General features: G+C 48.8%; 1 protein-coding gene across 3 annotated transcripts; it reads right to left on the reverse strand.

Moving 5' to 3' along the window:
• Positions 1-4,194: 4,194 nt before the first annotated feature.
• ZDHHC14 (zinc finger DHHC-type palmitoyltransferase 14) lies at positions 4,195-223,822 on the reverse strand. 3 transcript variants are annotated; one of them, XM_054697935.1, is made up of 9 exons: positions 223,577-223,822; positions 85,087-85,247; positions 59,006-59,164; positions 37,837-37,974; positions 34,792-34,840; positions 25,332-25,434; positions 24,271-24,380; positions 19,620-19,722; positions 4,195-4,800 (listed from the first exon to the last, which is right to left on the reverse strand). In XM_054697935.1, the coding sequence occupies exons 1-9, from the start codon at positions 223,819-223,821 to the stop codon at positions 4,447-4,449; spliced, it is 1,422 nt and encodes a 473-aa protein (XP_054553910.1). In that variant the 5' UTR covers position 223,822; the 3' UTR covers positions 4,195-4,446. The 3 variants fall into 3 exon arrangements, with proteins under 3 accessions (XP_054553910.1, XP_054553908.1, XP_054553911.1); XM_054697933.1 differs by having other exon boundaries at positions 4,195-4,845; XM_054697936.1 differs by lacking the exons at positions 25,332-25,434; positions 34,792-34,840 and adding an exon at positions 34,881-34,918 and having other exon boundaries at positions 4,195-4,845.
• Between the last annotated feature and the right edge of the window lie 26,861 nt (positions 223,823-250,683).

Below are 250,683 nucleotides of genomic sequence, written 5' to 3' on the forward strand. Positions count from 1 at the left end.
AAATACTCATTTGTCCTCCAATCCATTCGGTATGAATTCCTGGGGTTTATGAGACTGAAAAAATCATTTCAGTGTGAGCCATTTGTCTGGTTTTGTGGCAGCTGTAAATTCCGTTGCTCCAGAAACAATCCAATCTTCAACCTCCCCATTATTTTTAATGGTTGAATTAATGTACTAACCACTCGTATTTGAAAATCCATCTTGCTGAATTATCAGGATCATGTACAATGGATAACTAGACAAAGGATTTACCGATTTACAAAACCGTTAGCATCTTTGACATTTATTTGAAAGAAAACAATGCTCTAGTTTATTCACTATTTCAAGGATAACTTATGAGACAGAGAAAGAAAGACACATTTCAAGGGAACAAGTGAGAGGCCTTTCCCCGAGGTCCATGGAAAACAGCACACAAAGCCCTTCACAGCCCCTGGGGCAGCTGCAGGGTGCCAGGAGGAGCAGGAATTCATGTGGAAAGGCCCTCTCTTGTGGCCCAGCGTACCCCAGGTCCCCGCAGTTCATTTGTACTGCTTAAAAATATGTAAACATTGGGCCTCCCTGGTGGCGCAAGGGGTTAACTCTCAGCACTATGAAGCTCTCCGCAGCCACTGCAGCACGAGTTCCACCCCCGGCCAGGGAGCTGACCCACATGGTGCAGCAGACCTCTCCTGTCTCCCCACTGCTCCCCGCAGCAGTGTATTTCAGTAGATCCGCCTGTTCTGTTCCCCACTCTGTCTCTGGTGAATCCTCTCATCCCCCGCTTCTCTGGCCTGTACCCCAGCTCTTGTATGCATAAATAAATAAATCTTTTAAAAAATGTAAACATCAATTTGTCTTTGGCTCAGCTTCAGGGCAGCTGTAAGGCATTCGTCAGAAAATTAGATTAAACAGGTGTTCCCTTTCTCTCTCTCTTACCTGATCAACAACTCGTGTGGGTGGATGGAAGGCAACTCACTTTGGAAATGTTTCTTACCCTGTTGATATGAACCTCTGACACCTTCCAGCTAAGGCAACACCCACAGCCCAGATGGAGAAGTGGGGGGCCATGGGAAAAGAGGATGGTTTGGGGGCTGAGCTCTGGAAGGAGTCAGGCAAGTTCTGGAGAAGCGTCTGCTGGGCTAGGAGCTGGGAGTCTCTGGAATCTCAGGAGGCCCATCAGGCTGTGCCTTTTAGAACCTCTGCCTCATGAGGTGCTGTGTCAGGGTCCCAAACAGCTAGCACCCCCATGTTTCCCTGGACATGTGGTCATGAGCCCCAGTGCCAAGGAGACCTACTGCCAATTTGGGCAAATCCAGTTTTCTTTCTGTTGAATCAGATGAGAAGGCTCAGGCCCAGGGCAAGAGGAGCTGGGGGGCTTTCAAAGCCATAGAAGGAGTCTGATCCAGTAGCTCTCAGTAGGAACATGGCTCTAAATGGGGCTTCTTGTCTGGACCCCGGCAGGGAACCCATAGGTTCCAGGGCACGTGGGGGGTGGAAGGCAGAGCTCTGGAAAGATGTGCTTTGTGCTCTTTGGGAGCAGAACAGGTATGTGGCATTTTTTGGAGGTGCAGGGTAGGGATAAGGCCGCCTTCCCACAGGCTGACGTAATTCCATTTGAAAGCTGGAAGGAATATTTTTTGAGTGGGCACAGCACAAAAGCAGGGCCATGTCTCCCTGGCTCAGAGTGACAGGTCACTGTGTCCTTTCAAAGGCAATCAGCTACCCTGAGGCGCCATCCAACATCCCTCCCAGGAACAAGGGTTTTTGGGCAAAATTCTGCCTGTGGTCTCCGGGGCACTCCTGGGGAATGAAAGCAGATGCATTTTTAAACAACAAAATGTGTGTGTGTGTTTGATTATGGTCCAAGCTTTAATAGCATGGTAAAATATTTATCTTATTTCTTACAGCTAGCATGCAATCGATCTGTGACACTGACAATATTTGGGAAGGTCAAAGTCTACTCAGCACAGTGAGACGGAACCACTCAAGGTATATGCGTATCACTTAGTGGGAAATGCAGACCCATCGCTGGGCAAGCCCCTCTCCTGAGACGCCCCCTCCCACCTGACGGGAAGAGGCACCGTGCTCCCGGGAGTACAGCTGTTCATGCCGCAGATGCTCGATTCTCTTCCAAGCCAGAGTGGAGGCCTGGGGGTGTCTCTCTGGTTTGGGATTTTAAGAAGTGTCTTAGCAAACCTACCCTATCAAGTTAATCTCCTGCTTGGACGCAGGAGGGCTTTGATCTGTTTCAATTCCTGCCCCCTTCTTTGATAACTGATGGGAAGTGGGTACCGGGGGTGGGGTTGAGGGTGTGTGGAGCATGGATTATAAATACTAAGTAAATACGGGGAATGTGAGCACAAACGAATGGTGATGGCGTTTTCTAGAGGAGGTGGGAGGGGCTGGGGAAGAGGATGGGAAATCGGCAACCACTGAATTAGAAAATGTTTGAGTGGAGGGCTCTCCAGACCACACTCTCTGTCATCCAGGGAAAGAAACTGGGGATGGACCCGCTGGTGACACACAGAACCGGCATCTCCTGGGCTCACCAGCGCCGGCTCTCCGGGGGGCTCTGGGGAGCAGGACCGGGAGAGGCCCAAGGTGCACCAAGGGCTGTGTACTCCCGGCAGTGTGTGGGGAGAGGCTCCTCTCCAGATGGCCTGAGTGGGAGCCAGGAGGCATGAAAGGAGGGACTCCGTCCCCTTATTATAAATTCCAAGTGGATACAAATAGTCAGGAGGCCGAGAAAATAAAAAGTAGTTACAGACACTTTACCTTTTCTATGTTCTATTTGTGTACACAGCATGGAAAAGAAAGCTGGCTCAAAGATAGCACAATGCCAGAACTCTGCATTTTTTCCAGCACAAACTATTTCTGACCTACAGAGAACGGGCTCCATTCCACGGAGTCTTGCAACTGGGCCTCTCTCGTCTCCTTTCCTATAAAATGACAACTCGCTCTAAAAAGGCAAGGAACAGCCTTTTCCCAAAAACGCGAGTCCTGTGGGCTTCTTGTCCTTCATCTGTCTGTAAGAGGAGAGCATCACTTTGAACTTGAGTGGACTGGCCTCCAAAAGCCACCTACCCACCAAGCCCAAAGCCAGTTTCCTCCCAGATGATACATGAGCGTGAGGAAGTGGTCATTTTCTTAATTCCACTCTGGCCAGTGCCCGGGGAAGAATGCTGATGAGCCTGGGCTCAGCCCAAACTTCCCCAGTTCTCCTCTCGCCACACGTCTCCCAGACGTTAAGAGGCCCCTCCGAGGCTGGGGTGCATTGACCAGAACAGCGACCTCAGCCGGCCCCCAGCGCCCTCCCTGAGCACCCACACCCCTCTGCCTGCCCTGGATTCACCTTGTGCGGAAGCCATCAAGGGGGAGCAAATTCCATGAAAACCATGTCAAAAAGAGATGAAAACAAAGTAAAAACCAAAAATGGATGGTAAGTCACTCTCTTTGCTAAGAAATCACCCTATCAGTCACCCCACAATGCAGAGATCTGATCTGTGGCTCTTTGGGGGCCGTTCCTCACGGGGATGCTCCAGTGGAACAGTGTCGCAGGCCACAGGGGTCTGGCTGTCCTGAGAGCTGCGAAGGGAAACCGTAGGCAGGTCCAGATCACGGAGGACCTCATTTTATTGTTGATCCATGGGGAGTTTGGGCACACAGGACGTGAAGGCAAATAGAGCGTGATGCTCAGCCCACGCGGGGGTCCCCTACTCGGGCGGGACCCCACCCCCAGCCTCCTTGCCGGCACCATCAGCTGTGGACAAGGGAGCTGAGCAAGTTGGTGCAGGGTGGAGCTTTCCCTCCACCTCCCTTTGCTGCGCCGTCTTCCCATAAAACAGCACTTGAAAATTCACAAAATCAAAAAAAAAAAAAAAAAAAAAAAAAAAAGAATGAAAAAGGAAAAAGAAAAAAAGCAGCACTTCTTTCTGAATACCAACGCCCGGGCGGAGCGGAGCGTGGCAGGCAAACCCGTCTCATTCTCTTTAGATGTTCGCGTGTGTGTGTTTTTTATTTTTTAAATTAACAAATGGAATGGCAGGTCTATTTCAAACATTAGTAGCATAACACTTAAGTGCAACTTCAGTCTCGCCCCAGGCGTTCCACACCTTCGCGTGTCTGTCTCCACCGCAGCGAGCCACCCGGGCGGGACCTCCAGCCCACGTCCCTTCCTCCCGCCTCCACCCCCCCTTCCTCCCCAGGCCCCCCTTTCTCATCCCCAGCACCGGAACATGGCCCCTCTCTCTGCCTGTCATCTAAGCAGCCGGGTGGGGAAGAGAATCCAAATAAAACCCAGCTGGGAGCAGCTGCGTCCGGCTGGGCCCAGCCATCAGAGGGTCCCGTCTTCATCCGTGGCCTGTGCGCACCAGGACCCGGAGTCGTCCTTGCCACCATGGCCTTGGGTCATGGGAAAGCGTTCCCTGGGACCAGCCCCAGCCTCCTGTCCCTGGCCGGGACACGTGGTCACACGGAGCTGAGTTTCACCAGGCCTCGCACCGAGTCCTCGTGCAGGGAGTCCTGGCTGGCCAGGCCCAGCAGGTGCACGGTGTGGCTGTGGGCCAGAGGGCTGCCCCCCAGCATCCTGGGCGGTGAGGGCGCCTCCTCTGGGGTCAGGAACTGGTGGCCCATGGGCTCCTCTTTCAGGGGCAGTATGTCTGTGAGCGTGGCCTCGGTGGCAAGGTTGGGCATGGAGGAGGGCGGCGTGGGCTGTCCAAGCGTCAGGCTGGTGCAGGGAGTGCCCAGGCCCGACTTCCCCGGCAGGTGCAGCTCATCACTGGTGAGGCTGGGCTCGCTCTGCAGCAGGGGGGTGGCCGCTGCCTGCAAAACGAATTTGGTGCTCTGAATGCACTGGTCTTGGTCGCACTGGAGAGCAGGAGGGAGCCAGCAAAGTGAAGGCCAGAGGAGATGGCAGGAGTCGGAGGAGCACAGCAGGGAGGGAGGGGTGTGAGAGAGAGAGAGAGAGAGAGAGAGAGAGAGAGAGAGAGACCATTAGTGACACCTCAGTTAGACAGGGTGGTGAGTGTCTACAGGAACCAGCTCCTTGGGGACACCAGCATGTGGCAAATACCCAAATAAGCTGCTCACTCATAGTCACCATGGGTGGCCAGTGCCCCCAACCCTGCCCCCAGGAATAATGTGAGGACGATGCTTCTGCCTTTTGCTCTTGGGCAGGACCTTATTTAAGATCCACCCCGTGGTCTTTCTGCAGTGCAAGGCAGTAGTCTCGTTTGCTGGACTCTTAGCACATTGTTCTGAACCACAGGGGCCTGGACCCTGCAGGCAGCGGGGTTATTCACAGCAACAAAGGGTGGAGTGGAAGTGTCCACTGACAGGTGAATGGATAAACAGGGTACAGGTTCTCCTGCAATATGAAAATAGAGTGTTCTTATTTCATATGATTTGGAGGTTATTTCTGGGCCTGGGGATACTATTGCTATTAATTTATTTAGAAAAATGTTGAGCATTTCCAGACTGAAAAATCGCCCTACAAATCATACCAGGTAGGAATGTTCTACTTTTGGATAGTGGGGGAAATTTGTATATACAGACAGTGGAATATTACTAAGCCCTGAAAAGGAAGGATGTTGTGACAAGATGACAACATGGATGAAGCTTGAGGACATCATGCTAAGTGAAATAAGCCCGGCATGAAAGGACAAATGCTCATGGGTTCTACTTCCTGAGGTCCCTGGAGCTGTCACATGCCTAGAGATAGAAAGTAGAGGGGGGTTGCCGGGTGGGTGCAGTTTCAGTCTTGCAAGATAAAAACAGTTCTGCAGACAGATGGTGGTGACAGCTGCACAACAGTGTGGATGAACCTAAAGCCACGTGTATACTTAAAAGTGGCCAGGATGGCAAATTTTATGCTCTGTTAATTTTACTACGAGAGACAGAGAGAGAGAGAGAGAGAGAGAGAGAGAGAGAGATACAGGAATAACAGAAGCTCCCAAGGATCTGCTCGGGGTTCACAGGCCCTCGCATTCCCACTGCTAATTTTTCATCAACTTCAAGCATCATTAATTTGTGCTTTAGTGATTTTTTAATCTTGTGAAGAGAAAGCCAACATTTCACAAGACATTTCCTTTCCTTCTAAGCATTCTTAAATCACAATACACATGTGATATTTAAATTAAATTATTTTACTCACTGGATAAAGGAAACAGGGGTAAAGCCCTTTTGAGGCAGTGCTGAGGGGGGGGGGTCTTTGCAAACCCTTCCCCTGAATTTCCAACAAGTTTCAGAAAAGCCCTTTCTAAGGGAAGGAGACGAATGGGTTACGGGACAGCTCAAAGTCCAGTCCTTTCCTGGATGACAGAATATTCTGTCAGCGCATCAGGACCTGATGTCCAAGCAAGAAACTCTAGGCCCTGCTTTGTCTCTCTAGTTCTTAGAACAAACGTTTCCCCTCCTTCCAAATGAAGCTGCTGTGGCTCAGGTGGTTGGTGGACTGGAGACCTTCAGATAGAGTGAGGGATCTAGGGTTGGAGGTGGGGACTGGCTGGTAGCAAACCTCTTCCCACTAACGCTCATTTGACACACAGTAGGTGCCAAGACCTGGTCCTATCATCTCCTCCGTTCTTTTTGGAACTCTGAGTTACTGAGGAACCAGAACCTTGTACTATTAGCTTTGCAACTGGGGAGCTTCACCCTCTTACTGCCAGGGTAGCCCTGGAGGGACCCTCACCCCCCTCCAGGCACAGAAACAACAGAGGCCTGCAAACCGCAGCCTTGGGGACAGAGAAGTGGCCCCCGAACACAGTTCCTCAGGCTTTTATCTCATCTGCCCAGAGTGTGTGTGTCCTTTCTGGCCAAGTGGGTTTCTTTCTAAAATCACAGGCTAAGCCTCCCCCCGCCCAGCCCCCTGTCGGGATGAGAAGGTGGAAGAGCCGCTGTCTACAGAATGCAGAGGTTTTAGAAGCTCAAAGACCTTGGTTCCAGGCTTTATTTTCATAAAGCTTTAAAATCTCAGGGAAGATCCTGGCTTTTCTGTCAGAGTTTCATCCCAGCCCCGGGAGCTTCCCCACACTGTGAAGGGGCAGGTGGGGGAAGGGGCTGAGGGCTGAGCGTTACCCAGCTCTGCAGGTCGTCATCTCCCCTGTGACCCAGATCACTCTGTCTCAGTGGCACTTTGCCAATGGGTGACTGGGCAGTTTGGGGGAAGGGATCCTTCCTGCTGGCGAGGCTGAACGGCCGGAGGGTGGCCGACAGCCTGGCCTGTGGGGTCCCTCGGATCCCCAGCGCTGTCAGCTCTGTTCAGCTCTCGTCTCCTTCGTGACTGGGCAGAGGCAGAGAAGAACAGTTCTCCTGATTAAACATTCATCTTCTGGAAATGATCCCAGGGCCTTGGGCAAATTGTGCTTTGCAGAGAGATTTTTATGGAAATTACCAGTTAGTCTCACGGACAGGGCTGGGAAGCTCAGGCCTTGGGGCCTCCGGTTCAGCTCTGATTCCAGCAACACCCGAAAATGGGTCAGGACCGAGATGCCGCCAGAGAGCTCTGGCTTTCACTCCCTTTCCTGGATGACCGGGTCTTGTTCTCAGCCTTCCCACCTGGAGCCCTCGATCATCCTAAAACCTTCTGTCCACGCAGCACCCCACCCCCAGGTGAGAGAAGCTACAAATTAGATTTGTGACCTGAGGAAAGGCTGTTTTGTTGCAAACTAATTGGCAGATTCTATTTTAGGGATCAGCCCAGGTACTTCTGATGGCTCCTAGAGACTCACAGGGGAATTAATTAGGGGTCAGACTGGAGGAGACTTTCAAGGTCAGGTGGCTCAAGTGTGAGGGGGAGGTGGCCTCCCACCCATCCCCCACTTCCTCCCTCTCTCCCTCTCCAGCTTGTCCAGTGTGTTGTTAGTGTGCTGTGTGTGTGGTGTTCTGTGTGTGTATGTGTGGTGTAGTGTGTGGTATATGCGGTATGCGTGTGGTGTATGTGGTGTGTGTGTGCTGTGTGTGTGTGCTGTGGTATGTGGTGTATGTGTGGTTTATGTGGTGTGTGCTGTGCTGTGTGTGTGCGCTGTGGTATGTGATGTATGTGCTGTGTGTGGTATATATGGCGTGTGTGTGGTGTGATGTATGGTGTATGTAGTGTGTGCTCTGTGTGTGTGTGTGTGGTGTGATGCTGCTATCAGTGAACACAATTGCAGAGTCCATGAACCTTGGTGTCTACATCTTGTTTGTATCCATAACTTTGACCATAGTTTCTCACATTTAACCGAATTCCCCTGAAAGGCCAACCCCATGAGGGGTACCCAGGAACCAGGCTTTATTCCATAGGCTACTGACCACATGAATTCCTATCGACTTTTATGGGGACCCTGGAATGGGAGACTACATTTTTTATTGCTTCCCTATGATTTAATTATTCCAATCATGGACCCATGTTGAATGAGTTGAATTTTAAACTCTCTGACTAGCAACTGTCTTAGAAGAAACTCATTAATTAGGGATATCTGGTTTTCACCTTCATTTTGCACCTGCCAAGAGCCCTTCCTGGTTGCATTTCCCACTGGAGAACTTCAAGAGAAATGGCTGACGTTTTCGGGGTTACTATGGAGATGGTGCATGACAAAACGTTCTCACAGCTCTTCCTTCTCCCTTTGCTTCTAATTCCTATCTGGCCATCCCTTGTTCAATTTTCTGCTAGATTTTCTTCCTGTATGGACTCACCAATTCTCCTCTTCCCTTCCCTCTTCTCCTTTCAAACGTTTTCTCTCCCATTTCTTCCCTTTCTTCTTCCCCTCCCCACTCTCTGCCTTTACCTGGAATCTTTTTATGCTCCTGCCCCACGTCCTGGTTTTTCATTCGCGCACTCCCACCTTCGCCCGGTAGAGGGCGTCATCACCGCTCACTTTCCCTCTCACAATGGGAGCTGGGCTGCAGGCACTAAGCCCAGGAAGCCGCCAGAACATCTGAATTCATCTAAGCTGTTATATAATCTCAAGGAAAAACAACCAAGCACCAGGATATTGGACAGTGACAAGTCATCTACTGTGGACCGGAAATTGAGAAACTCATGTTTTCATTCCAAAACAACCCTTTAAAGGTCCATGTTTATCAAATATTAGGTTGAACCGCATGAAGTTGCCACGTTGAAGGTAAAAAATCATCCACAAGCTGAATACTAATAGAATAAAGACCTGATCGCTGGTAAGAGCAGCTATGAAAAGACCCTTCTGTTAGCAGCACAGAACTGACACTTTCTGGAGTGCTGAGCATTTGCTGTAGCAGCACTAAGTCACCGTGACGTTGGCTGATTTATTGCCCAAATGAAGCGCTGGCATTTAACTTGCAAAGAAGTTTATGGCTTCCTATGTTCAGATGTCACACACATTATCACTTAATGCTGCAATTTAAAAACACCATGGAGATAATTCACTTTTGTTTTTGCAGATTTTCAATAAAACCACTCATGTTGGAATACATTTTATTTTATTCTCTCTTCTTGCCTGAAATAAACCAAATGTACAGATTAAATGCTGCTAAAAGCAAAGCTAGGCATTTTCTGTAGGGTCTATGGACAAATTAAGGATGAATGAAATCATTTATTTCTTTTGCTCCAATTCTGTCAAGAGTGTTATCGTTGGGCATTGTTTATTTCTGTTTGGCTGTGAAGCCGCGTTATGGGGCCTCAGGAATGTTCCTTTATAGTGGTAAAAACATTACAAATGTTTGAAGTCCACCTAAATTGTAGGTGAGGAGGAGAGGGCCTTTTAATTTTTTTACTTAACATTATCATTTAAGTTTGTCTAAGTCATTTTATTCTACTACATTTGATGTTTCAGGGTATGCAAAGAGAATTCTTCTAAATACGAGTTCAATAAATCATGCAACTGCTAGGTTTAGTCTTGTTTTCATTTTGATAAGGGGGATTTAAAAATTAAGTAAATAAAGTAAATGATTTTCTAAAAATAAAAGTTCCAACAACTATGTACTAAGTTACTATCTTTGTGTTCAGCATGTGATCCCAAGGGATCTTGGTGGCTACAAGTGCCAGATATAAATAGAAACGATGACCCTTAGGTTATTCAGAATCTAAACTATCAGACAATCAAATGAGATATGCACGAAGAAATGGACCATTAATGGGACTGTACATACACGGACTGTCATGGACCAAATTCAATATTAGATCATAATAAAATCCAATAGGAAGGAAAATGAGAAGAATGAAAATTCGACCCTCACCTGGCACTGGGGCAGCTGTGGCTGCTCAGGATTTCACAGGCATTCAGACAACAGTGGTTGCCTCTGGGGTTATGTGCGCCGCTTTAATGCTTTCTCTGTGCCTTCATTACACTCTAACACTCTCTCCTTGGCAATCCGTAGCCGTGGGAAGATGACTTAAACACCAAATGACCATCCTCATGCTCAGGTTAGGTGAGATAGTAAGTTATCAATGAATTTTTCCATTTTTGAGATATTAAATAAGACCTCAGGTGGTGCTCTGATGTTAGCATGCAATCAGTGGTTACCTAGTTTTTCTGTCCTGCAATATCTGGGTATTTATCTAAGACTTAAAGTCTTTATCTTTAATTTCTAAAATAGAGCCTATTTCTCTAGGAGCACTTTTCCTATCAGTCACATAATACCTTCCTGATTTGGACTTTGATTCCTAAATAAAGTAATAAGCAAGAATTTGAGTGAAGACACCTCGGACCTCTTTATCTCCAGCCTTTCCTTCCTTTGCAGATCAACACGCCAAGTCTGGTGCTAATCTATGTCTCCAAATGCTCCTCCTTTGAGGTAAGCACTGGTCAGACTAATCACATTCAAGGCTAATTTAGTACTTATTGTAGGTAGAGTGGGCAACAAAAATGTGTTTGGGGCATATGGCAAAGATGGCTGCAACCTTTTCTCTAGTTATACAGACAAGGCTTCTCTTTCCAAGGATGATGGATACTTGACACCAGTATGCAAGAGAGCATATGAAAGTGGTGAAACATGAAGGAAACAGTTTTCCAGAGTGCCCAACAGACAATGCAATCTCTGAGAAAAAAGACACTCACAGCGAGCCCCAGAGTTAACCAGCCCTTTTCTCAAGGAAATGCCAAACATGGTGTAAGTTGGAATCTGGGCAGCTCACAGCAGACAGAGTGAAGAAAGCAGAGATCACAGTGTGAGGAAGCTGAGGTGACTAGCAGGGCACTGGAGAAGAGTATGCTGAGCAGAGAAGAGAGATAAGAAGTTCTAGTGAGGCTCTGCCAAAGTCTGTAGCCAAAGGTTACGCGGTACATGTGCAGATGAACCCCGCCTCCCCCAAAGGCTAGTAAAACAGCAACTGAGAAAAGTTGTGCTGGGGAATATGCATCTCACTAACATCACCAACATCTTGCTATCTTCCCTGGAATCCAACCAGGGCATAGGTAGGCTTTGCCTCAGGAGTAAGAATCATGCCCTAAAGTGAGACCCTGAACTAGCCCTAACAAAGCTTAATCAAACCCTGATAAGATCTTCAAGAAAGAGAATTTGAAGGTCGGGGTTCCTCCATATTAGAGATGCTGAGAAACATCTTAGATTTTCTGTAGATCTATACTAACAAAATAGAATATAAGCCAACATCATTTTAAGATTTGCAGGTAATTGAAATGCCTGCTAAAACAAAAATTAACAATCCTGAGAAGACAACAAAATCTATCATAAATACTCTATAATGTTATCCAAAATGTCCCACATTCAATAACGTATCAATAGACATAAAAAGAAATAGAAAAATGTGATCCAGAGTCAACAAAATGACCAACAGACACCAAGCCAAAATAGCCTAGATATACTTCACTTTTAAAGACTTAAAGCAATATTATAATCAAGTTCAAATAATTACAGAAAAAATAAGATCTCAATGAGTAAATGGATAGGGAATATTAGCAGAGAAATACAATTCAGCAAATTAAAAGAACCATGTGAAAATTCTAGAAGTAAAAAATATAATAACCAAAATGAATTTTCTGGGAGATTGGAGATGGCAGAAAAAAGAGTCGGTGAACATGAAGACAGATCAAAAGAAATAAGAGAGTTTGAAGAAAAATGCACAGAGCCCCAGGGTCCTCTCCCCTGGGCAATATCAAATGGTCTAACATAAGAGAAATTGGAGTCCCAGGAAGAGAAAAAATGAGATGAGACAGGAAAAAAATTGAAGATATAATGGTCCAATATGTTCTAATCTGATGAAAATAGATAACTTTCTTACCCAAGAAAATGAATGAACTCTGAACAATTTAATGTTGGAGATCACCTTTGAACAGCGCAAAGGTGGTACTGATGTGTATCTACCTGTATAAACCTTTAGCTCTTAGGCTAGATGAAAGTGTTTTTCTTCACCTATGGACAGGTTCATGTTCAGTACCACAGCCCTCTATTGTGATGGATCGTGGGACATTAATCATTCTTCTGCAGGAAGGCCTGAGTGGTCTGATTTCCTTATGTGTGCCATAAGACCTTCCCACCTGGGAGAACTGGTATGTGGTAAGAACAGCACCTCCCCTGGAGTCTGACTGTCAAGGATGAAGTCTCAGCTTGGTCACTGGTTAGCTGTGTCACATACTCAATGTCCCTGAGTATAAGTCATCTCAAAGGGTGACCAGAATACCCACACAAGATGATTTTGTGAGAATTAAATAAGAAAATGTATGTAGACCCTTAGCCCAGCACCTAGCGCATAGTAGTCAATATCAAAATCTCTCACTCCCTCATTTGACCAACACTGACTGAAACCAGCTGCCATAACAACTATTCTAGGGGACGTAGTGCTGAACAAAAAGAACTAAAATATCAATTATTATCATTAAAGTCATTCCAATTAAATGATTAATATTAATGAAATGTTTTTAATCAAGGGCAAAATCTTTCATTCACAACTGAAATTCATATATCTCTGAAACTTGACTTAAATGATCTTTAAGGTACAAATGATTAATAACAGATCTTTTCCTAGGGGTAGATTTTGCTAGGGGAGAGAGGATTGTGGGAACTGAAACATATGAGAGAAATTCACTGTACACTGTCAGCATGTGAAGCTATGGTGCAGGGTATACTGTGTAGGGCTAAGAGTATACTCTTTGGGGTTGATATTTGATATAAAAAAGAAAAACAAATAACCATCCTGAGTCTGGGAAAATATCAGAGCTGGGAGGTTACTGAGGGTCAGGCACCAGGCATGTCCAGGAGCCTGGGTGTGTTGGGGTCTGCTTAGACCCATCCACCACCAGTACCCCCTCCCGAAGTAAATGAAACCACAATGGTATGCAAAGTCCACCCAGGATTGAAATTCTACCCATCACCACTGGACAGACTTTCCACCAATCAGAACTACAGTGACTGAAAAGCTCATCTGCAGAAAGCGGACCTGAGTGGGGACTACCCCACCTGTAAGCCATCCCCACCCTGGGCAACTCAGCCACACTGCTTAAATGCTTCTTGGATCAGTGTTTTCCAGGCTGTGGTCCTAAAGTCATGCATAAATGTTTTTCCTTTGCTGTAACTTGACCAGGCTCTGGTTTCTGTGTCTACTGGGTCAGAATGTATAAATTTGAAGCCCTCTGTGCCTCCATCTTATTCATCTATAAAATGGGGATAATGTTAGCACAGCCTCATAGGCTTGTTGGGAGGGTCAGCATGCATTACTAGGTGGAAACCCTGGCAGAGCAGGCACTAAGTCACATGCTCATGTGAGGTGGGATAAATGCCACACTGCATGGGCAAGAATGAGCCCGAAGGAGGGGCATGGGGTGGAGACATGTCCATCTCCACATTCTGCTTAGTGCCAGTCCTGCCTCCAGGTGACTGTCTCCTTTCTCCTTACTCCTGTAACATGGTGCTCACACCACAGAAGACCTTAAAGAACAATTGAATAAGGAGCTTGAGCACCTGTCCATGCTCAGGTGAAGGGAATATTAAGGGACATGGCAGTGTCGGTCTGTTGGCCAGACCCAGCAGGCTGGAAGTCCTGGATGACCAAGAACAACTCTACCTGACAGGATCTGCATTGGGAGGGACTCCGAAAGTCAACATATGCCCTCCCTCCGAAGCGAAACTCCTCTGTCCAACCTCCCTAGGGTGGGAGCTTCCCCAGTCGGGACATTTCCTAGGTGGGGATACCCTCTGCCTCAGGCTCTTGGGTGTTGGGAATCCCTCTGGGATGGAGTGGGGTGTGCCTCCAGATCCTGGCTTACCTCTGGGGCCACAAAGAACACGCCTCATCTTTTTCCCGTCAGAGGTTCCAGATCGGTCTCTCCTAAAGGTGTCCTAACGTATTGGCACATTCCTGTCGTGGGTAGGAGCCTTGGGACCAAATAGGTTGCTCCCAATTGTAAGCTGAATGGAAACCTGGGGTTCTCACAACAAGGGCAGCCTGTGAGCTAGAAGTCATGGGCCCCATGTCGATTAACATTTTAGATTCATCTGTCTAGGAGAAACTCACTAGATTTTTATCATTGGTAATGATTTCTATGTCATCATATTCATGCTTGGGCATTCTTATGAACTGAGGAAAGCCATCTACCAACCATTTCTAACACGTAATGAAATTTTCATGAATGCTCAATTTAACAGTTCATGTAATTGATATATTCACGTGTCGTGTAGACATTAAACATTTAATAATTTTGATTTTGCAGCTGCGTTTCATGTTTTAGATCTTATAATTTTTCCCCCCAGGTCTTAAAATTTTTCACAGTCCCTGGAAAAGCACAAGGGCACGTCGCCTGCAGTGTCAGTGGGTGAATGACCCTGGCCCTGGCCTTGTGGCCCATGGAAGGATTTGATCCTACGAGGCCGTCACTTCACGAAGCCACGGTGCCAGGCCCTGTTGCTGAGGACAGCTTCCTGCGAGTTACTAGCTCCACATTTAGGGTGGAGTCTTTTGCAGATGTGACAAAATTGGAGGAAGGAAGGAATGAGGAAAGGAAGATAGGAACAAGAATCAGTTAGTATCAAGTTCTGGAAGCCTAAACCTCCTTTGGAACCCACCTCTGCTGTCCTGCCAATGCCACTGTCTCCAGGTCTGTAGAGCAGGCCCGGCTCTACTCCCCTTGCCCCCATATTGCACGTCCCCTCAATGCCCCACACGTCCCCCGAGGCCTCCTCACTGCTCCAGCCTCATTCACCCCAAATGAAATTCTGATGGTGCTATCCCTGAGGCTTGGCAATGGCTCCCCCCCATTCATAGAACAAAGCCCACTGTAAAGCAGTAAGGCTCCAAGGCCTTCGTGCACCTGCTGTCCCTCCTGAGCCCCTCAGATGCCTGCTTTGCAGCCCACACTCCTAGTAACACAGGCCCCCTGTTCCTGCCCTTGTGGGTTTCGCCCCATGTGTGCATATGCGCTGCATGTATTGACCTTTTGCCTTTGCACGGCTACTTCACTGTAATTTAACTGTTACTATTTAGCTCACATGTCATTTTTTCCAGGAAGCTTTGCCTGGAACCTGAGTGCTCCTTTCAGAGCTCCCCCATGCCAGCCTTCCATTCCAGCACATTCCACACTCATCTATGCTCTCTGAACAGACCAGATTTAGATGAGTCAACTTGTCCTAAGGTTTTTCAAGATCACCTTTTGCTTTGTGCCAAAGCAAACCCCAAGTGGCTCAAAACTGTTTAACCCAAACTTTTGGAGATGAAAGAGGGTTTGAGGTGATGGTGAGAGTTACCCATGCTGGCTGCTGATTAAAATCACCTCCAGGACCAGTGATGGGTCCCCATGGAGGAGTCTGAGGTAACCAGGCTTAGTTGACTAGGGTGGTGATTCTGACCTGCATCTGAGACTGTCATAAGCTCCCAGAAGTCAGAGCCAGAGCTGGACAGGGTCATCTGACACCAACACAGAGCCAGGAAGCAGAAGTGGGGCAGGAAGTAGGAGTGCCCAGCGCTGACTCCTCGGCCATGTGGCCCCGAGCATGTCAGTCATTACTTGAAAACCTCAGTTTCATTCTTTGTAAAATGGGGGTGACTGGCAGATTCTAGGGGGGATGCAGTGAGATGACTCTTTCCCTGTGGCATGACTAGTGCAGACTACGTTCTGTAGAGTGCAGTGATAAACCTGGCAGAGGCCCAAGGGCCACAGTCCATTCTGTATTGAATAAACTAGGTTCCATCTTTGAAATTCACCTGCCTGAAATTCACCTTGTGATTTCAACAAACTCAATGTGAAATGATTTGTGCATTAGTTATATTCGTCTTACTGGGGATTAGAATACAAGGACATTTTTTATTGATTGTGAGCTCTAACAATATCCCCCCAAAATGAAATAAATAAATAAAAAGGAAGCTGATGGACTGCTTGGCAAATTGCAGTGCGAAGCTCTTAGTGAGGATGCAGCCTTCAGCCAGAGCACGGAGTAAGTTCCCCGTGTGCTTGCGGCTGCGTCAGCGGCCAGAAAACCGGATGACACAGGCACTGTGGGGCTCGAGGGGCTGGCTGGTTTTGTGATGGACATGTGGGGTGACAGCTACAGGTCTCCGAGCCAGTCAAAGGCAAGGGATGTTACAAGGAATTAGTTTCAATGACAATTTGGAAATATTTTGGCCCATTTTCCATATTTTGACAATTCCTGCAAAATGTGTATTTCTCTTGGCTCTGACATCACTCGGCCTGGGAGACAGTGTGGGGTGTGTGGTTCACATTGGGGCTCCCTTTACTGGAGGCCGCCAGAGTTCCCGGAGCTGGCAGAGGCACACATGTCATATGCCCTGAGGGCTGACTCCATTTTTTCCTTCATTCTCCTTGGACACTTCCTCCGTTCCCCTTCATTTTTAAAAAATATTCTCATTTTCTATTTGTTTTCATTTTTTCAATTCTTAAGTATCCCTCCTTCCATCTATTTCCATAATCAACCAAAATGAGGTGGGACAGAAGAGGCAGAGGTAACAAATTAGATCACTTAGTGACACCAAAATCTCCCTTGAAAGACACCCCTACTGAAACTGACTCAAGACAAGACAGCAAATCTGAACAGGCTGCAATAAACCATGCACACATCAGAGATCAAGCAACTACCCACAAAGAAAAGCCCGGGACCAAGGCCTTCACCGGTGAGTTCTACCAAAAGAATTAACCCCAGTTCTCTATAAACGTTTTAAAAAAAAACAGAAGAGGAAGAAACGCTTCTCAACTCTCTCTGCAAGGCGAGTTTTACCCTGGCACCAGCACCAAAGACATCACAAGCAAACCATGGGCCAACATCTTCCATGAATGTAGATGTAAAAATCCTCAACAAAATACCAGCCAAACTCAATCAGCGACATGTAAAGAGTCCCACACCCTGACTGAGTGGATTTTATCCTAGAAATGCAAGAAATCTGAAGCATAGAAGGAGGAGGAAAAGTTCTGGTATGAGACCAGACAGCAACCCGGCCCCTGGGCTTGTGCTTGGTCTGCGGGGCAGGGCGGGGAGGGTGGAGGACAGGCCAGGGTCACAGTGTCTCCGCCTCTGCGAGGAGGGAGGGCCTCTCTCTGTATGTGAAGGACGAGGGACTTGGTCTCTGCTCTTCTGACCTGCGTGTTGAGCTGCAAAGAGCAGAGACTTACAAACACCTTACAAGTGGACAGGGTGTTAAAGAAAGGCAAAAGATTTATATGATCTGAAGAGCAACCAGAGCATGGGCAGGGCTTCAGGGCTTCATGGGACAATTAGTCCCAGCTCCCATTTGCAGGTGGGGAGAACCAGGGACGAGGCAGCATGATATGCGAATAGCCAGGGAGATACCCGATGGGAGCCAGGACCAGCGCTCTGTTCCTGCTCCCCACCCCCTCCCTGTAGTCATGTCCACTGAGGAGCCGCCTTAGACATGCTTGATGGATGAAGGAATGATGCACCAACCCATCTTGACCTCAAGTGGCTCAATGGGCCAACGCTTTGAAGAAAAAGCCCTTGTTTAGCTCTCAAGCCTAGGGACATGGCAGGACAGTCATGGGGGAAGGGGGTGTGGGCTCCTCCTCTTGGGTGAGGAGGAATCTTGCCTTCATCTCTGCTGAAGGCATGGAATATGGCCTTCGTGTACCTGACTGTGGCCCCAGGCTGCTGACGTCTGCACCCTGCAGACCTGTGTCCCCGGCACCAGGTCGAGTCTGGACATGCAGTGGGGACTGGGTGAAGGAAGGGGGCGCTGGGTGGAGGAGAGCTCATGGATGCTGCGGGATCAGTGGGCGCCCTGCTCAGAGCTCCATCAGCTCTGTCCTTACAGGACATTTGTCCACCTGCTAGTAGTAGAGAAAGGCTCTGGGCATGGGTATATCCGTCTCGAGTGCCTGCACACCTGCAGGATGAATATACGAGGTGAGCTACTGGGTGGCAGGGCCATCCGATGAGGGTGGAGCCACAGAGGAGTGGCCCTGTGCCTTTGTGGGGGTGGCAACCAACCTTCCCAGCTTAACAAAGAAGAGTGAGAACCATGAGGCCCACTCTCCACCGCTGGTTTAGATGAAGAGAGATGCAGTCACGTGCAGACATGGCTGGTGCTGAAGGAACGCTCTCTCCTTAGCTGGGGGCCTGTTGATTATCTCTGCCCTGGTTCCCTCCTCTGAAAAATAAGGGGGGTGACCCTTGGGGGCCCTTTTGGGGGCATGGACAAGTGCCCGGCTATGGTCCAGGGTGTGGAGTTGCAGGGACATGATCTGTATGCACTTTCTTTGGAAGAAGACATTTCACAAGCAAAACAAAGCGAGATCCCATTAGCCAGACACCGCGACCACCACCAAAGAAACCCCAGCAAAAGCCCCTCTGATGGCCCAGAGCCCAGCCGCTTCCAGGGCCAGGAACACAGCAAATGTTTGAAATTAGGATCTTTGCTTAGGCCCCTAGTGACTAGAGAGCCTCTTGGACTGCCGGCTCCCTCCTGGCCGCGTTAACATGAGAAACCAGGTGCCCAGGGCTGTCCTCCCTTGGCTACCCCAAGGCTGGCCTCTGACCTGGCTGTCATGGAAACTCGGTGAGGTGTGATTCAGGTCTCCAAGGAGCAACAGCCTGGAGCCACAGTCTGCGCTTTTGGAAGCAGGGAACCAACCCCTGAGGGAAATTTTCTGACAGATACCTGAGGAGTCTTAAGGCATTGATGGAGGGGGCACGCTGGGATTCCAGGCGCACAGAGAGGCTCCTGTGCTCCGAGCCTCCCACCTGCAGAGTGGAAACCAAAGGCCCAGCTCCACCTCTGTGGCTGCGTTCCCGCCAGCCCCTCAGGGAGGCACCCTGCCAATCTGGCTGCAGGGACACCTCACCTGTGCAGACAGGTGAATGGACAGCTGTGCACTGAGGTGCCTGGCTGAACTAAGATCCTGGTTTTGGCTGAACATGGGGAGAACTGGCAGCGTCACAAACTGCACACTTAAAAGGCAGGTTCTGCACCCACGAAGGCAAGGGGACAGACTGGGCTACAGGGACTATCCAGACAGCCAGCCGTGCCCCTAGATGACAGCCCCTTCTGCATGTTTCACCACAGAAGGTGCCGGAAGCTGTTTCTGGGAGATTTGTGTGTGGACTTCCCCAGCACAACCTCGAGCAAACCGCCCGAGGGGACACAGCCCTTCCTGGGCTGGGCCTGGCTCCTCTCTTTCTGTCAGTGCAAGTCCGGGGAGGTTTCTGGTGACTGGTTACTGGGTTAGTGGACACAGAGCACAGAGCAACCCTCATGGAAGCAGCAGCCCTACCATGTCACTCTGCGACTGCGTGGCCCCGTAGGCGGCCAACCCGTTCGAGGGCGGAGCTGGCTGGGGGGTGTCAGGCTGGATGTACCCTCTTCTGTCGATGAGGCTATGAAACAACAACACAGAAGGCAGATTGTGAATAAAAAGCCAAAGACGCTATCAACACTTATCTTAATTTTTGTTTTGGGGTTCCTCTTCCTGTGCTGGACCCCCACTTCAGGACCTTGGGATGCCCCTTCAGTCCCCTTCGCATGTACTCAGGTGGCCAGTCCTCTCACAGCTTTAAAATTCTGGAAGCAATTGTGCCCCTCTCCCCCTGCAACAGACCCACCATCTCCTTCCACGCCAGTGCCCCCCGCCCCTTCTGGCCATTAGCATGCTGTCCAGCACCCAGTCCTCATCGGGCCACCCCTCTTTCTTACGGCTTCAAGGCTCTGGCACCCAGTCCCCAACTCTCTCTGCAGCCTCAAGTCTACGTGTTCTTATTACACACCGTGGCCCAGGTCATTCCCAAGGCGGGGTCTGAGACCTTCTTGTGCCCACGCACCCTCGGGGAGGGAGCCAAGAACAACCGGCACTCTCTCTGGACTTGGCCATCTCTATTTTTGTTTAAAGTTGGGATTTTCTTGCCCCAAATCAGTTTTCCTTCCACACTACTGTCCATTCTTCATGGCCAGGCTCAAGAGCCCCCAGTCCCTGCCCCTGTCCCTACACCTCCTTTCTTCCCATGGCTGGATGCTTGAAGAACCTACGCGCACCCACACCCCATGGCGCCTATCACCACTTGCCTGTGTCACAGTAATTTTATGGTTTTTGATTTTTTACTTTAAAAATGGATTAAGGGCCTCTCCGGTGGCGCAGCGGTTGAGCGCTGGGTTGGGAAGCTGCCGGCAGTCTCTGCAACGCCGGTTCAATCCCCGGCTGCTCCCCGGCCTCGGGAGGAGGGTCCCGCATGGCGCGCAGACCTCTCCTGCCGCCCGCTGCTCCCCTCAGCAGTGTACTTCAGTCCTTCTGCCTGCTCTGCTCCCCGCTCTGGCTCTGGTGAATTCTCTCTCCCTCCTGCGCTTCTAACTGTACCCAGTGCTTGTATGTATCAATCAATCAATCAATAAATAAATCTTTAAAAAAAAAAATAAATAAAAATGGATTAAAATTTTTTATTTATGTTTTTACTTATTGAAGTAACATTACATTATAACATTATATAGCATCCACCAGGTGGCATCTCTGAAACTCTGCATGGTCTATACTGCATGAGCTCACCACTGCAAGTCCAGTTCTACCCATTCACCTTCCATGGGGTTACGCTCTCCAGACCCCCTTCCCTTCTGGTAACCACAAATTGGTCTTATGGTCTGAAAGCTTATTTTTATTTTATTTAGTTCATTTGTTTGCTTGATTTCTTCACATACTGCATGTGAGTGAAATCAATGTTTGTGTTTCTCCATCTGGCTTATTTCACAAACACATTAAATACCCTCTCGGCCCATCCATGTTGTTGTAAATGGCAGGGTTTCACCTTTTTTATAGCAGAGTAGTATTCCACTGGGTCACAGTGATTTTACACAAGTGTCTTCATTGTCAGCACCTGCCAGCTCTAAGGAAGCCTTCACCTCTTCCTCCCTATAGCACTTGGTCCAAACCAGGGGATTCCTGCCTCCCTGGGCACCAGGGTCACATCATGTTGGCATCACCTATTTCCATGTTTGCATGTGTCATGGGTGTGAGCACCACCAGGGAAAGGACTGTGTCTTCATGTTTGCTATATCTGCACATGGACATGTAGGAAGTGCTGAGCAAATGCTTGTTGATGGAATGAAAAAATGGATTTTTTGTTTCACAGGGACAAATCTTCTGAATAATGCTTATAAAGACATCTTTTCTATACTTGGTGGCTCTGTAGCAACTACACAGTAGAGGGGAGTTTTGCCTTGAGTGAAGGCTCACCCTTGACCTTGAGGCTAAGGGTTGAATGGCAAAGGACAGTGAGGTTTGGCTATAAGTGGGGACTCCCACTCACAAAAACAAAGGTTCACAAAAATACACTTTTGGACTAGAAGACCAATCTGTTATCACTATGTGGAGCTTGCGCCACACTGCCGGCCCAGCGCTCCCCCTGAAATCCTGAGCAGCTTCCGGGAAACAACGACCTGCATGATTGTGCCTGCACAATCTCTTCAGCTTAGAGTCAGAGTGACAAGTCATTAAAATATGCTTCTGACAGCACCTTTAACTGGACTGTCTCTGCTCCAGTTTCAGCAGAATCCCTAGAGGCTTAGTACAGAAAACCCGCAACAACCAGAGCCACCATCTTCCGAAGGGAGGTGCCAGGCACCCCTGCCCGCCTTAGACAGGAACATTAATGGGCTTCTCAGATCAAATCTGTGACTCCTTCAAGGGTATAGAAGACCAGGGGTGAAAGACCAGAGGACATCCTGGAGGAAGGAAATGTGTGTGCTTGCGGGGGATGAGAATCAGGGGGCGGGGGGGAGGGTGGCCGGAGGGACCCCGTGGGAGAGATCCCTGTGGAGTGGCAACTGGAGGATGGGGGGGACTGAACTTGTACCCTCCCCAAATGTAGGCCGAAATCCCACTGGGGCAGGGGTTGGAGGGGTGGAAAGTTCACAGAAATGACCCTATTTTGAAGGAAATGAAAGTGCCTGTGGTCCTTTCTTTCTTCCTTTTTTTTTTTTTTTTTTTTTTTTTTTTAAGTGACAGGAGAAATTGAGGGAATTGCAGAGGATTTTATCCAGGCGCAGAAAAAAAACTAGGTCAGCAAGAGAGTCTGAAGGGACAGACAGCAGGGGGAAAACAAAGCTATTCAGGGCCTGCATCCTGTGGGCTCAGCCTGTTCAATGTCCGGTCCCACATGGTGACACTCGCCCCTTCTCCTGGTCCCCTGAAAATCTGGCCATATTCCCTCATCTCACCTCTTACCCCCACGCCCTCCCTCTTCGATCACTAACCCCCCTCGTTTCTCCCCTGATGGGCCAGCCTCTCCCTTACCTTGGGCACTTGGCACAGGCTGCTGGCTCTGTCTGGCCTCCCGCAGTTCCTTCTCTCTCATTCCCACTCATCTTTTAGACCAGGTCACCACTTGGACCCCACCTCTGAGAAGCACCCCCGGGTGTTCCGTGGAGCCTGCCCTGCCCGCACATAGCACTTCACCATGCAGACTCGCCTGCTTGGCCCTGGACACTGCTCCCTCACAGCCCCACCTCAGGGCCTGCTGCAAGTGTCTGGGCAGCAGCAGCGGCAGGTGACTTCTTAGGCCTGGGGACCTGTGGCACTGGCCTGGTGATGTTGGCCTGGCCCAGAGTGCATCTTGGGACGTTCTATCTTTTTGGTTTTCCACTCCTGACACCAGACTTGCAGGAAGACCCAGCTCCTCCCAGACCCGGCCCTCCCACCTCGCTGCCCCCACAGCTCTGGGGACACCATGCAGGGAACTGAACGTGTGTCTGCCCACACCCGAGGTTCTTCCTGGGAAGTGTGACCTCTCAATCATGAGCACACTTAAGAATGCGCTAAAGGCAACACAGCACAGAATTCTGGGAAGACAGGTGGTTCTGAGGCCCTGGCTGAGGTGCAGGACACGGCTCAGTGGGGGAACTGGTGGGACACCCCTAGAAGGCCTGGCCTGCTGAAGGGCACAGGTGGGTGAGGTTGGGCAGAGACAGGGCAGAGCAAAGGGAGCAACAAGAGGACGGGCAGAAAAACACTGACCCCTCTCATTCTGCCTGAGCAGAGTGACAGCTGTCTGTACCCCCTGGAGCCACGGAATCCACCCCAGGAGCGGTGCTTGCTCCAGAAATGCCCTTGTTTCAGAGTCCTGGCATGTTTGCTCAATAAATGCTTTTGATGACTGGTTGACGAATCTGTTGGAAATACTTTCCTCCATGGGCGTTAACTCACAAATAATCAAGAGCCGCTTGCATTTTGGACTTGCAGAGTCCTGACTTGGCAGCAGCCTGGCCAGTGGACACACACACTGGTTCTGGTGTCAGAGGTTGGGTTTGAGCGCTGATTAGCCAGCATGCACGGGCTGTGTGATCTCGGGCATGTTATTTAACCTCTCTCCACGGCAAGGAGCATAATAGTACCTTCCTCATAGGGACAGAGTGGGATTTTAAGACATTAACACACGTAAAGCACTTGGAGTGGAGCCTAACAGTAGCTTAGCAAATGCCAGCGGCTGCTGTTATTAACATTATCTTTGTTTTATCATCCCCACGATCTTCAGCCCACACAGCTCTCCCTCTGAGCTCCTTAGCAATTTTATTCTGTACAACTCAGCTCTTAGCATTTATTTTCTGATTGCTTCCTGTGCTGTGTTCTGGCTCTCTTACTGCTAACCACAGCTCCCTGCCTGTCATGGATGCTCAGCACCAGTCATTCATGCGAGGTCACATGCCTCAGTTTCCCTATTTTGACCCTTAAGTGATTTCCTCTAAACTTGACATGAATTCAGCTGAAGAACCAAAAAGGCACCAAGCAGAACAGCAGCTCTGCTTCGTGAAGGCCGTGTCTGGGGGATAAAGCCGAGAGCTGAGCTGCTCCAGTGCCCAGCTGTAAGGCCAGCTCTCTCCCTTCGGAGGCCAGAGTCCATGGCCAGGTGAGCCTGCTGGAGAGCGTGGTGCTTTCTGAATCTCACCTTGGAGAGATGGGCCCACACAGGGCCACGCAGCAATTTGTGAAGATGTTTCCATAGCTGTAGGGATTATAGTTTTCTTTTCCTCTTTTGTTCGACCAAGATCCTTTAATCTGCAAGAAAAGGGAGGTCAATAAGACTCACCGCCCTTCAAGTCAATTGGCCCACAAAGAATACAAATAATCTTTATGTGTTTCTTTAGCAGGAGAAACGGAGAAACTTTTCTCAAGGAAAATGAGCATGTACAGCAGGTTAGATTGGGTCAATAATCTCTTATTTCCACTACCTGGTACCAAGGGCCAGCTCACACAAGCCACGGAGATATTTGCCCCGCTCACATTGAATCTGCTGAATAGTAGCTAAGTCAATGGTAGTCAAGAGTCAAGTAATTGCCAATTATAGACTGAATTCAGTCTCCTGTGGGGCCAAACTCACTTGGTAACCTCTAATATTCAGAGCTACCAAGTACAAATGACCACATTAATATTCTCTTGACTCATGAATGTCATCAGCACCGTTTTTTCAAGGCTTTGAGGCTGATCCTGAAGGCTTTGACTGATTCTGACGAGTAATTCAGGTACCGAGGGACACTCTGCCAGAATCTATTCAGAGGAGAGAGGGTTGGGCTCATGTGGAAGGTTCTTGTCGCTGTAGAGAGAGGTCTCTACCTGCATAAGTGTATACAGAATCGTGGACAAAAAGCTGAACTCTGGGTCAGGGTGATGCCCCAAAATGAAGCGGAGCTGCTGAACATGAGACTCAGTGAGTGAGTTCGCCAGCATGGCCGCTCCTCTGGGGAGCTGTGATGAGCTTACAAAATGGCTGCCGTGGGGAGAAAGGGGTTGCCCCCTGAGGGCTCCGATGGGGTAACTTGGCTGACCTGAGTTTCTGAGTGAGGTGGTCCGAAAACCAGGCACTTGAGAGATTCCCAGGGGTGACCTGGAGCCCCACCTGCTCCCCTGGGCTCCCGGGCGTCCACCTGGGAAGGTGTGAAGACGCTGGGCCCTGGAGACCCTCCCCTCCCCTGCAGTGGACACAGAAGACCTCGAGACCCAGGCACTCACATCCTCGTTCGTCGTCTGGTTGGAGCTGATCAGGTAGGTGTGGAAACCCGAGAGGCCCACGATCGACCAGACGGAGAAGAAGCACACCACGGCCTCCAGCACAGTGACCCCGAGTCAAGGAGGTGAGCCCGGGAGGGCCCGGGATTTGGACGGAACCCCCAGCCCCTCGCAGGCTGCTTCCTCGGTGGAGACCCTTGGCCACAGCACCATAGCCCAGCGCAAGGGGCCCTGGCGCGCCCATTCTCTCACCCCAGTCCTGATCATCCTCCCTACCTGACCTTTGCCTTTTCCTGGTGACTCATGGCGGAGCCTGTGGTGGCGGCAGCAAGACTAGGACGCTAACCGCAAGCCCCGCCTTCCACGGGTGTCCTCGATACCCCAATATTGCACTTCAATCACAGACTCGAAGTTTGGTTTCCGAGTGCTGAGGGCTGTGAGGCCCGCGGGTATCTCCCCGACCTGGGGAACCATCACGTCACCCCCTCTCACTAGCTGCAGCTGACTGTGGGGCGCGGGGCTGGTGGGGCAGCTGCTGCCCAGGCAGGGTTCATCTTCAAGGCTGTCTCTCCCCCGACCCCTCTTTCACCCTGGGGGTGGGCTCTGAACCAGTGGGCATTTCTCAGAGTGGCATCGGGGGAGGGGAATTTGCACTGAGAGGAAGCTTCCTCAGCCCTTTGGCGAACCCCGACACAGAAGGCAGCCCACAGCTCTTGAGACGGTTGCGTGGAAGCCTGGCTGCAGCAGATGCCAAGTAACAGGGAGTCCACAGCTCCGCAGCACAACCTGTAGCCCAGCAGATAGTGGGACAGCCAAGAGGGTGGCGATCTGAAGAGACTAGAGATTTCTTCTGCCCCATCAATGTTTATAAAATTCTATTTACAAGATATAGAAGTTTCTCAAGAAAAAGAAGAATTCATCACAGTTCTGGGAGCTGAAATATACATCAGGCCCAAAGATAAATGACAGCGAGGGAAAGGAAATACTCATGCTGTGCTGTGCCCCGGAGGTGTTGCTGTCACACATCCCCACTGACCCGCTTCGGGACTGGCTACAGTTCATCGGGAGACCAGAAATGGATTGTCCGGCACCATCTCATCATCTGCCATGTCCCCGCTAACAAGGCATCTTCCAGGCACAGGGGGCGCTTGCACCCCATTAGTGGATGGAGCCCTGCCCGCTGATAGACTCTCAACATCAGGATAAGTCACTGGACTTGTTCTTGCAGAAGCTGAAACAAGCTTTACACTCAAGCCCAAACATCTAGAACTGCAAGCTTTCAGAAAAGCACCACCAGAAATGAACGGGAGGAGAATGTTCCTCTACTGGCGAGTCAGGAGGGCAGCCGGCTCTTCCAGGAGCCAGGGCGGGCCCCAGCAGGCCCTGCTGCTCCCTGTGGCGGGAGCCAAAGAGGTGAACCAAAGAGTGGGGGCAGCTGTGTCTGTGCAGAGGAAAACCAAGGTGGTATTTTAGAAAAGCAGATACAGATGGGTAGGAAGGATTGGCGGGGGGGACAGGGAGATGCAGAGAGGAGACCGCTACCCTGGGCTGCCCCCTGCCTGGGCTACCTCTTCCTTTCTCAGGTGGGCAGACGGGTATGGTGGAAGCCCAGGATGAACACAGGGATGGTGGTTCACGTGGCAAAGATGGCCTTGTTCTCAACTGCCTGCAGACAGAAGCTCCCCTTTCTACCCTCATCCCCCCACCCAAGACGGGACAGGCCGGGGAGGCCACCCATGTGAGCTCCACAGCACACGTGGGGGTGAAAGCAGAGGCCCAGGTAGAGTGAGCCAAGCAGTGGAAAGACTGAGTCAAGGAAGAGGGGGTGTGGAGGGAGATGACACCAGCAATGGTTGAGCACGAGCTGGGAGGAAAAGACCAGAGAGATCAAAGAGGAGGCGATAAACAAAATGGAGACGGGAGGTGACCAAGGAAGGAAAGGAGATCAAAGAATGGAACTAAAAGATTTACTTACTGAGCAACAGCAGCAGAGCCGAAATGTGACCTCAGAAGCACTTCGGTGTCACCCAAGGCTTGCAATTAGGTAGCATGATGGTGACATCAAATCTACATAACACGCTTAGGCACGAGCCACGTAATAACTGGCACGTCAAGGGGCAGGGGGATGATGAGCTAAAGTGGCCGCTGCCCCTTGTCTGGCAGCTGTTCCCTCTGCAAGGTCCCGCACAGGGATTATCTCCAAGGATGTGCTGTGAGCAGTGACATGGGTTTTAAAGGTTTACGGTAACAGCAATAACATAAACGCAGTTTTCTGTATTGGTATATCATGTGCTTTCGAAGCATTTTATACACAGCAGGATGCAATTTCACCGTCAGCTCAGCCACGTCCAAAGGCTCGAGTCTTAGGTCAAGGACAAGACGCTCTGCTCACCCCCGGGCTCACAGCTGCCCTCACCCCCACCGCCTGGCTCACAGAATCACCGTCCTCGCCTGGGCCCTGGGTCACATCTCAGGCTTAATCCTCAGAGCAAACCAGTGCGATCTCTACTTAACCAAGAGGGAAACTGAGGCAGAAAACAGTGAAGTAATTTGCTTAAGGAATAAGTAAGAGCTAGGATTTGAGTCCTGGCATTCTGGTTCCGCCAGTTAGACAGAAAGGCTAGGGGTGGGTTCCTCTGCTAGTTCTTTCAGAAGGACACGAAAACCCTAACCTCTGTTGGTGGAGATGGGACCTTCTGGTCAGGGCCTGTGAACACACTCAACCCCCTCCACGTTTACTCTGAGGCTGAGGTACAGGCACCAGAACAGGTGCCGGGAAGCACCCATGTCACAATGAGATGCAGGAACACACGTGCACACAACAGTCTCTTACACGCTTCAAAACTCATTTGCCGATTCTTTTAAAGGAAGAATGTGAGGAAACATGCCAGCTCCACTAGGGGCCAGTTTCATACGCAGTTGGATGTTCCTGCAGTTACTATGCTTCTGCCTGTGCCTCTCCCCCACCGTAAGACAGAGGGTGCTTTGAATGCCTGCAGCCACCGCCCAAGAGGTTGCAGCCGAGACTTAGACTAGATTATCAGAGATTGAAAAAGACCGAAAACACCAGTGGGGATAACCCACCCCCCGACTAGCCCCTGCCCCACTGAGCTCTGTGCACCCAACTCTGTTCTTGGGACAGGCAGGGGTGGGTGGGCAGGAGGAACCCACTGCCCTAAGGGGACAGGGTCTATGTGTCCCGGGAAGGCAAGCCAGGCCTACAGGGGTGGGGATACAGGGCTGGGCAGCACATGAGGACACCCCAGTATTCTGCGACTCACAAAGGTGAGGGGTCATGGACCCAAGTATTTTTGACCTAACTTTCCATTCTTTTCTCAGAAAAAATGCCCAGTATTTTTTATAATGTCAGAGGCTTAAAAACTCCCCTGATATGTGGCTATACAAGGACCCCGTATTACGACCTCCTGATTTATTTAAATCCTTCGTTTTCCAGGTAGGAAGCTGAGGCCCAGAGAGGCCACGCAACTCACAAGAGCTCACACAGCAGGGCAAGAGACCGGGAAGAGGGTCTCAGACAAGAGGAGAAAAAGGACACTTCTCAGGACGCCAAGTGACAGACACAAAGTTTGTGGCTTCGGAGCTCAGGGCTGCACGGCAGAGATGGCCATGATGTCACACCCTGCTCCTCAGCCCGGGCCTCAGAGCCCCTGGGAAGAGCTTGTCTCCATTAACCTGCCCCTGCCTGCCTCTCCACCGCAGCAGTCAGGCTGCCTGCGGCATTTTTTGCCAAATCCACATAATAGCTTTATTTTTTAAAGTCTGTGTGTTTCATGTGGGTTTTCTCACTGACCCAAGTCCCCTGGATTCCAGGAGACCAGAGAATGCTGAGGCCCTTCCCGTCCCAAGCTGGCTACGAGGGCCTGGGGTCTGGCTGTCTGGTGGGGATTTCCTCGGCCTGGGCGCCTGCCGGTTCCTGTGCTTCTTAGCCTGGTTCAGGTCTCTGTCTTGGTGCTTGAGGGCCTCAGGATGTTGTTGATAATCATTCATTTCTTCTAAAAGGTAGAGTAAAATAGGCAGTGCTCGCTGACAAGATGCACTTTGTTGGGAGAACAGAGATCAGAGAAATTTCCCTTCTGTACTCTGGAGTGTCTACATCAGCATTAAATACGTTTAGATATTTAGGAACTTGTCAGCATTATTTCCCTCATCAAATAGATGGCCTATAATTCTTAGATAGAGACAGGAACACACACCTGTTCGCGGTACCCAAGGGCCTGTTACTGCATTGCTCTGTGTGTGTGTGTGATGTGTGGTGCATGTAATGTGTGTTGTGTGTTATGTATGTTGTATGTGTTGTGTGTATGGTTATGTGGCACATGTAGTGTATGTTATATGTGTGGTATATATGGTATGTGTTGTATGTGTGGTGCATGTGGTGTGTGCTATGCATGTGTTGTGTGTTGTGTATGGTGTGTTTGTGTGTGGTGGGGGGGCAATAAAGTTATGGAGTGGCCACAGATTAATCTGGGCAGTTATTGGAATTCCAACCAAAATCCCAACTGGAATTGAAAAAATGGAATTCAACAAACTCATGCTAAAATTCATCAGGAAGAGAAGATATGTTAGAACAGACAAGAAATTGTGAAACAGATGCAGGAGGGCTCGGCAGAGGGGGGAAAGCTTTTCAGGTAAACTAAGACAGGTGAGACACCTCCAGAGCTGCAGTAGGGCAGGACCGAGTGGGGACGGCTCTGGGCATAGGGCGGGAGGGAGGCATTTCGAATCAGCAGTGGCGAGAATGACAGGTTCTCCAGGTGTGGCCCCTGGAGCCTGTCGGGTCCCCCAAGACATTTTCCCGGGGATTCTGCGGATCACGACTAGCTTTGTAGCAATACCCAAAGCTCGTCCGCAGCTTCACTATCATGCTGCTTTCAGGGCCCAGGGGTCCGCCATGCACGATGAGGCCGTTACGCTCACGCTGACTGCCTGTGCACCTGGGCCTTTCTGTGTTTAAAGTCTTCTCAGTTTGAATTTCAAACACGACAAATAAAAATAGATACAGTCCACACAAATGAAAGCTCTTTGGGCTCCTCAATAATTTTAAGAGTGTAAAGGAATCCTGAGAGCTAAAGTTTGAGAGCCACTAGAATATCGATACGATAACAGAATATGAAGAGGTACTGGGGCACTCATTAAGCGTTTGGGAAAAATAAAGTGACAACTTCAGCTTGCACCACACACATAAAATTGAATTTCAGATAAATTACTGTGCCAAACTAAAGGAGCAAAATATAAAGGCATTAGAGGAATAAAGGAAATAATCATACAGTTTCGGGGTGAGGATCCAAGGCACGAAGGCCAGGAATAATGGAGTGCAAGATGAATAGGTTGTTGTTAATAATGATACCCCTTTGTATGAAAACGTAAAGTTAAAAGCTAAGTGAGAAATTGGGAGAAAAATACTGGCCAAAGATATTTAAAAAATTACTGCTGAGAACCCATAAAGGACGCGTTCGTAGGGAAAGAAAGAACAATCCGGTCTAGAAACGGACCAAGGTTATGAATTGGCACCTTGTGGAAAGGAGAAAAAGGTCAGGAAATGTGAAAAGATGTGCACCCCGATTGTTACCCAGAAAATGGAAATTTAAACAATGACATTTTCTTCTCCCCATCAACTGGCAAAATCGCAGCGCTGCAGGGACCCAGTGTGGGTGGCGGCCAGGGGGGACGCGCGGTGGTGGGGGGGGCAGCCTCCTCAGGGGACGCCACGCACCTCCCTCCACACTCAGGTGTGCTTCGCGTCTGACTCGGCGCTGCCGCACGCAGCCGTCACCCCCTCTCTTGTTTTTGAGCCATGAGAAACTTAGGGAATCTGAACACCCCCAAGGAGAACAAGCCACATCCCCGGGCCGGGAGCTGCCAGAAATCCTGAAAGGCGAAGATGTAGGACGAGGCAGATGATCCCTTCTAGGGACAAGCAGCCCCCAACCCAGTTCAGGCATGTGTGGGGTGCACAGAAGGCATTCCAACTCTCAGGAGACCACACGGAGGGACCCACAAACGTCCACAAAGCTCTCCCTACAGCGTGACGTTTCCTCTGCTCTAACCGTTGCGACTATTTGCTATTTTCCCCATGAGAACGCGTCCTTGTGTTCCTTGGGCGATTACAAAAGCCACCTCCCCTCCCCCACTTTGTGACCCTATGAGATGCGGCTGAAGGTCCTTCTGCACGAAATCCCGGCATCACACCCAAGGGGCAGTGGGTGGTGCTTAGTGGGGGTGGGGGGGTGGAGGCAGCAAGCACTAGTTCTGCAGACACCTGGGTGCATAAACTGGGGTGACTGAACCCCTCTGTGCGGGTCCAGTTGTCAGGGCACTCAGGACACTCTCTTGTCTTCTGGGGCCTCCTGAGGAGCAGATACCAAACCTGGGGTCACACTCCCCTGCCCTAGGTGTCCCTCTCCCGGGAGGCCTCAGACCGATGCACCTTCTACCACGTTCCACGAGACCAGAGGGATGGCTGTCAGATGGTGTGCCTGGAAATGAATGCAAATTGGGCTACAAAGGTTTTTCTGTCAAAAGCTTCCACAAATGTAGACTCAATTACCATTTGATTTATCAACCACAGCAAACTCTGTTTTGGGAGCCCTGAACAATAAGTCATGATTAAAAATGACTGTAATCCTTTTAATTGGACATTAATGATGTTATGCCAAAAAGACTTGATCTGCAGTGGCTCCCCTCTCTGGGGACCTGTTCCTCAGGGGTGCTGCCTCTGGGAACTCTGGAAGTCTACAAGGACGAGGTGTGGACGCGTGCTTCCCCCACAGGGGCTTGCCTGGCTACTCTTATTTCCGACATAATGTGACCCTCGTAGGCAGGCACCAGGACCTTCTCCCCCTTGCCGGTGCTTCGTGCAGCTAACTACAGAGGACCCTAAAGTCACTCTAGGGTGTGGGGCAGTTCCCGTGTGATCTCTTGTCTCCATCAGCCTCGGGGAGCCCACAGTCCAGTAAGACAGGATCAGGCAGCCCCCATGGGCATCTCCCCTGCCAGGCCTGGGCTACAGGGGGAGAGGGAGGGAAAGGACTTGGGTTATAGGAGCCAGGGGCAGGCAGGGAGGGAGAGAGACAGAGAGGAGTGGGTGGAGGATGCCCGTGGGCCAAGCAGCTGTCCCTCCCTCACCTGCAGGCAGTGCAGGCCCAGTGGGGCCCACAGAGGAGCCTTTATGACTGCCTCCCTCCTCTGCTCCCTGCCGGCTCTGTCGCCCCCTGGAACCAGCAGCCCTTGTCTCGGCCTAGTCACAGCACCAGCTGGTCTAGGCCTTTCTTCTGGAGCTTCATGTGGGCTGATGAGGAGCCTCTGATGTGTCAACGTTTCCGTCGCTGGCACCAGGTTCCTTTTAAAGCGCGTTGGTCAGTCATCTGTGAAGCGGGTCTGTTCACAGACACACTTCATCACTGACATTGTTTTTTGCAGATTTACTCTAAATCCAGTAAATCCAGGGTGAGAAACCTTGGCCTGTGCCCTTATTCCTTGTTAAAATATTTGTATGTCATAGTCGGGGGTCAGAGCTGAGGCCATGGAAAAAGCTTAAATATGCAATTTTCTTGCCCCTGACAGTGGCCACTTGCGAAGTTCCCACCGGACTCCAACTCTTACTCTGGTAGTTCGGCCGGAAACCCTCCTCCGGGCACGAGAACTCGGTATCTAAACAGATTCTTGCTCACGCAGACCGCAGGGCTGGGGAGGGCAGGCTGTGGTAGCACTGCTGTCCACCAGGTCACGGAAAGGTCACAAGTCAGGGCCACCCACAGAAAACCCACCACCTCAAGAAAAACTCCCAGCTCCCAGGCCTCGTTGCGGGGGAGCTCACAACAGCTTTCCGGGGTTCGCATTTCTCTGATGCCATGAACTCCACCCCATAGCAGGCGGGGTCCAGTGAACACAGGGACCTTGTGCCATCCCAGGCCACGGAGCCCCTCCTGTCATTATTACAACCATGTACTTCTCAAGCTGCCCTCAGAAGCTCCCACCCAGCCATCCGGTGCTACCCCCAAAGCACACGGGCGTCCAGAGGAAGGCAGGCGCCAAAAATACCGGAGGAATCCAGCCTTACTTGTAAAATACAAGTTATCACTAATCACCATAGCTTACTATTTCCCCCCAGATACACCGCAACCCAGTAGCACCAAGAATCTTTCAGGGTACAAACACATGCTCCTTTACCAGAACTCAGCGCTTCTTCACAGACTCATGCAAGAAGGATGTTCTTCTTCAAAGCACATGTCAAACAGAAGACGCCGTCACAACAGAGGGTCTTTGGGGGTCACCCCTCTAAGGAGGGGGAGGCTTAGTGACACGTGAAACTTGTGTGTGCTTTGTAACCACGAAAGCCCAGCTTCTCACTTTTGAGTATGGGGACATCTATGTTCCTGTAAGTCCCCGCCACTTCCAGAAGAATGAAGGCCAGCGGGGGGCTTTGCCCAGCCTGCCCATGTCACCTCCCTGTTCCCGTCCTCCTGCCTCAGTACTCACAGAGAACATTCTCTGCTGCCCGACAACACAGATGCACCAAGAAGACATTATGTGAATGTACAGAAAGAGCCAAGTTTGCTTTTAGATCTATCTCAGTAACACCACCACTGCCAACACCGCAGTCCCCCACCAACCCAGCCCAGGGACACAAATTGGTTTATTTCAATAACTGTGTCATGTGTCTCTTTACTCTTGAGCAATTCTCTGCCATAAGACGGTTGCTCCAGGGAGGAAGGAGGTGTTCGGGCCCCATCTACCTGCCTAGAGGAAAAGAAAGAGCTGGGTCCCAGCTGGACTGGGAGAGAGGGTCACGCAGGCCCAGTGCTGACCCCGTGACATGCCGCGGGCAGGGGAGGGAGCGGGAGTCCACTCAAGCATGTCTCAGTGGATGTCTTTTCCGTCAGGTGCCCACAGCACTGCGGGGCGTGTGTGCCGCCTGGCAGGATGGGGTCCGATGACTGACATGGACCAAATTTAGTCCCCTCAGAGCCATGAGAAGGTGTTCTTTTCTGGAAATAAATCTGTCATCCATGCTGCCCGAAGGAGCCACACCTCCTGACGGAATCTACGAGGAGGGCCAGAGCACCCAACCCAGTGTCTGTCTGCCAAGAAAAGGACCCCCAGGGGCACCCCTATATACACTGCAGGGACCTGCTGATGACAGTAAAGTCAGACGGAGCCCCAGCCTTCTCCTCAGACCAGCCTGATTTAACACAAATCAGTGCAAGCGTCCCTCCTGGGTCTCCCAACAAAAGAGCACCTTAGCTTCAACCAGGCTAAACGAGCCTCTGGTAGGCTCTGCCATTCAGACGCTACTGCAAGGCAGGTGGATACCAGGGGGTGCCCTAGATGCACTCCAGAATAAAAAGAATATGATGTCTGAGAAGGACAGGCCGGGACAGAGAGCAGGAGGCCAGGCAGTACTTCCCACACGCCCGCGGAAGCAGGGCACCACAAAGGATATCTCGCAGGACTGTCCTTAAGGGCATTTAGGAATCCTGTTTGTTGTGAACCTGTGGGAACGAAACCAACATTTAGTATTCAGACACTCACCTCTGGAACGACAGCCTTCATGCGCAAAGCTCTCTCATCTGCATAAAAAGAATAGGTGTCTAAAGATCAATTAAATAATTATATTTTATATGTGGTAACAGCACCGTATGCCGATCGGAGACTGAGATTCCACTAAAGTCAATCAACGAGAAAATGGCAGATTTGTAATTAGACCCAACATCTGCAGGATGGGTTTTCAATAAAAGCAGATGGAAGTCTGCCTCCTTTCCCATAAATTACGGTTTTGATTACTCCTTTGTTTTCCTTCCTTCAATAGGGAAACAGAATACTGTGCGCTACTTTATTCTCTTCTTCTATGAAAGACTGTTTTCCCAAGGTTTGTTAACCTCCGCCCCTGGAAGGCTCAGAAGCCGGGCTGTGTATAAAAGTCTTTCCCTGCTCCCAGGATAAACAAACTCATAACATGTTTATAACTGAGTCGTTGGGCTTAAGACATTTTAATGTGAACTGTCTATGCAAGAAAACATGTCCTAAGATGCTTGAGTACAGATGTATCTGCCTAAAAGCCATTTTTACTCTGTGTATTGGCATTCTGCTTTTTAAAAATAAAAGCCCGCCTGAGGGGACTCGAGGCCTCCATCTCAGGCCCCTGCTGGGCTTTATGGTGCCCTGCGCTTCCGGGGCTGCAAGGGGAGCGGCAGGGAGAAATGGCCAGCTAGCACGAGGTTCCCCACCTCTGTATGTGCTGCGGGGGAGAGGTCAGTGGGAGGAGAACAAGCAGGGTGTAAGGCTTTCTCTTCCACTCCGCCAGGCCGCAGGTGAGACCAGCAGTGGCTGTGCCACAGGCCTGACAGCTGAAGTCTGGTGGGGAAACGAGGGGTCGAAAAAGCAATGACTTCTCCTTCCTCTTACTGTTTCCCCAGCAACCCTTCCTCTCGGAGGATGTCCCGCCCTGGGAATCCTGGCACAACAAGGATCCTCTCCTGAACCCAACTCTCCCGCCTCATGCTGTTCCCTCTCAGGGCCTGGGTGGGCCTGGCAGGGAGGAATTGGGGGGACAATTCCTGCTGCCCCAAAACCTCTGATTTTGCCAATATTTTTTGAGTTTTAGAGGGATCATGGGAACCCGGTAAAAACCTCCCTGAACGCATCCTGTGCCAGTCAAACAGGGGTGGTAGAGCTGGTTCATGGGGAAGAGGGTTACTGGGGGGGGGGGGGCAGAAAAATGTTGTTTACTTTTGTTTAAAATATTTGACAACCTGTGGCCAGATAAATCCTGCATGCTTTTTTGCAGAAGACCGCAGTCGCAAGAGTTTATAAACAGACTACAGTTGACTCCATTTTGCTGGAGGACATGAAAATGAAAGGTAAGTCAGAACCCAACAGTGGTGGCAGTAGGGGGGTTGCTGTGTATGTGTGTGTGTGTGTGTGTGTTCCTGTATTCCCAGGACTGATGCTGGTATTTGGGCAAGTGAAAACTGACCCTTCATGTCCAGAATGGAGGGACCAGACCGTAAATACAGTGTGGCCATAGGTGTGTATTTATATAAAATACACATCAATGAAAGCACTTGGACTTTCCAAGAGTGACATGAAAAATGTAATCTTCGAGCACTGCTTTCAGAGTCATGGGTATGCTGCAGTGTCAGTACTGATGTCTCCTCCAGTTGTGTAGCAGTTGCTGCTTCTCTCTGACCCTTTCGTCTAGCGCACAGGTAGGAGGACCCTGGGCATTTGCCATTTTTCTCCTCTGAAAATGGAAACTGGGCCTGTGTGGAGCCACGCTGGCATCCCTCCCAGGTGGAGTGGACGGGCCTCCACGGGAGCCAGTCCTCCCCCCGCAACCTGCCGAGTCATGGCTCTCGACCACGTATCACGTATTTATTTGTGTCACATTCAGATGAAAGGATTTCAGGCTGAAGGATTGGGAACTGGGATATAAAATGCCTATGAAGATCTGGGCTAGCCCATTTAATGTCCAAACTAGACCAATATTTTAAAAAGACTAGGGTGAAACTTTCCATGCAATTTACTCCCCCCACCCAACACAGACCCCACCCAGAGAGAAGGGAGGACACTAGGGTTTCTAAGGCAGCCCTAGCCACTCCATTTGTGGTTTTCCCGTTGCTGCCTGGGAAGAAAGTAAGCCGTGTTCAGATACTTTGGGAACATTCCAGAGAGACAAGCAGTACCGCCCAGGGGTGGGGGGGTGGGGTGCCCAGGGGAGGGGGTGCTTCAGGAATGCGGACAGAGGCCCTGCTGGTCGTGACTGTGATGGAGGTTTAAAGGCATCTATCTAGGTAGAGCTCAAGGCCAATTAACTTCCTTTCATTCCTCCCATTGTGGGAAAGTGAACAACCAAGAAACAAAAGAGATTCAATTATGACCTTGGGAAGGTTAGAGTGAAAAGTGTCCTTTGCTTAGGCAAATATATATTAAAGTCATTTATGTCCAAAACTCATTTTTCATTGCTCTGTAGTTGACGAATGTTCTAGCAAATAACTAAACATCTTAACAAATGTGTATCTTTAACATATTTAGATTTGTGTGTAAGAAAACCCAGTCTTTATTCTTAGACTTTATTTTTTAGGGTGACCGTTCCTGCTTTTGCAGCTGTACCCTGCAACTAGATGGGCATCCTTTCTGCCAACGAGGGTGTGATTCTTCCAGGGGGACAAAGGACAGAGAGAAAGTGAAGTCACAGAGGCTGGATTAGGGGCGAGTGTATCAAGGAGAGGTTCTATCAGTCAGGCAGAGTTTGGTGCGGGTGTGAATGGGGAGCTGCTGTTGGAAGGATGGGGGTGGCATGGAGTGGGGAGAGGGGGAGATGTCTGAGAACGTGAAGGGGGTAGGCAGCGAGTGAGGGGGGGCCTGGGAGAAAGGGGGAGAGAAAGAGAAAGCCCGAAATGATCAAAATATCAAATCAAAATTAAATCAGAAAACCAAAGTCAGGCAAATGGTTACATACATCATCTGATTTCACCAGCATACTTACGAAGAATGACGTGGGTGATAACGAATGCAAATATAAAGACTGTCAGAAAAGACAGAGATAAAATAAACATATAAAAAAATCTGTAGTTTCTTTTCCCCACACAGTTGCCTACCCAGGGACAGTGGTGATCAAAACGTTCTGAAATGAGAGGCAGAAAAAAAAATATGGATATCAATTAATAAAATGGTTCTTTACATGAGGGAAACCCTCCCCCAGCCCCGTATTCTGATACTATAACCAAATGATACCATAGGATGAATTTCCACTCAGAGACACGCTTCACATTACAATATTTCAAGAACATAATTATTCCTTCACCAGAATTAGCTGTTTTGAAAAAATAGGGCATGCATTCTTTTCAGATGGCAACTTAGAGAAATTAGAGCACAAACCCTCATTAATGAGGAAAGATTTCCCTTTCTGTGTGAGAAACCTGTTTGGCTCACAGAACAATCTTTTATAAAAAAAATGGTACCAGCACCTTCAGTATTCAGAGCTGAGGGGTCACAGGGGCCTGGGACAGGACAGAGGGGTCACACCCTTCTCCCATCCCTACAAAATGTTATTTCAATAGTCATGGGGAATTGATAGCATTTGAAACAGTGAGCCATGACCTTCAAGTGCCTTGAAGTACACGCCATCTTTGCGCCCACAATCCTCAGCTTCTTTACCTGCAAACAGCACTTTCTGGAGCTCTCAGGGGTGAAAGGTCTGGGCAAGCATTTGTAAGGCCTCATCTTAGAGTTTGTCAAGAGAAGTCACATACATGAACATTGGGCCTTGAAACACCCCATGAGGAAAACGGTGATGTCTCCTGTTCACAGGTGAGACTCGAGATGTGGGGAGAAGGGAGCCCCCTGTCTGGGGCAGAACAGTGGGGCTGGGAGGAGGTCAGGTCTCTCCCAGGCCTTTGTGACCCAGCGCTGGCTCAGGCATTCTCATACCGTTACCCCTGCACCCTGAGAACCTGGGAAGTCAATACACAGTGACTATTCATGTCAGGTCAGGAGGCTGGAAGCACCCCCCCAACGCCCCGCCCCACATGGCGGCACCATCAGAAAACTACAGAGCACAACCTCCTGATTTCCACAGGAAGTGACATTCCTTCCCCAGCGGAAGGAAGGAGGAGGCACCTCTTCAGCCAGCAGGGTCCCCACAAAAGATGGTATAAGGGGTCCTGGCTTTGGATCTAGAAAAGTATGTGCAGCTTGCTGCAAGACTCCTTTCCAACCTGACTTGCCCTTGCTGTTTCCAAAGAAACCCATTTTGTTGGCGCACATCTGAGGGCTGTTTGGGGTCAACAGCACGAACCCAGGCTTGTAACTCGGGGAACTGCACACGAAATCCGTCCCGTGGCAATTTCCCTTCCCTTTGCAAGTGATGGGAAAGTGGGTCTCATTTCTCTAGGGCTCAGCAGGTCTTCCAGGGCTCCCTCGCGGCAGCCTGCCTGCCCTGATGGGGTGTGCAGCATGCGGGGGACAATTTACTCTTTACCCAGGTTTAGCTTCTACTCAGTTGGCTCACGTAAAATACCTACATGTGCTTTTAAAAGCAAACAGGGAGGAGACACTGTAGACAGACATATAGCTGAGGAGCCAATGTTTCACCTTTCCTCTCCCCCGCCATAAGCCGCTCCTCTCATAGTTGTGTCTAATGCGAGCTTGTTTCTCGAAAGAGCGTGAGGATGCCTGAGATGGGGTGGCAGAGGGGCTGTGAGATCTACCCCGTCTGCAGAGACAGCTGGTCCGAGCAGCGGGCCTGAAGGGAAACCTCGGGGAGCCTGCCTTGGCGAGGGCCCATGGCCTCGAAGGTGCATTCGGCCAAAGGCAAATAATTCCTGCTGATGCCAAAGGGGTCCAGAACAGGCCTCCCCCAAAATGGGCCACTTTGGTAGTGGACTGTTTCAAGCTGAAGGCCATCAAGACCCTGTAGAGTCAATGGAAACTTCTGGCTCTGTCCTATCTACCTAGAAGAATTTAGAAAGAGGGGTCTCATCCATATGAGAGTTATTGTCAGAAATAACCTCTTCTGACCCACCTGCATGGCAGAGCAAACACCTGCTCCTCCTGCAGTCACCTCTGCCCTCTGAAGTGCCAGGCTCCACCCATTCCTCAGCTCAGACTGCACCTGTGCCTCATTTTACCCTCTCGTATTTGGACCTCACGCACATGGGGTCCCTGTGTGTACGAAATTAAATTTGCTTTTCTCCTGTTAATCTGACTTATGTCAATTGAATTACTAGGCCAGCCAAAGAAATCTTGAAGGGTAGAGAATCATTTTCCCTCCCCACAGTGTACCCCTGTGAGTTACATCTGTACATGTGCTGCCAGGCCCATATCCCGGAGCAGTTAGCCCCGGTGAGAGCAGAGTCAAGGCACTCGTCCTCCAGGCTGTGCACCGGAGACGTCGGCACGAAGAAGTGCAGCGAGAAGAAAGAACATTGGAATCCACCCAGTTTCCTAAGATTTGGTGGCTGTTATTTGGGGCTCCTTCTGTATGCAGGAGTCTGGGAAGAGCAGAGGTAGCAGGAAGAGACACGGAGGAAGCAGGGCACAGAAGTACGTGCAGTGTCGGCACCTGGGATCCAGCTGTGAGCCCTGATCTCTAAATCCCAAACAGCTGGTGGATTGGGCCGCTCCACCCAAGTGAAAATTGCCTGTCACAAAGTATGGAAGGGCTTGGGAGGCCTAACGACCACATGGACACCCTTACCACAAGGACAGAGGTCTCTGAGCCACCACGGGTCATCTTTAGCTTAGAAAGTGTCCTATTAGCAAAGCTATGATTCGCTTCTTTTCTGAGGGAGGCAGAGTAGCCACAGATGAGGCTCACGAGACCACTGATCATGGGGTCGGGGAGGCTTCCCAGGAAAATGTGATGCCTCAGAAGTGGGTGTGGACACCTGGCTCCCTCAGCTGAAGCAGTTTCCACTTGGAAACTTGTTTATTGAAAACTCTCTCTTGGCTGACAGCAATCCCACCAGCAACGTGAGCTCACTGAGGAACCTTTTATTTAACGCTTTTCATATCCTCCTTTGTGTCTGCTGAACACACGGTGGTAAATGAGCCTCAAACACTTGCCGGGAGCCTCTGAGGAATAAGGGTCAGGCCTCTGTCCATGGACACCTCCCACTCTCTCGCTCCCAGGCCCTCTTCTCCTCCTCCCACCTCCCCTGGCCTGTCTCCTCTCCACGGGTTCTCTCTCTCCCCTTCTCTCTCTCTTCATGGGCAATTCCTTTCATCCCGAGGTTCAAAGGCCAGCTGCACCCCAAAGACACCAACATGGCTGCCTGCACCACCAGCAAGCTCTGTCAGCTCCCCTCACGCTTGTCCAAAATCATCTTATTTGTTTGTCATTCTTTCCATCTGCCAACCCCACTCTAAGCCTTTAGTAAACAGTTGTCAAATGATTGAAGGGCCCTCCCGCTACCACAAGGAATCCACATGAGCAAGGCCACCGCCTGCTGTCATACAGCTAATGAGAACCATGGCTGGGCCTCTCTCCGTCCGCCTCCAGGATGCCCTGATGCCACCCTGCCTCTGTGGAGTCTTCCCCGGTGCCAGCAGATTCAAATTTAAGAACTACTGTGAAGAACCACCCCAACGCCACAGTCCACGGCTCCCAGGAATTCTTTATCTTATTTGGTGAAGACACTTTTTATTCAGGCTCCAGAATATTCCTCAGACCCAAAGAGTGAACTCCTAATAGAGGAAGAGCAAATCATGCGTGTCACTCTGCCACTCTCACCGTGGCTAGGCGCGCACATGTGCTCCTCTTATGGGTCAAGGACACAAATGGGACACAGGGTGGGGTCACCTGCTGGGGGGAGTTGCCTTCTGCACTGAAGGGGCTGGAGCTTGCCCAGGAGGAGCAGAGACTTTGGGACTGCCGTGGAGCCCGTGTTGTTCAGTTTCCAGGGAAGAGAGCAGAACTGCACTGTGCACAGCTGAGCTGGGAAGAGAGAGAGGCCACAGCCGGACACACGGCAGCTCCCCAGGGCCGAGTGAAGAAGTAATTGGCTGGAAGAAGAACATCTGGAGGAGGAGAGGAAGCCGAACAGCTGGCAAAGCTAGCCAGACACAGCCACACATCTGAGAAGCGTCAAACAACTGTTCTTTGAGTTCGGTGTGTGCATTTTCTGTGTGGAAAAATGGAATGGGGTGTCCAGTGTGCTGGTGGCAGGGATGAGGCAATGGGAGGTTCTTTAACAATACACTTTGGGGTCATTGCCATATCCCTTGATTCTGAGGCCTGGGACCCACCAGAGACCTCAATTAGGAACAACTCTGGAGGGTGTGCATCTGTGCTGAGCTTTGCCGCACCCTGGAGCAGAGCCTGTGAGGATGGGGCACGGGTGGGGATTGGGGCTGATGAACCTAGAAGGCTCTCTAATAATGAGATCCGGTTAATTAGCAGGGTTGGCCCTGACCATACTGCCCTGAGGTGATTTGCCCTGCTTCTCCCTCCTTCCCCAGGTGAAGCCTTGAGGTGAAAAGCCATTTCTAGTCACCCTTATAACCCTGACTCCTGCCAATGTGCTGGCAGGAGGCAGCCACTAATACAGATGCCCCAGGGGAGGGAATGCCTTTACTGCCTTTGGTGGGTTCTGAGTAGCTGATCAATATTCCTGGACACTAAGTGGGAACATTGGAAAGTGCTGGTGAAAGATGAGGTTCTGGGCCTGCCAACCACAGAGAATTTGGGGCTCTGGGCCATCTGAAGACACCTGGAGACATGGACTAGAGGCTGGAAGAGCGTCCCACTGTTGTTGGTGCGTCAACTCAAGGAGAGACAAGGCCTCTGGCGGCTCCTCCTGCAGTAGGGACAGAGGTGGTTTAGTAAAAGCCCTGCAGCTGCAGCCCCAGATCTGGGCCACCTACTGGGAGACCCGAGGTTACAGAGTGGATTTCAGGCCAATTTGGAAAAGTCACCTGCTCTCAGATCCAAAGTGGGGAAAGATGGTTCCATGAAAATGGCTGGTGGGAGGTAGCTGAGGAAAAGGAGCTACGGTCCTATTTCTTCATGCAAAACTCTAGATAATCATGAAAACAATGTTAGTGCTGGCAATTCGAGCATTCTCTGCTTGCCTGGGGTGGTTATTTCACAACTCCAGACTGCAGCCCCGCCCAGTAGGTGCTATTCCCACACGTTACAGAAGAGGGCGCCACGGAGCAGGCGAGGAGGCCCACCAGGAGCCGCAGGGCTGAGTCCGCAAGCGCCCCTCTGCTGAGTCCTCTGATTAAAGGTAGAGGACATTTCTGGAAGAAGTGGACTAGGAAAAAGAGGCCTTGAAAATAAGGAGAAGCGGAGAGGAATTAGAATTGGACAGGGACGGGAAAATTCACTGACACATTAAGGGCAAAGTATTTGCAAAAGTTGAGTTTGATGCTGGCCAAAGGAAGGAATCAAACGTATGAAAATGTTAAAAATCTCCCAGAAGTCAGGTTCCAATATAGGTTCTTAGGAGAGGGGTCCAGAGATGGGTGGCAATCATCTCCTCAGGCCAGGCACAGTGGTCCAGAAAATTCACGTTTTCCATCCATATGGTGGTCCTGTGCCTAGGGGAGGGGTGAGCTGGTCAAGAGAAGGGGAGTAACAGTCCCCACTTCCTTCTCCAAGAGTGTCTTGAGTGTCATGCGATATAAGAACTGTAAGAATTAAACTGAAATGACAAACTTCTCATTTAAATGTTAATTACATTTAAATGATGTTAAAAGCTCTTAAAGGTATGAAGTGGAAAATTACTTTTTCTTTAAGCCTGGGATTTTTTTACCTCCAAAATTAGCAACATTTTGTCTTAGGAGGTCTCTTGTTTTTTTCAGAAGGATGAAGGTCGTGATATAGCAGTACATAGTCATCTGACCTTTATGAGTTCCATGAAATTCATAAAATTATGTAATGGGAACATTAAAATATCAAGCTAGCTAACGTATCAGTGGACCACCTTCTCAGACCCTAGATAATTCAGCTGTTCTAAACCTTTTGGTAAAACCTAAATTGTGACTGCTTTGGTAGCTGTGGTCAAGGACTGGGTAGGTTTCTGGAAAGCAACGCAAATGCTCCTCGTTCACCTCCATCCAGGATTAGGGAGGCTTGCTACGTGCCAGGCACCAGGTAAGGCTCCCCATGAAGACAAGGGTCCCCATGAACGAGTCATGTACTCTCAGCACCTGCTCAGTGATGCTCTTGTGGCCACTGGACTGATGGGACCTGCAGGCAGGGCTCAGCTGAGTGCTCCACTGTGGCCTGGCATGGCCTCGGTGCCCAATCCTCTGCAGGTACAGCACATCACCAGCAATGGGCATGAGAAAGGAATGCCGCCATGCCAGGATGGGCATCTGTGCGGGTGACCCCGGGGCATCGCTCCTCTTCAGGATGTAGAAAAGATGTGCCCATGCCTGGGGATGCCCAACCAGATCAGGCCCTGCCTTCCGTGAGAAAAGATGGCCTCATGCTCAGCAACGGGAGCATCAGGTCCGGCAGGGACCTGACAATGGCCCTGGCAAGCATTATCTATTGAGACTAGGGGGCTTGGGGGTTATTGGAGCAAAGGGGTATATCAGGGTAAAGGTTTCTTATACCCTCCCTTTCTTGACTCTTTGTCTGAAAATAAGCTCTATTTAATTATATGGAGAGACAAAATCAAAAACTCATATTAACTAGCTTTAGTATCTTACTTCTACATGCAGATAATTTCTTCACATGTAAAATGTTGGATTAGATAAATCCCAAGACAATTTTGAGCTATAAAATTAAATGCAAATGGCTGTCTTTTATTGGAACATGCAAGGTACTTCTGGTCTTGAGTACCTTGAGTACCTCGCTAATGCCCCATAAATGAAGATTCAGCTGCCTTTAACTTTATTTGCTAAAAAAAAAAAAGAAAACTAAACTAAAAAATTTCAAAGTAGCACCAATGAGTTGTAACTACAATCTAACATAACTGTGGCCAGTGCCCCACTTGTGGCCTCAAGTGTCTCGTCAAGGCCTCATCTGCCTCCCCCCACCCCATGGCCTCATTGACTCCCCAGCTTCGCTATCTGGCATGTTGCTGAGTCTCTTTGTGCCTCAAAGGAGGGAGCTTGACTGAAGGACAGTGAGTGTCCCTTCAGGCTCCAAGTGAGCAGTTAAGCAGTTTATATTTTTATTTCTTCAAATTTCTAAGTTGGTTGAACTTCAGTGTTTAACTCCACTTTCTAACACTAGGGTGGGGGGGTTGGGGGGGGTTCTGTGCTTCTAGGGGGAGGAACAGCTCGCCTGGGAGGTGCCAGGGCTTGGAAGCTGCTGTGCTCTGAGTAGAGCTGATTAGAAACAAAGATGGCGTCAAAGCAGTTGCCAGAGATGAGGAGGAGGCTTCGTAGAGAAGCAGCGAGAAGTAGCTGCTGGAGGAAGGTTCTGAGGGTTTCCTGTGTAATGTAAATTGTTTTTGAAAGGAGATGTAAGGAAATGAACTTTGAAAAGTGAGTCAGCCTGTTATGATGTAGAAGGAAATCCCACAATTCCCATGTTTTGGATTCAGAGCGTCACAGAGTCACGTCATATAAACTAGTAAATTATACCCAGGCAGGAGGCATTGGTTCCCTTTTCTCCTCTTCTCCTCTCCTGGAGGCTCCCTAGATTGACCAAGGGCCCTTCCATTGAGGTCTCTGAGCCTCCTTGGAACGTCCTTGCTGGCTCAGGGCTCCATGTTATTCTGATCAGATGAGTAAAGTAACATAAGCTCTGGTCATGTGTGTGAGGACAGAGCCGGCACAGGGCAGTCCTTCTCCAGCTGCAGCTTCTATGTTGTCAACTGTGCAATCACTGCCCTGGAACCAGGCACCAGTGCCCTCTGCTTGCCTACTGCTCCCCGGCCTTACCCAGGCGCCTCTCAACGTCCACCTCACATTGCCTTTGTGTCTGCAGGGATAGAAACTACGTCTCGAAATGCTACTTAATTCTCAGAATAAAATAAATGATAATGACCATCCAAATCTGAAAGCCAGCTCAGTCACGAAACACCATCCCCGAGAAACTCCTCCACTCTTCTCCAGAAACGAGCCCTTGAGAAGGGAATGGATGACAGCAGTCATCCCCACGGACACCAGGACCAGTCGGTGCATTAAACCAGCATCTCACCTTCCAGCAGAAGGGCTTGGACCCTGGCAGGACCTTCTGGTTTTCAATGCCCCTTCACTCTCTGGCTTTCTTAGCCCACGTGGACCTGACAGCAGGCAGAAGCTGCCAGGTGTGCAGGAGACGCTGGGCCCAGCGTCCCGGGCTGCTCATGGTGTGTCTAGAGTCACCTCTGACGTCCATTCACAGTGTTCTTTCACACCCAGTTGCTATGTTTCTTGAAAACTCAGTCAATTTATTCCCAAAATGCAGGTTTCAGAACAGAGCGACCTCACGGGGACCTCCGGTGAGTAAAGCTAGCACTTCCAAGGCTCTTCAAAGCCCTTTCCATGACTGCGCATACACCTAATAGAAAATTATCTTCCCGAAAGGCACACTTTTGCAAAGTAAGCATGCTTCTGTGATTTTGTAGCAATCTACATCTTCAGACATGGAGACCCATAACCATGAGCTGGACACACAGGCTCAGTGGAATCAACGAGAATTCCCTTAAAAGGCACGCTGGGCCATGTGTCCAAAGACATGTCCTTAAATGTATCTTACTTGACAGACATCCAGGCTTGAGAGGGTTCGCTCGGGAGCAGATGACCCCAGCAGCCACTCCCGCTGACACAGAACTGGCTGGTGGCATTAAACCACTCAGCATTACCAAGTATTACACCTGTGGTGGGGGAGTGGGGTGGATGTCAGAGACTCAACACAGCTGCTGCTTTCCTGTTCTCGGCTGTTCACATGCCCAGCACCCCTGAAACCCTGGGTTTAGAGAGAGGGTCTTCAGTGACCATTTCTCCACAAAAGTGCACAAAAGAACAGGCAAAGGACCTCTTTCATGGTACGGCCACCTGTGTAACTTGGGGGGCCTGCTGCAAAATGGAAGTGAGTCCATCTGATTGAAAACTTATTAAGAAGTTCAGGACAATAACCACAGAGCCTGAGATCAACCCTCAGGACCCCTCACCCGGTGCAGCAGCCCTGCTGACTGGCTGATGGCCTGGGGGTGTGATTTTCCAATTTGTGGCAAAGTGATGTCTAGAGATTCCACTGAGCTGTCTGAAAGGATTTCCAGAGGGCTTCTAGGGGCAGCCAGTGAGGAGACTGATTAACCAGGAGTTAACAGCAGGCTCTCATTCATACCATGTGGAGGGACTTGGGGCAAAGAGAGAAAACCTTCTAGCTGAAACCCCCCCCACCCCCACCCCCGGCTCCCCAGTCACAGGCAGTTATGAGGCTGGTGCTGTGCTCACCCTGACGCTGCCTTCTGCCCACCTGGCACTGGTGCTGCCTTCCTGGCAGGAGGGAGCTGAGTATCGTCAGGTCTCCAGAATAAGGGCTGTCGGTTCAAGTAGGTTCAACTAGTGAAATTAACTTACTTGGTCAGGACCATCATTCAAAAAAGAGCAGAGAAGAGAAACAATCAAGGCATCTCGCAATACAGCTTCATGAAACTGCACCTCAGTGTACATCGTAAAATGTATTTTTTACTGAGTGTTGCTGGTGGGAGGAGGCGGGGGGCAGTTTGAAAGCTATTGTTTCATTCAAGAACGTAGCTGGCACAGGATTTAGCCATCAAATACTTGTTAAGTTAATAGATATATGTATAAATTATATCAGAAATAGGCATAAATACATCCCAAGTCATTTTCAGTTATGTCATTTCTATCCTCCCAGAATTAACTCAGTATAACTCAGATTAAATAGCTAAATTACTCGCACACCCTGAAAGGAAAAAGAAAAGAAATGGCATCTTTCTCTCTGAGGTTCCTCTGCAGACCACCCACCCAGCCCAGCAGGCAGAAGCACCAACCTGAGCTGAGCCCCAGGCGGGCTGGAGCCAGGAAACTGCAAATGCAGAGGAGAGAGGAGGGGGGCTAGCAGAGCCCGGGGCCAGGACAGAAACCCAAACCCCAGCTGTCCGAAAAGCCTCTTCAGACTTCACGTATGAACTGCCTGGGACCGGCCAATGAACTCAGCCAAGTCCACTTTTCTTTACCTTTCGCCAGGTCCTTAGCCACTAAGCTCTAACTCCTTTGTTCTCAGCACTGTCCTCCGAACACATGTTACTTGTCTTTCCTAGACAGGGAGACAGGTTTGCCTTTCCTCCTGCCTCCCTGCCAATCAATGTGCAAAAAGCCTCTTTCTTTTCTGAAACCCCGGTGTCCTGCTATTGGCCTCCATGCACCTCAGGTTTCAAGTCCATGGGTCGGTAACATGAGGGTTCCTAGTTCCTGATAGGACTTAAGAATTTTTATTAGGGCCTCCCTGGTGACACAAGAGGTTAAGACGCAGCCTATGAAGCTACCCACAGCCACTGCAGCACGAGTTCGATCCCCGGCCAGGGAGCTACCCACATGGCGCAGCAGACCTCTCCTGCCTCGCCCACTGCTCCCCTCAGCAGTGTATTTCAGTCAGTCTGCCTGTTCTGTTCCCCATTCTGTCACTGATGAATCCTCTCACCCCCTGCACCTCTGGCCTGTACCCCAGTTCTTGCATGCATAAATAAATAAATCCTTTTTTAAAAAAGAATTTTTATTATTTCTCTTGGAGTCTATGAGTTTTCATTTGTACTGCTGGGAGGTTTGAGGGTGGCAGCTGTGAGTTTTATTCAGTTGTGTTTGGGGAAGGAAACTTTAATTTGTTCCCAGCTGAGAACACTAACCTAGTCATAGAATCGAAACAGTAACATAACTTTTCTTTCTTTCTTTTTCTTAAGAAAGGTAAAATGGAGAGGTGAAGGTAACTTTAGCTTGAGGAATATCTGATTCTCTTTGACTTGCCCTCTTGGGGCTTGTGACCCCACACGGCAGAGGCCCTCACACTGTGTCATGACCTCCTGCTCAGCACTGCTGAGGCAGCATGGGGCACCCCAGCTATTCTGAGGGAAGCTCCTGAAGACCAGGTTCAGGGTTTTAGTTTCTTTGTAAGAACCAGCAGCAGGAAAGCACTTTCAAGCAGGGGGCAGCAGGATTTGTTGGGGATGAGTGGGTGGATTGGACTAGAGCAGGGCAGATGCGGGAGTCACCAGGAGACGCCTGCCTGGTCAGGGTGAGACCTGGCAGCTGGCTTTGGCCGGGCAAAGGGAGAGAACTGGATGGAGTTGGGATCCACTAGTCAGAAAACATCAGAGCCTGGTTATGGGAGGGGAGGGGTAACCATCGGGGTGGGCGTCAAGGGGCAATGCTGGTTTGGGATGTCTCGGATCTTCCCATGTGGAAACGTCCAGAAAGCAGGTGCATCTGCAAGTCTGGAGCTCCACGGACAGGTGCAATCTATAGGCCTACACTGAAGAGAAAGGCAGGCTGGGGGACGAGCAGACGGGAGGTGAGCGCACACCCCCCCCACCCCAGGAGAGGCAAAGCCAGAGCACATGCTGGCCAGGGGAGCTAGAGAGAGTCAAAAAGACACAAGGAGGGAGGAGAGAGAGAAACAGAAACAGGCTTTAGGCTTTCACGAAGTCACTGCCTGTGGTTTTCCTGGGCTGTGGAGAAAATTATTTTTAAAGCGGAGCTGCAGTTTGACAGTGAGGGTGAGCATTCTTGGCCAGATGAAAATAAAACTGTGGCCAGAGCGCTCTCACTGGAACGCATTGTGGGTAGGTCCCTCTGTTGTCCCCCGTCATCGGGGCAAGAGCTGACCCCCCCCTCAGGCTTAGAGGTGTCTTCTGGCCCCAGCCCCGCCTCTGTCGCAGCTCTCCAGCCTGGCTCTTGCGTCAGCCACTGGCTCTAGCCCCCCAGCCTGCCTGCCACCCCCAGCCACCTCTGCCAGAGTGCCGCCTGCCTGCACAGTGCGTCTTTATGCTTGTGCTCCGGCTTTGCCCCCCAGTCCCTGTTTACATCTGAGAAGGATGATCCCTCCTGGGGGTGGGACTCCCCCCGCCCCCACCAGCTCCCACACAACGCTGTTCCTTTCCCTCCCATGGCCCTGGACTCCTCGGGAGGTGCAGGTGCGCTCTTTGCAGGCCCATGTACCTCACAGTCCTCGTTGTCCCCCAGGGCCTGCCTGGCACGGAGAGTGATGTGTGGCCAACAGCAGCAGGTTCCCCCCAGGCAGGCGAGGAGTGGAGCGCTGCGCCAGGCATGCAGCCCCGACGACCCACACCCTTGCCTGACTCCATGTTCTGTTTGCCCAGGCACAGGTGGGGGACCTCCTGTCCTACAGAATAGCTTCAGCATCACTGATGCTGGGGAAAAAATGCATTTTGGGGAGTTCAGTTGCTTGAATTAAAAAACAAACCCCCAAATCGTAATAAGCAATGGTTTCTCAGGGACAAACAACTTGATGGAAAACTCATTACCTCTCTAATAACGAACAGCACGTCACTCCCTGATGATACCCCATGACCCACTCCCCAAAACCAGCAGGCACCCCGCGCTCCACCTGGCTTTCGTTGAGCGGAAAGGCCGGTGTTAGAAAACCCGCACAGGGCTTGGAAACAAGGCAATTTAAGGCAATATTGTGTTATCTGTTGTGGGAAGGTTTTAATTCCTTGTCTTCCCAGTATTTCTCAGTGGCATGAAGGGACTGACAGAATAACCGTGGGAAGAAATGAATTCTCAACAGCTTCTCAAACAATGTGTAAAAGGTGTTCTATTACCAAGATCACAGACAGGTGGGGAGATGAGTCTGGAAAGTGCCTCATCTGCCTCTGAGCTCGCGGCTTCCTTCTTTGTAAGGAAAGTATGAAACAAATGATCCCAGAAAACACCCTGGGTCGCAGGACACAGGGTTGCTGAAGACCAGGCTCAGCAGGTCACTGGGGGAAAATAGGGGGTGTAGGTGGGGGAGGGGTAAAGGTGGTCCAGACCTGCCTGCCCGTGCATCCTCAGGAAATTGTGTGTAGGCTGCTCATCTTTGTTTGGGTTGAGAGGGAAAGAGGAAGAGAAGAAGGAAGAATGAGCCAAGTGCAGTTGTTTTTTAAAAAGAACTTTAAAAAACAGCAGCCTAGAAAGAAATGCTGTTATACGTTCCTTTAAAAAAAAGTTCAACACATGAGCGCTGGGCTACGAAGCTACCTGCAGCCTCTGCAGGGCCGGTTCGATCCCCGGCCACCAGCGAGGGTCCCAGATGGCGCGCAGACCTCTCCTGCCGCCCGCTGCTCCCCTCAGCAGTGTCCTTCGGTCCTTCTGCCTGCTCTGCTCCCCGCTCTGGCTCTGGTGAATTCTCTCACCCTCCCGCGCTTCTCACTGTACCCAGTGCTTGTATAAATAAATAAAGAAATCTTTTAAAAAAAAAAAAAAAGTTCAACACAAACCCTCCAGGTGGGCAGAGAGAAGATGTCATGTACCATCTAAAGTAGTCTATTTTCAGATAAACACATGCAATTTGCAGCAACATGGATGGCGCTGGAAGGGATCATGCTCAGTGAAATAAGCCAAAAAGAAAAAGAAAAATACCGGATGGTCTCACTCATAGCAGGAATCTAGAAAACTTAAATAAGGGACCAGGAAAATAAATAACTATAAGAAAGTGAAAATCAAAATCAACAAAAAACTAGGAACCAGAGACACTTTTTGGGGGGTGGGGGGCGGGAGGGGAGGGATTGGGGTCAGAATGGGGGGGTTGCAATTGTATGGGGAATATAAAAATAAAATTTATTATAAAAAAAGAAAAAAAATAAAGTAGTCTATTTTCTAACAATTTAAGACTCTAAACAAAATTCAACCTGGGGTCTTAACTTTGGGGGCCCATCTCATCGACTCTCTGGCCCCCTCCCCAGAATGCTTTCAGATGGTTTTCAGAATGCTTTTCACAATTTACACTGGCGACGTCATAAAATGCAGACTGATTTGGGGATATCCTGAAACCAGAGCTCGGGGTTCTCCACTATGTGGGTAGCAAGTGTAGCGACAAGTGTGGCTATGTCTGAGCTCTCTGCTGTGACTATGATATTGCAGGAAGGAATTTAGGGGTTCTTGGGGCAAGCGATACAAATGTGCTTCGCTGCCTATAACCATCCTGAAGGAAATACTAGTTCCTGGGGCCCCGAATTCCATCCATGGCGCCAAGTCCAGAGACCTCTGATCTCAGCCAGGGCCACGGCCCCTGATCGGCCCCGTCCTGGGAGGACAGCCAGGCCCATGGACAAGCTGTGTTTGGCAGTCGGCTCAGCCCTACTTTCTGGGCCCAGGGTCTGAGCTCCCGCTCATGGCTGGTGGGTGACTTGGCCATCAGGGTGAATCACTGAGCTTTTGCTCACATTGGGGGCTCACTGCGTCCACTGACATGGCTGCGCTCCATCAGTCCCCTGGGACCTTGTGCTCCAACAAGACAGCTCACGTATTACGTTCTCCACTTGGGTCTGAAAGGATGCCTGGGGGCCCTGAAAAGGCGAATGCCCTGTCCAAGCACAGAGAACCTCCCCTACACTGCAAACTAGGGGTTCAGGCAGAAAAACCTTCCAGGAGACAGCAAAACCTTCACAGGTACCTATGAGAGACTGAAGCAACAATCCTGGGGATGGACACTCATGTAGAGTTGCCCTATGACCTTGCAGGGGCCCAACAGGCCACACTGGACACTGGCCTTTGCCGTCAACATGGAGACTTGAAAGGTTCTTAAAGGCTGGTGACCACGTGTGACCGTGTCCTTGCCCTCCCCCAAGGGACCCCACCTCCACCCCTGCACACATGCCAGGCCCTGCCAGGGTTCAGACCTTGTGTGTTCATTATCGTGGCCTGTTCAAATTGTACTTGGCCACCTGCTGCCTCCTTTCAAGCCCAGCTGAGCTCTCCCTGCTCCAAGTCTGTGGCTCACGAACCTTTGCGCAGGGCCTTCCACTTCTAGCTGCAGGGCCTGCTCTCTGGTCCAGGAGAGGCCTCTCTGACCCACGTCCCAACCTGACTGCCGCCCAAGTCGGCTGCGGGGGAGACAACACCTACAGAACCGCCTCCGAAGGCAAGGCCACACAGAAGATATGCCGGCTCCACAAAATCACAAGAGCTATTTTAGTATAAACTGTTTCTATATATTCATTTCACCTCTTTAATCAAAAAAAGGTAATTACATTTTCAGGTATATTACTAGATTTTAAAATCAGTGATTCTTCTTCCCTTCTCCCAATGTACATTTTCCATTTCAATGAGTCCCTTCTTTGAAATGCTTTCCAGCCTTTCAAAAACGTAATATTCCAAGCAACCAAATTATTTCCACAGCTACTTTTAAAATATGCAAACTTACATTAAGCTATCAAAACTGAAGCACACCAGTTATTGTTTCCTAACCAAGTTTCCAGCCTGCAGCAGTTCAGTCCTGCCCAACTCCTACGAACAGTGGGTGGAATTTTGTGAAACATTTTTGTTTAACGCCCAACAGAGAGCAGCTGGATCAGCGGATCCAGACACAAATGTCTCGGAAGGGGAGACTTCGTGCTGGGAAGGTGTCGCTGATTCTTGGCCTCCCTGACTCCAAGTCTATTGCTGGAGGCCAATTTCAATTCTAGGCAACTAAAGTAAACCACCAACTGCTGGGCACCTCCCATAGAAAACGATATCGTTTAAAAAGATGCATTAGGGGCCTCCATGTTGGCGTCAGAGCTATCATGTTATCATCGCTGCGGCCTGAGTTTGATTCTCAGCAGGGAGCTGACCACATAGGGCAGCAGACCTGTCCTGTCTCCCTGCTGCTCCACTCAGCAGTGTATTTCAGTGATCTGCCTGTTCTGTTTCCCATTCTGTCTCGGGTGAATCCTCTCACCTCCCACACCTCTGGTCTACACCCCAGTTCTTGTATGCATAAATAAATCGATCTTTAAAAAATAAATAAAAAGATAAATTAGGCATAGGCTGCTTCATAGATAGTAACTGGTCTTTGGTTTTCAAATTTCCCTTTTTTTGGTGATAAAAATTCATTTTTCTCCCCCTAAAGATAGAACCTTCCCTGGCCCACGGACTGGACAAGATACCGCATGTCCTGGCACCCCATTTGCTGGCACCCCATTATGTGGTCCAGTGACCCACCCAGACTTGAAATGTGCCTCTGGCAGCTACTGTGCCATCTGCCTGGGTCCCAGAATAAAACTGGGGGGGAGACTGAGCCCAGGCAAACCCTGAGCCCAGTCCAGCTAAACAGGGTGATACACAGGCACATTAGAAAAAGAATCCCTCCAGGACTTTAAGGTGGTTCATGACTCAGCATCACTGGCCTCCAGCTGAGCCACAGCACTCACCAGCTCACTCTCCCTGGAGGGGTGGCACTGGTCCTCTGAAGGCCGCTCATCCGCCAGTTCAGCACTGCTTACCTGAGCCAGCACAGCCTTTGGTGTGATGTGCTGTTTCTGACTAAAATTAGTTTCAACCAAATTTACCCTTGCATATTCTAATATTTTTCACTTTCCATAGTTTCATACAATGTTCTTCGTGTATATATGTAATAACTGAATTAATAATCTCTCACCACTATGTGTGACCATGTAATATGACACATACAGTGCTTTCTGCCTTGAATTCTTTGTTCTTTTTTTAAAAAAAAAGATTTATTTTATTTATGCATCTAAGAACTGGGGTATAGGCCAGAGGTGGGGGTAGTGGTGAGAGGATTCACCAGAGACAGAGTGGGGAGCAGAACAGGCGGGTGTGCTGAAATCCACTGCTGAGGGGAGCAGCGGGCGAGACAGTAGAGGTCTGCTGCACCATGTGGGTAGCTCCCTGGCTGGGGGTCAAACTTGTGCCGCAGTGGCTGTCGATAGCTTCATTGTGCTGAGACTTAACCACTTGCACTACCGGGGAGGGTCTCCTTGGTTTGTTCTTATAGCGACTTCCAGGTACACCTTTGTCTTGATGCACCTGTACTTAGCACAGTGCTGGACACACCAGTGCTCATTAAATGTTGGTGAAAAGCAAGGACACTGGAAACAGGGGGAACAGTAAAATCCCATGTGTTTTGGTTCCTGGGGGGATACACATACCAGCTCCTTCCATTCTCCTCAAATGATAAACTTTCCTACGGGAAATTAATAATCCTCTCACCATACCCAAGTAGTGAAAAAGAAATTCCAGAATGCCACCCTGCCCCAGAGGGCAGCTCCAACTCCAAATGTCAGCCTGCTGCCCTGGTGACTGAGCACAGTGGGGGAGGGGAATGGACCAGCAGGGGCGGCGGCAGGGAGCAGAGGACACCACGGCAGGGACCTGCTGCCCGAGCTCAGGAACCCACATCACAGAGGAAGCAGCTGCACCAACCGGAGGGGGACCCTGGGGCAGAGGGAGAATTCAGTGCCCGTGGGAGAACAAGGCTGGCAAGAGAGGCAGGGGAACAAGAAAGGAGTTTAAAGGAATTTTTTAAATGATGGCAAAGCCTGAGAGCCCATCCGACTCCGAGGCCCCACAGAGGGCACCTGGCGGTGCTTTGTGTCACCTACATCGGAAATGATAGAAAGGGACCGACAAGAACGGGATCCTGTGCTGCGGGGACCTCCCTGGCCAGTCCAGCCCCAGAGCATCACGTGCCGCTCTTGGGCTCCACGGCACTTTCAATGTGGCACTGCAGGTGCAGAAGGTGATGCTTGCCAGACGGGGCAGCAGGTCTAGGACCCAGGGGGTGATGGCCTGCAGAGGCCACCTCTCAGCCTCCAGCCTCAGCTGCCTCCCGGCTGGTCAAAGTGAGGCTCCTGTACAGCAGGTGTGCAGAGGTTTGCAAAGCTCCATCTCAGTGTTGTGCAAACAACCGAGTCCATAGTGTGTGATTAAATTACTTTCAGGGATGTCCCATTTTATTGCAGGGTTAACTTGTATTAATGGTACCCACCCCAGGGAAAGTGACTGGTTATCTGAAGCTAGACCAGAGCTCAGTGGACAGACCTCCCCACAGGCTCTGCCCTAGTCCCAGGGATGTGGAGGGGACCATAGACAGCTCACAGTAGGTCTACCAGGACCTCACAAGGACTCACTCTGCTCTTCAGCCCTTTCGGTTACTCTTGCTTTATGATCTCGGGCAATCGGGGGCTCCAGGGTCCTGCTTGTCAGTTGTTTGAATTATTTTATAACTTCAAATGTTGCCTGGATGAACGAATAATCCAAAGTTCTGTTCCTTATGTGTAGAAATGATTTGATGCAACAAAGAGAGAACTACAGAGAGACAGAAAGATTCAGAGAGCGAGCGAATACAATCACTCTCAGGACTGTGCACTACAGATCCTCCAAACCCCACCAGATCACAGAAAACAAGGTGACTCCCGTCACGCAACAGTGTGATTTCATTCTATTCAGTTACTCGGAGTGTCACACCACTTTTCTCCAGTTATGTTAACAACACTAGTGGCAAGCACTCAGGTGTGTGGACCAGGTGTGTTCTGTGTGTGCCAAGTGTGTCCTGGATGTGTAGATCAGGCCTCTAACTGGGAGCGTGTATCAGGTCTGTACTGGGTGTGCTGAATGTCTATGCCAGGTCTGCACTGGTGTTACCAGGTGTGTGTGTGTGTGTGTGTGTGTGTGTGTGTGTACCAGGTGTGCACCAGGTATGTACTAGGTGTGTACTGGCTGTGTACTCGGTGCCTTCAGGGCACTGAAAGGAATCTCTGAGCCCCACCACTAGCCCCACCACTGCAGAGGGCTCACTGTTCTGCAGTGACAGCAGCTGGGTACAGCCCCAGGCCTGCTTGTCCTCAGAGGCACGTCCTCAGCTGCCAGGCTCTGCTACCCGCACCTGTGTCCATACCAGGGCCTGCTCCCCAAGACAGCCTGTCTGTCAGTCCTCGGCTAAAGGCATGGAACCCTGCAACTTTGTTCTCAAACTTATTTAACAAAGAAAAACTCTCTACTGAACTGCCCAGGAAGCTGGCCTTCTCCTGTCCCCTCTTCTGGCACAGTGACATCTATTTGCACGCCCAGGAAGCAGCAACCTAGACCCGCCGACCCTGCTTGTCAGCACAGCCTCTCCTGCCCCTTCCCTGTTCTGCGCCTCCCAACGACAGGACACAAAGGCTGGGGTGGTGGGCGCAGTGCCAGGTCACTGTGACCCCTCAGTCTGCATTGCCAGAAAAGTGAGAAGGGCTCCTGGACATGGTAGACAATGGACCATGTTTTCTCAGCTGGTCGTTTCCACAAGGAAGGACATTTCTACTAGTGCAACACTCCCTTGACCGGGGCTGACACACAGTTTTGGTAAAAGGAAATTTTACATCTAATTCAAAAGGGTTCTTTAAGGAACATGTAAACATAGGGGCAATGGAGGGAATGAAGGAATTCTATGAATGTTCACGAAGTGTTTTATGAGAATCTACATGAGATTTTAAAACACACGGAAGCAAAGTTTTCTCAAGACTAGGAACCTAGGCCAGAGCCAGGAAACAGAGGCTCAGGAACAACGGGTAGAAATGAAAGAGCAGGAAGAGCCAGGGGTCTAGACATGAGAGACGGTGTCCAGTCAACTCTCCAGGTTTGTATATAACACCGTCTCATCTACCAGTATGGACCAAGGGAGTCATCAGAACTTCAGGAGAAAGCATGCAAAGTAACAGAAGATCTTGTGTGGAAAAGTGTGAATTACTATTATTCCAGTCTGTGAAATTCCATCGCTTAAGATTGAAATCACAACCCGAGAACGGATCCTGGGAATCCCTGTGGATTGTTTCCCTGAAGACACTGAAACCTCTATGCTTCTTTGGCTTAAAAGTGTCAGGACGGGCCTCGGTTGGCCACTAGGGCTGAGATTGCCAGGAAGGTTATCAGAAGTCAAGAAAGACCGCCACATGTCCCTGTAGAAACCCAGCTGTGACCCGCTGCCTGGGCTAGCAGAGCCCTGCTCTTCACCCTGGGGAGAAAGACAGCGCCTGACGCTGCCCAGAAAGTCAAACAAACGGCAATCACAGCACTTTGCTCGATTTCAGCACTATCGGGAGCCCCGACATGCATGAATCACCTCATCCTGACCCCACCGTAGAGGGGAGGGAACTGAGACACCAAGCAGTAAGTAGCTTGTCGAAGGCACGGGGCTGGCATTTGTGCCCAGGCCAGGGGGTGCCAGGTTCCAGGCCCCGCAATACAGGCTACTCACTGCCCAGGGAAGATGGGACAAAGTTCTGTGCTGTTCTACGGGCAAGCAAAGACTGAAAGTGATTTATCCAGGTTAATAAAACCAGGCCTGAGAGGGAACACACGGACTTCCTAGCAAATTGTAGATGAAAGTCAGGACGAAGTCAGTTTCAAGGAAGTGCAAGGAAAAGTTCTCCGCGCAGCAGGAAGTGCCTTAGCACATTTCATTCCCTTCAACGAGCATGGAGACTCCAACTTCATGACTCAGAAAGAGGGTTGGCCTTCCGTGGTGTCACTAAGGGGTGCCAGGTTTGTTCTGAGGGGTTCTCTCCTTTCAGTCACGAACTAAGAGAATTTCCTTACCTGTTCCCCACGCCCACCCTGGGCCACATCTAGCTGAGGCCAGCCACTGCATTAACCCCATAACTGCCAAACAATTCCAAGGGCTGGGATTCAGGTTAGCTACAGGAATCCTGTGCTGGGCCGATGGTGGCCCCACTCTGGGTTCTCACCTTACAAGTGAGGACCTCGGGGCTCCCTCTTTCCCTCCACCTATGACTCTCCTCTGTGCTGGAGAAAGCAGAGACAGAGCGGGGTGTCTGGGTGGTCTCTGGGAAGAGACAAGAACTTAACGGAAGACCCCCAAGTCTCGAGCCTCTCATCTTCAACTTGGGCTTCCTGTGCCTCCAGCTCCCCACGCTGAAACTTCTGAGAAGCTGCCCATGTGAGAGGCCAGCTGTCCAGCACGGAGGGACCTAAGGGTAAAGGGCTTTTATTTCAACTGTCCACTGATGTGGCAGCCCCAGGGAACAAGGATCCCCCTTGGGAAGGAGACCATCTAGGGCCTTGAGCCGAGACAACAGGGTTCAAAAAGGAGAAGAGATTTAGCAACGCTGGGCTTGGTGGAGGCGTGAGTGGCAGGAAGCAAAGTCGTTGAACCACAATAGGGATGTTCCCTTTGGAAGCCCAAAGTGACCAGCACAGAACTCTTTCGTCAGCACAGAGGAAGTCTCCGCAGAGGAAACTGCTACTCCCTCCGAAGCGCCTTAGCACAGCATTCAGGCCAAAGAGGCGGCTCTGCGTCTACTCACCTACGCAGTTATCACAAAGGCTGCAATGAGAGGCACGAGGTGGCCGGAAAATCTTGCAGGTGAAACAATATTTAAGTTTCACAGTCTGGCCATTGATGATGACTTCTTTGGTTCTGGGAGGTGGGCGGTACCCCCCTGAACTGGTGCCATTAGCAATATCTGGAGGGAAAAAAAGGAAAAGAGCACGTCAAGACCCCTGCTTAGCAGCACCTCTGGCCTCTGCAGGCTCTGGCCACTGCGAGGGCTTAGGTGGCCTGGAGGCTGCAGGTCCCAGTGCGGTGCCCACTCTGGACTCTGGGCACCTGGCCCCAGACCCACAGTGGGCTGTGACCCGGAAGCCTAGGCCTGCCACAGAAGGTTTGATGCGCCCTTACTATTGCACACAGGTGGGGTGGCCTCGTGACTGAGCTCTGGCCAATGTGCTTGGAGCACATGTGGCCCTGCCCAGCAGGGGGTCCTCCCCACAGAGCCCCACCCACTCTCTCCCCTCCCGTCCTTGAAGTCACCTTGGGGCCACCAATCAAGCTTGGCTGACAGTGCAGAGGAGGCGGCCCTCTGACCTCGTCAATGGTCCATGCTCTTACACGAGCGCCCACTTCCTAGCCACTTCCTAGGGCGTGGAAGTGCTGATGGTCTGGGTCTCAGCAGCTAGTGTTTCCCCCACAAATGCAGTGGGGACCCTTCTTATCCCATGGTGTCCTCCCAACCCAGTGCAAGAACCTCCCCACTTGCCCACTGGTCTCTTAAAACATACCAAGCATTGGATGGGGCAGGGATGTAGATTTAAATATATAGAATATATATTATACATATATATGTTTAAGATCATTACATGGACATTTAGAAAGTAATTTGTTTCATTTTCTGACAGCATCTTCAGTTATTTTTTAGACTAAGTCCTAAAAATGTTGAAGAAAATACAAGTAGGTATATATTTTGTAAAGTTTCACTTTCTCTTATAGCTGAGTTCTTATTTTTGAGTTCAGGTTAGAATTACCTGGGGAGCTTTTAAAACTCCCCTAACGCAGGGTCACTGCCCAGACCCATTAAATCAGAACTATCATGGGTGACTCCAACGTGCTGCAGGCCCAAGGAGCCCCGCTCCGTGAGAAGACAAAACAGCCAGGGACGCTCTGCTGTGCTGGGTCCACACACAAGCACAGGCCGATGATACAGAGCCTGGCTCACTTCAGATGGAGAGGTTGAACCCAAACCACGTTGGTACACCAGCGATTTAACACAGAGAACTTGGTGATTCCCAAGAGCGGGAGGTACCTGGGGGTACCAGCAAGCCCCCTGCTCTCCTCCACCCCCACCAGGCCTGCCCTCACATATGCACAGGATCCATATCTCTCAGGTCTTGATTTCCAGGACCCCAATGGGTATGCCCTTCCCTCTTTGCCCCCAATCTTCTTTAAGAGGCTGTCAGAGGCCTGAGATGCTCCAGCCCTTTAGTCTAAGGCTTTGATGTTTGCAAAAACAAGTAGCCAGTGCGTGAAGTTACCAGCTACTTACTATTCACGGAGACCGAGCGCTCCACAGCACCTTTTGGAGGAGGGGACGGGAGTTCAGGCAGGAGACAAGTGGGTGTGGTGGGCATGGAAGGAGCCAGGAGTCCTCCTGGCCTCCCTCTTGGCTGAGGACAACTTTCTACTTAGAATAATTAACAGTGTGGAGCCATCACAAGGACTCAGGGTGGCTGTGCCAACAGGACTCTCTGGCATCTGCTCTCTGGCATCTGCCCCTCCTGCCTGGCCGTCCAGGTGGGCGCCCTGTGAACAGGCGCTAAGGTCAACAGGCATCTGAGAGGCGCCCAGCAGCAAAAGACCACAGGCTGGGGAGAGGGAGGCACTGCCAGCCATTCTGCAGCAAGGAGAGAGCACAGAGGCCCCGAGCACCAGGGGAGATGCTGGCTTTGAACACATGAGAGATAAGGGCAGATTTCTACCGGTGCCCCAGGGTGCCAAAAGGGCCTAAATTAATGATGACCTGGTGCTTCCCTGCCTTCTGTCAGCTCTGAGACCTACCGGTCTGTTTAGGTCTTGCAAATGTGGGTAGAAACCAAGAAGTTCAAAAAGAAGAATAATCAACCCATCAATAACATTTGTGTTCACCTAATCAGAGAAGCTTAAATATTCAGTCTTCAAGGTCAGGGTCAACAGCCATAGTAGAATGTCCACTAGAAAGCCCCGCTTGGAGCTGAGGGACATGACAAAGTGAGCTCTAGCAGCCCCTGCGCCAGACGTGGACGAGCTCGCCAGCCAAGGTGCATGTGGGAAAGATTAGACCTTTGATACGAAGTGAGCTGAGGGTAGAATTCAACTTTCAGGGTCAGCTGGAGCTTAGGAATTCAACTCCCCGCCCTCCTACCCTGAAACTCCTTGACTAGAGACCTGGAGAGTTCCTTATGTATAAGGAGTGGAGGAACTGGAGGGCCTGGATGCAAGCCCAGCTCTGCCATCACCAGACTGAGGCCCAGAACTAAAGACCAAATTCAACCGATGTTCACAAAGTATTTACCAGATGCAAAGCGCTGTGCCAGAGGTGTGGTGGGCCTGAAAGGAGCAATTCTCACTAGGCTGGGTGTGGGGGGAGTCGGCAGGCCTGGGCTGTTTGATGAGCTGTGTCTCTGACCATGTTCTGGCTGCCCCATTCTGGTCTGATGAATTTGGGGGCCTCTTTAGAGGTGAACCAGGTCTCCGGTGCCCCTGGCTGGTCTTCTTGCACAACCTCCAGAGTCTGGCTCAAGCCCCCCACGCACTTGCCTGAACCCCAGTGCTGTTCCCGGCACCCCTCTCAGGCTCCCTCCCTGCCGTCTGTGGAGATCATCCTGTCCTTTGAGGTCCAGCTCCCAAACCCTATGGCTCATCCACACCTACTGGCTCTGCTGGCTCTCAGTCCACTTGTAACCCAGTCAGTGGAGCTGTGCGGTGCCAGCGGGATGGGGGGCGGGTGAGGGGGAGTATGCCAACACCCCCTGCAGGAAGGCCGGGTTCTCTGCTGTGGCTTCTGTTACAGGACATTTTTTTGGCCTACCCTTCAAGAGGGCAGGACCATGCCCAAGCCGCTTTCAGGTCTTGGTGTCTAGCAGAAGGTTAGCACACAGGAGGTCCTCAGGAAATGCTTGTTGGATGAAAGGGCCATTGTCCTTTCACCTGTCCATTGGCAGGTGGGATGGAACTAAGTTGGGGTGCAGAGGTGGAGGTCCCCATTCTTCCAGGTCCACCTGTCAGTCAGAGTCAAACTGCCCTCTGACCTCTGAGCCTGTGACTCCTCTCTCTAGGGAATGTCTCTCAAGTTCCGTCTGAGGTTGCTGTTTCTCTTAAGTGTCCAGAGCCCCTCTGGCCCAGAGACCTTCCTGCCCAGCAAGTGGGCGCCACCCAGGAGACAGGGCCATTGGGTAGCTGCCCCTGGGGGAGACCCAGAGTTGCTGTTTCTTTCCACATAATAAATTCCAGGTCTTCCAGATCAGTATCTTTCGGCAGGCAAGCGTCCAGGCAGTGTAACTGATGGGGCCTTAAAACCCAGGCTTCAACACCCACGGCTGGACACAGGGCTTCTCTCCGAGGTTCCGGCTGACGCCCGTGGCCCATGATGAAACCTGTCTCATCCTTGGAGATGCAAACGCCGCAGCCCGCATCCTAGGGCCTATTCCTATTTTAACCCCGGGTACCCTGAGGATGCTGTTTTTGGTTTTGGTTGTTGGTGACACTTGTGTCCCTGCTTCTTAGGGCTCTTCTTTTTGGCTTAAATGCAGCTGCTGACAAAGAAAGACGGAAGTCCGCTCTGGCTAGCCGTTAGAGAGCGCTAGACCTGGGGATGAAACTTCTAACCATTCTGCATGTTTATGAGTTAGAATTTTCCAAAAACATTTTTATATACATGTGCTTTGTGAGAAAACTTAGAAGCTTGCAAAGGGTTTCTTCCCTCCTTCCTTAAAATTGTTGGGATTTGCCGGCACAGAAGCAGAAATAGTATTGGACTCCCCATCTAGCACTAACTCACAATCAGCCGAATGCCGAGAATCAGGGGAGGTGAGGACAAAAGAGGGGGATGCTTGGCGTGAGTCAGGGACACAAACCTACCTTCACTCACAGAGAAGTGCTGGCCGGGGCGTCAGCCAGTGGCTTGGTGGTGTCCCCCTATTCCAAAGCCACTCTCGAGGAAGTCCTATGGTTTTCTTGCAGGACTAACTGGGCTCTCACATCCTGGGGGACAGTCTGCCATCTCATTTATTCCTGCTCCAAATCCAGGGGCAAAATCATTGAACTGCGCTCACCCTCTAAAATGAATCTGCTTTCTTAAAAGGAGAAAGGAAAAGCCACAGCTTACAAAAGATGTAGATGCAGATTCTTTTGCTTTGCCAAAGGGACTCAGAGCAGTGGCATCCGTGCCTGCCTTGAAGCTTCCTAGACCGGTTACCAGCCTGAGAGCCCGCGGCAGAAGGGGAGGAACCTCTACCCATAGGCGTGTCCCCAGAATCCAGACAGCGACCCCTTGGATCTCGTCGGGGCAATGAGGTTTGCTGTGGCTTTCCTGGGTCTCTACTGCAGGCACGGAGGACGCTGTGGGTGCTGGCATTTCTGAAACTTCCTAAGGCTCATTTCATTATTGCTCTGCAGTAACGGCAGCGTTTGAGCAGACTCCCAGAGCCGGGAGTGGTGGGTCTGGCAAGAGGCAGGATGGTGATGAGCCACTTACCAGGAACTCTCAGCTGTAGTCTGCAAGCGTCCAAGCCCAGAGGAAAATACAAACAATGATTAGACCTTGGACAAGTTCACTCCTCATGTTGTTAGGGCAAAAGGCTTAACAAATTCTGGCCTGCCTACAAGATACTGGTTAGGCTTCAACTCAACAGAGCAAAAGTGTGACTATTTTTATACTTCTATATTGAATATATAAGTGAATACTTGTACAATGGACGGCAGCATCTTTGCTTCTGCAAATGCTTATATGCAAATATGTACTAAGCGGGGAGGCCCCCAGGCCTCCTCTGCAAGTTAAAAGCTTTACTAAGTCTGTGTCTTGCATGTTTGTCTACAAGACTGGAAGCTGATGCAGGGTTTCAGACCTGAGAAACACAGTGGGCAGATAGATAGGGGAGTTGTCTCTGCTTCGTGGGGCCCATTTCAAGGAGGAGCAGAGTGTCTGCAAAGCTGGGCACAAGAGAGCAAAGAAACAGACTGGGGGAAGCCACAAAGGCTTTGAGGCCATGGAACAGTGTCATCAGGCAGACAGTTTCATGCCTTCATCGCGTTACGTCAGACGGTCAGTGGCACAGGGCAGTGGCCAGGATGGTCGGGGTGGGGGGTGCAGGGTGGGTGTAAGGTGGGGAGGGGGATTAGGGATACCAGCCAGAGACAGACTGAAATAGGGTGGAGGTGACAGCGATGGAGATGCTTTCCAGACACATTGCCATGATGACAATTATTAATGGATGAAACACACTTTGTCATAATTTTGTTTTGATACATTTTGTTCAAAGTATTCCAGTGCAAGTGACTTGCCTGTGTGCAAGAATGATGCCTGGAGGTGGTAAATGAGAGAAAGGCGGGGAGCAGGATGAGTCCCGGGCTCTGGCATTAGCAAGGGGGCACAGTGGTGTCTCCCCGAGTCAGGGAGCACTACGGAGGCAGGTAGGGGAAGGGCGGGCAGGGCGCAGATCACTTGCTGGTATTAACTGAGTGAAAGTCTCGACGACGGAGTTTCCTGGATAATCAAAGTGAGGGCTCAAACCTGGCAGATTTGACTTGGGGCTGCTGCTGCCCAAGGGACTGTTCCTGTCCTGGGAATGGAGGCACCGTGTGACAAGCCACTGGAGACCCACTGCTGTAGGAGGTGGAGGCTGGTGGGAAGTCTGGGGTTCCCTGGCAAACACCGCAGCAGCTCGTCCCTCAGGCTAGGTTTGTATCTCCAGCTGGAGAAACTGAGTGGTTGGCTGAGAATGAGGACCCGGGGAGAAAGATGTGCCCCATTGACAAGGGTGCTGGCCTTCCCCAGAGCTGACGTCACCTCCTTAATTACGGAAAGTTGCCTCATGCAATGGCCAGCCAGGTTTACAAACAGATTAGTTTTTGTTGTATTTGTAGCAATGTAACTTTTGCTCCAAGAAAATCTTGCAAAAGAACTTCGATATCCCAAACAGGCAAGAGAGAAGCGGCTCTGCTGGGTCTGGGCGCTGGGTCCAAGAAGCACAGTTTGGAAAGCAGCACAAAAGGCAGCAGCTGAGCCTAGAGGGAAGCAGGCTTCGGCATGAAGACCCCTATTCACTGGACTTCACTGAAGTGCGCCCTTGTCTGCACAAGGGTGCTCCCCAGAGTCCCGGAGATGCTGTGAGCAGGAATTCTAACTGGAGTGGTAAAAGCACTCCCCAGTTTGTGGTGAAAGAAATTCCGTGCATATACACCCAAATATTCCTAAAACAGTTCTGAGAGCACTTGTTCCATAAAGCAGGGACAGGGCATGGCCTGGTGAAGAAGTAATTTATCTCATCTTCACCAGTGCCTCAGTTTCTCCACATTTAAAGTAAAATAATACGGGTGCTTACAGTCCTTGGGCATTGTAATTCATGGACAGACCTTCAATTTCAGATGTTAGGGTGTTCACAGCTATCAAGGGCTCTTTTGGGAGACTTCCCAGGTCCTTTAGGGATATATATGTATATATATACACACACACACATATATACATACATATGTATATATGTATGTACCAATAATATACTTAAAGATAGAAGAAAAAGTAAGCACTTAATGTGACTTTTTTAGTTTAACTGAGTTCACCACAAACATGCTTTGATAACAAAATGAAAATGAGTGGCTATCTTATTTTTCACCATACTATTTTCCCACATGGATGCCAAAGACTTGCCCTTCAATATAAAAGAAATAAAGTCAGCTTTGTTCTTACAAGGTTTTAATTTCCCTCCCATGTTGTAAAGTTCTCTGAGCATACACACAAAACTGCTGTGCTGTTTAAATGAAAATCAATTCTTCCACTGAAGACCAAAGCTAGAAACATTTGTGTGTGTTTTGACTGCGGTTTCTGCATTGTCAGAAGCCATTAAATATTGCATGATGATCGCTATCAGTTTGGATTGTCAGTGTTTGCAATATTCTAAGACAAGTAGATGAGACAAAGGTAAAAAAAAACCAACAAAAACTGAGCAAGAGAAAGCACCGGAAGGAAGAGCTGGGCTTCATCATTATCACCAGGAAAATCTGATAAGCTCTTACTGGAGTGGCATTAAGAGGAGGGCGTTAGCAGGGTGCTGCCTGGAAGAACTGGCTTCTATCTCATCTGTACATGTCATAAGATTTTATCTTTAGCACAGAGGAAAAGAAAATTAAGGATATCTGTCTAGAACTAGTGGATGCTACTTATAAATACGCTATTATACTTTCAAAAAATCTATTATGAACCTTGTCTTTTGTCTGTGATCAACATAAATTGGTTGAAATGAATGAGATCTTCAGTAAGGTAAGTAGCATAAGTCACAGATCCATCGACCTATCTATGCATCCATCAATCCAAACTTTAAAAGATTTAAAAAATAACATTAGTAAAAACCAAAGGAAAACTATAAGGGGGTAAAATCCCATTTACAATAGGAAAAAACAACCACAAAACTCTAGGAGAAAACCTAACAACAACAAAAAAAGGCAGGGGGTTTTCCTATGAAGGAAAGTATACAATATAGAGACTTTAACGAGGTTTTGAAAACTGGAGAGAGGCTTTATATCCTGGGGTGGAAGAGTCTGTATTTTAAATGTCAGTTCTCTTCACATTCCTTTGTGCGCCTAGTACAATGCTAATCCAAATCTCACCAGGATTTGGGGAAATGATTTCCCCAGGAAAAAGGGTAACAGTGAAAGAAAATATACCATTCCCAAAAAGACACACATGTATTCCGTAAGATTCAATATTTCATAAATTCATAGCATTTCAAATCAGTGGGGAAACATGGATTACTCAGTAACTGGGTCTGGGATAAATAGCTAATCATTTAGGGGCAGGACATAAAGTTAGAGACAACTCTGAACTCTGAAAGATTTAAATGTAAAATATAATACTATGTAAGAACTAGAAAAATATATACAAATGTATCAAGTTTTCAGGGGTACAAAGCCCTTTCTAAACATGTGTGAGGAGCAGAATCCCTAAGGAAAAGATGGATGATGCTGACCACAGGATAATGTAAAATCCCATATGTAAAAAATTATATAAAGTACAAAGGATAAAGTAGAAAGACCTTTGTTACATATGTAACACAGGGTAGTATCTTTAAAGGATTCTGACAAATGATTAAGAAAATGACAAATAGAAAATCCCAATAAGTCAAGCGGTGAACAGGCAGCCCTCACACAATGAGAGAAGGTTGGTGTGTTTAGTTTAAAAGATTCTGATTTGCTTCCCTGTCCCCCAATTCAAAAAGATGAGGTCAAAGGTTAATTTTCAATGATGCTACTTAGCGGCGGGTGAGAATACAGAGAAGGGGCATTCTCATGCACCCTTCAGGAGAATATAAATTAATTGAACCTTTTGAGAAACAAGTTGTAAATCTTGCAGCCTTAACAAAGTACATACCCTCTGGCAGGAGCACTTTTAGGCATTACATTTCAACAGTAGTTACAACACAGTTTGTATTATTAAAAACTGAAAGCATCATAAATGTCTATAAGAGGGAACTGGCTAGGCGATTTCTGATAAAGGCTTACACAAGAGAAAACCACTCAGCTCTCTGAGGTGGATTCAAACGGATCTCAGGGAAATCTGTTTTCAGAATAGTGATGTACAACGTGAGTCCATGTTTGTGTAAAAATATAGCATTCCGGGAAAAATACTGGCAGGCTACATCCAAATATTCACCGTGACTATCTTTGATTGGTACGATTAATTAAATACATTCACGACATTTCTTTTAATTTTTCACACCATTTGGAAAGAGGCATAAAACATTTGCAAAAAAGGATTGAGATAGCTTTGGTTTCCCACAATTCATACATTTAGATGTTAATGGAGTGCTGCTTTGAAAATAATTACAAATTCATAGGTCTTTTCATCGATATTTTTAAAAGATGCTGTCTTTACTTCCCTGAAAGATGGGTTGTAAGATATTTTTTAGGTTTTTCTCTTTCCTGTAACTCTGTGGGACGGGGGTTGACTCAGGACCAACCCCCTGAGGCAGGGGTTGAGGCAAGGCCCTCACTTGTAGCTCTTGAAATGTGAATCTACCCCCAGCCCTTTGGCCAATAGTGTGCTGTGCGGGGCCCAGTCACAAGTTAGCTCCCTTAGCACAGGGGATTTCAGTATAACGTCAGTCATCGCTGGGGAAAGTGTCATCTCTAGGGAAACCTTAGCCCTTAACCCTCTGAGTGTTGCATTTTTTCATCTGCCAAACAATGCCCAGATCTGTGCTCTGAGAAGCAGGGACCAGGTACTGTCCCGGCTGTGCTCAGCTCCTCTGGGTTACTCAGATCTGCATAATTGGGGCCTAGTTGATGCCCAAGGCCATTCCTTATTCCTCACTATTTGGGGCTGGAAGATTCTTTGAGGGCTCAAGGTCCCCAACTTTCTGACTCCACCACCACGGCTTTGCTTTGTGCTATTAAGCACGCCTGAGACTATGTTGGAGTGACACTGAATAACTCACTTGTGCCCTTCATGAACTCATTTCTTGTGCTTTGCCTTAGTCCCACAAGCAGGTGGGGGGGTGGAAGGCACATAGGTTGATACTTCATGTTTCAACAAAATCCAGTCCACCACCAAACCAATGGGCTGAATGCAATATGCTTTCTTTTCTCTTAGAGTCCTAAAATGAAATCATTCAAACACTCTGACTCGGGATGGCATCACCGAGGACTTGTTCCTGGATTCACAAAGGCAGCAGCACGGAGGAGCTTGCCAGCAGACCCTCACATCTGGCCTGGACTCTCTGGAGAGCCCGCAGAGGCCCAAACCTGTGAGTTCTCTGCCGCCGGGTCTAGACAAGACCAAGCGGGAAGCAAGCCAGTGGGTGCCGGAGCTGAATTTGCTGGTAAGATTGGCAGTCGTGATTCTGTCTGCTCTTACTGATGCTCGCTGGTATTTTAATAAAGGATTATATGCTTTTGAACCAAAAAATGTGTAAGGATGGGCAGACTTCAGATAAATTATTTATTAGTGAGCACCTTGCGACCAATAGCAGCATCGTCTAGATTTTGATAAAAGCAATTTCATTTTTGATTTGTATTCTTTCCAGGGCTTATGATGAGACTCGTGCGCATCAACAGCTCAGAAATGTCTGCTGTATTGGATTGAATGAGAAGAAAAGACAATTGCTAAATGCCTCCATTTCCCTCTCTTGCCACACAGACATACTGATGTGATTTTCCCCCTTCTGGCAAATGAAGTGACTTGCTCAGCCCCAGGCTTGGTCGGCATTAAGAATGAATGGGAATTTTTATGGCTTTGCCTCTGATTAGCCAAGTGTAGCCCCCCACCCACCACCATTGTGGGCGGCAGAAACCTGCTGAGGCCGCCAGGGCAAAACAGCTTTGACTAGAAAGACTGTAACGTTTCATTTTTTTTTTAATTAACTGGTCAGCAGGGTAGGAATTTCTCAATTCTTTTGTCAGTCATTTAGAAGAGAAGAAACAGGATTGAGAAATTCTTGGAGTTCCCAGCCCAGTTTCTCTCCACAAAGTTTCCTGATACTTTTAGAGAGAAGCGGGAGTTCTCTTTTTAGGGCTGTTCTGTGGACTAGGGGTTCCGCCCCATGTGGGGTGACAGAGTCCCCCAAGCCAACCAGAGGCCTGTGTTTCCCTTTTGTTCAGGCTCCCAGGAAACTCTGGGGCTGCAGTGAGTCTGCACCCTGGGCTAGTGAGGCCTGGCCTTCCAAGGCCCTCGGCTGCTTGTTTTTGAGGTGGAGGGAGCTGCCTGCTCCCTTCCCTGTGTCTGGGAGGCACTGAAATCTGCAGTGCCCGCTGGCCCCTGCTGGCCTGTGGCTGGGCCCACCCCACCGGCGCTGCACAAATGTGCAGGTAATGGAAAGAAATGAGCAGGTTTGCTAGGCCACGCACAGCGTTGACAAATGTTGCCTGGACAGCTCCTTACTGGGCTGTCTGTCTCCTAAATAAGCACCTTCTAAAAACCAGGTACTGGCACATCCTCCCCTTTAGACAGAAGACATTCTGCTGCAGGTGGGGAGAGAGGACTGACACGCTCACACACACGCACGCACACACACACACACACGCATGCACACACTTAGAGCAGGGCTGTGCAGGAACCAGCCACTTCTGGGCGAGCTCAGGGTCACTTGGCAGCTCCTTTCTGGCCCGAGCTCACCAGGGCGGGCCTTCCCAGGCAGGGCCACGCTGACCCCTGCAGAGCGTGCAGGCACCCCCACAGAGGCCCCAGGTCAGCCAAGCTCCTCCCAGGTTTGTACAGGGGGCGAAGACTGCCTTATGCCAAGAACAAAGAGTGCCTGGTAGACATCCTGGGGTCCTTGGGGAGCCACAGGTCCTGAGACCAATGATCTTTCTATCTGAGTATTCTCCACACCCCCCTCTCCCCGCTGCCACCTCACTTTTCTGCTGGGAAACAAAGAGTTCTTGAGGGTTTTCTAGTTTTTTCCCTGTCCTGGACAGGATGAGTGCTGGTGGGGCAGGGGGAGGAGGGGCTGGTAGGAGGTAAGGAGGGGACAAAGGATGGGGTTCCCCGCCATGAGCTACTTCCCAGCTGACATACTCGCTTCTCCATGGGCCGTCAGCCAGACTCCCACTCCTGCCCCCACTGTGCTGTCTGCCTGACATACAAAATACCTCACAGACATTTGCTGACATTCTCAAGCATTACTCAGTAAAAGGATCACTAGTGGAATGTGCTAGAAGCCAATTTCCAGGCCTTATCTTCTAGAGATGCTCTTCTGTGGGTTCTGGGAGGGTGGGGCCTGGGAATCTACATTTTAAAAAGCAGCTTAGGTGACTCCCCCAGGGCTTCTGGGATCTCAGGGTCATAGACAGCAGCTGCAAGACACGTCCTCCCTCCTACAGAGCACGATGGGGCAGCTTCCACAGACCCCTCTCTCCAGGTGTGGCGTAGAGAGCCCTGGGACACCCTGCTGGCCTCCCTGACCTACACAGAGAGGGCACCAAGGCCAGGGCCCTCCTTCTGGAGCTGCCATCAGTAGTCAGGGTCAGCCACTCTCACAGTTCTGGGGACCTGGACCCTGCTTCCCTCTGTGCCCACACCCTCAGGCTCTCATGGTCAATGCTGGGCCCCCCAACTCATCCTGTGAGGTTCAGTGCCCATGTCAGCTTGCAGCTGATGCAAGCTGATGCCCCACATGCCTTTCTGGGCTCCTTCAAATGGAGACTTCTGACCCATCCCTGCAAAAAGCAATCTGAGCCAAGGGACTGAAATCATCTCATTTGATAGATCATAAGCACTCATGGTTCTCACCTAACCCACAAAACCCCTAGAAACCGGGAAAAAAAGTAAGTCTCCAGGAGCCTCTATACGTTATGAAGCATAAATATTCTTGAAAATAACATTTTAATGATTTCTTACATAATAGCCATTAGGGAGACAGACAATAATTTATTGATTTTGCAATGGTTCTATATTTAACTTGTTCCTATTTTTTACACTATTATAAATAACTCCGCCACAAACATCTTCATATTTGTTTTTCAAGTAAGGCTTAAATTTTGTTGCCTGAAGCTCTGCAAAGCAGGTGCCTATTTCAGTTTCCTTTTCTATTGGATTTCTTCCATCCCTTTGTTAGTTCAGTTCCTCAAATCATTTCTAAAACTTGACACAATGTGGACAGACAGTTCCGAATGCTCCTACAAATTCCAAATGTGTTCCCGGCAGAGCACTTCTAACGGGTATACTGCACAGAGCTATCCCTGACAACCCAGGGCTGCAAGTGAGAAAAGTCAGAAGAGTGAAAGAAGTGACTTGAATATTACTTTGCTGAGAAAGGAGGATGTGTCCATGGTGCAGGAATTGAACTTCCCCTTCTTCCAGAAAGGAGCCTGCGAGATGACAGAGGGGCTTGGCTCTCTCCAGTAGCCAAGGGACGGGCAAGTCCCTATTTGCCAAATTCCTTCACCAATGCAAGCACAGAACTGTTTCCACAGAAAGAGGTGAGGGGCTGACTCTGGCGGGCTTCAGCGCACTGGCTGGGGAGCTGAGCTGCCAGGAGCAGAGAAGGGGCGGCAGCCAGCCGCTGCTGCACCAGCCACTCTGCACCGACCGCAGCCAGACAGCTGCCCAAGAGGGCTGCCAGGAGCCGGTGCCCTCGTCACAGAGATGGCATCGCCTTCGATGGCCTGCCGCGCCTGGTGACTCACCCTTGCAATCTGCTTCCATAATCACCACCAGACTTTCGTTCCATAATTGCCAAAACGTGCAAATAGTTATTAAAATATTGATGGAGGCAAACCAGCAACCATTGATCATCACGGAAGAGCAGTTGCTCACTGCTTTCGTCTCGGGAGAGCTTCGTGGGAAGCCTGAAAACCTCGCCATCATCACACTGCTGTGTGTGTTGAGCTGTAATAATTCCAAGGTGCGATTAGAATGAAACGCTCATTGTATTTCTCAGGTGGAGAGGAGACCCAGCCTCCAGCATCTGAGCTGGGAGCACACAGGTCTCATTTCCAGATGTTTCCTTCCTAGCAAGTTCTTCCCTTTCACTCAGCAACCCCAGGAAAGCAAAGGAGACTTCAGCAAGGGAAGAAGAATCTCGATTCCACCTGTTATGAACTTGTTATATCATTTCCTGCCCCTGAGGTTTACCTGGTGAGTTCTGCAAAATGCCATACCAGGACCTTTAACTTTAGCAATGATTCCAAGCCCCCCCACCTCCCATGCCTAGTCAAGTGGAAACATGGAATCATAAGGGCCTAGAATGAAGATCTTGAACAGAGAAATAAAACTTCAAACATAATTCCAAGGTTTTTATTGATTTAGCCTGACCCCAATCTGTCTTTATGGATGGGCTGTTGCCTTTCTTATATTGGAAATTCCACCTCCCTCCAAACTTGGATCCCACTTTGGCACAGAAGTTTTAGTTTGCTTTCCTCTGGATGTGGCTGTGGCTTGAGGTCAGCCCTTAGATGAGCACATCTGGGGCTCTCTGGATGCCGGATGGCTGTTAGTTTCTTGGTGGTGATGCAAACTAGCAGAGCCATGGAACACACCAGAACCTGCATTCCTGCACCAGCACCAGACAGATGGGACCCCAGGTGATGTCGATGTCACCCAATGACCAGCCTTGTCCTGCAGCATTGCAGCTGGGGTTCAGGTCTGTGCTGTCCAACACAGTGGCTACTGTGGCTCTGGAGGACTCAAAACATGGCCCGTCTCCCTAAACATCCATTCCATGTTCAAATGGTTTGGGTGGAAATTAGAGATTATTACAAGCTATTTCAATTGTTTCTTTTTCTTATTTTCAAGAGGCAACTAGAAAATATCCAATGACATATGAGGTTTGCATATGTGGTTCACGGCCAGCGCTGGGCTTGGCAGTAGAAAACCATCACTGGAAATTGGTGGAAAAGCTCTATTGACAGCTTATTTATTAGGGTGGAGCTGAGCAGGGCAGTGCCCACTTCTGTGCACAGATGGGCCATCACGCAACCCGCCCCTGGCGTGCAACCTTCGTTTCTGTTCTAGTCTGTTCCATCAATTGTTGGTGCTTTCCCTGATGGTTTGGGAATGAGGTTAGAAGTCTGAGACAGAGGGCCTCCCTGGTGGCGCAGCAGTTGAGCACTGGGTTGCGAAGCTGCCCGCAGCCTCTGCAGTGCTGGTTCGATCCCCGGCTGCTCCCCGGCCACCGGAGGAGGGTCCCACATGGTGCGCAGACCCCTCCTGCCTCTCCTGCCACCCACTGTACCCAGTGCTTGTATAAATAAATAAAAATCTTTATTTAAAAAAAAAAAAAAGAAATCTGAGACAGAGCTGCCTGGCTCACAAGCGGTGTGCACGAACCCCCAACTGTCTCAGCTGACGTTACACTTAGAGCTAAATTCACAAAGAACAGCCAAAACCCTGGCTGGAGAACACACGGTTGCTCTGGTCTCATGGCCCGCCTTGCCGACAGTGGACTCACACTAACCACACAAGGGCAGACAGACTCAGGGCCCTGTCTGTCTGCTCCATTTTTGTGTGTTTATACCCAGACCATTGGGTGACCCCTGGAGCTGGAACTCTGCCATGGAAAAGTCCAGCTTGCCCTCTCAGAGGAGGGCCTGCCAGTTCTCAGAGCTCTGTGTCCCTCCTGGGACCATGCTCTGGACAAGAACCTCCTAGAACCTTGCCCCCGCTCCTTCACGGCCTCCTCAGGGGTTTCTGGGCTCCACCTCTCCCTCATCACCTCATCTGATGGCCAGGCCATCTGCAGGCCAAGGAGACTGAAGGTTCCAAGGAACCAAACCTGTGACATGACAACCTTGGACTTCTAGCCCCCAGAACCATGAGGTATGATTTCTGAAGGTAATAATAATAAAGCCTGCAGCGGGTGCGCCAGTCTACATGCGCCTCCAGCTAGATTTCTTATGAGTCTTCCATAGTATTTAAGATAGTGCTGTGCTTAAAATAGATGGATTAACTGATAATGATTAATTTTCTAACTAACTAGCCAGGCAGAAATATTTTTCATTAAATGTCTGGGGTAGGTCATCCCGAGATAAAAAAAAACCACCCCATAAATATTTGAGACATTCTGCAGAGAGAAAAATGCAGAGGCCTCCTTGAAATCGCGGCGCAGAAGTCTGCGAACTCTGGGGTCTGGAATGGGCTCAGGTGCCCCTCTGCCAGCTCTTCCCTGGCCCACAGGCTGCCCTCCAGGCACTCGTTCTGTGCACTTTTCTAAGAACTTAACCTTTGGGGTTGGTATCACGGGATTAACATCCAAAGGGAGAGGAAAACGTTGTCATCTGCAGCTCGGACATGTTTTTCTCTTTTACTAGAAGGGAAGTTGTGGTAAGGAGGGAGTGTCATGATCTGCAGTTGATGCGGGTGTGTAAGGCACAGGTGAGCAGAGCGCCTGGCACCTGTTTGCTCATCGGTCACAGGTCATCCTTGAAAGGCAACCTCAGTGCCCCAGAACCGACGAGTGGATCAAGAAGATGAGGGATATATATACAATGAATACTACCCAGCGATCAAAAAAGATAAACACATGCCATTTGCAGCAACGTGGATGGGGCCTTCTCATCCTTTCAGGGGCACCTGACCCGATATTTTGCTGAAAGCTGGTCTTTGGCACATCATGTCTTAAGCTTCTGCCCTTCTTCTAACTGGGGAAGCAATCACTGCTCCCATTTTTATGATGCAGGAGAAGTCATTGGCAGGGTGGTCTCGTCCTGTTATAAGCTTACCACACATCCCAAGTCACCCCTTCTTGTCTGTCATATAAAATCTCCTCTCCTGATGCCGCAGATCCCTCAATGCGGGATAAATATCCCTGCCCTACTTCAGTGTCCTTTAGAGATTACAACCAGGTAAATTCTCTGCATATGTGTTATTAAATTTATCACTGCTGCCCACAGGGGTACCGGATGATTTCCTTTGCACCCCAACAGTGTATTTACAGAAATTAAAACACAAAAGAATGGAAGGATCAGCGGTCACCATTCCGAGTAGGCCTCGTCTCTGCCTGCTTTCAAACTTCAAGTCAACCGTAAAGCATAAGGACTGTTCCAGTAAGAAAGCTCTGGACTCACTGACCCTGGGGTGGACACACCCTCACCCTCCCACACAGATCATCACACTGAGAAAGGTTTACATCTTGTAGAACGATCTCAGCACCTCTCGCTAGGATTTGGCTATGGAGCAACCCTTCAGAAAACACCCACGCGAAGGGTGTTCTGCGTGGTCGGGTGACATCCCGGCTGCTCTGGGTGTCAACGGCTCTTTGGCAGGAGGTGACAGGCAAACTTGCGGTGAAGTCTGCACACTCCAAATTTTGATGACATGTAATAGTGGCATCACCCACTTGGACTTCTGTTTTTTCCTAGAAGGTGTTCATCCACTCTTTCCAAATAAATGGTCTTCACTTCTGTCCACTGACATAAGCCAAATTGTTCCTACAGGAGTCTCAGGAGGTAAATTTGGAGAAAGGGAAAATGGGAGATAGTCTACCCCTCCAAAATTGGCCGTAACCCCCTGTTCCCTAAAGTGCACCACAGAACTCTAAAACGTCCCCAGGGGGGGCCTGTGGCTCAGTTTCACAGCCTAGGACACCTCTGTGATGTGTTGTGTTCACAGCAGGTGTGGGCACACAGCCGGGGCACCCACGGCAGGTCAGGAAGAACAGACTCGAAGGCCGGGCTGCCTGGCAGGGGTCTCTCAGGCAGATGGGATTGTGAGCCTAGATCGTGGCCACAACACACAGATGCTCACTGCAAGTGAAGTGTGGGTCTGTTCAAAAAGCCAGAGTGGGCTCCCTGCAGAGAGCCACCAGCGAGGGTCCCCACTTCTCTGACCAGAACTTGTTCTCAGATCCTCTCCAGCTCCTCAGTGGCCCCAGCAGACCTGCTGCCCTACCCCCACCCAGCTCAGGCCCGGCCACACCCCTCCTCCCCTCCACTTCCTCTCCTGGCTGAGTCCTTTGTCCCCTTATTCCCCAGCTGCCTTTCATGCTACTCTACATTTGTAATAAGAAAATGCCTCCCACATCCCAGCACAAAGAGCCTGCCCACTCTGCTGATTAACCTGCTCCAGAGGGTTCTCTCCTGAAAAGCCATTCCGCAGCCCCGCCCCCCTCACGCCAGCTGGGCCAGAACATACCCTGCCCATCCCTGGATGAAGGGCCTTGTCTTTCACGTCCCTCGGAAATGGACCTGCTGGCTGGCTTATTCCCTCCCTCGCTCCCAAGCACTATTTTTGCATCATCTTGTGTCTCTTCCTAAGGGCACCAGTGACAGTGATACTGACAGTGACATGTAAAATGACAGCAAGTCATTGCGATCACTCACGCGTTGCAAGCACCTACAGTCTCCTGATGCACGTAACAATTACTAACAGACTACGCGATTCCTTCTATTTAAGTAGCTGAATAGGCTGAATAGGCTAAGCAACCTTATGAAGAGTCTAACAGAGTCTAACCTTATGAAGAGTCTGATTTTCATGGTCAAACAAGGAAAAAGAAGGCATTCTTTCTAGAATCATGGGATCATATTGCTGGAATGGATCCTTGTGGTCTATTTTACATGCACTGAAAATCAAGCCCAGAGAAGTTAAAACTCTTCTCAGGGTCACACAGCAAGTGGAAGAGCCAGACGGCTCCGTTCATAGCTATATATAGTCTGAGATCATAACCATGCGCTTTACCGAGACTAGGAGTGTGCATGGACGGGAGGCCTGTAAAGCACCATCTAAAGAGAGGGTTTATGCAGAGTTATTAATAAATAACATTAAAGAATGAGATGTCACTTGCTCAGAGCAGGCAGGGAGGTCCCTGCACCGGATGCTCAAAATGAATGAGCCTGTAGTTAGCCAAACTCGTGAAAATGTGCCAGTCCTGAGATTTTTCCAAGGAGAAGAAGGTCTTAGTCACCAGTAGGGAGTGGGGGCAGGCGGCTGTGCTTCTTGGCTGTCAGTGAGTCACCTGTGATGGCGCCTGCCTCAGTGGGGCACTGCGGCCTGAGGGTGTGCATTTCTGATTAGCTCCCGAGTGGCCCTGATGTTGGGCTTCCACAGACCTCACTCTGCAGAGCAAGGACTTCGGGATTCAGTTCCCAGAGCAAAAAAGGGGCAAAGGGCAGGAGGGGAGAGCGGGGGTGAGGGTGGGGGGATTGTTCTGGACATGGAGGCCAGTCCCACGTCATTGATTAGCTGTGCGAGCCGAGGATTTGTGCCCGTCTCTCTCCAAGCCTCAGCTTCCCCGTGTTCACACGGAGGGGGTGTCCAGGGTGAGCTCCAGGGCTGAAGTGGCCCCTTTAAGCTGGAACGTTCCATGACTCCTTCCACTGCAGCTACCAGGCCTCCTGGAGTGAGGAGGCAGGCTGCGAAGGGACACAGGACCTGGGCCCCTGCCTTCCCAGCGTGGTGCCGGCCGGGGCCTCTAATGCCCTGAGCAGGCTCCAGACCCTCGCTCTGGCCTTGACCATGTTCTTCAGCCATGTGCCCTGTTTCTCCATCCTTTTCATGCCTCTTGATCCTGTACTTCCCTCCTCGTGGCCCGGCTTCCTCTGCTCTCTGGTACTTGACCTTTTCCTCACCCTGGGTTTCTCATCATCCTCCCCCTCTCATGGCCTTGTATATGAGAACTGATTATAATTACAGCATTTTTTTTTTTTTTTTAGCAAAGCATGTCACCATTGCTCTATGCTATCATTTTGCTGATTTAACACAAACTCTTTAAAGAATGGGACACGGGTGTTTGGGGGATGGTGGGGTGGGAGGGCAGAGACACAGACACAGAGAGATTTCCTCTGATCTGAATTGAAGGGGTACCATTGTGTTTAGAGGGGAGTTCATCAATTCTGTGGATAGATTCTAAATCTGTAGATAAGCACGTCAGAGCTTGAACGATGTAAGTTAGGAGGGCGCCGGCAGGGGTGGGGTTAGGGTGGGAACACAGAGGCCACCAAGATACCTGTGAGATACCAACGGAGAGCTCGGGGCGGCTGCGGCATGAAAGGGTGACCTCAGCGTGAAAGGGAGACCTCAGCAACATGAATCCCCCTAGTCTCCTCCTGGAAGGAGGAGGAAAATGCCACTTGCCACCCACAAAGCTCGCTGGAGGGTGGTGAGGACAACTCTGTAAAGGGCACCCCGAAAGAGAGGAGGTGCAGGCTGCTATTCTGTCTTGTATGTTCTTTCCCAGTTCTCCATGCCAACCGGCACCCAGGAAACGCCCTCACCTCACAAATAAGTAAGAAGACCTTCAGCAGGAGCAGAGTCGCTCCAGCCCGGCCGCTTCGACCCTTGTTTGGGGTCCATGGGAAGAAGAAATCACACCGGCCTCAGTGAGCATCAGGATGAAAACACCCCATCCCAGTTCTTCAGAGAAACAAAGGCTCTAGTTCCTTCCTCCCTTCAGGACTAGACCCTTCAAAATCTTGTTTTATTTTCCCAAATGCCATCGTTTTGAAAGGTGACATCTGATTTCCAGTTGTCCAGGCCGGGATTTTTTTTTTTAAAGACACAATGAGTTGTGACCTTTAGAGCCACGGCCTGTGTGTGGGCAAGGCGACTCACCGCCTACCCTTCCCGTCATTAGTCCACAAGAGAAGAGTCTAGTATTTCCCCTAAACAAGGAAGAGACTCTTTTTTTTATTCTTATGGGGCCCTCTTCTTCAAAAATCTCTCTTCTAGAAGGTCTAGAAGGTAAGCCCTGGGTGGCCCACCCCACTCCCTTCCCCCAGCTCTTTCACAAACGTCTCAGAACATCCAGCTGTCAGGGAATCCTGGACAAAGGCCTTATCTCCAGGCAGCTCCAAGAGGGGTGTCAGGGTATCTGGAGGCTTTTTCTCCTCCAACCACTTGGGCCCAGGATTTGAGAGCTGGCTCTCCAGAGACGGGGTGTGCTGGACATGGCTTCTGTTTCTGAGCTGCCGATACAACGGGAGAGTCAGCCGAGGGGACAGGGGAGGGCTGGGTGATGTGACAATCTGGTGGGAGAGAGAAGATACCTTGTGGACAAGGAGATGTACTGCCTGACCAGTGGGCCCCGAGGCCTGGCTCCTCAAGGCAGCAAGGTGGAGGGTGGTGCTAGGACTGACCGAGAGACAGGTGGACCGCAATGGACTCCCAGCTCTGGCCAAACGACCTTTGGCAAGTCACCTGACCTTCTGAGCACCGGTTTACTTTCTCATAAACAAAATAGGACATGAACAGTGACTCCGCCCCTTGTGGTGACTGCGTGTTAAATGAGACCATGCGTGCAAATTGCTCACACGACGCCTGGCACAGAGAAGATGAGAAATTGATACTAACATTATTCTATCTCTTCATCAGCAGCCAATCAACCAAGTATTTTACAGGGAAAGCATGGAGATTATTTCACTTTAATGCCACAGGTAACTGCCCATGTTGGCGAAGGAAGAGAAAGTCCCAATGCTAAAGCAGTAGCGGACGTACGACAGCAGCCTGGTGCTGGGGAAACAGGCCAGCAGTTCTGGAAGGTTCTGCATGGCCCAGAGAGCACAGTGGCTGCGAAGGCCCCACAGGGATGTGACGTTTTCACCCACCAATTTGACTTTTTTTTCTTTTCCCAAAGGACATCTTAATTCTGTGTCTCAGAGTTGAAGCACTTTAATTGGAATTTTACAAGAAGGATGGATTTTTGTTAAAGAAAATACTTTTGGAGGAGAATGGCTCCTCAGTCAGTTTAAGTCCATAATCAATTTTCTCTACTGCGAAGTTAAACTATTTCTGTTTTCCCCGTATCTATTTTAATTTTACTAAACTCACTTTTATTGGAGTAATTCCCTTTCTGTATAAAATGTATAACTAAGATCTTTTTATAAAACAGTTTTTTTTAATAACATGAAAACTGCTTTTGTGAATTCCCTAATATAGTTATTACTTTTACTGGTGATTTCATTTTTTACCATGTGAATTTTTGTTAAGCCATGTTGGTTTCATTTTAAGTTGATCATTTCTTTTAGTAATAGTCACCATGGAATTACTTTGAAATTTGATGGCTTCCTCAAGTCTAACGACGCATGTGTCAGCGGATCTGATAATCTGCAATCAAGTCTCCCTATGTTGGGGTCCCTCTGTTGTGTGCACAGTTGCCCACACTGCTGAACACACACAAACACATGCATGTACTTTAATGGCAGGTGTCATAGCTGGTTAACTTGGCAGTTTTTGCACTTTTGTTTTTAGAAGATGAGCTTTCCTGACTGCTTCCCCCATCTTACTTGCATCTCCCTGCTCAGCTCCAAAATGACCAGACTTAGCCCTGCGTGTCTCTATCTGCGGTGGTCCTCTGAGGTCTCCTGGGCCCAGGGCTCTGTCCAGGGCTGAGTCGCACCTGCCTGCCTCACCCTTCTCTCCCCTGCTGCTCTGAGTCCTGTTCTTTCCATGAGCCAGAGGATGTCCTGGCATCCTGGGGACAGAGGGGAGTATGATGGGAAGAGCTGGGCGCGTGGAACATAAAGAGGGGTGGTCGTGTCTTTCCCTGTTTTGACGCCCAGGAAAGTCCATCCCTAACTGAAACAGAAGTCTGATCCTGTGGCTTATGGGACAGCAGCTCAGACCTTCTTTCTCAACCACACAACAGTTGTTTAGCATCTGATCACCCGAAAACAAACTGAGAAAACCTAGTTTCTGACACTGTCACGATTCCAAGAAAGACCCCTGTGGTGTGTTTTGATGTCACTGTAGCTGCGAAGTAAGTTATCAGGAAAGTTCATTCAGAAAAGAGAAGACAGAGGAGACTCACCTCACGACAGACTCAGGACATAGACCTCCTCTCACCACAGCCGCTCCCTCCACAAACCCCAGGACGGGGAAGTGCCCAGCCCCTCGGCAGACCCCTCCAAAAATGACGCGGGCAGCTGGGTTCAAGAGGCTGCTCCGCGCGTCTCTCAGCAGATGTACAGAGGGTAATTAGAATTAATAACTCCGCTAATAAAAACTTTCCAAGTCTCATTTTTCATCTTTCCTCTTTAGTTTGAACGCACGAAATAAATGGGCCGAGATGCCGCTGAAACACACTCGCGCTCCCACAGTCAAGCGACACGGGCTTCTTCCCAGGCCCGCGGCAGTCCACCAGCACGGCCGCTTCTTCCTCTCACACTTAAGGTGGCTTTTCCTGAGAATCTGTGTTTGTGGAGGGTGAAGAGAGAACTGAGGGGAAAAGAGGGAGTTTTCCTTAAAAAAAATATTAACACCGAGCTAATCCTGACCAGAAACTTGTGGGAGTGAGTGGTCTTCCCAGCTGAAAGAACATGGAGGGCGGAGGCTGAGAAAGGGCCAGATTCTTGCTGGCGTCACAGACGAAGGGCTGGGGGGTGTCTCCCTCAGCCCTCAGCTTCCTTTGCCCCCTCCCTTGCTTCCTTCTTTTCTGGACAGCTTTATTGTGGTATAATCTGCACGCCATAACAGTTGTGAGGACACCATCTAGCGAGTGAATTTGGTAGATAGTGTGGCTGTTACCACCATCTAATTTTAGGCCATTTTCTTTTTTCTTTTTTTTTTATTTCTGCATACAAGAGCTGGGGTGTAGGCCAGAGGTGTGGGAGGGTGAGAGGATTCACAGAGACAGAGTGGGGAGCGGAACAGGCAGACTGACTGAAATACACTGCTGAGGGGAGCAGCGGGCGAGACAGGAGAGGTCTGCTGTGCCATGTGGGTAGCTCCCAGAGGGCCGGGGATCGAACTCGTGCTTCAGAGGCTGCGGACAGCTTCACAGGCTGCTTCTTAACCCCTTGCACCACCAGGGAGGCCCTAATTTTAGGCCATTTTTATCACCCCGACAAGTTCTCCCTAGAACCTCCCCCCTCCCCCAACCCTCCCCCAGCCCAGCCTTCTACGATCTGCTCTGCGTGGGGTCATGTGGGCCCTTCCCTGGCGGATGTTCTAGAGGCTCATCCATGCGGATGTCAACAACTGATTTCTTTACTTGTCAACAGTTTCTTCAGATTTTCCATTTCTTCTCAAGTCAGTTTTTTTGGTGGGGGTGGGGTGGGGGGAATTGTGGCTTTCTAAGTATTTGTCCATTCATCTAAAATTGTCTAAGTTGTGGCATATAGTTGAAGTAACTTACGCTATAGGGTGAATGGCCATCACCACCCCTTCCTTCGTTCGTGAGGTTGGTGATTTGTCTTCTTTCCCTCTCTCTGTCCTGGGTTTGGGCTGGGGGTGGGGGTAGCTGAGCGCAGGCTTTGTTGGTTTTGTTGCTCTTCTCTCACTGGTTTTCTTGGTCCCACTGGTTTTCTCTGCTGTTGTTTGTATTTTCTATCTCATTGGTTTATAGTCTTTGAGGGTCCCTTTCTACCATTTTCTTTGAGTTTAGTTTGTTCTTTTTCTAGTTTCTCCAGATGGCAATCTCAGTTACTGATTTTTTTCCACATTCAGCACCCAGTCGCCTGCCCCTCAGGCAGGGGCTTCTTCGGGTGTGCCCGGCAGAGCTCCTCCTTTAGGGGTTGAAGGTGGGAACCTGTGCAGCCCCCAGGGACAGCACACAGACCCCCTTTTCTTGCCCAAATTTCCATCATTTTTCAGGAGCAATTTCCTCCTGGTGCAGTGAGATTCCCGAACCATGCAGTGATTGTTTCTGATGATTTTTTCCAGTTTTATAATTGCCTTGCAGGAGAGGCAGTTTGGCTGAGCTGCTCCTGTCTGCTGCAGAGAAGGCCTGTCTCTAAAGCCACTTTCTTTTCTTCACTGGAAACAAAAGGTTTCATCTTTGTTCCCTCTAGTTATCACACAGGATCTATTTTCTGAGGGCTTGGGGCAATGATGGTTTTTAAAAATACTTATGTTAAAAAATACTGCTCTGAGGTTATCAAGTTTGAGAAGAAGAAAAGCAGTTCAGTGAATTACGCGACTTCCACCGTATTAACAGGGGTGCATGGGAACTCTGCCCCGTAGAACCTGCTCTCAGAGGGGCCCAGGGTGCTCTTTATCACCTGCTTTGTAAGGAAGACAGTGCCTGTTTTGCCTTATTCCTTGCACTGACCAAGAGGTGGCACAGAAACAGGGTCACAGCAGGAAGGAGCTTAGTGGCCAGCGTGGGGACAGGCTCTCCGCTCGCCACTGAGCACAGGTCTGAGGCCAAGTGTGGAGAATGCTTCAGGAAGGGTGCACGCGGCGGCTAAAGGGCCCAACAGGCCTCTTCCCCCATGACACAATGACTCAGCCAGAGCTGAGCCAGGAGACTGCTCTAGGCTTGGGCTCTGCCACTCTCTCCCTTTGAACCCATTTGGGGTTCAGTGTCCTATTTGTGGAATGAGTGTGACCATAAAGTCTCCTGCACCAACTGCCTCACTAGCAGGTGACTGAATTCCTTGGTAGCCAGGGGTGGGCTTTACACACTATTAACATGCCATGAGATGTGAGCCTGAGGGTGATGAATTAGCACGCCCCGTCCTGGAATCCTAGCATGAGGCCGCTAAAGGAGACTGTCCTTCCTCTTTGTTTCTTCCTGACCTCAGGACACAGGAAACTGGTGTAAGGTCACCCCCATCCACCGTCACTGTAGAACCTTTACTGTCCTCTCCCAGATATTTAGTGGCAGGGTTGGAGGATGGATGCTGGAGAGGACACAGCTGGGTTTCACCGCCTGGGTAGAGGGACCAGGCGAGGCCTGGACCACTTTACATGCTGGGCAAAGGAGGGGCCTCCGGCTGAGCGAGGCTGGGAAGGGAGGCACACGGGTGGGTGCCCCTGGAGTGAGCCGTCCTGTCACGTGGTTTCTCCCGCCCAACCTCCTCCTGTCCACTGAGTTATCACAACCTCCCTGCCACACTTGTCAGATTAACCAACGTACCAACGACCTTGTAAGAGCAAGAAGAGCTCTCTTTTTAGTTAGAAAAAAGAGAGGGGATGAAGATTTGTTTGACAATCTTTACAGTGGATTGCTGTGAAATGTGTATCCTGGGATTTTGACATCGAAGGACACAGAAAGCTCTTTACCTCGATACAGATCACAAACATACATCCCTGTTCCGCATTAATAAAGCAAATTCTGCATCTGAGGCTGGATTAATAAGACAGCAGCTAAGATCACCTTTCCAGGTTGATAGTACAACAACGAGAGCCCATCTCTGGTGAGCGTAAAGGGGCGAGAAAGCAGGTGTGGCCGCAGCTCAGCAGAGGCCTCTCAGAGCAGACTAAGACACGCGGTTTCCCAGAGTCAAGGGGGGGGGGTGGCAGCTCAGGTGCGGCCCTGGGGACAGATACTAGCCCCTCCAGGCTTCAGCCCCTTGGCCTTACCTCCGCACTCCACATCCCACCTCCTACTCGTCATTCTGGGCTGAGGGAGCGGAGACTTCAGCCTCCTCCCCATTACTCGCACCGGCCAGGCCCCGCCCCTCCTGCGTGGCCACCTCAGCTGGTTCCCCCCACACTGTGGCCGAGCACAGGCGGGCAGTGCCCTGAGGCAACGGACAGACCTTCAGGGTTACCTATTTGCCTTTCCAGGTCGGCAGCCTCATCGGGCGTGGCCCGCGGCAGGACTCCGGGGTCACTGAAGCTGGTGCGCAGCAGGGTGCCCATCACGAAGAGGAACAGGACGCCTCCGACCACGGGGATGGCAGGGGTGATGTTCACGGCCAGGTACGGGCAGCTGCAACAGGTTGGGAAGGTGGGGGTTGGGGGAGAGAAAGGAAACACAGCGTCAGTAATCAACAGTGAGCAGGTTATATTTTCCAAGAAGCCCAAAGCTGACTGGGAGGAGTGAAATTGATTTCCATTAAAAATTTATCTATGTGAAGCATTTACATTTGGGGAGGTCTGCGATTCTCTCCTGTGGACCATTTAACCCTCCCTGCCCCCCTCGATAGCCAGGCCCCTGCCCCCAGCAGGAAAGGATGAAAAGCATCCTGCTCGTCCAATCAACCTAAAAGAATCCGAGCTTGTGTCCTTTGTGCTGAGAACACAGCTCATGGGTCTCTGCGATGCTCCCAGGGGCCCCTGGAATCGTACATGGTAAGACTCAGTCCTGACCTTTCCTCCCTGGGTCAGACCATTCAGGTTTAAAGCACTGAGGACCACACATTGACCCTTAAGAGGCAAGAACACATTTCTCGATATTTCAAAGCTATTCTGTCTAGAAGGGGTTCTTGAAGTATGGAAATGAAATTGCTGGCCAGTTTCTGAAGATCATCAAAGGGATGTGGCAGCTGGAATAGCCAAGGCCTTTCCAGAAGGCACCTGCTCCACCAGTTGATGGACGTGGCCTGGCCCAGTTCTAGGAAAACTTCTCCCCATCCTTCAGTCCTATGGGTGATGTGCAGCAGGGACTGTGATAGTCATGGAGTGGCCCCCAGGAAAGACTAAAGCCTATGCCAATGGGATCCCTGCACCCTGGCCCACTGTCACTGCACAGGACTCCACAAAGGGGCCAGAGGCTGAGGGAGGACGAGCTGGAGGTTAGGAGCTGGCGTAGCTGGGGGAGCTGGGGTTGGCACGCCACGCCAGTCTACCCCCAGGGCATCGGTATCCAGAAATGTGACACAGAATCATGGATTAACACATGCAGAGTGGATGTGTCTCCAGAGAGCCCGACTCCTCAGGTGAGGCACTGCCAATGTCTCAGGGAAAACAAAGGGAGAAGGAATGTTGGAGAAGAATGGACTGAAGTAACTAGCAGGTCAATGGGGGGCAAGTCTGGAGAGATGGGGAACCAGAACCCCACTCCTGTGCAGTGTTTGCTGGGAAATGGTGAGGTCTCTGATGGGATGGCAAGGACATGTTGACAAGAGTCCAGGCCTTGGGGACCACAGTCCCCTTTGCTGACAATGACACTAAGGATGTCAGAGCACTGGGTCTTCAAGGTCGAGGGATGTGGACAAGTTGCGAGGAGAGGCCTTTCCTGAACCATGCCCCCCCAAACCAGGTACCTTCCAACATTAAGAAAGTGGGGGGAGACCCACACTTGACTGAGTGGGACTTTCTGCCAGCCAGGTAGGCTGTGGTTTCCAGGAGACAAAATAGAGACCACTGCCAACCTCTCTTTCATCTCTCCCACATCAATTTCCAGCAGAAAAGGAAGAAAACAACCACCCAGTATGATATAAGGTCGCACTCTGGCTGGATGCCAGCTGTGACTTCTCTTTACGGCATCCATTGTAATATCTGCACCAATGTGACCGCACCCGAGCTCCCAGAAACTTAGAACCTTTTTGACCATCTGAGACAGTCTCAGGAGAGAGGACATGCAGGCCAGAGACAAGCACTGGGGCGGAGGTGGAGGGAAGGGAAATCCCCTGCACTGCTCGAGGGAATGCAGACTGGCCCAGCCCTAGGGAGAGCGCTCTGGAGGGGTCTCAAGACATCAAAAATGGATCTGCCCTATACCCAGTCATTTCACTTCTAGGCATCTCCCTGAAAAATTCAAAACCCTAATTTGAAAGGAAACTTGCAACCCCATGTTTACTGCAGTGCTGTTTATTATAACTAAATTATGGAAACAACCTAAGTGCCCCCAAATAGATGACTGAGAAATGCGCGCGTGCGCACACGCGCATACACACACACACACACACACACACACACACACACTGGAATACTACTCAACGATCAAAAAAGATAAACTCATGTTATTTGTGGCAACATGGATGGAGCTGGAAGGGATGGTGCTAAGTGAAATAAGTAGAATGTGGAGTCACCAAGAGCCAGGTAAAGACAAGCAGAGAAACCAAGCCTTGAAAGCTGACTACAGAACTGAAGCCTCCGAGGGGGGAGCATGGGGCAGGGGTTAGAACGCAGAAGGAAGGAAGCACAATAGACTACGGTGATTTGGTGTTGGGTACACTACCTGATGGGGGTGTCCAAATATCACCCCAATTAAAAATTAATCAAGAGGGAGAGAGAATGTGGCAGGGAGAACAAGAAGATCTAAAGAACTTGCTATGGGAAACAGGAACGGCTGCGTGTTAACCCTAAGGAAAACCATCTGTGAAATCAGGCACCAAAATGATGGAATTAATACTGTCTAGGGGTCTTTCAGCTTTTGTGAATTTTAAAAAATAATTTCAGGAGCTGAAAAGCTTTGAGCAAGTTAAATAAATTTTAAGAAATGGGGATACAACATCACCTGGCAAATAGCACTCAGTGTAGACGCCTGGAGCTGTAATGGGAATATTTTCTAGCAGCAGAGATCCGCCGGCCTTACAAATAGGGAGATGATTTTAAAAGATGGGGTGGTCAAGGTTCGTCCTGTGCATGTGGGCCCGGGTGCTGGGCTGAGCACAGAGCTGGCATGTCAGCTTGAGACATGCAAGGAATACAAGTCTTGGCAGGAAATGACCATCTTCCCTTTAGAGATCAACGTAAAATCGCATCCAACTCGGACCCCATGCCGTGGGCTGCATCCAGGTGTGAGCAGGAGCAGTGCAGCGGGCTAAGGAGCAGGCACCTTTTCAGGGCAGCTCATGAAGTTAAGTGGGGCACATTTGCACCATGACAGGGAGCTCCTAGGAGGAGCTGGTAATAAAGATCAGTGGCTGCCAAGTCCATTGATTAATCTGACTGTGATATCAACCTGGACTTAACATCAAGGAACTCAAACACTCAAGGATCATTAAAAAGCATCAGTGTCATAACATGACAGAGTGACATTATCATTGTTCTTGTCACACAAAAACTTTATATAGTATTAAACTTGAAAATATGCTAGTGTACCACAATCAGAAATAAATGGCCATGGTGAAGGCATGAAATTGGCCTTGGTACAAATATACATACTCACATACATATGTACATATGTTAAGGGTTTTTTTTTTAAGTCTAAAAGAAACTACTTTAGACAGACTTTTGTTGTAGTTCCAATTTTACAAAATGGTTAGGGCAATGATCAATTATGTAGAAAAGAATTTTCTAGAATTTATATTCAGAATTCAACAGAAGAATGCCTACTTGAATAACAGCAGAAAATAACAACAGCCAAAGCTTTCCCTCTTTCTCGCTGTCACTGAGTTTGAGTGGGAAGCAGCTGGCACGGCTGTAAAGCAGCAGCCAGGGCACAGCTGGACAAGATGACCAGATGATACCTGCCCCAGGTGCTCAGAGCTGTGGCTTCCCCCAGGGTGGCTACTTTGGTGCATTTGAACCCTTTCGTGAGGGTGCTTTGGTGTGTTTGCTTTTCTTCCCTTTTGGTTACGTAGTGTAACTTGGTTGGCCTCAAAGTTTGCGTGTGAAAGTTGCAAAGGTTGCCTCCTTAGAGCAACAGGCATTGAAGAAGCCATATGCTGCCGGGTCCCCACTGTCCTGCTGCCCTGCATGGGGGGCTGTCATCGCTTGGGCTCCCCTTCTGCAGGTCTCCCTGCCTCCCACGTAGGCCACCTCTGCCCTTGCTGGCATTCAAAATTAGAGACCAAGGTCTTCATGTGTCCTGTGCCCTGGTGCCTTATCACCGCAAATACCTTGTGGTTGACAGTATTTGTACTTGAGAGCCGATTAACTTATCTGGCCGGGCCAGGAGAGGGGGCAGTGGGAAAGCCCAGTTGGCAAGTGACTGGCTGCTCCCTGCTGGGGTTCCTCTGACAGTGCTGGGACACAGAAGAATCACATGTGAAATGCAACATTTCTGCTTCCCTTTTAAACCTGACCTGCTCCTTCCCTGGTGTGAAAAGCCATTTCTTTTCTGGTGATGAGAAAATCTGACTTACTTGAAGTGGCAAATAGTCTCATTTAATTAATTAAGAGTGTAACAAGCCCAGCTAATAGTGCAAACTCCTAACCTGATTTTGAGTTAAAGCCTCCTCCACCTCCCCGCTGGCCAAGTGCAGCAGCTAGAGAGGAAAGAGGTCCTCCTAGCTCTGTGCTCTGTCCAGCAGGTGTTTAAACCTGGGGCTCCCTCCAGCTCTTCAGATGCCACCGTGGGAACCTATGGACCCCTGCTCCCCTTTCTTTGCCCCCCACCCGATCCCCTGAGGAGTCTCAAGGAATCTCTATTGGACAGGGGGTGGGGCAGTGAAACAGCCTCTGGCACTGCCTGCCCAGGCCCCTCCCCCCTGCCCTGGCCAGCTTTATCTCACTCATCTGTGCTTAGAGCCCCCTCCCCGACAGTCCCATGGCTCCTCTGTTCACCTCAACTTTCAAGATCCTATAAGGAATCGGTGCCAAGTTTTTCTTGGCTCACCTCCAAGTAGAAATGGTGGCTTTTTTCTCCGAATTGCCTGTCCAGTAATATAAAAAAGCAAAAGCAAAACGGAGCCAGCGAATCTAATTCAAACCAAGTTGGGAGACTGCTAGGGTTGGGGGCCCAGGCTCACCCAGGCCCCCCACAGGCAAGCCATGCTCAGAATTAAAATCCACCAATCAACAAACGCCTGATAAACTTCCCACCAATCACAATGGCACTGACTGAAACCTAATTTGCATAAAGGGGTCCTGAGCCAGGGCTACCCCTCCTGATACTCAAGTCAGCCATCCCCTCCACCTCAACCTGGGTGGACCTGGGTCTAGAACTCCCTTCTCTCCTAGGCTTGCTAGGGCTGTACCTTGCCTCAGACAGGTACAGATCTCTGCCCTCCAGGAGGCAAGGCAGACAGGTGTGATTCTTCTGGGTGCTCTGGATTGCGTGTGCAGCACCCTCTGCAGGAATGGACAGCACCTGACCCTCCACAGCCAATGTCCCAGGACAGGACGTGCCCCGTGATGACACAGCTGTCATAACACGGGGTGGCCCGAACAGCCCCTGCCCACCAGCGCCTTGTGTCAAGGGACCACGTTGAGTTGCTCTTTAAAATCTTGGGTAACGCTCTTTATAAAAACAGTGAAAGCCACCCCCTTAAGCATGGTGGGCTCCATGCCGTCACCTTGGAGCTACTGCTTGGAAAAAGCAGAGCACAGCTGCCGTCCAAGCAAAGAAAGGCAAGAAACAGATGCTGCCCAAGACTGCAACTGCTCCCGCTCTGGAAGAATCCCAGGCTAACGGGAGGTCTTGCCAACCCACAGCTCAGTAGCTGAAGATCAGAGAACAGCAACGATGATTTTTAGCTGGGCTCACACTACTTGGAAATGGCTCTTACTTTTCTGAGCAAGTGTGGATGGGGTCTCCCATTTGGAGCACCCTCCGTGATGAGGAAGACTCCTTCCCCGAGGCACCGATCTGATAGGAGATGGTGACACAGTTGGTAAAGATGAAAACCAGGTGGAGTCCTCTTTCTGTCTGCAGAATCATGACCAAAGCACAAGCCAGCGTGGGTGGAAAATAGGCAGGAGCCTCTTAGTCTTCATCAGGCCATGGGGAAGTGACAGCAGGAAAGGAAGCTTCCCCAGGCATGCATTTTCATAACACAAAGGAAATGAGCTCGTTTAGCCACCAGACCAGACCAGTGTTAACAAGAAGAAAGGCCTAATAAAGCTCCGGCTCCTAAGGCACACATCAGTTGTGCTGTGTGACTTTGGAGACGATGATTAAATATTCACAGTCAAGAACCGTCAACTCATTCACTGTACATTAAAAGTAGATTAAGGTCCTTCTGGATAATAATTAGAAAAGGTAGCGTTGCCAAATGATTAGGAGGGTTTTCTTCTGTTCTAACAGCAACCTTCTCAACATTTTAGGAAAAGTAATTATTTGTGTTTTGATGTTTCTACATGAAGGCTGGACCTATTTTCTGGGTGAGATGTTATGTGAAACCATGAAATCAGTGTTTTGTCATTAATTATGACAAAATTATTTTTCCATCACACACACAGGTGCACCCAGAATCAATACTTGTCCTTAATAATGCATTCATATTTAGAGATGGGCTCACAGGTTAGAATTTGACATAAAACTAATTCCTTGGATGAAAATCCTGGGACTAAATTAATTTCCAAAATATTTCAGATAGGAAACCTGGATTTTATTACCGGGTTGCTAGGTCTCTGTTTTTCCACAGGACATTCTTTGGGGGAAGATTAACTTTACTTGAAAACAAAAAACAATATTATAACATGTAACAGAAGCATTAAAACCAAGCGGCTTCTAGAGCAAGAAGTAGAGAATCTTTCCAAAACAATTTGAGTCTTTTTATTTTTTTTGCTTGCTAATGAAAGCACATGCAAAAAAATACCTGTTAATCGCAGTTCATGACCTCTGACCGCATGATCTACGTTTGATATTTTTGTTCTGTCCAGTACAAATGAAAGCATAAACATGAGCATTATTTTTTACACAGAGAAATGAGACACACAATCAAAGAGCATCCAGGGAAGGACGTGGCCTTGCGTTGCCCACATTGCACTCTATGAGCTTTCAGAAATCACAAAGTTAACTTGTTATCTTAAAATCCAGATTTTGATTGCCATGCATTTCAATAATAAATAGTTAAGGCAAATGATCATAAAATGAAATAATCTGAGTCAATGACTCATATGCCTGAAATAATAACAGAGCAGCACAGTGAGGAATGGAGGTTGTAAAGGTTGTAATAAAAAAGGATCTTTTCCCTTTTCATATGAGTCACTGTAAAATAAATGTATTTTTCATTTATAGGCAGGGACACAAACACCATTCATCTTATGATTTGTTCCTTAATCACATACTTAGAAATAAATGTACCTCTGCAGAGCAAAGACAAGCACATTGCTTGGAGACAAATTGAGAGAAAAGCGGATTTAGAAATAACCTTCACTCACGACGCTAGAATGGGGAAAAAGAATAGATGATTTTATAAAACTTCCCAGAGCATCACTCCCTTGGAAAGATACCTCATGGCTGCACCCAGTGCCCCCTTCTTACTCACTGCACACAGTGAAGCCTCTACCCACATTACACAGGAGGGAATTTAAATTAATGGACCCATGGACCAGAGGTGGGAAAATAACAAGAGAAAGTGGGAGAAGCTCCGCTGCAGAGAGACAGGACGGCGAGAGCGCACGTCTCTGTATAACGTGCAGAGGCTGAGATGACTCTGGGGTCAGAGATGCTGCAAGCTCACTTGGCGCCCGGGGTCTGTCTACTTTCTTCTGGGAGCTGCAGTTCTTAGACTTCCTTGGGAATGGAGGCTGGGAACGCGCACCCTGCAAGCAGCGGGCAGGTTTCTCCCCCCAGGCCTCTGCATCAGATTCCCTAACAGCGAGCTTGCTCCAGACACAGCCGTCCCCTGGAGCGTGCGCGCTCCTACGGGGTAGGGGTAGGGGAGCTCGGCCCCCACAAGGTCCCATGAACAGAGGGCCAGGATGGGAGAAAAGGCCTCTGCCCGCTAGCTGGGTGGCCAGGGCACCTCCCCAGTGTGCAGGACACAGCCAGCTCCGCTGTCTTTGCCTCGGACCACCCAGAAAGGCCGCATATGGAGATGGAACCTGGGAATCTGCAGTTTACAAGGACGGCTTTGGATCGCGGTGCATGGACAGTCCAGTTCATCCAGTTCACTCCTCTCCTACTGGGAATAGGTGAGGGCTTGTTAGGGAAGATTGTGGTGTTTCAAAGGTTTTGCCATGTGATTTGGAGTTTCATTTAAAATTCCTGAAGCCAAGGCTTCTGGTGAGTGTGGGAATCACAGGGAGGAAGCCAGCATTTCTCTGCCCATCCCAGGTGCTCTGCCGGAGTCCTCCCTCGGTTGGGGGCCACATGCAGGGCTGGTCCTGCCTCCAGACCCAGAAGACATTGCAGAGCATGCTGGGAGTGTGGGGGGAGGCTGGGTCAGAGGGGAGATCTGGGATTTGCTGGTCCTAAAACCAATTCCCAGGTTTGGTTGCTTTACGTTGGAAAGGGTGAGTCTCCAGAATAGCCCAGCAGGGCGCGAGCTCCGTTCACAGCTGTGTTTCCTCAATTCTAAGGTAGCAACATGTTGGGATGGATCATTAGGAGGAAACGCGCCAAATAAGATAATAATCTCTATCACTGGGAAGCTTTACATTCTATTGACTGAAAGAGCAATTTGACTTATTTATACACTATTTTAGCATCATCTATCACTGTTGGACTTAACACTTTTAAAAATGTGAGTGAAATAAATAGGTCAAGGTCATCCTAAAACAGCTTCATGTTTTTCAGAATTGCTTTCTGACCCGGAGGTGTCGGGTCTGAGATCCTGTCTCTGTCCAAGGCTGTGACTGCTCCCGGCCTGTAGTCGCCTCCACCAGCCAGAGTAGGCTTGTCAGAACACCTCAGCACTCCACTAAGAGATGAACCCCACGTTCTCTTGGGGCCACAGCCACGTGGTTCCTGCTCTCTTTGGGCCTTCTACTCCACCCCCTAGCCCACCCTGTGCCCTCCTTGCAGCACCTGTGTGTCCCAGAAATCTGCCCACAGGCCTCTCCAGGGGAGGTAGCTGCTTCATGCCCTGGCAGCAATGCCCTTCCCTGAGAGGCTCCAAAGCCCTGTGCCTCCTCCAGGTCTCTGCTCAAGGATGGCTCAGTAGCATCACCTTTGGCCACGCTACAGAATTCACAGCTGCTGTCCCCCCTCACCCTGCCCTTGGGTCCCCTTTGGCCTCCTCTGTTCTCTCATCAGTCACCCCTGCTCAGCACTTTGAAAGGACTAACTTCTTTCCTGTCTTACTCTCTCCCTCTGGAAGAAACTCAAAGCCAGGAGAAATTTTGTCTGCTCACTCACAGAGGATCCCCAGTGCCTAGAATCAGGTCCAGCACAGAGTAGGTCTTGTATAAATGTTTTTGGAATGGACTAGATAGGTGGCCAAAACCCACAGCCAACAAATTGCCCTGGGCTGATCTGTCGTCATGTCACATGCACATAATTGAGACTGAACGATACGCCCAAAAATTAATACCTGGCAGGAGCCTACTTTGGTCAAACAGAATCTGTGGTCTCTAATTACCAAGGTGGGACTTGTGGGTGAGTGGCTGAGGGCGGCCTCACTCACCAAGTTGGTGATTTCTCCTCATCGGCGATTAGGAAACAAACAGGAGACCAGCTCTGAGCCTCTGTCTGGAGACTGTTGCCCAAATTTTTACAATGAGTGACCTAAGCTCAGGCCACTTCTGTTTGACCTTTAACCTCCCCTGTGCCCTGCCTCTGGGGGACACGCCTTGGGCCTGCCCCTTGTTTATGGACAGGACCATGATCCCTACTTCTGAAGGAACATCTGGATGCTACTATAGCCTGAGTATTTCTCGGTGGACAGCAGGATGGGGAGGAGACTAGAGTAGGGATGAAACACCACCAGCATGAAACTCCCTCACACCAGCCATGTTCGTGGAGCTGGCCTTGCTGCCGGCCATCTCGGTTCCGAGAGGAGTAGCCCACGCAGAGACATGTCAACAATGTACAAGTTAATTCAGCCGTTACACGTTCGGGAAGACCTCTGGGAGAGGGAAATGCCCGTCCTGATTTGGACTGCCTGATCACCAGGGTGGCCAGGACACCCTCTCCTGCCCCAGGCAGGGGGCCTCAGACTCTCCACTGGGATGCGCCTGGGAGGTACACCCTGCTGTCCACCTCCTTCCCTGCCAGCTGACCTCAGTGCTTCCACCCCCAGAGGCCCTTACCCAGCTTGGCCTGCTCCCCCAGGCCTGCTGAAGCAGAGGACACAACTTTACAGACAACTGAGGCCTCTGCCAGGACAGAGCAGACCCTGCCCCATTTGCCCTCCTGCTCAGGGCTACCGCTCCCAAAATCCTTTCCTACCTGCTGTGCCCAGAAGTTTCTCTGAGGAAAAGTAGTTTTAAGTGTTAGGAAGAAGAGTTTTGGAAGTGTTTACAGCGAGAGCAGGTACTGTGGATTCTGGGCTCTGAGATAAGACTCAGCCCATTCACCCCTTCATTCAGCCACGCCATACACTTGAGCACCTAGTGCATGCCGCGGCGTGGGCCCCATACTAGGAGGCAAGCAGATCACGAGATCCGTGCTTTTCAGAGGCCCACAGTCTAGGAGAGACAGACCCAGCCTGTCACCTACAATCGCACACTGGGGACAGACAGGCGGGGAGTATAGTGAGGAAACTTGAACAAGACCACTCATGGGCCTGGGTGGGGTCCAAGAAGGGCCATGTGGGCGGGACGTTACGGCTGAGCAGGGGCTAGGCCAGCACAGACAAGGGTGTCAGCCAGGACAGAACCATAAAACCCTCACTGGGCCTCCGTTTCCAGGCCTCCCACGTGCACGATGATTGTAAAGCGGGACCGTCCCAGGCCTGCCAGGCTGGGCTCCCGTACTATGTCAGTCCGGCAGGCAGGGGGCTTGACAGGCGAACCGCCAAGCGACAGCTAGCCAGGATTGTCAGGCCATTGAGGAAACGGAAGAAGCCAGCTGGAGATGAGCAGACAGTTCACTGTGGGCCTCACCTCTGTGGACGGCCGCCCAGCTAGCCAGCCCTCTTCCCCCCAATATCACACTCTGTTTCCTCCTATTCAGGGGGAGCAAGACCACCAGCTTCTTCCTTTTGCAAAGGAAGTATTGTCAAGTATATTTTCCTTTCTGTTTCCTGGAGACTAAAGAGAACTGAAGACGTGGTTTTTCACATCCCCACTCTCAGAGCCCTCTTAGGAGCAGATACGGGCCCCATGTAGGTCAGACGGAGCCGGTGTCTAGACAGACGTGCATGCATTCGGGCCACTAGCTATTTCACTCTCGAATTCACACAACCGTGCTGTTTTCAATAGCGGAGACAGCATTACTCAGGTGACGCTTAGACAATGGGAAATACGGTATTTTTCAACAGTCAAGAAAAAGCCTACACTGGTATTTGAGTAAAAAAAAAAAAAAAAAAAAAAAAAAGCTGTTTTGCAAAAAAAAGAGAAATAAAAACATAATGGAGTGAGCAGATGAACAAGCCCCTGACCCCAGGCCGGAGTCTGGTACAGGCAGCGTTTGGTGCGTTTAGCAGGATGTGACGAAGATTAATTCCCGAAGGGCTTTTGGATACCAGGTTGCTGCTGGGACTGCTGCTTTATTTTCCCCTTCTCTAAAGGGGCAGCGCGCAGCACTTATTAAGAGATTTCTCCAACGCTGCCTGCAGTCCTAAGCGTTTCCTTTGTCAAGAGCCTTTGCTCTTAGAAGTGGAGCAGGCATTTCTCCTCCCCGACGGGGAGCAGATCCTGGCGTGTAATTATCCAGTCCATTTGAAGCAAGGGCAGAACAGACAGACATGGAGGGAAGGTCCGCCCTTGCTGGACACACAGCTGTGGCCATGCAGCTTTTAAAGTAACAGGCAGTTAAACAGGGAGAGGGCAGGGAGAGGACGAAACTACAATTTTGGATCAAACATCTCCATTTCAAGCAGTTCCACGTGTAATATTTCATATTCTCACGACGGAAGTCTGTGACGTTCGCATTTTTCAGGCCACTGTACAGGTGAAGAAACCAAGTCCTCATTTGACTGAGTCCACACAGTGAGCAAATCTCAGAACCAGAGTCCTCTCCAGATGTGGGGCCTTCAAAGCCCACATGTCCATCACAGCTTGTTTCCGTTGCTCCACCTGAGGTCGGCGCCTCTGATCTCCCTCTCCATGTCGTTTGGCAGAAAACAGTAGGAAGAGGGGTGCCTCCATGGCCCTCACTCAGTGTCACTACAGATGCTGGAAAACCTAAACATGAGTTAGCTCCAAGGTGCCTTGGCCAGTTTGGGGAGAAGGCGGGCTCAGAAATCGTGGGTGAGGTGGCCTTTCCACACTGGATCACGGGCAGATGGGCAGGAAAGGGAATGCGGCCTGAACTGCCCAAAGTCAGGGGGCACAGGGTGCTGGCTGCTGCGAGCGGGGTGCAGGGGCACGGCGCACACCACGGGGAATGCTGCGTCGCCGTAGGGTCACCGGCCACAGGCACTACATGACACGCAAGGGACGAGGGAAGGGGTGGGTCACCTTTCAGTTTTGCACAGGGGACACACAAGGTCTTAACCCACCCAGGACACCCCAGGAGCTTCAGGGGACACCATGCAGGATCCCACCATCAAGAATCTTTCTCTGGGCCTCCCCGGTGGCGCAGCGGTTGAGCGCTGGGTTGCGAAGCTGCCCGCAGCCACTGTGGCGCCGGTTCGATCCCCGGCTGCTCCCCAGCCACCAGAGGAGGGTCCCATATGGCGCGCAGACCTCTCCTGCCGCCCGCTGCTCCCCTCAGCAGTGTACTTCGGTCCTTCTGCCTGCTCTGCTCCCCGCTCTGGCTCTGGTGAATTCTCTCACCCTCCCACGCTTCTGACTGTACCCAGTGCATGTATAAACAAAACAAACAAACAAAATAAATAAATAAATAAAACATGCCTCTATAAAATAAAAAAAAAAAAAGAATCTTTCTCTTGGGCTCCGCTTCCCAAGTCCACCCCACAAATGACTGGCTCCGCAGTCTCTTCACAGAACAGCACTTCATTCCCTGCATTCACCAGGTGTGGACACCAAATGGTAAACCCCCCTGTTATTTCAAAACGAGCTTCTGCCAAATGAAAGAGAGCACTGGTTGTGCTCCTCAGGGCGGGCCTTCTTCCCAAGACAATTGTTTCAGTGTTTGGGAGGCTGGCCGATGGGAGAGGAGAGGCTTCATTACCTGCCCCATATTTGCATCAGCTAGGACATGGCTCCTTCCTCCACCTCTGCTTCAGTGACTGTGAGCCAACACCTTTGAGTGGACAGGAAGACTGGTTCTACTCCCCAGACTGGAGGGCAGATCTAATAGCCAAGATTTTTAAGAATTGCTGGAGCAGGGGCCCAGAGGCCCCAAGCTCTGTGGGCCGAATCACGTAGCGGCTCCATGGGTCTGGGAGAGAGATGAGGCAGCAACATGGCTGGGGAACAGCAAGGCCCTTGGCGGCATCTGTAGCAGCCTGTTGCCTGGGTGCCACCTCCCGTCCTCAAAGTAGTAGCTCACACTTTCCTAACCCCTCAGGGACTCCATGGGTCTTCTCCCCATAGACTGAGAAGCCCAGAGCCTCCACGTCAGTATATGGCCTAAGGTCAGGCTTGACCTCTTCTCCCATTGCCACAAACATCGGTTGAATTGCCAATAGCTGGATGCCCCAGACACAAGGAGCCGGCAACCTGGCACTGGCCACCTCAGCGTCCCCTCCTCCTGTCCACTCGGGGGAAGAGGCTGGGCTCACCGCTTCTGACTGGCTTGACTTTCACGCCATGTAAACACATGATTTCATTATTTTTAAAGCCTCTTATTTTTCAAAGGATCCTTAGAACTGGAAACACAGAAGCAAGCATGTACAGAGGTGCACATTAGCTGGTGTGGCAGTGTGTGGAGAAGGGTCTGGAAGAGACTGAGAAGGGGACCACTCTGACCCAGCCTTGCTAGAGACTGAGAACTTCGTCTTGACAAGACAGAATAGACCAACAGTTGAGGCAAGAACTTGACCCATGTCCACATCAGAACCTGGGTGGGGAGTCCAGGAGGCCCCCATAACAGCTTCAGGGCACTGTGGGAGGGGGGCCTGAGCTGCTGGACTGACCAACTTCACATCTTCAGTCTGGCACTTAAGCTCTGGAGGCTTGAAAAGTTACTAATTCTTGCTGAGTCTTAGTTTCCTCGTGTATTTGACCGGAATAATGGAAATTAGGCCACGAGAGACTGTGGCGGTGTCAGGTTGAGAATTGATGAGTTAATAATGCTCAGAAGACCTTTGGCAAAGTCTCTGGGCAGGTATCACCTCCTAAAGGCCGCTCCCCCTCCTCTGAGAGCCAGGTCTGCACTTCCCTGGATTTCTGGTGCTTTTTCACTTCCCACTGTTGTTCCTCCTGTTGGTTTAGTCCAGTTGGCATTGCTGGGGTGGAAGCCATGGCCTCAGAGGGTTGAGAGTGTACTTCAGAGGCCGCTGGGGTTGGGAAGAAATATGGCCTCAGTGCTCAGACAGGAGTTGAAACAGATGAGTGGGTGAGCCACTCTCCAGCCAACTCCTGAAGAGTCTGAGAAAGAGAGAAGTGGGGAACGAGGGGGAACTTGACACCTGTAACTGGGTCTGTGGGTTCAGTTGGCAGGAAACTCCACCCTCGGCAGTCACTAGACAGCAGAAGGACTAGTGGGGCAATATTTCATTTTCATCTGATTCCAGAATGATCTTAGTTGAACACCTGGGGAGAAGTCTGTGCACAGTACGGGCACCCGAGTGGTTCCCTGCCCCTGGTATCACACTCACCTCAAGCGAGGGCCCTGGGGACTTGCTGCTCTGGGCAGAAGTGAAAGGCAAGCACTTTCAAGATTAGGTACAAAAAGTGATGCACTTTCCCTTTTACTCACTGTCTCTTGGCCTCTTGTTGGCTCTCTCTGGGGGATGCCTGAAGTCACGCGGTGACGGTCCCATGGGCTGTGGGGAGGCTCCTGAGAGAGCGAGGGGGTGTGGAAGCAGGTCCTATAGCAGCCTCCAGACAGATGCTGGAGCCTCAGCACCTACGGCAACAGCAGCTGTGACACAGCAGCCGCGGCCGCACTGCTTAGAATTTCTGACCCCGAAACTATGAGATGACACGTCTTTGCTGTTTCAAGCTATGAAGGGGGTTTTGTTCCACAGCAGGAGCTCACTGACACACATGGTTGTATCGGACACAAACGACACCTGGACATTCCATATGACAAAGCAAAGGGGAGAATCTTCTAGTGAATAGGACAGAATCGCAGGGAAGGGAGTAAATCCTGACTGTCCTTTGCCCCTGACCGGCCAGCTGGAGACAGCAGGTCCTCAAGTAACAACATTCCACTTGGAATTGCCAGAATTCTTTTTTCTTCACCAATGTTATCATGAAACAACATCACAGAAAATAGTGCTTTTCAAGGGCTTGGCTTCGGTCTACAGCATTTTGCTTAACATAGCAGTTTCCAAGAGCCCATCAATGATACTAAGGGCAGACCTGCTGGACAAGGATCCTTTTGAGTGAAGGGAAAACTTAGAAATGATAGTTTGGATTCTGACTAATGTGCTGGGGCCCGAGCCCCCTTTCATGGTCCAAAAGACCATGTTGAAGACCACATGAAAATCTTACAGAAACAATGACCAAGAAGATCTGACTTCCTAATAGGTAAAATAAAAGACCTATAAGGAACAAATGTGGAAATAGCAAACATGTTTACGCACAAGCACATACCACAGCAGCGACTTTAAAATGAAACGAGGGAGTTGGAAAAGTGCCATCTATTAAAAACCTGCAGATAAGTAGAAGTGAGGTTTATAAAGTGAGCGCAAATAAACCCTTCTGGCATTTCCTGAAGATCCTCATAAATCTCTTAAGGCACCCGCTGCATTTCTTTAACCCTCTGCTAGGAGCCAGCGAGCACCTAATGTCCCTCTTTTTAATTCCCAAGAAAGTATTTCCAGTCTTTATACACAATAGTAAGAGAGAAACATTTACCAGTGAGCCTTTGATTTTTAATGAGCTTAAAAGCAGATTCTTCCTGGAATCAGGCTGTGCCAACTGTTATGCCCCAGTGGGTCAGTGTTATTGTGAATGAAGTATAAAAAGAAAGTCAAAGCCTTTGTGGGGGTTTTTATGGCAGCTGACTTGGACACATCTGCTCCCTCCTCCCAGCCCCTGGCAGACAAGGAAAGAGAAGATGTGCCTGCGCGGGGAAGGCCAAAGCCCAGGTGAGGACGGGCCATGCACATGCCATGGTAGAGACAGCAGTGGAGGGCGCTTCGGGTGGCACATTGCACATGACACGACCATAAAATGAGCCAAGCAGGTGCAGAGGACCTGAACGTAGAAGAAATGAAAAGCCATCGCAACATCTTCACTGGGAATCAGAAAAAGGGAAATGAAAAATACCTGTTTTAAATACCTGTTTCACATTGCCAAATGCCAGAGGCTTCAGAGCGACGAGAGAGAGAGAGAGAGAGAGAGAGAGAGAGAGAGAGAGAGAGAGAGAGAGAGAGAGAGAGGAAATGGAAAGGAAGAAGAGAAAAAAGTAGCTTTTCCCAGTGAGTAGACTTCTTTAAAGTATAAAGAATTAATTTTAAATAACTTTTAAACCATAAAAATTGCAAAAATGGTGTGGGTAGCGTTTTGAGACCAGAAATCATTTCCTTAAAACCAGTACCATTAAAAATCAATCTTCTGTGTTTCCTTTTCTAAACACATATTTTCAATGTTAAGTGATTGCTCTAAGATCAGAGAAACAGAAAGTAGGGGAGAAACACAAGATCACACCCTCCACACTTGATCAAAGACTGGTGTGAAAACAAGTGACATGGTCCAATCCATTTTTGTTTGTGAATGCAGATTTAGCAGTTTCCCATTAACATTTGAATTTAATTTGAGATGAAGTATCAAATCTAATTATTGGAAGGTACAATTTCTCATTTTTAGTTGGGAACGTCATTTTTATTTAAATTTAGCTTTTGATAGAATATTTGTTTTTATAAAGGTCAGAACTAACATATTGTCTGATAGAAACCAAGATGGCATTTCACTTTCACAGCAATCCTATAAGTAGGGATTGCAATAGCTAAGAGCACAGTCACAAACAACTTGTCAAGGTCATCTAAGTGACCTTGTGGAAAGGGCAAATCCAAGACCACCCATGCCAAAGTTGGGTGTCTGTGCTGCCCACCTTTGTGGCTTTTTTAAATGCCACTTGGGGCCTCCCTGGTGGCGCAGGGGTTAAAGACAGCACTATCAAGCTTTGCCAGCTACTGCAGCATGAGTTCAATCCCCAGTTGGTCAGGGAGCAACCCACATGGTGCAGCAGACCTCTCCTATCTCCCGGCTGCTCCTTCAGCAATGTATTTCAGTAGATCCACCTGTTCTGCTCCCCACTCTGTCTCTGGTGAGTCCTCTCATCACCCCACAACTCTGGCTTACACCCAGAGTTGTATGCATAATACATACACAGTTCTTGTATGCATAATAAATAAATCTTTAAACAAAAATGCCATGTGCTTACATATGCTAACCATTTTCCAGTTAACTGGGTTCAAGCAGCTTTCTTGAATGTTTCCCCTTCCTTATGTGGCCTAAGAGTTTCTAGAGCAGACACTGCTCACTGAGGATCAGAAGCCTGAGCTCCTACAGGGGAAAAGGCAAAGTGAAGAGGCAACTAGAAAGCTCAAGGTCAGCGGCTTCGTTGCCCTGTGGCTCCTGAGTTCCAACTCCCCCCACCCCCCAAGGAAAGCGAGGTGCCTCTCCTCACATCCCAGGCACCCCTGTTCTGCAGCCTGGAGCCAGGCTGGAAACTACAGGAGCCCTTTGCTCAAGGCTGCACTCCAGAATTTTCTGAGTCTACACTCTGGGATAGGCACAGGGCTGGACTGCAGTGACTTCAAACATAGCTTTGGTGCCTGACTCCAAACCAAACAGCCTGACTCACTGTGTGGGCTCGAGACACTCTCCCGGGGTCTCCACTTCCTCATGTAAATTAAGACGCAGGACAGCCTGTCCCCTACTGGCCCTTGAGTTCAAACACTCGATGGCTTCAGATAAATATCTGCACGCACATTCTGTCTTTCCATCCCCCAACTCACACATTGGTAAACAGCATGCAGGACATTTTATGTGGATTTGAATTTATGTGAATTTAAAATAGTATGACATAATACTGTTATGTGTCAGATACTGATAGTGTCAGTGAAGCTACATTTCAGGCCCAACATCCCAACTTTCTCTACATTCAAAAGAAGTGATCAAGAAGGCAAGTCTGGAAGCTGGCAGGAGGCAGACTCCAGTCCCATCACACTGTTGCTGCGCCCCTTTAAGAACCAGTATGTGGTGCCACCTTCCCAAGAAAAAGGAAACCCCAGCATTTCCCAATGGCAGCATCCGCAAGTATGTTTACTTCATGTCTCAGAACATGTGCGAGTGATTTGGGCGACTCCTGGGTTTGTTGTTGCTGTTTTAACTTGCTGCTATCTTATGAAAGCATTCCACAGATATGTCCTTTATGAGTTCACTAAGAGGTGGGTGCTGGGGCTGGTAATGGAAAACACTAGAAATTCAAGCACTTTGGGAAGAAAGCTACAGATTATAAAACTAGAATAATGTATATGTTGTTGTTCATTTTTAGCATTTTACTCATAACAAGCCAAAAAAAGAATTCCCCTAATGGTTGTAGATTCATGCCTTTGAAGAGCACATCTCATTTCTACAGATGTATAGGAAACTAGTCTCATGAATTTCAAATCATGTGCAATCTTCGGGGATTCATCTCTTGCAGGAACTATGACCACCCAGTAATCTCAATGAACTATGTCCCCCAAGAACTTCAGAAGAAAGACCTAGAAGCAGGCATAGCCAGAGCGCATTGTGGACAAAATGCAGGGAGAAAAACAGCCTCACCTGCAGGGCCATCCCTTCAGGCAGAAGGGGAAGGAATGGGTCCGGAGACCACGGCCTTGGGTCAGGACAGGACTGGAATGGATGTCAAGAAACCTTCTGCCTAGGTCCTGACACCCCTCCTCTGAGACATCCCCTCCTCCGAAACTCAGCATCTTTGATCTGCAAGTGGCCTTGGGGACCATGCCTCTCCCTGCCTTGAACTCAGCTGAGGTACCACTTACTCCAGTTTTCCTAATCGACACTCCGGGCTTGCTGGACCCCACTCTGTGCCACCGACACCTCCTGGGCACCCGTTCACTGCTCCCTGGCAGCTGATTTTCTTAGTCTCAGTCATCTTTCTTTTCTGAGTTCACTGGCGGCAGGAACTGGTGGGTCAGCTTTCTATCCTTGGGAGCTAGGAAAGCCATGGAGCTCTCTGTAGTTTGTTTGATGAAAGAAACCAACTGAAGCCTTTGTTTCATGGAGGAAGAGCTGAGAGAAGTACCTGACCCAGAACTACCTGGCTCCTGAGGACCAGCGCTGAGACCAGAACCCGAGTCTCCTGGCTCCCAGGCCTGCATTCAGGACACGGACTGTGCTGAACCTTCAGTGCATCCCTTTAAGTTGCCTTCATGTGTCTAGAACAATGGGGTCAGTACCTTTTAAAAAAGAGCTCCTTTAAGACCCTTTCCTCCCCTGCGAGCCGCTGGGGTCTGGCTCCCATACCTTCGAGAGGAGACACACCTGCAGCTGCCTGAGTGCCTGAGGGAGGCAGTGCCCTTGGGACACCTGGGTCCCTGCCCTCGCGCGCCTGCCCTGAACTACCACTGGCTTGATCCCAGAGTGTGACCAATGGCAAATCCATCAACTTGGTGAGGCAGCTCCAGCAGGAGCCAGTTCTTAACATGAAACACAACTAGACTCAGATCGGCGTGGAGACAAAAAAAAAAAAAAAAAAAAAAAAACCCCACAAAACAGAAAGCAAAGCAAGGGCAGGTGGGTGGTCTCTGTTCTCTCTGGCCACCCAAGCAGGGCAGGGGACCTTGGACTCCAAGAAAACAAACAAAGCTGCAGGCAGCCTGCTGTGTGTCCAGTAACCCAGAGGCTCCCTGCCCTCCATCCTCCTGCAGGACTGCTGCCTGTGTCCTGGAGTGCTCAGGCACACGCATACACACGCCCACATACTCTGTGCACGCACACACAATGCACAACACACAGGTCATAACATACATGTTCATGCACACATGCACACCATTGTGTTAACACGCATTTGCACAAACATGCACATGCATCCACATGCACACACCTTTCCTAGGAGTTCACAGGTCATCTATCAAACTTCCCAACTGGCCTTTTCTCGGTTATCAGATCACGTTGTAGCTAATGTGGGGGCTCAGATGAACACGGGCATTGCCTATAGCAACACCGAAAAAAATCCTCTCCAGGTGACAACTCTGTCCTCACAAAAATATCTAAGGAAAACCCAAATGGGCACCCGAGGCCTTTGTGCCAGGCAGGGCTGTCGTCTGCGTCACCCTTGAGGTCAGCTTAGGGTTAGAAGTCTCTGAGCCTGGCTGCACAGCGTGGCTGATGCTTGAGTTGTCTGGTAGATGGCTCTCTGGGGAGCATCCCCCACACCACCTAGGAGGCAGCCACTCCCACCAGGGAAGCAATTCCTGTGTTGAGGGAGCTGCTCACGTCTCACACTCCCCTGAGGATGCTCGGTGGAGCCTGGCTCAAGGTGAGAAAGGTCCCTGTGAGAGGAGCCAGGGCTGGGAGCTGGTGTTCCCTTCCATAGGGTCCCCAGAGGCCTACTGGCTACAAACAACCCCTTCATTCTCCACCCCGAAAGCACAGGACACAGGACGTGCCCTCACTAGGTTACTAGAGCTTTCCAAGAAGGAAAAGAGCAGAGAGCTTGCCCCCACCCCTCTCATCTCCACCATGTTGGGGGTCCATGTACTGCAGCAGGGAGGGGATATGGGGCAGGGTCCTTCTGGAAGACCACAGCTGCAGCTGGAGGTGTTGACATTATCAACACAATGTCTGTCGTGTTCCACTGCCCAACACATTCCAGAAGGCCCCTCGTGGGTGGGTCCTCATTTACCAGCCCTTCAATTCCCACACTCGGGAATCAGGCCAGTGGTGCCTCAGGGCAGGAGCGTGGGGGCTTTGGGCATCCCAATGGCCCTGTGTGGCCTTCATCCTTTATTGCATCTCAAACTTGACACTTTCCCATGGTGTGCTCACCCTTGCACCATCCTTGCAGCACTGTGGACTCTGGCCACGGCAAAACAGAAATAAGCCACCTAGACTTGCCTTCGCCCCTGTAGTCCTCCAATATTTTGGGTTCCATTTCCTTGTACAAACATTCATTCAACTAGTAGTTCTAGATGACTTTGTGTTGGCGGGAAAAATTGTACACATGGCATGAGGGCGAAACAGAAAGGGCACTGCCCGGGCACTGTCCGAGGGAGTGACAGCAATGTACCCCAGAATTCAAGGATAAAGTCACCTTATGGGGGCAAACTTAAGAGTCCAAATAGAATTGAGTCCCCTCCATGGCAGATACGAGACATTCACAACACTGTTTATAATAGTCCCGAACGGAAAACCACCCCAGCATCTATCAACAGTAGGATATAAGTAATATTTATCCACGTAATGGAGTATTATACAGCAGTTCCCTCCAGATGCTGTGTGCTGCCTGCAGCAACGTAACTTCTGAACATAATGTTGAGCAAAGAGAGCACCTTGCAACTTTCATTTATAGAACGCCCCTTAACAGACAAAATTAACTCAATGGTAGTGGGCGGGACAGCAGTTATTCTGGTGGGAATAGGGGCATAAGGGGGCAAACACAGGGGGTGTGGGACTTTGGTCATATTCTAATCCTCTGAGGGCTGTCTCTGTGACTCTGATAACTGCAAACTTATTGAGCTGTATTCAGTTTGCAATCGATTAAACATTTAATTGCAATAAAATGCTTACACATCCATATATGTAGACAGCTTTGGAAGTAACACAAGAGACTGTCTGAAAACGAGCAGCTAGAGAAACTTGGGATGCTCTCAGTTCATTGTGCATGATTTGGCAACAGCTCAGAAAAGAAGGCCCAAATGTGATGATAATCATGCACGCCAGAATGCAATCAGTCACACTGAGCTCTGCTCAAAAGCCCGTGGAGGAGCAGTGTTGGAGAGGGGGAGCTTGTCAGGCTGGTCCCTCACTGTCCACCGGGGTGGGTATTCTGAGCATGGGAGATGCGCTCAGCTGTGGGTGCTCCTTCGGGCCTCACCATTCTCAGATGAGATGTCACCTCAGGCCTTCTCTCCTGCTCCCTATTCACAGACACCTTCCAACCAGAAATTCAGCTTCCCAGCTCAGGACTACTGGAAAGGAGAAAATATTTGATCATTATAAAATAGCCAATTCAGTCAGTCACCATCCTTTGGGTAATGCAGACACCTCTGAAAACAGGGACAAAATTGACTCCCTGGACCTGCCAAGTCAAGTACCAGACCTGATGCTGCCAAGCACAGCTGCCTGGAGACCCACACTCGGAGTGGGCCAGGAAGGCATATTTCCGGCACCGAATCATCAGCTAGGAAGTGACGTCATGCCCCACCACCCAGCAGGAAAAAGGCTGGTGAGCTGCCTGAGGTCAAGGCCAGCCAGACTTCCCAGGGGTCCAAAGGGTGTGGCACTCACCATCACCCACTCCTGTCTGCCTGCTGCCCACTAATAAACAAAGAAGCTGAAGTACCACATTGTGCTTCAGTGAGGTCTGAGTATTAAATGCACTGGAGGGGGATTTTGCTGAACTGGCCCCTGAAGCAGAGTCCTCCACCGCACTCCCTTTTGGGAGCCGTAAGCCCCAGCAGCCACAGGGGGCATCTGGGGCCTGCTCTTGGCACAGCTGACTGTGTCTGAGTCCAGATGAAAGTGACCTTGGCTGCGGCAAGACGGAGTCCACCCTACCAGACTTCTGAACATGGTGGTGGGATGCCACAGAGGCAGGACCTCCAGCCTCTGGGGGGTTGGGGATGGGGGGGCACACAGTGGCAGCCATGCTGGCCTCACAGTCAGGAGCTTGCTGGTTCACTTTCCACAAAAGGAGTTTAAGGGCCCAGAGTCCACTTATACTCACTTGCTTTCAAGGGGTACCCTAGCTGTTTTTTGCTTTTAATCTCTGCATTTATAATTTTCACGCTTGCTAAGGAAAACTCAACTTGTTTTATTTCTACAGACACAGCCAATTCTGGCAAACACACTCACTCAGAAAGACAGGTGTGAGTGATCAGCCACCGCTGAGGGAAAGGTGGGGGCTCATGTCCCAGCGGGAAGAGCAGGGTGCCTCGAGACCACTGGCAGCAACTAGACCCAGGCATGGAGCTCTGCTCTGAGCTGTGATGGCTCATCCACGAAATGAGGGGCTTTCCAGGTGCCCTTCCAGGCCAGCATGGAGGGCCAAGGAGCCCCGTCTTCAGGTCAGAAAAGGCCTGGATTCCAGTCCCCTCTTCCCTCACAAGCTGTGTGACTTGGACAAGTTACCCGGCCTCTCTGAATCTCAATTTATAAAATGAAAGCAACGATAATCATACAATAGTAATCACATATAATGATAACATAGTACAAACTACGCAAAAACTGTCATAATCTCAAGGACTGGGTGAAGTAAATACATACACCACATTCAGCGCAGCAGCCGGGCCACTGTAAACCATAAACAGCAAAAGGTACAAAAAGCCAGGAAGCTTTCCGTGGACAGAACCCCGGAGGGCACGCAGGCTGCAATCAGGTGAGGTGTAAGGGAGCAGTGATAGCTAGGGCAACAGTGTGGACTGCCCAGAAATGGCTGAAATTCATCTGGCCCGAGCCCAGGGGTGTTCACAGACATGGCTGGATCCCCATCCGGTCTGACCCTGGCTTCAAATGACCAGCGCTGGCTTCTCTGGCCGTTCCCGGGGGCCACTGTCACGTTCACCACTGCAAAACGTCTTTCCTGCAGACACATCGATGACAACCCCTGAGATTTTACTGCACATTTGCAGAAGCTAATGACACCGAGAGAAGGGGAATGGTGCTGAACAGTCAATTTTGTTTTCATCTTACAGAGAACAGTAAGCTATTAAGAGCAATCTGTGCTTAACAGAAGAGAGAACATCTCTCCCAGTGTCCTCCGCTCAGCAACCTCCTTAATAATGACAGCATCAGCCTACCGGTACCTAGACGTGGATACAATCCCTAATGAAGTTATATGAATATATACAACTTTGATGTAAATATAATGTATTTACTTGGGAACACTGGTATGATAGTTACCTGCTGGCCCTGCTCAACGACCCCGAATATAGGAATTTTGCTTTTGTCTGTGGTTCTTCTGAACATATTGTCACTGCTATTGAAATACGAATTGCATATCAAGGCAGAAATGCAGACTTCTCCTGAGGTTAGGGAAAATACTGAACTGGAATATGTACGATATATAATTCATCAATAATGCATGATAAGAAAGCTTTAAGGATATTTAGTGTAGTAGCATCCTCAATTCTGACCAGTACAGAAGCTAGAAATAGATGCTGACAGATAGATTTTCATCTCATTCCAACAAATTCACCATTTCTAAATAAGCAATTGCTTCACTATTGTTCTCTTTCATAAAGAAGCCCCAGGGAGCGCCGGCATATGCTGAACCAGACTGTTCTATAAGGGGTAGAAATGTCATCCATCTTTGAAAGGTGGTGTGTCCAGACCCTAAAGCAGGAAATGGCAAATTGAGGGCAGAAGAGCTGATGTTCCAGAGGGACAGGTGACCGTGAACCCCGGAGGGGGCTCCAGGGTGCAGGTCGGCCTGGCAGGGGGTCTCCCCAGAGGCCAGGGCACGGGCCCCATGTAGGGCCACTGTGTTAAAATCCGGCTCCCTGCTCCTGGCTATGTGACGCCCTGAGTGACCTGCCCTCCCTCTGCCTGAGCTTCCTGGACTCCCAAGTGAGGGCCACAACCACAACCTCCCAGGAGGGAGGGCAAGAATGGAAAAGCCAGAAGCAGCGCCTGCCCCCGCCTGCCCGCGCCTGCTCCTGCTCCTCGGGCTTGTTCCCCCTGTAGAGACATTTCTGCCGTGGAGACCACGTTGTCTGGGCATCTGGTCCTCATCAGTCGAGAACCCTCATGGTTGCAGTCGGCACCTTCTCAACGAGCTACCGGGAACACCATCGACGGCAGGTGCATCATGAGACCTTATCTGGTCACCACTGCGGGCCGCCGGCCGCGCTGCACCCGCACACCCAAGCCCCCGGACGTTCACAGCGCAGGAACAAGGACACCAACACAGAGGCACCTGTCCGCACACACTCTCTGGCTGGGCACAACAGTTAGCTGTATCTTGCAGCTCGTGAGTGCAGGAAGCTAATGTATAAAGAGAGAAATGTCTGGCATGGGGGAGAGGGGTGTCTTCTTCCTGCTCCCCCAGCAGTGAGCAGCACCCCCTCCCAGTGGAGTGAGAGGGAGCAACCCCGGCCTGTCTGCCCCACAGCGGAGCTTGGAACTCACACAAGACCCGGCCGGAGAAGGGGGTTTGCACAACTCTGCTTCCTGAAGGCAAGAGGGCTTGGCACTCAGTGGAGACCGGTGGGAGAGGTTGGAGTGGGGGGCTGTTGTGTTCGTGATTTCATTTTTAAATCACAGAGGTAAGCTTTGAGGAAAGATTATATCACATAATGTTTTACTATTATAAAAAGAAAGTTTTAAAGGAAGCTGCGAAGCATGGGCAGGAGCAGCCCAGGTGCTGGTGGTTTCCAAGGAGGACAGAGGCCGCTGGGAGCTGGGGCTGGTGTGGCCACCTCTGGCCTGCACTGGTGAGGCCACCTGGTCTGATGGTGAGGTGCATGGTGGATGTGACACAGGTTGCTGTGCCCGCTGCTGTCTGCCCAGGCCCATTGTCCTTGGGGCGTCTTCCCCTAGGCCTGTCATCACAGTGTACTAGGTGCCACACTGAAGACACATCTGTGGGGCCTCACGAAATTAGTGGGACAAGGACTCAGTAGAGACACCCAGCATGTGCATGCAATGTGAAACGTCTGCATGCTTCCTTTTGCACCCTGCAGAGAAGAAGGCCAAGGCAGAACTTCAGAAACAGCAAACTTTGAAAGGCAGGAAGAGAATGAAAAATCAGGAAAGTGACTAAGAAAGAGTAGACAGAAAGCAGGGAGAGAATTCAAGAGAAAAGGAGCAGCAGCAAGTCAAGGGGAGAAAGTTCTGGAAGAGGGCAGTGGCCATATTGTTGAGAACTGACAGGGTAAGTAACAGTTGGCTTAGGGGTGAGCTGGGGAGAACTCAATAGACAACTCTACAACACATGTCCGTGGCTGGGGTTTGAAGGACTTTGGACACTGAGGAACGAGAACCCTTTAAGAATGGGAAGCTTGAAGCAAATCTGTCAGATTTTAACCATATCCTTCCTCTTGAAAATTACTCCCAAGATACAAGGAGCACAAGAAATTGAGAGATAAACTGCACTTCTTTTGATATTAGAAAAATTGTGGAACCCTTCAAAACAGTAAGAGGGAAAGCAAGTGAAAACTGCTGTTCTTCTAACAATGTGGCAGACTAGTGCCAAGAAGGGCCTTCCCATCACAGAGTAACCCAGTCCTATCTGTGACTCACTATTTGGTGCACTGCGGGACTCCCAAAAGGTGGGGAAGTCTCCGAAGGTTCCCCCTCTCCCCCACCAAGAGTTGCAGACAGTTCTAGCACTGGTAGAACTGGTAGGCAGGGGTGGGAGCTGGTTTCTGGAGCTCTCACTGCTTGCTGATGGCAATGGATAGATACATGGTAAGCTGAGATAGTGAGCCTTGGGCCAGCTACCAGGTGGAAAAGCTGGACTTGGGGCACCTGTGTTGAGGTCAGTGCAGCTCTTAGAACTCAAAAATATTCCAGTTAAAATTAAAAATTCATTTAAAAGATTAGATATAGTTAATTTTCTAGGAAGTACAACAAAAAGATCAACAGACAATACAAAAGATCAGGCAATCAGCACCCCAATAAAAGAATTCTGGCTATACAAGAAGCTCCATATAGAACATTTTTTTTAATGATGGGGAGGAAATTATCAAATTACATTTCTCAGAAATGACTCAAGTTTCTCCATCAACACAACTTTGGTGCCCAGCACAACAATTAGTAATAATTTCGAAAATATAAAAGGCACCAAGGTACACCAGAGTGAAATTTCAGAACACCAGATACAAAGAACAAAGTCTAAAAACTTTGGAAGGGCCAAAGGCATGTCAGGAAAACAGCCAGATTCAGTATTTGGCATTATGCGTAGCACTGGACTTCTGAATGGAAAATCTGGAAGCTAGAAGATAATGGAATAATTCCTTCTAAATTCTTAGTGAATGTGGGTTTCAATTCAGGTTTTTATACTCACTCCAACAGTCAAGTTGGAGAACAAGTGGGTGTAATATTAAAATAACTTATTTTCAGATGTTTAAAATAACCAAAAATTATTACATCTTACAGATACCATAGGGTGTGCTCCCCCAAAAATAGGAAGGAAAACTCTGAAGTGGAAGACCTGGGATGCAGGAACAGGTGATCCAGTCATGAGAGAGGCAAAGAAAACTCTAGGTGATGACGAAGGGGGATTGGTGAACTATCAGGTCAGTCCAAGTGGAAACTGAAGCAAACTCCAAGCAGAGATTTAAAAATTCAACTGTATGAATACTCACATGTAAAGAGTTTTCCAAAGTTATTGGAGAGTGTGGGAAGTCTAAATTTATAAAAATTAGTCAGAAAGTATAAAATGTTATATAAGGAAATATTCACAGTGTATTACCTGGAACAGATGGGAACAATATTTACTTGTTCCCTATAATACAAAATCTGGATATGGATTTAACCCAAATTTAAACTATAAATCTACATAACTATATTGAGAGGATGAGAGAATAGAGAGGAAAGAGGATTGCAAGAGAATGGGAAATAGAGACTCCCTGGTAGCGCAAAGGGTGAAGTCTCAGCACTATGAAGCTATCGGCAGCCACTGCAGCATGAGTTTGATCCCTGGCCAGGGAGGTGACCCACATGGCGTAGCAGACCTCCCCTGTCTCGCCCGCTGCTCCCCTCAGCAGTGTATTTCAGTCAATCTGCCTGTTCTGCTCCCCACTGTCTCTGGTAAATCTACTCACTGCCCCGCCCCCCACACCTCTGGCCTATACCCCAGCTCTTGTATGCATAAATAAATAAATAAAATAAATCTTTTTTAAAAAGAGAGAGAGAATGGGAAATACATAAAGTATATGAATGAACACTGAAAAAATACACACCTGATCTTAAGAAATACAGCTGGAAGGGATCATGCTCAGTGAAATAAACCAGAAAGAAAAAGAAAAATACTGGATGGTCTCACTTATGGCAGGAATACAGAGGATCCAAATAAGGGATCAGGGAAAAAAACTGATTATAATAAAGTGAAAATCAAAATCAACAAGCAACTATAAATCAGAGACACACTACCGAAGGGGGTTGGGGCAAGAGAAGGGAGTAGGATCAAAACAAGGGTGGGAAGAGCACAAGGGACCATGGTGATGGTTCACAGGTGAATGGGTGGTAGGAATTTCACAGAGACTATAATCAAGATGAAAATGCATACATTGTACAAAAATGAAAAATGATGTAAAAATATATAAAATAATTAAAAATAAATTTATTTTTAAAAAAAGAAATACAGAAGTAGTAGTTGAAATTTTGAGTTCATTGTGAGGTAGAGCAGGGGGTGCTGGCTTTGGTTCGAAGTCCTTTAGCACAGTCTGGCTTTTTAAATTATGTGTATATGTTATTTTCATACAAACAAAAATTAAGTTAAAATATAGACTCTACTGTCCTTCATGACACTAATTGGATTCACACAAACTCTCAGAACACAGGTATTTAGGAAGCTTTATGCAAGCACAGAGCTGTCTTCTACACGGTATCCAGAGGGGTTATTTTCCTTGAGCTCAGGGCAATTGCTCGCACCTTTTCCATCAACAGCAAGTCAAGGCTCACCATCCAAGTTCTCTACCTGATGCACTTTGGAAGAAATCTGGAAAGCACTAGCTTGCCACTGCTATGTTAATTTGCACAGTTCAAGATATAACCAAGACAACACAGAGACTATGTTTTAGGGAATTTGAGGATGTCTGCATTATCTAAAAGCAGTGATGGCACAGCAGGAGCAAGAGGGCCAGTAATGTTGGTAACATTAGTCCCATGGTGTGGAGCATGCATGGCTCTTTACAGGTAGATTCCCAGACTACTTGGGTCTGAGACACACCTCAGGAATCATCTACTTCAATTCTTCCATTTTACTAATGGGGAAATTGAGATAGATTGACCCTATCACAATTGTCCAGTGTAGTCACTTCTGGTTAAATAGTGACTGGGACACTGGGCTCAGTTTACACTTAACCTTTTAAATGAGACATGGGAAGTTTCTAGGGGAGAATTAAAAGATTGTTCTGAATTGGGTGAATGACACCACAACCCCTCTACCCCCTACCAAAGATAGAACTTGTTATTGAGCCATTGAGAAATTCTATTGTAGGCTAAATTGACAAAAGCCCATAACTACAGGACCTAGCATTTTCCCACCAAGAAGTAATGTGCAGAGGGGAATTTAACAAGAAGCAAGAATCGCCAGACAGGTGTGCTGTGCTGTCAACACTAAAGCTCATCTGCTGTATTCCTAAGTCAAACAGGCCCTGAGCTGGAGCTTAAACCTCATTTGCCCAGCACCTCACCACCTGCCTGCACTCTGTTCCCTTTAACTAAGGGGTTCTCACTTGAACATTCCTCTTCCAAAACACTCATTACAAACATGCTATTAGGAAAATATTAACTCATCACTGTAGGCGCTCAAGCTTACACTTCTGCACATAAATGAAAGCACATTTAATTCCTCTAAATTTTGTGTTTATTACTTTTGATCTCTGCCTCTCTATCCATAAGAAAACATTTCTCCAACCCACACATATGTCAAGCCTCTAATAACTTATGACAGAGCCTCTAACCAAAGGGTTTTTAGAGGTCTCAATAGAGTATAGCCACTGGTTCCCCCAACCACATGATTTGTTGCCTTATGGACTCTTAATTGACACATCAGACATGGTGCCCTCTTGTAAGAATCATGTCACTTTGTTACACTGTAGTCAATCATACTTGCTCAAGAGTGCAGTAAACCTATACTTTAAAATTTATTATATAATATTTGATATATACAAGATAGATAAAAAAGAAAGTCAAGAAGCCCCAAATAAAACAAATACCCCCACTACTACAACCCAAATGATGATTACACGTAAATTATGAATATCACTGGAGATAACTTGGAGGTACTTCCAGACCTCACCTTCTAAACTCCCCTCTCTAGATAACCACTATTGCTTTTAAGCAGTTTACCATGTATGGATGTATCCTAGCAATATATTGCTTAAAGGTGCTTGCTTTTTAGTTTCACGAGCATGGTATTTTACTGTATGTACTCTTTGGCAGCTCACTTTTTCTTACTAAGTATTAATTTTTCAAGATATCTTCAGGTCATTTCATGTGATTATAGCATCTTCATTTTCACTGCTGTATGATAGTCCATTGTGTGAATATGCCATAGTGATTTATTTGTTCTCTTGTTCTAGAACATTTAGATTATTTCTAGTTTTTTGCTACTATTAAAAATATAGCCATGAGGGTCTCCCTGGTGGCACAAGGGTTTAAGACACAACCTATGAAGCTGTCCACAGCCTCTGCAGCACAGGTTCGATCCCTGGCCAGGGAGCTACCCACATGGCGCAGCAGACCTCTCCTGTCCCGCCCGCTGCTCCCCTCAGCAGTGTATTTCAGTCAGTCTGCCTGTTCTGTTCCCCACTCTGTCTCTGGTAAATCCTCTCACTCCCCCACCCACACACACACCTCTGGCCTGTACACCAGATGTTGTATGCATAAATAAATAAATCTTTAAAAAAATAGCCATGAACATTCTTGGACATGTCTCTTGAAGAACTGCAAAAATTGTTTAATATAGATGTTACTGGAGCCTGAGTCTGGGAATTTCCAACCAAGAGTTTGGTGTGAATAAACCCAGGTTAATGAGGAACCAGCAACCTGAAGAGCATACCATCTTGTCTCTTGAGTTTTTAGGTTTCAAGTGGAGTGTAGCTAACTCCAGGTCCTGTTAACAAATATCCTCTATGTTTATAATATAAATTTTTGCTGTCAAAGGGTATATGCATATTCAATTTACAAGGTAATGCCATCTTTTTACCAAAGTGGTAGGACCAAATTCCTCTCCTACTAGGCGCACATGAGAAGTCCTTTCTCCCCATCCTGACCCCCACATCACTTTGTTAACAGACTCCTTAATTTTTGCCAATTAGTGGGAGTAAAATAGTATGTCATTGTGATCCTAATTTACATTGTGATACTAATTTTCCTGGGTACTAATGAGGCTAACCATGTTTTCATGATTTTAGATTGTCTACTATCTGGCTCCTAATAATTGTAGGCAATTCATTTTGTAGCACCACATATCAAAGTATTCAACAGTCCAAGATCCTGACTGGGAGGATGGAAAATAAGACTCATCACGAAGCACTGGTGGCTCTGAGACTGCACGGTGGACAACGCTGGAGACTGCAGTCTTCACCTCCGCTCTGCTGAGCAGCAGCCTGTGTTTGGGGGACTGAGTCAGCTCTGATGGTGGGCATGCCTGGCCTAAGGGAATCCCACTGTCTTGCCAGTGATTGGCTCAGGAGTGGACATGCAAACCATGTCTGTCTAGAGAGATACAAAGACAGGACTCCTGGAGTCTTCTGGGGAAATTCTTCCTAACGCTTACAGGCAGAAACAGGAAGCCAGGATCTGTCCAACCTGAAATGTGAAAGAGGAAACATCTGGACCCATCTGCATCCAGCAGCTACCCTGTGCCCACAGGAGGACCAGCTGTATCAGTCATCTCTGTGGAAGGCAGTGCAGTTGGAAATGACCTGGCGCTGGACCATGCTGCTGATCTGCCAGATGAACTGACATTGAACCAATCTATCTCTGGGTGCCTGTGGATGTAAACCAATAAGTCTCCTTATAGCTTAAGCCAATTTGAACCTGGCTCTCTGTTACATAACCCCAAAGCATCCTGATACCAGTTATATAGTCTAAAAACAAAAACAACAAAATTCTACGAGCAAAAAAAAAGAAAAAAAACCACCATGACTAGCATCCTAATACTTGTAGAGAGCCAGTCAACTTTACAAAGTAGAAGTTTCTAGATGAACCTGAGGGTACCTTTTATCACCATGTTAGGGGCTGGGTGAGTGATGAGAGGTGAGGATCAGGCAGCAGAGTTAATTTTTAGAAATCTGAGATTGTTGTGCACAGTTTTATTACCCAGGCAGGCTTTGAAAACTCTGAATAGGACCATTCAGAATAGTTATTAATTAAATTCCACTCCAGGCCTTACCAGTGAGCTGGCCACCACGCCAGTCTTATCCCTCTCTTCTCCACTTATATAGTTGCCAGCTCATGCTCAGTCTTGGGATTCTTGCTTATCCAGATTTTCTTCTTGCTGTTTTGTATACCTGCTGTTTTGTTACCTTCCTGGCCTTCCCTTCTAGAGGGAAGAGAAAACACTGACCATAGTCTACTTAGCAGCTTCCTTTCCACCTGCCATCAACACTGGTCCTGCTGATAATATCCTGGGGCCCTGAGACAGTCATCTCTGAGTCTCAGTTTCTTTGTTACAAGAACAACATTTGAAGAGTGTCGAGTGGGTTACAACACCACATACTAAGTGGTGTTAATTAACAATGATAAGTGCATGAGTTCCCATGGCTCAAGGTCGCCAGGCGTAATCAAAAGGTGAGCTTTAGTGTCAGAATACCTTCCAGCCCAGAACATACAGCTCCAAGTCCCCAAAGAATCTGGACATTTTTTTTTTCCTCTTTGGGAGAGATAAAATGTTATTAAAATTAGATTCCTATTAATAAAGGAGAATCGAAGCAGTGCATATGTCAGCTGAAGCATCACAATCTCATCAAATCAGATTCACCGTAAAGCCATTCCTGACAGGCTACCAGAGGCCAAGCTGCCAGCTCCATGCACCAGGCCCGCACAAAACCCATTATCTCACTGCGAGGAAATCAGCCAGGGGTACTGCTTGTCTGTTCATTCCAAAATAGAACAAGATTGGTTTACAACTGGAGGGACCCTCCAAGCAGGAAAGCACTAACTTCACGTGGTCATAGACACAGGACGAGGGCTGGCAGTCTTAATATCCACGTTTAACTTTTAGTGCAATGACATATATCTCATCACAGGCTATAAATGTAATATTTAATGATACAGCTAATTTAGAGTACAATGAGTTCCTGGATAGCTATTTATTCAGAAGAAAGCTCAAGAAATGGATGATACCCCCTAAATTCACATCATTTCTGCGCATTTTTTTTTTTTTTTTACAAAAGTATCCTAAAACAACAGCAAGTTGTCTTAGAATAATTTTGAACATACATAAAGTATGTCAAGTTATTTTTTGCAGGGGACAAGTCTGATAAACAGCCATGGAGGAAGAAAGGAATAATAACAGATGGAAAGGAAAGGAAGCAGGAAATTCAAAATGAGTCCACCCAACACTACGTATTGTTTCAGCAAGAAAATTATTTAAAATTTCAAATGTTAGCACTGAAGAGAAAAATCTGAATTTTCATTAGTTGCCTCCTTTTTACCATTAACTGTCCTAATTCTGTCTAGAATTCCTCTCCAGCAGGAGAAACTGTAAATTACAGCCGATCTTTCCAATACACTAAATAATGAACTGCATAAGAAGCCCGCAGTAATGGGTCTCTTCCTCCTGGAAACTGCAATTTATTTTTCTAAGGAACATCTGCTGTGGTTTTGAAAGGTTGCTCAGAAAAGGTTTTTAAAAAGGTGATACAAAGCAAGCGAAATCTTTATTCTATTCTTCACAGAAAACATTATATTTAAAATTTAAACTTTCATTGGAAATTATGAAAACCACTTAAGGTTCTGCTCATTCTTCAGCCTAGTGAGCAGGTCATGGACTCGCTGCCATGGAGCTGACTCGCTCTGGGATGATGGGGTGCGGTGGGGGCTAGCGACTGTGGCCTGTGAGCATCTCCACCTGGAGAGTAAGAGAAGAGCCGTTGCCCTGACAACCACTTCCCAAACTCACCCATCAGCAAATCACACCAACTGTCAGAATTTCCCCATTCCACTTCCTCTGTCTCCCATCACGACCCCCGTCATGTCTACCCCGGTCTCATCTGGAACTTTGCCATGCCTCCCATTCCCGCATTTCCTCTTGTGTCCCAGACTCCTGCTAGACTAATTTTTAAAAGTGACCTCCAATCCTATTGAGAACAAATCTAATCCCTCACCAGGAGGCCCTACCTGGCTGACCTCGTGGTGAGGTGGGTCTGGGCAGACGGGTTCAGACTGGATGCTAGCCTAGGGCACAGGGTGCCAGGGCAGGGCCCACACAGCAAGTGTTCTCTGATCCCCAGGAAGTTTAGCTACGAGTTTCACACGCTGCAGAAGGCCAATGGGATTAACACTGGGCAAGTTGTCAGCATTTTTCAGTTTTCTTCTCCAAGTTTTCAGAACTGAATAAATATATCATCCGACCACAAACAAAAACAGTGTCAAACACACAGTTCCACTTTACCGAAGCTATTAAGGACCCATATGAATTAAATTAATGCTCAGCACACAGGGTCAAGACCTGCGGGGCTTTCCCTGCATCTCAGCTATTAAAGTCAGTGCAAAATCAACACAGATAAAAGCCATGGATCACTTTAATCTATTAATGACATTCCAAGTTAAACCAACAGATGTGTCAGCTCTACTCACGGGCTCCACTACCACCTTTATCTGAATTTGCTCTTTTTTATTTTTCCTTTCATACATGTAAAAGAAATAAACAAGCAGAACAAGGAGGAATTAAGTGCTAACATCTGTTTCTGTAAGATGCCTCTTCCTCCCTGCTCAATGGAACAAACATTTGCTAAGAGACTCCAGAGATAATACGCCTTGGAGACCTTTCCTATATATAAATAATAATCATCTGTGTAGTGAAGATAGCTATAATGATATTTTTCTGTACTAAATCCCTTGAGTCACTCTGATTTGGACTTGACCCTAAATACCAGCTGGAAGGCGCTAAAGTATCTTCCCATCCCAGTCCAATGCTTAGACCTGGTCCCTGAGCCACACTCCCCCGCCCCCACCCAAGTGCTCACTTTGCCACGTCTGTTCATAGTCATCCTGTCTGAACATCCTCTTCAGCTACAAACGTCTTCTGTCAAAATAATGCCCCCTGGAGAGACTGCATCTAATCTGATTCTTCAAGTCTGCAGCAGTCTCTTGTTTCCCTGAATTCTTTATTGTTAATATTTCTTTATTCAGTGTATATTATAGCTTTTGAAATATTTTCATATAACTAGTTCAGATGACAAGAAAATACACACAAGGGGTTGAAGTCTCAGTGCTATTGAGCTATTGCCAGCCACTGCAGCCTGAGTCCGATCCCCAGCCAGGGAGCTACCCACATGGCGCAGCAGACCTCTCCTGTCTAGGCTGCTGCTCCCCTCAGCAGTGTATTTCAGAAGATCCACCTGTTCTGTTCCCCACTCTGTCTCTGGTGAATCCTCTCACCCCCCACCCCCACACCTCTGGCTTACACCCCAGCTCATGTATGCATAAATAAATAAAATCTTTTTCTAAGATTTATTTATTTATGCATACAAGAACTATACATGAACTGGGGTGCAGGTGGTGAGAGGATTCACCAGAGACAGAGTGGGGAGCAGAACAGGCAGACTGACTGAAATACACAGCTGAGGGGAGCAGTGGGCGAGTCAGGAGAGGTCTGCTGCGCCATGTGGGTAGCTCCCTGGCCAGGGATCGAATTCGTGCTGCAGTGGCTTCAGGCAGCCTCACAGGTCGCGTCCTAACCCCTCGTGCCACCAGGGAGGCCCTAATTTTTTTTTAAAAGAAAATACACACACAAAAAACAAGAGTTTTTGGAGGCCCCGCTGCTCCCTATGCTCCCCTGTCCTCATCAGCAACACTGGGGTGTGGTCTTGGCCTCTGATTCGGGTAAAAGCCAGGAGAAGGGAAAGCACTCTCCCAGTGCTGGACCACAAGGTCACTACTTTATTTTTTTTTTTTATTATTATTATTTATTTTAATTTTCTAGAGGCATGTCTTATTTATTTATTTATTATTTGTTTGTTTGGTTTATACAAGCACTGGGTACAGTCAGAAGCGCGGGAGGGTGAGAGAATTCACCAGAGCCAGAGCGGGGAGCAGAGCAGGCAGAAGGACCGAAGTACACTGCTGAGGGGAGCAGCGGGCGGCAGGAGGGGTCTGCGCGCCATGTGGGACCCTCCTCTGGTGGCCAGGGAGCAGCCGGGGATCGAACCGGCTGCAGAGGCTGCAGGCAGCTTCGCAACCCAGCGCGCAACCGCTGCGCCACCGGGGAGGCCCAAGGTCACTACTTTAAAATGGCTGTTGCCTGGGAGGAAGGAAAGAGCCGTGGGGAAGCGCATTTAGGTTCTGACTCACTATGCTCAATTATATGAGAGGCAGCAAGTACCTGAGATTCAGACTCCTCATCTGTGGAGACGAGGGGCTGAGGGATGGCTGGCGCTGACTCTCTGATCCCATAATTCATGAACGATACACTCGCAGATGCTGCTCCCTCCCGACTGACGCCTTCTGGCACTGCATTCGCGAGAACTTTGCGAATCTCAAGTTGTCAGCTCCCCGAATTCAAGAACTCCTGTGCATGTCCTAGACGTCTGGGCTGCTGCGGACCCCCTGAAATCTAATCCTCATAACTCCTTCCTCCTGGGATTCATGTCGGCACAGCACACCCACAATCCTGACCGTACCCCACGCACAGAAGGTAGCACTTAGAACCATTACCTCTTAGTGTAGATCCAGGCCCTGGGGATAGTAGCTCCAGGAGAGTAAAACTGCTAATCCCAAGGATGCCAAAATCCCACCTTTCATGTCTACACCTTCCAAGCTCTCTAGAGCTACTGAGCTTCCATAGACCTGCTGCAAATACCACCTTCCGTCCCTTGAGCTAATCATGTTGGCAAAGGACCCACACTTGTTCCTAAAACGGGACGTCCCCCCTACTTCTCTCATTATGGCCACCACCATCATCATCACCCACACATGGGGTCACGTTCAGCTCAGACAGCCCTGGAGTTCAAACCCACCACGTTATTTTGAGTTTCCCCCTCAGTCTCCTTTATCCAACTTGGAGCAGGCTCTTGGGCTCTTCTTGTCCCTGTCCACCCTCTCAGCCCCAGGTGCCAGGTTTCCATAGTGGCCTGGTGGAGGGTAAGTAAAGTATCAGGCTTTTCTGCCCTCCCGCCATTAGGATTGATGATGGATCCTTGCAGTCCTGAATGCATGCCTGATGGCGGGCACCTGGAGTGGGGTGTGGGCATGTGTAAGTGGGTACACCTGTGCTGAGAGACTGGGCTTATAAGGGCAGCATCATGGTGACGCCAGAAGAACCACGAGAGAAGCAGAACCACAGGAGAAGCAGAGAAGAGCAGAGAAGCAGAGACCATCAGAGAAGGCCGGAGAGCCCAGACAAAGACTTGCAGGGGGCCTACCAGCCTCCCGGCCCCCCAGCACCCCTGCCTGCCGTGTACCCGGTAAATCCCAATAAAAGCCTGCAAAAGCCACTGAGGGCTCCAGGACTCTCTCCTCCTTTACTCCATCTGCTCGGGTCATAAAGATCCTGCTCCGAGTCCTTCCTGCCACTACACCTGGGCTTCCAGCAGCTCTTGTCGCCTTTCCCGAGCCCATTCTACCCACACAGAATAAGCTCTGGGTCCCGGCTTTGCTACGCTGTCCTACCTCTACACCCACAAAATGCTTTATGTGTTTACAAGAAGGGCAGATAAAAAGAAGAGATAAAGAGGAAGTGGTGAAGGAAGCAGTGAGTCCAGTTCCTGTGACCTGTGTCAAAGGAAGTCCTTTGAAGGCTTCTGCAAGTTAACATGTGTGTCAGCTTCCTTTGCCCCCAGGGCAAAGTGCCACAGATCCGGTGACTTAAAAAACAGAAATGCCGTGTCTGGTAATTCTGGACGCTAGAAGTCTGAAACCAATTTTTCAGCAGGGCTGTGCTCTCCCGAAGGTCCATAGGAGACCCTTCCTCGCCTCCCCTCGCTTCTCGTGTTTTCCCTCAATCCTGACATTCCTGGGCTCATAGACGCGTCCCTGCAGACACATGGCCATCTTCGCTCTGTATCTAGTCTGGCTCTCTAACAAAGTCCCGCAGACGGGGTAGCCTATAAGCACTCATTTCTCTAGTGGGAAGGCAAAGATCATGGCGCCCACTTCCTGTTCACAGCCAGCTACACCCTCAAATGGTGGAAGAGGGTAGAGCACTCTCTGGGGTGTCTTTAGAAGGCCACTAACCCCCTCCACAGGGGCTCTACCCTCATGATCAACCCTAGCTCAGAGGCCCCATCTTCTAAAGCCATCTTTTTGGGCATGAGGAGTTCAACACATAAATTTGGGGGGTGGGGCACATTCAGAATACAGTACCTTGTAAGTCTTCACATGGTCTTCTTTCTGGGTGTCTGTGACTAAATTCCTCCTTGTATAAGGACACCAGTCTTCCTGGGTTAGCGTCCACCCTCAATGGCCTCATTTTAACTTGACTGACTCAACAAAACTATTTCCAGGTAAAGACCATGTACAAAAGGGGAGGACTTGGACATGTCCTTTCGGGGGAGGGGGCACAGCTCAACCCTAACAGCAGGGGTGGTCACTTGCTCCGGAGTGGGGGGGGGGGGCACCCTCATTCCAGGAAGTTGCTCCAGATATATCTCTGGACCGAGGGCCAGTCCATTGATGGCCACTGTGCTTGACTTGACCGTCCCCTCAGAACCACACTGGGGAGGCAGGGCTGGACCCAGGGGTCATGGAGTGACGCTTGTCCCAAGACAAAATATGGTGGGAGGAGGGGTCGGCTTTATCCAGAATAGGCCATGGACGGCGTGGAAGTGGTTCAGGCTTATAAGGAAATGGGCTTTCTGAGCGAGAAGACCACATGTGCTTTTTGATGGTGTTTCTCACTGGCCCGATGGCAGTGTTCGCTTAGGCTCCTCAGGGGAGCAGCCCCACCAACCACACCACCTCAGCAGGTGCCATGGGGTGCTGGGGCGCCCTCCCTGGGTGCTGTCTGTCCTGAGAATGTCTCCCATGCCGCACCCACATGCTGCCTGGTTGGTGGGGACCATCCCAATCGCATTTCATGCTTTTATCCTTCACTGAAAGTATGGGGGGGCCAGGAAGCCCTGCTTGGGGTGACTCCTCCAAGAGCAGCCTTTGCTGGCATAACAATAGATGATAAAGAAGAATGCCAGTTATTTTATTTGCTGAGCTCGTGCACGTTTGCTGAATAACACCGGCAAACTTAACTCGCTCTTCCACAGAATCTCACATCCAGACATTCTGTAAACATCGTGGGCCACCGTCACACTCCAACGAAAGGAAGTCACTCAACATGGCTGTGTGGGTTTGCTGGAGACGTTTATAACAACAATGCAGGCTTAGAGCTCGTGCTAAGCAAAACATTTTTAAAGGTTCTCTGATCCATCATCAAAACAAAAACCACAGGGTAAAGGAGCCTCAGTTTACACTTGCCGAAGGCCCTTCCAGAGCTTCTCATTTAGTTGCTGGGCACAAAAGGCCGACTTGCTGCGTGCAGGGCTACCCACATGCCTGTTGAGGCATTGAGCATTTTCAACTCAAGATGTATTTTGAGACGTAGAGTAAGAAAATGCCAAAAGTTTGGCTCATCAGAAGTAGATGTGTTTTGAACACATGGTTCATAATGAATAGCAAAAATTCAGGCTTCCATGTTTTGTGTGAAGCCTCCTTTGTTTTTCCTAATGAAAATGCTTTTCTAAAATTATAGAATGCTATTTTTCAAAAATGTTTACCTAGTTTAACAAGCCATAAGCCCCACCACAACTTCACAGGCTACAAACTGCATGTCTGTCTGCCCCCCACGTTCCTAGGTTTAAGCCCACCCCAGTGTGACAGTACTTGGGGTGGTGCCTTTGGGGTGCGATTGGGACATGATGGGGAGCCTAGCAAATGGGATTAGTGTCCTTATAAGAGACTCAGGAGAGCCCCTTGCTACTTCCCCCAGGCGAAGACGCAGTGAGGTGGGGTCTGCTATGAACAAGGACATGAGCACTGACAAGACATTGGATTTGGGGGTGCCCTGAACTTGGACTTCCACCCTCCAGAACCATGAGAAGTGACACTTCCCTGTGTCATCTTATCTCTTCCCGACCACATTTCTGAGCCTGTGACGTCGGCAGCCCCTTACAGCTGCTTCAGCTGGGGTCCCATGGACCCCTCCGCCTTCCTTGGCCTGGTCCTGGCCCCCTCAAGGCCTGGGCAAGAATCAGTCTTCAGAACTGTGTTTCTCTTAATCCTCTGCCCAAAACCTGCAACTGCAGCTTCCTGCTGCTATGAAAGGCACAGACCTCCTTGGGGTCCTCACACCCCACCTGCTTCCAGTCTTCCCCCTACAATCAGGAGACAGTCACTCACCAGACATCTCAACACGTTCCCCCAGAGCTTGCCCAGCCCTCCTCCTGCCCCTGTGTGAAGCCAACGTCCCTGCCTCCTCTTCCTGATAAAATCCTGGTCCCCAGAGCTCAGGACCATTGCACCTCCCTCCCAGAAGGCCTTGTGCATACGCGCCCCAAATGTTCATTAACAAATGGAACAGGAAGTTGGAAAGCATGTGGTCTATACCAGCTTTAGGTTGCTTAAAAAGAAACCTCGTTGCTGCATAGGACAACAAAACTAGAGCTGTTAAAATGCTCCCCCACCCCCAAGGTGTCTTCCTTTCTTCAGCACTCGTCAAGGAAGCTACCAAGGGAAGCCTTGCGATGAGGAGGGGAAGCGGGTGTGTGTGCGCAAAACTCTGAGGGATATACTCTTGGGGATATACTTTCCCCACATGCTTTTTCAAAGGAAAGAAAAACAAGACCAAGGGGTGTCCTGAGAGGCCTTAAGCCCAGTTCCTCGGCCAACACGGCTGCAGGGGAAGCCGCCACACCGGGCCAGGCCCCGTCACTTCTGAGGAACCCACAGGAAACGGGTGTCGGTGAAGGTCCCTCTCAGGTCCTCGAGGACCATTTGCTCACTCGCCTGGCGGCCTGGTTGTCCCTGGTATTGTTTTATTTAAATGATGGCCGATGGCCCGGCGCTTGAGGCGAGCTAGAAATGGCCCATTTGGGGAATGAAATGGGCTGGAGACCTTGGAACCCACCAAAGGCAATTTACCATCTTCCCTCTGGATTTACTAGATTGTTTAAAAAGCCATTTTCTTCTTAACTGCCTTAATGAAACACAGGAACTGCACTGGAAAGCAAGGCTGCGCGGGGATGGGTGTAATCATGGGGCGTGGAGGCCAGGACCAGATAGGTTCCTCTAGAGAAAGGCACCCTCAGTCTTGGGCGGCTTTGGAAAGACCTCCGGGAGCCCTGGGGTCCAGGCCACGGGCTGGGTCCAGGCTGCGCTCGCGAAACCTCGGGGCATCCTCTTTCGGGTGGAGACAGGGACGCCTGCTCTGCCACCCCCAGACTCACAGATTCAGCCGAGAGGAGGCAGCCGTGTGGGCACCGGCGCTACCAGCTGCGGGTCTCGACGGGGGGACGGGGCGGGACGGGCCCCCGGGGACAGTCGGGTCCCGCCTGTGTTAACCACGCATAGGCGGGGTCCGGCGCTTCTGTCAAACGGCACGAGTGCCGCCCCCCTCGACCCCTGGCCTGGGCCTTCGAAAAACAAGAGGCTTTAGGGGAGCTGAGAGATGGTCAAGGCCAAGCCCCTCGGTTTAGAGCCGCAGTGGAAGGGGCATGTCCGAGGCCGCCGCGGTCCACGTCGGAGCTGGGCTCCGGGCACGGAGCTTCCGCACCCGCGAGACTGGCAGGACCAGGGGAAACCAGGCCCAGATTCAGCGCTTTTCAGTACTAAAGCTTTGCGGGTCGAAGCTGCTGCCCGGTGGGCTGGGAGTGAGACCCCAGGACTGAGCTTGATGAGGCGAAGGTGCTGACGTTGCGGGACTGTGGGTGCTGTGGCCGCCTCCAGGGGAGGCTTCTCCCCTGAGGCCCCAGGACAGCACCGCTGAGTGGGAGTCCCTGGCCGTCTGTGGATGCCCCATCCTGCCCCCCCAGCGCTCCTGCTCGGGGCCCAGCTCCCAGCATCTCCCACAGACGTGGCCTGTGGGCTGGGAGAGCTCTCAGACTTTGACTATTTCCCCCCAGAAAATATGTCTGCTTGGCGTGCTTTTGGCTTGAGAGAATTTTCATTCAGTTCAGGCCATCGGAGAAGGCCCTCCCTTCTGTGTGCCTGGAGCTACCAGCCCTCACACTGGGGCTCACGGGCTCGATTTCCATTCTCTCTTGGCCCTGGCAGGGCGGGGTGAGGGTCCCCTCAGACTGGCCTTTGTCCTGGAGGTGGACGCCCATCTGCTACCTCCACAGCGTCCGGCACACATGTGACCGGGTCACCCACCACCCTGCCCAGAGTTTCCTGCCTGGCGCCTCCTGTGGCCCCTGCACGGACAAGGGTGTCCACTCGGTCCTGCCCTCGCACGAGGATGAGAGAGCGAGAGGGCCTGCGCACGAGACTTCAGCAAGGCTGACTCTCACAGACAGAGCAGAGGGAATGGAAGGTTCCACACACGATATGCTGAAACCCAAGCACAGCTGGAAGGTCTAATTTAGGCTCCAACCTTGACAGGGTGCAGAACGCACACGGCAGATTTCCTGAAAGAAGAGAGCAGTCCCACGTCACAGGCCGCCGTGTGAAAACACACACTTCCGTCAGAAGGCTCGGTGTTCCAGAAAACCACACTGAGCAGGACGCAAAGGGGCAAAGGCAAACAGCCATGTGGAAACCCCACTGCCCGGGAGGGAAGAGAGTTGGGGGGTGAGGCAGGCAAAGGGGTGTCAGAAGCCACTTAACACCCGCATGACTCAGGCAAGGTTCTACAACAATCTGAGCCTCGCGCATTTATCACCATTCAAGTATGGCTGCAACAGCTTCTGTGCACACCAGGCAGGAGGCACTGAGATGTGAAGGCAGGCGGAGGAGGGGTGGAGAGGGAGGGGGGTAGGGGGAGGGGTGGAGATAGTGGAGGGTGGAGGAGCGAGAAGAGGCAGAAGAGGAGGGAGCAGGAGTCAGCGCTGGGTTTGATGAGGGACACACCGGCATTGGTGATTCTGACCCGGCCTCAGTTTCCCTCCGCCAATAAAAGGCAGCCGAGTTTGAGGAGAAGGAAAACAGCTGAATTTGTTGACAAACTGAGGAGGGCAGCAGACTCCTGTCTGGAAACCCCAGTCCCCGAGTCCGGCCTTTGGCAGAGGGCGGGGTCTTTATACACAGGAGGAAAACAGAAGGAGCTGGCAAGGGTGGGCATGGCCTTGCCGCAGGCACAGGACATCTCCGGTGGTGCCACCTTGCTCTGTTGACACCTGATGTTTCACTTTCTTAGATGTTTAACTTCCTTATTATCCTCTAACGGAATCCTTCCTTTTCCTCAGAATGCAAGAAGACAAAATTGTGAAAGGCAACAGATAGGGCTGCTTATCTGGTGGGGCAGGAAGAGAGGCCTGTCCTGTTCCACTGCGCCCTTTGCACTAACCGAAGCTACGCTGAGCCTGAGCCAGGTGCCCCAGGAGCGCGAGAGAAACGGAGGGTGTGGCCAGGGCGAGAGCCTGCTCTGAGCGCCCCTTCCCCAGCTGGACCATCAGGTGCTTGGCAGCGAGAAAAGCCCCTCTCCGGGGCTCTGGAGTCCCTGTCATGTGGGATCCCTTCTCATGCCCACAGCCCAGCCTCAGTCAAGGCCACTCTACTCAAACCACATCTCCGAGGGACCCCCACTGGCCTCCCCCACAGGCCATCCAAGCACCACCATCTTTGCCCGGACTTTGCTGTAAAACTGTTGTAGAGCAACCCCGATCCAAAACGGGGTGCCTGACTGTGGGTCCTCACCCGCGCGCTTAAAAGGACTTATCAATGCTCTACTGCAGGCACACGTGAAAGGTTCGTAAAAGGTTTATTTACAAAGGGAAGGGGAAATGAGGAAATGTACAGCTCTGGGAGAAAAGTGGGAGACAAAGTTTTAAATGAGTCCTACCCGATCCGCCGATCAGGAATCCCAAAATGGCGCTCTGAGAGCTGGCCGCCAGCCAGGAGCGGTGAAGCCAGGAGGCGAGCGATCGCGAGCCAGAGAGAGCCCCAAGGCCCACGTGTTTGGTTTTTTATATCCAACCTGGCTGCCCAACTCCACCCTCAGGTCCCAGCCACCCTCCCTTGGTGGTGATGGGATTTGTCTTTCCCAGAGTCTTGATGGCTTTAGTCTGGAGTGGGGGTGGAGTCCATAAAGCCTGTATGGGATTAACTCAGGACATCACTTCCCCCTAACAACACCACAGCCTGCCTCGCTGCTGTGCCCTTGACGCTGCCAGGACCTGTGCTCCCTGAGTAACTCCTCCACTTCAAATCTCCCCTCCCCCTCAGAAGAAAGCCCACACTGGAGCCCTGGCCCGCAGGACCCTGCCCTGCCCTAGGTCCTTGTGACCCCTCACCCTCCCTGCCTTCTCCAAGAGTATGCTGGGCCTCTGCTCCTACCATGCACCCTGGAGTGACCTCCCAGGAGCGCCCACTCCTTCCACACAGGCGCAGATGCTGGTGGCCCAGCAGCTCACCTGCTCACCTTCCCTGGCCTGCACCTGCCTGCCCTGCAGTGACCTTGTTTCTCCCTGTCCTAGACTGGAGGATGCAGGAGAGCAGGACTGTGCTTGGCATTCCTGGCAGCTCGGGGAGGGCCTGGCATGTCAGACACCCCACCAAGGAACTCAACGGGCAAAGAAAAGTGCGTCTTTTCCTGTGGCAGTTGCCCAGCCCACAAAGGAGCAGAATCTGCCTGTCTCCCTGATTTCAGAATGGACCATCTCCCCAGACCTGAGAACTGAAGGGCGGGAAGGGAGGGGGCAGGGCCAGCCTCTGTCCCCCCAAATTTCAGGAATAAAAGCACAGGAACTCAGAGTGAGGGCTGGAGGCCAGACAAGGCTTCAGAGGCTGGAGGTGGTGTGGTGGCCTGGGGGCGCCCAGCAAAGTGCCCCTGCTGGTTCTGAGCAGGGGAGTGCAGAAGGGGGTGAGCATGGTAAGGGCCCCCGTGCTTACAATGGAGATGCAGGGGGTTAGATGCTGGTGGGAGAGCGCAGGCAGCGGGGCTGAGTTTCTTCTCCACCTGGAGGCCTTGGTGGGGGAAGGGAGGGAAGGCAAAAATCCACCATCAAAAATAGGGCTTTTTGACCAAAGGTTGATTTCACAACAAGGGTCCTGAGGGCTGGGTGGAAGTTGCTTTCTAGAAAGCTATTAACATGTAAATGTTCTCTGTCAGGGCACTCCCGGGATGATCTAATCTCCTTATCTCCCCCGCCCCCAAGACTAAACTTTATTTGCATACCTTTGTCTCCTGTGCCTTCCAGTAACCTCCCTAAGCACTCTCTGCTCCCCAGCAAAGTCCTCTGTCTTAGCTGGGCCTTTTAAGATGGTGTCAGAAGCCATGTGCGTGAGTTGCTGTCTGCTGGGTCTCTTCCATGTGTTCAGGACATGCTGCTATTAAACTTCTTGGCTTTTCCCCCCATCAGTCTGTCTGGTGCTTGTTTGATTATTTGCCAGGGTAGAAGAATTCATGAGGGGACAGGATAACTTCCTTGATATATGGAACAAGCAAGGTGAAGGTGGTGTCATGGGCTGGGGTTCTGATGGGAAGGGGCTCTGCCCTCCCTGAGCTGACCCCTGTGGTAGAAACCAGGAGCTAAAATGGCAGCCCTGAGCACTTCTAAAAGTGGCAAATCTGCATAAGAGATAATCTGATAATCAGAATAATTAATCCTCAGGATCACAATTGAGATGCTTGCCACTTAGAGACACTCTAATTACAGACCCTCTCAGTCTTCCCTGGGCCGGGTCCAGCTCCCTCTTCTCGGCCAGTGGAAGGAGCCAGAGCTGCCACTGGGGTGACAGCCAAGGCCACTTGTCACTAAAGCGCTTGTCACTAGACTTGACTGAAGAAGAGACCCCAGGCCGGGTCACTCCTTCCCAAAAACATTGGTTTAAGCCTCTGATTTCTAAGTGTAACAAATTAAATTTTCATGTAGCAATTCACATCCAGCTCATCCACAGAAGTTGATTTAAAAAGCACAAGAGGAAACGTACAGGGCCTCCTTCTAGATGTGTCCACCACGCCCTATAACTTTCCGTTTCCAGGGGCACTGACCTAGTCTCATTGAAAGGGAACCTCTAAGCAAAAGAAATCCTTCCTGTTTCCTGCTAAGAGAGTCATAGGCCTGGTGCAGTAAATAATGCAAGTAAATGTAAACAAGTTTTGCCTCTCTGAAGCCTATTTAGATGGGATTTCCTGAATGAGGTTACATTTAACAAGGCCAGACAGTCGGCCAGGCTGATTGATCTCCCAGGGCATCCTCGAACACCTGTCTTTTGTCACAAACTGGTGCTTGCTGACCGATGTTATCAATGTAAGATGGTTATGTATAAAAGAAACCCTTTGTCCCTAGACTGGTGCTCAGACCTTGCGGGACTACCCAGGTCTGGGACCTCATGTACGAGTTATAAAGAAGCTTCTCCTGACCTCACCATTCCTGAAGTACAGCTTGTTCTTCCCCTGCCTGGGTAAAAGGCTAGAATTTATTTCTGCAAGATCATTAGTCATCCTATAAACATTTCTTGGGTACCCACTATGTGCAAAGCAGCGCACCAGGTGCTATGGGGAGCAGAGAATATATGTCCCTGCTCTTGAGGCTCAAATACAGAAAAAGCTGTCAACGTGGGCCTGGCTTCACCAGCCGATGAGACCTGCTCTGTGCTGGGCCCTGCACGCTGCAACCCGCTTAAAGGAGTTTCAAAGCAGCAGGTGGCACTCAGGGCCCAGACTAAGCACTGCTCAGGAGGCGTTTCAGGAGGAGGGCTGAGTGCAGGCAGAAAGGGGTGCTGGGCAAAGAAAGGTGGATGGAACAAAGAGGGCCCCACAGCCTATAGTGTCCTGGGACTTCCTTGCTGGACAGGCATTAAGTGAAGAGCCTCACCCCAATCTCGGCTCACTTGTTGAATTACAGTGTTTTTCTGTGGATAAATTCCTAGAACAGGACATTAAGGTCAAGTAAAAAAAATCTTTTGATTCACATTGAAGAGCTGCTCACCCAAAATGTTGCACCAATTTGTAACCCCACAAGCAGGGGACAGTCATACCCGTTTCCTAAACGCAACAACGGTTACAGGTAAAGGGTCACCTGTTCATCTAACAGGGGAAATGCAGGTTCTCACACTCACATCTTAGTTAATGAGGTTAACCAGTTTCTGTTCTGTTTATTCATCAATTGTATTGTGTGTGTATGTGTGTATGTGTATGTGAGAATTGTCCAAATATATTCTTAATGCATTTTTCTGCTAAGTTTTTGTGTTATTGTTCTCAGGATCCAGATATTTATCTAAAAAGAATATTGTTGGGCCTCCTTGATGGCCTATGCTTGCTATGGCCTGAGTTCCATTCCCGGCCAGGGAGCTGAACCCACAGGGTGCTGCAGACCTCTCCTGTCTCGCCCGCTGCTCCCCTCAGCAGTGTACTTGGGTCCGTCTGCCTGTTCTGCTCCCCACCCTGTCTCTGGTGAATCCTCTCACCCCCTCACCCCATACCTCTGACCTACACCCCAGTTCTATGCGAAAATAAATTTAAAAAACAGAAAAAGGATCTTGTAAACACTTTCCATCTTTGTTGTTTTTACCATCTAAATCATTTCTTCTACTCTCATTTTCCATTTATTCAAATTTAAGTTTTAATGTATCTAGATTTGATGTAAAGTTTATCATAAATTTATTTTCATTTATAATAAATTAAATTCTTATCTATTCTTTTTAAAAAAGAGATTTATTTTATTTATGCATACAAGAGCTGGGATACAGGCCAGAGGTGGGGGGGCGGTATGAGAGGATTCACCAGAGGCAGAGTGGGGAGCAGAACAGACGTTATTGACTGAAATACACTGCTGAGGGGAGCAGCGGGGAGACAGGAGAGGTCTGCTGCGCCATGTGGGTCAGCTCCCTGGCTGGGGATCGAACTCGTGCTGCAGTGCTGATGATAGCTTCACAGCGCTGAGACTTAACTCCTTGCACCACTAGGGAGGCCCCCAGTCCTTATCTATTCTTAGGAACACTTTCTGTGTTATTAACCTCCCTGTTTACCCCGGAGTCATAAAGACAGTGCTACAATTACTATTAATTTATTGATCTATAAATAAAAATGCTCTCTACTAGTCATCTAAGCTATCTCCTATTACTTCTAATAGTTTCCTTTTAATGAGGTGACTCTGGCTGGGTGGGCCCCTGGATGGGGCTGGTCACAAGAAAGACGGTGCCAGAATTAGAAGCCCGGGATTTCCAGGTCCTACCAATCCCCATTCTATTGAAGAGGGAGAAGTTGTTAGAAATGGAGTTAATCCATCATGCCCACGTGATGAAGTCTCACAAAAATTCCAACAGGTGGGGATTTGGGAGCTTCCAAGTCCTTGAAATCATCCCCACCAGGAAGTGCAGAAGCTCCTGCATCAGGGCCCCCTAGGCCTTGCCCTGCGTACCTGACTGCTCATCACATCCTCTATCACATCCTCGACAAACTGGTAAGTGTGTTTCCCTGGGTTCTGTGAACCAGCCTCCCAAGTCCATTGAACCTGAGGAGGGGGTCATGGGAACCTCCAGTTTATAGCCAAATCCAACAGAAATTGTGGGGACCCTGGGGGCCTAGTACTTGTGATTGACACCTGAATCAGGCTCGTGGGTTGAGCCCCCAGCCCTGGGCATCTGACAGACATCTGAGTAGAGAGTGCCAGAACAGAGTGAGCTTGCGGGAACTACGGCTGGTGTCCGGGGTGCTCGGTGGGGGAAGCCACCACACAGTTGGTGACAGACATGTCGGCAGAGTCTGTGGGAGGGGAAGGAGACACAGAGCAGGGGCCATGGGGGTTTTCCTAATACACACAGTTCTCTGGAGTTTCAGTTGTCATCCTGGAAAAAGATAAGCCCATCACATCTTTGGCAAATACGAGAAGCTGCTTCTTCCTCTCCACTATGTTATGCTCATTAATTTATGCCTTAGCTAATTGAATTGGCTATCACTTCCAGACACGAATTTTAAATGACAGTGCTTGAGGGAACATGCTGGTCTGTCTTGCTCTTCACTTTATTGAGAATGTTGCAAGGTTTGGAATGAGGCTGGCCAGCTCGGAGCCTTTGATCCACCTGTGTGGTCGAGCAGCCCGCTCTTGCCTGCCTTTATCTGTATGATGTCACAGGTCACACGGTCACGGTCTTACTGTGTTGCTCTGGAAACCAGAGGTTTCCAAGCTTCTCACTGAATCCACTCTGAACTCAAAGCTTCTCAGACCACCTCTTCCTTGAGTGAGGCCACCACATCTATCTCTTCCAGAACCTCCTACCAAAGCTCTCCTCATCAGGAAGGAATGAAATCTCAAAGGAGGGTCTTCCTGGTGGTGCAAGGGGTTAAGATGCAGCACTATGAAGCTATCCACAGCCACTGCAGCACAAGTTCGATCCTCGGCCAGGGAGATGACCCACGGGGCGCAGCAGACTTCTGTCTTGCCCACTGCTCCCCTCAGCAGTGTATTTCAGTGGATCTGCCTGTTCTGCTCCCCACTCTCTCTCTGGTGAATCCTCTCACCGCCCACATCTCTGGCCTGCACCCCAGATCTTGTATGCATAAATAAACAAATCTTAAAAAAAAAAAAGATTTAAGTAAAATTATTTCTCTAAAGCTCCCACCAAGTGCTCAGCGTGTAGAGGCATTTGTGACTGGCAGTTACACTATTTTTTGGCATCACTACTACTCTTGGTGCTGCTTGCTCCTCCCTCCCCGGCTTTATTCACAAACTTCCCCCCCATTTCCCCCTCACACACACACAGAGCCTCACCCCATACAAGGCACCAACTGACATTCCCTAAGTCTAATGCACAACCCAACTCATGGCCCTCTGACTCAGCAAACGTGCCCACACTTTCCTGGTGGATTCTCCAGCACTTTATATGCAATGCATGTCACTGAGGCACTTGATTATACGTTGCCTTTAGAATTTTCTAGATAATTAGAAGTGGTAATTGCTTCTGGGTTTCACGTAGCTGCACTTTGCCTTTTTAATTAGATTAAAAGCTTTTTAAAGCCAAGGATGCCGATGCCCCCTCTTTATCACCCACAGACCCAGGACCAGGAACATCCAGCTGTAGGGGCCACACTTGCTAAGTAATCTTTCCAGTATGGAGTGAATAAAATGGCCCAAGTGATTTTCCTAATCCACATTTAAGCATTTGAAACAGAACTGGAAATCTGTGACTAAACAGTGATTCTATCTCATGAATGACACCAAAATTAATCTGGAGACCCTCATAAATCTTTAGTTCCCATCCACTGTCCATAAACGATTTCTTTCCTTCTCCTGCACCCCAGTGACTCCCCCATTTCGGTGATTCTCATAACCATCCAGTCTAGAGTCCATCTAGGGTCTCCCTGGATCCCTCCCCAGTCCCACTGACACCAGTAGAGATTCTGCCTCCCGGGTCTGTCCGTGCCCACCCCCGTGACTGCCGGAGCCCAGCCCGGGTCAGCGGCCTCTCCCTTGATTACGGCAGCTGTTTCCTCATGCCCCTCCCCCTTCCCCATCCAACCCACTCCTCACGCAGCAACCAGAATGAATGTCTCACACCACATGCCTCATCCCATCACCCCCCATGGCATCCTCCTGAGGCTTTCCAGCACCTCCCTCAGCTCCACCCTGCCGCCTGCCGGCTGCCCGAGCTCACCTGCCAGCCACACCAGCTCCTACCTCACGCCCCAGCCACCACCTCACATGGCCCCTTTTGCACCTTCAGCCTTTCTGATCCATTATCCAAGGTCAGTTCTTCATCCCGCCTCCAAATACTTTCTCTACCTCAAAGCCCTGTGGTTTTCTTCATTGAAACGTGTCACCTCATGGCTGATCTGCCCTTGATCCATGTTTCTCACTAGACTGTACGTTCCATGAGGGAACAGATCATGCCTTATTCCCTAGTAAGGACCCAGCGGGTGGTTCCTAACTACCTGCTGAGTGCATGGAGGTGGCCCAACCGCCGAAGCCCCTTTTGGAAAGTGCCTGGTGGCAGGGAAGCTCAGAGGGTAGCCACATGCCACCACAGGCAGGACAGGCTGCTTCCCCTTCAGGGGGTGGTGTTTCTGCACCCCTGTCAGAGCGAGAAACAGAGGGAGGGAAAGAGAGACTAAGAGGGGGAGGCAGGGCGGGAAGAAGGCATATAAGTTTGCATGGAGGAAGGAGCTTGAGGTTTGGTCTTATGAGGATTTAAACTGAAATTTTTTCCTCTTAATTGCTACTTACTATTTACTCACTATTACTGCTACTACTTACTATCACTCCACTCTTCACGTGTCCTCCTTGAAGTCAATAACCTTTCTAAGTCTCCATCACTGATAAAATGATACTGACATGTATCCGTGTTTAGCTGGCTCAGGCACAGCTGTAAAGGCAGTCACTGCTGTTAGGGCCACCTGCCCCCCACATTGATCCTTGGCCACCTCACCTGACCTGTAATTTCTTCCCCTTATGCATCCTGTTCTCCCAGCGCACCATCCCTGCCCCGTTCTATTTCTCTACCTTCTTAGGTCACATTTCTTTTCCAAGATTTCCTCCAGCGAGAGTCCCCTCCAGAAGATCCCCCTTTGGGAAGGGTGTCCCTCTGCCCACCTGTGGGTCCCGCAGGCTCTGGCTGAGACTGGCTGCGTCTGTGCAGGTGCACAGGGAGACGTCAGGCAAGGCAGGGGTGTCACCTCCCAGCTCCCCAGTGGACTCAAGAGCACAGTTTGCATCTCCGAGCACTGAGCCCAGGTCCTGGCACGTTGTAGGTTCTCTCTACATGCTAGTCGAGGTCAAGATCTCATTGCCAGAATGAAAACACACAGGGGCAAGCGTCAGACTGTAGCGTTCCAGAGCCAGAAGGCGTGGGCACACTCATCCTGGCCACTGCCTTGGTCTTATGGGAAGCTTTGCCGTCTGGAGTTTGTCGGCGGCTGAGACAATACTTGGGGGAGAGGCTTGTCCTGCCCAGGGTACCAGGGCTGGGATACTCAGAATCAGTGAAGTTCCACCACTTGCCAGACTTCGGGGCCCTGCGTAGTGCTGTCCCCGAGTATAACAAAGCCACAGCTCTCTTGTGAGGAGAGAATTTTCTTTCTCTTAGTTGTCACCAAGGATGTAGTAGGAGTTGCCACCCATGGGACCGGCTGCTCCAAACAGTAAATACCACCCACTGGAACACACACGCAGCAGTCTCATCTCCTAAGTGTCCAAACGGGAAAATTCTTAAAAATTCAATATAGGGGAGGTAAAGGTGTGAATTACAAATGATCATCCTTAAAAGATGTAGCCCTTAAGATTCAGCTGCTAGAGCTCAGCACAGCTTTGCCAGAGACCTAAAACCAACGAGGGAAAGCAGGCGTTTCAGTCAGGGACAAGCCAGGGAGAGCCAGTGAGCCAGGACAGAAAGAAAAACAAAACCCTAACACACCAACAACAGGGAATCTAAAAAATAACGTTCTGGCTAAGACTCAGAAAGGAAAATTTTGAATAAAAGATACCAGCAGGACAAGGGAAATGATATCCCAAACATTGTAGCTTCTGCGTTTTCTCATGGAAACCCTTCTATCAACAAAACCACCTCCCTGGGGATGGCAGAGGGTGGGGTTGAGGGTGGGGGGTTGTAGAAAGTGAAGACCCCTCCTCCCTCCAGAAAGCCAATCACCCATTTATACTGCAATGTCCCAGGCCGGCCCCAGACCAAACCTCCAGGCAGCACCGAAAGAGTTTGAAACCACTGAGGGGTTAAGGCCTCAAGGTCACTCTAGGCCAGAGACTCCCTGATTCCAATATCCAGACTTTGCTATTGAGATGATATTGATCCAAGTCCTCCCCGTTCTATCAGCTTCATTATCCCTGGTTGTAAAGAAGTGGGGAATTGTCACAGGGAGGGATCCTGGGCAGTCTGTGGTTGTGCCATTCATATTTTTCATTATCCAGAAAGATTTTGGCAGATTACAAGGAGAAAGAAAGAAAACACTGTCACACATCCTCAAGCCTCCAATATGAAGAGACCTGGTCTCCCATTCAACAAGTCTCTCTCTCTCTCTCTCTCTCTCTCTCTCTCTCACACACACACACACACACACACACACACACACACCCCACTCACCGAGGCTGAAGGATTTACCCAGAGCCCTGACTGGCTTCTTACACGCATTTCAGCAGGTTACTCTTGCTGCAGGAGAGACGCCAGGAACTAGGAGGTGGGGACACCCTCCATCTTACTACCCTGAGCCCAGGTTCACCTTCACATTTTCCTCTGTGGTTTTGAAAAAAGAAAACAAGTTGCCAGTTTAGAGAAGATAATCCTGAAGGACACATGGTATCTAATTTTAAGGGTCGTTGTCTTATGAAGAGGACTTTCACTTTCAGTGAAGACGCTGACAGGCGTCCAGGCCTCCCGGCATGACACCCTAAGGGAGAGCCCTGGCTTGTGGCGCACAGCCTCCCACAGAGACCCGAGATGCTGACCGAGCACCTGCCGTGGCTGCCAGGATCTGAGCGGAGGTGATTAAGGAGCGGCTGGACGACGGCTTGGCTGGGCTTCTAGGCAACAGCACACGGCATCTCAGTCAGCTTGGTGTGCCCTGCCGGAGACTCACACTGGAATGCTGTCCAGAGAGAGAAACCTGCTGACAGACGCGGTCGGCAAGCCACGGCAGCCCCGCTCCCTCACACTCCAGCTCACGCTGCCGGGACCCGCTTCAAGGATCATTTGGAGTCACCAAATCCAGACTGGGGAACGTGCAAAATGTTCACACCGAGGGCAGCAATTTGGGCAGTGAAGCCGGGGCGCTGAAAGCTGGGGAGAGAGCCCTGTGCTGCAGGAATGTGAGGGGGGTTATTTTAGGGGAGAAAGAGCAAATGAAACAGGCATCCCACACACACATTAGGTGTCTTGCTGTACTTCAGACACTCAAACCAAACATTTCCAAATGGCTACACCAGCTTATAGCAAGCTGGCATCTTGGTATAACTTCCCCAAAAGCCCCAAGGCCCAGAACTTGACGGAGAGCTTGCCGCTACTTTTTGGTGAGTGTTCTCTATGGGAAGTAGCAGCATTAATGGGGATGTCACAACCTAAGAACAGATCAAGTGGTGGAAACTGTTTTCTGGCTTTATCGATTCGCTGAGATTCGTTCCCTGGACCAGATGTTCCCTGTCTGCTCATCCGCGATGACTGATTTGGGGGTGCTGGCTATGACGTGGCAGAAAAGGTGTGTCATTACTAAATGCAGTTTCTGTGGCATCTTGTCACGGTGCCCTCCCCAGCCCGCATGGGGCTAGGTCTGACCGACTTGTCCTCCTGCATGGGGCCGGGTCCTTCCTGAGCACGACAGGAAATGCAGTCGACCTCCTTAGGCTGCTGCTTTATGGCCAATTCATATATCTGTTTAGTCCATTGATATTTATTGGACCCTACCTTGTGCCAGGCACTGAGGGCTGTTGATGAAGTAACGAATAAGACAGGTAAGGTCCTGCCCCTCCCAGGATGCCAATAAATAAGCAATGGATCCAGAGTCACTGAGTTAGTTCAGTTATAACGACAGGCATCATGATATGGGAAGATAATAGGAAGACCCGAGCCCTGCAGGGTGGAATTTAAGTCAGGAGCAGACGCCCACCTCGACACGGCCACAGGAGCCACACAAACCTTAGGCCGAACCTGTAAACGTGACTCTTCTCCACTTTATGTCTAGACACCAGGATGCATGAAAAGGACCCGGAGGAGCACACTCGGAGTAACAGTGGGTTGAATGGTACGTCCCCCACGTGACAGAGCGCTTCCGGGCCACACACCTGGTGCACATCTTCAGGAAGGGGGCACCAAGGTCAAGGGCAGAGAATAGCAAAGAGAGGAGATGGTGATTCACATAAAGATTCACATAAAGAGAGGAGATGGTGCTGCTGGAACTCAAGGTCAGGAAGCCACACACAGCATTCCTCCCCCGGGCGTGGTCTGGAAGTCCTGGGAGTGTTTTCTGTCACTCCAGGTTTAGGGGGAGAGGAGACCGGCATTTGGTGGGGGGAGCTGGGGGCTGAATTCTGCAAGGACCTGGCCAGCCTGGTACAGGGAAGCAGTGACCAGCCCGGTGTCAACCCCAGCCTCACTGGGAAATACCTCAGCCTGGGCTCTCTGTCAGGAGTGGTTCTTCCTCCCTGGACACATATACACAAGCTGTCTTCTGGCTCAAGGGACCTGCCAAGGAACCCCATTCTCAGAGCAGAAGGCACACAGACTCGCTGTCAGCAAGGGCCTCCATGGGGCTGCACTCACCCACGCCCTGGCTCCTCCTTCCCGGGGCAGCTTCCTAAGGAGCCAGAATCAAGTGTTGGCAGAGGGCTGCTGGGACCACCTCTGTCCCTATCTACAGCCCATCCACCCTGGACCGTAGCTGTGAAGCAAAATACGTAAATGACCACACAGGCAGAAGAGAACTGAAGGAGTGAAAACTGCTTTTTCCTTACAAGGTGTTCAGAGTCTCAGCAGGCTGAGGGCCAGTCAGGGGCTGTGATGACCAGCAGTCAGGACTGGTCAGGCACTGTGGTGAGCAGCAGTCATGGAATCTAAGACACACATCTGAAACAGGTGTGCCCCCACCACAGTTTAGGGTCTCCCCATTAGTTACCAGCTGAGGGGAGTGGGGTCACTTGGCAGAAGGTGCACTATCAGGCATGGGGCAGACCCCACAAGGCCTGAGCTTCCCTGAGTGAAAAGCCACAGAAGTTGACACATCCAAGGGATGCCCCACGATCACCCAAACCTGGCAGGCCCTCTCTCCCACCTGTCTGAGCATGGCGACAGCCAGGCTGGTCCAGTCCACGTGTGGACCTGGGGCCTGTGGATTTTGACTGCTGGGTCACCTCCACCAGCCTGTCCCACAGGGCTGCTGAGGCTTGGGTGCCTCTTGGTTGACATGCCAACAGCAACTCCCCATGACCCCTGAGGCTGGACGCCTGCAGCTGCGTGTACCCCAGTCCTGGCCCTGCTCCTGACTCAAGGCTCAAGGACAGCTCTCCTCAGACGCAAACCAATTTCTTCTCGCTTATGATCTAATGAGAGAGAAAAAGAGAGATAGATAATAGATGACGGATAGATAGAGATGACAGATGATCTAGATAAACAGTATACATATATAGATGTCATACATGATCAATATAGTGAATAGATAGATGACAGATTGACAATAATGCCAAGCATGGGCGACTATTACACTTCAGGAATGGTGGGGGGAAATGGTAATATTAGAATCAAGCGTGGGCCAAGTTCACTCACTCCCAGTTGGTGTAAGCAAAGAGGACTTGCTGGAGGAGGTGACATCTGTGCTAGGTATGATTACTGGAGATAAATTTCTACAAGGAAGATGGTAGCTCTTGGGCAGGAACAGGAAAAGGAAAGTAATGGGAAGTGATTCTAGTCTAGTTCACCCCGTGAACTGAGGTGGGAGGGAGCTGTGTTCGAAATGCGTGGTGAGAGCACCTCCTCAGAAGCGGAGGGTGTGGGGGGTAAAGCTGGGAGGCGGCAGGGCTGCTCTCAGTGGCCAGCACTCCGCGTGCAGCAGGTTACTCCACGCGTGCAGACAGCTCACTCCGAACTTCTCAGCCTCCCTCTAGCTAACCTCCCTCTAGCTAACCATTGTCCATTTTCTATGTGGACTTTCAAGGAAAAGGAAGGGAAAATAAGCTAAAAGCGCTGCCTTAAGAGACCCAAGCTGCTGTCCACAGAGAGTATTGCCTCATTTCCAGAGATTATTTAGATAAGAGACAATACAGACTTCAATACTCTCTCCACGTTTCTACATGGAGAAAATGGATGGGAGCGTTGAAACATCACACGCCAGGGACGCACAGAAATCCAGAGCTGGAGACCACTTGTAGCGGAGAGAGGTTAGCTCCAGGCTAAATGAGAAAGTAATACCTCAGGGCCAACAGTTCGCTGTCTCTGGTTTTTACCTGTTTCTACTTCCGCAGACAACTTTTGGGTTCTGTCTCTTATAACAAAGTAATTGACAAAACCAAACAGCGCAAAACAAATTTTTCCTAAAAACTCCTACCAAATTCTTTTCAAGATCGAAGAATGAGAAACAACACGTACACCTTCCCACCGGCAATTCGAAATGGTCTAGGAGGTCTGGTCGTCTGATTTCCGCATCTGAGCAGCCCACCCAGCAGCAGGAAGGCTGGGTGAGCGCTGTGGACATCGGGCTGCTGACGTCCAGGAGAACCATCTGCCCTCAGACGGGGCTTCTCCAAGAACCATTTTCCTCTGAGGGCCCTTCAAGAGTGTGCGATCAAAGAGCAGTGAGCTGCAGGGAACAGGGCGGGAGAGGGCGCCCGAGGAGCCTTCCCTCTGAAAGGGATTTAAAAGCCAAGGCTAAGCCTACCCACCTGCTGCCTCCAACCAGCTGTGCAGCGGTGGGTAGTGGAGCAGGCTCCTCTTCCTCGGGACCCCCCATCGCCTGCCCTTGGTGCCTCAAGGGACAATTATGTTTACTGAGGTGACATCGGTTGACTATGCTGTACATGATTTAGGGTACAGGGTCACAGCTCAGAGGTGTGTTTCTGTGCTGCAAGAATCCACCATAGTCCACTGCATGCCTGTACCTTTAAAAATGGTTCCCTTGCTCTTACCAGCTACCTGCAAAAATGAAACTCACTTTACTGAAGCCTGAGCTACAGAAGATCTCCTTGGGACCCCAGAGTGGGCATGTGGGGAGCTGGGGGCTGCAGGTTCATGTGTGACTTTCTCATGACCCAGCGCTGCCTCTGAGAGCCAGGGGCACCAGGCTCTGGCGGAGAGGGCCTCATCCGCAGGCCCCTGGTGTCTCCACCGCTGCTTCTCCCTCCCAGGAGGCAGTTTGTTCCAGACCCAATGACACCCCCTTCCCCTTCCAACAGTCAGCAAACCAAGCACACGAGCACAGTCTAACTTGATAAGGGCCTGTTTATTCTGACACATGGGGGTGGAAGGCCCTGCTTTATCTGATTTCTGTTGATATCACAGAAATGACTCCATCGTCACACTGTGCTCTCCTCTGGACTTGGGGGGACAGTGAGAATCCTCCTGGGCATGCCTGGTACAACCCCACTAAATACATATTTGGGATTGAGTTAATTCTCTCCTTGATATATTTGCTAACAATGAGCTCAAGTTCAAATGTAAACATCTCCTTGCCACTGCTGTTTACACCTAGGAGGAAACCGACCTCCTACGAGCTCAGAAGACTTAGGCAAAAGTGGAAAGGAAAGCCGTGGTTACAAATCTATTTAAAGGTGGAGAGTCTTCTGTGGAATCTCCCCACAGTGGGAAACTCAGAAAGAGCAAGGGAGGGGGTGCAAGATCAAACCCTGAGTCCCTGCAGAAGGAGACGCCCGGTACCCCAGGAGGTAGGCTGGGGCTACCTGCGTGGAAGCACCCCAGCTGGGATGTGGGTGTCAGAAACCAGTTTCCCAAAGGTGGGGGGAACTGACTAAAAACATGAACATGGAGAAAAAAATCTTTAGACATGTAAAATAAAGGGAAATTTTTATACTGTGCTTGTGATGTGTCAGTGAGGGTTCTTAGAGCTCTACATGCTGTACTCATTTCATCCTCAAAACACCCCTCTAGGTAGGAATTCTGTTCCCATTTTCCAGATGAGGAAATTAGGGCACAGAGAGATTAAGTAACTTGGCTAAGATCACACAGCTGCTTAGTGTTGTCTCAGGGACCTGAACCCGGGAAGTGAGTCTGCAGGGTCCATGCCGTTAATCCCAATGTCCTGTTGCCTTTCTGACAGGTGGATTATGGGGCGACTATGGGAAGAGTGGTCTCTACCTCAGTGCTTCCCCCACAGACCACCCATGGGGCCAGTGCGTCCCTGGCTAGATCCTTCATAATTCATCTCTTAAAAAATACATATATTTGGCTTCACATGCACCAACTGATCTTGAGTGAAATGTAATTGAAACAGTCTTCCACTGAAACTTTCTCTTTGAGCATTTATTAGACATTAAATATAATGATCATTTGCTGAGCATTTGTGAAGTCCCAGGCACAATTCTAAGTGTCAGCTACAAAAAGGTAAACTTTTCTAGTAGTTTCATGCTCAGACAGGTACTAAGAGCAAACTTTAGTAACAGGAACATCACTGCAATCAGAACTCATGTCCTTCATGGAACCTTCTAGAATTGGCTAGGGCGTCACTCTGGCATCTTGATGTGCTCCAGGCTAGTACGCGTATGCAATCTGATCCAAGTGTTTATCATCTGCTTCACAGAAAGTTACTTCCAGCAAAATGATTCCAAAGAGGAATGAAATGTGAAAGAAATCTCAAATCTGATCTACAATTATCTTCTTTTCAAATAAAATAAAATTAGTGTTGTGGTTAACTCTGGGAAAAGGCCAGGATATCGGCTTGTGAGATTGTTCTAAGAGAAGCCAGTGGCCTTGGTCAAATTCTAGTTCTTACATTAGATGGTGGATTTTTGGGTGTTCATTATATTATTTTGCTTCATAACTTACATATGTTATCCAATAATATGTAATAATATAAAACTCCCTAATTGTCCAGTTTTTCTTTTTTTTAAAAAAAATATTTATTTTATTATTTATTATACAAGAACCGGGGTACAGGCCAGATTCAGGGGAGGGTGAGAGGATTCACCAGAGACAGAGTGGGGAGCAGAACAGGCAGACTGACGAAATGCACTGCTGAGGGGAGCAGCAGGCTAGTCAGGAGACGTCTGCTGTGCCATGTGGGACCCTTGCCAGCCGGCCGGGATCAAACCGGTGCTGCAGAGGCTGTGGACAGCTTCACAGCGCTACGCTCAACCACCTGTGCCACCAGGGGAGGCCCTGTCCAGTTTTTCTTAATCATGATGTTTCCAAGTGGAACTTACTGAAAATCTGATGCAAACTCCCGCACACATGTCTAACATAAAATTCTCCAAGGACGTGCTTCCAAATTAGGACCTTCTCTTTAATCTAGGTTGTGGCACTGAACTGTTTTAATTACCTCACAGCTCTGTGTTAAAGGCAGATTGATTTAAATAGACAGACATATTAACTGAACAGCAAAGGTATTTAATTAAAGTCTACTAGGATAAAAATCACGCACCAAAACATGACAGGAAATTGCTGATTGTTTTGCACATGTCCAAAGAAAGTTAATATCATTCATACAACAATTTGATTAAACTCTTACTGTATTCATGAAAAGAGTGGGGGAAAGCCTTTGTTGCTTTTTTATCCCAGCAGCATAAATAAATGACAAATGTCCTGGAGGCAAAAGATGGTGTTACAACTCCCTAGATGTAAATAAAGCTTATTTACCAGAGCTGAGATCCAGAGCTGTGTTGTAATCCCACATGCGCCTGAGATAGAAAATTTAAATAATTATCTAGAATTTTATCTTTATTGTGACCCATCTTGGCCAGTGAAGGACCTGAGAAGGACCATTTATCAAAAATTAGTCTTTTTGCTTATAAGTTAAAAAAATATATATATACACACATATGTATATATTTTATATACATATATTTCATCCATATATTTCAATATACATATATATTTCAATATATATACACACATATAGACATATGTATATTTTAAGAAGTATAAGAAACTTTCCTAATATAGGCCAAGGAAAACAAAATGTAAGGAATTTGGGGGAGTTTCTTCATTTATGGATTCGCGGGACTATATTCAAAAAAATCAAACCTTAAAATGGGTTATAGATTTTCAAAAGCACAAATCATTGTATTGTCTCTGCTTTTCAAGGCACAGTGCTTACAAAATACTAATTTTTCTCAGGACACTGTGCGGCCAGCACGGCACCTCCCGTCAGCGCTGTCAGCTTTGAACGTGGAGTGTTTAGTTTGCACCAGATTCAATAAGCACGGGAGAAGCTGAGGAGTCCATGAGCTCAGAGCCGGCTTTGTTGCACTCGGGAGGACCTAGAAGTGGCTCCCCTGAGAGCCCTCGTCCCCTTTCTGGGATGAGCGTGTGAGATCCTCCACTTCTCCCTCGTGTGCCAGCCACCTGCCATAGAAAAAGTGCCATATAGCAAAGTGATGGCCTCAGGCAATCACCTCTCCATTGATTTTTAAAAAATTCACATAGTGAATGTGAGTTCTGGCATTACAATTGTGTTTCCTAGCCCCAAAACAAGCCTCCATTCCACTTAGTCAAGCACCATAGGATGACCCTTTGGTCAACGATGACCCCATGAAAGATGGGGTCTCCCTGTGCAGTAGGTTTGTGCAATTACAGCCTGCGAAGTTTTGCAGCAATGACATGGTCTAATAACACCTTTCTTGGAACACATTCCCTTTGTTAGACAACACCCGACTGTCCACTGGTCAGGCTGTGCAGTCTGAGGTCCAGGCCCAAAGACCTGTGTGTCCATTTACTAAGCATCCTCACCATTGAGGTGCAGCTCAGCCCCAACGAAACCTCTCTAAGCTCCATGGAAGGAACAATGGCTTCATGCCCTGTATTAACTTCCCTCGTCTCCTCCCAGGCTGGCGGGTCAGCAGCTCTGGGCAGATGTGGCTGACCCCAAGCAGGATCCTGCAGCCATACTGCCAGCCACAATGGTTACAGAGTCAGGCTGTGGTCCCAGAGAAGCCAGCATGTCCTCAGGCCTCATTGCCCATCAGGCGTCCTTAGGCTGGTGGCAGGGCAGTGACGGATGCCTCCCTCCCTCTGCCCAGCTGCAGAGCCTCCCACCTGCAGGAATGCCATGTGCCTGCTCGATCCCAAACTCACAGCATCAACTGAGTGCTGTGGCTGCAGCCTTTCACTCCCAGGAGGAGGCACCGACTCCATGGAGCAGATGAGGTGACTGACACAGGGGTCTCTCTGAGCATCCTCAAGAAGAGCTTCCCTGCATCTGTCCACAAAGCATGGCAGCGATGCATTTTCAAAGGGAGAAACGATTAAACTTTTGTCTCCTTCCCGCTTCTCTGGCTTTGAAAAACTATCTTCTCTCCGGGTGCTTTATAACCACTATGCTCAGCAGAACCGGTTCAGTTTTCTGCACAAAAGCAGCCATTTTCCCCAGCTATTTTGAGCCTGCAAACTCTTAATTTTAGAGAGCTCCCTCCTGTGATAATCTCTTTCTTCTCATGTAGGATGGCATTAAGCAGTGCAAGCCACTTGGGAACATATGCTGGGGTTCCAGTGGTGCCATGTAAAGATGGGCATCCTGCTTCTGCAGGGAACCCTAGGGGAGAAGCAGGTGTGTGTATGTGTGTGTGTTGTGGGGGGGAACCAAAGAAGGGGTGGGGGTTAGGAGACCATGAGTCCAGCAGACACAGAGATCAGCAGGAAAATGTAAGCTTTACAGACTCACAGAGCCCATTCAAAGATAAGTTCCTCCTGAGTCTTGTTAGTTTGTTCATCTTACAAACGCTCTTGGGAGTCATCCTTCCTGCAGGCACAGAGCCCACACAAGTCAGAAGCCCCAAAGAGCAGAGAGCAGGTTTCGGGAGCCCATTCCAGACCATCCCAATCATAACCCTGGATCTGAGGATGCAGGAGTCTGAGCTTCAAATAAGGTCCCAGGAGATTCTGAAGACTGCGGGGCTTCAGACCCAAGAAGACAGAAATGAAAATGACACATTTGTTGGTGTCTCTGGGGGGCTTGTCATGACAATACACCCACCACCACCAAGGAACAGGGGTAGGCTGCCAAAGCAGCTTCCCAGAGTACCAGCTCCAGACCTCAAGAGTTTTCTACTCATAAAGAATTTTTCAGGGCCTCCCTAGTGGCGCAAGGGGTTAAGCACCACACTATGAAGCAATCCACAGCCTCTGCAGCACGAGTTCTATCCCTGCCCAGCCAGGGAGAAACCCACATGGGGCAGCAGACCTCTCCTGACTCGCCCCTGCTCCCCTCAGCAGTGTAGTTTGGTCAGTCTGCCTGTTCTGTTCCCCACTCTGTTTCTGGTGAATCCTCTTACCGACCCCCCACCTCTGGCCTGTACTCCAGCTCTTGTATGCATAAATAAATAAATCTTTATTTTAAAAATAAATAAATAAATAAAAGAATTTTTCAGGTGGGAAAACCCTGCAAACATAATAGGTCATCATAATCTGTGCATATATTTCACTGCCCAAAGATGATGTTCTAATATTTTTGCTGTCCAAAACATGTTCTTTTATCTCTGGCCTCATTTCTTTCATGGGTTTGTGAGCCAGAGATACTTAATACAGCGTTAATACACTGTGGTTTCTGACTTTAAAATCTCTTAAGAGTATCTTGTTTTATCATAAATGCATTTAGGATATTTTTCTGAAGTTTTTCCAAGTGCAAATGGTTTTTGAAGACATATAAGTAACATTGAAGCATATCCCTATTTCTGCAACTCTAATACAACCTTCTTTTTTGGGGGGAGGGGTGGATATTTTAATTTCTAGTCCTTTTTCATCTACACTTTTTAAACATGCTTCTGGCCAATGAATACACACACACACGCAGTATGTTTTGCATGTTGTTGCTTAATGCTCCTTGTTATTTTTTTTTCAAGATTTATTTTTATTTATCTATGGATACAAGAACTGGGGTATAAGGCCAGATGTGGCAGGGGGTGGTGGTGAGAGGATTCACCAGAGACAGAGCGGGGAACAGAACAGGCAGACTGACTGAAATACACTGCTGAGGGGAGCAGCGGGTGAGACAAGAGAGGTCTGATGCGCCATGTGGGACCCTCACCGGCCTGCCGGGATTGAACCGGTGCTGCAGAGGCTGCGGACAGCTTCACAGCGCTGTGCTCAACCGCCTGCGCCACCAGGGGAGGCCCACAAAAGCATTCTTAAATCTTTTTACTTTCTGCCCAAAGAATCCCAGACACTGGCTTGCCTAGGGAAAAGAGATTGAAAGATGGTGGAATACCAGAGTTTTTGGTTGTAGAGAAGCTGTAACTTTTTGTAAGATGGCACCTCACAAGTTATCAGTTACACAGCACCTACTGTGTGCCATGCAATCTGTATAACAACACACTTCAAAGTCTTATTAAGGGCCTCCCTGGTTGCACAAAGGGCTAAGTGTCAGCACTATGAAGCTATCCGCAGCCACCGCAGCACGAGTTCAATCCCCGGCCAGGGAGTTACCCAGATGGTGCAGCAGACCTCTCCTGTCTCACCTGCTGCTCCTCTCAGCAGTGTATTTCAGTAGATTTGCCTGTTCTGCTCCCCACTCTGTCTCTGGTGAATGCTCTCACCCCCTGCACCTCTGGCCTGCACCCCAGCACCTTGTATGCATAAATAAATAAAAAATTAAAAATCAACAAGAAAGTCTTATTAAAGGTCCAATTTACAGAGGTCACATAGCTAGTGTGACCTTCTGTTATAGTTCACACAGAGAGAGAGTGCAGTAGTGAGGTGGGGGAGATGCCAGTAAGCACTACTCCTGTTTGCCAAGCACCCCACCCCTGGTCCTGTGTCAGCTGCAGGCACCAGCTCTGGCCAAGGCCTGGCCCCCCAGGTAAGCACATCTAGTGGTTGCTGTGAGATTCCCCAGAACTCACTCTCCCTCTGAGGGTCTCCCTTACAACGGGGGTCTTCCCACGGGGGGGTTTGTTGCTCAGGCCCCATGGTGAGCAGCTGTAGAAGAGAACCCCCAGCTGATCCACAGAGGTCACTCAACTTGAGCAAGAAATACACTGTTGTTGTCATAACACAACACTGTTTTTAAAAACACACTTTAGTTGACACATCTTCTGAACAACTTTGACTTTGATCAACCTGCCCCAGAAAAATGGGATTCTATGATGCACTGAGACTGCTTCCCTTCCAGAAATTCCACCTCCTAGAAAGATAGACACAGGGGGACAGAGACCTGGACTTAAGACCCATGTCCAGGGCCCAGATAATAGCTCCCACACTCACCAGCTGAATGACCTTCAGTCCTTGGACATGTCTGACCCTCTTATTTCTCACTGATTAAATGGGAATAAAAATATCTGGTTCATAGGTTACTAGACTAATTTAAAAAGTAAAACGGTATTTAGCACATAGTAGGTCCTCAATAGATTGTACCTATTGCTTTTATCATAAAGCCAAGTCCTCTGTGACTCAGGACTTGAGCAAAATATCAGATAAGAGCAAGGCCTCCTTCATTCCACTTGACCTTGAACTTAGACAATCACTGAGATAGCATACTTTGCCTTTGAAGGCGACTGGGGAGGGGGACCTCTTCCATCAGACTACCTATTTGAGGGGATGCAATATTTGTCACAGTAGTTCTGTACATGCCAGGCAGCTAGCAACCCTGGGGAAGAGGCTCTGCCTCACAGATGTCTACCCTACGCCCCACCTTCAGCAGGGCTGATGCTGAGGCTGGGTGCACAGGCTCTGGCTCTGGCCACCCACAGAAGGTAGTTGACAGTTCCCTTGGACTGCAGAGACATGGGCAGTGGCTGCTGATGACCACGGGGGTCTCTTTTTGTGGTAATGAAAATATGTTCTAAACTTAGATACTGGTGCTGGTGGCACTGAAAGTTAAAACCTCTGAATTATATGCCTTAAATGGATGCCTCTGTGGTGTGTGACTTATATCTTAATGAGGCCATTAAAAAACAAATCTTCAGATGTGAGAATTTCATAACATCTCTTAAAATAAATAGAAACACTCAGGGTGTTTCCAAAGTGGAGATGTGGGTATGCCTTATGGGTCGGCAGACTCATGAAGGGGTGAGGTGGGGTGTAAAGTGACAGACAGGGGAGGCTTTTGGCCACAGAGACAACCAGTCAATCCAGAGAGGACCCACAGCCCCTCCCCGTGACCCCCTCTCAGCCCCATTGAAGCCCGGCGTTCCCATTTTTCGGAAAAAGCCAACACACTTGAGTTTTAGTTGAAAACCTTCCAATTTTGGTTTTTAAAATGAATGCAATTTTTTTCAAGAATGCAGATGTGACTTCTGCTTTTTACTGCTCCATCAACCAGTTCTGCCTGCATGCCTACTGTGTGCCAGGCCCAGGGCAGTGGGAATCCCACAGTGACAGGATCTCAGGGGACTGGCTTTCTCTCTTCTGAAGTAGACGGCGCTTTTATGGAGCGGATGGCCCTGCCATGTGCTCTGAGCTGTCCCAGGAGAAGCAACCTAGGCTCTGCGTTGCCATGGGAACCTGCCATGCTGGTGGCCACCTTCACACGGGTAGCTGCGCAGGCCCCTCATCCGTGCTTGCTGAGGCAGGAGTGCTCACAGTGGCTGGGGCAGGCCAGGGAGCGATAAACTCTCAGGGCACTGGGGCAAACAGAAGTACCCCACATCAGACTTCTGGGGAAAGATTGAGGCCCAGGAGCCGGTCTGCCCACAGGGACAGGATATCTGAGTACATCCCATCTTAATGAGAGCCTCCTGGCACCTCATAAAAGACCAACCTGGGAGGTTCCTGGTTTTCTTACCCCCTCTAAGTAAACAGAACGATGCCAGCCATCTGGAAAAAAGGACTCTGGTGGTTTTATTTCATTTCACAATATCCGTGGTTCCTGGAGAAAGGGGTTGTTATGGGCGTGACCGTTTTAATGGGCACAGACATTGTTGCTGCAAAGTCACTGTGACTTTCTGTACCCCAGAAGCTCTGGCCTCCTGGGGAGCAGTGAGTCAGGACTCAGCACTGACGACGTGCTCTGCTCTGCTCTGCTCTGCTCGGGACTAGTTAGGTTTAACGGGCAACGGCCATCGCCTGAGCTGGCGGGCGCAGGGGTCAACCTCCCGGGAGGGGCTTTTCTCCATCTCCTCCCCAGCCTGCCCCTTCCTGAGCAACTTTCTCTTTACAGCCCCGCAAAGACTCCAAGGTCACATTTCCTACACGCCCCCCACCCAGTGTCCCCCGCACCCATTCCAGCCATTGGTCCCATCTGCACCTTCCCTCTGTTTATGCTCAAAACAACCATAAGCAACACGTCTCTCTTTATTCATTGGTCCAACCCAATAAGCAATCATCAAAATGTAAAAAATAAATACATAAAGGCTACTTTTTAGTAGCATGTGGTGGGTTGAACTCGGCTGCGAAGGCTTTGCTGCTCCCGCCCCTGGGAGACAGTCTCAACGACTTGCGTGACCAGGAATATGGGTCAGAAGTGCTGTTCTGGGCTTGCCAAGGCTCCTTCACGAGAAGCCCTGCAGCTTCAGCCTTGGTTTCCTGGACAGCTGCCCCGGGAGTCTGGCCACCCACGTCCACTGCACCGTGGGGAAGACGAAGCTACCGTGTGGAGAGGGAGGCCTCATGGAAAGAGGGGCCTGGCCCGCACCCAGGGCGCGCACTTGGGCCACCCCTGGTGTGAGACGCCATGGGCTCCTCCGACCAGTGGACATCAGACTGACACTGCATGAAACAGCCTAACCCCCAAGTTCCCAGCCAAGCTTGTCAACCCAGAGAAGCCTGAGTGGGTGACAAAATTTGGGGCGGGATGGTTTATTAAATAATGGTAGCTAATTGGAATAGGCAGGAAGAGGGAACGTGATTATTTTTCACAGAATTTATTTCTAGAAAAGGGGTAAAAAACAGCCTTATGGCCATTGCCTTTGCTGGGTAGGGAGGCACAGGTGATCCTTTTCTATATGTCTTCCAAGTTTTCTATAGTGAAAATATCATGACCATGATTAAGACACTGATTAAGATTCACAGTGGGCCAGTATTATGCTATTCCTTTAATTCTCAAACAGCCATATAAAGTTAAATGATGTTATCCCAATTTAATAGATGGTTCCTGCTGAGAGTTAAGAAGAAAGAAAGCCTCAAGTTATAGAGAAAAATAGTGAATTTGGACAAATGGTAGTTTCACATACATCACCCTAAAATCTACTTCATAAGTTACAGATGCAATTTGGAGAGAAGTAATCACGGAATCAGTTAATAGTATTTATTGGACATCACTATGTAGAAAACTAAGAAGTAGAATAGTTGATCAGAAGAACAATTTATCAATTCCCAGTCTGAATGAATTATATGTAGTCACAGAAGTAGGAAAGTTCAAGAAATTAATTATTGCAAAGGTAAAAGGAATTTTTCAGTATCTACAATTAAAAACAAAGTTGCAAAAGTGCATGTGATAAAATATACAGACAAATGGGATAGTCAAGGCTGCAGTCTTCTCAAAAGCAGGGAATGTTTGTAATTAATCTGGAAATTTTAGAACTTCTAGGTTAAAAGAATGTCCCACATATGTTTGTGACTGTAACAATGAAATATTTAAGCATCAACTACAATTCTATTACTGCTTTTTAAAAATCTTTGATTACTACTATTTCTAAAGTTTTGCCATTAGTGTTATTTTCTAGATTTGATCAGTAAAAACTGTAAGGGTGGGGTGGGGGTGGGGAGAAAGCTCCAGCACCATCTGCTCAACTTGAAAATCATTTCACATCTAAGAGCACATCATCCAGAAGGGCCATCTTCACCAGGAAGGATGTGTCCAAGCAGGAGTGCTGATGGGCCCATTGGATTGTTTTCTTTTCATATGAACCCCCTTCTAGACTCAGTAACTGTTTCTGCTTGGGACATGCTGGGGTGAGTGTGTGCAGAGTTTAGTAAAACATCACTGTCAACGCACAAATGTGTACGAGCAAGTGGACAAGCTCAAGAAACAATTTCCAGTGGTCAACGTCCCCGCTTACGCTATACTCCAAACACAAATGGGACTGAGCATTTCCCATGGAAGTTTCTAGCTTCCAGCCATCACGCATGCTTTCTGCATGTCTGCACACCTCACAACTAACCTAATAGAGGCCTCTCACACGACCTGTGTCCACCGCCCGAACCTGCTGCCACAGGGTCCTGGTGAAGATACTGTTCAACATCATTCATCTTTGTGGGCTTTCAGGAACTTTCATTAATGATGAAACAGGATCCTTTGCTTTTTGATAATCATACCAGGGTCAGTTAAACAACTGAAACAGCACAACCAAACTGGTAGCGCACCACACAGCTAACACCTCATGGTGGGGATGCTGGCAGAAGGGGTAGGGGACACCTGGACCCAGGAGGCCAGGGCTGGCGGCATCGTTGGGTCACCGCAAGTACAGCTTTGAGGGGCAGACTTCATAGAAATCTTGGAGAGATTTATATACACAATCATATTTTGTTTCTCAGAATTATCATGCACAGCATGGCCAGAATAGACTGAATGTTCCAAAGAGATTCTCACAGAGAGCATTAAAAGCCGGAGAACATGACATTTCCTTCCTTAACCAAAAAGAGCCAGACATTTATAAAAAGTTCCAGGACCCTGCACCTTGTCAGCAAAATCTCTGAGAAGCAGAGGCTGCACTGTTTTTTTATTTCCTTCTCCCGATGTGGCAGAAAACTGCAGAATGACAAAGAGAAAATAAAAGTCTTCCTGGTAAGTCAGAACTTACGACCAGTCTATATGGCTTTGTGGTAACTTTGCTGCTGGAAATTTCAAAGGATCCACTGTTGTACAGGTAAGACTAGAGGGTCAGCTGGTGGAAACCGACAGCTCACCCCACTAAAAAATGCGAGGCGAAGCAAAGAGAGAGTGAATACAGCATGCCCGCCTACTCCGAAATCACAGAGCCAAGGAGACCATTTCCAACAGAAGGTGGCAAATTTCAGACAAAGAGTAGGAAGAGCTAACTTCACACAGCAGTAGAAAAACCACAACACTCAGCACAGGAGACTAAAGAGGCAGAAACAGAAATAAGCTCAGGGAAGATTTAAAGTCATGGATCTCGAGTGAGTTGTATCATTTTAATTTTTGAGTTTTGCTCTTATTATTGTGGTAAGAACATTTAGCATGAGGTCTCTTATCAAATGTTTAGGTGTGCAATGGCATATTGTTAACTACAGGCACAGAGATGTCTCTAGACCTCAGGTGTCTTGCATAGTGAACCTCACTCCCCGCTGAGCAACAACTGCTCACTTCCCTCCTTGTAGTCACTGGACAACCACCATTCTACTCTGCTTTTATGAGTTTGACTATTTTAGATTCCTTGTATAAGTGCTATCATAGCATATTTCTGTGATTTACTTATTTCACTTAGCCTAAATTCCTCCAGTTTCATCCACGTTGTTGCATAGAATATGATTTCCTTCATAAAGGCTGTATAGTATTCCATCACATGTGTACAAGTCACACATCACTTAATGACATTTCTTCAACAGTGGACTCCAAGTGACGATGGTTCCAGTCGGCTATTGTGTACAGCTAGATGTGTGGAAGGCTACAGCATCTAGGCCTGTATATGACATTCTATGATATTCACACACCTAAGGGCTCATTTCCCTGAAGGCATCCCCTGTGTTCAGTGTTGCGTGCCTGTCTGTCACATATTTTGCAAATTCTTCACCCCACTGATGGACCAGGTCACCTGCGTGCCTTGGCTATGGTGAGTAGTACTGCAATGAAGGTGGAGGGGCATCGAGCTGATGGGTCTGTCCTATGTCCACTTCCAAGGATGCCCCAGTGCCACGTCACATGCTGGACTAGGATTCAACCCAATAGGGTCTTAACATTTTTCTAAAGCATAGAAGTTATCTGAAATTCATAGCAGACTCTTAATACATGAAGACACCAAGACCCAGAATGGCTGTCCCTCAAGCCCAGATTGGGGTAGGGGTCAGATTCTGAGTGATCAGTTGATCGCTGGAAGCCCTGAGTGGCAATGAACACAGCGTCTGACTGGGAATCTGCTTTCCCTGCCTGCCATGTCCCTCTCTGCTCTTCAGGCTCTGTCCTCTTCCCATCTTTCTCAGTGGGGAGCTGTGGTCACGCTCTCCCGGCCCTGCCCTTGACCTTGGATTAGCACTACCACTGGAACACAAACTACACAAACTACAGCAGATACCCTCATATTTTTATGTCACATCCAGAAGGAGAATACATCTGTGAGGGTGGGGGTGAAGCTTCTCATTGAAAAAACCTTCCCCAAATATAGCTGTCATTCTAGAAATAACTAAGAACCAGGAGGCAAGACTAGGGAGCATGCTTTTTACCAACCCAAAGGCCTTTGGTTTTGAAAACGATACAGCACCTGGGCCTATCATAAACTGAGCATCCAAGTTCAGGAAAGCAAAGTTCCAGAACCCACCGCCATCTGCCTGCTCCAGCGCCTTGCTACAGCTGTGCCCTGCCCTTTACAGCTATTTGCAGGCACAGCCATTATTCAACTGTAGAGGACATCAGAGGTATGCAAAGAGGCACAGGGGGCTCTGCCCACAAGGGACTGCTATCTAAGGGCTCCCTTCCTCATGGAGACCCCTTCCCCCTTGTATCAGTTGGGGTGAGAAGCCTGGATCCCCTGCCACAGTGTAGTAAGATGTGATTAGACGGTGTTTATGGCGGTGGCCACCTGGGGATTCCCCAGGCCCCTGGAACATGTGTGTCATTGCGGTTTCTCAAAACAAAAGTGCACAGCAATGACGTCAGAGTCTCTGGACAGAAGGGGGTACAATTTAAGCAGCTGGGCTTCTTGAGAAGTCAAGCACTGTGGCCAGCGGCCGCAGAAAAGAGCCTCCCTGAGCACACGCACATTTTATTCATTGTCCCAAACAGGAAAGAAATGCTGGCGACCTCCTGTTGTTGCCAACCTCTGCTAAGAGGGAGCAGCGTAAGCAACCAGGAGACGTGGTCAGAGGCACACAGCTGGGTCGGCTGACTCCCCACACCCTTCCCTTTCAAATGTCCCCAGTCGTCAGCAAAAGGATGGTGTTTGCCCGTGGGCCCGCATCTCACGGAGCTCTCCACCTCTGTGTAAACTCCAGTGTGCAGGTGGCACGCGGTACAAAGATACCTACGCCAGACTCCAAGGAAGCGTCTCTGTGGAAGGATTCTCGCAGAGTGGGAAACTGGATTAGACAACACCCACGTGGTTTCTTTCCGACTCGGAGAGTTGGAATGTTACTCCGCAAGCAGCGAGGTTCCTCGGAACGCTTGGCCTTAGGAACCCAAGAATTGCTGTGCGCATCTCGTCTCGACAGTGCTCGTGGGTGAGGCAGACACAGAAGATGGCATCTCAGAAGATGCCACCTTCTGCGCTGGTGTCCCAGCTCAGGGGAGCGAAGTGGAGGTCTCCCATTCCATTTGCCTTCCCGGCTTCCCCAGCGCCCTCCCAATCCCCCACTCCCTGCTGGGCCCTCCAGCTTGCTCATTCTGGAGACTGCAATCCTGAGATTCTCCAGTTGCTTGGCTCCAAGTGCCCCCAGAAGCCCAGCCCCCCCCAGATGGGTTGATGGGCAGCGGGCATAGAAGTGACACCAAGTCCTACCAAATGTTTGGCCAAACTCCATGGTTGCTGATTACACCTCATATCACCTCCAGCAGTTTCCAACCTCCTAGTCACCCCCTCAGGAGCAAGGAGCTTGTCTTTTTCCTAACACACACACGAGTCTTCCAGGCTGGCAGGGACAAAGAAACCAAGAAGAAACTAATATATTTTGCACATAACGTGCTATCAAACAGTAATCGGGGTGCTGTCATTGAGACAGAAACAGCAGAATTGAGAGGTCACCATCTCTATATTATAATGAATGTTAACAATTTATTTTCCAGTAAGTTGTCTCATAGGCACTTTTGAAGAAATACCTTTTTGTGGTCACACAAACTACGTGCATTTGAAAACACGCCGCACATCTCTAAGGGAGGTATGTTTTTGAGAGTTTACAATCAGCCCTGGATTCTTGACTCCTTGCAACAACCCATGGCCCCAGGCTGCCCAAGGATATGGCCTCCAACTGGGACCCTCTGTGGTCTGTCCTCGTTTGTGAATTCTGAAAACCAGAACTTTACTAGATAACCCCAAAGGAATTTCAAATGGACATTTCAGGAGGGGAAAAAAAGGGAAAATCATTAACTACTAATTTTTTTCCCATTTCACGACATCCTTACATTCCTGCTATGGCATCAAACATGCCAGATAGCAATCGATAAGCTTGCTGCCACTTCCTGTTGTCAACCCATCATCAAACATTAAATAAAAGGAGACACTAGCGAATCTCAACAGTCTCTGCTCCTGGGGACCATAGAGTCTAATTAAAACCCTCAAGATTAACACTAGGCTGAATGAAAAAAAAATCACCATGGGAACTTCGTAGAGAAAAGACTTCTGTTAGCAATGACATAAAATTACCCTGAATAATCCTCCCTCCTTCTACCCCCACCACACACACACAAAATCATTCCTCTAGGCTTAACCATAAATACATGTTGATAACCAGATTCTCATGAATGCTGACTTCGGAAGAGGAGACGCACCCCCAGTGCATGGGCGTAGGTGGGGGGCATGCACCAGCCTATGGTGCAGTCACTAGAACAGATGGACTCACGAGGGCCACATGGGTTGGTTTCCTCGGTATTGTGTTTTAATTTGTCAAGTTGGCTCATTTTGTCACCAGAGCAGAAGCAACCCACAGAGCACAAGTGGAAAAGCTCAGAGAGGTTGAGATTTCTCTCTCAAGGCTGCATTCGGTTGGAAGGGAGAGGGGCCAAGTGTGGCTACTGGATGAGACACGCTCAGAACAACTAACACTGAGGACACAGAGTCTGGGAAGAATCTACATGTCAGATCCCAAGACTCCAGAGCCACAGGCAAACCGTGTCCAGACATAATTTTTTTTTAAAAAAAGATTTATTTATTTATGCATGGAAGAACTGGGCTGTAGGCTAGAGGTGTGTGGGGGGTAAGAGGATTCACCAGAGACAGAGCGGGGAGCAGAACAGGCAGACTGACTGAAATACACTGCTGAGGGAGCAGCGGGCGCGACAGGAGAGGTCTGCCTCGCCATGTGGGTTGCTCCCCGGCAGGCTGGGATGAACCCGCACTGCAGAGGCTGCGGACAGCTTCACAGCACAGCGCCCAACCGCCTGCATGACCACCAGGGAGATCCCCAACTAATATTCTTACACCCATGGACCACTTTCGTGTTTTCTGTGGTCAGTGAAGTCCCTGAGCCCAACCCTCATCATGATGCCGCCTGACCACAGAGTGCCGACCTGAGGCCCCTCAGGCCACGCGTGTCTACGACCGTGGAGGCTTTCACTAGCAGGATCCATGGTTTTACTCACGTAAGTTCACATCAAGGAAATTTATAGAGGAGTTGGACTGAACCTCTCCAAAGAATCCTACAACTCTTCTTAAATCTCCACCTTCCGTGGCAAATTTACAAACTTAGAATACAAAGAATATTTTAGCTAAGGCTATGAAAACATTAAGTTGAAAAGCCCTCTGCACCCCTATGTTCACAGCAGCGCTACTCACGGTAGCCAAGACATGGAAACAGCCAACACCCAAGGAGAGAGGAGCAGATAAAGAGCTGTAGTTTGTACCCTCGATGGACTACTACTCAGCTGCTGAAAATGATGAAATCTTGCCTTTTGCAACCATATGGATAGAACTTGAGACAATGACTCATAGTAAGTCAGAAAGCGAAGGCCAGTTACTGCATGGTTTCTCTCATACATGCATATAAATAATCCAAAGAAAATGAACGGACAAATCACAACAACAAAGGAGTAGAGTGGTTTGCGGAGGGGAAGGGTGGGGGTGGAGGGCAGGGGAAAGAGTGGGAACAGCCCTGGACTTTGGGGTGAGTGTGGAATACTGATACACACATAGAGCTGAAAATGTACCCTTGACATTCATATAACATTGTAACTCAATGGTTACTGGATAAAGTTTATTTTTTAAAAAGTGGAGGAGGGGAGGGGGTTCCCCCGTGGCGCAGCATTTGAGCGCTGGGTTGCGAAGCTGCCCACGGCCTCTGTGGCGCCGGTTCGATCCCCGGCTGCTCCCCGGCCACCAGAGGAGGGTCCCACATGGCGCGCAGACCTCTCCTGCCGCCCGCTGCTCCCCTCAGCAGTGTACTTCGGTCCTTCTGCCTGCTCTGCTCCCCGTTCTGGCTCTGGTGAATTCTCTCACCCTCCTGCGCTTCTGACTGTACCCAGTGCTTGTATGTATAAATAAATAAATAAATCGTAAAAAAAAACAAGTGGAGGAGGGGGCGCGGAAGGAGCAGGCAGCTGTGGATGTGTTCCCTTCTCCGCCCACCCCTGGGCCCTGAAGACCCAGAAACTGCCCTAAGGAGGGACGGCCAGGCTGTGCCTTCATTTAATTCTCAGTAGTTTTAAAGGCGCTCTCAAATAAGGACCGTCGTGTCACGGCGTGTCATGACCCCAGGAATGCTGAGTGCTGTTGGGGAAGGTTCCCAAGGGCCGGGGAGATCCCACAGGGACGCAGCCTTGACCCAGGGGAGCAGGGGCTTGCTACCCCAGCCAGCGCTAAGCCCACTTCAGGACGTGGCCCCTGCATTAAAGCAAATCAAGGGAAAGTATCAAGAATGTTCGAGGCCCTTGAGGTTGATGACAAATGAAAATACTAACAGAACCCACACACTGTGGAACAAGCCTCCACCCAGGTCCTCCATGCAAAATCTCCAGGAACTTGGAGGGTGGGTCCCCAGGAAGCAGACACCAGGAGAGACTGCCCCCCAGCAACCGGCTCCCCTGAAAGCAGAACAGACTGTTTCCACAACAGCAGCAGCGACGTACAAACATCAACCAACTCCAGCAAACCAAACCATCACCAGAAAAACAAAACTCCCATTTCCTCCATTCTTCCTCTGCTGCCTCTGGTGAATTCCCCCTCCCCTCAGCCCGAGGGAGGGTGTGACTGGCCAGGGCAGGGTGCTGTCAGAGAATGTCATCTGACTGTCAGTAAGTGCTGGAGAGCAGGGCCCAGACGCCTGGCCCCACACGGCTCCAGTTCCCTCTCAAGAGCAGTGATTTATCCGCAGGCAAACACTGTGTCCACGGCCATTGTCCCTCTAACAAGGACTGCTTGTCTCCCCAGCTGACCGGAAGAAAGATGACATTCTGTTCCTCATGAAGAAAACAACAATGGTCCCTCCAAGGCCTGGGTCTTGCAGAAAAGAGCTCACGTGGAATCGGGAACCAGGACCTGCCAACCACCCAGGAGCTGCAGGAGCCAGAAAAGAAAAGAAAAACAAGCACAAAGCTCAGCATGACCAGGACCCTCGCAGAAACGTCTCACCACAAGAGCTTAGGGGGGTTCACACGGACCCACCACCTTCACTGGGAGGCAAAGGGTGGTGAGGAGAAGGACCTTCTGCAAGACCGGACCCCTCCACGCCAACTCAGCCCTTCCAGGTTGGACACTTGCTTCCCTCGCTCCTGGCCTCTTTGCCCTGTGCCCTTCTACCCCCAGGCATGGTGGATCAGCCACTCTGCCCTCTGTCCCAGTCTCTGGGCACTTCTGCTGCCCAGGAAAGCAGGGCCCCTTCAGGAGGTCAATACGGCCTGCGCTGGGGGCCATCTCAAACCTCACATCCTCCAGTAGCCTGCCAACAGACTGGAAAAGTTGAAAGAAGAAGAAAACAATTCGTGTCCTGCTCCTACGTGAGCAGGTAAATGACTTCACTTCAAAAAGCTTGTCTCCTTTCAAAATGGCCCAGGAAACATCAGGACAAGGACAAGCAGGCAGAAAGGCAGTCTGGGCCTTTCAACCTGCAGTAAATAAGATGGTTAAAATGGTGATACCTAACCTGAGGCCTGAGTTCAGCCCAGGAAACCCCACGCAGTCGTGCCCAGGGCTGTCACAGGCGCTCATCAAAGGCTGCTTTTGGGGCTGGCTGACATCAATGGCAGCACTTGCTGTGGTCACAGCAGGTAACATGACGTCACCACCAAACGCAGCATTATCAAGAGGACTCCAGCTTGCCAGTAGGTGCTAGTAGTTCTTTCCTTAATAAGGAGGAAACACCATTTTCAGAGACTTGTTAATGTGCTGGAAGAAAATTGGGAGCACTTTTGTCTATCTGCTCTCGTGTTGTTAGTTCTTGTCTAAAGATGCATAAGAAGCATTTAAAAATCAGTACTACGTTTTGTTCTTCTTCATTTTATGGACAAACACATTTCACAGCCAGAGATATTCTAGAATTAAAAAGCAGGTCCCATTACTGTAAAGTACTTAGAGAGACGCCTGCTTGATATTAGAAAAAGTATACTCATAAGTAGCAAAAACGGAGCTTATAGCAGGGAAAATAAGTAGACAATGCTTAGAAAACGGTTAATGCAGATTTTTTTTTTTTTAAGATTTTATTTATTTATACAAGCACTGGATACAGTCAGAAGCACGGGAGGGTGAGAGGATTCACCAGAGCCAGAGCATAGAGCAGAACAGGCAGACTGACGAAGTACACCTCTGAGGGGAGCAGCGGGCGCAGCAGGAGAGGTCTGCTCATCATGTGGGACCCTCGCCGGCTGCGGGCAGCCTCGCAACCCAGCGCTCAACCGCTGCACCACCGGGGAGGCCCAATGCAGATCTTTTGACTTTATTTCTTTGTCCTTTCTTCACCTTTGGGGTGGATGAATGCAGATAAAATGGCCGGAGCTGAAGCAGCCACAATGGGACCATGAGGTGACCTGTGGACCACAGGCCCATCACAGCTAACAGCAAAAGGGAGTCTGTGGCCTTGATGGCCTTGAGAACTTTGAGGAGCAGCACAGCCACACCAGCCCTAGGCTATGAGAGATAAGTAAACACTTGTTTATTTCCAAGCAAATGATAATTTTCCTATTGCTCACAGATAAACCTCAAGTTGTGTGCCCCATGTTTAAAGTTCTTGAGATAAGCTTAGGATTTAGAACAGTAGCTGCCAAGTAGCAAACAGGGTGATTTTCAGAGAAGCAAACATATGTCGGGTTATCTGTGGTCCAAAAATACCCAACAAATTAATGGCCTTGGGATGAATGAAACTAAGAGAAGCTCAGGTGGACCAGCTTCTGGTCTGGTCTTTGAAGGAGAGAAGCTGTTCCTTTAGCGCCCAGCACCATGGCTGGGACACGGAATACTCCGGAGAGTCCTATGGAATGAATGAGGTTGAAATCAAGGATTGCTAGTCAATCCTAGCCCAGGGGTTCATTTTAGGATGGAGCAAAACAATAAATTATGAAAATCTCAAGTTTGTATAAATATGTGCCCTAGAATTATAGCCCGTCAGGCCCTAGAGTGACCTGAAAGAGCAGAAGGAAACAGTTCAAGAGAATGTAGTTTTGTTCCGTGGGATCTGAGAAGAGTGAATTTAGTGTTGTGGGGTTGCTATGTATGGCTGCCCTGTCATTTAGATTTCATATATTTTTTAAATAGATTTATTTATTTATAGAAGAACTGGGGTACAGGCCAGATGCGCGGAAGGGTGAGAGGATTCACCAGAGACAGAGCAGGGAGCAGAACAGGCAGAAGGACTGAAAGCACTGCTGAGGGGAGCAGTGGGAGAGACAGGAGAGGTCTGCTGCGCCATGTGGGTATCTCCCCGGCTGGCTGGGAATCAAACCTGAACAGCAGAGGCTGCAGACAGCTTCACAGCACAGTGCTCAACCTGCTGTGCCACTGGGGAGGCCCAGATTTCATAAATCTTAAAAATAAAAAATCAACACGAGGACGGAATGTTTTTTTGAATTTAAAGAACATAGATGGAAAGAAGACACCCCCTTTGGAATTCCTGTCTGAAGAAAATGCCCCTCAGGACCTTGAGACACCAAGGTTCCTGTTACCCTGAGAACATCCAGCTCACAGCAGAAGCTTTTAGGACAGGTGATTCCTAGCATGTGAAAACCTACAACAGGTAGTAAGGGGAGAGTGGGAAATAAGAATATTGAGTTTATGATCATCCTAAGGGATTAACTACAGTATCTTTATTAAAAAGAACTCTGCCTGTGTTTTAGTGATTCTTGTAAGATTTGTCAAACATCTCTCTTTATAATTTGTTATAAAATCTAAACCCAAATTTCCTTGACAGTACAGAAAATTAACATGTCACAGGGTCGATCCAAAGTAAAGGTTGATGTGATACAATTGAGCAGAACATGGGGTTGCTGCATTTTAACATTAGCATAAGGCTCTGAATCTGAAAAAGAAAATCCATAACTATGCTGGCAATTTCCATACTAGGACACCATCGCGCACACATGCACACACACACACGCACGCACACACACACGCACGCACACACACTCTTTCTCCAAAATAAATCAGCAACAATCCAATCCCACTCCAGAGCTACCACTGCCTGGAGATGCAGAGTGAAGCAAAGGTAGTATATTTCAGGCAGGAGGTGGGTAAACCAGTGTTGCCCAAAGAGGGAGTCACCGAGCAGGTGGCTTAAGTCGTTCGTGGACAAACTTAAGTCCTTTCAAGGGAGTCCATTCATAGCAAAATACTAAGTGCATTAGGATATTAGTCGTACAGGTGGCGAGTCATTTGGAAACACAAGCAACACATATCAGAGTCTGGAAATCTGTTCAGTGAGGGAGAGAGGGGCGAGAGGGTGCCATGACCTCAGCTCCGGAACTTGCCAACCACATGACAATACTGCACTAAGTCGGTCAGCACCACCAAGGCCATTCCGACTTTCTGGAACATTAACCGGAGCTGGTCAGACCCCAAGACAGAAGGCATTCTCTGCTGGCCTCCACAGTCCAGAGGGGCCCCACCCGCCCCCTAGGACATGCTCTGTTCCCTCCTCTCTGCTCTCCTCTCCCCCTAAAGATGTATGCCATCTTCACTTATTAATATGCAAGTAACAGGTTTTCAGAAAATAATCTGAGTGTGACGGATTTTATTTTTTAACTTCTGTGAAATGTTCCTTCCATCAACTATAGAAATGAGTTTAATTTATCTGAACCAAATGCTCCCTTAAATAATTCTTTCTACTGTAGTCCAGCAACAGACATATCCATTCATTCCACATGTTCATTTAATAGTAAATGCCTAATCAGTGAGGTTTTTATTGAACAGAGGGCCCACTGCATGCCCAGCTCTGCACTGGGCATTGGGGATTCACCGCCCTTTGCAGCTCACAGCCCAGCTGAGAATGACAGGCTTGAAGGCACAGGTGTAGACTGACCTTGGTGTCCCAGACAACAACACAGCACATGGAAAATGGACAAGGTCTCGATTCTTCCATTTGCCTCTTTCCAAATGCCTTAAAAATTGTTCTTTCTGATATTGATTTGTGCTAAATTTATCAAAGGAAGATTCAAGAAGAATTAGTATCTGTAAGCTCTGGTGAAGGTCAAGAGTACAGTAAAGGTTCACTGGTGTACTTGGACATCGTAAAGGTGGTGTAGACACAAGAGTTCACCCATGTGAACAGCCCTCCCGACAGCATCTACTCTCCTCGCCAAGGGCACGGTCAACCTCTACAACACAAACACAGACCGGATCTTTGACATCAAAACCTCTCCCACAGTTGACAATAATCACAAAAGAAAAGCACTGATGTGTTTTTCAATATAACGATCCATAATATTATAGGAAGGTTGAAAAAATGTCGATCAAGGATATGTGCCTTGAGGAATTCCTACTTCAATATTATAACATTCAACTTGAATATCCTAAAAGTCAGCTTGAGGCACCCCTTAGAACATACTGATGGCCGCACCAGCTGCCTTCTGCTTTACTGCCATTTGCACACCCACTTCAGCTGAACCACAGGTCTCAGCAGGGGCAAGAACCCCTGGTGTCAAAAGGCATGAATAGACTTGCAGTGAACACATGATTTTCTAAGAAACTGGGCTTTCACTTATCCTTTGAAGTAATATAAGTGTCATCTATTCACAGGCTGGTTAGTTCCAGACCCTTCCGTTTGCAAAAAATATATACTACGCACAAGCAAAATGAGAATATCGAGTCTTCAAGAATCCCTGCAGTTCATTTGACAATTTGGTGATTTACCTCTTTCTTTAGTTCTTAACTCAGTGCATTTCACGGACTCAGAACTATTCCTCTTTGAATATATTTATTTTCTAACGTGGATAAATATTTACTAAAGTTACCATGTGTCTCAAAAGCACCATCAGATAAGACTCATGTTCTGTTATGGAAAACTCTGCAAATTACTTTGGCTGGAGAACTACCATAAAAGGATCGTTTCCTTAGTCTCACCTCGTCAGTCCCTCGCACCATCTTCTCTTAGACAGAAAGCAGATGGAAGGGTTATGCCTAAATAGCCACCCTACTTATTAATCTCTTATGAGATGCCACATACTGCTCAGTGCTTCGCATGTAAAATCTCATTGAGTCCTCACAACAATCCTAGGAGTAGAAACTATTACCCCCACTTTAGACATGAGACACCAGGGCCCAGGGAATTAACCCGCTCCAGATCTCCAGGTTAGAGGGTGAAAAACCTACACCTTGAACCATCAAGTTGCCTGAGGTCAAAGCCATCAGTGATGACTCGGGGGTGGAGGGGGGTGGGGGATGTGGTGCCGGCTGATTCCACCTGGACAGTTCTGGGCCTTATGGGGGTGTGCCCCTAGCACTGGGGGGCAGGGTGGGGGCTGTAGAGGAAGTAGGTGGGGTGAATAGCACTCTGTACCCGGACGTGCAGGAGGGATTGTATACACTCGCTGGACAGGAACCGGAAGGTGAGGAAGACAGGAAAGACCAGGCTTGGAGGGTCCTAGATTAGAACTTGACCCCAGCATGTTCCTCCTCATGAAGTGCCTTTGTCAAGGACGGAGGATAAACCCATTTCATGCCTGATTTTACCTTGATTTAGAAAAGGGATCTTTTTAAATTAAACAGGAAGAGTATCCATTGTATATTATATGAATATTATTCAGTTTTCACTTAAGCCCACTTTAAAAAATGAGATTGATGGAGGTATGACAGACATAAGCATTTTGCTGGATAAGTGTTACAAACACGTTCAGTCCTTAAACGCAGCACGACAGCTATGAGAACTGCTGTCTTCTTCCAGTTGTCTCTTGTGACCCTTTGAAGCCAGTCCCTCCCTGCCATCCTGGCCACCCTGATCTGCCGTCATCATAGCCTCCCGAGAATTTCCTCATGATGGAATCTATGTCGTCTTGGTGGCTAGCTTCTTTTGCCTACTATGAGCCACTCTTAATTGTTTCTACTTTTACTTTCTTAGTCCTGGGGGCACCTGAACTAGGGTTAACCTCTGTAAATGGGCTCCAAGTTCATTTGGGCAAGGAATTCTGGGGTGTCTGTCCCCAGAGATTGGTCATAAGGAGGAGGTGCATCCATTTGGCCCCTCCAACTCCTTCCCCCCAGGGAAGACACAGCAACAGAAAGTCTGATCAAGGATCCCTTTAAAAAGCCCAGAACAGGGGCCTCTTTTATCTATAGTGGAACCTTATTGAACCAATACGACCTTTAGCAGGTGAAACAGTATCGTATACGGACAACATAGACTTACATGCCGGTGATATAGATAGATCAGGATATGATATGATTCTGCTAGAACAAGTCACTGGTTTGGGGACACAGACCGCTCATCGAGGAGTCAGCAAAGGAAGGGGAATACACAACTGTAGAATCAACAAACACAGGCTGAGGCAGGAACTGAACTGGGTTTTGCGACTGGAGCGGGGAGGCTATCTGGGGGGGCTTCCAGGGGAACAGGCAGCAAGTGCAAAGCCGGGTGTGTTTGGTGTCCACTCCAGGGAGGAAAGGGTGGGTACGTGGAGACAGTAAACCTTTAGCTCCTGAGAATGAACGAGAGAGACACCAAGGGACCCCACATCACCAGACACAGATTTGGTTGCAAGAAATAAGGAGAAGTAGGACCACTTCAAATTCTCTTTGGAATAGGTTATGAAAGAAACAATGCTAGAATTAAAATAAAGGGTAATCGCTGAAAGCTCCATGGCCCTACTGCACCCCACACTGCCCTGACTTCCCCTTTGGGTGGCTCTGGAGGGAGCCTGAGCTGCCCCAGGTGGCACCAGGCCAGAGAGATTGCTGGGGCTGGATTCCTGGGCTGCCTTTGCTTCGTAGCAACTAACTCGAGGCATTTGGAAGCAGTTAGTTTTAGACCCTAACTGCACCCCTGCTCCTCCCCCTCTATTTTTCCAAACTAAAACCATCTTGCCTTCGTTGTTTTTTTCCTGCATCTAAATATAGTTTACAAAACAACAACATTAGAGGCCTGGATAAGAAAGAGGAAGGAGATGTTTCAGTTTCAGCCTGGACTCTGCTTTAATACATTTCCCAGACAATCTCTGCAGGACACGAGGCTTTAAAGAACTTCTCTCTGGTCCTGTGTACGGGGCCCTGCCCTTTGGAGGCCTGCTTGCCACCCCAAGACAAAAAGAAGGCAGGACCCAGGCGGGGCACCGCTCCCCGACACACCAGTGCTGGCCTCTAACCCAAACCCCAAAACATCCTCGGTTGCTCTAAAATTAGAAACTGCTCGGGCCAGACGACCGCATGAAATGGAGATGTAACAGGAAGAAGACAGGGCAAGACAAGCGAACAAAGCTTCCATCTATTTCTTGCCCGATTTGGTTGTGTTTATTTTTACTAAACGATGATGGTTCTTGTCTAATAAAAATGCAGCAAGAAGCTGACAAAAGAGGGGTAACATGAGCTCTCGGCCATCCTTATCCTTTTAGGTAATAATTTATCTCCAGTAATTCCGACCTATTACATAGTTACGCATATATAAACTCTATATGGATAAGCCATGTGTGCCTAAGACAGAGACAGGGTCACCGGGAGCCCCAGGGGTCCTCCAGCCTGACCACCAGCCCCTGCCCTGCCCTGTCCCTGCTCCAGGCCCCACCTCTGTTGGCCGCTGGAGTCACTGCTCTCCCAGGTCCTCGCTCCCTCTGTGTTCAAACCACTTGGCCACGGCTTCTCTTCAGGACCTTGCCGTGGTCATCCCCAAGGTCCTCCAGCCTGACCACCAGGCCCTCTTCCACCTGAGGGACCGGCCGGCCCCTGGAAGAAGACTCAAAGGAGATGCGGTGGCCTGTGGGTGTCTTTTTACCCCCCGCTGCACTAAGTCACCGGTAGGGAAACGCCAGGCTCCCGTGGATGAGACAGGAGGACGCGCTCCCACTGCGCGGCCGTCTCCAGCCTCCTCGTGCCCGGAACTCCTGGGCCCTCGGTTATGAGCGGTACCCCAGGAGTGGACGCGCTCTCCTCGGGAAAGGGTGCAAGCGGATCTCGTGCCTGCGGCTCTGGAAGGTGCCTCCGGCTCACCGAGGGCGCGCTTCGTCGCGGATGAACCGCACTGACGTGTGGGCAGCATGGAACTCGGAGTTCGATGAAACGCACCTGTTCCCTCTGCCACTTATTACTACCCGTTTTACTTTGGACAAACTCCCTGACTTCCTGGCCCTCATTTATAAAATATAAAGCTCATGCGATCATTGTCAAGAGCACATGAACTATTACACGAAGACAGCACAAAGCCTGGCACCCAGAAGACATTTACAAATGTTCGCTGAGTCTGAAAAGTAAACAACCTAGTCATTCAGTGTTGACAATACCAAGGCACCATTCAGGAAAACCTACGTATGTTAAGTCATCTACTCTCAACATAACCTGGAAAGGCAGGTATCTCCACTTTACAGAGGAAGAAATCTGAGGCCCAGGGAAGGCAGGAGCTACCCAAAGTCACCCAGCTCGAAGAGGAGGGACTGGGATTCTGACTCTAGCATCTGGCTGGAGGCCATTAGCTCGACAGGAACCCTGTGCAGCCACCAGCCCCTGCTCCCACTTAGCTTGGATTGGAGTCTCCCCGCCATTCCCAGGATATCCGGGTGTGTTCACCCCTCCACACTGCTGGTCTCACATCCCCAGATGCAGCCGCTCTGGGTCAACAAAGAACAGTTCTGATGGGTCCCTGGCAATCATGCTGGTTTGGGTCTTACTAGAAGTCCGCAGTCTGGTCTCCTTCAAGCCCCTCCCTGTTCTTCCTCTCGCCAAGGCAGGCCAGGGCCAAGGCAGGGGGCGTGGGCTGAGGGCCAGGTCACCCGGGACCTGAGCATGAGTGGCCTGTAACAAACTGACTTGGCTTCAAACTGGTCAGAGAGGAAATGGCTGCCTTACTTTTTTTGCCCACTGATGTTCTCTGACCATGTTCTGGATAAATCTTCCTTGAAAAAGTATTAGAATTGTTGCTCTGAAACAAACAGACCCCACCAGGAGTGCTGTCATTAGAGAGAGCGCCCACAAGAGCCCCCGTGAGTGCCAGTCAGCAGGGAGGAGCCACTACTCCCGGGAGCACCTGCAGGGTCCTCAGCTGGGACCATCGGTTGCTTCTGCAGGGGCAACCTCCCTTTATTCAGTGTCCTCCAGGGAAGCTGGCTCTATGGGGATGAAAGGCTGCAAGGCAAACTCACCAGGGAAGTTTAGTTAATGGAAACAATATTTACTTTGCCATCAACAAACTGGCATGCTAAGGAGAACCGGGCTCAAGACTTAGGAGGGTTGAAAGCCAGGGAAGCAAATCCACCAGGTGCCATGACAAATCCGCTCGCCTTTCTTCTGCCCAGCTAACTCCGCAACGGCACCGACAGCCCAGAGCCTGCTTTGGTGGTGAGCGGAGCACAGCGGTTCTCGATGCTTCCCCAGGGAACATGCACCTTCAGCAGAACACGCGCCTTGATTCCGAGGGTGGATAACAAGCATTCCTGCACCGATTTTACAGTGTATTAGCTCAGACACCGTGAGGATAAGTGATTTGTGTGGCCAGTTAGCTCTCAGGCTAATGCTGAACTCTAAAGAACTCGGTATGTGGGCCCATCCCAGCTGTTTTTACGAACTTGTCCTTTCTATTGGATTTTAGTGGTGACTTAGTGCAGCAAAGACACAAAGTTGTTTCTCCATAAAGCTTTGTAGGGTGATAATGCAATGTTAAAAGTAAAATTAATTAATAAGCTTTATCTTCTTACATGAATTAACTTGACAGAAAAGACTTATTTATTATGACAAAAAAATACTTCCCCTGGGATATCTTAAGTAATAATATCTTGGTATCCAGAAGAAACAAATAGCTTGCAAGGTAACCCCTATTCAAAAAAAAAAATGGGTAACCCGATTAATAGCTAATGCAAATTTTGTCCCGTAGGAAGTTTTTCCAGCAACAAGGAAAATCTGTCTTAGGTCTACACATGAGGGTACAGAAGGACAAACACACAAGAACTGTGTCCCCGCCTCCAGAGTGAGCTGCGGGAAGCTGAGCGCCCGAGACAGAACTGGACTTTTCACCAAAGTTCTTTCGTCCCTTTTGAGTGTTGAATATTGCACATTCAGTCCACCTCTCAAATAAATGAATAAATCGTGCTAGTTACCTTTTTAAAATAAGAGGTTGGCCCCAGAGGGCTCCCAAAATTGTATCTCAGGGTAAATAAAAATGTGCCTCATCACTTCATTTGCAAAAAAGTTTGCATCCGAGACGCAGACAGTGGAGCTGAGGTCTCCAGGAGGAGCCCAGGCTCCAAGCCACCACGTGATCCTGTGGGGCCCAGGTGGGGTACACAGGACCCTGCTGTAGCACTGAGACCTTGAGTCATGGCCACCGGCTCTGCCCTGCGGCCAGCGCCTCCCTCTGGCCACTGCCCACTGGGCTTCCTGCCACCCGGCTTCTGCCTCACCTTCCCTGGGCTCTGCTCTCTCTTAGCCCAAGGCCATGCGGCTCCTGGTCTGGTCCCCATGCCTTCTGAACATCATGGTTTCGTTCCTCAAGTCAAAACTGTTCTCAGCTTCTTACTCAAAACACCAGAGCCAGCCCCTTCACTGTTTCTCACAGCCCTTGGAGTGGTTCCCAAAACGAGTTCAGGTCCCAGCAGTAAGAGGGAGGAAGCGTGAACTTAGTGTGTACCCCAAGACCAAATACCTATGATGATGGAGACACCAGGGCAGAGCTACCTCTGACATGGGTGCAGGGTCCTAAGCCCCAACACAAGATGCCCGAAGCCAGCTTTGGGCAGATGTCCTGGGCCGGGTATCTCCGAGGGAAGACTCCCATCCCCAAGAAGAATGCACACCCATGCCCTTTGTCACGTGACCTGCCAGGGCCCTGGCAGCCAGAACATACCTCCAGCCCCACCACCCAGTTAGGCCCCGGGGCTTACTTTGGCCCATAAAGCATGAGCATAAGTGATGCCTGCCATGTCAGAGGCTTCACGGTCAGTGTTACTGTGCCAGGCAGCGTCTGGCTTTGGCCATGGGAATCGCCAGGCTGGTTCCCTTCCCTCAGTGCGAGAGTCCATCAGGGCTGCACAGCCCGTGTTCCAGAAGCAAGAAGCAAATATTCATGTTGACAGCCACCAACTCCCTGGAACGTGTGTCGCAGCAGCCACGGGGCTGGTTCACTGCCCTCAGCCACCCGAGCGGCTCCATCTCCCTTATCCTGTGCATGCCCAGATGGGGACGGCCTGTGGCGCACAGGGCCCAGGTGACCAGCAGTGACAGCAACACGCCCGGACTATATTTTCAATCAGAGAAACCCGAAGGGCCATGTGGACTCATGACTGTCAATGACTGGTGCACATCTGGATTTGAAATAGTCTCTAAACAGGTGTTTCCTGGGTTGTTTGGGTCAATTTGTGCTAAGTAGAACTGAGTTTGCTAAGCTTTTTTTCTAGCTGAATCTGGACATTTCTGGTATTTACCCATTATAAAACCTCGCTCATGCAAAAATCCTTTCTAGGACTTTCTAGGCACCATCTGTACAGAATATGGCTATTCTATTGCTGTAAGCTACGTACATTTCACTGCAATCACAAGTTGTCATCTTTTGCCAAGTAAAAGGTACTATCACTGTGTGCATTTAGGAATGCAAAGAAGTAGAACAGGACACCAAGGAGGAGAGATATTCAATGCAGAAGACCTTGTTACATCACTGCAGTTCTGCCCCTAGTCCAGGCAGAGTAAGAACACAGACTCTGAAGTCAGACTACCAGCTTTCAACATGTGGTTCTGCCACTCAGTGGCTATATGACCTTGAGCAAAGACCTCTCTAAGCCTCACTCTCTGCATCTGCATCTGGAAGAGCATCCACCTCCCTGGTTGGTAGTGAGGGATTAATGGGAAACATGTAAAGCTTCAGGCATAGATCCTGATTGGAGGAAGAACTGAAAATATATTAGTGGCTATTATTAGTCTGTATAATAGCAGTATATTACTATCATCTTGCCTGTGGTCATCAAGTAAAACTATTTTGTCTCATTTTTCATTTAATAATTTTACATTCCCCATTAATGCATAAACTGCTGTCATCAAGACACCATAGAACTTTGTTACCTAATTAAATCCTACATATGGGAAGAAGGAAGAGAAGTCCACAGCTGTTTCGAATATAAGTTTTCATGAAACATGGGATCTTTTCTGTATGGAAATAATGTGCATGCACAGACACACACACACTAAAAAATGGAAACTCTTCTTTTTCTTCTTTTATCCTTTACTTTTTTATACAAGAGACTATCTCTATTCTTTTTTTTTTTTTTTTTAGATTTGTACATGCGCTTGTCAGAAAGAAATTAACATAGCAAATTTTCTTTTCTTACTCCCACACAACACATCTGCCAATCCAGCACTTGTAGAAGCAGTAAGCAATGAGGAGGCTACTGCCCAGGAGAACAAATAACCGAATTAACAGAAATTTGGAAATGAGAATAAGTATTTGCTGTCTGCCTGCAAACAACATCCAGCTGAAGCTCCCTCCTCTCAAATATCAGAACCTTTGGGGACAGAGGCAAGCTTTGCAAAGCTCAGAAAGACAAGCACCACAGGCAATCCTTCCAGACACAACGCAGCATCTATTTCCATCTGCTAGAAGGTGTGCTGGGAGAGGTGTTCAATGCAGACACCTGTTCACGTCATGCAAATGTGGAGCTGGCTCTTTTCAACTGCCCCCAGTGACTTGCTTTTGGCACACAACATTACAGACACAGAAAGGAGGAAGAAACCAAAATCTGGGGGACTGTGAGGGTGACTCTGGGTTAGCATTGAAATGGTTAAAGACCCTAGAACCAGAAAAGACCCCCAATAAATCACACAACCCACTTCTCTTCCTGCTGGTGGTTCAACTTCCAGGATGGGAGATTCTCTATCCTGTTTGCAGGTTGAAGGTACCAAACATTCACTGAGGCACATGGTGTGGCAAGCAACATGCTGGGAGAGTGCCAGGGGAGGTGCCAGGCTGTGTGCCGGGCCGAAGAGGAGCACAAAATGAGTGTGTATCAATCACTCATGCAGCTGCCTTCAGGGACTAATACCAATCATGAATATTATTACTTATCATTTATCCCTCCAGAGAGCATCTATTAAGCACCTGCTATCCACAGGCCCCACTCTCAATACTGGGATTCAGTAGAAAATAGCACAGATTTAAAAATTTTGTCCTCAAAAAATACACATTTTAATAGAGAGAAATATTAATGAGCAAGATCACAGAAAGTGAAACATAAATTAGATAATAATCAGAACAAAGGATTAAAAGTAAAGTAGGGGAGGGGTGAAAGGTGTTGGGGTGCTATGGTGGGATTTCCAAGTTGGATGGGGTGGCCGTGGAGGGGCAGGGACAGGAAGCAACAGAAGGCGATGCACTCAGCACCTGAAGGAGAAGAGGGAACGAGTCATGGGGGCATCTGCGCCGGGACCACTCCCCGCAATGGGACAGCAGGGGCCAGACCACAGGGCAGAGTGATGAGGGGCTGGGGGAACAATAGGGTGCCAGGGTGCCCTTGACTCACTGGCCTCATCAGGATCCTAGGATGCTGAGCAGAGTCTTGACATGACCAGACTTGGTTTCAAACCCCTCTTGTGGCTGTGGAGAGCGGATGGGGAGAGCAGGAGACCCTGGGGTGGGGGTGATTGAAGCTGGAGCCCCGGTGCAGGCAGCATGGAGGTGGCGAATCATGTTAACAGGCATGTTCTCGAAATGGAATGAGCAGAATGACAGCTTTAGAGGCTGAACTGTCGAGCGCCTTTGCTCTCTGGGTCTGGGAGTGCAGTGAGTTTTGGTTCATAGTCCCAGGGAAGGCAGAGCATAGAAGCGGCAAAGCCCTGCAATGCCCCAGGCCTTCATTATAATGCAGAGACCGTGGGAGTGACAGCGATGGGGCCTGACGGTGACGGGGTAGACACCATGGGGCTGCTAGAGAGGACGCCTTAGGACACCCCAGCTCTGCTCAGACAGAGCAGCTGCCATGCAACACAGCAGCAGCGCTGCTGGGGGTCTACCCGAGGCACAGGGACATGGACGCGGGGCCGTGTGTGCAGCTGTTCAAGGCAGAGTTAACCGTCGCCATCACATTGTGAACCCACCCAAGTGCCATGGACAGACCGCTGGACAGAAAGATTACGGACACGGACTCCATGGAATACTACGCAGCTATTAAAAAGGATGAAATTGTGCTTTTTGGGTACAAAACAGATGGATCTTGAGGTGATGGTGCTAAATGAAATAAGTCAGGGAGCGAGTGAAAGGCAGTTACCAGAGGTCTCACTCATCTGTGGAATATAAATGGCCAAAAAAAATGGAACAGGCAAAACAAGACCAATATACTGGCGCCCAGAGGGGTGGGGGTGGGAAGGGGAGATGGGGAGGGTCGAGGCACAGGAGATTTGGTGGAGGATGAGTGAGGAGGGTGCATATATGAGGGGAGCGTCCTACCCCCCAAGTTACATAGTTAGGTAAACTAGAGACAAATTAATGAAACTTGAAAAAAATCTTCAAGGAAAATAAACAACTACAAGAAACTGGGAGGCTCTTGCTGAGCACTAAGCATGTGATCTTGACTGCAGAGGCTGCTGCCAAGAGCAGGTGCCCTTGAGAGCTCGGGACCCTGACCCAAGAGAAGAAAGCCCACGCAGAGCTGTGAGCGGGTCCAGGTGCCGGTGGTGACACCCCAACAGGGGCTTTCACTGCTGATCCCCACCAGTCATGTCACCCCTGAAGCGCAGCAACAAATCCAATGCCAGGTGCTGCTGATAAAGGTCTGATAAATGGCCAGAGGGAAGGCAGCTCTCAGATCTCGCCACGTCATGCTGCTATTAATACACCCAAGTACATCTGTTTCAAGGAAACGCCACAGTCTTCTTTAGGATTCCAGAAAGACACCCGGCTCTCTCTCTCCAAGCACATTTGTCTCTGCCCAGGCCAGTCAAGTTCAGTGTTTGAACCTGCCTCAGTGAAAATCTCTGTTTAGATGGAGAGTTTCTATACATCCCATCGCTTTCAAGGCCAGCTCTACTGCCATCTTTCAGGCTATTGACAAGGCCAGCCATTTGGAGTTCTATGTAACTGTCCTAAAGACGCTTCCCTCTTTTTCATCCAGGTCACCAAAACTGTATGCACTACAACTAGCCATTCATGCGCATTCAAATCCAGGGCACAGAAGGCGAGCTTCTTCCTCCTGCATGATTTACAAACCGCAGAGAGCTCTTTACCAGTGCAAGAGCTCGACTGTTGAGCTCCCCGACCTTGGCTCCGCTATGTACTTCTGGGCAACTGAGGCTTTGGCTAATAACTTCTTTGACTCCATCTCCCCATTTATAAAATGGAGATAACTGTGGGGCCTACCTGGAGTTGATCTGGGGTGACCCAAGGATAAAATGAATCAATACAAAGTAGTTGATAGATTAGAGTCATGCTCAATACGTTTGTAAATACACACTCCATAGATTTCTTAGTCTTTGTGAGCCATGAACAATGCTAAGCTCTTTGTGTGCTCTTACTTTTTGTTTTAACTTTTTCTTTTAAAATAGATTCCCAGAAAGTTGCAAAAAGGGTACAGCGTTCCCGTGTCACACCCATCATCCACTGTTCCCCAAAGGGCACAGAGACTCAATCTCTTCCAAATTGTCACATTTGATGAGGTTGATAACATTCACAGCCCCATTGCACAGAACAGAAAACTGAGGCTTAGGGGAGTTATATATCTTGCCCAGGGTCCCCCAGCTGATAGCCAGGGTCACCCCAGAACCTGCACTCATTATCATCCCCCACATCACACTCCCAGGGAGAAGGACCAGAAGGCAAATGCGGGGGGTGGGGGGAAGCGCACAGAGTGCCTTTGGGCAAATCTGAGGCAGAAGAAAATATTCCTCAAGGGGCTTCTCTGGTGGTACAAGGGGATAAGACGCAGTCTATGAAGCTATCTGCAGCCACTGCTGCACTGGTTTGATCCCTGGCCAGGGAGACACCCACATGGCACAGCAGACCTCTCCTGACTCACCTGGAGAGTCAGGAGGCTATTGTTCATGTAGATTTATTTTTAACTAAATCACAAAAAAAAAAGAGATTTATTTATTTATGCATACAAGAACTGGGGTACAGGCCAGAGGTGAGGGGGCTGAGAAGATTCACCAGAGACAGAGTGAGGCACAGAACAGGCGGACTGTCTGAAATACACTGCTCAGGGAAGCTGCGGGGGAGTCAGGAGAGGTCTGCTACACCACATGGGTATCTCCCTGGCCGGGGATTGAACTCGTGCTGCAGTGGCTGTGGATAGCTTTATAGGTTGCTTTGTAACCCCTGCGCCACCAGGGAAGCTCAATAAATAAATCTTTTTAAAGAAAGAAAAGAAAAAAAAAAGAAAAGAAAATATTCCTCAAGAAATAAAATAACTGATATGTGGCAAGTGCAGCGTTTGGGCGAGTGAATACTCAGTTAACACTAATGTTGAAATGTCAGACTCTCGGAGTTGGAGGCCCTCCATCTGTGTGGCGCCTGGCTTTGTAGAGGTTCCCGAGAGAAGGGCCCCAACCCAGGGTCCAATGGGCTAAACACACTACTAACATGGAGGCTCTCAGGTTGGCAGTCAGGAATTCTGGGTAAACATGAAAAGGTTACAGAAGAATTATAATTACAGCAAACATTTATATATCACATACTGTGAACAGGACACTTTGTGTTTACTACCTACTTTAATCCCTCAGCATCCCTCTTCATGAGGTCCTAGTATAATCTCCATTTAAAGATGGGGAAATTGAGGCACAGTGAGACTAAGTAGCTCACCAGAGGTCACACAGCTGATAAATGCGAGAGCCAGGATTTGAACCAGGATTTGAGCCAGGCAGCCTGGCTGTAACTCATGCTCCTACTCACTACTTACCTTGCCTTACTGAAGACTAAAACACCGACTAAACCCCAAGTAGATCCCTGCTTCTCTATCTGGTTGGTTCCATCAAGGTTCGCTTTCATTACCTTATTGTTCCTGTAGGAATAGGCTGTCCTCTACAATGGCCGCTTACAGGGACAGGGCCCCTCTGGAGGGCTCTCCCAAGGAGCCCAGCCATTCCTTAGGTGGCATGGGGTCAGCTCCTGCGGGGTCCCTGTGGGCCCGAGGCACAGGGCCTGAGTGCCAGTGGCCTCTTTATCTAACTGTTCCTTTCCCATTACAAATAAGCCATAAATCAATACCCATCCAACTCCTCCTTTTCTTTTTCAATAGGAGAGACTTTAAAATCAGTCCTTCTCCAATCTTTAGAAAGCTCCTTCTGTCTTCGACAAATTCTTATAAATAATTCCTAGCATTTTGGGGTTGCAACTGCCATTTTCTTAAGGGCCCTAAGCAGGGAAATATTTAGTGGGAAATAAGAGGTGCAAATGGCCAGCCTAGGTGGGAAAATGACAACATTTCCATGGAGGGGGAAGAGTACCAACCCTAAGTGATAGGAGTTAAAGAAAATGCATTCAATGACCCCAAACCCTCCCTTCACCGCAATAAAGATTGTTGGGCGATAAGAGTCTTTAAGTGGTAAATGGCTAACTCCGCACGAACACTCCGTTCTAGATGGATTCAGCTCTGGAACTTGCCAGTCTGGACAGGACTCTGAATTTATCACTTAAAAAACATATTTGTCCAATACTGGATGGTTTCACTGATAGCAGGAATTTAGGAAACCTAAATAAGGGACCAGGAGAAAGACTAATTATAGTAAAGTAAAAATCAAAATCAATAAGTAACTATAAGCCAGAGACACACTACCTGGAGTGGGGCGTGGGGGTGCTAGGAGGGATTACTGTCAAAATAAGAGGGATGGGAATTGTATGAGGAGTATAACCAAGATGAAAAAGCATACATTGTGCAAAAATGAAAAATGATGTAAAAAATATATAAAATAAAATATTAAAAAACCCATATTTGTCCAAAGTTTACCCTCCTAGACCCCATAGCCAAATCCAGCCATAAATCCCACAGCTTTGGTTCCAACTGCTACTGCAAGTGGTAACTTCCTGTCACCAACACAAATATTTGGCTACTTCTAGTGTGACACCCAGACTTTTGGATTTCAAAAACTGTGCTGGGATAAAAGAGGACTATCCAGGGGTACAAGGGAAGGGGAAAAAATGTTTGTATTTCCTGAGAAAGTCCTCTTACAAAGACACAAGCCTTTTGGACTAACAATGTTAAAATATGAAGTTTACCATTGAGGTTACCATGGTGATCCTCGAATTTGCAAATTCACATGGGATTTTAGTGTTGTGCTGTACAGAAGATAATGGTGAGGACAACTGGTTAACTTCAGCTCATAAAAAATAGAGATTGATCTATACCTGGCATCTGTTTCCAAGAGTCTCACTGATTTTTTGTGCTACCAAATGCAACTCAAATTCCAGGTTCTAATCTTACGTCTTTAAAATTCTCTTAATTTGTTACCTTAGAGATTCCTTACTTCCTGGCAAAATAGCAAGAATCACTCTATTAAAAATCAATCTTACTCCTAGAATCTTTGAGAACTCTCCATAAAGCATTCTTACCTTAAATGCATGCTTTTTTTCTTGCCCAGGAAAGCCCAAATTCGTGACATCTTAACATCCAGAGTATGTTTTCCTGGTGAAATACTTTTTTTATACTTGTTTCCACTTTTTCATTTCTTTTTGAAGATTCAGAAATGTTTCAAAATACCATTAATTAAAACTGCATGATACCTTTACTGTCACCAAACTATACACTTAAAATGGTAAATTTTGTTATGCACATTTTATTTAAAAAAAATTATATAATAGTTCATGTGATATCAAATGAGTCATAAAATAAAGAGAAATTAGACTTGGGGCCTCCCCGGTGGCGCAGCGGTTGAGCGCTGGGTTGCGAAGCTGCCCGCGGCCTCGGCGGCGCCGGTTCGATCCCCGGCTGCTCCCCGGCCACCAGCGAGGGTCCCACATGGCGCGCAGACCTCTCCTGCCGCCCGCTGCTCCCCTCAGCAGTGTACTTCGGTCCTTCTGCCTGCTCTGCTTCCCGCTCTGGCTCTGGTGAATTCTCTCACCCTCCCGCGCTTCTGACTGTACCCAGTGCATGTATAAACAAAACAAACAAACAAATAAATAAATAAAAAAAAAACATGCCTCTATAAAAAAAAAAAATAATAAAAAAAAAAAAGACTTTATTAAAAAAAAAAAAAAAAAAAAAAGAGAAATTAGACTTGGATGTATTTTTTCCTCTACTCCACCATCTTAAAGAAACACTAGATCTGTGTATTTAACCAACTTGTGCTTTTCCTTCTGCAAAATCCAGCCCATGTGATCCCTTAATTTCATATGGGGAAGAATGAGTCACGTGTATGCACTGTGATTTTCCCCGGTTTTAAACTCACTTATTATCCCACCACAATGTACAGGGGGATGAGGGTTGGGGGGGGGACCCAGAAGAGGCAGAACCTTCACTGATGCAGCTTTGAGGGTCACTGTCTGACACAGAGGCCATCTGGGTGACCCCATAAGGGAAAGATCTGAAGCTGGCATCTTCTGGGATCCAGAGACCTGCTGACCAAGGGTCATATGTAGGAATTTTACTGGGAAGAGGGCTTCTTACTCCTTTTTCAAAAGATTAAAGCCTAAATCTCACTGCAAAGACAAACCCATTCAAGGTTGGGGAAAGAAGGGGCTGGAGGCTGTCCGGGCGATCATGAACTAGCTCGGCACAGCCCGCTCACTCGCTCGACAGACTATAAAGGGAATCCAAGAATCCTCTTGAGGGCAGATGGCCTCCTTCTGGAAGGACACATCCATTAACCTACTTAGGTGTCCCGGCACCGGCTCCGTGGGTGCCATCTGAAGATGAAAAGTGTTGTCCAGTGCCGAATCCTCCCGTGACTGGAAACGGTGACCTGCTGCAAAGGGCCCTCAGTGGGATTCCTGCTGCAGGCCCAGGCTCACTGCCTGCTTCTAGGCCACAATGATCAAGGGAAGGCCTGAATTGCACTGGGGAGACCTGTGGCCTGAGGCCCAGAGCAGGGAGGAGGGGCAGTAGCTACCCCCAGTCCCCTGTCCAACCGCAGCCCCTGCCCTTCCCAGTGGCTGCCCCGTCTCATAATAAACCTCACTCCACAGACTAAGGCCTCCTCTGCTCCTCATCCCCCACCCACCCCACCTGGCATCCCAGTCCTTTCTTGGGAGCTCAGGCCTGACCTGAACTCACTGTCCAGTCCCCTGAGGGTCTCATCCGACTGCTGCCAGTCTTTTCCCTGGATGCCCAGCCCCAGTTGCATCAGGCGTCCACAGGAAAGAAACACTCTGGCCTTGTCGAAAGAATTCCGAACCACACCACTGCCTGGCGGCCAGCACTCACTAGGCAGGTGCCCAGTGCCCATAGGGCTTATGGCGTTTAATCTCCCAAGCAGCATTAAGAGATTGTCCCCATGTGGCCTCTATTCCACAAAAAGGGAAGAAAGAGGTTCAGCACATCAATGACGTCACACGGGGCGGGGCTCTGAGATCTGGCCCCTCACCCTCCATCTGGCCTCCCACTTATCTCCATGGGCTACTCCTCAGGGGTCCTCTCCTTGCCAGGACGCCAGTAAAACCAACCCAGACTCTGCCCAGTGCTCCTCTCTATCTACGACACCCTCTCGCCCAGTGCTCACGACCACAGTGCATGCTGGGCACACAGAGGGTGCACCCGCCTCCGCCAGGTTCTTGGGACACAGCCAGAGACGACAACTGTTGGGAAGGGCAGGGCCGGGCCCTGCTGAGCTGTGCCCAACGCCACAGACACATTGGTCCTCGCCCTTCCTCAAGGCTTATCTCGACTCCACCCCCCCACAGAAAGGCTGATTAGAACACCCTGCCCTCCCCACTCCCACTCGTGTGTCCACATGGTTTCTTTCCCCATGGAGCCCCCCTACCTCTCTCCCTGGACTGAAAGGCAGGCTCCCAGGGAGGGGGCTCAGGGATTTGAGCCTTAGGCCTCCCCTTTACTACCTGGTGACTCTGGAGCCTCCGCTGCCCCTTACGTGGCATGCATTATGTGAAACCCTGAGCTCCTTCCCAGTGAAGACAAACTTCTGCAGGCAGGTCAGCAAAGGCCTCTGCTGGGCGAGGGCACCAACTTGGCATCCTGTCTCGTGTAAAGGTGAGAACAACCCCACACCGTGACCCAGACAGGAGGCCGGGAAGTTCCCCATCCTGGGGAGTCTCTCCAGGGGAGCAGGTCCAGGGTCATCAAGCGAATAGTCCCGGGGCACTGACAATGGCCAGTCGCCTTTTGTCCTTCTTTTCAAACTGGACTCTTCGTCATGATACAAATCGGAGTCGGCTCATCTTCGTTACACCCAACTCACACTGACACACGACCAGTGAGTAAGGCAGGTGGGAAGCATTCTGGAAGAGCCCAAAGGCTTTATGAGAAAGCCCATGGCCGCTCCAGCAGTGGCCTACATGACACACAGACCTGTGTTGTCGGTGACCCAGATACAACGTGAGGGCAGCTGAGAGCACTGCAAGAGGAGCCAGGGAGATGGCCGCAGAGCTGAAGCCCTTTTATCAGAAGTAGTCCTCTGGGGACTCAGGGGAGAGAAGATGGGAGAAGCCCCAGGGTTGGGGCTGCCCCAGATACCCACCACGGCCCTGGAAACAGACTGCAGCTCCCAAAGGAGTTCTCACCCACTGTGGCAAGGGAGGGGTGACCTATGAACTCACTTTCCCATCTCTGTGGGTCTCCACCTCCACTCCAAACCACCCTCACTCCCCTGGCTCAGTCCATCCAGACATCAGAATAGCCCTGTGCCCAGACCTCAAAGCAGAATAGAACTGTCGTGTGTCAACATAGAACTTACAATGTGCATTTTATAAATTAGCTTCTTTCTTTTAGATTATTGTCAGCTAATTATGTATTAGATACATTTTCCTTTCCTGTTTTCTTTTTGTCTTTGGAGGTTGTATAATCCCAGACCTGGAATTATCTGAAGTCCTTTAGCCTGTCTCTTGTCAAAACCACACCCCTAGGCTCAGTCTCTGGCATCACATGGGCTCTGGACTATTCCTGATGCACACACTTGGCAAAGCCACACATGACATGATTAACAGGAGCACAGTATGTGTGTGGAGGGGAGTGGGTCTCTTTTTCCCTAGTCACTGCTATTTTCTTGATGCCCAAAGTCCACTGCCCCTCAGGAAAGATGTGAGCCAGCCCAGTGGAAGGCATCTGGGCATACTCCATGTCCACAGCACACGTCATGTCACAGTCTGTCAATGTCTCCATTTGAAGGTCACTGGTCAAGGTCACCGGGGTCACCAGCTGTGGCTGGATCCTGAGCGGTGCATCTGGACGTGTGTCAGCCCACACCACTGTGTGCCCCCGTGGTCATCACAACCCACTGTCCAAGCACAGATCATGGTCACACAGTTAGATTCTTAAGAACTGGAAGAGCTCCTGGGGCTCACTGCTCCCCATACCCAGGATAAGACAGGCCTATCATGGAGAGTTTGCAGTGAAAAGGCTGCTCCCAGACTTTTCAGCCCAGGCCAGCCCTCAGCACCCCAAGCCTCCGGTTTTACCTTAGGGGCTATTTTTCCTTTCATTTATGTAATGTACACCCATGAGTTCCTGCATTCAGGCAAATAAAAAACATCCCAGAGAAGGGGATATGATTATTCAAAGAATCACACCCCCCCTTCATTATCCTTCATTATCAGGAATGATACTTGGTATTTAGCTTCTACACGGGTGCCCATATACAAGTAAAAGAATGTTACAAGGGCCAACTTAATTCAATTATAAATTCTTATTACTTGTATTAGTATTGAAAAACAGAGAGATTGTGCCCACAGTGTGCTAGACTGCATGCCCAGGCACAAAACTGCCACCAACAGAGGCGCATGGCATGGTTTTCAAAGAAAAGTGGCTGCCAGTCATTTAAAAGTCTTCACTAGTGGCAGATACGCCGTGTCTCGCCTTACCAGGCGAGTTCAACAGCCAAGTGAGGAGAGTGGCAGAATTGCCCTCTTCAAAGCAGGGGTAAATGCTGAAGGAAACTTTCTTCTCTACCTCCCACTTGATCAATGGGGGCTGTGCTCCTTTTGGAACAACCATCTGGATTCAAAAACAAAAAAACGGTCCCCAAAAGTGCACATGCTTAGATGTCAAGTAGGAAAACGGTGTTTTTCCTACTGTATTTTTTCTCTTTGATAATCACTGTAGATTGAAACAATTGGCTCATGTCGCTGTCTTAAGTGGCTTGAAAGTCATCTTGCCATTCATAAAATCATGTTGAAATAGCTCTAATTAGATTTTTAGTACAAAACAGGTTGGCCTCTATGCAGTCTTAACACCTTTTATTTCATCTCCAAGAAGCTAAATTTTAAATTAAATTATAAGGGAAACCACCTCTTTTTGGAAGGTTGCCAGGCATAGGAAATAAACTGCTCAGGAAAGCAGCAACACAAGCAAATTCCAATTGACTTGTGAACTCTTGTATCAACTTCGCATCTTCTATGCAACTACTAACATCCTTAGAAAAAGCCTAGGGCAAATACATCTGCTGTACAGGAAGCTCCTAGAAGTAAGGGCTCTGCTCTGTTTTATTTTTGCCCAAGACAGCATCCCACTCATAGGATCTTTTATTAATAAAAGAATGAATTATGGGGTTATTCACTCATCCCAGCTGCCAAACATCTACCTGTCAAGTACTGAAGATACAAAGATGAGCAAAAGGAGGTTCTTCTGTTTGCCTGAAATATTTCCCATTTGTTTTAAAAATCAAATGTACATAGGAACCTCAAACTCCACCATAAAGATGCAGATTTCACCAAAACATGCAAAAATTAGATGCAGTTTTCACCAAAACATGCAGAAACTAGAAGTGCTTCTTTCTATGGTCTTCTTCAAGATAACTCCTGAGCTCCCTGACTTCAACAGATTGCCACTGGCTAAGCATTTTCAAGAGATAAAGGGAAAACTATTACAGCAACTCTACTTTTACAAAGCCAGAGGAAGAATGGGGGCACTTGTTTGGCTTGTTGTGACTTTTGATTATTTCCTAAGGAGTTGAAGCAAACCTGGATATCAACAGTTACGAGATTTCAACATGACTCACATCATCCCTATCAACTATACTAAGGTCATCAACCTTTCATCGTGAAAACTGAATGCTCATCCTGGAGGCAGCTCCTTTGTACTTTCCCATCCCCAATACATTTTCTTGCACTGGAAGGACACTCCTAGTAAGGAGAAGGGAACCTGAGGGTGCTCATTCATACCCCTACCCAGGTCTGGGAGCCTGACACTGTCTCCACATACTGTATGGGTCCTAAGAGGAGAACTTTAGGGCTGGGATCTAGGCTCTGATGCATAGACCAGCTGAGTCATCAACTGTAGAAATTACTGATCCCTGAGTCTTGCCTGCCTCATGTCTAAATAGGGACAGTAATGGCACCTTCCTCAGACAGGAACCTGAAAAGGAAATTCAGTTGCTGCTGCAGAGCTTAATGCAGGTACTGAGTTCCTACCGCCCATACTCGTAGTCCTTTCCTTATACTGTCTGGCAGATGGGAGTAGGTGAGCCACATGAAGACAGATGCTATTTACAGACAGCTTCATCACGTAGATTGGCAACACTACAACAACCTTCCAAAAAGTACCATAGAAGAGCTGACTGCAATCCAGCAGTACAATTAACCCTGCCAACCAGCTGCCCCGCTCGGTATCAGTGGAGCCATTTATGACATCCATGAAATGCTCAAAACACACATGCCCAGCCTGACTACACGCCACACTAACAGAGTCTAGAGGGGGCACCCATGACTGGCACTCTTGGAGTGAACTCTATGTGGGTGGCAGAGTAAGGACCCCCAAAAGATGTCCAAGTCCTAATCTTCAGAACCTGTGAATGTATAGGTCACATGACAAAGGGGCATGAAGATGGCAGATGGAATGAAGGTTGCTCATCAGCTGACCTTAAAATAGGGAGATTATCCTGGGTGGTCCCAGGGGGCTCAATGCACTCTCCAGTGCCCTTTGAAGGGGAAGAAAGACTTGCAAGAGAGAAGGCAGCATGAAAAGGAGTCAGTCTGATACTGCTGGCCTTGAAAACAGGGAGTGGGGCCACAGGCCAAGGAATGCGGCAGCCCCCAGATGCTGGAAAGGGCAAGGAAATTGACTGTCCCCAGGGATTCCAGGAGGAGCGCAGCTGACACAGCTCAACTTTAGCCCAGTATGATGCCTTTCGTACTTGCTGACCTCTAGGACTATAAGATAATGACTTTGTGCTGTTTTAAGCCACTTAAATTCATGGTAATTTGTTGCAGCAGCAATAGGAAACTAGGTACTGGATTGCCCGATCAAGACCTCTTGAGCAGAAATCGCATAAACCCGGGCCTCCCCGGTGGCTCAGCGGTTGAGCGTTGGGTTGCGAAGCTGCCTGCCGCTTCTGCAGCGCCGGTTCGATCCCCGACCACCGGGTGAGGGTCCCACATGGCGCGCAGACCTCTCCTGCCGCCCACTGCTCCCCTCAGCAGTGTGTTTTGTCAGTCTGTCTGTTCTGCTCCCCGCTCTGGCTCTGGTGAATTCTCTCACCCTCCCGTGCTTCTGACTGTACCCAGTGCGTGTATAAATAAATAAATAAATAAATCTTAAAAAAAAAAAAAAAGAAAGAAATCGCATAAACCCTTAGTAAAAGCATTTCCTCAGATATTCTCCCCCCCCCTTGAAGATCTTCCCCCTCCCAGCTTCCTCTCCCTTCTCCCCACAAATGGCTACCAAGTACCTAACATTTACTACATATTGCTAGAGAGCAAAGGAATACAAAAGTGAATAAATGATCTTTACTCTTTATCCAAAAGCTTATTAAAGACTCCGCTTATCTGGAGCAGTGGTTTTTGAATGTTAAGACCTTTACCCAGAGCAATAAGTGCATTTTTACATCGCAGTCTACTACTACTCCTCCTCTCTCTCTCTCACACACACACACACACACACACACACACACAATCGAAACAAAGTTTATAAAACAATAGATACACTCTATTTTCTATTGTAGTCTATTCATTTTATTCTATTCCTCATTCTGATTAAGTTGATTTCATGACCCAGTTTTGGATTACGCCTCTTAGCAGGGAAAATGTGACACACAGTTGTATGGGGAAGGAGGGAATTAGACTTTCAGTGGTGAAATTAATGTGCATATGCAAATGCTATTTTACAGTGATGTATACCTGAAGCCTATTGTTATAAACCAAAGTTATTTCAATACAAAAAATGTTTTTAAAGGAAGAAAAATGTGACCTAGAAGTCTTGATCTATGCGTTGGTGCTCATAGCACAGACCAACAAAGAGAATCCCCAGAAACTTCCTCAGGCAGTAGTCGACCCCGAACGGTTCCCCTATCCCCACCCCGCCCTGACTCCACTCCCACCCCCACCCACCACTATCCACCCAGCATCGATGAGTGGCAGTTTCTGTTGGTTTCCAGTCATTTTGACTGTGACAATCCCCCATCTCTCCACACCCCACCTTCAGCACATATGACATCTCACCACCCCTCAAAAGGAAGGAATTACAGGTACTGAGCATGGAAACCTGGGACTCACTGTTCCTGCCACCAGGTACATGGCTATAAATGTCTCTCAGGTGAGATCACAGCAACGAAGGCCAGCGCTTGTTCATGGCGCAGCAGAACAGGGACACCAAGTGACTAGACATGTGCTGCGACAGTCTCGGTGAGTGGTAACATGCCAGTGCATAAGTTACTAGTGAATCTGCTAAGATCTGGCTCTGTCCCCAGCACACCTGTATGACACCGACGAGCCAGGCAGCACCCGGCTCTCAGGGCTCCCCCATGGGGCCCTGGCCGCCGCGCCAGAGGGCACAGCTAGGACGGGCAACTCAGAAAGTCACGGCCCCTTTATGTAATGGTCCCTGATGTGCACAGAGATTTTTCTTAAATGGGGAATTTCACTCTCAATTACTTGTCATTCCACCTAATGACACACATTGAAGCTTATCGTTTCACAGGCTAATTTTAGACCCAAACCCGTTCACAGCTCACTAGTTTAGAAAAACACCAGCCTGCTTTGCAAATCCAGTCCACGCTCCCTGGCTGACTCCTACGGCAGCAGAGCTGGCAGGGCCAGAGGCCCGGGGGTGGGACGTGGGGTGCATCTGCGGGGGCGCTCAGGGGAGGAAACCAGGGGCTGTATTTCAGTGTCTGGCCACGTCTCAACCTTGCCCCATCTTTCATTCAGAAAATATTGAGGCTGGGGGGGGTGCTAAAAATTGAACACATTGATGGCAGAACAAGCCCAGGAAGGAACCCCACATTCCTCTAATCACCGTGCCCACCAACCCGACCCCCCGCCCCCCCCCCCAAGTGAGTTATCAGATTCACCTTCAGGCTGTTACTGAGACAAGGTGTGTATATGATTCACTTCCAAAATTTGCCTTTGAGCTTTTTGTGGTTTCTGTATATTGTCCACATATATGAAACTGCACATAGTGGGTATCTGGCAGGGGGTCGGGGGGAGAAGTGGAGGGGTGAAAGCAGGAAGGGAGGAGCATTCTGGACTCTGACTGAGGCTACCAGAAGGGGTAAATGCTGGGGTGGGGGCAAAGGGGAGAGAGGAATTACTGGGGCTTTGGTGGGGGGTGTGGTGGAATAACACGCATTTGCAGAGTATATACCTACACCCCTCAGACAGACATTGTGATGGAAACCAACATCACCTCAGGAAACGGAACTTAACAAAAAAGAAAAGACAGACGGAGCCCCACCAGACCTCGTCCTCAAGGCCCAAAACATCATCCCAGGATCTTGACTTAAACTGCTTCATGAGCTCTAGAAGGGGTCAGTTTCCTATCCTATTCTTATTCTCTCTCTCCCATGGGGTTCCTGCCCCAGGCACGTCCACTTAGCTCCAAAGGATGATTCAGTTCAGCTTCCCTCTGATGTCTCAGTACGCATGCACCACAATCTGTGTACCTCCATGCTCCCCTCAATTCTTCCAGCTTGGACCCCAAGTTCATCACTCTGGTGTTTCTCGTGCCCATTTTAGCCTCCTGTCCTGCACATTCTCTGCCAAATCGTCCAGCTCTGAATGAATTAAGCCATCATACACCAACCCCACTGCTCCTTTGACCCGTGGGGAGAACCACAGAGCAGGGAACAGATTCCCCAAACCACCCCCCACCCCCGCCCAGTGGCTTCCAATCTTAGCTGCCAAAGAATCTTGCCACATTTGCAAAGTTCCCATGTTCTCTCTCCAGTGACACTTCCAAATCTGAATGCTCCATCTCTTCTCATCGGGCCAAAATGGCACGTCCAGCTAGATGAGGCTGGGGAGGAGCAAGAGACAGATGGCCCTGGGTTTGGGGGTGCAGGTGAGAGCAACTTCTCTAGCACATGGTGGTTACCTCTCAAAACATTTACAGAAATTAATCCAGAACCATGTGTTTTTTGGTACAAGGCACATGTCTGTTCAGCTCAGGTGAAATAGACCAGAGCTTTGGATGAGCTGAGAAAAGAGCCAGCTCAGAGGTGTCTGCCCCACCATGCACTCTCCTCGGTCCCTGCACGTGCCGGGGCTCTGGAAGTTTCCCTGCATATACATCGCTTGGCATCTGACCAGGTGCGGGGTATAAATCTGCAGGACTGGGGTAGGGTCTGAGGTGCTGCATTTCTGAGGAGCCCTTAGGGGGGAACCCCCTACAAACCCACAGATAGGCAGTGGGAGCAACACGAGTTTTGATGGGTTCTGCAATTTAGAAGCTACATTTCTCAAGAGTTAATCTACTCATGGAGGTTCCTTCTGATTTACAAGATCATCTTTGCACTATCTTATGTCAAAGAACCCCAAATATAGTAAGGGAATTTTTAAAAACATCTTCAAACTTTGAATAATATCTGTAGCTTAGATTACCCCATCCACCACCCTACCTTGTTATTCTATTTGCTAAAAAGAATCATACCTAGAAAATCCAGCAATACTTGTAAGGCCTCATCAATATGGATTAAATAAAAAGGAAGCTTAAATTATGAAATTAAAAGATTCAATCAGTGTCTAAATAATTTTGGGGGAATAATTGTTGATATAAATCAACTTAGACAAGCTTCATTGAACTTGGGTGAAGTTATGCCTAAAAAAAAGATAAATAAAATAAAAATTTAAACTACAGTCAAGTTTATTAGTTTCCATTTCATAGGGTACAGAAATTTCAAGAGTTTGAAAAATAGTTTGCTGTTTAAATAGATGATACATTTCCCTGTGGATCAAGTTTATTCCGTTACATATATGTTGTCCATGAAAAAAAAAAAAAAAGTCTACACTTAACATCATAAATTCTAAATAAAAAAGAAATAGAATTTCTAAAATCTTCCTGCATTTAAAACAAAAGCCTCTGAAACTTAAATATCAGTGTCAGTTCTACTATCTGTAGGCTTCCTTTAGTCTGTTACTGAGGTGGAAAAACAAAGGTTTAACTTCAGGTCAGGAGAAGTCAAGGTCAAGTCCATTTTCAGACCTTTCATAAGTTAAGGAAAATCACTGGGGATAAATTTCACCCACTCAAGTTCTTGCCTCACCTCAAGGGGGGTGTGCCTGCCCCTGACAAATCTCCCTGTCTGAGCTGTTTGGTCTTAGAAAGCATTTTCCTTATCAACCGAAAAGCAGAATGCATGAGAAAAAGTGAATTTGGGCCTTTTTAAAGGTGGAAGCCCAGCAGGTTAAGCACTGGCCTTGGAGCAGTTTCCTGGGCCTGCACCCCGAAGGCCATCAGGGTGAGCATTTGGGAAGGAACACACAAAATGTAAAGTTTTCGAATAATTACAAAATAGCACGGAACAGGCCCCTTGCCAGTGCAGACACTCACACCCTGCCCTCCTCTGTTATCTGAATAGGCTGACCTGTGCGCTGATTAAAGGGCAGGGAGAGGAAGAGCCATAAAAACAAGAGACGGCTTTAAAATTCATTAGATGAAAACGGAACTCAAAGGCCGCTCAAATAATAATGACCCATGAAAGTTTCAATGAGCTTGGATTTTATTAAGACTAGAACCTTCCATGGAGCCTCTTGCATGCACAGCGTCAGAGCCAGTGGTCTGGTTAAGTGCGTTTAGCTCCTTAAGAGCAGACTGGACACTGCCAATTGTTTGAATATGGGCTCGAATGGATGGTGGTAGAGAGTCCAGAAATGGAGATGGAGCTTTTAAAAGTCTAGAATATTCACTGGGCAGTAAAGGAACACATTTGACAGAAAACATGCAGTTTGACCCCTAAAAATGTGACTGCAGAACTGAGGTGCCCAGAGTGGGAGGAGCCCACAGGCCAGCATGGGGTTCTCTGGGTGCTGGGTGGTATGTGGGGTACGGTAACACACACCTGGAGTGGTGTGAGTCTGAGCCTCAGAGTCCCCTACAGTATCTCAAACCAAGGTGACCCCAAGGTACAAAGTTATACAATTAAAAAGAAAGGAAAATAGTACGATTGGCGTTATGGGCATCAAGAAAAAAAATGGGAAGAATTTGTGCCACCCGTTACTATTTTTTCACTTCTGTTGATTAGATTGTGTTTCCCACCATATTTTTGTTTGAAATCTCTTTTTAACAAGTTTTTTGCAGTGGAAAAATATCACTTTGGGAATAAATAAAAGTTAGGTTCACCTGAAAGAAAGGAATAAAGGAAAAAACAAAGCATGCGGTATGTGTTGCTCTGCTAACACTACCTTCAGCTTTAGGACATGCAGTGTCTTCTCCCCTCCACCCACCTTCCTAGGCCACTGCTGTCCCTCTCAGTAAGAAAGCAGAATCATCGCTCCTCAGAGGTGGGAGGAAAATGCAGATGCCAGGACACCAGGGGCAGTGGCCCAGGAAGCTCCAGAGCCAAGCATGGGTGGGGAAGGGCTTCAAGGGACTCCTCCATCTCATCAGCTTCTCACCCCGGAGTGGAGAAAAATCACCTGCCCTGAGAGTTGTTCTGAAGCCCCTGAAATGTAGAAGGGTTCCAGTAAGTGCTGAATAAATGCAAGCATGGATTTTTAGATGAGACACTTATGTCAAGCACACCATCCAAATGTTATTATTTTTTAATACTTTTCCACCAAGGGCCTCAAAGCACATAATATTTGGACAATTCACAGTTCATTCAGCAGGCAGTTTGCTTATATCTTGGGTCCTAGAAAACCTGTAGGCTCCAAGTTTTTGGTGTCAGGTCTTCTGAATTCCTCTTCTGGGCTCTGTGATGCTAAAAAGGTGTGTGCTTGACATGTGTTTTCACAACCAAGAGCTGCACAACTTGGGGTGAACCCTAAAATGAACTGTGACCTTTGTTGATAATGTTTCCATAAAGGCTGATGGGCTGATCACTGGGAAATGATGCACCCCAATAGCACCACCTTTAAAGTCTGGAGGGGGGACCCCAGCAGGAAGAAGTCAGAAAGTTAAAACTTCTTTCTGCCCATATGGGGAGGCCCCAGCCATAGCAGAGAAGCCTTTGAATTTCCAAGGCTTAGTCTAAGTCTGCTGCTCCACAAAATGACCTCCAAGCCCATGAGGGCATTTGAAATTTTTCATCAGGCCTATGCAGCCCATGGCATGCTGGGGTTCTACAGTTCAACCCCTCAACTCTTCAATTGCCCACTGCAACGATTACCTTTGAGGCCACCCCCTCACACCCCAACTTAGTTCATGGACTGTATAATGTGGGTTTCTGGAATACGAAACTGTGTATGTGCTGGGAGGTAGTGGGCTGGGGAAAAGCAAGACAGGGTTATCAGTTTTTCATTGTGCAGTAAAAAGGCAAAGTCAAGGTCATAGCAATGTCATAGTGCAAGAGCCTCCTTCTGTTTTCAGAATGGGAGAGAGTCTTGTCCATCTGCCCTTCCAGGCCTACGTTCTTTTAACCTCTGATTTCCCTCCACTGGCCCCCACTCGGTCATCCTTCCTAGATAAAAGATACACACACCAGACAATAAACAGTTAAATAAAAGTGTGTCTCATTTCATTGACACATTCCACAAAGCAAAGTGCCAGCTCCCGCTTCAAGCATCACGTCAGGGACTGTGCCCCTCAACTCACACCGCAGAAGCACAACTTGTGCCACGTCTTCATTAGGCAACTTGGGAATATTCTGCAGAATTTAAATTTTAGCTTTAAAGTTGCTCCCCAGCAACCCCACTTGTGGGACTTGATCCTTTTTAGCAACCCTGGAAGGTGACCTCTCAGCACACACTCCAGCCCCAGCCCCGGAAGGGCTGAAGAATGAGGAATGGGACAGGCCAGGGAAAGAAGCTCACTCTGGGACAGACGTGCTGGAAGCGATAGTCTCACGGTCCCCTTGGATGTGATCGGGTTCCATGTGTCCCCTGGAATCGAGCGGCCATCCTGGGGCCACACTGAGAGTGGGTGCAGAGGTAGAAAGGGACTATGGCCTTAAGACGTCACTGAGTAGATAAACCAGCACGACCCAGAGTCAGCCTGGCCAATGTAAGTCATCATTTTCTGTAACTCAGCTGAAATCATCCGAGACAAGCCTACGGATAGTCACACCTATGTCCCAGCAGATACGGACAAGAGGTTTACTAAGGTATGGTTAAGAATAGTTAAAATTTGGAAGTCGAAAAGTCCCTGGAAGCCAAAAAGTATGGTCAATCCATCCTGTGGAATGCTATGCAGCCCTTAAAAAAAGAGAGGGGGGCCATGTGTGATGATAAGGAGAGAGACCCTGGGTGTGTGATTAGCTGACAAAAAGCAAGGTGCAGAATAGCGTACATGGTACCATCTCGTTTGAGTGATGTATGTATTCACACCTGCTCTTACAAATGTGCATAAACAGACTCACAATTACAACTGAGTAACTATAATTTCTGGTAAGTCACTCTGAAACCCCTCCTGGTTACAGCTGGGGTTGGAGCTGCAAAGGGGAGGTGAACTCATTTTATCTAAGAGCCTCTGTATTATTTGAAATGTTTACCATAACATGTAATCATAATCTCTTCAATCAAGATGAGAAATACTTTCAAAAAGACCAAAGGACTCAATCAAACAAATCCTAGGACTCCAGATGGGACATAAATTCCAAAGCAATGACTGCCTCGATACTCATCCCAATCAGACTTACCATCTTCCTGGCTCCCTGGTGTCAGTAGGAATTAGGGAACTACACACTCATTTCATCCAGCCCAAGCAACATAAAACCAAAAAGGTACAGTTCAAATGTACACAGGGGTACCGGAAAGGCTAACACACCCTTTCCCGATGATCCACACCACGGTCACCCTCCATGCAATGGAGCTGCTGTAATGTCATGAATGACTTTAGGAAAATGCAGGTTTTCTTAGGTTTTCCAGATTAACTTCTGGAGCCCAGCTTATATGTGGGGTCTTTATAACTACCTCCACTCAGCACAGATACCAATTTTGAATTATGTTCCAGAGTATGATTAAAAGGAAACAGTGGTTCAACTCGACCCCACTACTTTAAAAAAGCTGTATCATCCCACAGCTGTAACAGTCCAGAGGGAAGGTTGCAGTCCCCACGCAGCAGGGCCCGTAGCTGCCGGTGGCTTTTTCACAGTCTCTTGGATCATGAGGCTTTCATCCCGCTGACCCCATGCCTTCTCTCTGCTCTCACCTCCTCCCAGAGCCCCAATCCAACCTTGGTCCTTAGTACTAGAGCTGTCCATTTGTCTGCATCCCCACCCCCTTCTCTTACCCCCACGCTGTTCTACTGAGGGCCAGGATGGTTTTGTTCCCTGGGGTGTCCCTGGAGCCTGGCACAGTGTCTGGCATTTGGAGAATGATCACCAGCTCAGGCATCCTGATTCCACCCCGACAAGCATGGACAGGCTGTCTGGCAAGTCTGAGCCCGGGGTGCTGGTTTGCCCAGGGAAGGAGACAGATACTGCTTCCAGTCGGTCTCAACGGTGTTGGTAAAGGTCATAATGAAGACAATGAAGATAACCACAGGGAATAAATGAATCTGAAGAGCCACGCTCTATGACACGGTTTGGACCCAGCAATGTCCCTTCAGCCAGTGGTGCCCACATATAAACAAACGGTGCTGCCACATGGCAGAGGAAATGTTTCAGCCCGTCAGCACCGAAGTTTCTCATTTCTGCACAACACATCCATCACAAAAGTGTCTGCCTGAAGAGCATCAGCCCTCCAAAGTAGCGTGACTTCTGCGAGTTTCCAGGATTCTGGGGACAGGGAGGAGGGTGACCCTCAGACACTTGTATCCCAGACCGGGCACCCATCAGGGGGCTTCATTTGTTCCTTTGTTCGTTTAAGATCCTGGTGGACAGGAACTTCTCCGCTAGCACAAGTCAAAGGACTGTGCACAGGAAACACATGTCAGTTATAGCTTTGGAAGAATTTTTTCTGGGAAAGTATTAAATGAATAAATAAGTGCGTTTGCATGGAAAAGCACAGGATCTTAGGCGACAGCTTTAAGAAGTGTCGGAAGCACCAGGCTGGAAATGAGATTTCACCCATGGCTGCCACCCAGTTGGGTAGAACCAACAGAAGGGGGTTCGCCTATCAAAGTAAAGAGGTGGGTAAATCAAAATGGGAAGTGAGACTCTCCTTTCTGTACATTTTCAGTAATCACAGCTACCAAGATAATGGTTCTAAAAAAGAAAAGAATCGTGCGCAGGCCTCAAAGAAGCCCACTTAAAACCTGAAAAGCCTCTACCCCCCGCACCATTCCCGAAACCTTTTCTTATCACCCCGTGTTCCACTAAAGTGAAATTATTTCATGCAGCGGATTTGCAAATAGAACTATCCTTAAAATTCCATCTGGGTTCTTCTGGATCAATTCGTTTTCTGACTGAGGAGAGGCAGGCAGCGCTCGCCCTGATGTGCAAGTGTGACCTACTTTGCAGCTTTATGTGGGTTCACCGGACGAAGTGCTGACCTGGCTCCTTGGAGTGGTCCAAGTAGGAAATATTGAAATTGTGCAGCTGAACAGATACAAAGGACAGCTTCTCGGGAAACAAGGCCGGTTTGAGTGGTAAACAGGGGAAGAAGAAATGGAGAGCCTGAGAAGAAATCGCAGAATGCACTTACTTTTTTTTAAAGCACAGATGACTGCTTGGACAAAGCCTGAGACCTCAGACCTGTACCCGCAGCTTCACGCCTCCCTGATGCAAGTCCCCCAGATGCAAGTCCCCAAGTACCAGAATCCTCGAATCACTGCATGAGCCAACAGGCTATCTTTGGTGATTTTTCATGTTAGCAAATGACAGTGCCTTGGTGTGCTCTCAGTCACCTACTTTGAATTCACCATTCTAAAGCATTTCAGGATTTCTTTCTTTTCTGATTCGTTTTTGTCCCAGGAAGCACATCACACCTATTCTATAAAGACCCCAAATTACCAAATTAACATTCTTTATTCCATAAGCATTTTGGGTGGCCCTGTTCATTCTTTGTACATCACCCCCCGTCCTTCTGGCCTGTATCAATTCATCTGTGAAGGGTGATTACTTTTTTTTTAGTACCTCCCTATTCCTTGTAAAACTCTTTGGTAAACTGGCAATAAAGACAGTGTCAATAAATTGTGATGATATTACTAACGTTACTGAATAATTCCTTAGAGCCTACTTAGAAAAATAGAAGAATGCAGAAGAAATTTTTAAAAAGTAGCAATTTATTGATTCACGGAGGGTGTATTAATTTAAAAACTGCATGAGTCCAAAATATTACTGGTAAGTAGAGCCAGCCCAGCCCCCACTTCCTCTGTGACATTCTCTCTGAAGCCTGACCCCTTAAATCCAGAATCCTCAGAAGAATGACTTAAGTGCCAGAGCTTGAGAAACAAACAAAAGCCTAAGAGCTAAGGGAATCCAATCGAAGACCATTAAAATAACTAGAAAACATGCACTTGGAACAGACAGGAAGAATGAAAGGAAGTCGGAGTTCAATTAGGCAGCTCAGAGATTTGTGAATTAGAAGGTGAAGAACTGAATGTACCCAGAATGGATACTGACAATGGGAAGAAGAGGAAGAACGTCTCAAGGCTGTCCTCTGAATGCTGACGCACCACCCAGGATGGGAAGGCCGCTGAGTGTTCTCTGAGGGCCAGGGACGCCATACAGGGCTCCCAGTGTCCAGCAGGGGGTTGGGGAGAGTGATCTGCCACACACACTCCCTGGGCCTCTCACCCTGGACAGACACCTGTGGCTGCAGCCTCAGCCTGCAGAGATGGTCAACATCTCAAGGTCATATGCTGTCCCCAGTTCACTCTCAAGCTACAGAACCCACACCCCCTCAAGGCTCCCTAACAACCCAGCAGGGCATGAACCAAGCAGAACATTCATTTTAGTTTTATTTTAAGGGTGGGAGGGAAATACTTAGCACGGTGGGGAGCTGGACCCCATCAAGGAGGCGAGCCAACCCAACCTTATACAGGCTCAGCTCACTGGGCCTAAAGAAAGTTAGAGGCCAGTGGGAAATTTGTGGAGAACAGAGGCGAGAGGGCTGGCCTGAGCTCAGGGCTGAGCCACAGCAGCCCTGGGGGGTGGGGAGCCCAGTGTTCTTTCCAGGAGCCTGGTGTGGTTTCATCCAACCCAGGGACGAAGTGCCTTTAGATTTTATTCTTAGAGCAACAAGTTCCTGCCACCCCAGCCCAGCTTATCAAATAATCACTAGACCTTCTGGCTTTGAAACCTGCAAGGAGCATAGCTTCTTCATGCACATAAGCCCGGGACTCTGGTTCTTGGAAATCACTGGGGCATTTGTTTATCTTCCACGTGTGAGTAAATGTATCTGGTATTTGTCTTTTTCCTTATGATTTATTTGGTTATCAAAAAAAAAAAGAATGGGTTAAAACAAAACAAACCTAGAAATATGACTATAGAATTGAGGTCTCCAGAGGGGAAGGTGGCCCCTGGAATGTGATGGAGGAGGAGCTTTGGTGGTGGCCGTGGTGGGGTTACAGCTGAGGAGGTGTGACCTTGGACCGCCACATCAGATACACTGCTGTAAAGCAATGTTACCTCAATAAAAATGCAATAATAATTAAAAAAAAAGATGCTTGGATGCTCCTGTCCCGAGGGCTGACCTGTCCTCAGTTCCCGGAGTCTGTCCAGCTAATAAGAGCTTGGGCCCAGTTTCCATCATGAAGGTCCTGGCCAAAGGCAGGCGATGGACCCGGTGCCACTAACCTGGGCTGCACACCTGAAACTGGGCAGGTGGGGGAACAGGAATGGGGTGTAGACAGATGTTTTCACCCCAGGTCTGGCTCTGGGCTCGGCTGGATCTTCTAGAATGGAGACCCCATTCCTTTGTTCTCTGCTTCTTTCCTCCCCCACGTCCTTGATAGACATGATCAGCATTTAGTATTAAAGATAAAGCTACAGAATTTACTTTTGTCTCATGCGTTATCCCCCATGTTAAACGCTTAGGAAATGCTCTTTATGGCCAAAAGTCTCCCCAAAAGCGAAGCATCATTTCTTCACATGCAGGTGTCGCCAGGTTACTGCGCACGAGCCGTCGCTGTCTTCCTCCCGGTGGGTCCCGGCTAAGGCGTGCCGGAGAGGACCTGTGTGGCCGGCCGGGGCACAAAGCCTGCCCTCTGGCCGCGGCAGCTCGTGCTGGACTCTGCAGTTAGAATCTGCTTCCTGCCAAGCTTCTTCCCACGGACTCCACGACCAAGCCCTCCTCCCCCAGGCTCCCGCTGCCGCCCGGCCTGCCGTACCAGCCGCTCTGCACGGCAAACACACCCGTTCTCTCAGCAGCAGCTGGACCCTGGGACATTCACTTAAGTCTCTACCATTAAAAAAATGCCTTCGCCACTGACCCCCCTCCGGCTTCATACAGCCCCTGCCAGCCTCAGAACCCTCTTCTAGCTGCTGACCCACCTTTCCCTTCAGGGCCAAACTTTGGCAGAAATGGTTGCCTCCTGCCTCCCACCAACTCCTCGGCCCATGCCAATCTGGCGTCCCCAGTCATTCCACCAAAATAGCCCGTACCCGGCAGTGTCCCAGAGCAGCCGCCTGCCCTTCCTTCAAACACTCTGCTCCCGGGGGGTGTCTGACAGCAGCCCCTCCTTAGCCTCCACCCTGCTCTGCCACCTACCAGCTCCTGTGACACCTGCCTGTGCCCAGTTTCCCAGGCAGCCTCTCCCTCACTCCCCCACTTTGAACTAGATGCTCATTTTCCCTGAATGCAATTACCAGCCGTGACACGCAGACAGCCCACGAGGTTAGACGACCGTCTCGAAATCAAGAAGACCTCTCTGACTCCTCTCTCTCTCTCTCTCTCTCTCTCTCTGTGCATGTACATATGCATATATGTCCGCCCCACCAGATCAACTAAACACTCACCCACACACATACACTCCACCACCTCCACTCAACGGCCTCCCTCCCCGCCCCCACGTCCAACCTAAGTACCAGTTACCACACCTTTTCCAAGAAGCCCCACTTCTACTCTCCCTCCTCCCCATACCTGGCCAGATCCCACCCGGAATTCCTACAATCTCCCAGTTCTCTCCCACCCCAGGCAGCCCCCACACTGAAACGTGAGCTCCCATTTCAGAGCACACTTTCGAGAGTGTTCCACGCCCTGTTCTGACCTTTCCTGTCGCAGCTAATGGCCTGGGTTCTGCTTTCATTTCCTCCAAAGGCCACAGAAAGTCCCTCTCTCCTCTCCGTCTGTGCCTCTGGGTGCTCCCTCCTCCTCCTTCCGTCAGCCCCAGGGGAATGCACCCGGCCTGCCCGGCCCCCCCCCCCCCCCCCCCCCCCCGCAGGTAGAGGGCCCCGCCAGTTTCCTGACACTACAGGCTTCGCCCTGTCACTGTGTTCATGTGGCTGTTGGGTCAACACCTTTGCCCAGGGCCCCTCCCACCCCGCACAGCAGCAGCCTTGAGGATACACTTCCCATACCCCATCAGGGAGCAAATGATCCTCCACAAATCCTTCTCTGTGGGTGGAGGCCATGGCTCCTGGCGGCTGCACCCATGCAGCGAAAATACTAAGACAGCCAGACTCTCCCTTGGGACGCTCGGGACCACCTGTCCTCAGACTCGGACTCCAGGGCTCCCCATCAGCTTTGCCAACCACCCCCCTAAAGCACCTCGGTGCTTCTGTGAGTGCATCTCACCTTCTGAGACTTGAGGGTCTCTAGCTTCTCCCCCGAAGTCAGGCTCCCTCCCCATTTCCTCCCCTAATAAAATCCCTGCACACCGGCTCCCTTTGCAAGTGCTTCTCCGAGGACCCAGGCGCGGGGCCCCCCCCCCCCCCCCGCCCCCGCCAGGCCAGGGCTCCTTGTTTCTGTGGGAAACCAAACCCCCGGTGGATTGATTGTATCCCCTCGGCTCAGTGCCGCCCCTGCTGCACTGAGAGATGTGCCAGGCGGCCGCTGGCTAGTCGGGCCGAGTGACTGGCAGGGCGTCGCCAGGGACCCGGTCCGCTGTCACCTGCAATGGGGGGCGTGTGGGTGTGGGAAGGGCGAGTCAGGACAGACACGTGTGGGGTGACCTCTGTGCTGTCCTCCCACCCGGCCAGCGCCTCCTCGCCCCTCTGGGGAGAAGCCTGCACCAGACAGAAGACTTGAGACCCTCAGCCGCACCGCGCCCAGACACCGCCCTTCCCCAGAGGCTGCCCTGAGGACAGGCCAGAGCTTGCAGAGAAAGGAAAGAAGAATTTGTGGGCAGAGAGGAGCTCAGAGGCTCCATGGAGACGTGCCATAGACAGAAAAAGACACTTTAGAAGACGTGGCGTGGAGAGCTTTCAGCACCCACGCAGCCTGCCCACTAAGTGTCTGAATGTGAGAAATTTTTGGCTGCCTTCTAACTTTCAAAACTACATTTAGGGGGGAAAAAAAACCAGCACCACTCTGAAAGGAGATTGTCTGCAATTTCAGGTAATTTTTAAACTATGAAATAAGAAATCCTTTTCCTGAGATAAACCTCCCAGGCAGCGACATCAGCCGTTGGGTGTCAGCAAAATGAGTGCACGAGTGGACGCCCAGGAGACAGCAGCCGGCCAGTGGGGGGGTGGGGGGGAGGGAAGGGCTGCCCCTTGAATCTTGGGGTGGGGAGGGGGGTCCTTCTCCAGCAAAACCTCTGCGTTGGAAAGGGCTGAGCTCCAGCTGTCTGGGGTGTTCACGACGAAGGCCCTCGTTCCCCAGCGGGCCTCACAAGCCCCGGCTGGTCACGTGGCACCAGCCCCTGCACCAGGCACTGTTCTCAGCGCCTTAGACACTCTGCAGAAGGGGGTGCGGCTCCCCGCCTCAATCCCTTCCTCCCTAGCTCCTACAGCCAAGCCTGAAGTGTCACTTCAACCTGTCAGTGGTGCCGTTCTCACTTTGGTGTCAACCCCCAGCCCCCCGGCCCTCCCCGCTATGCCTGGCCACCCGTGGGTCCAAGGCGCTGTCAGCACCTCGGTGAAGGCGGGACAGGACAGGACGACCACGCTCCCTGCAGGCGCTGCGCCCTCCCGCTGCCAGGGGGGCAGGCCATGCCTTGGGAAGCTGCACCAGCCCTTACTTTTTGCCCAGACTCAGGATGAGTTTTTTTTTTTAAATCTCTGGCTCGAAGCTCTGCAAGCCTTCATACATAAATTCTCACTTTTTCATTCAGAAGTCATTTTCTCAAACCAAATGCACTGCGACAAACCCATCGAATTTCCTCTTCAGCAAGACAGTGATGCAGCAGGTCCTGGCTGCACGCGTTTTCCCTGCACCCCCGTAAGTGATCACAGAGCAACTGCCAGCTTCTTCCTGACAGCACTCAAAGCTGAGTGAGTCACTCATGCATTCCTTCAACTCACTGGTTCTAGGGTCTCCCATGGGGATGCTGCACCAGGTGGCAGAGGGGGGCTGTGCCCACTGTCCCCTGGGCAGGGTGTCCTGGCCAGTGACACATCTGCCCAGCACCTGGGAGCCACGTGACCCTGCCAAACAGCTCTCCAGCACAGCCAAGATCAGCTCCGAAAACTCGGCCTGTCCGGCCTCTACCCAGAGCAGAGGGTGCGTTTTCCTTCGGGGGTGGGGGTGGGGTGATGGGAAGGTTTCTGGCATCCAGTAAATTTTAGCATTACAAAGAGAAATCAGGCCAGGAAAACACAGGACACATATGAACTGGTTGGGGACTTCAGCCCACAAGAATCCAGAGACCACCTCTGGGTGCTGCCCATACATTCATTCATGGTGCAAGAAAGGGGGAGCCAGTTGCCACCCCAGAACAGAAGTGGGGTTTGAAGAGCCCAGACTCATGGATTGGCTGGGATTCCTAACCACAAGGAAGGAAAACAGCTCTTCAACCTGGTGACGTGCGTCCACAACCCACTTCTGCAGCTCCTGGCTGTGCAGCTGTGGGTTAGTCGCTCTCCCCTGAGCTACAAGAAGTGGCTATAGTCTAGGGCAAAGGGGTAGGTATCAAAATCCCAGTGCATAATGGGTGCTCATGACATGTGGAAATACAGAGAGAGAGCTAGAGAGCGAGAGGGACAGAGAAATGTAGGGCACTTCTCATCCAAGGCTCAGAAGGGCATTGCTAAAATGAAAAGCCAAGGTGTATGTTAAGGGCTGGCACCTCGGTATCCGACAAGCAGAACTCTATCTCCCCTGGCCCTGCCTCCCTCTCTGACCTGTGCACAAGCACTGGCTCTTCTGCACGTCGGGCAGTTAGCTTAGTGGGGACTCAGCATTGCCAAAGCAACGGAGAGAAAGAAGGATCAGAGAAAAATGAAGCCGGGCTACATGTTCGGTTGCATAGTTTGTGCACTGAACAAGGGGATCTCAATTAAGGTATGTTATTTATATTTTAGATATCACAGAATTTTATCTTTATTTTGATACTTTTCCAGCAGAGAGAATTGCTATTTAAATAAAAATATTTAGAAAGTTGGGCCTCCCTGATGGCGCAAGGGGTTGAGCACCGCACTATGAGGCAATCCACAGCCACTGCAGCGCGAGTTCGCGAGTTCAATCCCCAGGGGGCCAGGGAGCAACCCACATGGTGCAGCAGACCTCTCCTGACTCGCACGCTGCTCCCCTCAACAGTGTATTTCAATCTGCCTGCTCTGCTCCCCACTCTGTCTCTGGTGACTCCTCTTACCCCCCACATATCTGGCCTGTACCCCAGCTCTTGTATGCATAAATAATCTTTAAAAAATATCTATTTAGAAAGTGATCATTTTCTAACATCTGGAAATAAACCATCTTGAAGAAGGGATGACTTTCTTGAAGTCACTCAAAGGTGCCACTTAGTGATAGAGCAATTAGGAGTTTCCACTCAGCTGCGAGGGAACCCCCAGCTTCAACAGAGATTCCTTCTGAGTCTGGGAATATTCCTTCATTGAACTCAGTAAGACAAGTTCCATCCAACTTTCTGAGCTGAATTTTTTCTGAAATCATAGTCAACCAAAGTCTATTAATTAAATGTCCTAGTCCATCAACATGGTCACCATGCGCCCATGTACAGCAACACCTGTGGACCCATCACAGGGTCAGGAAAGGCCAAACATGTGGGTTCTTTCAACTTTAGGATTCTTTAAACCTTCTTTGTCCTTCTGGTGCCCATCCTAGTGCCAGCCCCCCCACCCCCACCCCACCCACCCCATCTTAAGCCCAGCTCCACGCCTTCTCTTCCCCAACTGCGGTCCTGGAGAGAAAGTGATAAGCTAATGCACACTCTGGAGCTGATGTTATTCAAATTAACTGCATCACCTCCCCCATGGGAAATTAACACTTAAAAGAGCACCCCCTCAAAAAGCCAAGGCAAGGGGCTCATGATCCCAGTTAGAAACTGGAACAAGAAGGAAAAGAGTGGGATGGACAGAAGGGGGGGGGGGGCCTGGAGAAAAATTATGCAGAACTCTCAATGGATACCCCAGGTAGGACAATCTTCAGCAAACCCCCTGTCTGTAAGAGTGAATTATTACAAAATCATGACAAATGTTCTTTGCTTATATAGTGCTTTATTTTCAAGATCAAGCAGTGTATCCAAGCACTGATCTACAGCCTCACTTATCAAAGGGAAGGGCTGCCAGCCTGTTCTAACAAAGGATCATTTTTATTTGAGTTAATCACTGCTCAAAATCCAATTGCTTAGCAAAGCTGTCCTGTGGCTATGGACAACACCACATACTTTCCACATCATCACCACCACCATCGTCGTCAATACAGACAAACCTTGGCAAGGTTTACTGACCAACTGGCCGCACCCCATCAGGGAAAGGAAGATTAAAAAGCAGCAGCATTTGTGAGTCTCCTGGGAGCTTTTGCACTTGATCTTGATGGTGCAACTATGGTGCAGAAGGGTCATCTCCTCGTTTCACATTTCTGGATTCAGGCTCCAAGATAATATATCCCCGAGCTACTTAGAATACATGTATGTGTATGTGTATATATAGAGATGTGCGTATATCATATATATGTTGTTTTCTGAAATGTCAGCAGCACATAAAGAATTTATTAACTCTTTTTTCCAAATAACTTTAAAGTTCTTTTCTTGTCAGAGTTAAGACACGTCCTTTGGTATTCATCTATATTTTTATCCATTAATAATATTTAAAAGCAAGACAGAATAGCAAGTTCTGAAATGAATTTGTAATAACCTTATGTCGTCTCAGATGCAGGCAAAACTTGTATCTTTCAACAATTTTTTTCCTAGCCACCTTTTTTATGGTCTTGTGTCTAAAGTTACCACAAATCAAGTAGCAATATATGAAATCAATTTTTTCAATCTGAGGCAGTATATCATGGTGGGAAGGACTATAGAAGGGAAGAAAGAGCTCTGGCTTTGCTGTTTTGCCTAACAGCTCTGGTGAGGCTGCTAGGTGGTATTCATTAACTTTTTCTCATAGATAAGAAAAATCTATGAATGGCTAAAGGGAAGAAGAGTAGGCAGAGGAACAAGCCAACTAAAACGTCACCAAATATCATGTTCACAATTTTCCTGCAAATCTGAATTTTGCTCAAACATCAAGTTGATTTAAAACAAGTTATCTAACCAAAGACACTCTGTCTCTGAGCCAAGCTCAGCACTAAGCCCTGGGGTACACTCTTCTCCAGTGGCTGCAGGAAGCCACGAGAAACCATTTCCCCGATTTTGGAGTAGAAAACCAAGGCTCACAGAAGTACACTTTCGGGGAGCAAGAGGAGATCCTCAGGCTGTGCGTGTGCCTCTTTTTTTAAGCAAAGATACCTAATAGTGGCCCATAAATCAGTCCAGGACGATACAAACTTTTTTTTTTTTTTTAGAAAACACTCATTTGCCACTTGCAGTTAATACTTTTATGGACAAGCAGCTCCAGTGAGGTTTGAGTTCTCCTGTTTTCTCATCTATAAAACAGGCCTGAGAATAGACCCCCACAGGGGTTGTGCACGTGAGGTCGGGCAGGGAGCCCTGCGCAGGCGCACAACACCATCCAGTCCTATGCTGGTGGGATTTGGCGGGACCTCCGACAGGGGAGAGCTGCACCCCTGTAACGGGCAGGCCGCCTTCCCTGGACCCTTTCATTCTTCCCGACGCTGGGGGTTGAGAGTGTGTGTGCTATGGTGTCACATTAGCTAATGAGATCATACTTGCTAAACTAAGCTAAGCTAATGAGCTCTGCTTAGCTAATCAGCTCTAAAGAAATGAGCTTTCTTTTTTGGTGAATAGGCAGTCCCCCGTGTTAATTCACCATTGGTTGTTTGCCACTGGGAACGAGTTTTCCAGCAGAAATCATGTGACTCTCTCTGGAAGCCTTAAGGGCAGGGTCCTGGGGTCTGGGTGCACCCCCATCTGGGTGCCCAGGTTGGTAAGGGTCAAAAATTGAAGGAAAACTATAGAAGAGAAATATCAGTGACTATTCCAGGCAGAATCAACTAAATGACCACGGATTTTGCAAAATGACGGTTGGGCTCATCACCTCGTATCTTATTCACTCTCGCTATAGTTTGGGACACACCAAATGGTATTTGCTGAAACATTTTGCCGGAAGTCCTGTCCCACCAGGACTGTTTATTAGGAAGTCTGTTTGCACCTCCTGGCATGTGCTAAGATATTTAATGAAAGCAGGTGCCCTAAAACCAAGCCAAATCTATGAAGTCAGGTGAAAATTAGCATAACTTTTTATTGTACAAGGCAAAGCGTCCAGTTCAAATCAATGGTGCCCACATGTCCACCTGAAAATACCATCTTCAAACAAAGCATGAAACAGCGACCCTCATCATTCTGCCCCAGGAAGACACAGCCTAGAACAAGAAATTATCAAAGAACATCACATTGAAGATAACTCTTGCCGGCAGGGACGAAGATGGAGAACGCTCCCCGCTCCTTGCGTCCTGCATTACCAGCAGGCTGTCTCCCGGGGGAACCGCAGAGAGGAGCTTGGGGCCATGACTGGCACTTTGTCTCCACCCCCACGACTCTCCAGATGACTGACCCCCAGTTCCTCGAGGGCAGCCCACACTATGGTTTAGGACATGGGTGAGGCAGGGGCATGAAAAGTGAGACAAGTTCAGTTCCAAGAACATATTCAGAATTTTGCAGTTGGCATCAGGATTGATTTGTGCTTCACACTTTATTGGAGAGTATAAAAGATGTCTGTTGGTGGGGGAGGGGTGGCCATGTAAACTCCATGTTTATGGCTTTGGGAAGGTTTTGAGCCAGCCTTGATGGTGTCAACACAAAAGTTGCTGGCCCCAAATGTTTCACCCCTTTCCACAGTGGTGTGGCCAGTGTGTGCTGAGGGCCCTGGGCCTGGCCTGCAGCTGGCCCGTGTGTGGCATCGGATCAGGGCTACCCGGCAGCCGGGTATCTGGGAAGGGCCCCGGAGAGAATGTGGGGGATCATTACGGCCTAACCAAGGGGCGACAGGCAGAGGGGTATGCACACGGCAGGCAGGCAAGCTCCGTCACCAGGAGCCCGGCTGTGCTGGTGGAAAGTCCGCAAGAGACAAGAGCCTGGTTCCAGATCTTTCTTCTTCATGAACCCAGGAGTCCTCTCAAGGTTGTTTCCTTCACCTGAGGGACAATAGCAACAACTGCTTTTGTACCTTTGGAACAACAATCTTAAGAGGGAAGAGGCAGAAGTTAGGAGGTGGAGGTCAACCTGGAGGACGGCGTACACACCTGCACAGCACTTTGCTGCAGGCCCCTTCACAGCTTCGCTCACACCACAGCACTTGTCCAGAGACTCAGAGACACTAACCTCAGCCCTGACGACAGACAATGCACCCCAGTTTCCCAAAGGAGCAGATTTTATATTTCTGATACAGAGTAGTTTATGTTGGGCATGTGGTAAAGATTCAATATTCCTTGAGCTAAGAGACCAAGAAATGCTAGCAAAAGTAAGTGGGAAATTCCTTTTTAAAAAGAAATGGCGAAAGTGTTGGGGGAAAAACAGCTGCTTGAGGAGCAGGACAGGGCTCCTGCGGCAGTGACGGTGCCCATGGGCCTCAGGGCCGGGTCAGCGTGCAACCAGAGACCCCTCAGATGTCCTCCAGAAGACCATGTGGGTTCACAAATGTCTGAATTATTTCAATCATTGTATTAGACCAGACCCTTCACGTAAAACCACTTTTCTTTGGCAGCTGAACTAGCTGAACTGGCAGAGACTATGGTGGAAATAAAAAAGTCCACTCTTACCTCGGACTCGTCCTCCCGCTTTCCCTCTCCCTGGGGCGGTCGGTGTAGACGCACGCAGCAGTCTGGCTGACGGAGGAATCACAGAACTACAGAATACCTTCCTCTAGCCAAATCATAAAATAAGGGGACCACAAATAAGAATAGCGTGTTCTAAAATGCAGAAGAGTTCATTTGATACATCTACCGCGGTCCTATAAAACGCCTCCCATCGTCTTGACTCAAGAAAGAGTATGTCTTTGAGTTTTTATCTAGAGCATCACTAATTACTTCCATTATTCTGTCTTAGGTGGAGAGAGAATGCAATATTTTAAAATCTCTGGGGGAGACAGGTCTATCACACACTGAGCAGGAAATTTAGTCATATGTCAGCTTCAGTCTGGTTTTCAGCCTCTTCTTTTCTTTTCTCTACCCAAACATGGGCTCAGCAGACCTAGGAGGGAGCAGAGCAGTCCATCCTCTGGGGCTGCCTCCCACCAGCAGGCTGCTGCTGTACCCCAACCCATGTCCAGCCCTAAGACACATTCCCACCCTATCTGGTCAGGGTCCCTGCACTGGAGGCCCCATTCTGAATCCTTCCAGAACTGGTCTGACCTCATGTTCTCCCACCACTGGCACAAAGGTTCTTGGGCTAGTGACTTTGCCAGGCCCAGGACACATCCCCTGTCTCCAACGCCACCGGATTCAGTAACTGAGTTGCCCCAAGTCCAGGCAGGGTGGGTTCCTTCTGCCCCCCTGCAGTTGATTTGTACCCCCCAAAGCCTGGGTCATCCTGCTGGCAGCTAATGCATGTGCAGCAGACAACTGTCGCTACTGTAGTGGACACTGTCATCAGCCAGGTACCCCTCCCATGCCCGCCACCATCTGATCTTTTAGGATGGACACATTTGCTCCACAGCTGCTGGAAGGTTGGCTTCTGCCAACCTGCAGCTGAGTCCTTGTCAGGAGATTGCATGTAAGTGGGGAGACTTGGCCGGCCCAGGTTTCCACCTCTCCTGGTGCAGCCCACATCATTGGAGGCTTAGTCCCTGCGCTTGGCTGGCAGGATGGTCAGGAGACTTTCTACTGATGCATCTCCCCATGCTGCTCCTTGGCACCCCAACAGATGTTGACCAGAGAGCACGCCTTGGTAAATGGTCCTGCAGGCAAACCTCTGTCCAGAGCCAGCTTCCTTGGAGCCCCTACCCATGCTATAGATGGGCAGGCAGAGACTGCTCTGTCCCTTAGATGCTCCGCCTCATCTCATTCTCAGCTCCCAGGGCTTTAGTTCTTGTACCCATTTCATGTCTGATTCACAAGCCTTCAGCACTGCAAGCCCAGTTTAATAAGCAGAGCAACAGGATTGGGGGTATGGTACACCAATGCCCGCCCCCTAGCCCCTGGTGCGAAAGGGACTCTGCAGATGTGAAGAGGTGGGAAGATAACCTTGGGGGTGTGGACATGGAGGCCGTCCCTGGTTGGTCAGAGGACATGCAATTAGAGAAGGAAGGCTGGGGAGCTGAGCAGCACCTCAAGGATGGAGGGGGGTGCCAGGCAGCCTCCTTAGAAGCTGGAAAAGGCAGGGGATGGATTCGCCATCCCCCCACCCCCGGGAGCTGCCAGAAAAGAAAGCAGCCCCTCCGACACCTTGATTTTACCAGGAAGATCGTGCTGGGCTCCTCAGGAGGCACACGTAATAAATATGCACTATTTTAAGCCACCAAGTGTGTGGTAATGTGTTATGACCACAACAGAAAATGAACACAGGGGAGAGAGAATGAGAAGAAAGGAAAACTCATTAACTTTCCCTTGGCAGGCCGGGGTGGGGTGCTCGGAGCCCAAGATCTTCCTGAAAACAACTATAATCAACGGTGGATGCTAGAAAAAGCCTAGAGGGCTCTTATGTCAACAGTGTCCCATCCTCTTTAGTGTGAAGAAGGTTCGTCTCGTGTTTGTGGAGACGACATTTTCCTGATCGTGGCTTGTCTCCCTGGAATGCTCCATGGGCAAGATGCAGAGTTTAGCTATAAGTAAGCAGACTGCTTGCTTTGCTACCGCACACACTTCTAAATAAAATAAAACTTAAAAAAAAAAAAAACCATGATGTCAGTCGTCCCCTAGCTCAATAAAGGCACAGAGCTTAAAAATACATCCTACCTGGACTTCACTGTAAGCCAAAGAAGAAATTGTATGCTATTCAATGCCAATCTTGACAACCCAGTAATTTTACAACAGAGACTGGGTTTCTCTAACTTTCAGCATCTATTCACCTTCACGCAGACAGAGCGCCATTTTTGGAATATCTGTGCAAAATACAGTAAGAGCTAGTAGGACAGGAGAACGAACAGGAACACCTGAGTCTCCTAAATTGAGTGGAATCGCCACCAGGATGTGTGTCTACCTGGGGTCCCCTCCGGAGTCCATGAGCAAGAGTGACACACTTAAAAAGAAGCAGAAAAGTTTATATCCAGTTACTGTGAGATCACGTGGCAAAGAATTCTCCCTGGTTAGACAGAGAGACCATATATAGCTACAGCACTGAACTTGATTTTGGCTTGTATGTTCAAAAATGTCCTTATCAGCCGTCAAGAATGTGTGTGTAGGAGAAACTCATGGCACTGAAAGACCCCAAAATAGTATCATTCGAGATGATAAATTGCATTGACAGAATCCATTTGAGGCGCGCGTGAGAGATCAGATCACTGAGAGTCGTTATTCGTCCAGTCACCCACTTCCGAGGCAGCCTGTGGAGACTGTGGCTTGTGGGGGAAAGGCCTCGGTGGGTCACAAGTGGGGTGGGCAAGGAGCCAGGCCCGGCCTTCTCAATGACCCAGGGAAGCTGGGTTGCAATGTGGGTCACGACCCCTGGCTCACAATCCTAGTTACTGCACAAAGAGCCCAGTGCGTACCCGTGCAAGAAGGCAACCCCACAAAGGCTGCTTTCCACCTTCAATTCTCCTCCGACTGTTCCATGGAGAGCCCCCACATCCCAGAGAGGAGAGGTCCTCGTCCACCACCCTGACAAAGCTGTGAGACACAGGGTCTGACAGTGCCGACGCCCACACAACAGCCCTGAGCCCACCACCGTCGCTGCCACCCACACAGTAGTGGAGAGAAGCAGCTGGGACCCTGGCCAGGAGCGGGTGACATGGGCTGAGACCTACTTTCCCACCCAGATGAAGGACGACGTATCCTGTGGGTGATCAGACCCAAGGACGGGCATGTTCTCCAGCAGGGAGCCAGGCCTAAGCACCATGGGAGGCACTAGAAGGGCTGCACAGCCTGAGTCATTCCGGAAGTTACAGATCCTGGTTACCATGGCTGTCTAACAGACCTCCCCCAAACAGGGTGGCTTAACACAACAGCATTATTTTGATCACGAATTTGCAATTTAGGCAGGAGAGGGACAGCTCACGTTTCCTCCACCCAGCCATGACGGGGGTGGCTTGGAGGTGGCAGAAGTGGGGGACATCATGTGAAGGTTCTCTCGAGCACAGGCCTAGTCATAGGACTAGAGTGCATAGGCCTAGCGTGCACAGTCTCTGAGCCACAACGACTCAAGTGCCTGCGGGCTGGAACAGCTGGGGTCAATGCGCATGGGCCCCTCTCCCTGTGTGCCCCAGACTCTCAATATAGGGCCTCTGTATTCTGTAGCCATACTTCTTACTTGGCAGCTCAGGGTCCCATCAGAGCATGCCGGGAAAGAGAGAGCAAGAGAGAGAGAGAAAGAGAGAGAGCCTGCTGGAAGCTTCCTCACATTTCCTAACCTAGCTACAGAAATCACCCAGCGCTACTTCTGCCATGTCCTGTTCTTTAGAACTGCATCTCAAAGCTAGCCCACATTCAAGGGGAGAAGAATGACACTCACCCTTTTATGGAAACCAGGTTAAAGATTTGGGACTATGTTTGAAAACCACCACATTATGTATGGAAACAGAGAAACAGCCTAAGAGACAGGCATTAAAGGACTAGCAGATGTGACGGCTGAAAGTGTGGGGGAGAGGGCGAAGAGAGGATGCTTCCAGAAGGCACTTGCCGTCCCAGAGAGAGCCATCTGAGGGCGGAGCCATCAACCAGGCCTTGGGCTTCGATGCTTTCTACGCATGGGAGACACCAGGGGAAGATCCCAGGCAAGAGGAAGGCAAGACCAAAGGGCAGTTCTCTGAGCAGGGGAGAGAGGGAGAGATGACAGTCACACTGGAAAAGGGAAGAGTGATACTGTGATGACTCAAACGTGCTTGAGAAAGCAAGCAGGGCAGAGGGAAAGTGAACAAGGTTATAAGGGCAAGGAGGAAATCTCAGCCCTAATACAGGAGAAAGAGAAGATGAAAACATCCTAAAAGTTAAAGGAAGAAAAGGTTTCAAATAAAGAGAAAGTAGCCAGTGTCTCTTAAGCCATCAAGAAAGGGAAAAATAAAAGCTGGAGAAAAGGACACCAGAGTTCGTCAAGGAAGCTGTAAATTTGGGGGGACCCGTTTTATTTCTATTATCTGTACAAAAAGAGGTGGTAATTTCTCATCTCAGCAAGTAGAACTAACACCTCTAATAGACTCCAATGTTTTGTGTTAAATTAAGCTGTTTCTCTTTATGTGTGAGAAGCCCCTGAAAACCAGAGAAGGCTCGTGGAGGTTAAATTCTGTCCCCAGTGAGTTAAACAGCCACCGCTTCACTGAGAAGCTATCTCCAGGCAAACACACCAGCCCAGGGGGCTGTGGGCTCCAACTCCTCTATCCACCCAGCACCACCAAGTTCTGATTCTCCACAGCAAGCCCAGTTCCCAGGGACTGTGAGGTTGGCAGCTTTTTAAATCCACTTGGAAGATATATGGAAATTACTGTATTAAAATATTCCTACTTTAACATAGTGGATACCATTCAAATGTGCTTAAAATATTCTAAAATAAAAAGGTCTCATGACAGTTGAAAGCAAGTCTCCCTTAAAAATCTTGAGAGGGGACAGGGATGTCTATTCTAACAGTATATTAGCATCCTGCTGTGAAGGACCAGGAAGGGGGAGGCAAGAACAGGCCTTAATGAGGCAAGGTGCAACTTCTACAGGTCAAAGGAAAAACTCATGCGCGCACACGCACACACACACACACACACACACACACACACACTCACTTCTCTTTCCAGGCCTCACTGTGGCAGAGGGAGAGATTTTTTCCCACTGTAGAGCTCTAGGAAGAATGAAGTGCTTACAGAAGCTGAGGTCAGGCTGGTTCACTCAGAAATCCCTCTGTCTGGACTTTCAACTATGGCCAGGTACCCAACAAGAGGTTGGAAACAGAACCTTGATTACAAGTACTGCACCTACGCTCGGCACAGAGGCAGAGACAAGCCTCCAGCCTTACTACAGGTGAGGAAGAAAACACTCTCTTTTAAAATCTTTGAAAAACTAGCATCAAATTAAACTAGCAGATGTAGATTTATATAAAGTACCTCACTCATCAAAGCATATCTATTTCTTTAAACCTTGCTATTGATGGAATACAACTTCCATAATTAGATGATAGCTATGATTTGTCATTCTGATAAAGTAAAGCATAATAGCTTGAATCTCATGCTAAACTCGCCCTCAGTAATCCAGGTCAACCCATGTCAGAGCCATTGTCAGGGCACAATTCAGAAGAAACCACTACTTACAAAGAGGCCATCTTGTAAAGGTGGCCCTATAACATGACAGCAAATGCGAAGAATCAGTGAGAAGTCATTGAAAGATAAGAAAGAAGATTATGATGGGAAAATTGAGCATATTTACATAAATTGAGCATATTTGGACAAATTAAATATTATGACAATAAAAACAAATTGCACATATATGCAACCCTATGAATCCATATGAATCTGAGAAACACAGTATTAGGTTTAAAAAAAATGGCAAGTTGAAAGTTATAAGAGCAATTTCTTGCCCTCTAACAATGAGAATAAACCAGATTAGCCACCAAAGCAGGGTTTTTAAATATATCAGGGAACTGAGGATGCAAAGAAGCCTAAATGTATCAAGCCCTTCTCAAGAGAAAAAAGGCCAACAGCTGTTTTCATTGCTAGAAAAATGGCATGAGGAACAAAAATTCACCACAACAGGAGTAAGGAGAACCCAGGTAAATTTTTAGCAATGGTTAATGGCCACATATGCACTGCAATGTGGATTAGAATCCCAAAGAGACACAGAGTAAGTCAGCACCACTGATAGCCCTTTCCTGTGGATCTTCTCCAAACTGACAGCAAGTGCACCTGAAGGCTGGAATGGGGCAAGAGAATTGAGAGACATCTGCCTTGATGTCTATGGGACATTTCCCAAGGGTAGACAGGGGTCAGAGCATTAAAAATGAGAAAATCTCTCTTAAGTACTTTAGGCCTTCATCCAGGGCACTGCAGAAGCCCTCCAAAACCTAGAGTTACAAAGGTGGACAGAGAGAGATGTCCTGAGGTATCTGCAACTGACAGAAGACTGAGAGCAAGGAAATCTCCCCAGTAACTCCAAAAGCTGACAGACTGGCTGAAAAACAAATTGTCCACAGCTGGTGCTGGGCTATGAAGTGTAAGGAAATCTTTGGGTTTTGGTTTTGCCAGGAATCAGATCCCAGTCCCTGCTAAAGGGTCCTGACCTGCCCTAAAAGCATTTGAAGTCAATGATGAACTGAACCTAATTAAAGTTCCACCAAAGTCCACACCCATCTCAACAACAAATGAGACTGATTCAGCCCACACACTAATGGCTGGGGGCTGGGGGTGGGGAAGAGAGTGTAAATTACTGAAGAAGTCTTTTCAATTCCTTTTTTTTTTTTTTTTTTTTATAGAGGCATTTTTTTTATTTATTTATTTGTTTGTTCGTTCGTTTTGTTTATACATGCACTGGGTACAGTCAGAAGCGCGGGAGGGTGAGAGAATTCACCAGAGCCAGAGCAGGGAGCAGAGCAGGCAGAAGGACCGAAGTACACTGCTGAGGGGAGCAGCGGGCGGCAGGAGAGGTCTGCACGCCATGTGGGACCCTCCTCCAGTGGCCGGGGAGCAGCCGGGGATCGAACCGGCGCCGCAGAGGTCGCCGGCAGCTTTGCAACCCAGCGCTCAACCGCTGCGCCACCGGGGAGGCCCTCTTTTCAATTCTTTTACACACAATAGCTGGCATGCAATAAAAAATTATGAGGCACACAAAGAAGGGGAAAAAAATAGAAACCACAGTTAAGAGCAGAAATAGGCAAAGGAAGCAGATCCAAAGATGGCTCAGACATTGGAATCACTAGACAAGGACTTCAAAATAACAACAAAACATGTTAAAGGATCCAGTAGCTATTATGGACATGAACAAGTGAAGAATTATAGTAGAAGAATGTAAATTATTTTTAACTATATAAAAAACTTTAAAAAAAATGTATAGGACCTCCCTGGTGGTACAAGAGATTAATAAGCACAGAACTGTGAATCTATCCACAGCCTCTGCAGCATGAGTTCGATCCCGGCCAGCCAGAAAGCCACCCACATGGTGCAGCAGACGTCTCCTGTCTTGCCTGCTGCTCCCCTCAGCAGTGTATTTCAGTCAATCCACCTGTTCTGCTCCCCACTCTGTCTCTGGTGAGTGCTCTCATCCCCCTCACCTCTGGCCTATATACCCCAGTACTTGTATGCATAAATAAATAAATCTTTTTAAAAATGCATATATGCTCAAAATGAAAAATAAGGTACCAAAGTTTGTTCAACACAGACAGGACATGGCAGAGGAAAGGACTGGTGAATTTGAAAACAGACTAAAAGGAATTATTCAAACTGAAACACAAATATGGGGAAAGAGAGTAAAAAAGAAAAAGAAAAAAGTGGATTAAAATAGCCAAGATGTTCAGAACTATAAAAGATGCCCTCATATAAATAAATGGAGTTTGAGGAGAGGAGGAAGGGGACAAAAGAAATATCTGAAGAAGCAGTAGATGAAAAGTTTTCAAAATTGATGAACTATATCAATCCATAGTCCCAGAAGACTTAGCAAACTTCAAGCCAGATCAACAGTAAGAAACCCACACCTTGGTATATCACCATTCTGCTGTTGAAAACAGAAGATAAAAAGAAAATTGGTGGGGGAAAAAATGTGTGCCTCATATGTAGGGGGACATGCTCAAAATAACAGCTAATTTCTTAGCTGAAATAAAAAAGAACAGAAGACAATGAATCAACAACTTGAAAGTTCTGACAGAAAAAAACTGTCAAACTAGAATTCTATACCCAGTGAAAATATCCTCAAAAACTGAAGAGCGAAAACACTCTCAGAAAAAGCAAAACTAACTTGCCACCAGCAAACCTGCCTATAAGAAATGCTCAAAGTACTTTAGGCAAAAGGGAAATGATATAGATGGAAGAAATGAAGGGGAAATATGTGTGGGTAAACATAAAATTCCATTTTAAATGACTTATTATGTATAAGTATATATGTTTTAGAATTTGCTTAGGAGTATTCTTGTTTTCTTTTAAGTATCTTTGTTATATATATGTATCCATGTTTCCGTTTAATACTACTGATGGCTTTAAAATAATAACTGTTAGGTTTGTAGCACACAGGGGAAAAAATATATGATAATAGGTCATATTGGGAGAAATAAGTTCAAGGTCAAAGGATGGGAGAAATAAGGAAAATTATGTCTTAGTTTTTTTCTGTTACTATTACTAGTTGGAGGTAGATTATAACAGGGTAAAAATACATATTCTATAAAGTCTTAAGCAACTACTAAAAATAAATACAAAGAAACACCACCCCCAAAAATTTTTAAACAGAATATTAAAAATACACAATTCATCTGAACGAAGTCAAGAAGAAAGAAACAAGAAACAAAACACACAGTAGATAAATAGGAAGCACATACCAAGATAATAAACTTAAATCTGATGATAGTAGGATAAATGGCAAAGTTAGACTGTAGACTATTACGTCCATGTTAAATTTCCTGAAGTCAGTACTATTATTATTTTTATATAAAAAGATATCCATTTCTTAAGAATTACATACTGGAAAATATGGATATAAAGGGACAAGGTATCTGTAAGCTATCCTCCCTTCCCCTTCAGAATGGAAGGGGATGGAAAGGAAGAAAGGAGGAGGTAGTTTTTTTTTAAATAAAAATCCCTTCACATTTTTCATATACAAGAGAAATCTCATACACACACACACACTCTCACACACGAGCCTAATGAAACCACACTTGGCCTACTGCTAGATGGCCTATTGTTTGATGGCCAAGGGTGGGGCAGGGCGAGGGACAGCACTGAGTGGATGGTCAGCACTGTGGGAGGGGGTTTGTGAGCTCAGCATTCATTTCATAGGTGCTCTTTATAGGATTTTATTTAAGGACCTATGTGTAGGTTACATACATTTTTTTCTGTATGAATCCAACATTAAATTGTATTAAAGGGGAATCTAAGGAGCTAGGTCATCTAGTTTATAAAAATGTGTTTGAATTGGGACCAACATTTCCATATTGTGAAGAACTAAGCACAAGTACTAAGGTGTTTCCTAATGCTTACCTGAACCAAGTGACATTTTACTAGATCCAAATGCCTGGAGGTAACTAATTATAAATATCTAATGATCATCACCGTTTTCCCTTTCCTAACAACCTCAGCTACAAGAGAATGAACACATTTCATTGAAACCTTTAATTTAAATTCTTTTGCTAAGACCTAATAACTCTGCCATGAATAAAATAATCTCTAGGTTATGCCGATACAGCCCATTAAATTATTGACCATCACAGTTCTATTATAAGAAGCTACAGGAGTCCTTTCTGCATAATTTGGTATCACTTCCCATTAGCTGACAGAGAATGAAATAAAATATAAGCAGTCAATAGTATCCTTCAGAGTTTTATTAAGTAAATTTCAAGTATCCAACATCAAGAACCTATAAAATGGGCAAGTGTAGCAGGTGCTGCGGTGGTTGGCTAACAGTCATATAATCACAGAGTGCTTTTTTACATAAAGCATGTGATTAAAAATACAGAAAAACTAAAAAGAAGTCTTGTTAGCCAACAGGCCCTCCCAATTCTATCACTAGTTTTCTGAGTAACTGAGAAAATCTTTTCTAGCCTCTGCTTTAATTAACACATTGAAAAGAGATGATAAGAATTCAGAAGAATGACACCAAATAATCAAAGTTTTGAAGGCAAATATGTTCTCTGAGACCTTAATAATGACAAATTTTACTGATGTTCACAACTTTACAAAATGAAAAGCTGATGTACAAGAAAGCTATTTCAAGGAAATTAAAAATAAAAAAGCTAATATACCAGGAGGGTTTTCAGTGTGACCATTATTTCATTAAACAACAAATATTTTCCGAGAGCCTTCTATTCATCTGGACTGTTCCAGGTACTAGCCATAAAGCAGTGAACACAAGTCCAGCCCCTACCCCATGGAAGGAAGCCATGTTCCTCACACACAAAGATGAATGGCTGAGCGCACTCACATTGGGAGATTCTAAAGACACCTAAGACGCTGGTGGAGCCATCTAAGGTTATAAAATGTCCCTGCCACCAGCTGCCCCGCTCACATGAATGCTCAGGCCTGAGGTCCTGTGGTCATGTCCTCTCTCCACCACCAGCCTCACGGTGCTCTGCAAGGCAGAGCAAGGCCAGCGTGTGGCCAAGAGCAACCCGCACATATTCCAGATGTTTGCTAAGAAGGGAGGAGACTCGAGAAGTTCTGGGGGAGATGGTTGAGCACAGCGCAGTGAGGCTGTTGGCAGCCTCTGCAGCATGGGTTTGATCCCGGCCAGCCAGGGAGATACCCACATGGCACAGCAGACCTCTCCTGTCACGCCCGCTGCAGTGTATTTCAGTCAGTCTGCCTGAACAGTCCTCACTCTGTCTCTAGTGAATCCTCTCACCCTCCCGCACATCTGGCCTGTACCCAGGTTCTTGTATGTACGAATAAATCTTTAAAAAAAAACAGTCTAAAGGAGACAGTTGAGACAAGATGGGTCCTTTCATGTTTTAAGGGCAGGACCTTTTAGTAGACAACAGAGGATCCCAGGCTGAAAGGGAGAAATTATTATTGGAAGTGGCACTTTGGCTTACAAGGGCCAGTCCCTTATCCCATCTTCCAGGCAAACACATCCCCAGTTCCACTGACTACCAACCATTCACCAAAGAAAGTCAAGAGGAAGAGGTGAAACTAAGGGAAGGAGGGAAGGAGAGGTGAAAGAGAGAAGAAAACATGACATTTAAAATTCATCAACAGTCTTAGAGTGATGAGAAAAATAAGAATGTCGGGACACTCTCAAGTGTTTCAGCGCAGATGCAGCTGCACACTACAGAGCAGCTGCAGAGATGTGGGCGCTGGTCAAGTCCAGGATGCTCCAAAAAACGGGAGCCTCTGTTACAGCTCCCTTTTCCTGCCCCAGGACCAAGAGACTATGGAATGCCAAGCTTCCAGGACCAGGCTTTATTTTCAAATTTTCAGCTCTAACCTAAAGCAGGTTCTAGGTGTGGAGCCGGCAGGGTGGTCGCGCTCGGTCAGGTCGGTCTTTGCACCGACGTGGGATGTGAAGAGGAGACCACAGCAGTGGCTGCAGGAGGACGCTGGTCCCCACAGCACTATCCCCACCTTGCGCCCCACTCCTCTGCCGCACTCACTGCCACCAGCACTCCAGACACTGAGTGCCAACAGAGAGGCTGGAGGTGCCTCGGGTGCCCGGGCAGCTTCCTGTACCATGTTCATGGCTCTGGGAAGGTGGCTCCCAAGTGGAAATGGAATCTCGTCCCGCTTCTTGTCGGCTTGCTCTGTGCTGTCGCTCAGGGCCTGCATAAGAGTGGCCCCAGACACTCCTGCACGCCCCCCCATTCTGAAAGGACATGAGTGAAGCCCTAACTCAGACTCAGGCAGAGATCTTCGGGGGCAGACCACACGGTGCCTTGTTTTTCAGCCCTAATAGCTCTCACTGTGTCAGAGCCCATGTCCTCACTCCCTCCTTCAAAGGTCTCCGAAAAGGCCACCAGGGTCCTTGGGTGGTACCTGTTTGGTGTCCTCAGACCGGCTTCCTAGGGCCCTGTGCACAGACCTCCCCGCAGAACAAGCAATTCTCACACACCAGCAGGTGGTCCTGAGAACTCAACTTGACCTGACACCAGCTCCCCCAGTGGTGGCATCAGGTTTATGGGGTAAGGCTGGGGCTCCAATGACAGCCCTTGACAGCCGCCACCACCTCAGGAGCCACCTGTGCTCTGACCGACATGCTACAGAACAGAGTTCCATTAATTTTTCTAGAAGGGCACACAGACTTCATGAGACCCACCCACTCCTACATCACCGGTTCATTACAAAGGACCTAAAGGACGATTCACAGCCAGACCGACGAGATGCCTGGGTGAGGTGTGGGGAATGTTCTGGGCCCCAGGCCCTCTGTAGGTGTGCTATCCTCCCCAAATAGTCAGTGTCCATGAACCTGGAGGTTGTCCAGGCCTCACCCTTTGGGACTTAGTGGGAGCTTCAGCAAACAGGCATGACTGAGACACTCATTATGCACTGGCCACTGAACTTGACCTCCAGTTCCTCTCCCCTCCCTGCTCGGTTCCCTTGGCCACCAGGCTCCATCCTGAGGTGCTCCCCAAAAGTCTCCTTGTCCACATACCAAGAAGCACCTTTAACATGCTCAGCATTTAGGGGATTCCAAGGGGGGAGAGGGGGAGCTGTGAGACCAGAACTGCTGTGAAGAAAGACCAAATTGCAAATCCCAGTAGGGCAGGAGGCTGCATCTCGAGATTGCTCTAATAACCTGGAGTGTTTATTGAGCACATGCTATGGATCAGACTCTGCACTCAGTACTTTTTCATTGAATCTTCACAATATTTAAAGATATGCCTGATGAACCCTATTTTACAGAACAGGGGACAGGCTTAGAAAAGCCCAGTAATTTGCCAGGATTGGACTTCTGGTAAGTATTTGGAGATCTGGATAAAGGTGGTCCCAAATCCAGGCCTTTGCCCACTCGTCTAGGTCTGGAGGGGGTAGCATGATGGCCTGCAGGCAGACACACTGCCCCTAATCTGTGTGTGATCTTAGGTGATCACTTGGGCCTTCCAAGCCTCCATCACTTCCTCCTCAGTGTGGGAGTAAGAGCTTCAGCCCGCCTTTCTCCCAGGGTTGAAGGCAGGATGGACACCTCCTGCTGCATTCTACCAAGTCCCTGTCTCTGGGACCTGCTTCTCCGTCCATCTGCTACAGGCAGGGGGTGACAGGGAGGGCAGGAGAATGTAGCAAAGGGGTCTAAAGTTAAATCTAGAAGTTACTTGTTTTCTTTTCAAAGTGTGCAGTTACCTTTTTGCAACTGCACTGGGAAACTGTGGATTGTTTTGTTTAAGGACCAATTCTACCAATAAGAGAGCTCTCTAAATTCTACCAATAAGAGAGCTCTCTAAACGTGAAGATAATCCAGATAGGCTACCACATGGGATGTGCTCAATAAGTAACTCCAGGAAGGACAGAAGGAAGGCAGACAGTGAGCTGACAAAACTAGCATTTCCTCTTCCCCTCCTCCCTCAGCCTGTTGGAATTTCATTTCCTCTATGTGTGACTAATTGACTCTGAGTTTCTATCAAATTGATTTAATCAAAGTTATTTCATTCCACTCAGTCATTAGCGATGATAAAGAGCTTAAAAGTAATACAGTGACAAATATTCTTAGCCAAACCATACTATTCTATAGTTTGAACAGACTGATTTCTTTTCAATTGAGGCTTATAGACCTGTTTTTTTGAAATTTCCAATTGTTTAAATGAAGCAATACTCATAGAAATCACACACACACACACACACACACAGCAGATCTAAAAGCAAAGCTGCGGATAGAAGCTAATAAAATCCCAGCACACACACCCACTCCTGCTGTCGTCAGTTAACACCACGCTGACATAGGAAAAGACCCCCACAACCTACTAGTGAGGGCCTTGGGGAACCCCTGGAAGAAACACCAAGAACAAGAAGTGAAAATGAAGTTAGATGGTCTGATTACAAGCAAAGAACACAGAAAATAAGTGATGCCCAGTAATAACGCAGGGGCGGGGGTGTCCTAACCAGACCAGAGGGGGCTGGGTGCTTCCAGAAAATGAAATATTCACCATCCCGCAGGAGGGACACTTGCAACTGAAGCTCTGCATGAAGACAAGATTAACCCACCTTCTCCATTCTTAAAATTGCTAAAAGGAGCAAAACTCTCAACAAGGTCTCTTCAAAACTTTCTTAACATTACGAACAAGGTGGAACTCTCTCCAGAGGACCACCTGCGATAATGGCACCATTTGAGGGATGTCACTTCTGTTCAGCCAGATGGTGCTGTCACTGAATATATTATGACTCAGAATGCAAACTGGCCTGGCCCCTCTGGCCCCTTCCTCCAGCCCCCAGGTTTGGAAGGACAAGGGGCAGGCATGGGACGGGGACGAGGCGCGCACTGGCAGAGCAAGGGAGCACTGCTCCTGCCATTCTAAAAACTCTCCTCCTGTCCTGTCCCCAGGTCCCCAGCCAGACTCCACCAACTGGCCCCAAGGAAACACCAAAGTAAAACTTGGGAAGGCCTGGAAATTTTACTGGCAGATCTGGAGGGAAAGTGTACACAACCAGAACTGACAGCGTAGTGGGTTGTGTGTGAGCAAGACTAGGGAGGGGGTACCTCACCTCCACCCCCCTCCTGTCCCCTTCTCTAGCTCAGTCCTATTAAAATCCTCCGTCATAGCACCACGCTCAGTCACCAGTGTCTCCCTCAGAGTCAGAGGCTTTAAGTGAAAGTATTACATTTCCGATGGAGACAGCAATTGGAAGGGCAAAGCCAAATGCCAAATCAGAGCCTCTTAATGCTTATCAGAGACAAAAGTAAATACACACAAAAGGTTTTAATGAAGCAACACATCTGAAACAGATGGAGACTGAAAGGTATGGCGCCCGAGTCCCGTGTCCACCAGGATATGGGAAGAGCAAAGAGGTGCTCCCTATAAATATATTGCCTTTTCATTCTAGGGGGAGAAAGTAGCTACAACTTTCCTTGAGGAGGAGATACCAGGAATTACATAAGCAGCTGCACTACAAATGTTGGACCCAGCAAGAGTGACCAGAATTGATTCTGGAATGTGATTAAACTGCTTTATCTAATACTATTAATAAGAAGAAAACAGTCCATTAGTTGGCAGGCGGAGGGCTGCTACTGGCCGATTCGGTTTTCCTGAAAATGGCGAGGCTGCTCAGGCACATTTTCCCAGCTAGAAGCCCTAAAGTCCCAAAGTATTGTTTCTGGAATCGCAAGTTCCAGGCAATACAGCCTGGTCTTCCCGAATGGCCTGAAGTCTCCTTTCACCTGTTCCTGCATGCTGGGAGGGGAGACCAGAGTGTCTGTTTAGGGGATTTTTTGCCTGAAACTTTTTAAAAAGTGACCAGCTTAGAAACCTCGTGATAAATCAAAAACTGTTGAGCAAGACTGTCCATCTAAGAAGGATGTAAAATGAAATGCGCCTTCCGGGCCACATGTTGGGGGTGGAGGGGGGTGGGGGCGCCTAGAATTTGAAACCTAAAAAAAACAAGATTCCTCATTATTCAGGCAGGTATGAGCTTAACCGGATCCCCTCCAGCTGGTCAGGCAGAAAAGAAGTCGATTCTATTCATCTGTGACTGAAGGAATCTGCCCTCTCGCCCCTTCCCGCGGCCACCTCTGGGGTGGTCGGCTGGTCCCCGAAGGCAGCAGACACCGCACCAAGAACGCCACCTGCCAGGTGACCCTTCGAGGGTCCCCGGCCCCCTCCGCCCAGAGCCTGACCCAGAACTGCCTTCTCTCCAGGGGCCGAAAAGCAACCGATCTTTCCAAGAAAGCAGGGCCCCGGGCTGGCGTTACATAACAATGTACAGTAGATAAGGATAAGGCTTCTGGAAAACGAAAGCAGCGAGCCGGGGGCGGGGGGCCGGGGTCGGGGCGGGGGGGCGCGGGGAGCCGGGCGTCGCGGGCGCTTTCGCCGCCACTTACTCGAAGGCGAAGAAGAGTCCGCTCGTGACCAGGATGAGGACGAGGGTCAGGCAGAAGACGCCCGTCTGCCGAGCCATCATGATGCGCCCGTTGCAGAAGAACTTGTTTCTTCCCGGGAAAACCTCCCATTTTCTCCGGGCCGCGATCCTCTTCTTCTTGTGGGGCGACTCCATGGGGGAGGAGCTGTGGGTGCTGATCTGACTGTACTCGCGGTCTTTCATGGGCCCGCCGCCGCCGGGGGGCATCCACGCGGGCAGCCGGCGGGGGGCGCACGCCCCCAGGAGCCCCCCGGCCGCGCGGGCCCCGCCGAGCCACGACCGCCCCCCGGGCCGCGGCGCCGCGGCCCCTGCGCGGGCTCCCGGCTCGGCGACAACTTTGCTGAGGACGCCCAGGTTAACCCCTGGGGGCGCGCAGCTGTCAGAGCCGGGCCCCCCTCCCGGAGGGACGGGGCTCGCCCGCCGCCCGCCGCGGCGGTCCTCGGTCGCGTCCAGCCCGCGGGCCGGGGCTCCGGGGCCCCTCGGGGCGCGGGGGGCCGCCCGATCCGTGCCCCGCCGGCCGCGCGCCCGCCCCCTCGCCGCGCCCGGCCCGCCGCCCCCCGCGCGCAGCGCCCCGAGGGGACCCGGGGCGGCGGCGCGGGCTGCCCGAGGGCCACCTGGGCGCCGCGGCCGGGTTTATTCTAATCCTGCTCGCCGGCGGCGGATCGTCCCCGGAGAGAGCGGAGGCAGCGGGAGGCAGCTCGCGGCCGCGGGCAGCCCCTCCCCGGGGTGGGGACCCCGGCACGCTGTGCTGTCGGGCGCGGGCTCGGCGACAGCCCGGCGGTGCTCGGCGGCCACCCCGCGCCGGCGCCCGGCCGCGGAGCCGGGTCGGCGGCCCCCGCGCGGGCCGGCGGGGGCGGCGAGGGTCGCGGCGGCCGGGGGCGCCCGGCGCGCTCCTCTCCCCTCGGAGCCGGGCCGGCGCGAGCAGGGGCGCCGGGGGCGGCGGAGCGTGTCCGGGGCCGCGGGGCGAGCGCCACAGACACTTGTTTGCGAGGCTCAGCCCGGCGCGCGCGCGGCGCTCGGAGCGGGTCCGCCTCCTCCCGGCCCGGTGGGCGGCGGCCCGCGCTCGCCGGCCGGCTCCGCCCCCGGCTCCTCCCTCCCGCCGGCGGAGCGCGGCGCGTCTCTCCCGGCGCCTCCCCGCGGGCTCCGGGCGGCCGCCGGCTTCTCCCCGGGCCGCGCCCAGCGGCAGCTGCCCCGCGGGACGCGCCACCCCCACGGCCCCGGGCCCCGAGAGCCGCCTCCCCGCCCGCTCCGGCGCTTCCTCGTCCTCCCCGCGCGGGGCGCGGCGCCGGGGCTCGGCGGGTGCCCAGGAACGGGGCTGCGGGGAGGCGGCACGAGGCGGCCGCGCTCCGGGACGGGGGCCGCGCGCGGGGCCCCATGGCCGGTGCCGCCCGCCGGGCCCAGCTCCCGAGGCGAGGGAGGGCGAGCGGGCGACCTCTCCGCGCCGCCTCGCTCCCGGCGCCTCGCGGGGGACCAGCCTGCGGGCGGCCGGGCTCTGCGTGGGGGCAGCCCCGGACCCCTCGCCGCCCCGCGCCCCGGCGCCCACAGCGCGCGCGCCTTGTTCTCCGCTCGCCCCGCGAGCTCCGGGCGGCGGCGGGGCCGCGCGCGCCTCGGGTGGGGCCCCCCGCCCCCGACTGTCCCCGCCCGCGCCCTGGGGCCGGGGCCGGGGCCGAGCCCTCGGGTGGAGGGGGCGCCGGCCCCGGGCAGCGGAGGCTACCGGGCGGGAGCCTCGATTTTCCGCTCCCCGCTTTCCTTTCACGGCCCCCTGGGATGTGTAGTCCTTCCCCTCGCCGTCCGGCTCCGAGAGGAAACGCGACTTGGGGACCAGGAAACTACACATCCCTGCATCCCTCGCGACCCGGGCGGGGGCGCGGGCCGGGCGCGCTGGGCGCGCGGGTTCGAGATGGGAACAAACAAAAGCGAGCGGCGGGGCCCGGCCGGCCGCCCTCCCCGGCTGGCGCGGGGCTCGCTGCACGCGCCCCTTATCTAGTCCCCACAGCCCGCGAGGCGCCCTGGGATCAGCCTGGGGCGCGCGCAGCTGCTGCCCGCGAGCTCCGCGCCCCAGGGTGGTCCGCCTGGGGGAGCAGAGTCCAGGGGAGCCTGGTTTATTCAAGGGAGGGAGGACCCGAGCCCTTCCCTAGGAAGGAAGAGCGCTGGGGGTGGTAATTAGAGTATGACGTGAAATTTATAAGAGTGGTGAATTATAAAATAACGCAATTTACAAGGGTCTTCTCTAAAGCAGGCTAGGGGAATGGGCGGGATCTTTCACAATCAGAACTGGGTTCCGATGATTTTACATATTGTATGAGAGGAGTATATTATAGGGACCATTAAATTCTTTGTGGTTGCACGAGTGTTTTGAAAACCAACCGAAAAGACATTTCAAGAGCAAGCTCTCATAGGCTGTCATGAGGTCAGTGGGATGTTGGTTTTATTCAGTTTATTGCAAGCACCTTTTTCAAGTGTCCAGTTAAATCTAGATTCATTGACTTAATCCCTTGTCACTCAAGACCCTCCCCCCTTGTCAACTAAGACCTGTGAGTTTAGAATGTCCTCTGCTAGGTTCACAGGTGAATGGGTGGGGGGAAATTTATGTCCCCATAAATTTACGCTTGAAAGGAGAAAGTGTACAAGCATACATTGTACAAAGATGCACAGTGATGTAATATATATGTGTGTATATACTAAAAACAAAATGTCCTAGAGGACATATGAAAGTATTTGCAAGTGCTTTTGCCCATCTTAAGCCCCCAAAAACATGGGGGTAAAGAAGAAACACTACTGGCAAACTGTTGAAAATTGCTGACCAGGGGTGATAGATCTGTACTGGTTATCGCTTGCTGCCAATTGCCACAAACGTAGTGGTTCAAAACAGCACAGATTTATTGGGACAGGTATCCAGACACCCGGGGTCCTCTGCGTAGGACCTCACACCTGCCTTTAAGATGACTGCCAGGCCACGTTCCCCTGTGCAGACTGGAGGAGAACCAGATTCCATGCTCTCTCTGGGTGTTGGCAGCATCCATTTCTTGCTGCTACAGGACTGAAGACCCTGGCTTTTCCCTGACTGTCCACTGGACGCTGCCCTCAGCAACTAGAGGGCACCGGAGTTCATTGCCACAGGGCCTTTCCCAACATGGCCACTTCAGCCAACCAGCCAGGGAAGTCCCCAGAGCGAGTCTGCGAGCAAGATGGTGTCTTATGTAACATAAATGGATCCCACAGGGGTGACATCAAATGTGCCCACTTCTATTAATTAGAAAGCAGCTCCTACCTTTCACACACTTGGGGAGGCGACTGAACTAGGGTGTGGCTCAAGAATGAAGGAGCTATGGGGGTCTCTCCCCCAGAGTACAAGAGGGTCCAGTGTGCTCTTCTGCAATGTAGCAACTGTTTATGTTTGACTTTTTCCATGATAAAGAGAGTGAACTATTTCTTTTAAACTTACACCTATGTTTCCCATTGCAAGTTACTTGGCTTCCTGGGGATTCTGCTCCACATTGACTCCGCGGTCACTCAGACCTGTGGCAGGTTGCCCACTTGTGTGCATGTGGCCGAGTTCCTTCACTTCACATTTATTTGTTTAGGGGACTAGTTTGTGTTAGTTTAGCACCAGTTGGGGGATTGTGCCAGGGCGGGGGTGGGGGGGGGATTGGCAGTAAGAGAACCCAAGATAAAGGTTTATACTTGGGGGCTTGACAGAGGTGGAGAAAGCAAGTAATAAGAAAATAAATGATTAAGCAATAAGACAATTTCAGATTGCAAGAAAGAAAATTAGAGAGGCAGAGGCTGGATGAGGAATATCCTCCGTAGAACATCCAATGACCTCCAAGGATATGTAGACTCCAAACTTTAATGTTAAAAGGACCTCCGAGCATCTAGAATTATAACCCAAAACATTTATTTTGCATATGAGGAAACTGGGGCCCGGAAAAGGGATGCCCTACTAAAAATCCTTGAGAGTGCCTTGCAATACCAAATAAGGCACAAATGACTCTTGAAAGAGCACACAATCTGATTTAAAGCTTTAGAAAGCTAATAAGGAATCACGTGCTGTCCTGTGCAAGGCAATGTGGAAAAGAAGTTGAATACAGTGGAGTAGCTACAACCTAGTTCAGAAAACGAGATAGATACATAAGAAAGTAAATAATAGACGTAAATGTGTCATAAAAATAATGTCCCTACCTACCTTCTTATATTGGGCAATATCCTGTTTCTTTATACATCAGGCCCATCAAAAGCAGAGGACATGTGACAAGGAAGGATGCCATGTTATTTCACAGAGGAGTTAACTGAGTTGTCCTCGGTTTCCCAGCTAGTAAATAACACAGTCAGGATTCCAGGCCTGGTGTGTGTGTCCATCCCAACTTTTTCTGGCCTAGCCCAATGACAGTGAAGACGGCCTGTGTCTGAGTAACTGCCTGCCGAGGAGAGCAGAGAAGAGGGTTTTGAATTCAGAGGAATGTGAAATCTCTTAGCCTAGGCTGCAGTGAAGTGAGCCTCTGGGACCCCAAGATTTGCACCTGCAGAACAAAAGGGGTTCTCTCTCTCTGAGAAATGGGGGTGGTGGAAAACACACGAGGTTCTAGTTGGAGCAGAATTGGCAAGGATTCTAGAGCAAGTTGCTTGTTGGGAGGGGACTCCAGAAAACACACTAGGATAGTGAGGAGGTCAGATGAGGGGGAAAGAGCCTGTCAGGATGGCTGTGTGAAGCAAGTGCCCACTGTGGACCACAGAACCTCAGCCCCCCAGGGAACTTGGGAGGTGGTACAGAGCCCACAGGGAGCTCCCCAACCTGAAGGTAATCTGCAATGCATCCAGCACCCCATACCCCCCACTCCACTCCCCTCCTATCATTAGCTGAAACTCCTGCTGGGAACATTAACTCTCTCTGCTTTCCCTCTGACCACCTCCTAAAGCTCCCCACCTCTGCAAATGAGTGCCAAGCCGCCCCCTCTTTTGGTAGAAGTGATGTCTGATTCTGGTGAGACTTTCCCTGTGCTCATCTAGTTCAGTGGAGCTGCTGACATCAGGGGGGTTATGATATCAACAAAATTAGACCGCGTTCCTTTCATCTGAGCAGCTCAAAGCATTCCACAAACCCACCTGGATAATCCTCAGAAACCCTCCCAGGCAGCCAAGGGGAAGCAGGGTCTTAGCCACAGGGCCAGGGGAAGATGTTCAGACCCCAGGACATTATGCAATATACATACCTTTCTTGGCCAGTGAGGTCAAGGTGATTGACCTTTTTTTCAGGTCTTTTATAGCCTTACTAATTTTTTTCTGTTTATCCTTAGTTACAGAGAAGGAGGCGTTAAAATCTCCATCAATGGATTTATCTATTTTCCCTTTAGCTCTATCAGTTTTTGCTTCATGTTTTTGAAACTGTGAATCAAAATTCACATTTGTGATTGTTTAATTGGTGTGTTTTCCCGATGAATTGATCATTTCATTGTTATAAATGTGCTCCCTGTCTCTAATTATATTCCTTGTCAATCAATTTTGTCTAATATCCATTTAGCCAACCCAACTTTCTTATGCTTATTGTTCATATGGTGTCTCTTTTTCCATTCTTTAACTTTAACTTCCTTTGATAGTTTACACAAGGTAAAGTTCCCTAAACTTTTAAACAGCATCTGGTTAGCTCTGGCTTCTTTGTCTAATCTGACAATCTCCTTTTGATGGGAATGTTTATTATGTGTATTATATTTAAGGCAACTATTAATAGGATTGGATTGGCATGACGACCATTATATTTGTTTTTTTATTTGTCTGGTCTGGTAATTTTGATTCTTTATAACTCCTTTATTAGCTTTCGGTTTTTATCCCCCACCCCAAATTAAATTTTTCATTTAATTCCTCTACAAGATTTTTCAGCTGTAAGTCTTTGCCTTACTTTATTAGTGGTTTCTCTAGGGCTTAAAATATGCACACTTGTCAAGTTAGTAAAGTTTAAATTTTAAAATCTCGAAATTGTTTCATTCTATTTAGCCATTTTTTGTGAGCAATTGATGACATATGACTATGTATTATGAAGCAAAAAATATAGGCAATTTTTGCTTTAAATAATCATGTCACATAAAGACATTAAGAAAAAATAGTGTCTATAGTCAGTCACATACTTAACATTTCTGATTCTCTTTATTCCTTTCTGTAGGTCCAAATTTTGACCTGAAGTCAATTTCTTTCAGCCTAAAAAAAATGCAAAAAAAAGCTTTCCTTTCTCTGAAATTAGTTTACTTTCACTTTCTAAGGATGTTTAGATTTTGTTTAGAATTCTGGGTTGATAGGTGGTTTTCCACAGTACTGTGAAGGTGTCGTTCCGTTGTCCCCCAGTGTCCATTTCTGAGAAGGAAACTCATTCAGATCACTGCCCCTCACGACTTCGACATCATAAAAAGTGCTGCCTTCAAGACTCTTTTCATATGGACTGATGTGACCAGTGTTGTTTTCTTTTTATTTATCTTGTTTAAGTATCAGTTCCTTAGATCTTTAAGTTTATATTCACGCAATTTAAGAAATGGGGGTCATTTGCCCCCTCCAAGCATCTGTAAATGGCTCCACTCTCTCCCTTTTCATTCTGACACACATTCCACGTATGTTAAAATATGACATGGTCCCACAGGTTAACAAGTCTCTGTGTATTTACTTTTTCTTCTGTGTGTCCTTTATATCAGAAAACTTCTCAAAAATTTTTAAATTAAATTTATTTATGTATTTTCTTACATCACTCTTCATTTTTGGACACTACTAGGCTTCCCACCTCAGGTGTAGTCCCTGTGGTTCCCCCACCACCACATCACCTGTGACCATCACGACAGTCCCATGTGCTCTCCCCTCCCGTTTTGACCCCTCTCCTTGTCTCTCCCCTGCTGGATGCCTCAGATCAATGGTCAGCTTGCAAGTTTTGCCTCTGTATTCACACATGTAAGTGAAACCATCTGATATTTATCTTTTTTCCTTCTGATTTATTTCACTTAGCATCATCCCTTCCAGATCCATCCATGTTACTGCAAATGGCACAAGTTTATCTTTTTTGATCCTTAAGTAGTATCCATTATGTATACATCCCTCATCTTCTTGAGCCACTCATCCATTTTGGGATATTTGGGTTGTTTCCGTATCTTAGCTATCGTAAATAAAGCTGCAATAAACACAGGAGTGCAGATTTCCTTTTGAATTAGTCAGAAAACTTCTATTGATCTGACTTCTTCAGTTCATTGACCCTCTAATTTGCTGTTAACCCATCCAATAAATTTTTGTTTGAGGTATTTTATTTTTCAGCTCTTGAATTTCACTTGGTTCCTTTATAGAGTTTTCCTTTCCTGCTGAGTTTTGTCCATCTGTTGATATTTTATTTTCCTTTAAGTTCTTGAACATATTTATAGGCACTCTTTTAAAGCCCTTGTTTGCTAATTCCAATTTCTGAATTATCTCAAGGTTGATTTCTACATTTGTTTTCCTTGTTCATAGCTCATGTTTCCCGCTTCTGTCCAGTTGCTGCTGCTGGACATCACTGAGAGTGTGAATTTGTTATCCTTAATTTAGATTCTTTTCTTTCAGCTCATTTACCAAATGAACAGGTCTTGAGCCACTGAAGGCTTGTTTTTAATTTTGTGATATGGGTCCAGCACAGTCTCTATTTTAGGGCTTGAGTCCACCCTCTCCTAGAATGCTGACTTTTTGGTATGTTGAGTGTCCAGATGTTCAATGGGGTCTTCCCACTCCAGATGGTTGGAATTCCTATGTCTCTGCACTGTGAACCTCCAGGCTTAGAGGAGTAGATGCCCTTGTATTCACCTTCAGTATATGGCCAGGGAGGCAAGGAGAGCCCTCAGAAGAATTTTGGAGCTCCTTTTTTTCTTTTTTCTTTTCTTTCTTTTTTTTTTTTTTTTTTTTTTTTTTTTTTTTTGGTGGGACCCTCGCCAGTGGCTGGGGAACAAACGAACCGGCGCTGCAGAGGCTGCGGGCAGCCCCACAGCCCAGCACTCAACCGCTGCACCACCAGGGGAGACCCTGGAGCTCCTTTTATATACACAGTTCCCTTCATTCAGATGCCCTGCACTTCCCCCGCCCCTCCCACCCCCATGCCAGCCCCTCTAGCTGCCCTGAACTCTCATCTCTGCCTCCATAGACCAGCGAGGCTACTACAGGAGTGCGGGATCCTTCTCCCTGCACTGGGTCTAGAAAAATACCCTTGGCAAAGAGCTGAGAGAAATACAGTGCTCTCCTCACATTCTGTCTGCCCTCTGACACCCAAAATTAGCTATGTCATAGGTCTTTTGAAAAAAAAATTATGCGTACGAGAGCTGGGTGTAGGCCAGAGGTGCAGGGGGTGAGAGGATTCAGCAAAGACAGAGTCGGGAGCAGACTAGGCGGATCTACTGAAATACGCTGCTGAGGGGAGCAGCAAGGAGACAGGAAAGGTCTGCTGTGCCATGTGGGTAGCTCCCTGGCCAGCCAGGGATCGAACTCATGCTGCAGTGGCTGTGAATAGCTTCATAGTACTGAGACTTAACCCCTTGCACCACCAGGGAGTTCCCCATGTCATATGTCTTGATCAGTTTTCTGTTAATGGAGAGAGGGCTAGTTAGGTAGCAGTTACTATGTTGTGGTCTCCAGTAGAAATCACCTGATAGGTTTGTATAAATGTTCTGTGGATGCAGGCTCAGCTGTCTCCTACCAGGGCACCCAGAGCAGAGCAGAGCGGCCCCCTCCCCCGTGGACCAGTGGGCGTCCTCAGACCATCATGCCCTTCCCAGGAGGAACTTCCAATTCTCATCTAGGTCTTCGGCCTCTGGTCTCCGGACTCCCCCCTGGAAGGGCCTGTGCTGCTTCCTGTCTGGATGCAGGCAAGGCTGGCTGCTAGCTCAACCCCTGTGTCTCGGCAGCTTACCATCTCCAGCTTAAGGGTAGAAGTTGATAGTTAAATTAAAATTGGGAAGGGCAGACTGATTCAACTTTCTATTTTTCTACCAAACTCAACTTGATTACAGTCCCTCCATAGATGAATAAGAGGGGCAAGTTTGCTGAGCATCCTGGAATACAGAAAATGAATTGCTATTTCTTCTTCAAGGCTCATTCAAATAAAATATCTGGCCAAGATTCATTTTCTTATGTAAACCTATGATTAAATATTTGAATATCTTACTACTTCTACTTAAAGATTAAATTTGAGCAGTCTAGGGGTTATAAATATATTAGAATAGCATCCTCCAGTCCCCTCCCCATCGCTTAGCGCAACATTCAGTAGGAAATGTTGATGTTGATGAGAAACCACAGTTGAAGCAATACCAAATACTAGTGAGGAGGTGAAACCATGGACCTCTGGGATTCTGCCTCCACCTCGGTCTTCAGGACAATGGGGAGATGGCAGGCACAGAGCATTCGCTGAAGCATTGTCTTTAACAAAAACAATTAAATCCAGAAACAATCTACAGGTCCACTAGTAGGAGACTCAAAAATAAAGGTGGACTCTCCATACAATAGAGCATTATATGGAGTGAAATGGAATAATTCGAACTGTGAAAATAATCATGTAACTTGCAAAAAATGTATGATGTTGAATGCAAAGAGAAATATATTTGAATTTTATCAGGACATGTTGTTTATGGTTATATGTGTGTATGCTAAAATTTAAAAAAAAAATCTGTAGGAATGCTTTGGACGCCACAAAATTCAGAATGTCTGTTCTCTTTGCAAGGGGGAAAAAAAAAACAGAAGAAAAAAGGATCAGGAATCTAAGCTGTGTGGCTGATACTGTGGGGATTATTTTATTTAATGATATCATTACCTAAACATTTTTGTATTTCTACCACAGTTCTTAATATTCTTTGGAAGAACAGGCTTACCTTTTCACTTCCACATCCCAATTTATTTAGAAATGAATGAAAGAGTTTGCAAACAATATGATTTCTCAGATAAAAATCTCTCCTCAGGAAAACCAATTGTAAAGGAATTTTCCTCTTGACATTTCCTGTTCTATAATTAGTGAGTCCATTTCTGACCTTGTCCTCTATTGGTGAAGGCAGTTTGCAGACTGAGCTAAGTTTGCAGTTTAAACTACAGGCAGTGTCGATTATTGAGGTTTATGCAAAAGATGGGAGTTGTCAGGCCCAGGTAAAGGGACTAGCTGGAGGTGAGGAAAGGTGTGTCAAATTCCCCAGAAAAGGTGTGCAATACGGAGACATGATGACAATTGCTGTCCACCCCGTGACAGCTGTCCACAGGGAAACCCATCACCAAAAGAAAAACTCACCATGTTACTTGATTTCAATCAGCTCCTTTCTGATGAATACTTATTGTTCTCCTGGCAAAAGGAAAAGTAGGTAATAAAAATCCCTGTTCTTAGCTTTGGTATCTTGACAGTGAAACCAATCTAACTATATATATACACATCTCAACACAGATGCTCAATGAGCTTCAGGCAGTGCTTTCAAAAATCTCCTGTAGGCTGAAAAAAAAAAAAAAAGAGTATGGAAGGAAAGAACTGAGAAAAGCAAAGGGGTCTAAGTGATGTGAAAAATGTTTGAACCTTAAAAGCGCTGGGTGCCCAAGGTAGACTTGATTGATGTCGATGAGCTATATTTCATCCATTTACCCAACCAACGTCAGTGCCCTAGGCCTGTGATATAACCGAGATGGTGCAGAGCTGGGGGACAATAACTCTCTGATGTGAAAGGTACTAACCACAATGTTGTAACCGAGATTCTCCCGCAGGCGGGAGTGAAATCACTGCCACGTGCAGGCACACACAATCAAATGTCAGCATCCAGGTAAAGGAATAACTACCTGTGGACAGTTAGGTGGGGAAGCTGGCACCTGTTCTGGATGTTTACTGAAACTCTACTAACCCTCAGTCAAAGGAAGGAAAAGAAAGATCTAGCACCAAGGACAAAAGGCAACTATCATGGCATTGTCTAAGTATTGGGGGGAAATTTGGCACAGAGAGTTATTCTTTAAAACACATGTGCTTTATGGGCTGAATTATGTCTCCCAAATTCCACATGTCAAGACTTCATTCCCAGGGCCTCGAAGGTGACTGTATTTGGAGGACAGACCGTCAGTAGTGGGGGTGGGTCCTGATCCATTTTCACAGACAGAGGAAGACTGTGAGGACAGAGAGGCGACAGCCATCTGCAAGCCCCAGCCTGAGACCTCAGAAGAAGCCAACCGAGCTGGCACCTCAATCTCTCGCTTCCAGCCTCCAGACTTGTGCAAAAATTAATTCCTATGGTTTCAGTCACTTAGTCTTTGGCAGCCCTAGCAAACTAGGGCTAACAGGATGCACTCAAAATTATGGTAAAAATCCACTGTTGGCCTATAATATTCAAGCCACGTTATCAAGTTAAAAAGACCAGGATTTCAAACGCATGTATAGAATTTTCTTAAAAGATGCAACAGCAGGTGTAAACACAGGAGCAAGATGGCAGATGTTATCTCTGATGTTTTCTGTGATTCTTTACTTTCCCTATTAGATGTTTCTGCATTGGCCCATTATTTTATTTTTATATTTTTAATGATTTATTTATTTATGCATACAAGAACTGGAGTAAAGGCCAGAGGTGTGGGGGGGTGAGAGGATTCACCAGAGACAGAGTGGGGAGCAGAACAGGTGGATCCACTGAAACCCACTGCTGAGTGGAGCAGTGGGTGAGACAGGAGAGGTCTGCTGTGCCATGTGGGTAGCTCCCTGGCCAGGGATAGAACTCGTGCTGCAGCTGCTGTGGACAGCTCATAGGTTGTGTCTTAACCCCTTGCACCACCAGGGAGGCCCGGCCATTATTTTAATAAGCATGTGAGTGCAGAGATTCAAGTAGGAATCAATATATAGAGCAAGAAAAGTATGTAGCTCAGGGCAGAACCTTAGGGAATGCTGATATTTAAGGGACAGCCATGGAGCAAGCAAAGGCAACAAAGAGGTTCTGCGAGGAGACAGGAGTAGATTTAATTCCAAAGTTGCACTTAATGGCAAGACTCTAGTAGCGCCGGGGCACTGCCCAGGGGTACATGTTGGCAGAAGAACAGCTTGGAGTTCCGTCAGGAGCACTTTTGCTTGCGCAGAGGGGAGTCATACCGTGCCCAGAGAGCAATGAGGCCTGGGGGTGTGTGGGGGGGTGGTGGACGGGCAGCGAGGCAGGAAGACAGCAAAGTCAGGGCGATGGGGACGAATGACAGACCTTTGGTGATGAAACCCACCATTGCTGTCATACTAGGAATAGCTTGAATACAAGCCCAGGATGTTCAGATACCCATTACCCTCGAAAGCCAGAGAAAAGCCGCTTAACAACACGTTCCAAAGCTGCTCCTTCCCGCACAGAAGCGATGATGCTTTTGGACCCAGGCTCGTGTGATCTGCCAGTGAGCTGGCCGTCTTTCCTCAATGGGAAGGATATTTCTATAAACCACAGAGTCTGATGTGAAATCACTCAGTAGCCCTTCTAGAACAATAAGGTGATCTTCTAGAGAAAGCCTCCCGCGTGCGATGAGAAAGTATTTGTAAGCTCTCTGGCTAGCAAGGAGCACATTGTCTAATATGTCCATGCCACTTAGCCAGACCCTGGACACTAAGCCAGGGCAGAAGACTGGGCAGACAAGGAGAGAAGGAGAGAGGCGGGAAGAGGGCAGATGTTTAGACCGTGCGGGCCCGGCTCTCCCTTCCTTCTCTCAGGCGGGAGCCCCGCAGCCCATCGCTACTCACCACTGTGTCGGGATGCCATGTGCTGCACCGTGTTTGAATGACTTTACGTAATTTCTGCATGATCTCAATGAGGGAGGTCCTGTTATCATCCTGTGTAGAGATGAGGACACTGAGGCTTCGAAAGTGATGTGATTTCTTGGAGCTCACACAGACCACTTGATTTGAGGTCCTTTCTTGGTTACTGCAGGAGGCACAGGGAAGGACGTCAGACCTGCCCCCCAACCCCCACCCTAAGCCTGCCCCTGGGAATACAAGGTGGGCACAAACATGCAACTGCTAGAAGCAGCATGTAAATATTTAAAGAGAAAGAGAGAGAAATGCCTCCTCTCCTGCCTGCGATAATCAGAAGATTTCAGACTTGACTCGAAGGGTAGAAAGGATTTTAGTAACTGGGGATTCCTCTTGCCATCAAATAGAAACACTGCCTGGTTTTGTTGTCGTTGCTGCTTTACCTTTCTTTGTGCCCCCCATGCTCTGGTCAAGCTTTCTGGAAACAGCAAGTCATCACAAGCCCCGCTGTCTTCTTACTCCATCACCTTGAATGTCCTGAAATTCCTTAGCAATAACGGCCGATGCTGGGCATGCTCAGATGTCGGGTGTTCAGGCGGGAATGCAGTCTTAGTGGCTAAACAGCTGTGGTGAGTATTACCCAGTTACAGGGCTCCATAAATGCCACTTCCCTCTGCACAGGTGTCCATCAGGCTGGGGGGACCTGCATGTTCCAGGCTTTGTCCCAGGCAACCTTTCTGAGCACAGCGGTGCCCAAGATGGAGGTATGCCTTGAACTCACTTTTGATTGTTGTCTGTTAAATAAAATTTTAAACTTCAGAGCCTCTTTAAAGTTGGAGGTAGAGGGGTGGCCATGCCCATCTCACCTCCACGGCTGGTGCTATGAGCACCAATGGGGAAGCCCATCACCTGGGCATCCGCTCTAGCACCCTCTTTTGATCCTGCTCTCTCCAACCTGTGTCTCATCGATGCTCCAGGAACATTGATATTGATGGTTAAAATAAATCCATTTTTTGATATTACCAACACTTTCACATTACTTGCAGTCAAATGTGTATAATTCCATAGTCAGAAGGGAAAAGAAATGTTTTTTAAAAGGTTCTTTAGGCAGAGTAATTTCTGAATACCTACAGCCAACAGATCAAAAAAGAATGAAGAGAAATTAAAGTCACTTGTTCTAATCAAAGGCAAATTATTTCTTATGAGAAGAAAGGCCAGTAATGGCTGATTGATAACTCAGTCTGCTGAAAGAAACCTCAACAACTTACAGAAAGTTGTCAAGAGACAGAAAATGGAAACATTTTTGATTGCAGGCCAGAGTTTGACATTTCTGACCTATGGAAAAGATGGAAGTTACTGCTTTTTATTTTTTTAAAGATTTATTTATTTATGCATATAAGAACTGTGGTGCAGGCCACAGGTGCCGGGACAGTTGAGGGAGGGGGTGTGAGAGGATTCACCAGAGCCAGAGTGGGGAGCAGAACTGGTAGATGGACTGAAATACACTGCAGGGGAGCAGCGGGCGAGACAGGAGAGGTCTGCTGTGCCATGTAGGTAGCTCCCTGGCTGGGGATCGAATTCGTGCTACAGTGGCTACTGATAGCTTCATAGTACTGAGATTTAACCCTTGTGCCACCAGGAAAAACGGTATTTCAAAACCACTTTCAAGCACATGTAGAATGAGGAGTTAAATTTAAGAACAGTTCTTTTTTATTATTTTTATTTTTTTTTTATTTTATACATTTTTTAAAAGAAATTTTAGATAAGATTTTCTTTGACCTATCACTGGTTTACGATGCCGTGTCAGCGAGAACAGCTTCATGCTTGTCCATACCTCCTGCTGCTGTGGTTCTAGTGCCTCTACACCATCAAACCGGCCGCCAACCCATCCTTCCAGGCCCCTCTCGCCTTCCCCTCCCCTCTTTTTCTCAAGTTCACGCATTATTTTTACTGTGTTTGTTAGTTCATTTGTTAAGGATAGTTTCGATATAGCTGAAGGGAAAAAAAGTATCTCCAGAATTATGATTCTCAAATGAACTACTAAATGATTGTGGTTTTAATTGTTCCTATGAGCAGGACAGATCACTGCCCGCACACAATCCTGACATCCCTTCCTTCCAGAATGTGCAGAATAAACACAGGAAGTGAACCACTTGGTGGCCCAGGTGATATAACCTGAGTAATACTGCGAGGCATGCTATAAAATCTTAATGATGGAAACTTCAAATGTTTCCTTTGTTCTCTATTATTTTTAAGTTTGGATCCCTAAAGTGTCATTTCTCCCCAGTTTGAGAGTAATGCTATTTTTATTATTGTTTCCTATGGAAACCGTGTCCTCAGGCATGGCAACAGCCCTATCTGAACAGAGAATTATTTATTTAAGCTGGTTTCCCTTGTTGAGCTTTGGATGCCACAAACATGTATTTTATCCCAGTGGGTTCTGTGAGGCTAATCCCTACCCGCTCTTGGAGAATCAGCTAATGCTGCCATAGCCACGGTCCCAGCTGCTAAGCAGCGAAGGAAAACCATTCGATTCCCCCAGAGATCTGTCTGAGGAACCTCAAGTCCTCAGGGACTAATAGATCGCTACAGAAATGATTACCAAGTTGTCAGAAGTTTCCAAATCTGTTTGAGCCAAGCACCAAATAAAGCAGTGGGGCAGGGAAGACACCCAAGCCTCAGGAGTAGCCCGCCATGCTCACTCAGGAGAGAAAGATCTTTCCCTTTGCACAGTGTGCATTTCTCAACATGTATTCATTTTCTTGAACGCTAAGGAATGGGAAGGGTCTAATTGCACCTGTGAATGAGTAGCCAGCATCAAACTATCACTGTCACCCCAAAAAGCTATTAAAAACATCCCCTCCCAATAAAACACTTATTCAAACAATGGAGAATAACCAAAGCAGCCAGGACTTAAAGGGTTAAGATCCTGTGGGGTGGGAGGGAAGCATTGAGATGAGTCACATAGTGGCCACTGCCTTTTCAGGGAATTTGCTGAGGTTGGGAGGCTAGAGATACCCCTTATAAGCATCATGCAGGCACACATCAGACACACTTGCATCATACACACTGTACACATAAAGTACACATGCCACACACATGTGGTCCATGCACACACCCCATGCACATGTGTGATCTGGTGTGGCAGGAGTCTCACTGGACTGGGGGATGAAAACTAGAATTCAGCGCTACTCCACTGAAATCATTTGAGGAGCCACCACCCTAGAGAAGGGATTGCACACCCTGAGCAACTCCCTCTCTAGGCATTGACCTACCCCTCGACTAAACAGAACAGCCCAACAGCTCCCTCCCAGGGAGACGGCTGAGAACTAGAGTTAAAGGAGGGAAATCCTAGCAGTAATTAGAGAAAAAAGACACTACCCTCAAAGGAGCAACAATAAGAACTCCGAGGCATTTTTTTCTATATACTAGTCCCCAAAATGGACATTGAAAATTAAAAGACAATACCATTTACAACAATAGGTAGGAATCAGTCACATAGAGGTGAGAGTTCTCTTTGCTGAACACGCCAAAACATTCCTGAAATAATTTTAAATAGACCCAAAGCAATGGAAGAGATAGCAAGCTCACAAAGACCCAACATTGTGAAGCTGGGGACAGGCACCATCTCATGTTCTACTTCTGAAATTCAGGAGTGTGTATCTTGTGCATCTCGTTGCCAGGGAGTTTGGGAAGGCGGTTTGGAGCTTTCTAGCTCTGCAGTCCAGGAGGGCCCCTGAAGGAGATTAGAAATAAGCACAGAATCAGTGCAACATATCACTGCATAGTCCTCCTAATTCCATCCCTTAGTCATACAGCAAACACCTGCTCAGTGTCTTCTGGGTGAGGTGCTGGGAATACAAAGAAAGACATGCTTCCTGCCTTCAAGGAGTTATTGATCCAGGAAGAGAGAGAAAAGTAACCACTACAACAGGGGGAGTAAGAAGGAGGCTTTTTTCATAAGGGGGGGAGCTAAGGATGCTTCCCCAGAGAGGCCCAAATATACTTGAGTCTTTGACAATCTCATTTCTGCTTAGTTCATCCAATCCCTCTTCATAAAAATCTTGTGAAAGAACTGACAGTGAGTCTTAGTAGCTGAAGGTCAACTTAAGGTTTTAAAAAATGTCCTTACTATTAGATTTTTTTTTCCTAGCCAGTGCATTTTTAAGAAACTTAGCTAAAAATCAGGAATCCTTAGGTGGTCTTTGAAAATAAACAGGCGGATTTCTTTGTTGCGGCAAACCGGTGCTTCCAAAGGATGTGAGCGGGTTAGGGGACAACTGTCCACGGGCATGTCAATGGCACCGCTGCAAGTTGATTTGCACAGTTGACCTAGAGTGAGCTATAGCACCCATGAAGGCGAACATCTCTCCCCCAGAGCTAACTCCATTTCACTGGAATCCACATCACTTAAGTTTCACCATTGCTCAGGGTCACTTGTGTCTGGGTTACACGCTGGCTTCGTCACCAGGCAGTGGGCACAGCAGTCGTGGCCAGGTCTCTGCAACATGCGGTAGATCTTTATTCAAGACGCTGCTTGTAGTTTCTGGGTCCCGGTGTGGGTGCAGTTGGAGATGCCAGGAGATGACTGGCATAAAGTCGAGCTGCCATTCACACGGCACTGGCATGTCTGTCTGTCTCTCTCTTTCTCTCTTTTTTAAGATTTATTTATTTATACAAGAACCGGGGTACAGGCCAGATGCGTGGGAGGGTGAGAAGATTCACCAGAGATAGAGTGGGGATCGGAACAGGCAGACTGACTGAAAAACACTGCTGAGGGGAGCAGCGGGTGAGACAGGAGAGGTCTGCTGTGCCATGTGTGCATCTCTGCGGCCAGAGGAGATCGAACAGGCGCTGCAGAGGCTCCAGAAAGCTTCACAGCGCTGTTCTCAACCGCCTGTGCCACCAGGGAGGCCCACCGGCTTGTCTCTTTGGGGTTTGTTTAATTCTTTGGCTCAGAACATGCCATTTCTTGGGGCCCTCTGAGCAAGTAGGGCCCTGATCCCATCTGGCCCACCGTGCGGGTTCCCACGGCAGCTCCTCCATGGGCTCACAAAAACACAGGAACCCCTCAGCCTCTGGGACACAGGTTTTGGGGAACTGGTGAGGGGTTGGGGATGCCAGATTTTCAAACCTAGCTTTCCTTGTACCTCCAAGTTCAAATGACAACTCTGAGTCTGCTTATACATCTAGAGAAAGAAGAATAATTTTACTTTTCCTTTCATTCATGACCAGTTCTATCAAGCTGAACAGACAAAACTCCTTTCAGCAGTCACTCCGATTTACATCTTGGTTAATTAAATTCTGTCAAATTTGTTAAACTGCGGTTATAAATTGAATACATTCCATTTTCTTTTGAACTACTTCAAATACCTATACTAAGCAGCAAAGCTATTCCAAATACTTAAAAACTGTATTAAAGCTAATAAATTAAACCTATAAACACAGTGACTTGCAAGTTCACTCGAACATTCCAATATTGTTTTAAATGCAATCAAATTTTGGTCCTTAATTTAAATTACTTTCATTACTTAACTACACATTTTAAAGTGGCATCAACGACCAGTCTGGTGTTGTTCTAATATATCCAATGCTCTTATTGCAAACAGTGAAATTGAAGCCCCCCCAGATTTTCTCAACAACTTGATGTATTCCCCAGCTACACGCGAAAGTATGTTGTGATCTGCTTTACTTCCACATCTCCATGCCTGATTCCAATCCCCCCAGGGTTACAAACCCAGTTCACTCAGCAGGGAACGATTCCATCATCCCTCAAAATCCTGGTTGCTTCTTGGGTGTTGGACAGTCCGAGGGGAGACTGCATCGTCCCTGCACCTGCAGGGATGGTGGACAGGGGAGCTTTCTTGTCAAACAACAGGGGGTCTGTGTCCCCACCTGGCAGAGCATGTTCATCCTGAAGCCCTTGGCCTGGGTTCAACAACCGCACTTTCCAATATTCTCCAGCCTCTTTCAACACCGTTGCCCAATGTGGCCCGTAGAAACCTGCCTCCCCCCATGAAGCTTCCATCAACCCTCTCAACCTGCCAGAATTCTTGTCATCGTCCCGCATGGCCAGGCCACAACCCACACACCTTCAGACGCCGTCTGGTGCACTCTGTACCTGTGTGTGCCACTGTCGGACTCCATCACGCCAACATCAGGCCCTCTGATGGGTCCCTCTACAGCCCCTTGCAGGCCCCTTGCAGGAACCCTCCTGAGTTCCCCTCTCACCTCCTGACCTCTGATGTTAAAACAATTAGGGGTAGGTGGTGGGCAAAAAAATCCAAATAGCAATTTTTTTTAAGATGTATTTTTATTTATTCATGCATATAATAACTGGGGTGTAGGCCAGAGGTGTATGTGGGGGGGTGCTGTGAGAGGATTCACCAGAGTCAGAGTGGGGAGCAGACTGGTGGATGGACTGAAATACACTGCTGAGGGGAGCAGCAGGTGAGACAGGAGAGGTCTGCTGCACCATGTGGGTCACCTCCCTGGCTGGGGATCGAACTCGTGCTGCAGAGGCTACAGATAGCTTCATAGTGCTGAGACTTAGCCCCTTGCGCCACCAGGGAGGCCCTCCAAACAGCAATTTTTTGAAAGCTGAAGTTAATGTTGGACCTAATAAATCAACAGCTAGATAGCCAAATAAACGAAGAACATCTATTTATTTTCATTCCAATCTATATTAGAATACTTTCTCTCCTTAGAAATGTTTAATACCATATTTCAAGATCAGGATACGTTGCAGCAAATTTCATCTTCTCCTTCATGTCAGTACAAGATGTTGGAGCCAACAAGTAAAAGCTACAAGATGAAGAGCAAGAAATAGTATTTAATTCATTACAGGCCTCCTTGATTATTTCTGAATTGAAGTCCATGCCTGTACTCTCCAGTTTTATGAGTAAATAAATTCCCATGAGAGGTGGACTTCCCTTGCTTGCAGTCTGGTGGGAATCATTTCATGCAAGAGTCACTGTTTTCAGAGCTTGTGCTGGCTTAGTCTCGCAGTGACCATTTCTTGTTTGTTTTGCTTATTTTAAATTCCTGCAAACTCGTATGAGTATTTTTTAAAAATCCAGGTTCATCTCCTGTCCAAGAACAGGGTCCTGGAATGATGTTGCGGGAGGTATCAGTCACCTGTTCACCACTGAGCACTTGCTGTACTCCAGGGAGCAGGCCTAGCGATGGAGCTACATGTTCCTGGAGTCACTGCAGTGAGAGAAACTGGAGGATAAGCAAACAAACTGCCAGGCCTCCCAGTGGCCAGTCAGACCCACGCAGCCCCCAGTGGGCTCCCACAGCCCCTTCTGCATTCTGGGTCTGCACAGTGGGGCTGTTGTGCTGGGCCCTGAGGCCTGTCCTGCAGAGTAGAATGCTCAGCCCCCGACGGGTGCACCCTGGACCACAGCTTCCTCCTGTGGCCGCAGGCTAGCACCTGCTCCCCAGGTGTGGGCTGACGTGAGCTCCCACAGGTCCAGCACTGGGCCTGGTGCCAAGTGTATGCTTAACAGCATAACACATTCTCCCACCAATACCTATAACCACCCCTTTGTTGCGTCAGGGCACTTGTTCTTGTACACCTTCTCAGCTGTTTGTTTTGGTGAGTTAACCTGTTCCCAGTGTTTTCGTTGTTCAGCCCTAACCCTGTTTTTCCCCCACACCCTCCATTACACCCCTTTGCCCTTTCCCCTACATGCTGCCTCTTACCTCCAGACCTCACTTCATTTATGAAGGCTCCCTAGTTTATAATTATCTGGCTTTGTTTATTCATCTGCTGTGACTCTGTGTTCTGCTCACATACATGAGTCTTTATCTTTCTGACTTGCTTCCTACACATCACGGCCTCGAGCTCCTTCCATTTTGCTTACAAGCCGACATTTCGTCTTTCCTTGTGGCTGAACCGCGTGTGGCTATAGCACATCTTCTTGATCTCATCAACTATCAGTGGGCACTTAGGCTGCTTCCAAGTCCCAGCAATTGAAATAATGCTGCAGGGCCTCGCTGGAGGCGTAAGGGGTTAAGCACCGCACCTATGAAGCAATCTGAAGCCTCTACCAGGGAGCAACCCACATGGCGCAGCAGACCTCTCCTGTCTTGCCCGCTGCTCCCCTCAAGCAGTGTATTTCGTCAGTCTGCCAGTTCTGTTCCCCACTCTGTCTCTGGTGAATCCTCTCCCCCCCCCCACATCTCTGGCCTGTGCCCCAGCTCTTGTATGCATAAATAAATAAATCTTTAAAAAAAGAAAAGAAAAGAAATAATGCTGCAGTCATCACAGTGCAGCATGTGGCTTTTTGAGTTGATGGTTTCGTGTTCCTTGCATAGATGCCTCAAAGTGGGGTTGCTGGGTCACGGTGCTTCTAGTGATTTAAGGTTGGTCCGACTGGCTTTCCAAAATGGCTGCCCCAGTTTCATTCCCACCGACAGAGTATTAGAGCTCCTCTTGCTCCTCATCCTCCCCGGCACCCGTTCAGAGACTTATTAATATGAGCCGTTCTCAAAGGCATGAGATGATGATGTCACATGGAGTTTTAGCCCGAGTCTTCCTTAGAAGTTATGTTGAACATTTTCTCATATACCTATTCACCTTCTGGATATCCTCTTCAGAGAATTGTCTGTTCCAGTCTGCTACACACTTATCAGTTGAGTTGTTCAGGGCTTTTTGTGTGGTTAAGTAAATTTTTTTTTAATTGAATTTTGTAGTCTTTTTTTTTTAAGATTCATTTTATTTATGCATGCATACAAAAACTGGGGTGTAGGCCAGAGTGTGTGTGGGAGGGTAAGAAGTTTCGTCAGAGACAGAATGGGGAGCAGAACAGGCGGATCTACTGAAATACACTGCTGAGGGGAGCAGTGGGTGAGAAAGGCGAGGTCTGCTGTGCCATGTGGGTAGCTCCCTGGCCGGGGATCAAACTCACACTGCAGTGGCTCCAGATAGCTTCATAGTGCTGCATCTTAACCCCTTGTGCCACCAGGGAGGCCTTAAGTACATTTTTTTTATATATCTTGGATATTAATCCCTTGTCTGTTGTGTAATGTGTGAATATTTTCTCCCACTCAGTAAGATGTCTTTTCAATCTACTTATATTTTCTTTTGCTGTGTAAAAGCTTTGTAATTTGAGATAGTTCCAATTGTTTATTTTTGTTTGTATGTCCTTTGCAATTGCGTTGAGTCTCCAAAACCATCTTTATTACTGATGCCACGAAATGTTTTCTTCTATGTATCTTATTGTGATGGTTCTTATATCTATATCCTTAATTCACTTTGAATTAATATACACATTTTTACCTTTTAAATATATGGCTTAGTCACTGGGGCTGCCATAATGGAATATCACAGCTCTGGTGGCTTAAACTACAAAAATTTATTACTGACAGTTCTGGGGTCTGGAAATCCAAAACCAGGGCAGGATTCCAGCTTGCAGACAACCCCCCTCTGCTGTGTCCTCTCTGGGAGCAGAGAGAGCAGGCTCCTTGCTCCTTTTCCTATGAAGATGTTAATCCCCATCACGAGGGCTCAAAGGCTCTGCTTCCAGAAGCCACCACTTGCGGGGGGTTGGGCTTCAATGAGTGGGGTGCTGGGTATAGGGCACAGACATTCAGTTCATAACAGTAAGTTCTCTGAAATTCCACTGGGCTTCATTTTTCGAATAATTCTTGAAAATGAAACATTCCTGAAGACATAAATAGCTGAAACTTCAGGAAGCCCAGCGAAGCATTGCCAAAGCTGCCCTTCTCATCTCCTTGCAGAGAACAAACACCCCTCCAGGGAGAGGCAGGTCATTCTCCACTGGTGCCTTCAGACCCACTGCGCACGTCCTCTGCCTTCCTCTGGGCTCCCAGGACCTCCCAAGGGGTCCCTTTCAGCTGGTTTCTACTGGGGTCGGGTCAATGGGAGGCACCACAGGACGCTGGAGGGCGGGAAGAAGGGGCTGTTCCCTGCTCTCTTCGTGCCTGGGAGCCTGGTTCTGGGAATGGCATCATCCTTCCATGAAGACACCCCCTGCCAGTGACCCCATATCTTAATGTGTCCCCACTCCCCTTCAGGTCCAGGGTTTATAAGAACTTCCCACTTGTAGAGTCTCTGGGTGCCTAGACCACCAGGCTTGCTTAGCTCTGTCCATGCCTCTGTAAAGGGTTCCTTATCGAAGGAATCTTCTGCTGAGTCATCTGAGAGGTATTCTATTTCCTGCTAGGACCCTGGTTGATGGATGTAATTATAAAAAATTTTGCTTTTTTTCCATGCAAACTACTTCCCTATCAGTCATGTTCTTAGTTTAATAAAATATTTTCCATCCTTAAAGCTGGATAGCCACATACAAAAGCATGGAACCAGACCACTCTCTCACACCATACACAGAAATTAACTCCAAATGGATACAAGACTTGGATGTAACACTCGAATCCACAGACCACATAGAAGAAAACGTAGGCAAATGCTCCACAACAGAGGCTTCAGAGAAGTCTGCGGATTTATCTCCAACTTCAATCCAAACAAAAGAGAATATAAACAATTGAGACTATATCAAACTAAAAAGCATCTGCACAACTAAAGAAACTATCACTAAAACAAAAAGATAATCTTCTGAATGCTAGAAAATATTTGCACACCATACATCCAGCAAGGGATTGATATCCAACATCTACAAGAAGCTAACACAACTCAACTAATAGAAAACAACCTTATCAAAAATAGGCAGACAAGTTAAATAGGCACTTCTCCAAGGAAGACACAAAGATGGCCAACAGGCACAAGAAAAAAATTCTCATCGCTTATCACCAGGGAAATGCAAATCAAAACCACAGTGAGATACCATCTCACACCTGTGAGAATGGCCCAGATCAAAAAAGACCAGGAATAAGTGTTGGTGAGGATGTGGAGAAAAAGGAACTTCCAGACGCCGTCAGTGGGACTGTAGACTGGTCCAGCCCCTATGGAAAACATACGGTGTTTTCCCAAAATATTAAAAATGGATATACAATATGACCCAGCAATTCCACATTTTAGTATCCACCAGAGAATACAAAAACACTAATCCAAAGGGATATGTGCACTCCTACGTTCACTGGAGCACTATTTACAATAACCAAGCACCAGAAACACTCTAATGCTCCAAAACAGATAAGCGGATCAGAAAGACATGGTGTGTGTGTAGATATACACGCACATATATAATAGAATACTACTCAGCTATAAAAAAGATGAACTTTTGCTATTTGCAGCAACATGGATAGAACTGGAGGGGATTATCCTAAGGGAAATAAGTCAGGAGAAAGACAAACATCAGATGGTGTCACTTATATGTGGAATATAGAGAAACGAAACAAAGGGCCAGATAAAGTCAAACCAATAATAAATCCTACTATTCTGACTGTAGGACTCAGCCTACCAGAGAAGGAGAGGGAGGGGAGAGAGAAAGGTGGGGTGGGAGCCCAATTGTGTATAGTGGAAGACTGTGGGTGTTTTGGTGGGGGAGGGGTGGTAACAGCTGAAGGGGGAGATCCTCGATCTACAAATCACAAATAACATTGCAAGTCAATGTTGCCGCAATAAAAAAAAATAATAATTTAAACAAATGTTTTCCATCATTAAAAAGAAATTCTGGGGCCTCCCTGGTGGCGCAAGGGGTTAAGCACAGCACCATAAGGCAATCCGCAGCCTCTGCCCGGGTTGGCCAGGGAGAATCCCACATGGGGAAGCAGACCTCTCCTGTCTCGCCCGCTGCTCCCCTCAGCAGTGTGTTTCACTCAGTCTGCCTGTTCCATTCTCCACTCGGTCTCTGGTGAATTCTCTCACCACCCCCACACCTCTGGCCTGTACCCCAGCTCTTGTATGCATAAATAAATACATCTTAAAAAAAAAATTCTGGAGCGCTTCCAACTGGCACGTGTGACTTTTGCAAGGTTGTGATGATACCTGCCTTAAAGGAAATAGTCATTTTTATTATTATTAGGAGGTGAGATTCAGAAATACGGTAAAGGATTTATAATCCTTGCTAATGGCTTGATGGCTTAAAAAATACAGAAAATAGCAAGCTAGAAGTGGTGTGTGCAGGAGCTTGCAGCTGAGCTCTCAAAAGTCATTTTATTGTTGCTCATGTGTGTTCTCACCGCTCCCTCCCAAGACAAAGCCAAATCCTCTTTCTACAGGAATCCAACACTTACCCCTCAGCCAGTGTTTCAAGGTTTCCAGAATGCCCACCCTCAACTCCAGAAATCCTATAAATCGGGGAAATTAGATTACTGTCTGAGCGTTCAATTTTAAATCGCTTATACTGAATGTGAGCAAGGAAATGCCCAGTCACCTTTAAAGCAGAAGGACCCTAGCGTAATTAAGATTTGACTTTAGCTAGACTGCTAAACCATCTCATGCAACAATATGTCAATGAGAAGAGGGCAGCCAACGGAGAACCACAGCGACAGCCCTCAGCTCTGCTCTGGGAGTTACCTTACAGAGGAACGAGCTGAAATAGCTCAGGAAGTCCTAGCAGCCTTACAGTGAGACCAACACCTTAACTTCTCTCAGCCACATACCATTAATAATCAGTCCTTCTAATTCCCATGTTCAAACTTTTTGCTCAACCAGAAACATTTTTTTTAGTCATGTTTTCGTATTTAGTCATGTTTCGTAAAAAGTAATACATGGTTGCTATAGAAAGTACTAGGAAATGTGGACCAAGCCAGGGAGGACATAATACCCTCATGATTTTCTTCTACGCCATTTTTCACAGACATAAATGCACAAACTATATATTAACCAAAATCGAAATATTTCCTCCTGACTGGGGTGTTTTCCAACTTGCTCTTTACTTAGTAATCAATAATGAGCATCTTTTCATGCCAACAATATACCTCTACACAGCAGATTAATGGATATGTATTTTCTTAGGTGGGGCAATTCTATAAAATATTTTACCAGAACTTGATTGCTATTGCACATTTCTTCCATTTCCATCATTTTGCAATTACTTCCAATCCTGCAAGAGACGTGTTGTAGTAAGTCTCTGTTCTTCATTAACCATTTCCCTGCACACATTCCTGAAGGAAGCAAGAGAAGGAAGACTTTTGATGCCTTTTGTCAGATAACTCTTTAGAAAATATTATAATTTTCTAGCTGGTGATAAATCATTAGGTTATTAATTTAATTTGTACTTTTCTGATTACTAAAGAAGCTGATTTTTTATCACAAATTCATTGGAGAACTAAATTTCTTTTTTATCTTTCTATTTATATCCTTCCTATTTATATCCTATTTTTTATTGGAATATCTTATTTATTATAGAGACTTTTATAGTAACAGGGAGATTAACTTTTGTGATTTTTTTCCAGCCTGTTGTTTGCCTTTTATTGCAATATGGTGTTTTAAAGCTCAGATTCAGTTCATGAATTTGACTTTTAAGTAACAGAAAAACCATCCCCAAGGGCTTAGATAAAAAGGGGATTTATTATTGAGCTCACATAATAAACACCTCAAAGAGAGGTAGCTGCTACAACTGTTTGGGTGTTGAGAATGAGAGGATTCACATCCTGTCCGGTCTTGCCCTTCTCTTGCTTGTCACCTTATGGCCACTAAATGGCTGCTGCAGTGCCAGCCATCAAGTCTTTGTTCCAGGTGGAAGGAGAAAGCAGATGCAATACCTGCTGACTCTTGCTTATTATCATCATTGGACAGAAATGGTGACATGACCATTTCCAGCATTAAGGAAGGGCAAAGCTGGGGCCAAGAGGAGGTGGTATCAGGTGAGCAAGCCTACACTGACTGCCCATAGAGTCACTTTAAGATTTGTATTGTCAAGCTGACCTATTTTCATTCCTTGGTTTCATGCTTTGAAATTTTCCCAATTAAAGGATGTATTCCAGTAGATATGTCTCTATATTTTCCTCTCTTATATGGTTTCATTGTAAAATAACATAGAAATCAAGTTTTTTTTCAGATAATCATCTCATTGACCCAACATCATTTTTGGGTTTCCTACACTATTTGACATGTCTTAATTGTTTACTAAGCTATTAGATGCTCTAAGTCCATTTTGGGACCTACTTTTCTGGTCCATGGATCTGGTTAGCTGTTCTTGTGCCATGGCTAGCACTTTAGTTAACATAACTTATGCATTTTGCAGGGCAGGCACTGCAGTGCCCAGAGTTCTGTTTGCTCACCCAGGAAGTGGCTGGTTGAGACACAGCTACGACAGAACAGGGTGTGCAGGGAGCAGCCAGGACCTGTATTATGTGATGACTCTGGAGTAAAGTGCTGGGGCTGGGATTGGGGCATTAGAACTCACTGCACGTCAGCCACTCAACTCATGGGACCGTGTGGCCTTGGTTCCAGAAGGCATGTGACGGGGAGAGCAGGGGCACATGTGCTA

Source organism: Talpa occidentalis, unplaced genomic scaffold (assembly GCF_014898055.3).
Source record: "Talpa occidentalis isolate TD23 unplaced genomic scaffold, MPIMG_talOcc4v2.1 talOcc4.2, whole genome shotgun sequence".
In the NCBI taxonomy this organism is placed as follows: domain Eukaryota; kingdom Metazoa; phylum Chordata; class Mammalia; order Eulipotyphla; family Talpidae; genus Talpa; species Talpa occidentalis.

Excerpts from the sequence above, each read along its gene's own strand:
- ZDHHC14 (XM_054697933.1), bottom strand. The coding sequence starts at position 223,821 with ATGCCCCCCGGCGGCGGCGGGCCCATGAAAGACCGCGAGTACAGTCAG. Across the intron at positions 85,248-223,576 it reads GGACTCTTCTTCGCCTTCGA|CTGCCCGTACCTGGCCGTGA; the intron begins GTAAGTGGCGGC and ends AACCTGTTGCAG. Across the intron at positions 19,723-24,270 it reads TGTGGGCCCATCTCTCCAAG|CCTCATCGACAGAAGAGGGT; the intron begins GTGAGATTCAGA and ends GTTGTTTCATAG.